This window comes from Lingula anatina, chromosome 7 (genome assembly GCF_051362555.1).
Source record: "Lingula anatina isolate TDL-2025a chromosome 7, LinAna3.0, whole genome shotgun sequence".
Lineage (NCBI taxonomy): Eukaryota > Metazoa > Brachiopoda > Lingulata > Lingulida > Lingulidae > Lingula > Lingula anatina.
The window spans coordinates 21,029,111-21,293,140 of NC_141773.1; the positions used below are offsets into that span (position 1 = coordinate 21,029,111).

The 264,030-nt window shown below is 37.2% G+C and overlaps 11 protein-coding genes, 1 long non-coding RNA gene and 1 other non-coding gene across 44 annotated transcripts; 8 read left to right on the forward strand and 5 right to left on the reverse strand.

The window, feature by feature from the left end:
- Positions 1-3,140: 3,140 nt before the first annotated feature.
- On the forward strand, positions 3,141-15,240 carry LOC106155103 (uncharacterized). The gene is made up of 3 exons (XM_013529765.3): positions 3,141-3,296; positions 12,132-12,361; positions 12,975-15,240. Exons 1-3 carry the CDS (start codon positions 3,239-3,241, stop codon positions 13,365-13,367), a joined length of 681 nt encoding a protein of 226 aa, XP_013385219.2. The 5' UTR covers positions 3,141-3,238; the 3' UTR covers positions 13,368-15,240.
- Positions 15,241-17,628: 2,388 nt separating this feature from the next.
- On the forward strand, positions 17,629-23,490 carry LOC106155101 (uncharacterized). 2 transcript variants are annotated; one of them, XM_013529763.3, is made up of 3 exons: positions 17,629-17,787; positions 21,402-21,631; positions 21,906-23,490. In XM_013529763.3, exons 1-3 carry the CDS (start codon positions 17,730-17,732, stop codon positions 22,308-22,310), a joined length of 693 nt encoding a protein of 230 aa, XP_013385217.1. In that variant the 5' UTR covers positions 17,629-17,729; the 3' UTR covers positions 22,311-23,490. The 2 variants fall into 2 exon arrangements, with proteins under 2 accessions (XP_013385217.1, XP_013385218.1); XM_013529764.3 differs by lacking the exon at positions 17,629-17,787 and adding an exon at positions 18,179-18,362.
- A 2,521-nt stretch (positions 23,491-26,011) lies between these two features.
- LOC106168801 (uncharacterized) lies at positions 26,012-33,293 on the reverse strand. Its single transcript, XM_013547993.2, has 3 exons — positions 33,149-33,293; positions 29,772-30,001; positions 26,012-27,611 (listed from the first exon to the last, which is right to left on the reverse strand). The coding sequence occupies exons 1-3, from the start codon at positions 33,207-33,209 to the stop codon at positions 27,231-27,233; spliced, it is 672 nt and encodes a 223-aa protein (XP_013403447.2). The 5' UTR covers positions 33,210-33,293; the 3' UTR covers positions 26,012-27,230.
- A 43,662-nt stretch (positions 33,294-76,955) lies between these two features.
- On the forward strand, positions 76,956-114,565 carry LOC106168812 (uncharacterized). Of its 18 annotated transcripts, none has more exons than XM_087016987.1 (37): positions 76,958-77,247; positions 86,148-86,339; positions 87,631-87,656; positions 87,890-87,931; positions 88,149-88,202; positions 88,410-88,478; positions 89,894-89,992; positions 92,333-92,431; positions 92,844-92,897; positions 94,005-94,058; positions 94,218-94,424; positions 94,752-94,949; positions 95,177-95,428; positions 95,765-95,971; positions 96,433-96,585; positions 96,767-96,874; positions 97,177-97,329; positions 97,656-97,808; positions 98,136-98,243; positions 98,875-99,036; positions 100,013-100,120; positions 100,577-101,062; positions 101,256-101,363; positions 101,968-102,021; positions 103,163-103,216; positions 103,503-103,556; positions 103,754-103,861; positions 104,587-104,658; positions 107,007-107,042; positions 107,384-107,410; positions 108,897-108,980; positions 111,267-111,296; positions 111,570-111,699; positions 111,951-112,054; positions 112,276-112,353; positions 112,624-112,842; positions 113,301-114,565. In XM_087016987.1, exons 1-37 carry the CDS (start codon positions 77,184-77,186, stop codon positions 113,442-113,444), a joined length of 4,350 nt encoding a protein of 1,449 aa, XP_086873113.1. In that variant the 5' UTR covers positions 76,958-77,183; the 3' UTR covers positions 113,445-114,565. The 18 variants fall into 18 exon arrangements, with proteins under 18 accessions (XP_086873127.1, XP_086873128.1, XP_086873126.1 ...); XM_087016985.1 differs by lacking the exons at positions 92,844-92,897; positions 98,875-99,036 and adding exons at positions 93,312-93,365; positions 98,629-98,790; XM_087016989.1 differs by lacking the exons at positions 92,844-92,897; positions 101,968-102,021 and adding exons at positions 93,312-93,365; positions 101,687-101,740.
- Positions 114,566-115,252: 687 nt separating this feature from the next.
- On the reverse strand, positions 115,253-117,176 carry LOC147760870 (uncharacterized). The gene is made up of 2 exons (XR_015335408.1): positions 116,502-117,176; positions 115,253-116,344 (listed from the first exon to the last, which is right to left on the reverse strand). It is a non-coding gene; the product is annotated as an uncharacterized LOC147760870 (long non-coding RNA).
- Positions 117,177-117,750: 574 nt separating this feature from the next.
- Positions 117,751-117,824, forward strand: Trnat-agu (transfer RNA threonine (anticodon AGU)). The gene has a single exon. It is a non-coding gene; the product is annotated as a tRNA-Thr (tRNA).
- Positions 117,825-118,037: 213 nt separating this feature from the next.
- On the reverse strand, positions 118,038-119,975 carry LOC106181140 (hemerythrin-like). Its single transcript, XM_013565437.2, has 4 exons — positions 119,763-119,975; positions 119,026-119,151; positions 118,632-118,759; positions 118,038-118,445 (listed from the first exon to the last, which is right to left on the reverse strand). The coding sequence occupies exons 1-4, from the start codon at positions 119,814-119,816 to the stop codon at positions 118,394-118,396; spliced, it is 360 nt and encodes a 119-aa protein (XP_013420891.2). The 5' UTR covers positions 119,817-119,975; the 3' UTR covers positions 118,038-118,393.
- A 3,915-nt stretch (positions 119,976-123,890) lies between these two features.
- Positions 123,891-145,582, forward strand: LOC106181152 (uncharacterized). Of its 2 annotated transcripts, XM_087017758.1 has the most exons (7): positions 123,891-124,046; positions 131,134-131,653; positions 139,865-141,873; positions 142,139-142,285; positions 142,656-142,788; positions 143,062-143,229; positions 143,720-145,582. In XM_087017758.1, the coding sequence occupies exons 2-7, from the start codon at positions 131,614-131,616 to the stop codon at positions 143,938-143,940; spliced, it is 2,718 nt and encodes a 905-aa protein (XP_086873884.1). In that variant the 5' UTR covers positions 123,891-124,046; positions 131,134-131,613; the 3' UTR covers positions 143,941-145,582. The 2 variants fall into 2 exon arrangements, with proteins under 2 accessions (XP_086873884.1, XP_086873883.1); XM_087017757.1 differs by lacking the exons at positions 123,891-124,046; positions 131,134-131,653 and adding an exon at positions 137,720-139,217.
- A 3,391-nt stretch (positions 145,583-148,973) lies between these two features.
- On the reverse strand, positions 148,974-183,053 carry LOC106181139 (VWFA and cache domain-containing protein 1). Its single transcript, XM_087017742.1, has 24 exons — positions 182,887-183,053; positions 181,788-182,005; positions 180,891-180,953; positions 180,413-180,574; positions 179,876-180,093; positions 179,579-179,738; positions 178,961-179,171; positions 178,494-178,619; positions 177,885-177,964; positions 177,288-177,426; positions 176,370-176,643; positions 175,961-176,072; positions 175,300-175,462; positions 174,921-175,057; positions 174,229-174,395; positions 173,392-173,502; positions 172,915-173,037; positions 159,580-159,679; positions 159,299-159,394; positions 158,567-158,698; positions 158,039-158,157; positions 152,400-152,525; positions 151,840-151,967; positions 148,974-151,492 (listed from the first exon to the last, which is right to left on the reverse strand). The coding sequence occupies exons 2-24, from the start codon at positions 181,968-181,970 to the stop codon at positions 150,948-150,950; spliced, it is 3,675 nt and encodes a 1,224-aa protein (XP_086873868.1). The 5' UTR covers positions 181,971-182,005; positions 182,887-183,053; the 3' UTR covers positions 148,974-150,947.
- Positions 183,054-183,184: 131 nt separating this feature from the next.
- Positions 183,185-198,883, forward strand: LOC147760871 (VWFA and cache domain-containing protein 1-like). 6 transcript variants are annotated; one of them, XM_087017747.1, is made up of 24 exons: positions 183,185-183,349; positions 184,159-184,372; positions 185,122-185,184; positions 185,774-185,935; positions 186,482-186,699; positions 187,277-187,436; positions 187,928-188,150; positions 188,752-188,877; positions 189,269-189,348; positions 189,663-189,801; positions 190,188-190,461; positions 190,744-190,855; positions 191,271-191,433; positions 191,695-191,831; positions 192,633-192,799; positions 193,017-193,127; positions 193,449-193,571; positions 193,783-193,882; positions 194,103-194,198; positions 194,450-194,584; positions 195,213-195,331; positions 195,836-195,961; positions 196,780-196,913; positions 197,146-198,883. In XM_087017747.1, the coding sequence occupies exons 2-24, from the start codon at positions 184,199-184,201 to the stop codon at positions 197,463-197,465; spliced, it is 3,462 nt and encodes a 1,153-aa protein (XP_086873873.1). In that variant the 5' UTR covers positions 183,185-183,349; positions 184,159-184,198; the 3' UTR covers positions 197,466-198,883. The 6 variants fall into 6 exon arrangements, with proteins under 6 accessions (XP_086873873.1, XP_086873879.1, XP_086873875.1 ...); XM_087017753.1 differs by having other exon boundaries at positions 187,928-188,138; XM_087017749.1 differs by lacking the exon at positions 183,185-183,349 and adding an exon at positions 183,571-183,756.
- A 2,025-nt stretch (positions 198,884-200,908) lies between these two features.
- Positions 200,909-216,686, forward strand: LOC106181146 (VWFA and cache domain-containing protein 1). 4 transcript variants are annotated; one of them, XM_087017746.1, is made up of 24 exons: positions 200,909-201,173; positions 201,983-202,185; positions 203,194-203,256; positions 203,543-203,704; positions 204,251-204,468; positions 205,046-205,205; positions 205,697-205,919; positions 206,521-206,646; positions 207,038-207,117; positions 207,432-207,570; positions 207,957-208,230; positions 208,513-208,624; positions 209,040-209,202; positions 209,467-209,603; positions 210,430-210,596; positions 210,814-210,924; positions 211,246-211,368; positions 211,580-211,679; positions 211,900-211,995; positions 212,254-212,388; positions 213,017-213,135; positions 213,644-213,769; positions 214,580-214,713; positions 214,946-216,686. In XM_087017746.1, exons 2-24 carry the CDS (start codon positions 202,039-202,041, stop codon positions 215,263-215,265), a joined length of 3,435 nt encoding a protein of 1,144 aa, XP_086873872.1. In that variant the 5' UTR covers positions 200,909-201,173; positions 201,983-202,038; the 3' UTR covers positions 215,266-216,686. The 4 variants fall into 4 exon arrangements, with proteins under 4 accessions (XP_086873872.1, XP_086873871.1, XP_086873869.1 ...); XM_087017745.1 differs by having other exon boundaries at positions 200,909-201,131; XM_087017743.1 differs by lacking the exon at positions 200,909-201,173 and adding an exon at positions 201,816-201,870.
- Positions 216,687-218,382: 1,696 nt separating this feature from the next.
- LOC106163183 (VWFA and cache domain-containing protein 1-like) lies at positions 218,383-239,723 on the forward strand. Of its 3 annotated transcripts, none has more exons than XM_087017756.1 (24): positions 218,383-218,968; positions 219,871-220,072; positions 221,059-221,121; positions 221,408-221,569; positions 221,736-221,953; positions 222,519-222,678; positions 222,999-223,209; positions 227,503-227,628; positions 228,223-228,302; positions 228,616-228,754; positions 229,205-229,478; positions 229,826-229,937; positions 230,338-230,500; positions 230,738-230,874; positions 231,694-231,860; positions 232,079-232,189; positions 232,504-232,626; positions 232,815-232,914; positions 234,668-234,763; positions 234,954-235,088; positions 235,553-235,671; positions 236,727-236,852; positions 237,742-237,869; positions 238,055-239,723. In XM_087017756.1, exons 2-24 carry the CDS (start codon positions 219,926-219,928, stop codon positions 238,372-238,374), a joined length of 3,417 nt encoding a protein of 1,138 aa, XP_086873882.1. In that variant the 5' UTR covers positions 218,383-218,968; positions 219,871-219,925; the 3' UTR covers positions 238,375-239,723. The 3 variants fall into 3 exon arrangements, with proteins under 3 accessions (XP_086873882.1, XP_086873881.1, XP_086873880.1); XM_087017755.1 differs by having other exon boundaries at positions 218,670-219,010; positions 222,999-223,221; XM_087017754.1 differs by having other exon boundaries at positions 218,670-218,968; positions 222,999-223,221.
- Positions 239,724-239,997: 274 nt separating this feature from the next.
- Positions 239,998-257,332, reverse strand: LOC147760872 (uncharacterized). 3 transcript variants are annotated; one of them, XM_087017739.1, is made up of 23 exons: positions 257,119-257,332; positions 256,289-256,408; positions 255,821-255,933; positions 254,803-254,909; positions 254,231-254,374; positions 253,803-253,881; positions 253,353-253,439; positions 251,582-251,799; positions 250,442-251,315; positions 249,573-250,178; positions 247,497-249,335; positions 247,059-247,199; positions 246,663-246,734; positions 246,434-246,481; positions 246,025-246,143; positions 245,279-245,491; positions 244,744-244,895; positions 244,317-244,457; positions 243,641-243,770; positions 243,165-243,317; positions 242,501-242,660; positions 241,850-242,010; positions 239,998-241,572 (listed from the first exon to the last, which is right to left on the reverse strand). In XM_087017739.1, the coding sequence occupies exons 1-23, from the start codon at positions 257,195-257,197 to the stop codon at positions 241,521-241,523; spliced, it is 5,808 nt and encodes a 1,935-aa protein (XP_086873865.1). In that variant the 5' UTR covers positions 257,198-257,332; the 3' UTR covers positions 239,998-241,520. The 3 variants fall into 3 exon arrangements, with proteins under 3 accessions (XP_086873865.1, XP_086873864.1, XP_086873867.1); XM_087017738.1 differs by having other exon boundaries at positions 243,641-243,773; positions 257,119-257,331; XM_087017741.1 differs by lacking the exon at positions 253,353-253,439 and having other exon boundaries at positions 243,641-243,773; positions 257,119-257,331.
- Between the last annotated feature and the right edge of the window lie 6,698 nt (positions 257,333-264,030).

The following is a 264,030-nucleotide window of genomic DNA, read 5'->3' on the forward strand; positions in this document are numbered from 1 at the left end:
TGTAATGGTCTCTCTGCCTATCACACGGCTCCCCACGCGTCGTCCCTTGACCTGTTGAATTGAGCCGAGATTTAATTACTGTGCCCCTGCAGGAACGGCGCGTGGGGAAGCGTGTGAGAGGCGGAGAGACCATTACATAAGCTTAAGCGGTCTTCCTTTCATGTAGGTCCGCCATATTTAGGTTGTGGCCTAGCTAGCACTCAGCTCTTCTCATTCTGAATGGCCTCTTATTAGAGAGGCCCCAAATCTGATACAGTGTACACTGTTATATATGTATGTCACCGTTAGTTGGGCACAGGTCACAGTGACCTAGGTACAAAGGAACACGTACCAACCGACGTATACATGTGCACCTATTGCGTTCCTATAAAATGGAGTTTGCATAGGGCCTGACTGGCACTTTCACCTTCAACCCCCCTCCCCCCCCCCCCCCCCCGCCCCACCCTCTCCAAATAAAACAGCATATGTGTGGTTCCGCTATGATACTGGTGATGATGCCGTGCATGTAATGCATAACACAGGTGGCATGTTGTCAAAAGAAAATGCATCATATGGAATCTAATATATAATATTAAACTAGAATCCAATGTATTGGATAGTAAGGTATACATGTAATTCACGTGCCAGGTGCCCCGTGTTTTTGCAAATTTCCATATCAGCTATATGAATAGATGTACATGTATTCTTCATTTTTTCAGACTACAGAAGATTTATTTTTTCGTATATATATATATATATATATATATATATATATATATATATATATATATATATATATATATATATATATATATAAGAAATTACAAAGTATGCACCATTAAACTGTCGGTCCGGTAACGTGCTTTTTTAATAGGGTATGAGTTAAGGCAATATTTCGAGAACAGAGTGAACGCAAAATTCATCGATTATACAGTAGCTGTAAACACGCAGCCACAGGGTTTAGCCAAGGCAGGGTCGACAGATGTACTGGACATCGATTTGCTCTGGAGATATTTATCAAATTAAAAGAGACTATATTGAAATGTTCTGTTCTGTATCCAGATATAAAGTATCAGTATTACAAAGGCAGACAGATGGAGCGGGGGGAGAGGGGGAGATTGGTATTCTGGAACCGCCAGTACATTCAGACCATTTTGAATTTTCCTTTGATCCACTGACCTAGATAGAGCTATCTGGGTCAAAAATCAGTAAGGGTTAGTTAATGATCTGTATTTTCTGGCAATGATCTATTATTTCAAACCTAAAGAAGGAGTAGTTTGCCAATACGTTGCCGGACGGTGGTATGTTGCCTTGTGCAACAAAGTATACATGCAAGGGGCAAATTGATTTTCCAGTCAAAACAATCTACCTCTCTGTCTGCATTTAAGTAAAAACTGTGCACTGTTTGCATCAGCGTACCAAGACCAAAATTCCCAAGCTTCATTACTTGTAGCAAGCTTGTAAGGAACAGGAAGACCTCCAGGCTGTAATGCATTCAGTTCATTCAGATAGCATTATTTTATCAACATGCACTTGATACAATCCGCAACTTGATTTACAACATGTTTTTAATTTTTACAAGGTCATCCTGACCCAGTACTTCCCTACAATTAATGAGCAACGTACACGATCACTCATATTGAGTTATGAAATATAAAATGACCCGCTGTCAGGGAGAGGGCATGGGTATCCTATACCCTTTTTACTTGCATTCAACAAATTCTTTGCTATGACGTTCAAAAACAAGCCGGTATATTCTTAACCTTTGGCTCAGCCATTCTAAAAGCAGAATGTTTTATAGAAAAGTAGTCTTTGGAAAGGCTTTCCTATCCCCTCCGCTCTATATGAATCCGTCTGTGGCGCTGGAATTAGCTATTGACCTAGTCGATAACAAAGTTAGAATGAGACAAAATTCCCCTGACGGGGCCCTTATCACTGCCCTCTGGTTTTCTGTGAAGATTCATAATGAGTAATCAGACTAGCTGACCACAGGCTATTTCGACGGCACTGGTATGTGAAAGGAACGCCTGGGGCAAAAACAGGTCTTATTAAAGTAATAAATTAAAATCTTAGAGAGCGTTTCAGTTTTTAAAACGTTATTATGCAACTAGCTAAAAAAACAACTTTACGCTAGAGACACGCGGTTTCTTGTATGTTTCTTTCTCCGGTTGTATGTGACTTTCGAAAATCACTTGTTGTACAGATAAGGTTACCTTTATAATAAAAATGAGCGATTTTTGTCAGAGTATATAGGCTATATAATAAGATACACCTCTCCTCCATTTTATATTCGGCTGTGTTTCAGACTCCTAAACTGTGAGATTGAGCAAACTAATGATTTAGACTGGGTTCTCATCCCTAGATCGATCTCTTAGAGACCATTCCCCGACCATATATTACTAACTTTGGAGCGAACTATCTCCGAAGTGATTCTCGCTTAATTGCAATTAACTTGGGCGGCTTAGATGTCTCTCACGCCTGCTGAGGCTGATAGGGGTAATCCCAGACGTTTAAGCCGCTTGGGCTGAAAGCAATTTAGCAAGGGATCCCGTGGAGGTGGACCGATCCTGTTAGATCGGTCTAGGGATGGGAACCTAACGTTGTTTTAAACCTGGAAAAGTATTATAACGAAAAACAGTTAAGCTTTGTCGAGTCCGAAAAGCACTTGGGTAAATCATCAATGCATTAATGACGCAAACGGAAGTTTTAAAATATTGCAAATACTCTCGAACAACCTCTTTGTCACTGACTAACCCAAGACACAATTAATTAAGTCATTAAGAGCACTGGAAAGAGCAAAAGTGTTTTCGACAAAAAACATGCTGTTGCCAAAATCAAAGAGGGTGACAATGAGGACACTGGTACATGTTTGTCAATAGTAATATTGGCCCATCTTCCTAAACACTGTCACCGAAGCCCTTTTCCCTCACATCTCCCTCCTCCTCCTTCCCGTTATTTGCCATTTATCGCACCACAAAATTTATTTATTAAATCAGTATGGTAATTCGATGTTTTTCAATCACAGTGACATGTTTCAATTTTTTTTTCTTGGAAATGATCTCGAAATTGCAGTGCATTCTTTATTCATGTCACCATCAATATGTATGGGGTTGCATGCACTGGACGACAAGAAAATATATATATTCATTAGTTGACGGAGACCTGTTTTGAAGCACTGACCTTGTTTTATATGCATGGCCAGTTGAGTCGATAACTGCTCAAGAAAGTACAGAAGCCGAGAGTGAAGAACCGGGAAAAGATGGAGGCCAAAGTTATCCTTAGTTTTGCAGTTTTGTCGGTCTTTGCAACACAATATGGTGAGTAAAAAAATAAATGCTATTCCTTTGACAGCACCCTATTTCTTAGTGCAGGGGCACAAAAATGTTTTTTCAAGTAAAAAAAAAACGAAGTTGATCAGGATAGCCTCAGATAGGTTGATTGGAATGTTTAACTCGCAGGATCGTGAAGCACGGAGGGAAAGGATAAATAGCATATATTTTTGTCCTGAATTTCCTGTTTTCCCACCAATACCTTAACAATATACCTTAACAATATACTTGCCCATGTCCGATCTATGAATAACATAGAATAATACGCACGTACATGTAGGCTACCTGTGCCCAGATCGCTGTTACATCTGCTTATCAGCGGCATGGATTACAACGTGACAGGGAATTAAAAACGAATTAAAAGATAAAAAGAAAAAAAACCTAAATGATCGACATATATATATATATATATATATATATATATATATATATATATATATATTAGACGTGAAATTTTCTTCTGCGTGTTACGCCAAGCAGTTGGGTCGCTGCTCTCGCATCTCATGACAAACAGCTGTGATATAAATGCCTAGCATTCATTGAATGTTGCTTTGAGAGAAGAAATGTTTATTCTGCAGTGAAGATACTGGTACTCTTTTTGCTATTGCAGGTATATTCGTAATGTACCTACAAAATTTGTGATTTGTATGTATAGACATCGGTTGAGTACTAACAGAACTGAGAAGTATTTATAAAATATAGGCCGAGATTGAAAATCGGCTAGATCGGACTTTTTCCAAAAGCTATATGCAATTTTTTCGCCATTTTCAGCATATATCCAGTTCAGATAGCACATTAAGTGGAAAACCAATTAACTTATGGTCTTCAAATTACAGGAGTGATCAATATTACTAAATAAAGTAGAGGTAGAGTTCGAAAACCAGCCTGTTGATATTCCAGAGCTACTACGATTTTCGTTGTCGTAATATCGCTCTTTCTCCACGAACGATGATAAAACCTGCAAGTAACAAACTTACAATTCTTTTAAATATAACTATAGGACTAATGCGCAAGCCACACTTTAGACTCTTCTTGAAACTTGAAAATACACTGTATTTAACCTTTCGACGTTTTATAACTTCTTTCACAACTTTTACCGGTCCCAGGCTTCTCACTTAGAGTTAAGAGAACGCAAGGCGAATCTATTGTTTTGATGTTCCAGCAGCTACCAAAACTTGGCAAAAGACGAAAAATATCGAAATTATTAATCGATAAACAGACATGTAGCAAGGAGAAGGTCCGCTTTCTCAGTGGTGTTCTTGTAATAGTTAACTGAGGAAGTCTACTTGTAAAAGCAATTATTACTGTATGAAATTTTAATAAGCCAAACTGAGTATGCGGCCTCTGTGTCAGGGAGAGGAAATCGAGATGCCGGAATGAAATCTGACGCTCGCTAAATACTCACGAAGAACCTAGGACCCAAAATATATTTATTATTGATACAAAATACATTTATTATAGATGCAAAATACATTTCCTATAGATACGCACTGATATGACAGATATGCGGACAGACTGATGGATGTATTTATAATAAACAATCAAGTTCACTCTCTTGGGCTGCGGAAGCGAGACAGTTGCCCTTTTGCCAGAGACAGTTGCCAGAAAGTTTCATAAAATAATTTGGGGAGAATCTTAATTATGTGGTAGTCTTTTCCGTTTTCTCAGTCCTTCAGAAGACTTACTTTTCCCTCCATCTCTATGATACCACAGGCGGTACAACTCCAACAAACCAATTTTGCCTACGGGTCTCTCAGTACAGTCATCTTACACAACGCAGTCCTGTGATACATAATGCGTATAATTCTAAGCTCACTAATTTAAAGGTGCACAGGGTTGACTACAGAGAGAGTGAATACCTTTAGCTAAGATCACAGGAGAGGGCGAGTGCATACCTGTAGCTAAGATCACTGGGTAAAGGGGCAAAGTGGAATCAACAGTCTGCATACATGTACCACCGGTGTAAAATATGGAGGAGTTGGCAAAGATGTAGGCCTACCATTTTTTTTAAACTGACGAGAAAGAGGTTGAAAGTAATGGGGTTGTGATGATATGACGCCGAACCATCGGGGCTATATAATGTCCGCTGTGTCTTACTGTGAAATGACGTTTTCTAGATGACCGATGAGTTCAGACCAAGGGGGCTGAAGGGGCGGGGGGGGGGGGGGGGGGGTCACATGCCACATCTGAGATAAATCTAGCGTCGTGTCGCGGGATTTGATGGAGTGTGGTCGGCAATAATAACAGATTAGCGACTTTTGTTTCTCCTACGTTCTGTAAAATTTCAGCCTACATTGGACAACAGTAAAAATTCACCATGCTGAGAGCGTCATTTTTGTGCTGTTTTCAAAGACGTGGCATTTTTTATGACAAACTATTGGCGTCACCCTCAATCGCAAAGGGTGATATCCATTAGTTGTTATTCATGGACATCATGCCTGAAAATAAGCGACCCCTGCTTGAATTTTCTGTCCGTCTCATTGTCTCCTCTACCATTCTCTGGTCACAGTGTTCACAGTCAGGCGCCGGACATTATGCTCCTGAATAATGAACTGCTATCTTCAAGTAGGTTAAGTCGATGGTACTGAAAGAGAGAGAGACAGAGGCCTCTTAAAGTCTCATAGCCAGATAAGAGAGAGTGGTTTCTTTCTAAGTGTCATCGTTTTATGATACCTTATCCATGTAACAGAGCTTGGTTTAGGAATGAAGTCAATTTCCTTACATAAATTCTCTCTGGACAGTAGAGAAAAGGGTACAGAAAATTTGCCCGAGCAGGCCCGTAGCCAGCAATTTCAAAAGGGGGGGTGTCTTTTTTCTGAAAAAGGGGTCCTTTTACCATGCAACCTTCGTGTACCTAGATAAAATTTTACCCAGAGGTGACCTTTTCCCAGCAAAAAGGAGGGGGGGGGGGGGTCTTTTGAACTCCCCTGGCTGCGGGCCTGCAGCGAGACTGTCTTTGAATATCTATTGAAAATCGATCTGTGGTCCTGATACGTAACATGAACATGTGGGTTTAAGACACGAAGTTGTTTTCGCTGGTTGAGGGTTGTAGTCTGTTCAGTGTTACTCTTGAAGTATCACTGAACAGACTACAACCCTCAACCAGCGAAAACAACTTAGAGTACCTTTTTCTTAGTATTATTGGTCTGTTTTTAGGTAAGACGCTTCTAACTACCAAGCGAATGAACATTTTGCTCAGGACGTTAACGCTTTAAAATTAGGTTTTTAAATATTGAATAGTCAGAGAGTTGGAAAAAAAAACAATTGAAACCAAATAAACAATCATTCAGATGTTGCCAATTGAAGTTGTGTGACTTCTTTCGTTTTCTGAAGTCACGAGCAGAAAAATCCGGTTCAATATTATATATAATCATTTATTTATTTATAGTTTCGTGCTCGTGACAAGCTTCGTTGTACATTGAACCCATTGTACTACTTATTAATTTTTTTTGCTCAAGTAGCCATAATATGTGCATAATTTTACACGTTATCAAAGAACAGGGTTACAATGCAGTGAGTCATGATAGATATCAGGGAATGATTTTATGGGTCCTTTGCAAATGCGTTTATATTTTAGTATGTATTAAATAACACAAAGAATGCGTAAATATTGCTCCGCGTCGTGGCTCCAGCTGCTCACAGTGAAAGAATTCTTTGTGCATTAATATGTTTAAAAACAATGCCTAGCTGTAAAATGCCCAGCAGATTGAATGTAACCCACTGACCTCGTGCCGGCCGAAATGTAGCCCGCATAAGAAATGACCTGCCTGCAGTTACGTGATGGACCATGTTCCAGCTGAAAAATTTATGTGATGAAATTTAAGGCAGTTCTATATATCCACCTACTGTTCAGATGTCAATGAAATCTTACTGTCGTGCAGATATTAATTTTCTCAGTCATTCAATGCCGTAATGCGTCGCTCTCTCTCTCTCTCTCTCTCTCTCTCTCTCTCTCTCTCTGTTTATCATATTCAACCAAGGTCAGGAGTTGAGATTAAAAAAAAAGGGGCGGTGATGGATTCTTTGTGCCTGCGATTGTTTAACATAACATTTTACGTCCCAAGTCATGCATTAAAAATTTCATCTGGGTCATTGCTGCCATTATTCTCCCTCATTAAACCTTCTTCATTCACAGTAAACTTTTAAATTATGATTCTCCACAACGGCGGAATAATAATGAAATTATAAGCAATTCATGCGAACATTGATTAAACTAACACAGAAAAAGATGCCCGGATTCACCATTGGTAAAATGTACTGGGGAGTGTTTACAAACTTTGAAAAATAAGATAAAATATAAGATAAGATTAATAGAATCCCGCGTTCGCAAGGACAGTTGGAACAAAAAGACTGTATCTGTAACAATTCATCTTTGAAAATGCCCGTTCCTGTATCTAAGGCATGCATTATTAAAAGCCTGCGATGACTTTTTTCCACGTGCAATGAAATGAATGTGGCAAGTTGCTTGCATACCAGGGCTCTGATTCACTCATTTTATATTCAATTTAAAAAAAAAATGTGGGCTTTCCGCCGACCTTCAAGAAATTGGTTGCCTGTCCTGTTTCCATCAGTCATAGTTTCGGACTTCATTCCTGGTTAACTCTACCCAATGGGATATTCAGACGATCCGTACTTGCTTGGGTAAAAAATTAATCTTCCAAAATGACCGAAATTCAATTTGAATTTAGAAACAGACAACATTAGTACCGCACGAAAAACATTTTGTATTCTAACACAAGGGCTTCAAACCCCTTGTCTCAATTTGTTTTCCAAAGCCTAAGTCAAAAAGTCACAAGCACATGCTGTGATAACGATGCAAATTGTATGGTCTGAGAGTTCACAATCCCCTCGTGACTTCTCTTCACGAGGAAGGGCGCCGGTGAATACAGATTATTATGATGAAGTTAGGGGCGGATACAGAGTTATTTTCTGACTGCCTTCCAAATGATATATTTGTTGATCCATCCTCCATTTGTGACCGTCTTCCGGTAGAAAAAATTAGATGCCCATCAATGTTAAATTGAAATTTTTTGACCGTCTTTCAGAAGACCAGAATTACTGAATACAGTTGGCACATCTTAATTACCTGACATAACTGATGTTTAACACACTCTGCTGCAACGCAATCCTTCTTTATTTCGGAAGTTACAAAGTTTGTGATAGTTTGAAATAAATTTGGAAGTAAGGTCCGTGCTATAGATTCTGATTATTTATTAATCCAAAATTACCGCAGTAACTTATAGCGGAAGTTACAATGTAACATTAACCACATATGACAATTATCAGGGAGGAGTACACTTAACTTCACAGAGTTGGGAAAGAACGCTGCGATTTTGAAGTGGCGGTTAAACAGCCTTGGCATGAAATCGTCTCTCGTGCGCACGCTTTCCGCTAAAAATAGGCATCGTGTTTTGCTATATATTCATAAAGTTTGGAAATTGTAACATTAAACGCATATAAAAATTATCAGGGAAGAGTAAACTTTCTGAGAGAATCGAAACGGGTCAAAGCATCTGTGATTACACGCTCAGATGATAAGATTTAATTACACCTTGTTGTTTTATGAAAAGCAGTGTGCAGTCGCCACCCCACTGACAAATATAAAGGGTGTCTGGCGAGGAACGCATTCCCGTTGTCTGCTCGAAATCGCATAGGGTGCGTTACAATAATTTTGTGACAGACTACTCAGCGCACTCGGTGATAGAGAGTATCACAGTATTGGGGCCCGGGTTTGTACCTATCCTAAAATTTTTACTTTCACTCAAGATTAATCCGTAATCGAATTATCAGATGCCAGGCTTGGCCCAAGCGTTTTGGTGACGATGGAACGCCAAGCCCTTCGGTCACATGATGTTTCTGCAGAGTTGTCGGCCATTGCTTCTGGCCACTCTTATGTTATCATGATTAAAATAACATAACTACATGTATTGTTAAAAATCATTAGTTCTTTTCTTTCTCTTTATAAAACCGGTATGATTTTTCACATAGACGCACGGAATTATCTCGGAACAAAATTTTAACTAAAAAGCCAACGTGGCACGTTATGTGGTGAAACCATCCTAAAAACTCGCGCTCCGGTCATCTGAATAGCACCTGCGGAGTCGACGCACAACTTTGGACAGTGATGAATGATGTCACGAAAGAAACGCTTGGACATTATTAGTATAAAAAAACACTTGGACCCAACCTAAATTCCTTTCGTGTAGGCTTGTAATGATTTATTTGATTATAAACGCCCTGTGGTAAACGGGTACGTCATAGTACGCTTATCATTCCACGAAGATAGCTGTTAATCCGTCAGTAGAGAATTCGAAAGAACGGGCTTGGCCTGGCATTTTTGCTATTTGAATACTAGAGTACACGGCAAATAAAAAGAGACGTTTAAAACGCTATCGTTATCTTTGTCAGATAGTTCAAATTGCATTGATAGCACGATTTCTATGTACAGACACAGTCTTTTTAATCGCCATTACCTGCCAGGGTTCGGCATACCAAATGGCGTAACTTACCCTGCCGAAGTGACTTCTGTTGTCGGGGAACTAGGATTTTAGTCTTACTCGCCCGAAAACGCAAGTGACTTGCTAATAAATTGATCACATGCGTAGCGCCAGAAATCTGATTCAAAACTCACGGATGTTTTCTTGCGGATTATATGTCTATTGATATTATATATTTTAGTGCTCTCGATTCACGGCGTACGCTGTCTCTCCACGCTCTGTATTCCGTCGTTTCGCTGTATTATATGTACAACCTTCTACGCTATAATTTCATTGTACTGATACAAATGTTGTTCCCAAGAAAGCCAGGGAACAGTTTGTCGACTGGACGGCTTTCTTTTTCACATCCTGTTTTAATTTGTCTAAGAAACAAACAAAAATATTTTTCTTTTGATTTTTAAAAGCATTCTTCACGCCGAACGCAGTGACAGGCCTGACCTACTTCCGGTACGAAACGCCTGTATATGTCGATGTCAGAGCCAAACTTACTGCTGCGGACACCTTCAAACGGCACAGGAGCAAAATTAATTCACATAACAGGCAGTTACACCATATGATCTAAAAAATGCACAGGCAATCCATCATTTGCAATCATGGGGAAATTAAATCGGCAGTAAAATCGACTTCATGTGCGATGTGATAAATATACGCCTTATGGACTCGTTGTTTGCATTCGGCAATTTGAACAGGTTTGGCATATCGCTGTCATATACATAGTCCATAAGGTCTGGCCGGAAAATTCGCCTTGAAATGAACATGCTGTTCCATGTAAAATAATTGGAGTGTTATTAATTTCAAATATACGGTACCAAAGTAATTACTTTTGGGTCCTCTAAATTCACACTCCTTGCCAATATGCCATGATTTATACATTTAGACTGGAACTTTTTTTTCTTATTAATGTGGTGAGTTGGTCAGACACTAGGAGCAGCCAAATTGACACCTACTCTCTTGTGACCATGCGTTAGTATCATAGGAATGGTAGAAGAGCGCGATTGAGTACTGGTAAACAACCAAGTCAGTTCCTACAAAAATGGCATGGTCAAATTAGCCGTATTCCCGTCAATATAGGACTTCTTTTTTGGTTAGATGCATTAAGCTAACACAGTGCAGCAGCAGCAAATATTTTCCTCATCAAGGCTACGTTGCGTGCTGCCGCCTGTTACCGTTTAAAAACAGACTTCACTCATCGCTTGATCAGGAATATCTGACCCAATCAACGAAAATAAGAGCTTCGCTATCGCCCTGACATCTGGATGAAAAAATAAACACTACGATTATAGGTCTGAAGGTCAATCACCTTTGCACCGACAGTCACCATGACGAGTCTTGGCGGAATAAGATTTCCATTGTATATCATAATTTGCATATGCAGACAGTGTCTGTGTCTATATTTATAATGATCACGCTGTCTATGCCGTCGCTGTCCGAAATATTGCTTAAACCTTTCTTATTTGTTTTCTATTAAGACAGTTTCTCTTTGGAAATGAGCATGAACGAATTATTTTTACGATAGTTCTGGAAATTTTTGCATGTAATTTGGCGACGGTCAAAAATGCCTAACTGTAATTATTTCAATTTTAAATTTGATTTTTTTAGGAAAAAAGCGGGACTCTTTCTTAGTTTGATAGTGGATACGATTGGATTATTTTTGCATTTTTTGTTATGAACAAATTGTTTTGTACACCGATTTTGAAACCATCCCTTTCATTGAGAACTTTTTATATCAAGTTCAAGCTGTAAATAGCGGAGTGGTGTAAAAATTATATGAAGCATTTTCCACCAAGACCAGAAAATCATGTTCAGATTGCCCCAGTCACTCACGGGTAGGTCTCACAAAATAGAATAACCCGTATGGTGGTCTAAAATTTCAGGCCAAACATACGGACCATGTTAGTTTTGAGTAAATTCATAGTTGCACTCAATGATAAAGTTACTATAGTGCATTTATAGGTGAAACAAATTGTAACCATTTATCAATATTAATAAGGAGATTGCAGCCGACACTTCGTCATACTTGTATGCCTATCAAATTGCGTTAACTTTCGTCGCCGCACTTTCACCCAATCGACTGAAATTGAACTAGAGCCCTGAAAGTAGTCCCGTTGTGACTGCTGTGACGAAACAGAGACATCAGGTAACAAAGATTCGCACAGGTTCGGGTTAGCATGACGTAAGTGGGTCGGAATCTAGGAAAGGTCTAGCCCGTATTTCAGCCGATGCATTACACCGTGCTTAAAGCGCTCATATCATGAAAAATGATCAGGGATTTTTGTCTCTATCACGTCACGTCACGTGTAGTTCAAATCTATCCCTCTCTTTCCAGGAAGCGCCAGAGACTGCCGATTTTGCATGTTCCTCCACATGCGGTACAGCGGTATGCCTCAAATTGAGGGCATGAACTGGGACAGCATCCTTCCTTCATCTGTGCCAGGTATGAACGATACTGCTTGCTATGATGGCACCAGTACTGAAACGATGCCTTGCGGGGATAACCCTTGCACACTGACAGACATGCAAGTGGATATTTCTGCGTCCATGCCGATTAGCCAGGATGTAAGTATAGGGCCTATTTGTTGTGCCTTGTTTAATTATTCCTGTCATAAATTTATTTGTTTTTCTGGTTAATACTTTATTTGAAGACTGCTTTGTGAGAATCAACTCGTTAATGACAGAGAAAGGGAGGGAGATAGAGAGAGGGTGAGGGGTGGAAAGACAGAGGATGGAGCGAGGGGAGGAGGGATATTTGTGGTCACCTTCACGTCTAGACGTTCTGTAAGCTTTATTGGCTGTAACATTTTCGACCGTGGCTGTCACAGTACTTGATGAGTTTGATTTAGTTTAGACATGTTCTTGCACTTGGCAATGTAAGCTTAGTTTCAAATTATTGGTTGAATAAATTTCTATGTCCAATATCCAAATACATAATGTGAAATTTGAATGACGTCTATAGTTTACGGATCATGAACACATATACATATAAATGTTCAGTACCACTCACATCCTCATTGCCATATCCACATGCTTTTCCGACGATGTTCTGGTACAATGGCATGGGTATACCCCTGCCATTCATATATAATATCTACAAAATACTAAATGCAAATAGGCCTACACACCCTATTCACATTAGTTTTCAATTTGTCTACTTTCCCTTCGACCTTTTCAGCAAACAATCAGTTATTCGATGACCATGACAATGGTGATGCGCATGTGCGGACAGGCTGGAAGTACAGGGTGCACCCCTATCACCATGGACACCCCAGTTGGACCGCCTCAGCCACCAAACAACGAACGGCAGACGCTCAGAGAGCAGATATCCCAGCTGGTGCAAAATGCGAACATGTCCATCACCCCCACGATCTCGGGACAGCAATGCGCTTGCGCTAGCGGTGACAGTTGCAATTCGGCAGCATCCGCTATGTCTCTGGTCGCCGCTGCTTCCACCAGCGCAGCACCAGAGCCCACCAAGGACGGACCTAGTAATGACGGACAAGTCCTTCACTTCAGCGCCATCTACAGTTTCTTTTGCATCGCCATCTTTGCTGTTCTTTTAAATTAAAGACAAGTTAGCCGTAGGCCTATTGATAAATTCGTAGGGATACATGTTGCTATCTTTTTATTTAACCCCCCCCCAACAGTAACAAACATTTCAATGTGAATGTTAACGTAAGTAGATTAATACATTTGTTAAGTGAGAAATTCAACTATACATAATTTAGAGTAATTTCATATTGCGTTACCCGCTTTTCAGAGATCTAATCCATATAGATTCACACTGACAGGTTCACTGATCTTCATTTTTAACAACCATTATTAGTGATCATGCTTTGTAATCGGAGTTTAATTACAGCTGTGAACATAAATTGGATTTATCAGTAGGGGCTTACATAGTGCAGGTACATGATTAGTTGCTTACATTAGGCCTACATACCAGTGTGTAGGCCTTACTACATGAAGTACCTTTGTAACAAATAATTGAAAGAAACGTTCTGATTTTTTTGGTTGGGTGAGATTTCATTAAATAGGAAGCTTCTTCCTCTCTTTCGAGTCCTTCCAATTAATGGAATTATTAATGGTGATTTTACCTCGGTCGATCCTTAGCGTTCCCTTTACACCTGTATTCTTGGAGTTTGATTTTGCATCTTTAGTAGTGCTGATCTCTTTGCAATTAAAAATATTTGATGGAATGTAGTCTTAGACGAAGCTATTATTTTAGTGATAAGTGATACGCAGTCATTTTGGACTGAATCTTCATGTACGTGCATTTTTGTCCTATTAGTTAGAGCAGTATTCAGATGAAAAGGTTCTTTGCAGTTTATATAAAAGTTACAAGCAGGGAGTTTGCTCATTACAAACCTTGAATATCGTACGCGTAGAAAGAAAACCCGTGGCCATGAAGTTCGATAGCCTTTCAGAGATTGAGATAGTCGAGGCTGATAGCCAGGGTTTTAAACTGGTCAACCCTGTATTGTTATACTTTTAAGCAAAATTATTTTTTACACTGAGATCTTCCAACGAAGTGGTTTGTCGAAAAGTCCTTATTAGTTGTCAAGAAGTGCTGACCGATGGGTTGTTATGGTAACTGTTTTTATGGTTACTCGCTTGCCGCTTTACGGCATTCAATCCTATGATCGTCAGCCATATTGAAAGAAGGAATCCTTATAAGATTTTGTTGTAAACAAAACTTAAAACAAGATTTTGTTGTAAACAAAACTTAAAACATTGAAAATATCGCGTACAAAGTATGGGGCACTGTTTCGGTTGTTTGTAACTGTATTTTGGGCATGACCCCGAACTCTAACATAGCAAAATGTGTGGAATTGCAAATGATGGAATGTAACAGATGTGTTGCCGTTGACGTGCCGGCGATGGTTGGGCTTATGATCAGGTATTGTCTTTACTGAGAGGCTCTCGTTATACAGGCATGTTCTTCATCGGCGGCACACCGATGATTTTGCACACCAATCGCAATCAAAGGCCAATTGCTAAAACGATATGGGTCAAACTTGAAACTAAGATCCCATTCCCACAGATTTTAGATCGATTTATCCCTGTGGGGAGTCTCACTAGATTACTGTCAGCATAGCCGGCTTAAGCGTCTGTCCCGCCTACTAAAAGCTGTAAGGGGGTAATTAACTAAAAGTTTACCCCCTAATTAACTAAAAGTCAGAGGCCAAAAACCTGGATCAAATGTCAGAGCCATTGCTATGGTGTAGTTTACATGTAGAAAGCCACATTGAGCTATAGCTCTGTTCTTCTCAAATGTTTACATCAGTATTAGCATTTTGGAGGAATTTAGTCTTCTTTGTCTTTTGTGTTAGCATTATTTTTATTCAGTTAATACGGCCTTAAGACTGGTATTCAAACTATGGTATTTGTTTTGTTTTTTTAACATGTATCTTGATTATTAAATAAATGTTTTTTTTTCGTGTCGTTGTCTTTCACCTATTTTATGATTGAGTCGACAGAAATTGCCACTAAAAAGTTACATTAGTTACTAGACATTTTCATCAGTAATCTTAAAGTTTTGTTGACAGATACATCGAAGTTAAGTATTTTTTTGCGACTCTCTCACTCTTAGGGCCCAGGTAGTGAAGACTACGCTCAACAGGATAAATGCTATACTCTCGGCGGGATGATTCAGTAAACGTTTTTCTAAAAAGTCATGTCGACGTATTTGCTTTAATTGAAAGAACCCCAGATTTAGTCTCAGAATGCGTTTTTTTTCACGGTTGCGTGAAGAGCAAAGCAGACAGTTTTGTATCCTCAGGTACGCTGCGTGTTGATTACCACCCACATGCCATTTGCAAATCCCACAAAACAATTAAGGGCAGATCGGCGGTGATTTTAAACATTTGTTAGAGTCATCTTTTAAGAGATCGACAGCCAAACGTGTAATTCCCAGTCTCCGTAAGTTAAGATGATGGTCTAGATATATTTAAAGCGTTTCCTCCATAATACAGTGCAGTCATTTTGTCAAAAGTCAAAACTGTTTATAAATTTTAGCATCCCAGTGTGACACAAATGGTAGTCCTAGGAATGGAAGACCGGACTGAGATCGTTTCAAGACTGGACAGGTTCATGGTGACCAGTGAAATTTAAAGCGGGCTGATTTCGACTTTGTCAGCTGCGTCCCTAACCAGCATCTACCTGTACCTATACTCTCTACCTAAGCTGGACCTACTCTCTACCTATTCTGTACCTACTCTCTGCCTAAGCTGGACCTACTCTCTACCTATTCTGTGCCTACTCTCTACCTATTCTGTACCTACTCTCTGCCTATTCTGTACCTACTCTCTACCTATTCTGTACCTACTCTCTGCCTAAGCTGGACCTACTCTCTACCTATTCTGTGCCTACTCTCTACCTATTCTGTACCTACTCTCTACCTAAGCTGGACCTACTCTCTGCCTATTCTGTGCCTACTCTCTACCTATTCTGTACCTACTCTCTGCCTAAGCTGGACCTATTCTCTACCTATTCTGTACCTACTCTCTGCCTAAGCCCCCAGAACAAAACCAACAGTCACACTTCGAACACATTTATTAGACCAGAATAACTCACGCTGTCTAATATTAAAACAATAAAACTCTAATCGTTGAGTAAAAAAGAAAAGGTGGCGATTGTGCGAGTATTTGGGAAACAAGAGGAGGCGTGTTAATCTGTCAATCTGATTGCATTCAGCGAGAGTCCCCTCAGAGTTGGAACGATATTTTCATTGGGAATGAGCCCTTATATACGTATACTTTCGCATGGTGCGGCATGCCAACTCACAAACAGTACTAGTATCTGCTATCACTATGACTGTCTATTTACTTGTACATTATAAAAAAAATCATACACTGGTACAGAGAGAGTCCTCACGTTACTATGGCCTCCACGCAAGACGTTTCGTGTTCACGGCGTAACTCCCAAGAATTATAATGGAATCCTTGTTCTCCTCTACCAGGGTCACAGATTGATTTTTATCTAGATATTCATCGATATATACCTGGCTAATTCGTGACACATTTCGATTCTGTACTGTCTGGGTACAGAAAAGGACACATAATTAGCCAGAGACATATTTGGGGCCTTGGTAAGGGGTAGTTATGACTTCGGTGGTGTCAGTCATAGGTGCTAATTACGACTTCGAGTAAGTTGCTAATCGCGGCGGATCTAACTATGCCAGGTCCTCAGGCAGGGAGGGTTCGTGAGGTTCGAAAGAATGGGGCTTTTTGGTCGAAAAAGGTTTACTCAATATCTAAAATCTAATCTAGGTTCTCGTTTCTCTAGTTGAGTCAACTAAGCGGGGACACTTTTTCAGAAAATAAACTCCCACCCTTCGGAATTGCTGGCCACAAGCCTGTGTATCCTAGCAAATTGTTTTTTTTTTATATATTACACTAAAAGAGGGTGACGTAGATTTATGTAACTAACGCCAAAATTGGCTTTATGAAGTGTCTTGGAGAAGAACTAAGGCGTAAGTCAAAGTACTCCGGCTAGGGATGACGGGTTTTGTGAACTTTGTGCTAAAACCAATGAGGCTTTTTAAAAGTAAAAAGGCTATTAAGTTTAGGAAGTACAAAGATATTGTCTAAAAAGAAAGGATATCAAAATTAATTAAATGAAAAATTACAATGCCTTTAATTTTACGCCATAGTGTTCCACGATATGCCTCTTTTGATAATCGTTAATTTTTCTTTCGTATTTGACTGACACATTTCACATCTTATAAATCTTGGATGATTTCTCTTCTTATATTCGTGCCTTCTCCGTCCTTCCGCTTATCACTACATGGTGTTGGGGTCCGGCCACCGCAAATGTACCACACAACATACATATTTATTAGTTAAATAACACCCTATGTGGCTCCGTGACCTTTCTTAATATAGTTTCAGACAGCGAATGGGCCAGTCCCTCCAGTACATTTCAGAAGAAGATGACCGCTAAAGCTTTGGTCAGTTTTGCAGCACTTGTGGCCTTCGCTACACAATATGGTAAGTTTGATTGAAAAAAAGTGAGTAACGCATTTGCGTTGCTTTATTTATTGTTTGTGTTTGTGTTACCTGTCAAAAAGTAATGAAACTTAATTTTTGATCTAAATTAGGAAAATAGGACCAGTTCTCCCAACCACTTAAAATTTGGCGCCGAATGCTGGTCATCCTTCCAACCTCAATAACTATAGTTGACATTTTCATACAACAATAACGGGCATTGTATAAAATTAAAAACATTTAAATTGTGAAGCCGTAGTACTCTCCGTGCTGGTCAGAACACTCCTTCTGTTCCGCTCTGCTGATATGGAAGACTTAATGATTTAGTTCTGCACCTATAGATAAGACCTACGTACGTACAAGTGCGGGGATGCCTCCCCTCCGTATCACACTGAAGATCACCGGACAAAGACTATCATTAACTTTAGCACACAGGGACCAAGGGGCAGTTGTATCGTGCAAAGGAGGGCGGTGTATTTAACGTTTTTTCTTCTGTTTTTGGAGACGGAAGACGCCGCACGTTACCATAGTAACGCGTATTCGTGCCCATCTTCTTCGGGCGATGAAGCGTTAAACAGGTACAGCGATATCTATTTGGCCACAATCAAATAACGGGCTTTTATAATTTTAAAAACACAACCAAGTAAGTTAAAAAAGCGAAATGGTAGAAAGACTGAAAATATGCAGAGAGGACTTTAGCCCAGAGACTTTTTTAAGTGTTTCTTTCTCTGACACCCCATCTAGCGCGTTTAAAACTTGTAAGACCACCTCAAGAACTAATGTTAGGCATTTTTTTACATGTATTAACTTATTTCACATACCCTTTGGACATTAAAATGACCAAGATACAAAGAAATTAGATTGTGAAACACAATGCAATGAATGGCAAGGGAAGAAAAAGGAATTAACGTTAAACTGACTTTATCGTTGTATGTCGCCATGTAATTAAAACAGTTCAATGAACAGGGGTCACTGCTTTTACCTTTTTAGATGGCTAATGTGTTAGAGACAAAGTTTTGAATATCGTCTACAAAAGTGACAAAAAGGCATTACTGAAAAAAATCTTCCCTCTTTTCTTCCGAACTAAGGTGAAAATAAAAAATTTATTTGAGAAACAAATAATTAAAAATGCACAGCCTAGCATTTCGTGCGTTGCTAAGGCAGTCCTCTCGTGAGACATGGAATCTTAAATAACCTGTCACTGAAATTGATGCTTTACGTGTCCTGTCCAGCACTTGCTGGTTACACCTCTGAGAAATGACCTAAGAGATGTAAAAACACATGCCGCCGTTTGTGAAATGTATTACCCCATCAAGGTGTTTTAGAGCATTCCTTTCATATCCCACTTTCCTTTGATATCAAATCTGAGTCAACTTCTTCTAGTGCATCACTGAGTGACAGTCAAAGCTTCTAAAATGACCAGCATCACGTGACGCGGATGAGTTGCGTTTGAAATATGGACGTTGGGTTAGTAGTAATAGTTATAGAGCCCACGCACATGGACGCAAGGCAGCAAACATACTTAATAGTTCAAGAATGGCTTCGAGAAAATGTGTTTTGATATATATAAAACTCTTCCTGCGTCAGGATAGACCTTCCTTATCTCTATGTTATCTTTGGGAAAGCGGCTGTATCACAGTAACTACGTTTCCTGAGTCGGACAGACTGATGGATGTCCTTCCGCTAAGATATTTTATTGCGTTATCGTCACTTTCCAAAATACCCTAAAATATCACTGTAGAGTTCTTAAGTTATATTGATTTTCATTTAATTTACATGCCAACCACTATTTCTCTGTGTGACGTAAGGCTAGTAAGTGGCTATATTTCCTTGGTATTTCCACATCGCATTAAAATGCAATTATTTCGGTCTTGGAATTATGTAAACGTCTCCAAGAGACCATTCCCAGAGACTATCGTACTAACTTTGGATGGAACTATCTCCAAGGGGATTCTCGCTTTATTGCAATTAACTTAAGCGGCTTAGATGTCTGTCAAGCCTACTGTAGCTGATAAGGGGTAATTAACAATCGTTTAGCAGCTTTAGCAGGAGTGCCAGACATCTGAGCCACATAAGCTGAAAGCAATTTAGCGAGAAACCCCGTGGAGATGGGCTGATCCTGTATGATCGATCTAAGGATGGGAACCAAGTCTAAGGGACTATTCCCATAGATATTTGGATCGATCTATCTCCCTGGGGAGTCTCACTAAATTGCTGTCAACTTGGCCGGCTTAAATGTCTATCAGGCCTAGTAAAGCGGATTTGGTAGGCGTGACAGACATTTAAGCCAGTTAGTTGATAACAATTTAGCGAGACTCCCCGGAGTTAGATCGATCTAGATGGATCGATCTGTGTATGGGAACCCAGTCCAAAATGAGGTTTATTTCCTACGTAGTGGGTGCACTTATGTTATTTATAAAAGGAACAGGAATTTGTAAGTGCACGGAAAATTCGCAAACTTATACGCTCTGATACGACAAATATGATTTCAAGCAGGAATTTATTTTCCTGTCGTAATCACTAATTAAATCTTGACGACTTATCATATTGCAACCATTATGGATTGGTGAGCAAACGACAGCGGGAAATTCTAGTTCAGAAACACAAATAAAAAGGTTCTGTCTCTGCGTGTTTAACCTTTGGATGTCATGTGAAATCAAGGCTAGTTAAGAATCCCTCATTAAATGTGGTGCACAATCTCCCATGGCACATAGGGCCTGTGCGCCAATTTGCCCCTAGGCTTAAAGAAGAAGAGATATACGCCATGTTGATTTCGGCCTTTTCTGATGAGCCTAGTAATAAAAGAACTCATAGGCTCCCACAGACCATGATAACAATCAACGGAATACCGTGTATTACTATTTTATAACCTTCAATATCATTATTATACATCATGCATATACTTGTAAATATCTTAATCTTAATCGCAAACCACAAGATGTGAGTTACTCATCTGATAACAGTAAATATAGGTTACTGGCATTCTATAGTAAATCTTAATTGAAACAATTGATCATACCGTAAATGTTGCCTTGACAAGCTAAGGGCGTGACGGTGAATAAGCCCAAGCCAACAGGATCTTTGCTTGTCATATCTAAGCACCCTGACTACAAAAACGGCAAGCAAGCACAATACGTTCTATAACATTACCATAGCGTTTTATATAAACCTTATGCTAACGTTGTAGTAACGTTCTGTGTTTTTTTGAGTATGACACCCTGCCCAAAATTCACAAAGATTAGCATTTTCGTGTCTGCAGACAGTACTGGAATTGCTACTCTGCAACCCGAGGCTCTACCTAGAAAGCATTTCATTTGAAAGAAAGAGCCTTGATTTCGCATGACATTCAAAGGTTAAACAAGCAGGGACAGAAGCTTTGTATTTGTGTTTCAAAACCAGAATTGTCCGGTGTAGTTCATTCGAATTCACCAATCCGTAATGGTTGCAAAATCTAAGAATATGATAAGTCGTCGACATTCAATAAGTGTTTAGTATAGGCAAATAGATTCCTGCTTGAAATTATATTTGTGGTGGTAAAATGAAGTCAATTGCAAGAAAAGAGTTGTCTGCGATGGCATAAGACGTAACCAATGTTACACAGTGATTCCTTCTTCCAGGAAGTGCCAGAGAATGCAGGTTTTGTCAGTTCATCAACATGCGGTACAGCGGTCTTCCAAAAATAGAGGGCATGGACTTCGATAAGCTGCTTCCTTCGTCTGTGCCAGGAATGAACGACACGGCTTGTCATGACGGTACCAGTACTGAAACAATGCCCTGCGGGGATAATCCCTGCTTGACGGCAGACTTGCAAGTAGATATATCGGCGTCTGTCCCCATTGGAGAAGGGGTAAGTTTGACTAATAAAGTGTGTCATTTCTAAAGGGTAAAAGGTTTTTTTCTTTTTTGAATTATGAGAAATACTGTTTCGATTCTCACTCAAATGGACTATGATCGCTTTTATCACCATTGCGCTATCTAGAGACAATGAAAAGCCCGTTCAAACTAAGGTGTTATATAAGTGGATTGTCCTCTATATTCGCATTTTCAATTTCTCTTTTTAAAAAGTTTGGCATCAATATTTATATGATCAGGCATTTTTCTTTTGATATCTAATGTAACAGAACTCGATCAGCTACGGAATGGTTCTGACAATGGTGATGCGCATGTGCGGTACAGCCGGGGCCACGGGTTGCTCCCCTCTCACCATGGACACAAGGATGGGACCCCCTCAGGGCCCCAACAACGAACAGCAGACTATCCGCGACTTGCTGGCCCAGATGGCGCAAAATATGAATCAGTCTGTGACCCCAGCTTTGTCCGGCCAGCAGTGCATGTGCGACAGTGATGGCTGTAACTCGGCGAAGTCCACCATGTCGCTGGTGGATGTGGCCCCCACTACTACCGCCGCCGCCACCACGGGGTCACCAGACACGGCCACCAAGGGGGACAAAAACGGCGGAGCTTCTCCGCACAGCGCCATCTATTGTTTCGTATTGATGGTCTTAATTGCTGCCTTCAGCATGTGAGGTTGGATTATGTGGATGTAGAAACTGTCTAAATATAGACTAAATATTGTTAGTCAGAAAAATTATATGAATTGGAATAATCCAAGGTAGCCCAAGTTTCGCAAATTAGCGTAAAATCAAGCGAGGTTTTGAGGAGAGTTGGATAAGAAACAATTAAGGCGACGAGTGGGGCAACGAATAAAAACTAACAGAATCTATCGACATACAGGTATATACTGAGTAGTTCTGGTTGTTTTCTTACCTCATTTTCTAGTCTCAGTGCCAACAGTCTTAAACTAGGATGGTTTCAATTGATAGATATACCGTAGAAAATCATTAAGGTTATTTTGTGCTCGTTAACTTGGCAATTGGATACATATTGTTGAATAGCACGTAGGTAAAATGTGGCTAAAGTAAATGTGGGGAGTTTTGTGTAGTACTCATACAATGCAACTTGGTAAGTTGAATATCTGCGCAGTTGAAAATAATATCAAGAATACAAAGTAAATGAAGGCATTCCGAGACTGTGTTTTTTTAATTCTGGCTATTTTCAACTGTGATTAATAGGGAAATTAATTTGGAACTACTTGTGTCACTGTTATAGCTTGTGTCACTGCTCACTAAGTTTAAGGCTAGAAGTTTAGTAGATTATTTCAAGTAAAAACTGTATTTTAAAAAGAATTCATTTACATTTTTGATGTTACATAAGGAAAAACTTAAATTTAGAGCCTGGTATTCTCGATACACGAGGCCAGCGGACTGACAGTTTTACCCCTATTCTTTATGAATTTGTTTACTCTTTAAGTGATCTCGATCTCCCTGCATGAGCATTTGCCAACCTTTGATTCACCATATCATGACAGCATTTTACGCCTACTGTTCTTAGTCAAAACAATAAAGATTACCACGTCAAAGTTCCAAATAGATGAGCTGCGCCCGTCTACCGATTTTCATTAAAAGTTTATGCGAAATTGTGAAATGAGACGGAGTCGGGATAACGTCAGACCAATGTCATCTTGCCATCAGAAACTGAAGGGCAGCCATTGTGAAACGATTGTATAGGCCTATGTAAAAGATTTAATTGAATATGGAATTATTACCGGCTTTCTTTGGTCATCTATCCCCTCTTATAGTGTTCTTTGTAGTGTCAGCGTAATATAATGATATTCATACCGAAATAAACTGTTATTTCAAGGTAAAATGCTATTTTGTTGGATGTTCCATTTATCGCACGGATAGGACAACCGCACTGTGCTGTCTCAACTATCGCATTTTAAAAAAATAGCCTTGACTCTAATGCTCACTCTCTTTTAAGCACACGACTGGATATTTGTTGATTTTTACGAACACCCCCACCCCCACCCCCACCAATTACGCTCTTTGGGCCATTTACTTTTCACACCATGTAAGGTGACAATTCTTTTAAAATCGCTGTACGGAGGGGAATGGTATTTATTGACTCTCTTACTGCGTAGGATAGATTCTCCAGCTACTGTCAGAAGGGAACCCAAGGGAACGTCTCTAATAAAAACTATGAAGAGGGCTTTCGTTAATGACTTTTTAAGTGAGTGCTCAAGTAACATTTTAATTTTTACATTGTTTGTTTTAATCAATTTTTTTAAATGAGGATGATTATTATTATTATTATCATTATTTGTCATTTTCTTTCCTACTTCAGTTAGATAAACAGCAGCAATATGTAAGTCAATGATAATAAACTCTTGGTTGCAGAAACACCGGCAAACTATACAATGTACACCAATGAAAATACAAAAGAAATGCACGTCTAAGTACTTGATGCACATTATTACACTTAGACCCCATTTCCAGAGATTAGATCGATCTACTTTAGATCGACCTAACTCCCTGGGTGTTCACGCTAAATAGCTGTCAGCCGGGCGGACACGAAAGTTAATTACCACCTTACAGCTTGTAAAAGTCGGAACGGACATTTAAGCCGGATTATCTGACAGTAATCTAGTGAGACTCCCCGCGGGGATAGATCGATCTAAAAGCTCAGGGAATACAGCCTTACATTTACTTTAAATACGTTTAAGCTCAAATTGTTGACACAAAAATAAGCGGTGCCCCCATTGACCTACCTGTAAAAGGGGCGTGGCTTCTTGGGGCCTATTAGACTTACTAGTCTTATGAGTGGGGCGTTTTTTTTTTTCAATTACATTTTTGTAGCTATCCTATCTGTGGATAATTCTGTTGATGAACATCACATAAAAAGTAGGACAGACAAAAGCAGGTTGCTTCTTTTGTTCCTGAAAAAATATGTACCAGTCATTACTTTAAAATTGTATTTTCTTTGGTCATTTCACCAGTAAATTATTCTTTCCTCGCTTTCGCCGTATTGAAAAAAACATGAACATGTCTTGCTGAATATGCTTATATGTCTGAATGTTCTTACTTAAAAATCGAAAACATATTAATGCCATAGGCACTGAACATGCTTATGTAAAGTATAAGGGCATTTTAACCGCAGATACACTACCTCTATTTTGTAACTAAGCATTAGTCATTTTAAAAGCATAGCCAACTGAGAGTAAAAGAGACCTGGGGATTTTTTTCTCGGTGTATGATTACCCAAGAGTAATGACTAAAGCCCGATGACCTAGAGGATTGTAGTGAAAATAAGACTACAAATACATAACAGAACAGTAGCTTTAATCTCATATTAATATTTTGCTAAAAGCGTTAAATGGTGGCTCCACAGGGACGATTAAAAGCCCCTCACGTAATGGGTTCGTGGGATGACTAAGTGTATGCTATCTCCACCTTTGTAAAATTGAACTAAATGGAAACTCAGCCGCCTCTGCCCATCCAGGGTATAAAAGAACTGCAGCCACATCTCGCCGGGACCATTGCAATTTCATAGGGAATAGATTTTGTTAGGGTACAGATGTTCATGATCACGTTATGTATTTTATTTTTACTGCCTTATTTATCCCATTGTGAATAACCAGTGAGATGTAAAGAATTGGCAGACAGGCGAGAGCGCGGCGAAGAGATGAAAAAAGCTGACATAATTCTATATGTAATTTTTGTTTTATGGAATCACTCTCTTGCACACAAGTGCTAATTCTCAATATTTTGTGCTTCGCCTCTGCATTTCTTTCTATGACGCCACTCCCGGCTATTACTGATCACTCTGAGAAATTCTCCCCACCTCTTGCGGATTTTTAGCACATTTTCTAGTCTGAAGAGTAGTAACGGTTTTATCACTTTGCCAAATTTGCGCGAACATTCATTGCACTTTCACTTCTTTTTAAATTGCAAATTGTGCATAGAAATACCACTTGAGTCATCTAAAAGAGTGTTACCCTCAATAAAGAAACAAACACAGAAAAAAATCGAGAATAAAAAGCTCACACGAGGTCCCTTTAACTGTGCGACTACGTGTCAAGGAAGGCGTTTGAAATTTATCCCAAGATAGGACTATATGTCCAATGGGTTCTTTCGGGTGTATTAGGAAGGGAATCAAGCCAGAATTTATGTCCTGTCTCGCAACACTTAATGTTCCGTGGTGTAACACCAGGTTGATCTCAGAACTGCGTACTAGTGTAGATATCCCTCTAGAAACAAAATCGGATACCAAGATACCAAGCCAGAAAACAGTGTATGTGTTACAAGCCGGTTGATGGTTTTGCGACCGTTTCACACTTGTCTATGCTTTGCGATGAATGCTGATATAAAATCAAGTAAATATGTTGCGAACAGATTTAAAGCTGTTTTATTAGATAATCCAAAACACCGAAAGAGACGCCAGTGGAAAAAATACAAAACTGTGTAATTGTCACCATACATGTACGCTAAGGCTTCAAATGTTGTTCGTTTTATCGCTTTGTGTGCATGCAGGTGAACATGAACATTTTCCGGGTATTGTCGCAAATTGCCTAGATATGCTACTCGTGGAGCCACGGATACAGTATTGTTATATGGCGGTACATCCAAAACATTAAGCACATCAATAAAAACGTGGTTCTGATCAGCCAAGTACCAGGTCACCGCAAATGCAAACTGCAAATTCGGGTCATGCCTTCCACATATATTGTATTTCAATCATGTATAACCTTTTTTTAAATCCAGTATCTTTTGTCAACAGCGCACGTCTTTGCCTCCGCCTTTATAACATCAGCAAAATGTCTAATTTTCCTGTAGAGAAGAACTTATCACTTGATCTTATCAACACGGAAAGGCATATGTGCATAATTTTGCAGATGTGCACCCACAGTAAATATACCTTAGTGAAAAAAAATTGTACAAAGATCAACCCGAGTCAGGTATATATTATGGTGAGATGAAATAAATTCATACCTGGCCATACAATATGTGATATGGATTCGGTACTGGCGTCATGTTGAACCACGACTTTGTACGCTAAAAACAGTTTTGCACATGCAATAATATATATTTACTGCCGTATTGTTCACAAAACGTTCTGTATAGTGAGTACTGATACCAGCGACAACACATAGTCAGTTTCCACTGTTGTTGGGTTCAGTGCCATTTCTCAGGTACGGTTTGCCTGAAACCTTTGGCGACATCTTCACTGCAGACATTGCGCGCTTGCAATAACGGAAATTTCCTAAAGGGTCCTATAGGACCCTGTCAGAAATTGGCCCATAATTCTAAAGGGTCCTATAAGACATCTGTCCTAAAATTCTTATTCATGTTGTCACCATTGGGCAGTTTCGATCGACATCAATGCCCAAATTAAGTGATCTTATTTTTGCTTCTTTGTTCTCAACAGTGTCAGTCATATACAGTGTACGTGTAATCCACAGATGAACTCTCTCCTACTCTTATTCAATTTGTTTGGGATAGAAAAAAAAGAAGCAAACTACTGCTACACGGCATTCTACTCGTGAAAGAGCCCTAGTACATATACATATACATAGACATGGAGGTCAGATGGAAATATGTAACGTTAGTTTAAGAGAACATAGCCACAAAAGGAATGATCAGCACGGTGTAGATGGCGGCTCGGAGCGACCCTGCCCCCGTTGTGGGTCCAGTTGTAGTGACCGGGGCTTTAGTAGTGGTCATTTCCACCAAGGACATCGCGGACGGTTCCTTGTTACAGCCGTCACCGTTAGCGCATGCGCACTGCTGTCCAGAGATCGTGGGGGTGATGGACATGTTCGCATTTTGCACCATCTGGGATATCTGGTCTCTGAGCGTTGACTGTTCGTTGTTTGGTGGTTGGGGCGGTCCCACTTTGGTGTCCATGGTGATAGGGGTACACCCTGTACTTCCGGCCTGTCCGCACATGCGCATCACCATTGTCATGGTCGTCGTGTAACTGACCGTTTGCTGGAATGAAAGGAAAATAGGCATATTTCAAACGTAGCCACCAATCGAGTTTGCAGGTACATGGATAGGATGGTACCATACCTTCGTGTCATGGGAAGAGCAAACGTCAAAATGACAATGAAGACACATTGCAATTAAAATAAAATCAAACTATAAAGTATTTTTAATAGTTGAAAGAGTAAACACCGATTATGAAATTATGACACCTGACGGTCTTTGTGTGTGATTAGAAGCTTTCGAACTTCTGATAGAGGTACTCGTTGCTGCCCTGTCATGGAGGAGTATAGTGAAATACCCCAATGAAGCTTCTGTTTCTTCAGATATTTTTTGATGAGAATTGTGCAACTCATAGAACGTTGCAGTCAATTCGTCATGTGTTCCCAGACTTTCCATGCAGTTTTCTTTTCCACTTGGGCAAATTGGGATACAGTGTCGCAGTCTATGCAAGTATAAACACTGGACATTCATGTACCAAGATTTCTGTGAACTAAGTGATGCACATATCTCACTAGCAGGAATGAAGCGGAACTTCTTGCTTATACTAAATGCAACCAAAAGGTCGGCCCTTCCTTGTTGTGGCAGAACAACTACTGCAAGTACAACTACTGTTCGAACAAAGATCTATTTAAAGCCAAGCATGATGGCATCAGCAGTATGTACCATGATTCTGGAATCTGCTTCCCAATGGTTTTTGGGAGATAGGTTGGCCATGTGTTGAGCAGGGGCACAGTGTGGGCACAGTGCACATGCTACATTTGTGTTAAGGGTTTCAACAACTCTGTCTTGTTGTCGTTCATGCGAAGAAACTGTTTCCAGTTCCTTGGTATGGCGCAAGACAACTCCACCCGTCTTCGTTGTGTTGGGCCTCTCCTTCACGAAGGTAGCATACCGCCCTTTCTCTGGTTCTTGCTTTTAGGCTGTTGTTGAAATACCGGTCTCATGCAACGTCTCCATTTTGAGCCTGATTTTGTTGGCTTTTGATTTGAGGGAACAAACACCTTTGCAGTGTCGTCACCAAATCTTGCCTCCGCCAGGTGTGGAAATGCTGTGCTGGCGAGTAACGCACCATCCATAATGCTTACATCTGTTCTTGGCCTTACATGGAGATGAAAATTTCACGTGTTGCTCAAGGCAATCTATAAGGTGAGAATTCTGCCGTGGCAAACGAAGCTGCCCAAAGAAAGATAGAAATAGTGGAATTGGGTGGTTTTCATTGCTTAAAAAGCTGCCCAAGTCACCATTTCTTGTCTGGCATGCAACAGATACATGTAACCTTGAACAGAGAGAAGATTCACTTTGGAAAAAACTGGCCTTTGAGTCGCCTTACAGGAGAGTTGTGCTTGTTTGTTGAACGGTACTGTGTTGTTTATGGTAATGGTAGCTGTTATTGGCTTTGTATTTGTCAGAAGACGCTCCTTCACGAAGGTTGCATACCGCCCTTTGCCATTTGTTTGTATGGACGTGTGGTACTCAGTTCATTCCTTTTCCATTATGTCCAGTAATTGTGGTCTGGAAATGTCTAAACTCTCCTCCTGAAATGGGTTTCCCTTGTCGTCGATTATATTCACCAGTGAATTAAATTGTTTGGCAAATATCCTCTGGGTGGCATCAGTTTGCTCATGGCAGTTTGTTTGGCTGCCACTCTCTCTTTTTCCTACAATGGATGCTTCAAACTCCTCAAATGGGTTCTGGCCCAGGTACAGCCCATCGCAGAAGAGCTTCGTCATCAGGTGTCAGTCCAAACATTCCACCTTCATTTTTCATCACCCCGTTGTTTTGCTCATGACCATGGTCAATGGCTATCAAGAAAGGCAAATGTTCTTTGAAACTTGTCCAAAACGAGCTTCCCCTTCAGGAATTTTTGAGCAACATCAGCATGGGTTGCACCAAGGCTACACACGTAAGTTATTACAGGAACAGACATTCATCGGGCGTAATGAGTATAGTTTAGACAAGATATGTGCATCAAGAGCCTTGTGTACTTACACAGCTTCTTCAGAGTGATGCTAATATGACAACATAAATTAACATAGATATTAACATACCTGTACATAAAAAAAACAATTTGAGACCATCCTTTTGCATTGGTTGATAGGAAAATATGTTTATTTGTACTGGTTGCTAGGAAAATGGTGTCTATAGTAACTGCCCTATACTTACATCTTGGCCAATCGGCGTGGAGGCAGAAATATCCACTTGCAGATCTGTCAGTGTGCAAGGGTTATCCCCGCAAGGCATCGTTTCAGTACTTGTGCCATCATAGCAAGCTGTATCGTTCATCCCTGGCACAGATGAAGGAAGGATGCTATCCCAGTCCATGCCCTCGATTTGAGGCATACCGCTGTACCGCATGTGGAGGAACATGCAAAATCGGCAGTCTCTGGCGCTTCCTGGAATGAAAATCATAATGAAGCGTGATAAAACTCAATCACAGGATAATCGTTAGTTTCCTATGTAAACAACTGTTTCATCTCTGCTTCATGCCACCAAGAATATCCGACGTATGTTGTATTGCTGTGTATAACATTTAAAAAAAGTTTTATTAAAAAAAAAAAAAGCAAGCAAGCAGAGAAGAGCATCATGCGATTTATGCAGTTAAAGGTGGATGGATATTGTTTTCCCAGTCTTAGTTGTATCATGCAGAAATGTTCTTGGAAAATTTTGACCAATTTCCAATAACCTTGGACATCCCCCCACCCCCACCCCCACCCCCAGATCCACTCCTGGTAACACTATGACTCAAAGTGTTACACACGCACATCGTAATGATAAGGTTATCCGAACGCAAATTCTACCTCCATTGTGACCTTTAACTGCCTTAAAGCTAATTCCATTTATTTCTGGTAGCACTGGGAATTTAAAAAAGCCTTTAAATACTGTTCGTACACCCAAAATTTGACACCCTTCATAGTGCCAGATTCAAGTCACATGTTGCTGAGATACGCTGCATTGTCGGATAGAGTTGAGTCCAATATGGCGCCTAACATGTCATGGGTGGTTCAAGTGCATTTTCTAAATGCATATTTGAATAAAAACAAACAAGGAGAGTCGCGTTATTGTTATTCAATTCACAGCTGTAAAATGCATATACGCATAACTCAAAATGTTTAACTGAACCTGCTTTTTTAATTGCCAGTCCCTAAAAACGGTGCAATTCATTTAAGTTTAACAATAACTGCCTTGTACGGGTTGTCTATTCAGTGTCTATTAGCGGATTTGACGGCTAGCTTTGTAGTGGGTCGCCATATTTGATCCTCGGACTAGTTAGTCTCTATTCTGAATGGGGCCTTAGACTATTGCACACTATTGTACTCCAGTCAGCTGTTCATGCGCATAAGGTTGCGTGTATATCCCACCACCCTGAGCTTCAGAGATAACTTGACACTAACCTCTTCACAATAGCCTATCTTCATCGTGTCAAGTTACCTCTGACCACATTCGATTGCCCCCGCCGCCCGCCAATCAAATTTAAAGCCCGCACTCAATGACTCATTGAACGATCTAGCCAATGAACGCGAACGAGTCAAAGCGCGCTTTGTTCAAATCCGGACCAATCAGAGATAAGGCTCAATATCAGGGACTTACCGTAACCTGTGAGCAGCACGCAAAATACATCATCCCTCAGTAGATAATGATGCAGGGCCTCAAACTGCTCTGGTTTCAATTCCGATATACTTTTATTTTGCAAAGAATCAAGAGATAACTTAACACATTATTTTACGTAGTCACTCGTAGAAGACGCCATGCTTTCTTTGTGTACGGTTATGCACTCGGCACTACTCGGATGTCTCCGCACTCGACAATAACTTTGTTGTTAGTATGGAGCTTGCGGAATCAGCCGAGGATTACCGATTGACGGTCAACCAATCAGCGTTTTCACCAAACTTTGGTGAAAATTTTTGAAACTTGGATTCGATTGGCTTATATAAACTAGGTCAAACTATTTTCGTCAGAGGTAACTTGACACGATGAAGATAGGCTATTGTGAGGAGGTTAGTGTCAAGTTATCTCTGAAGCTCAGGGTGATATCCCACTGGCCTGCATAAAAAAGCACTGCTGTTACGACCTTCTGTTTGCGAAAATGCGGTTTATCACTTTTCACAAATATTTTTCAGATTTGACATTTTTCTGGCTGCCAGGGGCAACAGCCACCAGGTGAAAATATTTACACGTAACAGTGTAAAAATAACAGCTCTCTGCCAAGCAGTTGTGTAATATACTACACATACAACGTTTTACACATCAACTGAATAACAGTACAATAAAACATACTGTACCAGTGCGGCAAAAATTCGTAGACCTTGATGCAAGTCTGATGATTGTTTAAATTTCAAAATTTCTACTCTGATTTATTAATTTGTATTCAGAGGGTTGTGTGATTACATGAACAAAATATCTCCATTCTGTCCCGACCAAAAACTATGATGGGCATTTTGATGCCGATTACCGTTTAAGGATAGTTAGGAAAATGTAGTAATGATGGTGTCAAATTTACGCGTTCGACGAAATTAAATACAGGTTCAATATATGTTATTTTCATTTTCCACCACGGTTCACAGAGCGTTATTGATAAATCTACATGCAGCTTTGCTCGATGCTCAATCCGAACTAATAGCAGATAACCAGCTTCTTCAGAATGCTTATTGATCGCGGCATCCACAGCAGACAATATTGTATTTCTACAACCGGTTCCATGTGTAGTCTTCAGCGCTGATGGTTAATCCTTAGGCACGAGATCGTAAAAATAAGCTACAACTGACGCTCAATCTAGTTTTGTTTACCGTTATACGCATTAGCTTTATACAGTGTATACACGACATAATTTACATCTTGCACCGAGTTAGTTGGTTTTCATTCAAAAGGGTTTGTAGAGTGATTGTGACTTTTATCAATATTTTCTGTAAAATAATAATAATAATAAAAATATAGAAAAAAATTAGCGTAACTGTTGCCCTTCTCTCACAAGCCACTTTGCTAAAAAAATCCGAAATTAGTGTAACTTATATCTGGGTATTAACAGAAACCATGGATATCTCTCCATATTACTCTACCATCCTTTCTTTCTCTCTCGTTCGGTGCTTTTCTCTTACACTGTACAATATTAACCTGCAAACCACAGTGAAACCTAAGACATTGCCAGTCAAATTTCAGTGTACCAAAATTCAGAAACGAACGTTTTAAAACACCTGTGTCCCTTTTTTATTAAACTTTTAGTGGTCTGTGTTTATTATTATTATTATTATTATTATTATTATTATTATTTCATCTCTCAATATGCTCTTCATACCTTTATCCCTTTTCCGTATTAAATTTTAGTGGTCTGTATTATTATTATTATTATTATTATTATTATTATTATTATTATTATTATTATTCAATATGTTCATCATCTTGGCCTTGCCCATGGCGTTTTCAACACCGCCTGAGCAAACTACCCCGATATGTCATTCTTCACTCCTTCAGACACCACACTGCAGAAAAATAAAAGATCATGACCATTCGGTGATCGTAAAACGCACAGGAGCTATACTACCTACCATATTCCACTACCAGGGCTACCAAGACTGCAAACTTTAACACAATATTGCTGGCTGCCATCTTTCCTTCCTGTCGGTGCTGCAATGGTATATGCGCCTTAGTTAGAGATCAATGGTGACGAACTGTCAACAGGTTTTATACAGCTAATAGTTAATACCATTTCCAGTCAGTTTAAAGCTTGATATATATACAGAATCTTGATGATGCATCCCGGTGTAAGAGCAGTTCTCTGGATTTGATGAAACCAACACTGTTATTTGTGGAATCAGTTGGGTTGGCATTTTTGCCATAAATTAAAAAAAAACAAGGTACTGCTTTGAAACATAATCGTACAATAAACAGTCCTTTGATTTCATTTTATAAAATAGGGAAATACTGCCTACAGAAAGTGCACAAGTGAGCAAAGCTGAGGAGTTTGATAGTTGGAAGAGATTCGATAGTCTGGAGAGGGTTTCAATAACCACTGTATCAGTGCATTGGAACCTGCTAACATGCGCTGTACATATTTGGAGCAAGTATATATACCAGGGTCTTGGGGAATTTAATTACATAACATCATTTGCTCCTTTCTATTTTTCAACGGGACATTTATAAAGGGCCCCTTATATAGAAAATATCTATTTGCTGAATCTTTCCATGCTCCTTTTTATGTACAGACACAGATAGCCATCACATATAGCCATCATCTGCGTCTGTCGTCGTCGCCGTTGTCGCCGTCGTGCACTTTTACCGATAACACGATAAGTGGAAAACCGTTTTTGCTTTTGGCTTGAAACTTACAGAACTGATGAATATTCATAATACGCAGGTCAAGTTCGAAAATCAGCATGATCGGGCCATTTTTAGGGAAGTTATGCTATCTTTTTCACTTTTTAAAGCATATATGCAGCACCGATAACACGATAAGTGGAAAACCGTTTTACTTTTTGGCTTGAAACTTACAACACTGATGAATATTCATAATCCGAAGGTCAAGTTCGAAATAGCATGATCGGGTCATTTTTAGGGAAGTTACGCTGTTTTTTCACTTTTTTCAACATATATGCAACACTGATAACACAATATAAGAAAAACAGATAGGCCAATTGTCATTTTACTCCCAGGAGTAGTCAAACTTACTAAAACGCAGGTTGAGTTCGAAAATCAGCATAATCGGGCCTTTATTTTAGAAGTTATGCTGTTTTTTCACATTTCCTCAGATTCAATTCTTAGGCATGTTAACAGTCTCATTATTTAACTAATAAGATACATAAATGTGTTTGTTTGATATTTCCTGCATCTTTACAACATTGTTAGTTGATTATGTAAAAATGATGGTAAACTTGTTATCGTGTATTGTGTAATAAAGTGTCAAAAATGGAAAAAAACTCATATCATTGCAGTTTGTCAGATTCAATCATCCACTATGTTCAGAATCTCAGAATGGAGGAAATTGGACATTTAACACTGTTGTATTGATATTTTTCCTATCTCATCAATTTTCTTAGTTGGTCATATAAAAATGGCAGTAAAATGTTTATTTTGTTTTATGTTTAAAAAGTGTTAAAATGGAAATAAGCCCATTTCAGAACAGTGCTGTCTTGTTTACATTTTGGCATTTTTAAGACGTGACTTTGAAGTTCCATGGGCCTGCAGACCTTTGCTAGTCACGTTTTCTGAATGTTCATGTTACTAATATTCTATTATTAAAAATTGATGGTCATTATGCTGTTAAACATTATGTAATATTGCATCAAAATTTGAAGAAACCCCTATTTTGGGCACTGCTCCCATGATGACCATTTAAGAAAAATCATGTCAATTACTGTTTTCAAACTTACAGGAAAGAAACATGGGTCTAAAATACAGCTTCAGTAGGCAATGCAGTCTCTTTGGTAATTTGTTCTGGCAATAAAACATTTTTTTGTGAAAATTTAATTTTTTACTTATTGGCATTTTCAAGGTGTGACTTTGAAGTTCCATGATCCTGAAGACCTTTGCTTGTCACGTTTTCTGAATGTCCGTGTTACTAATATTCTATTATTAAAAATTGATGGTCATTATGCTGTTAAGCATTATGTAATGTTGAATCAAAATAGAAGAAAACACAATTTTTGGTGCTGCTGCCATGATGACCATTATGGGAAAACTGTGTCACTTATGACTGTCAAACCTTTAAAAAAGAAACACTGGACTAAAATGCAGAATGAGTTGGAAAAGCAGTCTAATTGGCTTCTTTTTCTGGAAGTTATACATTTGAGTGAAATATTCATTATCTTTTTGGCATATTCATTGTGGGACTCGGAGCTCCCACGGACATGAAGCCGAATGGTAATCAAATTTTCTACATGTACATGCTATTTATAGTCAATAATCAAAAATTGGTGATAATTATTCGATAATTTATTATGTAATGTTACATCAAAATTGACAACATTCTTTTTGCACTGCTACTGCAAACATTCTGAAAAGAAAACTGTTACTTATTATTATTTTTAACTTACAAGTATGATTTTTAGGATTGGCATGCAGTTCAAATTAGAAAGCCAGGTCAATTGGGTTATCATTTATTATTGAATTTATGCACTTTTGTGTGAAATTTTCATTTTTCTCATTCTGGCACTTTCTAAGTAAAAACTTGAACTCTGATGGGCCTGAAGCCTTATGCTTTTACTTTCGTGGTGTTACCTGTTGTGCATAATTAAAATTTGATGTTGACTGTGCAGTAAAACATAATGTATTATTGCATCAGTATTGGTAGTCTCCTATTTTGTGCATTATTGTTTTGTGCTTTTCTTAAGATGTGACTTATGGGCCTGAAAGACCTTTGAGAGGTTCAGTCTGTTAATATCCCTTGGGTATCATTTAGCTAAAGTCTGAGTTATAAAATCATTTGCCTAATTGATAGGCCATTAAATTTGCCTAATTGATAGGCCATTAAACTCCCAAAAGTTAAGCTCTCTGCTAGATTAATAATAAGGAAGCAGTGATAATTACGCAGGTTATTATAGGTCTTTCAGGCCCATATATAATAGAAGATTAAAAGTTTGAATAGCAGCTTCATTGGAATTATATTTACCTCAGGCTCTGCCAAGGAGGTTATATTTTCACCCCTGTTTGTCTGTCATCAACATAACTCAAAAAGTTATGGACCGATTTTGCTGAAATTTTCAGGAACTGTCAGAATTGGGCCAAAGAGGACAATGATTTGTTTTTATTGGTGGTCTTTCTCAATAATTAATCAATAATCAATAATAATCAACCATTGCTGCCTTGGCAGAGGTCTGCACTCTCGGTGGTTTTCTAGTTTTGTTATGTTTTCCTTTACAATTTTTTCTCAAACACTTGCATTTGTGACTTTTAACTCTCATCCGCTCTCAAGGCTCAGCACATTTTCTGTATTTCCACATAAGCAATTGTATTGTTTTTTATGTCTTTAAACATTATGTAATATTATTTTATGCACTGTCATCATTTTTCAGATATTGAGACTTTCATTATGTGACTTTGGTCTCTCATGGTCCTGAAACTGTAATCTTATTGAAGGGGTGGATTGAGACCATCTTCTGGGTCTTCCGGAAGACAGTCAGGTTATTAAGTTTATATTGACTGGTATCTATTTTTTTCTGTTGGAAGACCATCAAAATGGAGGATGGATCAACATCTATATATATATATATAGATACTTCGGAATACTGTCAGAAAATATCTCAGGGTCCGCTCCTGTTATTGACCATGTTACCTGTTGTGCATGATTAAAATTCAGCGTTGACTGACAGTACTATTATGTATATATAAGCATTATTTATTATTGCATCAAAATTGACAAAATGACCTTTTTTTGCATCTTTATTTTCTGTTTTTTGTCTGTACATTTGACAGCTTTGCTGCCTTGTTTAGATCTTGAGGGAGACGAACTGCATTTCCCGGGATTGTTTGAAGATAGCAGTCTAGTGCCCAGAACATTAACTTGCAGCATATCTATCTTGTTATCGTTTTTTAATGGCATTGTTTTTTTTTTTTACATAAGCCATAACTTAATGCTTTTGTGTCGCTGATCCCAGATTCATACTTTACTAAGAATTGGTATATATATTTTATATTTCATTTTTATCTTCCATTTCGTCTACTTTTCTATTTGTTTCATTTTTATTTTTATCCTTGGGTAGGAGTGAGGGGTCATGGATGATAAGAGGTATACTTTTTTGAGAAGCTTTTTACACACACAACCCTCGTTTTGCAAAGTGGGAGTTGTCTCATGCAATCTCACTCCTTCTCCTCCTCCTCATTTCCTCCTCATCATCATTCCACCATCCTCATCCTCATTTCTTCCTCATCCTCCTCCTCCTCACCATCACCCAGTACAGACTACATATATAATTTGCGTTTTGCCACTGACGCAAAGGAAACTTTCATCACCGGGGAGAGAGAGAGAGAGAGAGAGAGAGTGAGTCATCTGAAAGATAAGCTCTGGTGGTGAAGCTTAAATTTGCCCAGGGACGCGAGATGCAATGTGTGCCTGCCGCTGATCGATATTCAACCGTCAAGATCAAACACTGCAAGACCGCCTGGGTTCTAGTGGATAGTTTTCTCTTTCACGCTATATTTTCTTGTCAGAGACAGAAAACAACAACGCAACCAGAGATTTGATAAATAAGAAAGAAATAACGTAAGAAAAAACATATCTTATAAAAATATGATTGAATTGCTTTCGTTTATACATGTTTGAAATGATATACATTTATAGAAGATGGGAGCCATCACTCTAGTGTGTTTTGACTTTCTCTGATGGGCTTCGTGACGCAACAATATGCGACAAGTACCGGTGGCAACCGTTAATTGCAAACAAGTATCTGTATTGATCTGGGAAAAAATAAACCAGTATTCTTTATGCGAATTTTAAGAGATTAGCAGACGAAAATTTAAGATTCGCACGTTGGACTTTGACGTGGTAAGATACGGTTAATGAATTTTATTTGAGCAGTGACCAACCACTAAACTATCGCTTTGAAACTCATATTGTTCAGCATGCACAAACAGTAACTTTTTGCACGCATTTTTTAAAATCTTTGCTTGAGACATGCCCCGTGAACGGGCACCTCAATTCCTTTTAGTTTCTTAAGTGACGGGAGTTTTTTTTTCTGAGAATTTTCTGAGTCACTTTTTTTATCCCGTGATAGCAATGTGCCTCTTTTTATGTGGCACTCCACTTCCCAGGCACTACTACGAGTCAATGAAGATTAAATAAAGTCCTTGCATTTGATGATGTTAGCCTTTGGCCGCCATATTAGACCAAAGGAAATACCAAAAACATGCTACTAACAGTTTCAGTATTTTGATCCAAAGTGATAAAAATTTCATGTTTTTATCACAGGTCTCTTCCCAGCAAGCTCAAAACGCTATTATAACGTTACATTAATACAACCCAAAAACGTTATGGTAACGTTATGATAACGTTCTGGGTTTGTTGGGTAACAACATTTCTGTATGCAAAGTGTGAACTGGAACTGATGCAGTGCCAACTTAGGATCTATAATCTTGTGTTAAGACATCATTACTGCTCGTCAGAGTCTACAGCTCCCTCACACATTTTAACCCTCCCTCTCCTGGTCTGTCGCTCTCTTGCAAGTACTTGAATTCATTACAGACATATTTATTCAAAAAAAGAAAAAAAAACGCTCGGGGCGCGAACACTGCATATTACTCACTCGTTACTCACTCCAAGACGTGGTAAATCGCTTTTAGAGTCCGATCTTACTTCTAATCAATAATTGTATTGGAGATAAATAGACAGACGCACAGACGGCTAGGAATGTCTGGTCTCAGTAGAATAACACATCTTTAAGAAAGCTACATTAACCCCCCAACTCCCCATCATATCTGGAAATAGAAGCAATGATTTTTGTGAAATTTCTAGAACATAGTATACCATGTTTATCACGTAGAGTTATATGAATACATGGTTTCCTACTAACGATTCTCCTTTTATGATGTCTTTATATGTTTTTTCTTGTTGTTGTAGATGTTGACGGTTTGTAGTACGAAAGACACTCACAAGAAAATAATTGCATCCTAATCGTAAATCTGTGAATCTGACACCGTTCCAGAAATTATTGACTCTGTGACCTCAGTTCAGATAGGATGGCAAAGAAAAATAGCCAATGTCAGTTAATTCCGGGAACTTTCTCGTCAAGAAGCCAAAATGCAACGTAAAATGCAACGTCAACAGGAAAGAGAAGCCCCGCGTGCAGTACAGAGCAACGCATTGCAAGCCGCTGCACCGCCGTATTGATTGATTTGTATGTGTGTTTGAGTTCGACTGGCAGACAACTCCATTATAGGTCAAGTGACCCGCAAAATTGAATTGTAATTTGCCAGATACTTATTGCGTTTGCTGGAAGTAGATTTTTATGAAGTATTGATGCAGATTGAGTAACTTATTCATTGGCAGTCTGTTTCTGTTCGTCTGAGATGTGTGAGGCAATGGTGTCTGGTTGTTATCCCTGGTTTCCGCTGAAAAAAATGCACGATAAAACAACTCAGTATGAATGTTGCATTTGTCATTTATTTTAGCTATTAACCAAAATCCAGATCGACTTGCTTCCAACAGGGCGGTGTCATCATTCCTAAACATAAAACACAGTAATCTTATTGATTCATATTCTGCTTCTCTCCTCTCTGCCCGGTAGATTTAACGTAATTCCATTAAAAGGGTACTTATGAATCATTTCGTTCAAAAAAAAAAAGCTTAATTCCTTGTTGCCGCATTTTCATAATTGTCCATTCCTTTCCCCTCGTGATTTAGTCAGTGGTCAAGTGGTATAAACAAATAGGTGCTTCCTGAAATAGGGCTCTATGAGAAGAATACCGACGCTACAGTGGCCCTTTTTGACCAATGTTGTATTTTATTATTTATTTTATTATCAAATACATATTATACAAATTTTAATAAGTTTTGGCTGGGGTCCAGTTGACTTTAAATTTTATCGGCGCATTTTGACATATATATTTTTAGCTATTCAGTACAATTCAATTTTAATTTAAAAGTATAAAACTCTTTGATACATATATCTGACTTATTTATCCTGTTATTCATAAATTCAAACCCATGACATTTTAGTACTGAGTATTGTAAACTCAGCCGGTGGTAAAAGCAGTGAGAAACAGCGAACCATCCTCCATCCCTTCCTTTTTTGTAACTTTAACTCTGTTTAATTTTTGACCATTACCTCCCTCTGAATTTATCCAAACCCATTTGCTTTTTGATTATGAGATTGGTAAAGAGACAACTGGACGCACGTGGCTCACACACATGTATGTTATCCAACGTTCCTGGTCAAATTGCCTTGAATACAAATTGCTATGCTGAATACCCGGAATGTGACCTATTATATGTAAGCCAATCTCTTGGCTATTCTAATAATGAAGACTTCAGTGTATTGTCGAGATTGCTACCGGTACAGTTATTGCAAACTATCGATTGGAACTCTGAAGTAAATGACAGAATTCAACAAGAACAGTTGTATGCCTGTAAATTCACAGAATGCGGGAAGGGCATGTATCTAAGTTACTGAGAATTTCCAAATTTCAAACCTTCGTCTTAACAGTGGGCTGTTATTCACTGTTCATTATTTATAATTGTAATTGGCCATATCTATTCACATATGCTTCTTCACAGCTGGCATTTTCTTTTATTTCTGTTATAGCAAAATCAATATATCTCTGTAATTTCTTTTTATATTCTTCCTCTTCTTCTTATGATTATTATCATCATTATTTGACCAATTTAAAGATTTATTGCTGTACTCTTCGTATATACAATTTTCTATTCTCTTCTGAATAAATATTTCCTTTGTCTTTAAGGTAATGTTTTTATATATTTTTTTAAATGAAGGCGAAAACATTGGCGAAATGAAGGTGTGGAATTTAGCTATGTTATGAAAAGCAATTAACACAGTGTTGTATGTATGACACATGTATTAGATCTTAACCGACTCTTGGAAAGATCAACAATGCAGGGTTCTGTGTACATTATAGTGGTCAGTTTCACTGGGATGATTATACTCAGATATTAGCCTACAAACACCCAGATTTGAACCAAAAATCAATACTTCACTGTTCCTTTAAATTTTCAACACGCGCTACTCTGGGTCAAACAGCAGAAAAACGTGATTTTATTTTGTTAAAATGCTCCACACGGCTTTAAAGAAGCGTCTGTCAGTTGTTATCTCGGGGGTTGGGGGGGGGGGGTAGGGGGTAGACAGAGAGACCTGTTAACTGGGGAGAAAATTATTGCATATTTCCTATGTTTAAATGATAGAATTCTTAATCTGTTCAGATAACTGCTACATAACGTGCCATAAGCACAAAAACAGCTCGCAAATTGCTTTTTGTAATGTGTCGAAGCCGAACGAAAAATTTCCCCGAATCAATGCAGGGTTTATTTAACACGCATCTTATTGGTTTTAATGTGCGAAGTAAAGAGAAATCAGTTGCCTCTTTATCAGTTGAATATACACATCCATTAATGCAGGCTGTAGAGCCGCATTTGGCAACCAAATAAAAACGTGAATTTGCAACCATTTTTTCATTTGTCACTGAAACAGTATTATTTTAGAGATAGATGTGGGATCGGGATGTGGAACCGGTTTCAAAATGCGGTTCTACAGGGCGCTTGTGTTTTCTCCTTCTTGACGAAGACGCTGACCGTGTTCAGCAAGGTTTGATATTTATTGCGGTAGAGAAGATTACTGTCGATAAACACCGTCTGTGAAATGAAAATGACCTGAAGTCCTTCAGCTTGGTTTTAAGTTTAGGGCTTAGTTACACCCTCTTTTCTCAATAAGCGTCCGCGCTCAATCAAACACAAACTCACACACACACACACGCACGCACGCACGCACGCACGCACGCACACACACACACACACACACACAGCCCCTAAAAGCAATGGAACTTGCAGTTAAACGAGGTGTGTACGGACTACGCATTGCGGCAGACGTGTTGTTGCGATTGCGGTAGTTGAGATGGCCCGCGAGTTTAATCGCATCTGTAGAAACGCAATGTCCAGCACACTTATCGAGATCGCAATTAGCAACATATTAGTACAGCTGCTTTCGTCGCAAAAAATAATATCCACCTGTTTTTCTCTCTAAAATTTGACGTTTTAACTAAAATCACCTTTAACCCGGTCACATTAAATTATCTTTTGTTTATGTAAGTTTTTTTTGCATGACCTAGGCTCCGTGGCAAGTCAACGTCCGCCCTTACCCTGGGTGAGGTTACCATGCTCACAATGAACGCAGTGTCTTGCCACGTCTGTCACGCCCCAACGTATTATAAGAAGGCCAACAAAACGCTCTGTTTAGTTTTTTACTACTTAAGCGTCTGGTCTTACCATTACAATATTACGCACGACAGAAGAGGAAATAGAGAGACGGGAACAAGTCTCTGTGGAATTTGTGTATGCACGTGCGCACGTGAATGCGTGTGTGCAGGTGTTGAGAACTGGATTCCTACAGGTCTGAAAAAAATAGTAGAAAAATAGAGGAGGGTTATGTCCTCTGTCACCCAGTCACCGCCACTATATTCCTATACTTTTCAAATTCTATTTTCCTTATTAGATCCAGATGTAACTTTTGTTAAAATAGTATCATTTGAACAGGTAAAATTGTCTCGTCCTAGATTTTGACGCAGTTACGTCACGCTAATCCTAACCTGTATGTATCCCCTGTTACACGAGATTGCAGGTTCTTTGCAATGGTATCTGCGAACACAGACTGTAAGGCTTCTATTTCTTAGATAAGGAGGACTCACCAGTTTTACATTAGCACTGGACGTAATAGTTCAAAATAAATTCGAATAATAGTTCATGCGTTTTAAATTATCGCAGGCAGGAGACTCGACATGTAAGGAGCATAAGTTTGTCAGTGCAAAACTGTCCTTGCTGACAACTAATATTGTTTTCTTCCAATTTCGTTGTTTATGTCCCAGTATTACTGTAAGGACCTTCTGGAAATGTATTTGGCAGCGCGCAGACGATCAGTTTCGGCACCGGAGGCTATCGTCTGCAGGTGCAATCCCTGTGACATGTGATTTACTTATCGGTCTCAACGCTTAAACGACTCTGTCTGCTCCACAGTGAACCCTCTCACGGATTTCCGTATTTATTTTAAGATATTTTTTGTAGAAAAGAAAGGTTTTTCATGTTTGTAGTCTGCGACTGGGCGACGCGAGAAGAGGATGGCCCATAATAGCGTTTCCTGCACCCACCCTCCCTCTCTCCCTCTCTCTCTCTTTCTCTCCCTCCCCCCCCCCCCTCTCTCTCTCTCTCTCTCTCTCTCTCTCTCTGACTACAAGGTCAATTCAAGACAGTGGCAGTTTTGTTCCGCACTGTATCGGCTGTTATGTATCTTGAATTTGTTTTATTGAGGAAAACATATCTTACATCTTTTTAGGACCGGACCCTCTCACTTTCATCTTAGCACGTGATCAGATGATTTGAGGTTAAAGTTTTTGCGCTTAACTTCTTAAGGACACAGTTAAGGTTCGCTGGGTTTATTAGGGGAAGGAGACGGATCCTTAAGTATCAGAGAAAAGGCGGGAAATGGTCTGGTAGTTCGGATATCTTTGTGGATATACACCTTAAGCTACAGGGGCATATTGTCAGGGGGTTGGTCGGGTTACTACGGTCGGGTAACTCATTCCTCGACTATTCCGCATCTGTATGCCTTTTTTCTTTCTTTTTTTCACTTCTTGTTAGCCTGGGTTTAACGTATAGCTTAAATAACAATAATTTGGGTGTTTCTCTGGTTTATGATCATGGTGGTTAAAAGTGTGACCTGTAGGCATGCCGGATTTCTTGCATACAAAATCTCCCCCTGGCCTTCTGTCTATCTACCCTTTGAAAAAGCTAACCCAGGGGCGTCCGTCTTGTTCCCTTTTCAAAAACGAAAAGATCGATTTGTACTTTCAACACTTCAAACTGGCGAAACTTTTTTCTTTTGTCCACACACCCTTTCGTGTGAACCAGGAGCAGCCGGTGAAATCACTATGGGCTTCTCCCTTTACAGGTGCACCGGTATTGTAAATCATGCAATTAGCTATTAATTTGCAACACATTGCATTTGCTTCGGTGTTGACAGCAAAGCTCTTACACTCCCTATCCTTTCCAGGCATAAATGTGTTCCTAGATATAATGGCGATGATTGCCTTTGGTCTTTCGTGCTTTTTTCTTTCTGTTAAACCGCCTGTAAAGTCGGCAGTGCGCTGGCCTTCGGCCTTGATCAAAGCGCCCCTGATGAAATTGGACAGCGTTCTTGAAGTTCGCACCACGCGCAAGGCAGACGATCGGGACTACTTTAATGGTTTTCTTTGAAAAGCTCTTAACAGCCAATGACTTTTACACATTGCATTCTCTTACGTGTCGTCCGTCTTTTTTTTTATTATCAAATAATGCCAGCTTTCACATCAATGAAGGTTTGGTAAAGTTTCGTCAAAGACTGTGCGTGGGAATGTGTCCGAAGATGTCAAAAACAATCTGTATTTGTATATATTTCCTGACAGCAAATGACCATTAAGGACACGTTAGATAGCATGGTATATCAGCCACCAAAATATCTGACAAAAAAAAATAGATAAATTATACAAAAATGCATCATGACGTTATCTACAGACCATAACGTGTTGAATTAAACTGAAATAAATAAAGCAAAGAACCAAATGGATATTCCATGTTTTCTACTCAACACTTTGACCTTGACCCCACCTCCCCGCGTGCTGTTCACCGTGACATGGTTCCCGGGTCCCGTATGTTTAGGCCATTCACCTATCCTTATTCACCTCAAACTGTTCCATGCCAGCCTTTTCGTCAGCTAGGTTTACGGCGGCAACTTTGATCTTTTTTCAGACAAAAACAAATGACGTATCAGATTTCTGTCTCAACGCTGGGATACTAGGAATTAAGTCTATCTAAGGCCGCTTTGGGCAATTGATATCATATCTACATGTACATGTATGTAATTTGGTCATCGTGTTTTGGGAAGAAAACTCTTTTTAAAATGCCCTTTTAAGTTAATTTATCGGCGACTTAGACCTTATCTTCATTGCGGTCATTGCCTTTTTAATTGTGACATACACTATAGGCGGATCCTGGATTTCGGCCACGGATTTTGATCTCCGTCTTTTAAAGAACAAGGAAACGAATGTCGCCGTTTCGCGCGTTCACTGTTTTTTCTTAAAACACTCGGAGACATATCCACGACAAACACCGCCAAGGGCAAGCACTGAATGTGCGTCCTTCTCTGAACAATAGGGACATAAGTTACTCATTTTATTCATGTCACTTTACAAAATAGTGCTGCACCACCCCCTTTGAAGGAGCAACCAAGTCACGTGACCTACCTGCCATACCCCATAGGTACGTCACCTATAATCCGCTGCGTTCTCAACCCAACAGTGCCGCATGTTAATATTATGTACACTTTTCTCATCAGAGATTTTTGTCATGAATTAGCCAGAGACATATCTGTGAATGTCTAGTAAAGAATCCATATGTGACCCTGGAAGAAGGTACCCACCGATTAAGGCTTTCCAACCCCTTTCACCCCCACCCCTACTCCAGTGGCGGATTTAGCGGGGTGTAAGGATGGGGGGGGGGGGGGGGTCCTGACCCCCCTTCTATTTCTGAAAAAAATCACACCAATGGTCTCCTCTTGAAATTAGAATTTTGACTAGTTGAATCATAATTCTACCGTACCACATGGCACTTTCGCGCTCTTAAAAAAATGTTTTTCGGGGCCCTTCAGCTGACTCCAAACCCCACGCCAAATGGGGGGGGGGGGTCGGTTTCGCATCCCCGGATCCCCCTTCCAATAATCCTGGATCCGTCCCTGTACTCTCAACCGTCTCCTCTCCCACTCATTTCACCTGGTTTTCACCCAAAACCAATATAGAACTGCCAACGAGGTCATAGGCATGCTCTTAAAATATTTACCAGTAGTGCACAGATTACAAGCTATGTTTGATTATTTTAGGGTCCCACATGAAGAAGTTTGTATCAAAGTTTCACTCTTCTGGAACCATGAATAATAAAAAATAATTCATCGTCCAACCCCAAAAAGGAACATACAGGGTACGTTACTGTTACAAATGCAAAACGTCCAGCTGTGAAAATGTTTTATTCACTTTGAAAATTCAATCATCATTGGTTTTGGTTCTCTCATTTATCTCCTACAAGTATAACGATGTAAAAAAATCATGATGATCTTCTGTAAAAAGCAGTTAATTTTTTGAGCGACTTTAGTTTGCTTGTCACTGAATATTATAAAAGGGGGAAAATACACCCTACTGATAGTAGAATAAGCATTAAATAAACTATTTTCCATTCGTGCTCCAAATATAATATCAGAAATATCGAACTATTATGGAATCACAATATATTTTTCAGTCAGCAACTGAAAACCCTGTTTCCTATTGCACCAAGTATTTTGGCAAGATGAAACTTTTTGACAATTTGTCTGGGAGACATACGTTACGTGTATTAGCCATGACGCAAACCCCTTTGCGTTACAGTTTAAATATTTATAAAAACATCCTTACGTCACATATAATTTACCATGACTAAATAAATACAAAATATATCGGAAAGCAATATAAAAATATATGGCCTTGAACATAAATTACCGGAACATACGTTACCATTTAGGCCACTTACATAATGTATAGACCTGGTAAAATGTAGATGTAAAATTGAAACAGCCGTGAATTTTTTGTTCTAGACACATATTTTCTTAAAAAGTTGAATACAACTTCAATCTCATTCAATTTTATTTTTTGATTTACTAGCATGTGATGTGCACCTCTGTATTGAGTTTGGGTGTTTTACGGGCGTCAAGTTTCAGTGTCGTTTTCCATTAGCCGTCCGTTACGTAATAAACAGATATAAATCTTATCAGAACGAACATCGGTCTAACCTCAACCCAATAAACCCCAGACACAACATTTTGCGCCGTTCACTGTTTTTTCTTCGTTACCGCCGCCTGTGCCATCTGTCATTCTTTAACTGCTATCTCGGTGCGTGCAATTTTTCAATCATGAACGCGGGGTTATTGTAATTCGATTTAAGCATCATTGTCTCCGTATTAAATACATTTTGCATTTAATTGGGAGCTAAGCCACACACTGTATCAGTAAAATGCTAGCAATGTCTTAGGAATTCACTTTTATTAATGAATTCTGTCCTCTTCACGAACTGACTCAGCTTACATGGGCAATTTCCTGTAGAATAACAATTTATAATTTCTTAGCGAGAAACACGATTTCGATTTGACATTGGAAATAAGGGTTTGAAAAAAAAAAAAAAAAAGAAAAAGAAAATGGTCACTATTAACGAGCAGATTTAATTCTATTTTTTAACTTTTTTGAATGACGACAAAAACTCCTATTTCTCTAAATATAGCAGTAAAAATCTCATTCTTTAACTGTCCATTTAGTATGATACATACACGTTTCCTAAAAAAAAAAAAAAAAAAAAAAAAAAAAAAAAAAAAAAAAAAAATGGCGCGTTCTGCCCTAAATTTCATGGTAATCAACGTAACAACCGTATTACTGGTTGATATCTGGCTTTAAACAGTGTTTATCTACAGCGTTGAATCACTTGTCCTTTATTTTGAGACAAACCCCACTGCGAATTGATCTGTCTACGTTACTTGTTACCGTGCTAAGAATAACGTTTCCTTCATTTGCGTCCAATTTTAAGTTTCTGGAAGGTAGTTTCCGATAGAAGAGGCGATAGGCGATATGTTGTTAAAATAGCATTTTTGCCGTCGCCACGGTGATAGAATTACTCCTAAGCAACTACTGGTATTGCTTTGACCAAGTGGCGGAGGTAATAGGGTCAGAGACGTTAATTCGTCTGTCTGTTTGTCCACCCGGCTGGCTTTCTGTTACTACCGGAAGCGGGATAACTGTATACATTTTGGATCTTTGAACTAATCTGAGACAAAAACCGCTTATTTTTTATTTTGGAATCTGGATGCTCATGGGGGATAGAGTGCCCAGTTGGTCCTGTTGGTCAATGGCCTGGGTGACCTGTCCATTAGCTAAGTTATCCGGGGGTCATCTGTTCATATCTTAATACATGTAATTGCCACTTGGTATTATGCACTTTTTTCTTTGTACTTATGCTGCGTTTTTGTTTTTTTTTTTCAGAGTACCATTTTCATTCTTAAATGCAAGGACGCTGCCACCAGTGGCTGCACTGGTACATGTATGTCGCCAAAGATTCATTTCACTTTAGGGGGGAAATATTCTAGACGCTAAACACTTTAGCACGAGGATGCTGACACTTAGTGTAAAACGAAGGTTACCTCTGTAGTTCATTTTTTTCTCCTTTAACTTCAAATTGGGTCTTTCCTTGCTGTCACCGTGATAGCAGCGTCGAAATAAGTTGACCCCTCTGTTTTTTTTTACCCAAGAATGTCAACCTACCTTTCTTAGATGGATATTACTTTAAGCGAATAAACAACCCAAACGTTTTCAATTTGAAAATGGATAATTTAGCGTCTGTTAAGAAAACTCCTGCTGACTTAATAGATTAGTTCAACGCCGTTTACTCTAAAGTCAAGGCTATTTATTAAGGGCTTTCAGAAATGGTGCCCTCCTTCAGTGCTTTGTTGCCCCTTGTAAATGTTATCAAGGGCTTTGCCAAAATTGCCTGTCAGCAACTATAGTAGCACGAGTATAAAAACCACTAGGGTCAAGTTGACCTGCGATACTTTGTCCTTAAGTCGACACATCCAGACTTCAGACGTGTTAGGTACTCTGTGGCGGGGCAAAGCATCGTCGACAGAGACTCAACGCTGCGGTCGATTAACGTCTTCAGCCTTGTCGTTTTCGGGAAAAGTATGACCTGTCAGGCAAAAACTTGTGTTTCCATCTCTTGCAAATGCTATTTCCGCATTTTTCCTAGATGAAATTAAAGACAAGTCCCCATGAGACGCAAGCACACATGTATTTCGAACCGAGTGGAATAGTTGAGGGTGTCTCATTGTAAAAAAACAGGGAAAAGGTACGACCAACAAATCATGATTTGGAAGTAAGCGTCCACATTTTGTGTCCTCGAAATAAGATGAATACATTTTTGTATTCTGATATTTCTGGTTCAATAAATCTTAGTCGGATAATCGCAGATAAAAATGAGATTTGAAACCAATCAGCATGAAGTTTTTCAAAAACAAATGTTGCTTTTAATATTTTGCTAGACTGTTACGAAAGTTCCCCTTACATAACTGTCAAAGTAGACTTAAAGCAATTATTACTCTGCACTTAATGTCGCTTTCCTATAATCTGGCAATTACTTAATGTGGAGGGAACCCAAAGCGGAAGGGCGTAGTAAATCTACCAAGTATGTACATAAGTTAACCTTACATCATAAATCAACCAAGTTTAGAATGATTTGTTAGGTAATAAACCATTTGTTACTTCGTATAATGCCTGAACGTAAATATCTATATGCAGGGAATAATTTTACAGATAACACTTTCCTCAAAATACACTGCAGCTTATTCAGGTGGTTTTTATAAATGAAGGTTTTTTATTTTGTCAATTGTTTCCTTCGTTTCTACAGTAGCCATATTGCAGTGTCATCAAACTTCCTTCCTATGTAAGCGAGGTGAAACTTTTTTGCCTAAAGATCACTTTATTTTTTAATTTTTTTCGATATTGTTCATGATATAATTTATCACACTGATCATGTGCGTTTTGTGAACTGTAAAACGGGTAACCACTTTTTAGCTTCTTGCCATCAGGCAGCAGTTGCAACTAGTTAACGTAGAAGTAATGGGTTGGATACAAGATCAGGACGTCAGCATCTAACCTCTAACCCCTCGAATATAATGGAATGGAAAACACAAGATGGTTTTCAAAATAGCACCGTTTGTGTCTTGGTATGGTATGTAAACGAAGACAGAAACAGTCAATTCCCTGGGCATATTGTCCGAATGACTTGAGAAAAATCTTACTTTTCACTCAGATCGTACTTATCTAAAGCGGCATTTTGGCACAACAATAAATGTCAGTCTGCAAAACTGTTTTGTTCAAAGCTTAGGCAATGCTTTTTCTTTTCTGCCTGCGACCATGATATTGTCAGACGCATTGCGTCTCCATTACCTCAGCCAAACTCGAACAAGCCAATTATCTGATGGAACATTTGCAGCTGTCATTCAAAAGTCTGCTTGCTACATACATGTAGCATTCGAGTTACTTATAGATCAGTCCATATCTCAATAAGAATTGATGAGTAAATTTTAATTCGAGTTATTTTTTTTTATTAAAGGAAAATGCCTATGTGTGACAGCGAACAGACCATTTCCTTCCAACTAAAGTCATGTGGTCGATTCAAGCGAGGTAGGCATGTTCACGTGAGCTTTAAAAAAGAGCTGATGGAAAATGAAATAGAAAACTTATTCTCCCACACATAACCCTACATGTGCAGTGAGCGTGAATCTCACATAAAACGAAGCCCGATCAAAGAAAATACTTTTTATCAACAGGTGTATATACATGGGCGGTACATGTGTAATGGTGCTCTGTTGGTTTAATGTTATGTGCCATTATGGCGTTTTCGTATAATTAAACATTTCTCATTAGCGCGATCCTTTATTCGTTATTCACAAAGAGGAAATTAGATTAAAGTAAAGGAAGAAAAATAAGTGTATAATTTACTAACGACAGATGGAGCAAGTGCTCTGTGCATTTGCCGTAAATAAGTATGAGCGTTTTCCACTTTTCCCTTTTTTTCTTTTCTTTTATAAAAAGTACGCAATTGTTTTATGTTGCTTTTTTTGTCTTTTTGAATCTTTGTTTTACAAATATATTGTCAGCTTTTACGGCATATGGTACTCAAGTGGTCTGAACTGTACCAATTAAATAAATCCACAATCATTGTTTGCGAGAAAGGGGCCGCCGGGGTTCCTAGGTTAAACTGGAATGTTCGGGAGTTAAAAACGGGCGGAGAAGACTCCAAAATGAAACGTCATATATATCTCAAAATACACACATTGGGTTCTTTGAAGAAACAAGACGAACATCTGGACTTTTCGAACAGGAATAGTTGTAACTGAAGCCACGTGACGCGACACTGCGACAGACGGTTTCTCGAAATTCGGTGGCTCACAATTCCTAATTGCCGCCTATTACCTGTTTCGGCTGTTAGTATAAAATCAAATTTCCGGAAGCAAGTGAATTAACCCCCTTCTAAAGGTCGCTTGGCGGTCTCTCTGAAGTTTACTACGTCTTCCGTTGCTGATTATTTGTTTCGAATAAAACACACTCTTTGTAAAAACCGTGCTCGGGGGCCAGAAGGCTGAGTTTAAATAGACCTTTGACTTGTTACGTTAGAACACGAGGCATAGAATGTTCCGCGGGCTTGTGTAACTGAACAAAAAAAAAAAAAAAATACTTGCAAGGGGTGGAGAAAATACCAACGATTTTTTTCACTTCCTGATGCCGAGGTTGTTCTTAACGAAGATGACTTTATTGTATATCTTGACAGCTGGTGCGAATTGAGAGGTGATTTAGTGATTTAAGAAGACGTAAAAATGAGTTTTTATCTTGAATATAATGCCCATGTAGGCCTATGCATGTGCAAGTTGGTAAACTCTTCAGACAATGAGCATGCTGAACGTGTTCAATTAATGCTTAAATAGCCTGATACATACGCGACATTTCGAAATAACACTCGTCTTGACAAATCGACAGTCATTAGTAATACTTATCTTCCTAATTTTTTCTCCTTATATAACAAATTTGGTTGAATTGACCCTCAAGACAGAAACGCATTAACTTTTACTGTATGGAGATATATCATGGACTTTACAATCATAATACTAAAAAGAAATAAAATGAAATAGAATAAAATAAAATAAAATAAAATGAAAATCTCAAAGAATTTACTGTGGCGCATTTTATGAAAAGAGAGAATTTACAGTGACCGATATCTTAACCCCCCACCCCCACCCCAATATGTTTCTAAAGAGGGGAAAGCAGTACAACTGGCCACCGTTTCTGCAGTATTGAAATAAAGACCCCAGAGGCTCGGGACTCGAACCAATGGCCTTTCCTACTCTTCTTGTATCTTTTTCTGAACTGTATATCCGCCACAGTCTTCTTCGCTGGCCACAAAAGTAAATATAAGCTATCATTCAATATTGCCGTACAAATAGGGCCTACTTTTGTGAAATGTTTGTTGAGAAATATTAAAATTGATCTAAGAAAGCGCGGAGTCGCCCCATTGTGCACAATACTCTCAGTCTAGGTCCCAACTACGTTCTGGACGCACGGTTTTTAGGTTCCTTGCCTCCGGCTAGGACGTAGCTAGATCGCACGTAGCGGCTGTTGATCATGTCGAAAAGTTTCTACTTGCTGTATGCGTCCTCCCAAAAGTCGCACGATGGACGTGCTCCTCACGCACGAACTCCCACGTTTGCCCCATTTTTTTGGCCGTAGACCACACGTAGCAGCCCGTACGTTCGGTTGGGACCTAGGCTTTAGCGTTGAGATCTTTTGAAACCGAGAAAGACAGGGGAGAACTTTGAGGTCATCTCTGTGGTCAAACAATTAGCTATCCTCTGTATTCTTATCACATTATTACGGACATATTTGACATTTTTCTTCTAGAAAAATAACCGCGTGAGTGGATGAAGAAATGGCGGCGCCTTTTCACGCCACAAGAAACATTTGTTTTAAAATAGTAATTCTTTAACTTGTAATTTAGATATGGGTAATATGATTTTTCAAGGGCAGACGACAATTATCACGGAGTGAGAGTCACGTTTTATAGGCACACGTGACTCTGTAGAGTATAATTTTTTGTCGCGTGATGTCGCTGCTAGCGCTTCGCTGTATGACACGCTGAATACTGATTCAAGGGTTTCAATCATACCTAAGACATTTGTTTTCAGAAAATCAGGCCAAGCACACACTACCAATTATTGCTTCCTTGCTAAATTTTACAGTTATTTGATTTATTAACATCAATCACAAAACATCAAATCGTTTAGTGCTGCAAATTGAGGAGAAACGTGTTTTTAAAAAAAACAGGGCAAACACGCACAAGTAATTAATTGGTTTCTTGCTAAGTTGCAAAACCATTTATGTCAAGTCTCAACCTCCCGAGACTGCAACATGCTGTTTAGGTTCGAATGTCTAAATCTGATAATTCAATACGGTTGGCAATGCGAAACTGATACCCGTTCTTCTTCGTTTTAACGCGCGAGAAGTAAGTTGAAATAATCGATGAATAATCCCCCGTAATGCTTAGTACAATACACAGGGCGTGGTCAATAATGCAGCACATGCAACTCGAATTTTGGATACCTGGTTCGGTAATTTGTCCGCGTTTGGCTCGTTGCATGCATGTTTAAATTGTTAAAGCAAATTTGATGTGTCATTGTCTGTCATCGTATGCACTGGAAAAGCAATAAACAACAATGATGTGCTTTTCATACGTTACAGGTAGCATAGAAGGAACGAACTAAATGGAAGGGTTTGTTTGGAATCTCAAGTTTAAAAAGTTATAAGTCGAAAATCACCAATTGGTTGACGTACCCCCTCCCTCTCTCTCTCTCTCTCGAACGCAAGTTTGTTATTGTTGTTATTCAGTTTGGATGGAAATCTGCGTTGTGTTTTAGAAGGACGTGATCTAGCTTTTCTGTAATTCGATATTTAATTTGTACAAACGCAGGTATGTACCGAAAAGGCGGAATTTTTTTTGTATTCTTTATTTTTCTTATTTTCCTTTCCTTTTTTTCATCCGTCTCATTTAGAATTTTTGGGTGCATGTCTACAGCACAGCCACCGAAACTCTACGCGCGGTTGTATTGAACAATATGCCCGAAATTTTACATAATGCAGGCTGTTCTCAGTTTGTTGCTAGACTTTGATATACTTATTTTTTCGTTTTCTTAAGATTGAAACAAAAAATCAAATCCTTAATTGTCAGTTTTAATCCATCTCGTAAGTTTACAATGTTTTTGAATCTCTACTCATTTTTTATTAATTCACCATTATAAATACAACGGATACGTTACTCAAAACCCGTCAAACGGTAGCTTTGATTTGGTTTTCAAATGAAAATTAAATACTGGATTACTATCTTCTTGCGCGAGGTTTCCGATAAACCCATTGACATTAGTGGACATGGCTTCCTTTTCCAATATCTGATAAAATAGACGGAGTCCAGAGTAGGGATAAAATACAAACAGTTCTTTCATTCTTTCTTTCATTTTTTTTCGTTCGTTCAGGTGCCTTAGACCACCATGAAGGAAGGCTGAACATGTCGTCTGCTTTCAATAAGGCAGTGACGCGAGGTATAATTGACCACCCACGCGTATAAAAAATGGCAAACGGGCCATTAATGAGCGTGTTACACCCTTGCTACCCCTAGTACGCCTAACGCCAAAGTTTGTTCATGGGCCTTTGATTTTATTTAATGCGATGCAAAGGAAAATAACGTTGTTTTCGTTCGTAAGGAGGAAGTAGGCTTGACTCAAGGGAGACGCGTGATATGTACAACGTGTGTGTCTATGCATATGTGCGTGCGCCCGCACACGTGTGATCGCACGAGTGTCTGCATGTATGTGCATGAGCACAAGGCAAGGGATATTCCAAAATTAAATTCTCCTTTTCTCCTGGCAGTGCTAAGTGATGCTAAGTAATGTATAGCCATTTTCCTGAAAATGAAAAACAGGAAAACAAATAAACAGGTCAAAGCAAAATAAACAACAAAAAAGACATAAACAGTGAATAAAAACATCATTAGTGTAATTGGTTCTATTTAATTCATTATCGCTTCTTTCCACAACATATGATATGGACCAGGGTAGTAGGTAATAAATGTAATCGCCACTGAAATGACCCAAGGTTCGCATTTTGAGCCTGTTGACTTATTTATCATTCTTGTATCACTATTACACGCATGTTTTGTATTATTATTTTGTCTACAACCATCATCAGTTTCAGCACTATTTTAATCTGTCTCCATATCTCGTTAGCTTTGTGGTAAAATGTACAAATAGTATATCATTGATTTGGTCTGATGACACTGAGCCGTGTTTTATATAATTATAAGTACCTCTTAATGTTATATTGTACAGAACCTTAGCTAATGGGGTAAACACGTGTGTCTATATTACAGAAATAAAGCCAATACCAACATAAAAGAAGGCCACGCCAAAATACATTTCCCGGTAGAGTCGGGTAAATGGCGAGTCCTCCGTACACGTTTCGCTAATGTTAAAGTAAAATCAGCCGATGGCGTAAGAAGTGGCTATTTTCCCACCATATTGTCCAGTGCTGCTGCTGCGTCTCTCACGCCAGCAAGACCCTCTCGGCTGGGCAGAGAGCGCTCGCCCGGTCAGTTGTGTTGACTTAAATTAACTGATGGCCTTTGGTCTTGGATGTTACTGTTAGAGATATACTTACAGAAGAATGCTCATCTGTTCAAAAAGTGGATCCACACATTGTTTACAGGGGCACCTTCCAAAAATATCTTCGATACAAAGTTTTTTTAGGATCTATTTTTTTTTGTGTTTACATAACTTAACCCGTGTCATCAGATATTGATGTCTGAAAGTGGCCAGTTGTTCAAAGCCCGATAACGAACTGTTTATTTAGGTCAGACTCAATGGTGAATAATTTGCCGTTTATTGTTTTTGTGGACGCCGTTGCGTCAGCAATGTTGACTTAGAGTAACCGACAACCCCGATCCAAAATGGCGACGGTTAAGAGGGTTGAATTAGAGAAAACTAACTACGTCCAAACTTTAACCCGGTCAAAAGTTTTGTTAACTTAGGTCAAGCAACAGGAGTGTACAGTGTATATAGTGATGTATGTTCCCAGAATTGGCATGACTAAGTGGTGAAAGTTACTACGTCCAGGAGAAACGCAAAGGAGCGCAAAGCGTGTTCACAACCATTATTTCGGTTGGGATTATTATGCATAGTTTTAAAGTAATGACTTAGCAGACAATCTTTGTTAAATCAAAACAATTGGTACAATTTTACCACGTGTAGCGACCTGTTTTCGAGTAACAACAATTCCTAAGGTCAGACATGAAACACCGCTGAAATAAGCCCATGCTGTGTTCAATGTGAAAATATATCCCGAAAACGATAACAGGGACAAACACATATTTTATGGACAAACAATGCACAATAAACTCGTCTTTGAAAAAGAATGTTTCGTTTACGCCTCTAACTAGCCATCTCCACGCGGGTGGTTATCAACACCATAACAAGCAAAATTCAAAGACATTTGCTCCTGTAACTTCATAACACCACTTGCAGAGAGAACAAACACACTCGAGCCACTGAGTAGCATTTCTTCTCCACACGACGTCCCTAGCGTACTATTAGTCGCTGCAAACGTTCCCCGTACCCGGTAGTTTCAGGCCACTGGTATGGAAATCGCCATAGGTTCCTACTAGTCCTTCCTTTCGTTCTGTTTTTAAAATTTATTATTGCAAATTGAAACATAGAGTGTTGGGTAGGATATATGCTAGAGCCTGTAGTTGCCTGGTAGTGCAGCGGGGAAGTAGGAACGTCGAAGGTGTTCAGCTGCCGCCAAAATATTCGTTATTTTTGTAGGAAAGCAACTTTTTGCTTTCTGAATTAATGACTTGGAACTAAGGGCTAACTTTTAAAAAGATCCTAGGCTCAAACTTTGGTTTGAACTTTTTGAACAAAACGCTGGTCTTCACCAGTTCAAGGCAGTCCATTATAGTACACTTAGGCCCCATTCAGAATAGGGGACTAACTAGTCCGAGGGTCAAATATGGAGACCCACTACAAAGCTTGCCGTCTAATACGCTCATAGACACTGAATAGATATTCCGTGGGGAAGTATTTTCAAGTGGGTCGGCCATATTTGACACTCGGACTAGTTAGTCCCCTATTTTAAATGGGGCCTTAAATAAAGTACGTGTTGGATGGAACATCAGCCGTGTTTTCCTTGTTATACATAACACGAACAATATCTCATTTCATTCGCCTACCACTGATTTATTTTGCTTCACAGTAGACTAAAATAAGAATAAAAATTCAAACCAATTTTGGGGTAAAGTTAGTTTATGAAAGACACCCCAGATAACGGCAAGACGGAAGGACAGACGCCCTGGGGCTGTGTGCAAAAACTTAACAAGTTGAATTTAATTTGCATTAGGACAGCATAATACAGTCTGTCTATTCGCTTTACTTACACAGCATTTAACTATAGCATTATACTGTGCTTGGCAAAACATACTATATAAAACGAGAAAATGCTATTGATAGAAATTTAAGGACACTGGAGCATAATTGGAGCAGACACTAGATCAGGCAGATTAAAACAGTGAATTGGCTATCCTCCGAACTGGAAATAATTCTCCTAATAAACTGTTTTTTTAAGTCAACTTAAACATTGTTGTTTCTCTTTTTTTTCCATCGGTAAGCCTATTTCCTTTGCTTAACCACAATGTAATGAGACACGGTCGGTTTTATGCTCTCTCCACCAGAGGCCTTTTTAGATGTTACAAAGTTGCATGAAGGGCTTCGTTCCGTTTGGCAACGACTAGAAGTGTCTCTATATTGTCTGTGGTAGAGGGTATATGCGTTATTTTACTTCAGACTGCTGTTGGGTTGCGGTACATGTGCCATAATTTTAAGACGTATGGTGACAGCGTGACGGACGCAGATGAACGTCCCTCTTGATTGCATCTATTCTGTCTAAAATTAAAAAACTAAAATTACTCCAATAAATTGAGTCTGTCTCAAGGTACCAGTAGAAGTTAGCTAATTCAGTTTTCGAGCACAGTGTGAGCTATGAGCACACGAGGTCTGGAAACCCCCCACCCCCACCCCCCACCCCAACCACACCCATATCGTGCGTGGGTCAGTAAAACAAAACGGGGACAGTCTAATTATCAAGTCGGGGCCACAGCACTGCACTACACAAAATATGGAGACAGACAAAGGAAACAAAACCGTTTTTAAAGTTCACCCCCGGCCCCTCTTAAATTGGATCTGAACATGTACATGTACGGGCGCACACGTTCACAGACGCACAAATAGGTGTACTAACAAGCAGTTTAAACACACACAGACAGACAACTTTTTTGGCACCATAAAATAATTCATTTCGATGTTAAGGCAAGTCTTGACTTTGCTTGTGTAACAAACACAACGTGAGATTAAAAGGCCGATAATTTTCCAGACAGCCATATTCCGCCACCTGGGGTTTAGCCAGGGTGACCGAAACTGTAACAGCACCCATCCATTTTTATTTCATCTACGGGACGTTCTTATGTCATCCGTACTTCAAAGAAAGCATTTGCAGTGGAGCAGGTGCCCATGCAGGTAGGCAGCCGTTCAGCTTTGTTGATATGCCGAAATGGACATGGGGTCTGGTGAAAATGCACCGAGTTGGTGAAGATATTTTTGCCAACAGAACAGAGAGGACACCACGAAGAGCTTTTGTCATAATATATTGGTCTATGTCAGTGACATCTCCACCATAAATGCCCCTTATGACCGCGGGAATGTCATCTTCAGCGACCCATGCCATTACACGCCTCCTTTACAAAAGGACCCAACACTGCCTTAAAGCAAATTTACGCATACATTGAGTAATACAGAGCCGGGGTACGTCCTCATTTATTTTCGTATGTCTTGTTTTTTATTGGATGTTAGAGCTATTATTGGCACACGCTAGTTGGCAAAACCAAGTAAATTACACGAAATCTCATAGATGTTCTTTGGCAATTTTAGCAAAAGCAATATCTGTTGTCGATATCACTTCCGGTGAATAAATCTAAAAAGACACGTAAGTTGTTCAATTGCAACAGCATGTTTTTTATCTACTTTTACAATCAAAGCAATTTAAAGCTAGACGTAACTGTGTCAGTTAAACAATAGAAACGCTTGTTCATATTATATCATCTCTACATGGGTCTCCATTATGAGCTTTTTTTTATATTCTAGATTTAAATGTTCTGTCTGCACGGAATGATGCAAATAAAAATCCACTTTTCACAGAGACTGTACGCGCGACAACCAAATAAGCGCTGCCATTAAACAGTCTGCTTTACTCTGCCACTGTTGCGTAATTTTGTGAATTGGAATAAACACAAGATCGGGAGTCGTTGACTACAAAAAATATATCGAGGCGTGCAAATCGTGGTTCGAACCCATTCCGTGACCCGCATCTTAAAAAGTCAACCCATTTGTGAACGAATACATTTGTCATAAAAACTAGAGTACTCGCTAAAAATTCCAACTTGAATCAATCTGTTGGGTGCATGACCCCGTGCAGTGACTTGCATTATCTGGCGGCACCTCTGTGGTTTTCGGGCTGGATGGAGTGCTCTATCGCGTCCGCGCCGTTCATTTGGCCCCTGGTAAGGCGGGAGGGATGCACATAAAAAGAAAGCAACCTCAGAGTCGATTACATAATGCATAAATAAGTTTAGTAGGACGCTACATGATGGGTCTGTGGTCGGGGGGTGAAATGTATTTTTATTAGAGGTTACGTAAACGCACTTCGAGTAACTTCCGTCAGACTGAGTTAATCTCATTTCCATCGGTCAGTAGGGCGGGGAGGATAGCGCGTTATTTTTTTAAACTCAATCATGCCTACTGTACCCGCGAACAAGTTCTCATTTAAAAGAACCAATACGCCGCTACATGTGTATCTTATTCCTTCCTTTTGGTCAAAAAGTTGGATAAAATATGTCAAACTTAAATACCAATCAGAATTTAAATGCCATAAAAAAACAAATCTTGCAGAATGTATTTTATGAAAGATTGCGACCCGGGAAGTTTAGAACGATGTACGCGTTTAGTTTCCTAAATCAACAAACAAAATGTGTAATCGTTTTGGGATACAATCAAGTGAATAATGAAAGCAAAAGGCCAGGAAACAACAAAAACAACTACCTTACCAGTTGGATAACTTAACCGCTTTTTTGTTTAAAATTTTGAATATTATCAAGAACGACGAAATAAGGGGCACTGGTACTGTACTACTCGCCGGCAACTGATGTCTATTCCACATAAGAAAAGGCCCAGGAAAACTCAACGTCAAAGGGAAGGCAGAAGATAAAAGAATGAAATGACACAAAGCCACACTCTTAATACAATTCGCTTGCTGAGGCACAACGTCATCCATGTTGTTCACAAAGAACGCAGAGGACAGACGCACGTGGACAATTGAATGACCACCAAAGTGTTAAGATACGGGCACTCTGGAGGAAGAAGCAATATAGCTACACGTACAATAAGATCAAATATTTTTCACATCGTAATAACACGATAAATACATGCTAAATGCGCAATTTCTGTCACTCATCAAACCATGTTATAGATTACAAGAAATATAATTTATTTCAACGTAAGCTGATAGTACATCACAATGGTACCTTACACTAAATAAACAATCAAAAAAAAAAAAAAAAAAAAAAAAAAAAAAAAAAAAAAAAAAAAAAACTCGCCACCTTGTCTATAATATACCTGACCAAGATACACATACACAGCATAATCGTAACACTTACGACGATACAGTCGCAGATGCTATGCATTTTGTTCTCTAATGCAATCCTCTCCAGAAGCGTTGACTCACCCTAACCACGCCCCTCCAGAGTATCACGCCCGAAGAAAATAGCTACCACCCTAGTTGTGGTAATCAGTATGTGGGGCAGCCCCGAGGGTAAGAGGTAGGCTATATACTCTATTACCCACCTTAAAAATGTTTATGGGATAATTCCTATAACATTGTGATTCGTATAATGCAATTTTCCTGCACTTGCTGTTTCGGTGTAAAACTCGTTGAATCATCTTCGTTGGAGTTTCCGTGATCCAAGTTTGCATTTGAGTTCTACACGAAGTGGTGGTTTCTACCACGGCGACGTTGGAAAAAAACTTTTTTAAAGCTTTAAAACCGGTTAACCGTGCAACGAAATACGAGTTTTTCTACATTGTCGCATGTCAAAAACGTTCGAGATAACAGTAGCAGTGTATATCCTTTGGAAATTCTGTAAAACTGTAAAACAATACTATAATTCCATCACATGCAATTTTAAATATTAAATTTCAACTTTAACAAATGTCTTTTTAAAAGTTTCACAATAAGCGTTAACCTTTCATAAAGCTTCAAAATATATCTCTTATTTAGGAAAATTTTCCCTTTATCTCTAAGGCATGCATAATACATAAAATCATTAATAAAATTACAATCCATAAAGTCATTTCCAAGATATTGTTCCCTAATTCTTAAAATCACGAATGACCTTCACTAATCCCAGTTTCAATTTAAAAATTGGATCAAAAATTTGAAACTCATTAAAATCGTAATTATGTCAAAGGTTTTGTAACGGGTATACTTTGGTGACGAAAGAGAAAGTGTTGAAAATGTTATTTTTTGTATCACTTTAACGTCCTTTACTTTTTTAAAGAATTAAAAGTTCTTTCTATTATGATTTTAACATCCAGTTTGTCCTAGCAATTATATATCATTGTATGCATTACAATGAAAGGGTGGGATACTTAGTGTCTGAACGCAATTAAATTAGTCATTATGAATGGCCGATGATATTACATGATCTACGTCACAAAAATTGTCGAGTTAGTGTCCTTTGTTTGTATTCAGTGTAACACTCATCTGTCCCAATTTATTTAATGAACGCCGATTGTTTATCTAAAGGGACGATTAAAATGTCACTTGATAGAAATCGTTCAAGCAAAAAAAAAAAAAAAAAAAAAAAAAAAAAAAAGAAAAAAAAGGGAGTTTATCGCACCAGCGCGTTTATGATGGCGTAATATTCTGCCATGTCTCGTTGCTTATTTCCCTTTTGTATTTAGGCGTTGTCTCTATTTCTAGTTTGGTTACGGTTATTATTCTCAACAAAGAATTGCTCCTTTTTTCCTTTTCTTAAATTACTTTCCATTTCCTTTTTCTGATTTAACCACGAAACTATTTCTATTTGATATATCTACATAAACGGGTAATTAAAGTTTAACAGTTTGCTTTCCAACTGTTATTTTTTCCAATGTCACGGTGCGGGTTCCATTTGGTTTCACACAGATTGCAGATTACAAATTTAAAAACAGCGACTTTTGGTTACGTTACAATTAAGAGCCAAACCCTCAATGCGACCTCTGTCGTCTGTGTTTTGCATCGACCTCTTGACAAGTAAACTTCAACTGCCACATTTTCGGTGTTATTTTCGTCATTTCTAAGAACTATAGATGTTATCGTGACCTGGAACATTAGTTCTTAGTACACGCACCTATTATATATATATTTATACATGCGGGCATTTACAAAGTCGGTGGACAAATCGTAAAATTCTTCAAAGTAAGTAACAATTGAACCGTGAACTGAAAACGTCAACGTAAAACAGAACATTACATTATGCAAAGTTGGCCCTGGTGTTAGGGAATGTTTTACCTTACTACGGATAAATGAAATCATGCCTTCGAAATCCATATGCGGAAATGCGTTTTATGCAACGTGGCCCCGGCGCATGGATGACGCAGCTCATGCCGCAGTAGGTAAAACCATTGACATATATTGGCAGGGTCTGTGTTTTTCACAACGCAAGCTGGAGTTAATTTGGCAGCAATTCTGCGCTTTAAGTGGACACATTGCTACCTCTTTTTTACCGTATGTCCCGACGTGAACTAGCCTGGGTTAGGCTGTCGCTTGTCTTTAATTGGGCAATCTGAAACGAAACGTCAAAGCTAAAAGTTTTAGGGTTCACGCGAGACACACCTTTTAGATTCGCTGAGGTTAACGTAGATAAGAATGGTGAATAAATGGTAAAATGTTAAAAATTTCAGTCATAGAACACGATGCCTAAAACAATTTTGAAATACCGAATAACAACGCAGTGTATAACGGAATGGTACATGTTGTTACCTCTAAGACTTCCCAGAATAACCACCAAGCAGCTCTATCAGCACGACTTACAGAGCAGAGAATGATGGCTTTTTTTTAGAAAGGGATTCAAGGTGCTTACTTTCACTTAATAATACATTATACGGGATACGTTGATAGATGTTATCAGAATGTATTTGGGAGATGGTTTGACAGAGATGTTGCGAACACGATACTACACGCTTTACGATTTGACAAGGAGGTATAGCAGACATTTAAATCAGTGTGTGTGTGTGTGTGTGTGAGAGAGAGAGAGAGAGAGAGAGTTAGCATCACGTGTATTTTCAGCAGCGTTACCCTTAAGGGTATAGCAGAGGTTATTCTAAACAATTAGTTACTTAATAAGTCGAATAAAAGATTACCGACGCAAAAGACCCACAGTGGCACTCTTACAAATTCTACGATACAGACCCGGGGAATTGTTCCACGTTGTAATCTAATTTGATAATGAAGCTAGACATGTTTTGTAACGTACTCTGAGTTTAATTGGTTGATGGTTTCATCGTGCTAAAAACCGCGGCCGTCTGAACCGTGGACGGCGTAACATCGCTGTACTATTTATGTAACAAATTAGAATAAGCAAGAAGTGCAGGTTGTCAAAATAACCAGGTGGGGCTGAAGCTTGTGTGGAGTACGCTCACTAATCACCAGATGAAGAATGACTTTACAGCTAACAATCTCTCTCTCTCTCTCTTTCTCTCTCTCTCTCTCTCTCTCTCTCTCTCACACACACACACACACACACACACACACAAACAAACAAACAAAACACACACACACACACACACACACACACAACACACTAAAGGCGCCATATTTACGAAAGTATTTCATTTTATAACCAAAGTTAAAGTCTTCGAAATTACTAACCAATAAAGCACTTTGGAAAAAAGACATACCGTAAGTCTCGTCAATCGAACTAATGGAATTAGTCTAGTCCTTTCAAAGGCATGTGACTGTCAAAATATAACGCGAATGCCTCTTAATATGTCATTCATTCATTCACAGTGTAAGTTGAACAGTACGTACATAGTGGTTTAAGTAGGTGTATTGGAGTTAACGCCAGTATAAAACAACAACAGTTTATAATACGAAAGCGCAGTATGCAACCCCATCTGGACAAATTGGTTTCAGCTGTGCATTCACAGCCATACATGCTTTTTCTTCGCGACGACTGGGAATTGGGAATAATGTAGCAAACCTGGACAGGGTTGCGACCCGATTTTTTTTATATTAGCACATTTATTCTGCTGTGGTTTTTTGAAGATATTTCCGATGTGAAGACGGGAATTTCTGGTGGAACTACAGTGGACGACGGCGTGGGTTTACAAAAATGTCACATAAGTTACGTCCGTCTGGGATTTTTTTCTTCTTTTTTACTTTCTTCTATCTTTTCTTTACTTGATACTTGTGCTTAATAGCTATGCATGAATTTGTAATTTGCTTTAAGTAGGAACAGACTTAACATAGGTCAAGTGCTCATTGCTTTGACACGAGACACTTTACAAAAAAGTTTCTCCACTTTCACTGCGTTGTTCCGTTTACTATCAAGAGGCGATGTTATTATCAGTGATAATCAACAATCAGTAATCATAGTATTGAATTTAATAAAAAAAAGCAGTGTGCCATTTAATTTTTTCTTGTGCTCTTCTATACAAAGACCGAATTGTCTGCCGAGGAAATGCATAGGAAGATACACAGTGGGTGGGGGTAGAGGGTTCAGCGGTCGAAGACCTACAATGTACATTGCATGCCAGCATGTTATGCTGTGGTACATGTACTTATCTATATGCTGATTCAAAAAGTATTGTCAATTACTTCCGATGGACTGGGAGAAAATAAATACTAAACTCTTATATAAAAAACTCAAAAATATTTCTTCAGAAATCCGTGCGGGTCATGGTCTGTTTGGTACATGTACCAATAATGCAGTTTCTTTTTATATGCAAAATGACTTGGTTTATTAGCTGTCATCGTGTACGGACAATGTGAGACAATCCTTCAACAAAATAAAACGAAGGCCAAGCTTTCTAATCTTTAAAACCGATGTTGATGACTTATGTTACGTTATTACGTAATCACGCGAGAACTTACGTGACTCAGTTTGTCCCACTACCGGCTGTATTGTACAACGCCTGTTGATTTAAAAGCAATATGTTTTGAGAAGGAATGTGCTACATGTAATACTGACCGGAGTCTTAGAGCTCGAACACATCTCTAAGTGTTGGCAAGTGTGTGAACTAAATGCCTCTCTCATCAACTGGCAACAATAACTAAATGCTTTTATCTTCAATCTGAGGCCAAGAGGCACTTAGTCCGTTCACTCTCATGTTATACTCCACATTATACACGGATTGGTGTCTACCAAATTAAAGCTTGCGTCATGTACTTTCGTGGCAACTAGACTTTTGTCCTATTTCATTATTATTTTACTTTATTCAATTATTTTCTAAATGTTTTAAATTGCGTACTTTTCGGTTTAATTGTGATTAATTTCATTTTTCACTCTACGCGGTCCGCTTAGTACGTTTATGATTCTCTCTGCTATATAAGTTCTTAAAATATGATACTAAAATAATGACAACAGTTAAATTAAAAAAAATATTCTTCGCTCACTGCTGTCTGAAAGAACCCCAAATAAAAGTATATGCCCATATTTCAGCATCACGGCTTGGGGTACAATGTGCGAGCCCGCCATCTGTCTGATCTTGTTTTCTACGTAATACAATTGTAATTTACGGCCACTAAATTTAATGCTCATTTTCAAGTTAATAAATTTTGGATTTGAAATTGTAGTCTATTTTACAACTGATGCAAACGTTTTAAACATTTTAATATTAAGTGAGAACCTACACAGAGCACGTTATTTTATTCCAAATGGATTTAATGACATTGTTTACAACAGCAGAGTTTGTGCAGAGATAAACCCCATGTTAGATGCTCTTTCTGAAAAACGTGTTTGGTTGGGATTTAAAGTATTGTTAAAGAATTAACCTTACGTCATAACAAGAACTAATACCTGTTCACATTTATGTTTTAGGAAATAGTCGACAATATGTCGGTTTTTACTCCAAATCAAGCAGCATGATTTTCATCCATCTATTCTGTATGGTAGTTTTCGCCATACTACGGCATTCATGACACTTAGATACCGAGTTGGCAGTCTTTCTAGTCTTAAATGATTTCTAAATTTATATTGCCAGAAGTCTGTGTAACATATCTGGGTAACAGATTCACTTTATTGCTATTCTGTAGGCGTTTCACAAACTGTTGTCTCACCCTAAATCTCGGTCATGTTATTTAATAGGCTGCAGACAACGCTGTGACTGAAAATTGTGTCAAAACAGATAAAATTTAAAACTAGGGCTTTTTTATTTATTCATTTATTAATAATTATTATTATTATTATTATTATTATTTTTTTTTTTTTTTGACGTAAGTGGGCTTTAAGATTAAGGAATCTTAGCACATCGATTATCGTCTCAAGCCTAGATCTTTTTTGCCTAGAATTCCTCCAGGTATTCGGTAACTGTAACGCCGGAGATGCACATGTGTTCATAAGCTGAAGCATCGACGGTGTGACTCCGATTAATTGTGAATTGGAAATTTGCAGCGGAACCCTTTACGTGCCGTATGTATCAACCAAAATTACCTCATGCTTGTTTCGTTGCCTGAAACCATTTCGGTTTTTAAGGCGCATTACTCTTCAGCTCGAGAATGGAAAACGCCACAAGCTGCACGCTGGTTGATTTTAGAAGAAAAATGAGCAATTAAAAGGTGTGCAACGACACCTTTCCCCCACGTTAATGTGCTGTTGTCAAGGCTGAATGCATAAAATGCGCCAAACGTAACACCTCGTAAATCTTATTAGCCGAAAACTACATAACTAAGTACAAGTTCAAACCTGGAGAACAACAATCTATTGTTTTAACAATAAGGTTAACTCAATACACACAAGAGAATGTCTTAAAAGACCAAAAACTGTAAAGAACAACGCCATAAAGTTAACCAAAAATGCTCCAAAAGCAATAACGTTCGAACCCTGGGCCATGCAAACGGGGTGTTAAGTTGAAAAACAGAAAATGTGCCAAATCACCACGCTATAAAGTTTATAACCCGAAAACAATACTCAACCGCCAATAAACCGGTCTGTCGGACCACCATTTTGACAATGTCAGTGCTCCCGCCGAGAGTTAACTCAATACACACAGTAAAATGTCTGGGGCTGAGATTTAATTTTTCGAATACCATTTTATATCAAAGGCAGATTCCAGTTTTCCTTCTAAGTGCGACGTTTTTTCACGGTGTACATTGTTATACACTATAGAAAAAGGCCGAATTAAAGTAGTTACTCTCTTTCTTTCCCTCTCTTCTTCCTCTCTCTCTCTCTCTCTCTCTCTCTCTCAAATGGGAGAAGCAATTTTGTGGCATAAGATACACCATCAAAACACTTCTCTCTGGTGCGTTTCACTCAATTACTCAGCAACTTTTCAGCAACCTAACCTGGGATCATGACATTTCTTGAACTTCATCTACTGAAAGAAACTCAAAACGTTTTAAAAACATTCTTCTTTACGGTCCTCTAGAAAAGTATGTCTTCTGCAACTGGTTTTAAGGCCATGTCTAAAATATCTATTCCGTTCTAAAATCTCAAGATTCTCTTGTTCTTAAACCAGGAACCTGCACTTTTTAGCTCCAACGAGCTACATCATATTTCACGCGAGTTTAACAAGCATCTCAGGCATCTTTGACCAAAGTGCTGGAATGTTTTTGTTTTTATAATATGCTTGCCGATACTATTAAAGCCAGGTTTGGAAACAGACAGCAATAATACGCCTACAAAAGCTACATCCTTTACCTCGTAAGGCAAAACTATGATTGCAATTTGTGCAAATTAATACTTTGTTCAAAGCAAAACTGAACTAAACTAAAACTTCGTGTAATTCTCTCTTGAAAAGCACCATATTTCTGCTAAAATTGAAGTTATGTAGCTAATCACGAACATGTGTGTTCATTTTCCCAATACAAAAGGAATGTGTAAATTTGGTACCGATAAAGAATTGAAGGAAATAGCACATAAGGAGTGATAACCTTGCAACAAATCCGTACGCTGTGCCTCAATGAAAAAGCACAAGATTGCAAAAACCAAACGCGACCCCCATTATTTAGTTTTTTTAGATTGCATACCCCATTATGCCACACAAAACGAAATTACAGCAATACTACTAGAAACCCCGAGCGCTGATGTGGCGTGTTTGTTTAAAAGTAATTGTATTTCGGAATGTTTAGTTAAAGAATTCTCTCCAATTTATTGCATTTGAGAAATATGTACACATAGACGTAGCGCTAATTATTCACGATGGGAAAATGAAGGGAAACCAAGAGCAATGAATTCTTGTACATAAAAAAGAGAAAAAAGAGATAAAAGAGTAATATCGTCGAGCAGAATTCGAACATATTCGAGGAAAAACGTACTTATTTACATGGTTCCCACAGGGAGAAAGTCAGTTTAGGGGTCAGAATTTAGACCTGTGTTATGTATAGGGGAGTTTTATTTGATCACTTGACAGCCAGCACTTAACTTAGTCGAGTTACTCACAGGTTATAAGAGGAGGGATGAGACCAAGAGAACTCTGCCCCTTCAGTGCCAAAATTAGCCTAATTACTAGAGCCATTCTAAAATGTTTGACTCTGCTATACATTGAATTGCACTTTGTGTATATTCAGTATGGTGTACATAACTTATTTTGCCAAGTTATTTATGTTTCTGTATCCTGCTTTTAATGGAAAGACAATAAATCAAGCCTTCTGATTACCTCACTGAGCTGGGACATGCATTCACGTAATACACATTAACCCGTACTGAAATATGGTACCATAATGAAAAAACATTATCACAAATATCTCGGTTGTCAAGTTGAAGAAACCCTTCGCTTTGCTTTAGGTCTCAATTAAAATATTTGGGGCGGGAGTTTAAAATACAAATGTGAACTTAGACTACTCGTATATTCTGACGTCACAGATCGCTGCTGCTTTCGCGGTCCAAACTGAATACACTTTTAAGCATATGACAATTAATACCGTTCATAGTACCATGCTAGTTTATAAAATAGGTCACTGTACAAGATATTTCTGGCCCTGTTGCTATCTTAACACGACAGCTTCACAACATGTATAAACCGCAATAAATATGGCGGTGACTCATCTACATGTTATTACACAATAATTGCATACCCCGTTGAGAAGTTAAACCCCACGATCTGGGATAGCCTATAATACCGTCTGGCCCGCTACCGAAATTGTTTCTTTCTAATATAGGCATAATAATGTCAATATAACTACATAATGGCAAAAACACTGGGCCACTGTTTACCCATGCAGATTGCCTGTCGTTAAGGCTTGTTGTTCCAATGACAAATAAAAATGGAAACAAATGTAAACTATAAAAAAACACTCATATAGCAGAGCTCTATTTTCATTGTTTTCATTCCAGTAATGAACAATTAATCAGTGGTTTACAACCAACATCTAATCGTTTGTGACGAGGTTTAATCCTCACAGTATCTGAAAATTTCATCGACCCCCCTCCCCCCCCACAACTCTTCTATGACGTTTTTGAAAACAAAAATAAAAACTCCTTGGTGGAGGTAGGCTACACGTATTTATATACCGTGACAACAAACGATATGGGACTGTTGATGCACTGAGATATCACAGTATAATGATATGGTCATGGTGAATTGTGATATCACAGTATAATGATATGTTCATGGTGTATTGTGATATCACAGTATAATGATATGTTCATGGTGTATTGTGATATCACAGTATAATGATATGTTCATGGTGTAAAGTGATATCTCGGTATAAAGTTATGGTCATTGTGGACTGTTTCACTGTGTAATGAAATGGTCACTGTGAACTGTGGTATTATGGTATGAGAATGATGATGTGATACGTCACGATGTCATGTTTTGGCCACTTTTTGCGTTTTTACTGACTTCACCAATTAATGCTTGGAAGTGATCGACAGCTATATCAACCGAATCATATCATTCTTCAAGCGAACCAAAGTATTACAGGAATGCACCATGTTACCGTGTGATGTGCTTGTTAATTCACATCTACCCGAAACACTTTGCAGTGCCGTTTGAAGTCGTGACAACGGCATATGGTCCATGGTGGACCGAACATCCTGTACCCAGCGGGCCACAAAGGTTTCTACAAGTAAAGAAACACAAACTCACGGCAGGTCATCGGGGTCGTCAAGTCGTAAACAGAGACAGCGGCATCTGTGCAAATAAGTGCCCATTGACATAGATTGCAGAAATACTAACATACTGGATCCATGATGTGATATTAAGATGCACCAAACGATGTAAAACTTTGCGGAAATAAAACGTTGTGAAGTTATCAAGAACTATTGAACTGGCAGAAAATACACAAATGGAGTGCTCGAACATCGGAAATACGAACAGATATTTCAATTATTTTGTGACTTACTTTTCAACTGTTGAGACAGGTGAAGGCCAATCCTCTGATTTTTTCCCCATATATTTACGATTTTCAAGTCGTTTTTAAGTGAAATAATTTTGTCGAAGTGTAAATGGTGGTTAGAGAGCATTTTAAATGCATGTGCAGCATGCACAAGGTCTGTAGATGAACTGGAAACAAGAGACTGATGTATGACTCTCTTTTCCCTTAGATGTATTGATAACATTGTTACACCTATTATTAGTAAAATTGTTTTTTTAAAGCAGTTTTTAAACGTCATATTGCAACCATTATGGTTAATTTTGATTGATATGATATGATATGATATGATATGATATGACAACTATTCACTTCTTAGTTGGAATGCTAGTAGTAGTAAGACTAAAGATGTGGAAGTTCACGTCGCCAACCCTCAATAACCATCACAATTCTGATAATCGAAATCTAGAATCATCAAATTGAAATAAGACAATTTTGAACATTGCTTTGCTAAGTATATTCTTAAGATATATTTTTACAAATACACGTTCTCAAGCAGTTCCTTCGCCAACTTTGGCGTTTTTTAACTTCGTGCTAAATAAGGAGAAAAATCAGTTTTCTTTTGTATTTTTCCATCTCAGGCGAAAGCGCGGTCTAACGCTTTCAATTTCTCTTTATCCCCAGGGCATCGAAATAACCCACATATAAATTTCTTTGATACTTCTTTGGTAAACATGTTTTCAAATCTTAAAAAAGGGGTGCACTTAATCGAAATCAATTTTTTTTTGCTTTGAGCTGAAAAATATGTTGTGATTAAAACGGAACTGTTTTTAATGTCGACCACTGAGTTTACACATAAGAATGTTGAATATGTTATTTAGCGTTATTGTTTTATGCATAATGTTATTTATGCATAAGAGAATAGCGCTAAATAACACTGTGTATAAGACAATAACGATAAATAACAATATGTTATTACATTGGTCTTTGATAAACAACAAACGTCCCATTTGGTTTGCAGCACAATGTTTATACACAAGTAATCTCGCATTAGTCCAGGCTATATAGACCATTTTGGGGTTGAACTTGGAAAAATTGCAACGTAATTCTTTTTTTTTTTTTTTTTTTTTTTTTTTTTTTTTTTTTTTTTTTTTGCATTGCACTTCCTTTCCAAATCAACATACTAAGTCCCGAAGAATTCCTACATGGGAAACACGGACAGTCCAAAAAGGCTTTCGACTTCCGGCAGCCATTTTGGATGCAACAAATGACATCAATATTGATTTTAAAAAGTGAAGAATTGCATATGTTTCTATGGTATTTGGGATTTTTCTTTTTGCCATGCCGGAATTCTTCGGGGCTGTCAGGGTATTGATAGGAAGACCAAGGTGAAAAATGGATTTTGTTGCAATTTTGTCCAAGTGATTTTATTTTGCATGGCCTTTTGTTTCTGTGTTAATTTTTTCTTATGTTTCTAGTACTGAAATGTTGCAACATAGATGTAGGGCTTATGCCGTCGAATACGCGTGTAAAGTGCAGTACTCTGTCTTCTTCAATAGCTGGGGCTGTGGATGAGTATTGTATGGAGAGAGAGCACGCAAATGGACATCTAAACACATCCATACACGTGTACAGACATTAATTCTAAAATAGTAAGTATTCTTGGATATAGCCTGCATGCATGCGCACGCACACAAACACACACACGCACACACGCACACACACACACACACACACACGACAGTCAAACTCCTTTTCATTGGCGCAGACAAACGTAGGTGTCCCTGTTTCAGACAATAAACAGGCGTTCGGGTAAAAAACCGCATATGCAATTAAACAGACAGAGAAACGTTCGCTCATACTGACAGACAGAAAATAAGATATTAAAGAAATGAAGAGGACAGATATGTGAATGAACAAAAATATGTGTCAACTAATCTCACTGTTTTTATTCTCATCGTAATACCCGTTCCCTGATTCCGTGCTCAGTACAGGAACATACGCGTAGTGTGTAGTCTCGTTCTGATAAACAAAACCACCATTAAACCGGCAGTTGAATATTTGCACGTTCATAGCGTCTGTCTCCAGTTGAACTTGGTCGTGTTTAGCGTGCTGGAAACATTGCTGGGATGACAACAGTAAGAGGCGACCAACGGCAGTTAACGCGACGAAGGTTTCACTGGGCTAAGAAGCACGCGTATGCTCCCGTCAATTTACGTGCTCCCCCTTCCTGTGACCCCTGATCGATATGCTTCTAATTTTCACTTTTCGCTCTAGCTTTCACTTAAATTTAATGAAGAAATTAAATTCATGCCTACTGTATATAGATACCTAAGAAATAAAGGGATTTGTAATTGGTGTCAAGTGTATGAAAAATCCCCACAGAGAACCGCATTCCCATTATAGCAGTAGGTCTTACCAACATCATGCGCTCTACGGCATTTTAATGTAAGCATTGGAAATGAAATAATTGCTGAAAGACCAATTACCCATTTTTGATACTCGTTTTTTAAATGCACAATCATCTAGCATGGGTGAAGAATTCATGCTTTACTGGTCGAATGAGAAAAAAAGAAAAACAGGGCGTGAATTAACAAAGTCTTGGCATACCGAGATAGAAGTTTAACAACTTGCGTTTCATTTAAAGAAAACAAATCTGTTAAACGATCCAACCTATTCTCTTTTAATTATGCCTTATTTTTAAATTCCGAATATCACCATGTTAAAACTATGTGCGAATGATGGTACATACTGTTTCAATCATACTGAACTTTGTGGTACCATGTGTATACCTGTATATACATTATAAAGGGGTTACTTTTTGAATAAGATATGTAAAACATTAATATGATTGAAGTGAACGAATCCAGCGTTATTAACAAAGTACAAGCAACAAGTTGTGTTTCTTTTCCTGGAGATGTACACAATTATGCCGTGATGCGAATCCGTCCGCCAAAAAGTTGACTATCCAACGCTCGGGAGAACCGATATTTTATACTTGCTTTCAATAGCTTTACATAATTCATAATATTTCAGCCGTGTCACTTTGATATTTATTTACTTAATAAAAGCACTCACACATTGATGAAATACCTTAAAATCTTTAGATAACGTCTTGATTTAAGACCATTGTTACATAAATGCTCCATTCATTGGCCAAAAATGGAATGGTAACGCACTCAACTGACCCTGTGGAAATCAGTTTGCTTCTGTTTTTTTTTTTTTTTTTTTTTTTTTTTACGTTTTTAATTCAATTAAATTTTTGTATTTTATGTGTTTCTGAACGTACGCCGACATTATAAATAAGTTATTTTTGAAGCTTTTGAAGTTGAATAACCTTCACACTTGCATAACCCAGTCAATCATGGAATAAGTAAAATTGCCAAATGTCTGGCTCAGCCCACCTTTAAAATAATAACGTTAATAAGTCAGTCAAAGACTTACTATCTAAATCTGAATTTATATGATTTGAATAGGTACCACATGAAAAGTTTTTGACAAGCGACACCTCTTATTTGCCCTTTACGTGGCAGTTTTTACATATAATAAGGACTTCAAACAAATGTTTCAAACGTTTCTGTTCGTTATTATTTTGACTCGCCGTTGCAGTAGCTTGTTTATTATTAGCGATTAATACCCCCGATCGTTTGCACTCGAGGACACTATGAACGGGAACATTTTAGGAGTAGCCTAAAATTAGACAGCAAAATGACTGAATAGGACATTAGAAATCCAGATTATCTATCAGAACTTGGACTTAAAAAGCTATGATTTACATTTGGACACGAAAATTGTTTTTGTTTGAACACGTGTCAAGTCTTAATATTGAATCCCACTCCTAGGCAATTACTTCCATCTTGGTCCCGAGTGAAAAGCTAAGCCCAGAGCGTGCTCGTTTTCCTTCTGAAGTAGCTGGCACTAAATGTCAAAATCAATGATTGATCTGCACTATCAATGCGAAACTTTTTTAAAAGGTAACGCACCGGTAGAGAAAACAGATATTTGCAACCATTCAGCTACACACTGTAACAATAGTCCCCGAGAGCGCAATCGCCAAAATTGCCAGTTTTATGCAGAAGCGTTCCAGACGGCCGGCGCGTCAGTTTGTGACGAAACTAGTGTCGACAAGCCGTTATAACGAATAAACTGTACAAAGAAAGGTAAACGATTTTACAGTGTATACAGCTGTTCCGAAGTCTCTATTTGTGGGTCTCTGAAACCCCCAGACGGCATTTCTACTTTATCATATGTCGTTTTCATACTAGACGGAAGGGAGAGGGGGGTCTATATTCAGCGGAAACTTGAAACAGAGGGGGCGAAGAAATCTGTCAGTCAAATGATTATTTTTAGGGGGACATGTTTCACTCCTAATAAATAAATATTCCCAAACGCCTTAATTTCCGAGTCTCTGTCTCCATATAAGCAATATTCCAAGATGGAGCCGCGGCGTTTTTCCCTAACGACAGGGTGTCCTAAGCCGTATCTCAAAGGGTATAGAGAAACAGGTAGTCGATTAAATTCACACAGGTTTGGGTTATCTTGACGGTCCTAATCAAAGAGGGGGCTTACTGTACAAACCAATGGAACCCGATCGTGTATCACAGGTGACTCTCGTCATGACGTAGGAAACAGCATTACAAAATCATAATTAACATCAAGGTAGAAAAAATAACCAAAAAAGGAAGTGCAGAGATTACTTGATTTTCAAGATTTGAAGTACCACAGTAATTTGGTGGTTTTTCTCAAAGAATTTAAGTTTCGCTGAGCCGGAAACCGTAATGTGCAAGCATTAAAGCCATCAATGTTTTAGAAAAAATAAAAACAAAAAAGGAATTCGAAGCAGTCCAGATATTATGAGCTTTTGTTTATCAAGATTGTGAAGAACTAAAACAAAAGTGTAAATATTTGACATTACAAAACGAAAGCATTTCAAGCATCGTGAATCACTAATAGAGATAAATTACGTGATTTAAACTGATGGCCTGCAAAAGACAAATTATTCATTTTTCGCAAAGGACCGTTTTCCCTTATACCGGATAATTTTAAATTTGCAAACTGATTTAAAGAAAGTGTGTGTGTGTGTGTGTGTGTGTGTGTGTGTGTGTGTGTGAGAGAGAGAGAGAGAGAGAGAGAGAGGGAGAGACCTAAATCGACCTTTAAGTCACAAATCACTACGAACGAAATGTCTGTACATCTTAGTGGGGCTGATAAGTCAACATTATATCAAAGAGGGTCAGCTTAAAGCTGGCTGACCACTACCTGATGACGTCAGCGTGGGTCAGGCATGCGCGTTATTCCTTTAATACGTCCTCGTGACGGAAGCAGGGGGATTAATACATATAGGTCCGGGTCATCGCCCAATATGGCGTCTATAGTGGTCAAAGGGTGACGATAGTTGATAGCGATAGTTGAATACCACTGGACATTGGCATCTCTATGGGGGGTATTGACCATATTGTCGTTGGAGCCATTGTCAAAATGTCACATTCCTCTTTGTCTCTCCATCAATTTCCCCCTTTCTTCTTAAAAGTTTATGTAATATTCTAGTGATATAATTGGCGTTCCACAATACCTAACTCGTAAATGTGAAGTGTCACAATGATTGGTTTTCCAACGCTGTTTCCTTCGTAACATTTGTGCAGGTAAATGTCTACATCACTTCCTCAGAAATTTTAATGATTTGGTTAAAAGTGAAAATAAAACAATTTAAGAAGGTTTAGCAATAAACGATACAGCAGAACATGGTTTGTTACCCGATTCTAGTCGTGGGAATTTTGCCATTCCGTGTTAAAGTAGCTGGGATTAAATCGCCACAAGCGACTCTCTATTTCTTTCTAATCATAGGACGTGCGCATATAAAATACCAAATTGGGTGAGGTAAAATGGGCGACTGCGGTCTTGAAAAAAACATTATGTCCCCGACTTTGAACCCAGACTAATAATCAGTCCTGAATGGTTCCAGATCTGCGGAAAGAATGTTCGGTCGCTGTAAAATGTGTGAACGTTTTCGCGAATTAACCGCGATGCGATTTAAGTGCTTAATAACTCGCTACCTAATCGTCGTTCTTGGATCGCGTTTGCAACAGTCTGGAACAGTCAAAGCTTATAACCGTCAAGAAAAACCCCACAGTTTATTCTCCGCAGATGGAAAAAATAGGAATTATTACTTTTGAGGTAACGCCGTGTGTCGCGAGCGTACCTCTGCCCTGTTCTTAACTAGAAGCAAGCATTGCAAGCACCGAGACGGTAAATTAGAGCAGGCGTGGAACCGCTATTTCCTCAGGAAACACTGACTCGGCTCTGATTGGGTAAATGGTAATCGAGTTTACTTTAGGCCATGGTACCATTGGTGTATGCCTAATGACTGGCCGGGGATATAAACCTTGGGCTCTGAAGTCTCGGTGCTTTACAGCCAGGGAAAGAGTTGTGTGTAGAGATTCTGAAAGAGGACGGCGTCCAGGCAACCACATTTGTTGCCTGAGATTTTCCACTGATTGCTGTCTGAGTCTGAGAGTAACTGCCACCACAGCAGTAGCTCGGATCTCGTCAGCCCGTATACTGTACACTGATATAGGGATAGAGTAGAGACTGACTTATTCCAAGCACGGCAAGACGATGAGGTTATTAGACGTACTAGCCTGCACCTTGTTGGTGTCAGCTGTTCTAGCAGAACCTTTAGGTAAGTGGACTTTTTTGTTAAGCACATTTTTGTTTCAACTTATAAATTGCTGAAAAGCTTGTTCATGTTCACCGGTTGTTGCGGCGTGCGCCATATGGCTTGTGCTCTTTGTCTACCTCCAGCTTTCGTTACTCTTAAAGAAGGCATTCAGTTGGTGTGGTCTCATTCACTGTATCAGGCATATTTGCGATGAACCGCTACTGCACTTAGTAAGCGATCTACTCTCAGAAGCGTAATGCGGTGAAACTACCAGCTGTTTGCGCAAGCTTGCGTAAGCAGTCAGCTTCACGTTCTTAGACCAGGCTTTCTACCGCAGAGCTCACTTGAAGACTGTTCCAGCCTTTATTCTGCTGGCATGAGATAGAGGGAGTGAGGGCACATCAACAACATGTCCCCATCGGATACAGTTCCTAACAAAATTCACGCATCCCTTGCAATGTTTTCACACATGGTTCTCAATAGCTTCACGGCGGTACCTGATTGCACCGTATTATATAACGGCCCTGTATCTAACTAGCCCTGATCAAAGAGCTTGTCTTCTGGAATTAAATCAGATATGTTTTTCAAATGAGAAACGAAAACAGAGCCAGAGTTTTCACGCAGAGAATCTCCGAGTCTTTCAAGTGCCTTGGCGACAAGGAGAGGCGGGAATAAATGGTAGACGGTAGTTTATGTGACGTCACAGCCACAAAACAAACTTGGGAAGAATTTCCTTCCACGACCTCCTGGACCGTTACAATTATTATACCTCAATCTAAATGTTGAAGTAAGTGCCCTAACCAAATAGTTAGATGCGGTTTTTGTCAACGGTTTCTTAGGTTTTCGCGCGCAGCTACACTGATATATCAGTCTGCAGGAATAAAGTAAATAAATATTGAAGAGAGGGGGAATCTGGAGTTACGGCTTTGCCGCCAAATATCAAATTCAAACAACAACATGTAGCACTCAATACAATGTACGAAGCTAATTATTGCAATAACTTTGTTCAGACATCAAATGGTATGTCAAACGCGCCGGCAGAGCAGACGCTCGTTATCCAGCGGAAGACGAAAAAATTGAACAAATTAAGCCCAAATGCCTGCGGTAAGTTTTTACTAACTTACTTATCGTCCTTTAACCTTCTTGCCCACTAAAACGTGATAGAAATTAGTCAATGGCCCAACGAAAACCTTGTAGACAAAACACGGGATTTTTGACTCCATTTCTAGTTCACAAGTGGTAACTTGTATAGGAAGAATAATGGTTTCTATTTTTATTAATTTGTATCTTTTTTTCTCTCAAATATAGCTGTCATATTTTCTGCAGCTCTCGCTAATTAAATACCTCTTGAATTTTTATTATTTTTTAAAATTAAAAACATTCTCGGTTAGACCACATCTACCACCGCGCCCTCTACAGTCCTAATTCCGCGTGTAACTACGGGCAAAAACTTCTAAAATTCGCAAGTAATGACTGATATCAGTTTCCCTGCCAACACGGACTGGGCAGAAGTTTATGAATGAAAAAGGTTATTCAGTTTAGTTAAAAGTCAACCCGCCGCCCACTCGTCCGTTTTCATTTGGAAGTGTTACCCGTTAAGTAGTAAAGCAGATCCTTGAACAGGAAATGCCAAAATACGTTGGCCTCTTTGCTTTCAGAAATTGACACTGGGGTTGCGCTCCCAGCGCGTGCTTGAATGTCTTCATTGGCCATGGTGAGAGAGCCAGGTTAACGTGTTGTCTGGCTGGCATTGTGGTTGACTGCAAGCTTCAAGCTCCCCTTTCAATGGAGACGTGTGCCTGCACGCCAATTCACGACAACGCCCTGTTGATATATTTTCTTTGCGTGACCTCAGTCATTTGACCTCAGGTCTTTTGGTCGCAGTTTCCAATACCATATACGAAGTAGCATTCCACCAAACACTTGCTTTTAAATTAAACCAATCTGCAGGAACAAAGCGACGGCTTTGGTATCACTTACGTATAACTATAAACAGTCTGCAACGGTGGTTTTGGACAAAATGGATTTGTTATGTGAGTGAAACAATTATAATGTGGTCGCCTTATCAAGTCGACTTTGCATTACAATTTATTTAAATTAATGTTTGAAAGTGACTATACACATAAAATAAATCAAAATAACTGCTTTCCAAACAGATGCAATTACTCTCACTAGGGTGACGGATTATTGTGTCACAATGGGTCAATCTTAGTTAACTGCTCGATGAAAATTCCTTTAACTTGCTACACCACGGCACCAAATTCCAGAACAGCCACAAACCAACGATCTGCTGTCTGTCGGAGACAGAACCAGCCGTTGTTCCAAATTATTCGCGCAGTGGCAAAAAACACAGACGCGTTATTGCCAAAGAATGCCTTGGTGTCAACACAATCAGCAGCGCTTTCCTTCAGAACACTTGCCTATTGTGTTTGAGCTCTGCCGCTCATGGCCAAAAGTCTAAGTCGTGCCGAACGGCAAGATGGCGGCCAGTGGAGCGTGCATAATAGCTACTTCGGTCAAAATAATTGTATTCCTGCAACACATTTGGAAAGTCGCTGAAGTTCTGTCTGTTTACTCTTCTGTTTGTGCTTATAACTTTCACATTCTGGGAGCTCAGTAATTACAAAAGAATAGCAGGGCAAATGCTAGACCTTGAAAGGCTTTGGCAAACAAAAAGTATTTTTAAAAGACGTATAAAGGGCAACAGACAAAAATATGACAGACCACCCCACCCCTTTGTTTATTTTATCTATTTCTATCAGTGTATTATATTTTGTAGTACCAAAAACTCCCATTAAGGGTATCAGTAGGTAAGTTGTAGATACCTGTGACGAAGGTAATTAAATTAGTTCACCGATGTTATTACCGAACCAAGGTGTAACAGACACTGACAAACACAACCTTCCACATCCAGGTGCCCTTCGTGGTATAATTAAGATATAAAAGGTCATCTGAGGTGATAGCAGGGCATATTTCGTTGTATTTCCTCTAAAGTTCCATCCTCCCCTACGGTGACCTTTCCATAGAAGTTGTTGTAAATGTAGATTTGGAGATATCCGAAATGATGTTCTTGTTACACTTGAAGAAAAACATGTGGAAGCTGTGCAGGGAATTCTATTGTCAAGAGGTTTTCTTTCTCCGTGATATCCGTATGTCTGCCAAAGTTATAAAGTGAAATATGGTTGGTCAAAAGAATTTAAATCACTAGCTACAGTGCCATTGAACTCCGAGTACACAGTTTAAGCAATGCAGTGGTTGGTAGAGAAAAAGGGGTACAGGCGGTCATTCATAAGATCTGCTTCACTTTTTACATTCGGTTGCTTTAGTGATAGGTTTAGGGCCTGTATACCTCTTAAATTTTGTTTTGATTTAATTCCTGATTTATTTATCCTGCACTGGTATGAGTCATCGTCTGCAAGAACATGTGCTTTAGGATTTTTGTAGCCACCGACAGTGAAGTATTTTGAAAACGTGTTTGCCCTTAATGTGACGTACTTGCCAACTCGTTTTCTTTCGTGTTTCTATTTTTTTTCTATAAAAAATGTGCATTTTTCAAGGATACTACGCTGCAAACTTCGCAAAGCCAGGTCCAAATTCATTTCAACGACAAACACTTGTCGTGCTTTCACGTGCGTGAAGCTAGTATTTTCATTTAGATTACCACGTTAACCTTAAAGAAACTACGCCCTAATCTGAAATATCTGGTCCAATCACATTTTAATCAAACAGTCAGTGCGGGGTACACGTTGATTTAATCCGCGGTTGACAAGCAGTGGTCTCGCGCCAAAATGTGAACGCGCAGACTCTATCTTGTTTACAAAAGACACGACTTAAAGTTGATTAGTTTTTAAATCATTTCAAAGTAGCCCTTACAGCAATTTTTCTTAAAGTTAGACAGTCATTTTCAACGAAACCGAAACACTCTGTCCACGAGTCGGTCACGTGTGCCCCAACATTTTACGTAATTCACTTTAACGTTTTAATTTCAAGAGCCTTTCATCGAAGCTAGGTAATCTAATTTAATGGCTTTAAACAAGCTGTCGAGAAGCAGTCACTAACCAATTTCAACGACGACTTCCAAAGAAAGGCAGTCGATAGGGTGAAAAAGGGCAGACGACAGAAGAAAAAAACTTGTGTTTCTTAATTGTGCGAGATTTTGCAAGAAATCAAATTTCGCACAGGCCGCGACTGGAATGTGAACCGGCCCGCCGCTTAGGTTCTCAAAAAATCTAACGTTACAACCATCGTTTCATTGATAACGTACTCAAATCTGCAATAGGCTTAAATAATATAAAGCTTAAACTTCAGAAGTCAATTGACAGGATAAATACGAAATGTATGTTCATTTATATCTGACCTTGGGCACTGCAATTTGATTTTTAAAACTAGAGAAACACAATTATTACATCGATGAACGTCCTGCTGTATCTTTTTTGTTTTCTCCTTCAACTGAAACCGAGGTGAAATCTTGATTGAAAGTTAAAGGCAATTTAAGTGACTCCACCGTATGTACAGACAAGTGCTATTTGAGTGGAATTTGAACCTTATTTCCTAAATTATACCAATGCAAACTGACCCGAATTCAGGAGGTTAAACGTTTCCCTTTAATTATTAACGCTGGTTAAGGTCCCATTTCTTTACGCGTATATATACATTGCAACAGACAGAGAAAGAATGGGCGGGGAAGGGGGGGGGGGCGACGGGCAAACGCTGTGGGGAACTTCATTCGCTTCCGCTAACTGATTACTTTTCCACCCCAGGTCCAAATCATTTTCAGGATCAAGTTGTCGAGACGACTTATCAAATTTATGCTCCTTAGTAAAGATAAACATGGCTCGGGTGTTGCCATGGAAACGTTAATTTTTTCAAAACACCAGTAATCCCCTGCATAACGTGCCCGGGGCGCGGAGACAAGATTGGGTTTCAGAATGGTCTGAGATTTTCTTAATTTAACGAGGTTCAGCTGACGCTGAGAATGTAACGTTTTTTCAAGACCCCTTTCGCACGCGTTGTCGTGTTTTCACAGTCTCGGCAGCCTTGTAGGCTGTAATATAGTGCAGACTACCACAACAGCTACCTACCAAGTCTGTTAAATAATCAGGCGCTGCCTGTTATTTCAATATATTGAAAGAAGAGAAGCACGTGTCGTTTAATGTCATAGACAAACGCGGACCGATTAAGTGAATTTTACCCATTGACAATATTACAGGGGATGTAAGTGGTCTCCAAAACAAATTATCCCATCAAATTACAAGACCGTCGGTGGTACTACATGTTCCTTGCTGCATTGGTCGTCGTTAAAATGTTAACACAAGGAAATTGAGTAATGCATTGTAAACAAGTTATGATAAGTGACTCAGTCGACTGATAAATTACGATATATCACCACACAATTGACCAACTCCCAAACCACTGTACTACTGCTGATGATACACAAATGAGGCCATGTAAACAATGTGCGTGTTATTGAAGTAGAAACATATGGACCTCCTAGCGTTCGTGGTATTTCTCTCTTTCTCTCTCTCTCACACACACACATTTGGCGCATGATAATCATTTAGTTTTTGTCATGAAAGACCAATTTTGGTGCATTAATTTTTTTTTTATTATAACTAAACGTGTAGTCCCATCGACCAGGGGACTGAAAAGAAAAGAACAAGAACCAGAAAGCCAGAAAACTTTTAGTCAAAAACACACCTCGTGTACGGTTTGAATTTCAACCACTGACCACAATCAAGCGAATCAAGGGAACGGGTTTCAAAGTTAATCTCATGGGCCGCTGCTTGAACTGCATTGAACGACGCTATAAAAACACATTGAAAGAGCGGAGCAAAGTCACAACGCCGCCTCCAAATTCTTTCATGCCCATTTATCAAATTATTTCCGCTGTGTTTCAGACATGTTTGCAGTTAAGTAACTTTGCCAGTCGTTTGAGCCCCGAACAAGTTTTCGTCTCGAAAACAGATTTTTCTTCATCCTTTTTTCACGCTTCATAACTCTTAAACATGTCCATAGAGACCGGTATAACAAACGTCTTGCTTGCATACTGGGAACTGCTATTCTGTTGTCAAAGCGAGAGAGAGAGAGAGAGAGAGAGAGAGACGCAAAATTAAAAGAATAAGCTGTTGAGAGTACTCTGTTAACGATGTAATAACAGTGGTCGGTTTATGTGTTATAATTAATTGGGAGATAAAGGTGGACTCGACTACTTGGTGCAATTCCACTTAATCACTTTGGTATGTAACCATTCTAAATTAACACCTAAATCCATGGGGTTCATCTTCCTGAAAATGTTTACAGAATCACGTACATGTGCACTGTATGTTGCATAGCAAAATCAATGCTGATTCAATATGTTGATACAAATATAAACAATAAAATTACTCTCTCTATATATATTATTTATAATTTAATCATAATATTCCTAGGATATTTTCCACAAATCAGTGAGGAATTTTTGAGAATTATCTTATCAAGGTCAATGTTTTGGGCCCACATGATCAATCGCAGATGTGCCAATCCATCAACAACAATGCGTCAACCGGTGTCTGAGTATCTCATTTTGGCAAAGACCTTATTTCGTTTACTGACGTTGTCGTGCACGTGATACCCAACACCAGTTGAAAATATCCCCCTGAATAAATTCTTACGTTCGTACTGGTTCAAATCTGGCCTTTCTACCTCACGGATCAAATTATAATCTACATGATTTTAATCTTTATACTACCATGCACAGTACAAATACATGTACGTTGATACATTTCAACACAAAAACATCCCGTTTTAAAGAACTCCATTTCGTAGTAGCGAACCCCGCCCGACCTTCACGTGATGGTTGTTTGGAAAGACAACAGCAGTCTTGAGCCCTGCTTACCATACATCACCGGAGAAAACCTTTAAACAATCATGACTGCACCGTACTAATGGTCTGTAATGGCGAATTCGATGTTTGGACCCGCTGAAGTGTCTGGAACGTAAAAGGACCAATCAAATAGAAATGAGCGACCACGTGATTTGAGAGGAATCTGTAGAAAAGACCCCACCTAACGCGCGGCACTCGGGGACAGATACTGAGGAGAATTCTCGAAGAACGCACGAAGATGGTGATCCCTGCGATGAAAGAGCTAATTTCCAGAGAAAATGTCAGGGTAGAAGCGAGTCCAGACTCTCGGCAATCTGAACGTCACGTGACACGAAAGTGGGTGGCAACTGTGATACAGCCAACATGAAAATGGTAGGTTTTGCATCGCAAATATAAGATAAAAACAACGTTTGTAGCTTTTGCACTATGGAGAAGGCAGACCGATTTCAAAGTGATCAGACATTTAACAACTACTTTGTTTTGTTACACTTAAAGTGGAATTTCAAACGCAGCAACACTTAAACGTGACAAAACGCTGACTACAAAGCACTACTTTATTAACTGTAAGGTTAAGAAGTGACAATTTTTCATTATTTTCACAACATTGTTCCTTGTTGTCTCAGGGTAATGGTGACTAAATTTTGGGAGAAAGTTGAAGACACTTTCTTTAAGAGGGGCGTTAACGCGTCGTTCGATGACTAGAGAAACGAAATCACGTTACGAAGCTGAGGAAATTCCTCAAATAATTCTCTTTTAAGATATTTAAAATATAAAGCGGAAAATTCCACTTAAGACGAGAACAGTGTAGGTATAGTCCAACGTATTGTATACCGTATAAAATGAGCCTGCAACCCCTTAAGTTATCAATGTGGTTTTCCGAGCCGCGTATCCGGTAGCTCGTAAGCTGCCACGTAGCACTAAAACTTTACTGCTCGGTTGGGCACGGTTTATTTCAGCGAGAAATTGTTAAATGGGAATTGTGAACTTTAGAAGCTCTACTCGCTTCGTTCGCAGCGGGTGAGAACCCGTTGCTGAGGTTAAAATAGAAAGCAGTTGTGGAAACCCCATAAAAAACTCGTGAACAATCCAAAACTCTGTCACTTGTTGCACCAGCCTGTCAAATAATATCCCAGGTGGAGGAAAGTGATGACGTAGAATACGATCTGAACTCGCGTGTAGTGTGCAGTCTCTCTTCTGGGGTTGTTGAATATTACACATTCTGCAGAGCGGCTTCGGAGTGTCACACAAAGTGTAGGGAACTCACTGATATTGAAAACAGGTGGCCCAGAAAACTTGTTGCACACATTTACCACATTGGACATTAAACTACGGTTTCCCAGGCGTATCTGATTTCATCAAGCGCCCAAAAAACGCCGCGGCTCTCCCCAAGCTCAGCTGTCTCCTTACTAAAGCAATATTTTCAAGAATTAAAATGTATCGCACGGCAAATGCATTTCATTCTCTCATCATTATATGAAATGAATGATAATTCGGTATGAACAAATTCCACAGACATCACTGAGGACAGGGCAGTATGAAACGCGAAATAATGCATTGGCATCCATGTTTAACCTCACGCTGACCTTTTAGAAGGCTGTCTGACAGCTCGCGTAAACTTCCCCTCGTATGTTGTGGTCTGTACAGACGGCATATTTATAGACTTTCGTGTCGGCGTTTCCCGCCACCAAATGCTCTTGAGCTCTGTTTTCTGTTTCCATGGGGATTATGATCTGAAAAGAAACATGTTTTGAAAACATGCTTTCGATGGAGTAGGCATAGGATACAGGGCACGCTAAGCGTAATTCTACCATAATTCGAAACTAAAAGGCATATATTACACCTGAAATTACACGCTTGCTGAATGATAACGATGACCGCACGTACAATGAGTTAATCCACTATGACTAATTGTTATGACTAATTGTTTTCATTTTGAAATACCTATTATTGCTTTAATTTCAACTGGTCAAAACCCTAAAAGATGGTGATAGGAAAAAAAGGAGAGAAACTTCGAGCTTCACAAGTTGACAGGGACTAAATATACAATCGTTCTTTCCAGAAAAGCGAAGCTGTGTCTTCGATGGGAGGCTTTACACTCATGGCGAGGTCGTGAAGCCGTATTCTGACAAATGTATTGAATGTAGCTGCAAGGACGGACAGTTCGCCTGTATTACTCTCTCTTGTGATATGCCCAACTGCCCCATTGATGATGCCTATGTCCCCCTTGGTGAATGTTGTTTGGTTTGCCCAGGTACATTTCACCTAACTTTTGCACAATCTTTGTTTTACTGGCAACCGGATGCAAAGGCTCTCTAAATTTTTTTTAAATCAAAGGTCCGAACTGAATGTAGCTGCTTTGCATTTTCTTGTGGATTACAATTACAGATGATTGCACACGCAATCATTCTGAACACAGGAAATAACTCCCTTCTTATGTCAAATTTACAGTTGCCATCATTCTAATTCAAAATGTTTTTAAAACGGTAATCGCACATAGAGAGGCTTTTGCAACTGGTAGTTTTACTAACAAATTATATTTACTTTATACTTTGGCTTAATATATTTATTTTATCATAATTTGCACATTGATTGCTTTAAGTAAATTGGCAAGAAAACTTTGATCTTGGAGTACAATATTGTTTTATTTATACAGTTTGATACTAACAAGCTTTACAATTTTATTCAACATTTTATTCACAAAGCTGTTAAATGTACTAAATTACATTGCCCGTTTTACATATCAAAGTTTATCACAACATCAGTTCATTCACACCTCAGACAAGTCAATGAGTGAATGATGGATGAAAATGAATATTCAAAATTGATTTAAAACTACCAGCTGTGCATCTGTCAAAGGAATGGCATGCTTTTTATTTTGTAATTTTTATTTTGTCAAAATATTGTTTTTTTTTTTTTTTTGGATTTAGAACACCAACGCACACGTTTTTCAACTTGCACATACGTACCTTTCTTTCACTATTTTCCAATCAAGTCGCATTTCGATGACCGAAACGTGACGTCACTATCACGAAACCCGTATGTGCCGTAGAAGTCACATGCATTGCAAGTCTTATGTAACCTTGCCTTTTTTGTGGTAATGCACTCAACCATTGAACAGGAAACGAGGCACCATCCATCAACTGAATTCACTCCTTCACCTAGTTGGATATGACGTCACGGACTACTCTTTTATAACGCTTGTTAAACAACCCATCGTTTATGGTTTTATCATTTGCTTCCGGAAGATAACTACAATAAAACTCGCTTGCTTGAGCGGAATTTCTTTTTTAAATCAAATTAATAATTGTATAAAAAACATCATCACAGCATGAAAAAAAAAAACTAACGCGCACATATAATATATATGACCTGAATGGATCGCGGCTTTTACATGCCCCTCCCACTAATGGATTATTTTTCGGTTTAAGTTTCAGACAACAAGACTGCTGTGATAAACCAAAAATATTGGTTTATATAGGACAAATGATATTAAATATGAATATTAGGTTTTCCTAACTGGGATTTCTTTTATTTTGTTTCAGGCGAGAAAAAGGCTCAAGATGACGCCGTACGTACTCTCTCCCCCCTTCTGTCTCTCTCTCTCTCTCTCTCTCTCTCTCTCTTCCTTCTTAATTTAACTTTGTAATTGCCTTTTAACTTAATGTTGATCATCGTTGTAAAATTGAAGAACGAGACTTGTTCACTGAGGCAGCATTTTACTCGAAAAAAACTAATTCAATTTTAATTTAATTGTTTCAATTTTAAATGTTTGAGATGCGCCATGTATTTATATATTTGCAGAAGGAAGCGATGAGCGCATTCTTTGGTGACCTCGGACAAGAGGTAGGCATTTTTTTGGTGGAAGTTTCCAAATTTCGTGCCACAAAAGTTTCCCCAATACATAAACTATTTCTTATTTCACCTTAAAAGACTGTAAGACGCATGCAAGTAAAAAAAATTACTCAAACATTTTTGCAATGTAAAGTAAACCATCATTGGTGCTTACCAGTGTGAAAATATCTTCATTGTGCAGTAATTAATTTTTTCGTGTATATTTCAGTTCGCACCAGGCAAGCGTGGTCCACGTGGACCAGAAGGAAAGCAAGGAGAGCAGGTATGTAGAATTTTCAAAAAAGAAATTTGATTCAGTTACTTTAACTTATCAAAACGCATTTTCGATGTCGCACCAAGAACCCTCGAGACCATATCGAGCGTGCGATTACAATCCCATTTTCTTGGAAACGTCCTTCCCAACCAATGACCGCTTGTGACCCTCCGCTAAAATATTAGCCAATTGATTATGATTTTGCTTTATTTGTAGGGTGACCCCGGATCTAATGGACTTCCAGGAGTTCCAGGCCCACCAGGTCCTCCAGGCTCTACTAGCGAGGTAGGTCACTTTCAAATACTCCATTAACAAACGTAATACAGCACAGTATCATAGTTGATATATATATACAAAGAATTATCATAAAAAGGCACCATATTTCTTAATATAGCAAACATAAGATATTTTCCAAAGGCTACATAAGATAAGTTGCAAGATGCAACGGTTGGAAATTACAGAAAAAGTAAAACGAGTTGCATTTATTTGTATCATATTGGAAAGAAAAACGAGGGAAGTGTTAGAACATCTCACGATTTTTGTTCAAAACGTTTTAAGTCCCTTGATAAGCAAAGTTAAAGATCTCAAACCAACGAAAAATTTTGTTGGCCCAACTGTGTTGTACATGGAATTAATTGATGTCAGCTACATGTAAGACTGATGTGAAGACGCTATTGTCTTCGTTTTCATGCAGTACGCCTTGTACGTTTGATAAAAATAAGCACGATATCTGACTATATGCTAGTTCTCCATTGGTTTGTTGTATTCATAAAGCGTAGACCGCAACAAAACAAACAGAATGAATTATTATAGACGTTGCCAGTCACTAACAGCCATGCCCCGCTGTGTCTTCTACTTGTGATAATATCATGCAAGCCTGCTCGTTTTGTCTAGTGGTGGTCTCGTCGTCAAATTGGATTTAAACTTTTAGATCCTCGCGATGAGTGACTTTCCATTCCCAGTTTTGTATCTGTCTGCACCAAGAACTTTCTCTTGGTTTTTTTTCATATTAGCGTGATTGGGAAACATAAACACCGACTCTTGCCTGCACACATGCTGTGCGATTTTCCAAATAAAAAACGTTTTTGTCGACTTATGGCAAGGCCCGACAACATGTTGTTTTTATTCCCGTATTCATGAGGGGTTGTTTTTCCAGCTACTTCTAGCCGCAGAACAAGTCAAAGTGTGCCTATTTTCTCTAGTAAATTGCGTCTGGAAGTGAAACTGATTAAGGTTACATCTGTTGAAATGACTTTTCAAATATTTGATAACGCTCATACGCTGCTTCGGATCGTAACTGATTCAGCGTTCCCCGTCTGGGCCTTGTGAGAAAGCACATGCCTCTTTTAAAGAATGTTCCCGGGGTTAGGTCTGATCGTCCATCACCTTACCTCCTACACTTCTAAAAGTCAGTGGAGGTGACTTTCTTGATCGGTTCTGAAATACGCGTAGTTAAGATGGAACTGTTAAGCGCTTAATGTCACCAAAACACTGAGACTATTCAAATACCAACATCAGAACCAAGTGCAACTTAATGTTGTGGGTCAGAGAAGGTTTTCTAAGCAAGCTTGGGACCTGGTACGAAAGTTGGAACTTGGTTGAAACAAACTGGGTACCACAGCAGGGAGTTGCTCGGCTTTTATTTTGTCTGAATCACAATGGCAACGGGACTAATTCTTCTGATTTTGCTGACTTTTCAGACTGCTGATTCCTTTTACAAGAAGTTCATGGAGAGACAACAGGGTGACTTCAAGGGGCAGACCATGCCTGCTGGCACCGGGTACCTCCAAGCCCAACAGGTAACATACCCGTTATGAATCAATTACTACTAACGCTCTAAATATGCTTAGAAGGGTCAGACAGACACCACCCGCCTCGGTTGTTTCAACGTGCATTACACGAAGATTACATCTCCCGTCCCTGCTTAAAGATTATCCGATTGATGCAGTAACGTTGGCAACTTTTGTATATCTCACCATTTTGGGTTCTACCGTCACGATCTAAAAGTTCCGATTACAGAAATATTTTGATATGCAGTCAATGCCAGTGTGTTTTGAATCCTCTGGGTTTACTGAACTTTGTCTCTCCTGTTCCTGGAAATGTATTTTCACTTATATTGCAATCCGTCTACTTCCTGCCTAAATAAACCTTTGTGAGATTACTTAATGACCCCTAAGCGTATACGTAAATGACTCTTTGGCTTATGAAAACAATTTTGTTTATGAAACTGTCAACTATTGCTTATACCAAACAGGGCAATACGTCATAATTAATAATGGTGAATAAATAATTCTTAACTCTTCGCATATGGACAAGCAAATCTGCACATGAGCAACGCGTCGTCAGACGGCATACACAAACCATCGTAATAGACGTATAAGCAATTCAACGAAGCTTAATGATATGGCCCGTTACACTGGACGCAAATATGGAAAAATAAGTGATCGCTTTTAACGGTGCAGGGTATTTTTTTATACTCGCGTAAACTACATCGACATGTGTTATTTTCATAGACTTCTGCAATAGGGGTCGACAAGCCGTGAAACAAACATACTGTTCAAACGCTGGATAAAAGGAATGGCAAGTTGAAAGTGCGTGAGAAAGTTGCTGAAATGCCATGATCACGGAGTTGATCCCCCAGGTGTAGTCCATTTATGATTTTTTTACTCGGTTTAGTTACTTACAATACCTTAATCTGATTGATTGACGAGTAGCGCTGTGTAAGCCGTGGCATTGATACATGCAGCGTCAGTGTATATCGCTCGGTGTAGGAAGTTCCTGTTTTCCAAATTGTAAATCGGATTGTCGAAGAATGCAGTGGGACAGTTTACGGTAGCTAATATGGAGTGAAGTTCGCTTACGGGATTCCCATGTTAGACCGACATATTTTGAGAATGCTTGTCTCGTCACTTTTTCCTTTATTAGATACTATCATAATGTAGGGATTTTCGGTTACGCCCCTTCGATCCAAGCAGTCTGACAGCATACCAGCACTATGGAAAGTTTGTCCGAGTAAAAATTAACAACCGTTTATAAACAATCGATTCATATAAAGTTTCACCAAGATTTTTGACATTTCTCGAGGTGCATGCACCATGGAGAAGAGATGACCAATGAGCCACCTTAACTTCACGTGCTCTTCTGTTGGTTTATGCTTCACCACAATACCTCCCTTACTGGCAGAAATTGGTAAAAGATGAACTTATCTTTTCACAAACACAAATCTTTTCGACCCAGTTATCTAGCTACCCGTTTCACCAGTTTTGGAACATGTTCTTCAAACTTGAATGTACGTAATGAAGTGAAACAGCCACTTGCTTTTTAAATTCCAAAACGTTTAAGCTCTTATGATAGCGACCAATCGCCTCTCACAGTCACATCATCCAGACCACGTGACGAAACCACGCCTTGTCCGAGAACCATATTATCTCTAGAAGGTCTAAAGGATTGTCTCTAGACGAATTTTCGAAGCTCTAGAGATAGTCTTTTAGTCATTCGAGGGGTATTCTGTCCACGTTAGATGGCAAGGAGACCACAGATTTTGTCGTCATAGTAACTAATTCAACAAAAGTCGTTTCGACAAAGGGAAGTGCATTGAACATGAAGCAATACAAAATGATAGACACAAACAAACTGAAGAAATATGTGCAATGTTAAGACAAAATAGTGTTTTTAACAAAGCCTGTAATATATTCAGTCAGTTAATCGGACATTGCGTTCCTGTCAGCCATTCTTGTGGTGTGCCAAGTTAAAGTCATCATGTAGTTTGGCCTCTCGGGAACAAAGCACTTTAAGCCAATAATCTACTTGTTGAGGTGTATTTTGGGTTACCCAACCTAACAAACACACAGTAATTCACAGTTTAAACTACAATGAAAAACCTTTATAGAGTAGTCAAACAGAAGTATAAAAGATGATAAAGCCAGAAGTCTTCTGTTTCACAGAGAGATATTTGGACAATATAGGACGACATCAATGTTGTTATGCTTCGTTTCATAATAGCACTTTCCGTAATAAAAATTAAAGCGTACTCTAAACCATACTCACTGAAACATAAACATTTCTTTTACGTCTTCCTGCAAGAGAAATTACTGCATATGTCGTCCACCTGAATCGCAGTTTGCTTTCCATTTTCTCAGGGTCCCATGGGTCCACGTGGTCCCTCCGGCCCCCCAGGGCCCCCAGGTCCCCCAGGTTTCCAAGGCCTCAGAGGTGAACAAGGAGAACAGGGACCATCGGTACGTACAGTAAACTGTATAGAAATTAAAAAAAAACATTTTCTTCATATAAAAAGTAAATACAGATGATTGAAATAATATAGATAAAGATATATTTTGTGTTTCTTCATTTGTGTGTAGTTTTGTAAATGATGATACTCCGTTACGTAAATTTGCCATATTGTCGTTAATTGTGCTGTAGTGTTTTCAATGGAAAAAATTGATTTCAGTTTTCTTTACAATAGAACGGATGATGTGTTTTAGTCCTGCGACTGCTCCTGCCTCTACCATTTCTACTATTTCTTCTACTAGTACTATTTCTACTTGCTCTGTGTTTAACTTCAAGAATACAGATATGACAATCTTATGGTAGAAGATGTACGTTACCATGTCATTTCTTCATTGAGTTGATGTTATTTGCTGTTCTATAAAGGGACCACCAGGACCTCGTGGTGTAACTGGTCTCCCAGGCCCCGCTGGCAAGGATGTAAGTGAACATCTCGAGCACCTGCACTGTCCCTTACGACCCTCACGGTCCCTTACGACCCCAATGGCCCAATTCTACTCCTCATTTCCCTCTTCAGCATTGGAGAGAATTTATTTTGCATGACAGGACTTTGTATTTGCTTTGTCGAGATTGCCTATATGGTTGTGGGTTTTCACCCTTTGAATTAATCGATGATCTGCTTGGCGGCAACAAAATTAAATTCGAGCTTAATACTTGAAAACCAAAAGTAATCTCGACAAAAAAGATACCCAATCCAGAAGCGGACGGAGAGAGCTTTTTCCCGATCCTAAGCCAGGAAAACCACGGCTGAACAGAACACAGCCCAGAGCACAATAGCACTTCAATGTAGCTAAATAATTGCACACTTTTGTTTCACCCTGCACTGCTGTTTAGGGCAACCCCGGATCACGCGGAGCTCCTGGAAACCCAGGGTTACCCGGACGAGACGTAAGTTAGCCTTGCACTTAGTCTTAAATTTCACATTTGAAGTGCACAAGCTACGCATACAAGCGCACATTGCATCATTACAGTGTATAATAAGCCTTAGATTAAAAAAGTATTTGCGAAACGTGAATCGGCGAAAACAGTTTTAAATATTAGATTCGCATATAAACGTTATTGTTGTATCTTGACAGACACATTTTTGCTTAACAGATAACTTTACAATTGAAACCTGACACATGCCGCACTTTATTTATTGCACTTTCGGCAGTCGGCCACTGTCAAATGCTACTTGTTCTACAGTAATCTTTTATTTTTCTTTTTTTCGTTTCGTTTATTGACCAACTTTTATACCTATTTAAACTATTCAACTATTTAAATGATTTTCTATCTGTATGAGGAATATATATACTTAATAATGGTGGAACAGTGGCTAACAACCACTTTTTTGGCATAAGCGACATTTAGGTTCTGTCTTAAAATGACAAAAGGACACAGGTTTTAAATTGTGTACAATAAAATCATATTTATCAGTTAAATTCAATTTTTGTCCTAATACTTGGATCTGACGTTCACTTTCACGAAATATCGATCAACTCAAAGAAGGCGTTGTTTAACATGTTTTTGAATTTTTGTCATATTTAGGGTGAACCAGGCAAAGACGGCGAGTCAGGACCAAGAGGACTGCCCGGACCACCAGTAAGTGTTCGATAACTCCGCAGGTACCACAAATTAAAAAATCATAATTGTTTGAAATAAGTACTTTCGTCCATCACCCATGGCTTTGATCACTCTGACATGTTATACATGTACTGATAGCGTGTTTTTTGACTGACAAATAACATGTTTTATCACTAGGGAGCCAGAGGAGCCGCTGGCATTCCAGGACTTCCAGGCGCCAAAGGACATCGTGGTTTCCCCGGTGCCGCCGGAGCTAAGGGATCCCAGGGAGCAAGTGGCCCAAGCGGTCCTACAGGATCCCCAGGACAACAAGGAGAACAAGGCCCAGCTGGACCCCGCGGTGCCCCAGGAGAGAGAGGACGCAATGGACCCCAAGGACCTCAGGTAAGAAGCTGACGCCTTTGAGCACTTGTCGAACTTGGACCCATGCGATATGATTTCTCTGCACAAATTCTCCCATTATTCTGATTGTTTTGCTCGTAGCATTGTCGTGTTCAATCCAAAGCCACATAGCGTTTTTATATCCACTTCAAAAAAATTATTTGTTTTTCTTTTATATTGAACGGGAAAACAAAGTATTTTACTGCGACTGCAGTTTGTTCTACACATTTGCTGTAAAGTATATTACACGATTCCAAATTTAAATAAGTCTTTTTGGGGTGCGTCGGGCAGTTCAGTTATTTTAAAATCCTTTAACATCTCTTTGTCTAGGGTCTGAGAGGTATTGACGGACAGCCCGGTGCAGCTGGCCCACCAGGACCTGCCGGACCAACAGGATCACCAGGATTCCCCGGATCTCCAGGTGCTAAGGGCGACCGCGGTGCTGGCGGACCTAAGGGTAACCAAGGTCTTCAGGGACCACGTGGCATCCGTGGTGCCACCGGACCCCCAGGTGCAAATGGCAACCCCGTAAGTATTCTTCAACCTCATTCCAAAATGTACATCTATCATATCATATGACTGTGATATATTTTTATTCTAAAAACAAAGGCTCTTGACATATATTTTAGAAGGCATGTATAGGAGAATATACATAGATAACAAAGCCACGTACATTCAAATCTCGTTCAAACAAATGATGCCGCGACCAGCAAATTTTAAGTTACACATCCCAATGCCATTATCTCCATCTACAGGGCAAGGACGGTGCCCCAGGCAAGGATGGCGAGAAGGGCCCCCAGGGTGAGACCGGAGCCACAGGTTCCCCAGGCTTCCCAGGACCCCAGGGTCCCCCAGGACCAGTAGGCGGCCCCGGACCTGCTGGGGCCAAGGGAGAGACAGGTGCTCCCGGAACCCCAGGTTACAAGGGAGAGCCAGGACCCCAGGGAGCTGCCGGACCAGCAGGAGAACGTGGAGCCCAGGGAATGCCCGGCGAGCCAGGAAAGAGAGTAAGTCTAAGCTACGTTCAGAAGCGCGGCTTGTGCTGTCTCTATCAAAACCCTTACGATTTCGAGTCACACGTAGGCTATAATTGAGGGTGCGGTTTATGCAGAGTTATGTTGACGTCACCTCTTTTAATTTTTAAAGTTAACATCATTGTCTTCATGCACTAGTTTATATGTTTACATATTTGTCAGACGCCCTGTCTATTGTAAGAGTCAAAGTATAATATAATAAGTTCACTTAAAACAGAATTCCCCAACCATGAATGATACATTGAAAGATAATCTTCTGAAAATGCTAAAAACCATAATACATAATAACAAGGAATCCTCTACCTCCAGGGTGCACGCGGTACCCCAGGAAACAACGGACCCCCAGGACCCCAGGGAGATAGAGGTGGCCCAGGAGACCGCGGCCTCCCCGGACAAAGCGGACCAATGGGCCCCAAGGGTGCTGACGGAGACAAGGGTGCCACTGGTGAGCCAGGTGCCAAGGGACCCCAGGGAGACACCGGCCGCCCAGGACAACAGGGAGCCATGGGACCAAGAGTGAGTGAAATGTTGGATGAAATCCAGTGAATATTGTTCGATTTTATGACAGGCGTGCTTTGTACGCAGAAATTTTAATGCCGACACTCTTTGAATATTTGAAGCTATTTCCTGAATCTTTTGCTCAGTTGGGGTCAAGCTTTAGTAGAAATTTGTTTTGTGCATTCTTCATGGTTGTAATGGGTTAAGCTACATGTATGAAATCCATGGTCATTTGTTGACCTATACAACCGACTTTCTTCACTTTACTTCAGTTTGTGTGTCAGCCTTCCTGTGTAATTATTTCACGTCCGTACGTTCGACAGCCATGGCTTCCAGATATTTATGGTCTATTACCACCTCATTTCTTTATTTCAATATGAAATTGCCTTCGCGCATTGAAACAATATTAACATTGAACATGTTTAACTAAACGATAACAATATTGATGTTTACCAATATCATCGCTCATATCATCCTAGGGTATGCCAGGCGCACAGGGTAATGACGGACGCCCAGGACCAATCGGCCCCGCTGGCCCCCCAGGTCAGGATGGCAAACCCGGTGAGATTGGACCAGCTGGCCAACAGGGCCTGCCCGGACTTCAGGGACCCCCAGGAGAGAAAGGATTCCCCGTAAGTGGCACCAATATATGACTAAAACGTGTACAAATTCCTCACGCCGTAAGTTACACTAAATTATTACTTAATGGTCTTACTGTAGCCGTTATATCATGAATATGTGAAAAACGTATTTGACCCATTTCCTTTACCACGGTCAGATGGCAATGCTGCATTGTTTTGTCTCTTCCACTAGGGTGAGAATGGAAAGAACGGTGAGGTTGGACCAGCTGGCCCCACTGGCCCACAAGGTGACCCCGGCAAGGACGGCCAGACCGGACCTATCGGACCTCCAGGTCTACCAGTAAGTACATGCAGAACAGGTGCTTGTCGTGTGTAGAAAATAGTGTAATGGGGCTGAAAATGTAATTGCGACTGGAAAGTTACGTTTAATTAACGTATAATTATTTCTATCATTATAATAAGTAGTAGTATATACAAAGATGGCTTCTACTCATGAGGTCTGTGTGCATGTACCCGGTACATGCATTTGGGGGGTGGGGGGGGGGGGGGGGGAGTTGCTTCAAAAGGACACGTTATACCCTTCATCAACTGAACGCTAGCATTCCGAACCTTAACGATCTCCCTGCTTGTCTCCCTCCTTAGGGTGAGGCTGGAGATAGAGGAGAGCCCGGCAAGACTGGCGCCCCAGGATTCCAGGGACTCCCAGGTGCCCCAGGTAACCCAGGTGAGACAGGTAAACCAGGTGAACAAGGCGCCCCAGGAAACACCGGCAACCCAGGAGCTCCAGGTCCAAGAGTAAGTGATAGCATTATTTTGAAATTAGAGTTAAGATTTATAACTTACTATGTTAAATATACTGTGCAGAAGAAATAAACCTGTACATAAGTACATTTTCAAAATCCATGATACCTACATAACCCTGAAATAAAACGGAAAGGCGCAAAGTAGTACTTTATGTTAGCGTTTAATTGCATATACAAAAATTATTAGGTGCGTTTCAATCAGAAAACTGCAGGATATTAAGATGAGGTTGTATCCAGTTACAATCTGAAATGTCAGCACAGTGATATCCGTATGCAAGGCACACTGAGCCAAACTCTGAACTTGTTTTTCGTGAATAGGGTGAGCGCGGTATGCCAGGAGAGCGTGGCAATGCCGGCCCCGCTGGTCCTCCAGGCGCTCGTGGATCTCCAGGTGACCCAGGCTCTGATGGCAAACCAGGTGTGGACGGTAACCCCGGAGCCAAGGGAGAGAAGGGCGAACCAGGACTGGCGGTAAGTAGGGAGCTTAACCCTGCTGGTTGGACGAAATGATCGGTCCAGAATGCCAAATATCCGATGTGTTAAAAATGCAATACAAGAAATTTGGAAGGTGTTACTATGATAACAACAGAAGAACCACTATTGGTAAACCTTTTATTTATGTGTGTTCCTGTGTGTCTGTACATGTTTATGAGTACCACACATATGAGCTGCAATGATACATCAAAGGTGTGATCTGTGATAATTAAGCGACAAAAATGTAGACTTTTCAAAAAATAAATAAATAAATAAATAAATAAAAACCCGAAATTTTATCGAAATGTACACCCTATCTTGCAGGGACTTCCAGGAGAAACCGGACCAACAGGACCCGCCGGCCCCAAGGGAGCTGACGGCGCCCAGGGACAGCCCGGACTCCCAGGAGAGGCCGGCAAGGATGGAGAGAGGGTAAGACGCAGAGGTGCCACTGGCAACCAACACACGCACGGGTAGCTTTATCATTTTAAAGCTGTGGAAAAGCACCTGTGTTTGGCGGCGGTCAAAGATATGCACTGTGTGCGAATGGATTCTCCAGGAGAGCAATGAAGTGGGGACGACAGGCCTGGAAGACGAATAATTAATGTCAATATAAAATTATATCTGAAGTTAAATTAACTTTGTCTCAATCTGAGCGTAATATTGATATATACAGCAAAAAATATCAGGGGAAAATAGAAAAACAGAGAAAGTCGAAAATATTCATTATTTAACTGAAAGCAAAAGGTTAACACATTGTTTCCGTGTGTTCTATATGTATCTCTACGTCATCTGTCATGTTATGTGTCATGTGTAGGGTTTGCCAGGTGCCCAGGGTCTCATGGGTAACCAGGGACCAGCTGGACAAAAGGGAGACGCAGGTGATCCAGGCCCAGCAGGTGAAGTTGGTGCCCCAGGACTGCAGGGAGAGCGAGGTCTGGCCGGCCAACCAGGCCAGCAGGGTTTCCCAGGGCCACCGGTGAGTGCCTGCGCACTTCAGTAACCCACAATTTGCACAAATATTTCACCTGCACTTTTCTTTTTTTATTGGCCCCGTCTTTAGGGAGAACCGGGCCCACAGGGTCTCGCCGGCCCAGCTGGTGCTCCAGGCCCAAGAGGCGAGAACGGTAGTCCTGGACCAGCCGGTCAAGATGGTCGCCCCGGTAAAAATGGCGATCGAGGTCAGCAAGGATTCCCAGGGCAGCAAGGTCTTCCCGGACCGCCGGTAACCAAAAAGCCATGTGTCTTGTCTGTTTGCAGCTTGCCTTAGCTTGCGCCAGGGCGTCTATGTGACGTCATCCTGTAGATGTTACGTCATGTTGTATTTTGACGTCACATCAAGCGATGTGAGAGCCAGTTCCCGAATCTGTCAACATCGCTTCTGTGTCTTTGTTTAGTCTGTTCTTTGCTAAATCATGGCAATCTCTTTCAGATCCCAACAGCTAATCCAATGACAAACTTCTGGCGGCATGCTTTCAATCAATCAAATGCATTTAACTTTTTTCTTGTGTCTGTCTTTGGAACGACCAGCATCACTGTTAAGTGGTAGCTGCAGTAGATTATGAAAAATTGACTGATGGAATAATAATTAGTAGTAGTTGCAGTGTTTTGTGCACTTTGGTATCGGTAATAGCCTTTCTAGTGAGTGTGATTAATATGAAATAGAAATCGCTACTAAACTTCTCCTGTCATTATGTTATGCAAGCAGCCATCTTTTGCTATACATAATTGAAAAATATAATTCGCAGATTAGACCAAATAATTGGTGTATTTTGCCTTCAAGGCTGATTTATGCTAGACAGCCTCTACTGTCTGTAGTGTGTACGCGGCTTAGAGTAAGTCCTTGCTTAGAGTTAGTCTCGGCTTACGAGTTAGTCCTTGCTTAGAGTTAGTCTCTTGCTTGTATACACAGCAGTAGACATTTGTTCATCCTTCGCCTTTTACACAATCGTACATACCTCATTGGCAACTCATTGGATCAATGCAGAATAATATCAGAGAAAAAAAACATTGTACAATCTGCTGAGTCAGAGGTATTTGTTTCACAAGTATTAGCGAGTACCACTGTACCTGAAACACCACACCAAGACAAAACAGCACAAACGCTTCGTTTTTTTATGAAGGATGAACAACTTTATCCGCACCATGCACCACCCATCAGAAATGATATACTTGTTAACGCCGTGGTTTTAACATCGTAGGGTCCAGCTGGTCCACAGGGTCAGCGTGGTGAACAAGGTTCTCAGGGACTGAAGGGTGAACAGGGACAACAGGGTGACCGCGGAGAGCAAGGCCCAGCAGGTGCCCCAGTAAGTTGCAGTGTTTTCACTTTCATTCTCTATTGATACTTTCACTTTCAATCTCTATTGATACTTTCACTTTCAATCTCTATTGATCATAGCCACAGTACGTGACAATACTGTATGAAGTATCCGAAATGGATAATCGAAATATCGAACCTTTAGGGGCGGATATGTAACTGATGATTGAAGATTGGAAATAAATGCAATAATTCGTTTTAAAAATCTTATTTAGCGTGATGATATATCGACCCGTTTGGCTGTTTGCGAACACTCCAGTGTTCGCAGTTTTCCTCAGAATTCTCATGATTTTGATGTTTGGGTTACCAATCAAGCTGCTCATATTTTTACAATATTTACTAGGAACTTAACAAAATTAACTTACACGTCCTAAATTCAGATCTGTTTCAAGCCAAGCAGTAATATATAAACGGCTGGTGAACCAAACTATTCTCTAATTCACAGGGAAAGGACGGATTGCCCGGCCGCCCAGGAAGCCGTGGTGACACTGGTGCTCAAGGTGCCGTTGGTTTGCCAGGTGCCCCAGGCCGCCCAGGTGGCCCCGGTGTCCAGGGTGCTAGCGGACCCCCAGGACCACAGGGCGAGGTCGGCCTGCCAGGAGAGAAGGGAGAGCGCGGTGAAACTGGCCCACAAGGACGTGCTGGAGACCAAGGACCAATGGGACCACCAGGCCAGGAAGGTGACAAGGGACCAAAGGGTGACGACGGTGCCCCAGGTGTTGCTGGGCCCCCAGGAGCACAGGGATCTCAGGGAGACAGAGGCAGCCCAGGTATACCAGGAGGTAGAGGAGAGAGAGGACCACAAGGTGCCCCCGGCCCAGCTGGTGAACGCGGTGCTCAGGGCCAGGCAGGCAAAGATGGCTCTCCGGGTAACCAGGGTCTCCCAGGATCTCAGGGACCAGCCGGACCACCAGGAGCAACCGGAAATGAGGTTTGTTTTTCATGTATTATGTGTGTGTGTGTGTGTGTGTGCGCGTGCATTGTGTTGTTGCACCATAAAATTGGCTTCATGCCGTATTACGTCGAAGACCGATTCATACATGTATTTATCAGACATTAAATGTCGTTTGGCCTGCACTTTGTTGATTCTTCAGTCATTTGATTCTATGCGATTCTTTTCATAGGGTATGCCAGGAAAGGATGGTCTCCCAGGACCTGCAGGTCGTCAAGGCGAGAAGGGTCCACCAGGCCCCAGCGGCCCACCAGGCCCAAGCGGTCTCCCAGGACAACAGGTAACGTTGCATTGGAAACAAGATTAAACAAAATATTATATCTGATCCAGTGCTGTCCGTTTATTGAATGTAATATTAGGTTAACAGAGTGTATTCATCCATGGTTATTACGGTTTGCATTATTTTACGAAATACTTTGCGCTGGCAAACTGTATAAGACTTAGAAACAACTTTATGTTACATGTATGTAACTGCTATGTAATACAGTATATTACAATTTCAACCACCTGATGAAATACCACCAATTAAAAAACACGCGTTTAAACCAAAACTGTCAAACTTATTGTTACTGATACTGATTGTTGAGATGGTTTGGTATTTAGGGTAATGCAGGTCCTCCAGGTGCCGAAGGCAAGACAGGCGACCGTGGTGCACCGGTAAGACCAACAGGAACGCTACCAGTGTTCCTCTAGCACTGACGCACTGTGCACCTTTGCTGTTATTATTCCTCACTCAAGCACTTTTTGTTTTTCATGCCCAAGGGGCCGTCTGGCCCATGGGATCCCCAGGGACGACCATGTGGACGAGGGTGTAGGGTATAAGAGATGCACACGCACTGCACTATTTTCACGATCTTTTTGCACTTTTTTCTGTGTGATATTAGGGTCCACCTGGCCAACAAGGATCTCAAGGTCCATCAGGAGAAAGGGGTGAACGGGTATGATTGATTGTTTTGTTTGAATGTATGTGTTGCGTCCTACTTGGATAATAGATAACAAGGTGAAACTCTGTAAGCTCTGGATGAAAGTCACCTAAGTATTGCAAGCTTTCCTCGGCAACCACGGAATATTAAGTTGCGGTAGAAAGCCTATGGTGCTTTTGCAACTTATATCTAGAATTTACTAAGTTAAATCTTGTAAAGTACACTGCTTGGATAACGGAACTAACAACAGCCTTCTTGGAAAATGTTTGACTTAAAAACGGGACATCTTTCTACACAAAACCATGCCTTTGGTTTTGTAGTGCAGTTATATCTCATTCATATCTGCATTATTTTCATTTTGAAGAGTGTAGTTGACGGAGAAAATCTCATTTCTCGATTCTTTGCTGTCAAAAGTTTCGATGTTTCATATAAGGCACACAGTTAATATTTCTTGTAAAAAATAGGAAGTAGAGAATTTGAAATCGCATTCATGTCCATATCGGTACAAACTTGGACAAGCTTGTAATTCCTTCGATACAGGACAATATTCAGTTTTAAAGATCATAACGTTTTGAAGATTTAATGTACCATGTTGAATGGAGGGTAACACTGTAGGCCCCCCTATTGTCAGTTTAATAACTCATATGGAATACTACACTAAGTATAACGAATCCATCAAATCTTTACAAATATGAAGAACTCAAACCGCCAAATGTATCTTTCTAGAGGAATTTTCTTTACTTCCCCATAGTTCTGTTACATTGAATGTGTGCCTTATGTGTATTTAAATGACTTGTGTTACTTTCAATACTAATTAGTTAAACTAAAATACTCATACCTTGTATTTTTGTGATACTTAGATTAGCTATTTACTAACATATTAACGTAAAACATTCCACCAAAAAAATAAATATTAATTTGAGTATACACATAAAACGTCAACTGTTATCATTATTTAAGACATATTATTTCGCTTGTTTTGACCAGAATTAAGTAAAAGAACACATGCACAGTCCGAGATTAGTCTAGAGATACATATTAATTTGAAGATTACACGCACACACACACACATACACACACACACACACATGGATAATTTTCATCATAGCAAGTGACACGTCTTGCCGTCAATAACATCCTACACCTGTACTTGTAGGGTGAGCGTGGTCCAGTCGGTCCATCCGGGCCTTCAGGTCCTCCAGGAGCAACTGTAAGTATAAACTAGTTCTTTACTATTATATTCTTGACTCTTGTAAATAATTAACTTCGGAAAGTGTGCTGTTTCGTGTTTGGAAATTTCGTGTTTGTACCAGCTATTTCAAATAAAAGTTTGCCCAGGAATCGTGTTAGTTTCTTACATTACAAAATCCTGTATATGTAAAAAGTTGGAATGATCTACGAGTCGTGTATGAATACGAATATGGAATAATATTTGTTGGTACGGATAGATAAAATAGATTAATCTAAATACCTCAACATCACCTTTATGCTTCCAGGGCGCCCAAGGCCTTCAAGGTGTTAAGGGAGATCGTGGAGCCGATGGAAAGAAGGTATAATGATTCTCCCTTGTCCTTAAATTAAATAAACGGTTAACATAGTATATATCTGCTTTAAAAAAAGTACACCGACGATCACACCAAATCCTATACCGCCAAATTATAATATAGCCCAGATGGCCTGACAAAATATACGCCAATAAAATGTCAAAATCATAGCTCCAAACCTAACTGTTACTCTCGTTCCCCAGGGTGACAAGGGTTTCACCGGTCTCCCAGGTCTTCAGGGAAGTCCAGGCCCACAGGGTCCATCAGGAGAGATGGGTCCAGCTGGATCTAACGGAGCACCAGGACCAAGGGTAAGTGCCGGAAGTGCTTGAAGCACTCTGGGTAAAATTATTTGGTGGGTTTCAGACGGATCTGTTGTTTCGTAAACTCGTTGAACATTCTGATAGAAACTCGTAACTTATCGTGTGTCAAATGTTTGGTTTTTGAAGCAGGTAAAGCAAGATTTGAAGAAGACTCTGTTTAGGTTAAATAAAAACATAAAAATGATGTCAGATTTTGGTTTACTTTTTCTTTTTAAAGTGCCTTAGTTTAATAGAGAATGAAGTATTATTCATTTGCATGCAGTACGTTTGGTATCTTAACATAAAAAACGTACCCCAATCAACAGTAATTCAGACCTGTTTTTCGATTCATTCTTAAATTTGCTTTGTTTACGAGATAATGATAGAGACATATTTATAAACGCAATATTTGTATGATATAATTTTATTTTCTCTTATGACAAAGCAATAATAAAACCTTACTTTACAGCAAGACCAACATCAGGAAAAGGATGAATCTCCACAAAGGACCCACGAAGAACAATGCTTGTTTGTTTTATATTGATGAAAGATCAAAGGGACGAATTTCCGAAGTTTATTAAAAGCTTCAAGTAAATCAAGTTTAATGTAGAAAATTGTTAAATACTACACATGCAAAATGACTTGTTCAAATTGGTTTCAGGACGTTACACGTAGTTCCTTGAGGTGAAATGAAATGATCGATATCTCATCCATAATTTGTGTTTTTCTCAAAGGGTGAACGCGGTTATCCCGGTAAGATGGGTGCAACGGGACAAATGGGACAACCTGGTCCCCGTGGGCCTACCGTAAGTGACCTCAAGATGGCCTTAATGGCCAAGGGGTAGCCAGAAGGGCAATGGTTACCACCCATAACAATGACAACTTCAACATTACACACTAAGTTAAGGTACAAAGAAAGGTTGACGGAGACTGCCATTTCGTTCCAAGACCCACATTTTCTAAATAAATTTAGCCATTGGAATCTGTTTCGTGTACAAAATGGTTCCTAGGTTAGGAAAACTGAGACTCCTCCCTCAACCATTCTTTGTGCCATAACGGACACATTATATAAATGTTAAATGTCAGACTTTTCTGTACGTGTACAATTTTTATTGGTAAAAGGGCGAACGAGGAAGTCCAGGTAGACCAGGCAAAGATGGCTCCCAAGGGCCAATGGGTCCGCCGGGCCCGTCGGTAAGGAAATGGCTTGTAGCGTGAACCCAGGGTAGCTCTAAGTTGCCGGGAATGGGTGCGCATGCCCGCTGCACGTGATGGTGACTTTACTGTCACGTGTAGCTTTTTTATCTTGCTTTTCCCAAAGCTTGCTATACTTCTTCTTCTTTCAAATAAAAGGGTGAGCGCGGTCCAGCTGGTCCTCCCGGAAAGGACGGTGCGCAGGGCCCAATGGGTGCCCCAGGAATGAGGGTGAGCGACATCACTGCACTCTCGTCTCTACGGGATTTAACTCACCTTTTGTCAAATGAGATTTCATAAACCTCTAGTCACAATGAGAGTTATTGAACTTTTAGTCACAATGAGATTGAAATAAACTCTAGTCACATTGAGATCTAACGAGTTTCTTGGCACAATGGAATTTAATGAACCTCTCAGCACAATCAGTTTTACCTCACCACTTGTCTAATAAAATTCAATGAACCTTCTGGCACAATGCGACACTTCTCTTTCGGCACAATGTACTTTTTCCTAATTCAATTCACTTTGCAACTTAAAATGAAGTATTTAATTTATCCACTACACCTTAAATGTGTAAAAGATCATATTCACATTAACCTCGAAAATAAAGGCCATAGTTTCTCAAAACGGATAGACAGTATGGACATTTGGAATCAAAGTGGCCAAACTCGACAGCGGCACAGCACCCTTTATTTAACATTCTTATCTTACCTAACACTCGCATTTCTCTCTATCTCTCAGCGGATGTGTGAAACCAGGGAAGATGCATTTGCAATTCCCGAAAATGAAGAAAACCGCTTTTTTCTTTAAACAAAGCACTGCACCCTCCTAAGCACCAGCACGTCGACTGCAGGGGAATAATGACAGCTATGAGAAAATCACACGTGCTTGAAACAATTTGTTGTCTTGTTGTACGTCAGCACTGTGTACTTTTACATGCTGTCTATTATTACCCTAACGGTTGACACGGTAAGTATTGCAATGGTTCTAAAACTAGCTGCTGGACGTTTTGATAGCAGTACTTTTAGCACCATTCCGGGCACATTTGTCACCACTTATCAAAACACGGTTTCGGAAGGGTATGAACTTGTATGTCCTCCACTGACAGGGAAGCTTGAAAGGTGATAGTTTTGGAGAACCATCGATTTCCGAGTCTCATTTTGATCCAATCACATCGTCGCATGTTATTCATCACGTGATTCCTTGAGAAAATCATATTGACCAAGCACATCCCTATCAGTGGACCGCCTTACAGAGGCAGACCCTATCCAATACGAATTCATGTGTTACACATTACTTAAGTTGCACTTAACACGGTAAATCATCGCCTTGCCCATCTTATCTTTAACATTTGAAAAGATGCCACTGACAGTCACCGAGAACGGTTCAGACAGACGAGGATATCTCTTAGCTCAAAAGTTTGGCTCCATGGATAGAGATCCCGCCTCTCTCTTTCCGGGGGTTGTCTGTCACGTCACTTTCCAGTCTCTAAGTTTGGGTCTGATTGAAAAATTACTAAAATCGTGAGCTTGGCGACGATCCGCACACATATTCATCACCATGCAGCCATTTTGCTGCGGGGTTACAATGATGACGGTAGCGCACCACACACCTCTTTTAACTTTCAACCACATATTATTTTATTGTGCACTATTTGAATTCTTCGTTTATAAAATAGACTTTGTTATTAAAACAGAGTTAAAGATATCACTTTTTTTTGTGAAGTAAGAAGTTGTGTGCCTTGTATTTTGAAAAAACGTAATTTGCGCTTGGTTTCATCACTATTTCTGTAATCTAATTTAATTTAGGTTATATATTCATTCTTTTACTCCTTAACTTGACAGTTAAACTGCATCGCCTTGAAAATAAGTTCTCTTAGTAAATATACTTGGAATTGTTTTTCCTTATTTTTCTTTTCGAATATTTCAAAAATAACTCACATTATTGATTCCTTGTTCAGGGTCCAAGAGGTATGTCTGGAGATGACGGCAGACCAGTAAGTAGACATTTTGTTGTTCCTGTCATATTTAAATATATTACACATACGAAAGAAGTAGTAGCAATTCTCAAAAAAAAAATTACATTGCTTTCGATGTTTGTGCATTTCAACACATTGGATAAAGCTAGAGATAATCTTATCCTCGTACATGTGGTACGCGCCAATACTGCAGTTCTGAAGAGAAGTATTTCAATATATTTCCATCAACAGGTAAAACCATGGTACAAAATGTGAACGTGGCGCGATGCAGGCGTAAAGTGGATTTTTAAATAAAATTCCTTTTTAGATTCCAATCGTTTACATGCTTAATACATCTCTTTTGTTAATATCTTGTTTAGGGTCCACCCGGTCCACCAGGTCCTCCCGTAAGTAATTTTTTTATTAAATAAGTTTTGCTTTGAAAACTGAATGCATAAGTAAGTCACATATGAGTAATCACAGATTTATTATTGATTTATAAGCAAATAATGCTACTTAATATTATATATTTTTGACTTTTTCATTTGTTGTTTTCTCTTATTTTTTCAACGTTTAATGTACTTGCAGATTTGGAATTGTAATTCAAAGTTTTGGTGTTTATATTTTTTTGAAGGAAATTTTTAACAATGCATTTTATTTCAGACAGAAACGCATCCGTTCTTGTAACTTTTCATCTTATTTCATCTTTATTTATCTATTTAAATATTTTGATGGGCGTTTTGCCATAATGTTCCTGATTATAATAGTTATCTTGGTGTGAGTCAATCCATCATTTAAATGATATTTGATACAGCATTGCTTTATTCATTGATTAAGTCTTTATTTTGGGTAAATATGTTAAAAACTGTACATACTGTTAGCCAAAATTTAATTGGTAGAATCCTCCTTTCATAAAAAAATGCGATAAAAACTTGACCTCTGTTAACTGTAAACCATATATGAACACATAGGGACCCCCAGGCTCGGCTGCCGCCGAAAGACCAATATACCCACCATTTTTCAACAGGCCTAAAGGTCCAGATCCGTACCTTGTAAGTAACTGATTGGTCGGAACTCGGGCAGATTTTTAGCCAGACATACATGTGGCCAGCGCTGTGTATTGTCTGCGACAAGCTCGCCTGCTACCAGAGCTATATATATGTGACTGACAACGTGTTTGTGGTCTCCTGCAAACCGGCTATCAAAGATCACCAAGAAAGCTGAAATATGAAGACCGCTTTTAAAAATTGCTGATGGCTGTGGTTTCTGAAATCTGAAGTATTAATTTCATGTGTTTCTTCACTTTCTCACTTTTTCTGCTAATATTTTGCAAAAAAAAAAAATACTACCTAGATTTTTCGAGGAGCCCCTTGGTGATCTCATCATTGGTATCCGGATTGATGGGAGTTCCCAGTGTTTGTTTGTTTGTACAGTAAATAAGTTGTTTTGTGTTTCCTCACCACCTCCAGGGATCTCCCGGTCCAGCGGCCGCCTACACGGCGCCGTTCTTTGCCAGGCCCAAGGGCCCCGACCCTTACCTCGTAAGTACCCCGGCTGAAGGTGAACCAGGCATCCCCGCCTCATGGCGGCAAAATACGCTTCCATCTTATGCACTTGCAATGACCTATATTTATCTTTATGCGCGCGTTTGGTTTTTCTTTTTTTATTATTTATTTAAAGCCATATTTGGCTGCTGCTGCTGCGGTTCAGTTTCAGGGACGAAAACGTGAAGAAATATGGCGTTGTGCGCGTGAAACAAGCCCCCCCCCCCCCCCCCCACCACCACCAAACACACACACCGTTATATCTTGTTGTCCATATGAGTGACAATAGGGTAAATCCGACTAAATCTAGTGTATTATAAATAACAACTTTATCGACAACTATATGCAGGGTCAGTCGGGATCACCGGCCGCTGTAGACTCAGTGCTATTTTCCGCTCTGGCTCGAAGAGGATCTTCTAGTAAAGGACCTCTAGTGAGTAGTGACCGTATGATCACCGTGATTGCGATAAAACAGCATTGAAGATGACGGGCTGTTCACTTCCAATCTAAGTTTGCTTCATACCACAGTCACAGATGTTGATGTGATTGCAATTTCACTTGGTCTGTTTATGGGCGAGTCACACAATTTTGGTTTCTTTTATGTGTAAAACTGCGCATCATACCAGCGCATTACGGCTCTGCCTGGCAGCTATGAGCGCTGTTCACTCACTACTGCTTACACTAAGAACCACCGTTTGAATCCGTCACCAAGTACAGTATCGTCAAAAGTTATCGTTGCATCAAACTCAAACGCGGATTCACCGCGGTTGCAGTGCAATGATAAACCATGGCGATCTTGCAGAATGCACTATTCAGTCCATCAGGAGGAGAGGACACGACGACATTAAGAAGAGCCCCAGGCTTCACAGCCCACATTCACTTGAACCACAAAATGATTTGGCTGCATTCATGATTAATGATTGGCTTATATTTATTTTATTTCCTCACTCACGTGCTCAGGGTGCACCAGGCGCTGCCTCTAGTAATGATGGATTACTCATGTCTCTTATGGCGCGTCCCGCGTCTGGCGGAAAGGGTCAAGTCTACCTCGTGAGTAGAGAGGCGGTTTAAACCGCAGTAGGAATCCCCCTTCTGTCTCTCAACATCCCCTCCATATCGATATCAGCACCATTCTCCCCTCCTTCACTTACTATTGGAAGAAGAGAAAGAGAGCGATAGAACTCTCTGGATTAGACACCGCACCCTACCTACTGACGACCTTTTCCATCATTCCACACAAAGATCTAGTAAATCTTGAACTTGCAGCACATAACTGACACGTTGTTGTCCTTTGCACCCGATTCCTTCTGTGCACCAAGCAGTCGTTTTAAACCCCTTATCGTTATTTCGAGTCATGCACTTTCTGTCAAAACTTACCCCTCAATCGACCAAGGTTCACTGCACCACCTCATATGTCGGTTTGCACCTTACAGCAAAGAGTAACCAGTCCAATAGAAAGAGTATTGTTCTCGCACGCCCTCTGACTGGAAAAATTAACACTAGGAATCGCACTTTACTTGCCAAGACCAGAACACCTCACTCTCACAGTCGGGCAACTGGGAACCACCAATCTCAGAGTTCGGTACATGGTACTTGAAAGCACCAACGGCATACTCTCTGACACTGTAGTAGACGTACCAAACCAACACCCACTGAACTAGAAGAGCACTCGTGATTGATGATTTCTTACAAACTTTTACTTAGCAGCACAATATTGCAGCGTTCTCTGTGAACACGGCGCGTTCGCACAGTCAATTTTGGCATGGCGCACTTCAGTACTTTGATTGACTTACTTGAAATAACCTTACGTTGGGTGAATTTGATTGACCAAAGCTCAGTGTCAAATAATTCACATTATCAAAATGGCGTTTTAAAGGTTATTTCGAAGTTTTGCACTATTTTCTTTAGCGCGGCGTTGCACACCTTCACCGTTTTACCGTTTATATTGCACCTTCATTTACCAGGCCCACCTCACCAGCACCCTAGACCACACACCCCATCTGCACCTCCACTCCTTCACGCCCTGCATGTTTCAGTGTCTTGTTTTTTTTTTGTTTCTTTGATTATTTATTTGTTTGTGAGTGTAATTTGTTGTTTCTTTCCTTGGGTCTTCAGTCCTCTATTCTGTTGTTGTTTAATCCTACCCTGCATGTGTGTATATTGATTAAGTTTTGTTAGTACATCTAGATTTGCATTACCTCTGTTCTACTTTTATAACTTTATTTATTTATTTGCTGTTGTTTGTTCTGTTTTGTTTTGTTTAGTTTTCGTAGTTGCATGGTTTGTTATACACGTCAGTAGATAGAATTCCCTTCAGTTTTGTTTAAATTCAATTTTTCGCAGCACTCTTTTAAACGCAAATTCACCGTTTTAACAGAATATTTAACTTGCACTGGCAAATGTTCCTAGTTAACAAATGTTCTATTTGCATTTCATTTGAAATATTGCCTACATGTTATTATTCAAGATTAACACTACTGTCAGTAATTGTAGAATGAAACTGGGATAAGAAATTAAATGCTAAAATGTTCATATCAGGAACACTATTTACAATATTTCTGAAACGGAGAACCATTAAAATGTTACAATTTTTACAGATCATTATAATGTTGTAATTAATGGTAGTCCGTGAAACACCTTGCTTAATTATAATAATTTATGATAGTCCATGAAACACCTTGCTTAATTATAATAATTTATGAATTTTTCCCATCCGTAGAATGATGCTCCAGGAAAATTCTCAGGAGAGGTAAGTCGGAGTTCTGAAATCTGACCGCCTTTTAAATTGTAATCCTACAACATAATGTCCAACTAGCATCTGAAAGCGGCGTTAAAATGTTTTGGTTAATATTTAAGAAAGGAAAAAGAAGTAAATTAGGAAACAATATTTGGTCGAAGCGGCCATGGTCTAAAACAGTGCCTTAAAAGAAGTGACAACGCAATATTGGAATTGTCAAAAAGGTCCTAGATAATATCATGATATAGTTAACACACTGGTACGATCCTGGTTTGCTTCTTGCAGGAGAACGCTTTTGAGAGCCTCCAGTACCTCCAACAGGCCATCAACAAGATGAGGAAGCCAGACGGCACCAAGGAGAACCCCGCCAGAACCTGCAGAGATCTCGCTGCTGCCAACGACAAACTGGAGAGCGGTAAGTGGAGCCAAGATCTCTATCAAAAGTTCTGATTTAAGTTGTACAGATATTTTTTTTACTTTAATTCGACGTCAAATTAAAGATGAAAGTTTGAAACCATCGTGATAGGATGGGTCCTTGAGTTGGGAAGTGGAAGGTTTTGGAAACGTAAGCAAAGAATAGAAAATAGTCGTCAACGGCAATGCACGATGTCCTTATAAATGTATTGAATTGAACATACCCATTTATGTGTTGTAATTCCATTGCAGGCAAATACTGGGTGAACCCAGAAGGCGGCATCAGCTCTAGCCCCATTGAAGTATATTGTGACATGAAGACACGCGAGACCTGCATTTTCCCCAAGAGAGATGCAGTAAGCAGTTCAAAACTTTCCAGATTATTTTCCCTGGATTTTAGTATTTAATCTGTTCTATTAGTATTCGTAAACAACGTAATACGCCAAGAGCAAACGTAAATTGTTCAGCAGGATACTTTCGATTTTCAAGAGTATTGCACTTAAAAGATTAAATGTTTTCTCTTGCAATGAAACTGACATGAGTTGAGATATATTGATTATTATAATTATTATTACAGTTTGAGAAGAAGGAATGGATGACCGAAGAAGTCGACGAACACATTTGGTTTGGAGAGAACGTTGATGGTGGAGATAAAGTAAGCTTTTTGGTTTCACAGAGAAACTTCTGTTTAATGAACCTCGTTTTCCTTACAATTTATCGTCACCCAGTCAGTATGCCAAAATCTAGAAAAGCGTCAGATACCAAGTTGATGCTTTAGGTCTATTAAACACAAATCACACCATGTTCTTTTTTATCCCGTTAAACAGCCACAGCACTACAAATGTCTGTAACCCCCACCCCCAACCCGAAAACAAAAATCCACAACATCAGTGTCATCTAATCCGCCACCTGTTTTTCTTTCCAGTTCTACTACCAAACCGACAAGATCCAGATCAACTTCCTGCAGATTCTCAGCCACGCGGCCAGACAGACCATTACCTACCATTGCCGTAACTCTGTTGGTTATGCTGATGGAGAGGCCGCTCTCGATAAGGCCGTGAAGCTGTTCACTTACAACGAGCTTGAGCTGGAGGCAGACTCCGGCCCCAAGACAAGATACAACGTCAACGAGGACAGTTGCGGCGTAAGTACCAGTTTCTGTGATCCGAGTTCCTGGTCATTGCTCTGATGTATTTTGGTGTAAAAATGGAAGGGTTGTGATTTTAATGGCTGAGGTCTGCCTCTCTTCCTCTTCACACCTGTGCGATTGTAGATCTGTTCTTTTAATTTTAAGGTAAAAAAAATTTTTTTCTTGGGACGAGACACTACCTGGGGTTCAAATTATGCATTCACACGAAGTTATCAACCGTTTGTATAAAAGACAAGACCATGTAACCACTAGATTTCCTGTCCAACAAAGTTTTTTAATATCGGATGTTTCCTCCCAGAAAACTTAAAAATTTTATACTTATCAAACATGGGATAAGTTATAGTGTAACCTGCATTCAAGAAAATTAAATGAACAAAATTATACGCTCCGTTTTTTTCAATGGGATCACTGGTATTTATATGTATCATAATCTTTTTAATTCCTCTTTCCAGGAGAACACTGGCAAATGGGGCAAGACTGTCATCGCCATCGACACAGAGAAACCCCAGCGGCTGCCCATCATGGATATAGCTGTGAGGGACGTCGGCAGAGGAAAGGCTTTCGGGCTGGAAATCGGACAAGTCTGCTTCTCATAACCTATCTCTACAATCATGCATTTATAAGTTTTAGATGATGACGCCAACGATCGGAAAGACTTGAATCAATTGAAAAAATTTAAAAAAATAAAAGGAAAGAAAAGATGTAAACGAAAAACCTCCCATTTCGTGAGGGTCGGATATGTAATACTATGAAAAGTATGAGATATTGTAGAATTGTTCTTATTATTATTTTATGCTCGTTGTGTATGCCTAGCTCTATGCCAAGATGTAATTAAGTAATTTTGTTTCTGCCTGTTGATTCAAGGGACGCTGTTGTCATGGAAACAAGGCCCCTTGGGATCAGAACCCCAGCCACCTTACGGCCCCCTAAGGGTCTGCTGAGGTGGTGGGGAAAACCCAATTCCAAATCTCACACACGCTGTCTTTCCAAACTTGTACATTTCGTAACATTAGACTTACCATCTTAAGTAGACAGCGGCATTATTTAAAGGTATAGTGCTGTATAGATTTTGGTCTTAGGGGGCCTTTCAACTAGCATATGCGATTCCCTGAAACTTACTAGTATGCACTTCACAAAGAAAAAAAGACTAGAGACTTAAACTCATGTGTCAAGTGTAATGTGATATGGAGCTCCCTACTGCCACGACAGCTACATACTGCCATGACGTAGGCTGCGGGGGAGGCTAATCAGGTCACGTGTCCAGGGCCAGAGGTCGAGGTCAAATGGTGTCAAGGTCAATGAGTTAATATCCCACTGTGTAATTTTGTATAACGTAGCTGTAGATTGTTCCGTCTGTACGAAACCAGTTCTGTTTAAGATCAATTGAGGACATGAACACTATCAGTAAAGACTGCGAAATTAGCTGTGAACTGGCTCTAGAATGGCAAACGGGAGACAACTGGCTCGAGATATGTGATCTTGTGAGGCCTTGGCCTGCAGTTCTATGATGTAGATATGATAATAATGCATTTACAATATTATTTTTATTAACACTGCCCTGATTTCATAATGGTGCTGAATTTGTAAAGAGAATTGCTATGGGAACAGGCTACTTCCGGTGCCTGGTCTGCCTGCTGTATAATACAGTGGGGGTTTATGGAAGCATGATTGTAGTCGCATGTCATGCCACTGCAATAAAGATGAACTGGATCTGAAACTGGTGTTGTTTTTTATTCATTTCTTGTTGAGATTTTTCAACCCATTTATTGATAGCCGTTCACGAATCCACAAATTTCCGCAGTCCATCAAGCATAATATGAATTTGATTGAAAACTGGAAACGAGTTTAAATAACAGTTGAGTGAACACTTTATTCATAAATATCGGTTGATTACAAGTGGACAGAGCACCATTTTATGCATAGGCCACGGCCAACAATCTTTTTTTTTTTTTTTTTTTTTTTTTTTTTGACGCAGTTATTGCCCGACTTTTTGGAATATGTCACGTGTACATGTATATATCTGAATAAGCATACAGTCTCCACTAGGCCTGGCGGTGTGTTCCCTAAAGCTATTATAGATTTTTATCGGGAAACCACTGTAGCAGTATATAAAGCGTACATAAAAATCACAGTAAGGTACAACAGTAATAATCCATGTATAAACGAGTCCCAGCGATAAACAAAACATAGCCCCGGGCCCCATGTATCCTGCCCTCCAGTGTTGATAAATTCATGGTGAAATTTTTAATCTGAATAACACTAACGCGATTAATAAAGATAGAAAGAATCTGTTGTTTCATGAATATATTAAAACTAGATTTAAAACTAGACGACACCATGCCATTTGGCTCACCTTTCGAAATTGCGAACTTTAATGCAGTCGTTATATTGTAAACGTGGGTCATATCGTTACCATAAATAAGCTCTTTATTTGTGTCAAGTATGAATTTATAAATTTGTACGGCAATCTTCATCGTCTAACTTCATTCACTCGTAATCTCTGGACAAAATACATGTATATTGGAAGTGTCTTTTTTACACAGTTTGTGAAATGTTTATACAGTGTAGGCCTCCATGGATATATTGCGACATGTTCCATTCAGCTGAGGCAGATCGTGGCCTCTCCATAGGCGTGGGAGTCCTTAGTGAGACTAGGGGGTACGCTTCCAACCTCCCAACCCCAGACCCCTTTATCAATCACGCCAGCCATTAGCGCAAAACTCAGGAGGATAAAGACCCTTGTCCACTGATTTGAGCCAAATGTATACTTAATAAGTCATTAAAATGTTACATTAAACCCAAATAGTAATTGTATTTCGCTGGATGGTTCCCCCACCGTCTTGATAAATCTGCCTTCGGCATGTGCAACTCTTTCCTATAAAAAAGGAAACAATTCTCAGCGCTTTCCCATGCTTGGGGAGTCTCTAGTTGTGCAATCTCATCTGCAAGTAATTCTAGCACCTCCATTGCCGTTATTGTTCATAAATTCGCCGTTCATTTTTATCACTATACATAATATATGACTATATAAATCCCTGGCGTCTCTGTCACCTGTAGTGAAATGGGTTTCTAGCTCATTACCCTGTTATTTAGATGCAAAGTCGCACCGGTACTGTTGGCGGATGATACCAACGCTCGAACATTTCTTACCGCTGTTTTGTTGCCGGGAGAGACTGTCTCAACTATGGGCGAATTCACAACGGCGATCTTGACCAATGACACGTTAGTCGACTCCTCGAAAGTGACTTTCCGAATTTTTAGCCGTTTACTGAAGGGGTTAGCGCTGGTGTGTGAAAATAAATACAGGAGACCCACGATGACAACTATCAAGAGGAAGACGTGTATTTTGGCGCCCCTATAGGGTAGGCTCGGGACCCTGGTGCTGGTATATCGATAGTCTTCATTATAGTCCATTGCGCCTCGGTGACGGGAACAGTTCAATGCACCTGTGTCCCACGGGAACTGACACCACGCCCAAGTTACCCCTGTGGAAATGCTGAATAATAAATCCGATATTTATGACGCTATAGCTCCTGGAAAATGTTTGTTCATATAAAAGGCAAATGCAAGACCTGTGTTAGAATAATCCAGACCAATTTAGTGGATTTTTATGGAAATTCCTCGCTAATACAACTAACTATTATTCATTGTACCTGCTGCGCTATGTCCCTGTGTTGCTACCAGTACGTTACCACGTCTAAAAACGGACACCCTTGTGCAAAACCACGGTCCTCAAAAAGGAGCCGTTGCCTCTGTCACTTTAAACTGAAAACGTTTCTTTCAGGCAGAAGCATCAGCATCACTCTGCCGACATTGGCTTTTTGCTGTATATGATATGTATGTACTTATACCTTGTGAGTTCTATGCAGGTTTCATAAAATATTTATGTTCATATTGCACATCTTGTCACAGGTTGACAGTTACAGTTTGATGTCCTCCATGTATTTACTGCTCTACACTGTAGAATTACATGAAAATAGGACACAGTGGAAACTCGAGGACTGCGTATGCATACGTGACCCCTAACTGTGTAGGCCTATTACCCGAAGATTTTCAACATTATCTTATTACTGCCTCACTTCTCACTACTCCCACGCATATTCTTTTTTCAATTTTTCGATTTTGCTTTAATCTTTTTCTCTCTAACTTTTACCCTTCTTCCATCCCCCTTCTCTTTGCCCTCCATCTTATCCCTTTACTATTCTAGGCTACAGCCTCCTCTCTGCCTAACCTGCACTTTAACCTCCTTTTTGTTATCAGATGACTCTAAAATACACTGTAGTACACAAATTTTAAGCACTAGCCCCTGAATCAGATCGTCTCCAATGCCCGCCGGATACAATGATTTTGTATAACAAATTCTACTACCAGCGGTCACCAGAAAGCATCTTTAACCAAGGAAATGGATGAAATTCTTTGCTTTAACCTTATCTACACGTAATTAAGATGATACGATAAGTTCTTCGTTCCTCTATCTGCATCAATTAGTAAATTGGACTGCACTAATTATCTTCAAACTTGAGATAATTGGTCACAAAACACGTGCATGTGCGTATCAAAAAGAGAATCTTAGAGAATGAAAATATAAAAATATTACTGACCAGTGCTATATGAATCGTTGCCTTTTGAGTAATAACGTTTTGCGTTGCGTGCGTACGTTTAATTATATACAGTATAAGATAAAAGAGGCCTTCGCGTTTTGTTTCCGATATCCACGGCATTTTAATTTCCAAACCACCTCTTTAAAAGCAGGAGGAGTAATGCAAGAAAAATCTTTCTTCTTCGCACAAAAGTGTACATATTAGGAAAGGTCGTAAGCCTTGTAGTAACACATTTGTCTTGATAAAGGAGGCTGGCCAAGCTTTTGGCCTATCTCCTCTCCCCCATCCCCCGCAACACAGCGGCTCTATGGCTTAGTTGGTTAAAGCGCCTGTCTAGTAAACAGGAGATCCTGGGTTCGAATCCCAGTAGGGCCTTCATTTTCTTCCTCTGTAATCAACAATGTCGTGATATGAAGATATATCTTCAAACTTGTAGTATTACTGGGAAACGTGATAAATCGATGAACACCTCGTCCCCAATAGATATTCTCAGTTTTTCTATTTTAACTTTAAAATGTATTTCAAACTAAAAATTAACACACATACATGCACACATATACACTGTAAAAACAAATAACAATAACGGTATTCAACAATACGCCTTTTATTTGAAAATACATTTGTGTGATTTGAACAACCATCATCTATCTTAAACCTGTGCGAGTTTCACGTCTAGAATGCCCCGGTTCGTTTCGCTTTTGCAAAATATGATCTTAGGTGTGCGCAAACATTCTTTTTACTTCTAGATTTGTGAAGAGAACAGTCTTGTTTTTGTTACTTTTTCTCCTGGCATCGTTAAAATCTTTCATGTATTTTCAGACAACTCCACAGCTGTTAGCGAAAACCTACGTCTTTGAAAGGCAAGTGATGCTGTTAAGGTCTTAAATTGTGCTCTTCACGAGTAAATCTTTCACAGGCTTTGGCGCGAGAGATTGTTTTTCTTCTTACAATTTCCCCTTGTACTTGTGATCCTCAACCTTAATGTGCTGTACCAACCTGAAAGAAGAAATCGGATATACATTATCATTAACTGATGATCCACATAGAGTAAGCACCTTTTTACTCGATGTTAAAAGGGGCCAAGAACGTATGATGGTTTCGATTGAGCTATCGCCAGCAAAGCGCGAGGAGAAAACACATTGAATTTTGATTGCTTCTACGTATCTCAACTAACGCACTCACCAGTCCTTGCAGAATAGAAGGTCAGCGTCTGAGATGGGGCATTTTATGGCAGCGAGGACGGCCAAGAACTTGTCATGCATGATCTTATGTCTGGCGAAACCAGGGAGTTTTACTTTGACCATCATACCCTATCAAAGCAAAGTAAATAAATAAAAATACAACAAATATGGTATTACAATTAAATGTTCTAATTTCAATCGCATAGGAGACTCCGCCTTCAGTTTCAGATTCAAAAGATAAGAAAATGAATACATTACAAGGGGGGGTCTCCCTATATTCCAACACAACTTTACGCATGAAAATTAAGTTTCAAATTTTATAAAAGTCAGTCACAATAGACGGAATATTGAGTTTTATAAGAGTATATCTGGCTAAAGACGTCAAAACTCCTCACCTCCTCGTCAGAGAAGTGGTTTGCGGACACGGACTGCAGGTTGCCGAGGGCGCCTTGGTCTCTCTTAGAGGCACAGTTGAAGACGGCATCGAAAAGCGCTTTGTGCTCATCGTCCAAGTTCTTGTACTAAAAAAGAAACAACAATTAAGGACATCCTAGATAATGTTCTCGATGAGAAATACCACAGATATCCATGCGTGTGGTGGCCTAGTATTGAAAAATTAAATATGTATTTATCTTGATTTTTGGACGGACCTGATAGTATTAAAGAAAGAAGAATGAATTTTAATTCATACAATATTGTATAATGCGTATAACTGTATAGTCTAAACAAGCCATTCTGCTTTTTGACATGCTGATGTGCCACCCCTTTCAACACCGACGCAATGGTTGAAGCCACGTGAGCACATACAAATAAATATCTACTTGAGGTCTTCACGGGTAAAAAATAGCTGCCATCATTAAAAATTTCATAAAATTTCATCATTAAAAATGTCATAAAAACAATGGACTATTGCAAAGTTGTCATTTTCTAACAGATCAGTTGAACTCGTCCTTGTTCCTGCAATCTGGGAACGTTACTACCAAAGCGGCTCATACTTACGAAAATTACGAAGGGTTCGTAATCTGGAAATGCTATTACTGGTACCACAAATTTCCAAAATTGTACTTACGAAAACGGCGAAGGATTTGTTATCTGGAAACGCTACTTCCAAAAATATCTAACTAATACTTACAAAAACAGCGAAGGAATCGTCCCATTTGAATGGTTCTGGAAGTGCGAAAGCCATGGCGATGTTGGATATCTTTTGACAGAAACGTGAAAAAACTTTCTAAGAACTTTAGACAGGAGTACTGAGCTTCCCTGAACCCGAATTACTCTAAAAGTTACTGTCCACTGAAAAATCCGAGTTTATATAGCCGGGAATACGTGGGCATGCAAAAAAGATTTATACATTGTAAATGGGAAACGATTAACCGAATTAATGGTATGCGGTAAAGAGAATTACCGGTCCTTGAAGGTCATATAAATTGTCCAGAAAAATCAAGCCTAAACACTATAATGAAGTACCAGAATTTAACCGTGTGATAACATCATAGAAAACAAATAAGGAGACCCATGTCGACATATTTACTTATTTCATTTGAATTTATTAATCAAGTTAGATAGCTGTTGAGGTAGCGTTGAGTTTCCAACAAAGGGCTGCAGCGGTCAATGTTAACAGGACCATCAATCTGCGTTATTTATTTGGTCTACGTGAAAGATCGCAGTCAATAGACCGTCCAGCTGTGGCGAAGTCCATCTTTTTTACGGTTACTGGTCGAGGATCGATTTATTGATAATGGCAACAATATGCTAGCACAGGTGCTCTTCGCGCAATATTGGTCATTCGAGGAGGGAAACGGTCAATAGATCTTGGACCTAACGCAGCAGATAGACAAATATACAGTGTTCATGTGTCTACCCTTTTGAACTGGTGTGAGTAAGGGCACGTGTAAGGTCATTAAACTTTTCTTACTTTTTGACCTTCGGTCACTTCTAAGCATTAAGTATTGAGTGGGAAAAAATAAGATAGCTTTTATTCTGTTATGTTTGTATTATGTTTCAGATGAAGTTATTTACATTTTATTTGATTTCCGTAACGAATATTGGATTTTAAAAGGAGTCAAAATCAATCCACCGTTTATTCACAGAAAAGAAAAGTAAACTTGATTGAAAGAAAAAAAAATCCGCCACCTTTTGGTGCATGTTTTTATCACCGGTCACTCATTAGTATTTCACACTATGAAGTTAACTTACAGTTATATATCTTACCACCCTCTCTCTCTCTCTTCATTTATCTTGTACACAGATAACATTATTATTTATTTCTTTTGGCACAAAAATGCAATTTTTTAGCAGAAATAGCAAATTAAATACAAACCGCCTTTACGTATACATTAAATGGGTACCGGGTATTCAAAAAGAAAATAAACTAAATATAAAACGGTAGAAATCCAACAAATAAACAAACAATGTATTTTTTATTAGGTTGGCATTGTGATGATAGCGAATTTCAAGCTGGAGATAACCAAATATGGAAGTGCCGAGGTTAAAGTCCCAGAATGTAAAAGGTTATGTATTAACCTATTAAAGTACTCCCAGTAATCCCCAGACTCCGGCCATAGATTTCCTACAGAGGTACCTTCACCAGATTTATGTATAGGCTGGTCCACTTGGGTTGAAATATTACGATGTGGCCATGGAAATTTCCAGACAGAAGAGTGAGTAGGGTATTTCAGCACACACGGCAATTGACGTACGGCAAAAGTGTCCAGAAGGAAGGGGCATTAGCCTATTTCTTTTTCTAAAACAGAAATTGCGAATGTGAGACTTTAGGTGCTTTCCCAGAGATTTAGATCGATCTAAAGATTAAGTTTTAGATCGACCTAACTCCCTGGGGGTTCACGCTAAATTGCAGTCAGCCGAGCTGGCACCATAGTTAATTACCCCCTTACAGCTTTTAGTAGGCGGAACAGACGCTTTACCCGGCCAAGCTGACAGTAATCTAGTGAGACTCCCCACAGGGATAGATCGATCTAAAAATCTATGGAAATGGGTGTTTGAAAGTGTGGGTGTTTGCGTTTAACCGGCATGAAACATTTTCCCCGAATTACGGACCAGTTTTGGTCATCTTCAACTCTTTCATGCATTCAAGGCATTGAACCCAAAAGCGCTCTCCAGAACATATGTTAATTTCTTTGTACAAGCACATAAAAATAACAATAATCTCGGATTTCGTAGTGTTCTTTTTTTTTAATATTTGAGTAAAGCCTGCTACATGTATTTAACAAAGCACGTACTTTGTATTATGGCTATGCAATTGAAATCAATTACACAAACGCCATATGCCTTTAAATACAACCCCCCAATGCCACTAAGGGGACATCCATTAAAAAAAATGTTAAAAATTAATTTCACGAGTCTTCAGAGAGTAGGGCCTATTCTTTATCCAGACCCCCACTCCCCCCCCCCCCCCCCAAAAAAAAAAAAATTAATAATAATAAATAAGAGCATACATGTACAAGGCGAAAAGCTAAAAATGCCGATCTTTGTGTGCAATTTGGATTATCATTTTTTATTTTTCGCCAGCAAACAGACAACACTACCCCCCCCCCCCCCCCCACATCAAATTGTTTGTAGACGTGAAAATGTTGATAAAGTGGGTGACTCTTATAGAGAATAAAAGGTTATCCTCCCCAGTCTCAGATTCTGATAACTGACCTATACCGCCAGCATGTCTCTACAGTTTCCAGTACGCATTCATACGTACGTACCTCTGAAACACTGAGAGACTCATGTTCTAGTACTTCAGCAACCTAAAACGCAGCTGTGTTGGATACAATTACGACGGAGAGGAGAAACACAAAAATCAGTCTGTTTTGTCTACCAGTTGATAGGCCCTGCTACCCTCTACCAGGGTCACAGAGAAGATTTTTCTTAGATATTCACTGATATTTCTTTGACCATTCACCGGCTGTACATTTTTAACACAACAACTGTGGTCTCTCGCAGAGAGTAACATGTGCGGAACGTGCATTGTGATGGCGGAGACAATCTTCGTCTTCTCTAACACATTCAAGGAATCCTCGAGTCTGTTGCGCTGCTAGAGTGGATTGACAATATATGTTACTAATGACCAGTGATAAACGATTTGACCAGAAGTGTACTTTTCATTATTTCCTGAATAACTTTGGCACAATCAAATTCATCCTTTATGCTCAAAAATATATGAAAAGATGCATTCTTCGTGAAAACCGGGTACCCAGAGAATAAAAATCGCCATTACTGTCTAGTGAAACCGGGCCCACATCACATCTGTCAGGATGTTGAAATTGCCTTGAAGATTTTACCATATGCTGCGTTTGATTTACGCCTATATTTCTTTTATTTTTACTTGATGGGCTAAAGTGTTAAATCTGAGTTAGAGGTTAAAATGTTGAAATTGTTCAGATTTTGTAGAAGTTTTTAAAAAGTTTTAGAAAAAAATAATGTCACATGATATGTTTCAATGCTCTCATTGGCGTGCTACTAGTAGTAATAAAGGTGGATATACATAGGCCTTCGCTTTAATATGGTTATTTTTAAAATTGTAATTTAATTTGATGAAAATGAAAACGCCCTTTTAAGTGAACTTTACATTGGATGACATTTCCGGTTGAATCTCAGTGAGTTAGGCCTAATAATCGCTATATGAAAATAGCTTTTAATGTCCGAAATCTCAGGATTCTTATATTTTTTAGAATTCTGCTAGTCATATTGACAGAATTTTTTTTACTAGAATATTACCCTTCTAATTTAGACAATTACAATAAGTGCTAAATTAGGACCGGAAGCACTATTTAAAATAAAGTATAATTGCTGTTCAATATGTGAAATCCAACAGTGCGGCGTACTCGTGAGTCACTTGGAAAGTTTGAAGCTTATACAATGTGATTAGTAACTTACATGTACAATACTTTTCCTCTTCGCCAGGAACAGGTTTTTTTTTTTTTTTTTTTTTTTTTTTTTTTTTTTTTTTTTTTTTTTGTCTCTGTCTCTAAATCCGCTGCTTTCCCTTTGTTAAATTCTTGTGAACTTAAACCGACTCCGAACTGATCTGACTATTTAGACAAATTTAACTCGTTCAGGTTATACGTCCATTTTCCGCAATGCATTGTACGAGAATAAAGGGCCCATTCAGCTTTAGGCTGGAGTATTTGATCAGTTGAGCCGGAGATTGACGCGCGTGTAGTCAAGCGCAATAATAAGCACACAGAATCAATGGATACCATCGCCGTTGCTAGGAACAATGGCAGCTCATGAATATGTATCTGGACGTGACACAAAAGGTGCGCAAATAAATGTGCCCAACAGCGCGCCAGAACGAGGCCGGCACCGACTCCATATTGCTCTTCTGTTTATGCGTTGCTCAGGAAAGGAGCTCACGACAAGGAAAGATTTGTCACCGTTTCTGGAGTATTTTCCACAGTTTGGCGCGGTGAGTAGCGAATTTACTCTTTTGAGTATCATATCTCCGTGTATGATTAATATCAGGGCTAGATATGGCAGAGTTTGGCCGTGTTTTATCAGGGAAAGTGTAAACGATTACTCACATGCTAAAACAGGTGCCCCTCTTCCGCCCTCCAACCACATGCACTTTGACAGGCTTTCGTTCTTTGCTAAAACAGTGAAAAGTGCCGGCAGATTATTGTATTTAATGCTGTGCAGTGAACTTCTTGTGTTCCCTAAGAAATTGTACTGTTCAAATGCAGTGTCATATGACCGAAGTTACAAGCATTGAATTAGATAATATTTAACAAAGACGGCCAATGCATTAGGAATTCCAGGTTTTTCTTAATAAATTATTGCAGTATTTCCTGCTGACTCTCCACAATGTTGGAATCGTGCTCTTGCCATAAAACAATATTCTGATTCTTAAAGAGGTAAATTATTGCACAGGATTTTTTTGCACAAGAAATTTTATTTTAGCTGTGTATGGTAGTAAATGTTGGAAAATTACTGCCCAGAAGTCTGATTATTCCCACCAGTCCAGTCCATATAGCCATTGCCCAGTATCGACTGGTTATATCATAATTACATTATGGGCTGGGTTTGGCCTCTGTTATTCTGCTTTGGTCTGGAGAGTGTTTCCTTAAAACCATAACATATATGTCTATTAATAGAGGGCACCTGCTGGGTCTGTGGTCATAGTATTTCTCCACTTCAGGGTTTGCTGTAAGTACTCAATTAACCTTTTGCTTTAAGTGCTCAATTTACGTAGAGTCTAAACATTCTGGTGCTTTGAAGAAAGGTGAAGACTTGTGGCTTTTTTTTTTAGGGAGGTGGTGTGGTGTGGAAAAAGAGTTTTTATTAGTTCAGAGTGTAAAGGACAAACTCAACTTTTACTGACCATTGTGAAGTACAGTTTTCATACCTAGTATCACTGTGGCTCAACATTTTTTGATTAGGGTCAAGTCATTAATTGTTAGCCAAATTAGTGAAAAAGTGTATCCCTCCATTTCTTCAACAGATTCCAATCATTTTAGCATTTGGTGAAATGTCATGCGAGGCACAGTTTGAGTACTAGTACATGTAAACACAACACTGCACTGGCAGAGCCCCTGACGTCTTGTGTAGATTTTGTTGCCAATTATAGCAGGCAGGAATTTTCAGGAGAAAAAAATGTTTATGATTGGCAAAATCTCTCAACATCTGTCAGTATGGAGGTGTGTGTGTGTGGGGGGGGGGGGGGGGGGGGAGGGGGGAATGCAGTGTTGTATACATATACATGTCTAGATGCAGTCTTTGCACTACCTAGCATACTGTGTTAAAATAATACAAAACAGAGTGCAATTACCCATCAGAATTATTCATGACTCATGTCCTTTATTCTGTACAACCACTACCATTACACCTAAGTCATAAGAATATATATTTTTCATGACTGGACCAGTGAATATGAAAATATGAGAAAGTTTTGAGGACTTGTGACAACATCAGGACTTGTCAAGCAAAGGCATCAGTAGAACATCAGTCAGTCAAATATAGTGTCAGCTTGAAAGGCCTCTTTTTTTCCCTTCTTCACAATGATTCCTGTTGGCTTAAGTGCAAATTTAATTAAGGCTTCTGTCCGGATTAAGGACATAGTAAAGTAAAGTCAACATTTGGGCTCAAAAATAATCAGGCCTGTAGATATTGAGCCAGTTCAAATACTCTTGACATTGTCCATGTGGATGATACATGGCCAGTGAAAAATAAAATAATATTTCTGAGGCTGTTTATGTTCAGGTAGCATCTATTTCCTAGCCTGGCTTCTATGTTCTTCTGTGCTAAATCAGCTTTGCCACATGGAAATGAAGAAAGTAGTTGGTTCATTAATTATTAATATTACTTGAAATAATTTGCAAAATGATATTTTGACATAACAAAAGTGGTTCCCTGATAATGCATTATTTTGCATTTTTTTCTTATTTTTGTTGTTGTTGATGATATTTTGAAATTCAAAGAAATTTTCTTTAAATATGATAAACATCGTAAAAATAGAAAACAGGTGCTTACAGAAATTCAATCTAGTTTGTTTGGAGTTACAATCTTCTTTTTCATTTGATTTTTGGGGAAAAAAGCTTTTAAAAGTACATTTAAAGCACAAATTAGACTTTGGTCTCCATTTGCACAGGCTGATTACATGTGATTTGTTTTCTGCAAAGTAATTTTCAATAGTCTATTCTTAGAAAAACATCATTAGTCTTGAGGGCTGATGTTTCAACTGTTTTATAATGTGCTTCTCTTGCAATGCAAACAAAAAGAGAAGTTTGTATGGATTTTAAAATGCATCTGTTTCCTTTTCTAATTAATGAACTGTTACTGAAAAGTTAGGCAAATGCAGAAGCAAATATATTTTAATTTCAGTTCCAAGAAAAGCGTCTTGTATTTATGGAAAGCAAAAACGAATCTTTGACCACCTGCTGTGATAGGAAGGCTGATGAAGTAAATGTTACTAAGTACTAATATATAGCAAATAAATAAATATATAATAAATAAATAAATAAAACATATATTAATTTAATTTGTGTTAAAGATGGAGAGCATTTCTTTGTTGTTTTGCAATCTCTGTCAGAAGGAGACTTGTAATACTTGTAATACTGATAAATCTACTGGTAGATTAGGCAGTGGTGTAAACAGTTCAAACAATTTACGCATTTGTCATTTGTAGCAGACCAAGAGGTCATCTTCTCACGCTTAAAGCATTCAAACTAATTTTTTTTTTAAATCAAGCTTGTATTTGCTTTTAAAATGAAAATTATCATGTAACTGTTGGCTGAAATGACTAAGAAAATTTCCCATTAAGTTTTGAAACTATGTTTATTTCAATTCACAATATATCAGAATGGGATGAATTTAATTTGCCTAATCCCACACCCTCTAATCTTCCACAAAAAAGGTATGCATGTAAGAGTTCAGATCAGTATGATCTGTTATTGCCTACAATCAGTCTCATAGAAAACCAGTGCACCATGTACTATTGTGTTTTTCTATAAATTTAATTAACTTCTATACAGAGCATTGGTAAGAAACTGCAATAAATCACGTAACTGTCAGTTATTATTAGTATCAACAGAAGTGTATAAAAAACTTGTGGCGTTACTTCAGATCCTGCCACAGGTAGCAGTTGACATTTGAGGACAAATTAAACTTGAGATTATCTTTCACGTATCAGGGATTACCTTACACGTATTTGACGAATCCTTTTATCCTGCATTACGTGATGCGACTAAAACGACAAGAGCTCTTTATGTCTTCACAATGTTTCTTAAAAAAAGAAAAAGAAAAAAAATACAAACACTGCGTGATGAAAGGTTTGCGTATGAACAAGGAGATTAACTTTTAAGTTTTTTGCTGTTGTTTGTGTTACCTGGCTGTCCGCGATAGTTTGATGTTGATATGTCTTGAATTATGTTGAAAGGTGAGCTTTGGTTATATTTTACAATGAGCTTGTTTGAAGTTTCAAATGACTTTATCCCTGCTTTTATCAGTATGGGAATTTTTAATGCCAAGAGTGCCTGTAAAACTACCTGTCTTGCACACTAAGATGCTGGTAGGTATTTTTTTACCTGTAGAATGGCAATCATGTTGTTAAAGAAATCCAATTTGATGTCAAGTAAACCTCCCTTCTCCATTGAACAAAAAGGAACATAATTGATAAAAACTGCTACAGTGTAGCTTAATATTGGCAGTACATAAAAATGCTATATATCACATTTAAGTCAATTTTTTTTCTTTTTCTGAAAACACCCTGAACCCATCAAGGGGAAATAGCTTTTGATCTTTACTTATGTTTTTACAAACACACACACACACACACACACGCATGCACACGCACACACACACACACACACACACACAGACACAGTGTTGGATATATTCAGCAAATTCTACACTACAAGTTGCCATATGTAGAGACTGTCAAATAAACACATTTATTGTTTACGTTGTATCTTAGCAACTTTATCAAAACACATGGCAGCCATAACTGTGAAATCAATAGCGTAATCATATCTCGAGGAGGAATGATTGACAGACCAAGACATAAGATACAGCCAGCATGACCATAAAAATGGATGTTATTCCGTCAGAATCAATTTACAGAATCATGCAATGTAAAATTTGCTGTGACAGTCAGAGCTTTTGTTGTATACCCTTTGGATAATGGAGTGCTTCACGGAATGGACCATTTGTCTTCCTTGTACTTTCGTGTAGCAGATATAAATAATAGATATGAAACAGTATTCTCTTCCTGTTGTCAGTTGCCTCCCTTAGTTGCAGAAACAAAATACTTGTAAAAACTCATCTGCCATTTCTGCTATCAGGCGAGATACCAGCAGTAATACGAAGCTTACAGTGTGGCAGTGAATATGTTTTGATATATTTATTTCAAATATATGGCAGTGTAAACTCAGCCCTATAAAAATATTTCGCTGTTCATAGAATTGAGCAAATATTGTGTTATTCTTGGACTCAAAGTGCATTAGAAAATTAAAGCAGCTGAAAGGGGTTTCTTACTTTCAGAAGACATTTAGCAATACATTTTTCATACTTTCTAAAAGGATATTTTGATACCCTGAACTGAACTATCAATTGGCTGATATTTATTTAAAAGCTGCTACATACTTGGCTAGTATAACATTGCATTGATTATGAGGAATGAATATAGTAAGAAAGGGACTTATTTTTGTAGTAACCTTTGTAGTTCAAGTACTTAGTGTTATCTCTGCTAAGAAAAATGCAAACAATTGCAGAATGAAGTGAAATAGAAAGGAAAAAAAGAGAGAGAAAATTAAAATCCACAAGTAGATTAAAGTTTAGAAAAGCATTCCTTTTAACAGGGTCATCTTTTCCTTAATAAGACCCAGCACCAAAAAATGCTTTATTGTTCGCAAAAGAATCTACATAAATTCCTGAAATGTTTTAACCCCAGCATGGAAAAATAGTAATACAATTGGTTTTATGTCTGTTTACATGAACTGATTGGTTTTTTATTGGTGCTCTGACATGGTTTCACTTGTTAACCGCATGTTTATGTGAAAAAATGGTCGGTATTAATCTTGTTGAAGCGGTGGTGTAATGTTTTAGTTTCAGCCATTGTTTTATAAATTGGTTCCTGATTTCAGCGGTTTTTGGGCCTAGGACTCAACAGCAAGACAACATATGGAGAAATGTTCTCTTAATTTGAGTTATTGTGGTTTAGCATTAGTATAAATTCCAATGAGTGTTATCTGTGAGTGATCAAACTTAAAGCCTTGTAACATGTGTGCATCTGCTTTTTTTCCTGCGGTTGACATTACGTTTAGAGGCTTCGTGAAAGTCTTTTGATGCTTTCAAAAGAAGAAAAAAGAACGATTTTCAGTTTGCACCAAGAAAAATGCAGTTCCATAAGGTTTAGATTTATCGTTGAAAAAGCACATGTTTATTACCCGGGGCAGTGATCTAAGGGCATAAAAACCCTTGTAACAGTATCATTTACTGGCCATTTGTAAACAGCATTTTCATTGAGCCTGTAAAATCTTCTTAGCTTAGCACCAGAAGCCCAGGAAAAAAAATCTGAAAAATGGTCTGTAGGTCTACACATTTTGACCAAATTCAGATGTGTCTTGACCCTCTAAATTTAATTCAGGGTTAAGTTTTAAAATGAAATATTATGGACCTGTCAACAACAAGGAAGAAAAGACTCCTATTGAAAAGCAATATGTACCATATTCTTTTAAAAGGATAACTGGACTTTTAGCCTGAAGGCCACACTTTTTAATTTTATGGATGACATCCTGCGCGCGCACCGATTTTCGTCCGTTCTCCCCCCCCCCCAAACCCCCCCCCCCCCCCACCGCCCCCAAACCGCCCCCCCCCCCCCCCCCCCAAAGGAAGTCGGTTGTCGCAAACATCGTTATTGAATTTGCCGGAAAATGCAATCGGCAATTCTCTGCTAATTCCGCAAGCTCCATACTGTCATTGTCGACTGCGGAGACATCCGAGTAGTTCCGAGTGTGAAATGAGCTTTCTGCACATGCGTATTATCACCACATGGAAATATGGCCGTTTTGCCGTCAACTTCATCTCTAGCATTAATTTCAAAATACACGACAATTAAAGTCATAAAGAGAACGGGGGCCGTCGTTTTGGATTGGTTTGCCATTGATATTGGACATGGAGATATCACCCTTTTACAATTTACGAAAGGCTGGCCGCGGCCAGCAATCATCGCCCGGAAATTTCAGTGACATTCTGTCCAAAGCAGCACATACCAGTTTCTTTTTGGAGCGAAAAAAGGGTCGACAAGAGCGTCGCGGTATTTGGTGGACTGAAGGTCGGACAGGCCACCCGATAGTTGGCTGCTAGCGTGTGAGTCAAAGTAGACAAAATGGCATCGACCGAAATTACCTTAGTAGTAGGAAGCATAGGCCTATCTTTGCTTAATTTTTTTAACAATTCTGTGAAGTGTTTACAATGCTTTAATTTCTGAGAGTACAAATAAAGACACGCTATTTATTTGATATTTGTCTATTGGTTTTCTATACCAAACAGAATGCATGAAATAACCTTAAATAGATTTGGTATATGCAGCATATATATTCATGACTTTTTACCTTTCTACGAAGTAGGCCCTATTCACAATGCTTTAATATTTTGAGAGCATGGATAAAGGCATGTTGTTAGTTTGATACGTGTTTCTGTGGTAAATTAGTGTTTCCAGCTGTGTACTGAAAACATAACTTTCTTAAGCAGTTTTTTTTTTTTTTGGGACTGTTTTTTTTTTTTCGCCCGCTCGCACCGACTTTGGGGTCCCCAGAGGATGTCATCCATAAAAATAAAAAAAGTGTGGCCTTATTGAAGTAGACCAGAAATTTGGCTGAAAAAATCTTAAGTTTTGGAAGAAATTAATGCTTTCATTGTAAGGAACCTTTTCTAATTCAAATGGCATTAAGAGTAGCTTACTAGTTGTAGATACTTAGTATATGAGTGGTTACAAAATGGATAATTTATCCATAATATATATCATAAATGTAATGTTCTATTTTTGAACTATTTTTCAGATGCCCCTAAGCAGAAGAGAGCATGTTGTAATCCAAACTTGCAGTGACTTAAGGGTCTAACAGTCAAGATGTAGACCCAAAGCATTGAACTCAGCATTCTACGCTACAGGACATTCTCATGCCGTGGCAAATGGCGGAAACAATGGCGAGACGGCCTCTGAAAGATGCCAGCCTGTCCCACACGCAGCGCGACATCGGGGAGGACCGTTACACAGCCCCTACGGCAGGCCACGCAAGATTCGCTTCTTCTCTAATGGCGATCGTTTCTTCAAGGGGAAGAAGGTGTACATTACACCAAATCGTTATGTTACATTTCAAGATTTACTCGATGATTTGACGAAGAAATTGCCAACACTCACATCGCTGCCTTATGGAGTGCGTCAGATCTTCACACCAGGGGGCGGTAAAAAGATTCGAGACATCGAGGACTTAAAGGATGGGGAGTCCTATGTCTGTGGAGGATTTGAGACTTTTAAACCAATGAAATATGGGAAAGAAGACCTGAAGACATGGCATTCAGGTGAGTATGTAGAAATGGATAGAACAGGAAATCTTTTTTTTTTTTTTTCAGTCAAAGAACCAGAGGTCAGGTTTACAGGAAGATTTTAGACCAAAGATGGAGTCAAACTATTCAGTCAACTTTGATCCAAGATAATCAGTGTTAATTCCTTTAAATGTGAAAGATTTTAATTTATATCAGGGAAAATTTGCTGTTGTTTCAGATCAAAAGTCACCCTATTTTATTGGTGTGCTCCAAATTTACTTTGACATGACCAAGATTTTGGTGTTAAAGTTAAGACCAACGTTCGATCCAAAATATCTTGTTTGACAGCGTCCTTTAGTTTTGCGACCAGAGGTGTAAGGGGTCAAGTTGTTAATTCCCTCATTGTTTGTACATGTTATGAAGTATGTATGCTTACACTAGACAGACCTGATAACTGGAAATACCATCTCTACTGGGAATACAGGATGATCTGCCACAGTTACAAGCTCAGTGTCGATATTAAGGCGTGTTTCCACTCACATTGGATTGGCCACACTTGGTTCAGCTCTTCTCAGATGAAAGGCTTTTTAAAAGTGATGAACTAATCATAACTATACCCTCCTCTCCTGAAATCTGTGGTACTCAGTTAGGCAGACCCAACTTAGATGGTGACTTGCCTTAAAATTGGGATGCCAAACATTTACTGAAGCTGGTGGATTATTTATATCTGCTATCCTAAAGAATGCCAATGGATACCAATGACCGTTTACTGACGTCAGAATTATTGGAAAGAAAATTAAAGATTAGGCGTCAATTAGTCGCATAAAAAGACCATGTTTTTCACTCGATAAGCGCAACTGAAAGAGGGCCAATTATTGATCAACCCCATTGGTAAAGCTAATTGTGTGGTGAGGAGATGAGTGTGAAATCTATATAAATTTTGGGCCACTGATCTAGAGGTAGACAAAATTTAATGACCAGATGGAAGAAATGAGTGAGGAGGAGAGAATAAACTTCTATGCCTTTTTGTGCCTTATTTTGAATTTATGAGCAAAGAAAGTCAGTTTGTGAACATTTTTTCATTTGAGGAACCATAAAATGCACCACCCCCCCCCCCCCCACCCTTCAATTTCATATTCCTTACCCTATATGGGATTGGTTTCATCATCATCAGCAATTCTGATTTTGATTTCCGTCTTAACATAACAAAAGTCAAACATATTTTAGATTGCGCAGCTAGTTAGGACAACAAACAAATAGATCCACTTTACAATGGCCAAGGCTGTTTCATTTGACCTCAAAAGTTTAACCGAACAAAGAGGCGTTATTCCCATCTTGAACTGCGGCACATTATTGCTGTTATGATTACAGACCAGAGCACACTGCTGGTACTTTCTTTCATAAGTACTGCTCCAGAAAAATAGGATGTTAATGAGTCAGTTTTGATAGTAGTTGCTTTGTTTCTGAATTTCCCCAATGCTGGAAGCTAAACTGAGGTCAGCGTGACAACTGGGGGAACTGACTGAGGATGTGGTTTCTTTGACCCAAAATAAATCAGTAGCTAGTCCACTAATATGAAATATTACTCTTAAGACTTGTTTTATGAGAAGGAAGAAAAGGATTATGTTGTAGACTAATTGCTACTTTATGTAAGCAGAATCATTTATTTTATCCCAAATTGATGTTGACCAAAATTTTCAGTGTAAAAATATTTTAAAAATAATTAAGTTTTTCAATGATTTCTTAAAAATGAAAGAAGGACTCTTTTATTTAAAATGATAAAAATAAGTTGCATAGTAATGGTGAGTTTTTTTGAGGTAAGTGACGCAGAGATCTAGTACGTGAGTAGCAGCATGCTGCGTCAACAGTTCTTACCATCTTTTTTTTCAAACATTTGTCTAGAATTTCACTTTCTGTTGTTTCCTGATGCTAAGTGATGCCAATGTCTAGCTGACTGCATGCCTCACTGGCAGCTGCTGTCCAGTATTGATTCTGGTACTGTAGACTTGTTGGTAGATATATATATATATATATATTAAAACAGTACACGAAGTACCCCCCTCCCCCCCCCCCCACACGCACCCACACACACACACACACACACACACCATTAAAAAAAACAGGAAATAGAAATGAACAATTGAAAAAAAAAATTTTGAAGTGCCTTAAACATTTGACATTTGGTTTTTAAAAGTTTTGGTAATTTTTTATCACCCTTTTTTTAACTCATGCATGGCCAACTCCTACATATGGTGTATTTGCAAGAAGAAATGATGTGTTTGAATGTTTTTTTTTTTTTAGTAGTCAGGCAGGCAGACATGGTAAAACAGTTAGTCTAAGAAAAAAATTTAAAAAGAAAAAAAGTATTTTTAGGCGGCATTTGTAAAACATTGATCAGGCGCAGTACCACACAATTTTCGTACATTGTTTAAATGTCCAGAATCACTACATATTTCAGTCTTTACCAGCTGCAACGTACCCAAAAGAAGGTCACTTTTCAACGTAATTCACCAAAAAAAAAAAAATATTTGTTTGTCAATTAAATTTTATTTAATTTGGGTGCAGCATACCCCCTTCCCTGTACCTCCATCAACTATTCTCTTTCAACAAAGTGTTTGCTTAGAATGACTAACTTGCTTGTGTAGCAAGCAAAATCAGTCGAAAACAATCAGACAAAACTTTGGCCCAGTCCTCCGATTCATGGTGGTCAATAAAAGTGTCCAGTAACCAATAGTGACCAGCGTCAGTGACGGTGAGGTTGTTATGTTACATTGTTGATTCCGCACATTAATTGGTGTTGATTCTTTGTCAGTGGGTATGAATGTTATCGTTAGCGGGTGAAATGACATAGATAGGGTGTGGGGATTTGTTTGTTGACCTTGTTTTCAGAACCAATTGAAGACTTTGTCACTTATCATCTGAGCATGCCTCCATAGAAGTGAGATGTTATGTTTGAATTCCACAGCATGGAAATGAACTCATTCTATTTTCTTTTTAGTTGCATGAAATTGAGAGTAGTAGGTCTTCATATTAGCTACCAGTTTTTTTAATGTAGATCTTAAACATGAACTCATTTACAGATGTGATGGAAAAAGGTGAATTTTCTGTCAAGAATCAACATCCTTTCTAATTTAATAATATCCCATGAAAAGTGTGTGTGTTTGTGTGTTTGTATACTAACACATTCACACATAACACAGTTAAAGCTCTGTTCAATGTTACAACACTGTTCAGCTTTATAGATCTCAGCAAAGCCATCAATACGCCTGGATTAAGCCAGCTATCCCTGAACATACATACACACACATGTTGTACCTGGGTAAATATTGGACTCCTAATCCCTCGCCCCATCACCGAGTAGCATTAATGAGATTGTTTGGCAGCAAGTTGGTGTAACGGGGTGTAAGTGTTTGATCGTGTTTGGTCACACCGGGCGTAATTAGCGAGGCTCTGTTTGCCATGAGGCCCCGGAGGTGTTGACGGAGAGCTCAGTAACACTGCTGCCGATGCTTTCCCAATAATCCCAGTGTTATGAAGAGTTTGGATTTGTTTTAAATGTACACACGTTGATTAAAGATATTGAGTTTGCCTGTCAAAAATAGAATGCTGAGCTTGATTCTGTTCGTTATTTCTCTTGATTGGAAAGTGGGTGTGGGAGTTAAGGGGGGGGGGGGGGGAGAAGAAAGATCCTTCACAAATACAGCATTTTAAGATTTGTTACCAATGGTATTAAAGGAAATGAAAGGAAATTTGGATGTGTTTTTAACTTTTTAAAAAAAATTTTAGTAATGGCAGATTCTGATGATAGTTTACATTAAATTTTGCTAAACATTATTTAAACTAGATATTTAGGGCTGACCCAACTTCTCATTCCCCAAGGTCAATCCCCATTTTTTAATTACTTTAAATAGTTTGTTATTAGTGATAAAATTATGGTACTTATAAAAAAGACTGTAAAGAAAAAGTCCCTGTCAAAGTGCACATGTTCTTAACTACCACTTATAGAAGTTTTTCAAAAATAATCACAATAAACAAATTTGATATCTCTAAGCAATATTCAGCCTCCGTTTACTTAGGACAACTTAAAGAAGTCATTGTGAAATATACAATAAATATTGATCGAAAGTAATATCTACAGCCAGCAAGTGCGGTTATTATAACTCAACCCCAACTTTATTTTTGGTGTATCAACTATTATGTGATATTGTCAGTAAAATGCTTGGCAAATATTGTCCATGGGCTAAGAAAAACACATTCCCCTAGGAGGGGACGTGATGAAGTTGTTGTTTTTAAGCCATGGTGTTTTCTGATGGAAGTGAATTTTGCAAGATTCAGTGTTGACTTTTGGACCATGTGGTATGAAATTAGCACACAGAATTACATGTGCTTTATGACCAGTTATTATGAAGTAGATCAAACAGTACTTTTACTTGGGGTGGACTGTTGAAAGGAAAATTTAGTTGCCATGTGTAAATAAAGAGCTAAGTAAGGTAAATTGTAATCTTTTTAGATTGAACTATTGTTGGGTAATTTTTATCCATACTAGTAGGTTAATTGATGCAAAAAGTTCAGCACAACATACAATAGATAATGATAGCTTGTGGCTTTTTAGTAAGCCCTCCCCCCTCCCTTAAAAATGAGTTTGCTTGGTTTTTATGTGACCTGCTTTGAATTCTGATAATAATGGACAAAAAGCCCTTTTGAAAAAAGACTTCCATGTGAGAGTCGAGGAGAATAAAACAGACACTCATTGAAGAACTCATTGATCGATCTTTCCATCTGTTAGAAAATTAATGAAGAGATCTGAGGAGATCAGTGTGGCCTGGGGCAGTGGACGACCACTAGATGGCGCTTCTGTTACAATTATGAAGTCATTGATTCCGTAACCAAGGGCCAGGGGGGTGATTGAGGCGGGGGGGGGGGGGGGGGGGGGGGTGAAGGGGGTAGGGTTTACTTGCACTAGTTTACTAGTAAGTTGAGCAGGGTTCATAGTTTGGGTCAGAATTTGAGAGCAAAGGTTGGCATGACCTGTGACATTAAACTTCTGGTATGAGTGCCATTCACTTCACGGGTGTCATGGATACACAGAGTTTACTGGTAATTAACTCCTCTGGTTACCACAGAACATTCCAATCCCAATTAGATTAAATAATTTTAAAATAAATAATTCAACCAAATTTATTGTGATAACTAATCAATAAGGCACGTGGTTATTTCAACAGCTTGTGTTTACTTTTATATTAATTAGACCAAGCGTTTAACTTGATCATAAATATTGAATATATATATTTACCTTAAATATTGTCTTAGCTTCTTGAAATAACAAGAACCGATTATTGATTAATTGTTCTTAGTAACCACTGCGGGTCTTTGTATTTTCATAAATGGTGCTGCACGTTTCATATATTCTCCGTAAAGGTGGTTGTCACACTTTTAATTATAAACTCAATATTATCAGCATCACAATTATTATTACTATTATTGGTTTTCAACTGAAAAGAAGAATTTTGTTTAAAAAAATATTTAAAAATATATTGATGTTTACACTCAGCACGAAATACTGTATGAGTACCCCATTCCCCCGCAAATAAAAAAGGTAAATGGTATGTATGACTTAAAGTGTAATGTGGGATGTAATCACTTATAAATTGAGGAAACAACAGGGAATGATAGGTTGTTGATTAGGGGGAAAAAAAGAGAACCACAAGTGATGCAATATGAAAGTGAAAAAATTACATCAATCATAGGAAGTCAATTAAGCGCCACATAAAGCAGATTCCAAAACCCAAAATAAAAGGAATAAAGAGATCATAGGATGATAAAATGTATATGGGTGAACAAATTTGACAGCTTAAATTATATAACTTATGTAAGTGTGGAATCAATTCCCTGGCCTTTCAGTCCTTGGTGACCACCACACAGGTGTTATTTTGGATCAATACAGCACTTGACCACTGACATTTGGTCAGAGGCAGTGGTCAAACACCACATCTTGGTCAAGCACCGACTCGTCTTCCAGTCTCAGGGAAAAAATGTCTGAGACTTTTTGCCGGGGTGAAAGTTGCTGCTGAGTGCCACAGCATTAAAAAGTTTGTCTCAGCTTTTTCTGAACAGACACCTCATGGTGAAAGTTGGGTGAAGACCTAAAATTTCAGCTCTCATTTGGACAGATGGGAAAAAAAGCCTAAAAGGAAATCAACGGTCTCAGGACTTTTTGACAAAATTATTTTAAAAAATAACAAGAAAAAATACTTCTACCTGGATTCTTCATGATGGAAGAAGTTTTATGATATTGTCAACCTGGGGGAGCCAAGTTGAACACCTTTTAATATGTCCTTTATCTTGTGAACATATACCAGTAGATAGCACAGTATGCAGACAGGCAGCGGCTCTGTCAACAGTGGACTGATATTTTAGAGAGATAATTTTAACATCATGTTCAACAAGGGACAGGAGAGGATTACGGATATCCTGAAGTCAACTTTTTTTCACAGTAGGTACCATGACGTTGACAAAATGAAGGGAATCGTTACGATGAAAAGCAAAGGCCAGTTGTGCTGCAAGTATAGGATACTCCACTGCCTGTTAATACCTTGACATTTGGTGTCTACATGTATTTACTGTATATATTTAGACTAGGGTAGTCTCTTTCTGTATGGTAAAGCGGAGTTTTTTAGGAGACTTAAACCTCCAGATTACTTGCCTTTCGAAGATTAGTATGAAGACAGTGGATCTTTGGATCGTAATGTTGCCTTTACTTGCCAGTTTGTTCAGAGTCCGTGAATTTGTCATAAGCAACTTGACACCAGTTAACTAGTTTATAAAAGGAAGCTAATGAAGAGAAACCAGTTAACTAGTTTATAAAAGGAAGCTAATGTAGAAAAGTGGAATGAACTGAAAGTGAAAGCTAAACTTATTGGATATAGCTAAATTGGAGGTTGTGTGGTTGGATTCTTTGTGTTACTGGACATATTTCACAATCTTTTGGAAGGAATTTGAAGGTATAATGTATTGGAATTAGAAAACCATATGGATTAGGGTGATAACCAAGAGAAAGGTCCACATATTATTTCTTTCAAAAACATCAGATAGAAAGGAAAGACACTGATATATGATTAAACTCATCTTGAGGATTACTTGCTGCCATATTAATGAAGCTGAAACGGAAGTTTTCCAAACAGAAGTTTGTGTGAGCCAGCGGCAGTTCATCTGAAGTGTGAAGCATTTCCTGGCAGAGAAAAATGGAGATAATTACACCACCTTGTGTGACTTTATGTGTCAGATCAATTAAGTCAAAATAGCAGTTTTCATCCAGTTGTGATGGCAACAATGACAACCGGAAGAGGCTAGCTCTGTCTTTGTATACAAAATTACAACAGAATGGGGAAGTTCAAAACCACAGATGTACCATATCAATATTTCAGTATCACTTTATGGGATACTATTATTTTAGATTTTAAAAAGGCTACTCAGAAATTTTAGTAGTTTTACCTGTCTGAAGAGACTTGAGCTTACATGGAAGTCAAGCAGCATGATTTGTTTGTGGTAGGGAATAGAAAAACTGTTCGAGGGGCCAGCGGTAGGCCCAAAAAGGTCAAAGGTAAGATTTGGTTGTCATAGAAACAACAGCATGAACACATACAATGGTGTTTTTATGGAGTCTGACTCATGAATGAACAAATGTGTGTAAGAGTGCTTTCTAAAAATGGCTGTTCTAGAGGATGAAATGTGGAAAAAATGCACTTTTACAAAAACGTTATCTGCTATGTTATAAGAATTGCCTACAGGTGTGACTTGAATTCATTGGGAATAATGCATTTTTTTTTTTTTTTTTTTTTTTTTTTTTTTTGAAAAGGCTTTAGAATACACAAATAGTTTTGGTGCAACAAGTGCATAAGGAGTTTACAAATAATTTTTTAAGATTCAGGTTGAAGTAAACTTATTCTGATTTTTAGCTGATGCCTTTAGATTTAGGAAATTGAGATTTGTTTTATTGAATGTTTTACATACAATAAGTTAATTTGTTTTTTGTTAATCAATAATTATTTAAGCAGGATAACAGTCACTGTTGCTAAAATGACCTATTCGTCAGTGCAAAAGTCACCTTTTTGAAAGTATGGATTACAAACTATATGACAACCACCTTAAACTAATTGAATATTTTTTATATATATGGCATAGTTTTCATATATCATTTCTACTAGTAATTACATTATCAGAAACTTCATGTAACTTTGAATATTTCAGGTCGTACTCAAGCCAAAGAACAGAACATATACTCCCACTTTGGCTATGACAACCCTGGGGTATATTCACACGGCGCCTTCCAGCCTAACCGCTTGCGGCAGACATACCCCAGGGGACGGGTGGGCCCCCCTCCCGTCGGGTATGGTGCTCAGGGAGGGTATGCCCGGCCCAGTTATTTGCTTCAGTCCCATGACAATGTGCCCATGAAACCCAAAGTCATCACTGTGGTAAGATATGGACCACCGGGACCCAGAACTACTGTCAGGATTCTCCTCAACCGTCGCAGTGTCCAGTCTTATGAACAGTTAATGGGGGATATTGCCGAATCTTTCGGATCAAGATGGCGGGGACAGCGCATAGTCAAGTTGTATTCTTTGCGGGGAAAGGAGGTGAATGGTGTTTCGGATTTTTTTCGGGACGATGATGTGTTCATAGCGACGAGTCAAGAGATGATACCGCTCTCAGACGCCCAGGATATAATTGAGGAGTATTATAATGACAGACAATCTGTACAGGATCTTCTGGCAGGATGGCAGAGGCATCATAAGAAAAAGAAACATCGAAATGTGATTACAAAGTATACATATAATAATAATGAGGAGGACTTGAAACGAGACAGTGGAATAGGAGATAGTGACGAAAGTTATAGGGATGACGTTGACAATCAAAAAGTGGATGCTTCTTACACTGATAAAGTGAAGAAGAAGTCACACAATCGCCATGAAAAAGATAATCAAAATAGACAGAAAGAACTTCAATTTAAAGTACAGGAGGAAAAGGCTAAGGCAGCTCAAGACGAACAAGAACGTGCCAGAAAAAGACTTCAAAAACGCATTCAGGATGAGCGTAAAATTGCTGAGGAGGAAAGAAGAAAACAAAATCAGGTATTGTCTAAAAAGAAAGAGGATCCATTCAAAAAGATGGATGCTGAGCGAAGAGAAGCTCAGCGGTTAGAGCGCGAGCGAAAGAAAGCTCAGTTGAAAGAACCAGAGATTCAGGATGATGAAGAGGATGATCCAAAATGGCGGAGGTTAGAGTGGAGCCAGGAAGAAGAAATGGAACGTCATCAGCGGTCGCGTAAAGACAAGAAGACAGAAAGAGCTAGCAGGCAGAGTAAAATTTCACCCCCTGCTGGCGACAAACCTGTTAGTGTTAGCCCCGGGAGAGAAAAACTAACTCCAAAAGTTGACGACAGTTCTAAGAAAACTTACGTCAGCCCTAGTCGAGCCACCCTGACTCCTCGAGTTGACAATGACACTAAGCAGGATGTCAGCCCCTCTCGCAGTAATGTTGAATCAAAAGTAGACCAAAATGAGAGTACTAGACAAAGTAGGCAAAGTGTTCCACTCTCAACCTCAAATAAAACAAAGGAGGACGAGAGAAATGTCAGGGAACCAATTAGTGATGATAGAACTAATAGAGAGATAAATGAGAGTAGAGAACAAGCGAATGCCAGTCCACATAAAGGTGCTTCCTCTCCACAGGTGAAAAAACAGGACAATAAGGAACAAGGTAAAATGGACAGTAAGGAACAAGGTAAAACCAACAATGTTGCAGGAGATGTGGTGAATAATAACCAATCCCCTGTTGTTGCCCCTAGCAGCGAGGCCAAACTCTCCCCCATAGACAATGCTAAAGTAGATGGTGCTGAAATCCAACAAAAACAACAACAGCAACAGCAGCAACAAACAAAAAAGAAATCAAAAAGTAATTTGAAAAAAGGAAGACTTGGTATTCAGCTTCAAAATGCTGATCCTATATTTGAAAAATACGAAGCAGGAAGGACTTTGGGTGATGGCAACTTTGCGATTGTAAAACAGTCAAAACTGATCAAATCAGGTCAGGAACACGCCATGAAGATCATCGACAAGTCAAAGTTGAAGGGGAAGGAACACATGGTGATGAGTGAGATCGAGGTGATGAAGTTATGCAGTCATACCAATATTGTGAAGTTATATGAAGAGTACGAGACTCCAAAGGAAATCTACCTCATCATGGAACTAGTGAAGGTGAGTGGAGAGGGTTAAAGATTTTCAACCGTGAGGAGGGTTTCCTCATTTTGGTATATAATAGAGTGTTACAAATCTTGCTGAAAAATTAAATAAGATGTTGAAATGTTTCCCTGAATGAAGCAGACGAAATATCAACTTATAAACTTTATATCTGAAGCTACTGACAGAAGAAATTTTTTAAGAGGTAGGGAAATGGAAAGAAGGGAAGAATTAATAGCATTAATTTGTGAAATTATAAATATGTCATTGTTTCTGTTTCTAGGGTGGGGATTTATTTGATGCCATCACTCAGAGTGTCAAATTCCCGGAACCTGAGGCAGCCAAGATGGCGACAGACGTAGCCCAAGCATTGTTCTATCTCCATAGCAGACGTATTGTCCACAGAGATTTGAAGCCAGAAAATTTACTGGTGAGTGGATATTAATGTGATTTTTATTTCTGTCCCTTAAATGGTTTTTATTTTATGTTGTCATGTATCCATTTTGAGGTGACTTATTCCTGCAGTTATTTTAAGTTTAAACATTAAGAGTAATGGATGGTGATCATTTGTTACATCTATTGTTGTGGTATTAAGTGGAAAAAGTAAATTTACACCTTTTGAAAAAGTGTTAGCACTTATAATTACAATTGCCAGTTGAGTTTAGTCTGGGTAAATCGAGAAAACTTATTTTCTCAGTTCAGTGGAAGACAGTGAATCCAGAAGTCGCCTCCATGGATATATAATTTAGAAATGACATTTTGAATATGCACTGAGCACATGTTTTTCACCATTTCTGCAGGTGATGAGGAATAAAGACAACAGTATCATGCTGAAGTTAGCTGATTTTGGTCTAGCTATGGAGGTGAAAGAACCCATTTATACCGTGTGTGGCACCCCAACTTATGTAGCCCCAGAGATACTAACAGAGATAGGTAAGAACAGTGGGAAATGATTTATTTATTTATCTATTTATTTCATAATTACAGTGAAATATGGTAAGAAAACCATTTCACTGCACTACAGTGACATTTGGTGGACATTCTGTTTAGAATTTCAAAGGCGCATCCTTGAATGAAGTGAATAATATTACGTCCTTTCAGAGATGTTATGCTGTACATTCAAACTGACATTAGATCACCCTGCATGGTAAACATTTTTTATTTAAACTCAGACTAATATTCTTACTTTATATTTTGATAACATAGGCTATGGGTTGGAGGTGGATATGTGGGCCCTGGGAGTTATAACCTACATCCTGTTGTGTGGATTTCCGCCTTTTCGCAGTCCAGATCGTAACCAATCAGAACTGTTTGAGTACATCAAGTCTGGCGAGTACGAGTTTCTCAGTCCCTACTGGGATGGAATATCATATGGTATGTGTGCATATATTCAATCTGCAATTTTTTTCTTTGCGATTTCATAGATTACTACAAAGTTCATACCACAACCTTCACATCCTATAGTGTCTATTAATCATTGAATTTTTTTATGTCACAGAAAACATTTGCAAGGTGCAGGCTATGTATGTTTTTCTAATTTTTGGTGATGATTTATCAGAGAACTAAACTTTATTTATTTTTTTATTTATTATTATTATTATTTTATTTTTTTATTTATTTATTTTTTTTTTTGGAGGTGGGCAAAGGCAATGTTTGAATCCCTCTGAATATGTTTGCTTTAATATTACCATTTCGAAAAATTGAGCACCTTCCAATTTTTTCCAGACAGTGAAAATGTTTCTAGCCTAATTGAAGTATAATTAAAAAGAGAAAAGAAGGATTTTCCTGTTTTCCTTATTCAATTTGTAAATCCAAATATGTGTTGGGAGTTCATTTGTGACTGACGCTGTTTTTTCATTTCCAGCTGCTAAAGACATGATAGAACACTTGCTGGTGGTCAGTCGCAAGAGTCGCTACACCGCCATTGATGTCCTTACGCACCCTTGGATTGTCACTGTGGGGGGATCTGCGCCAAAGCCAGATAACTGGGATGCATATCGCAGGAATCTACGCAAACAGTACGAAGATGAGGCCAAGAGAAATCTGGAGAGTTTTCGTGAAAAGAAGTTGCAGCATCAGTCTTGAGGACTGAAAAATATCCCTGAGGATTTAAAAAAAATTTTTTTAAAGTTCTTTTTAAATACTGAAGATAATACACAAGACTCTTATCTGCCATTATGAAAGTTTATGTAGCTTTTTTTTTTGTAAGTGGACAAAAGCACATTGAACTAACCCACCTAGGCTGTTTGCCATTCAGTGTTATGAACTGTGTTCTATACTGTTTGATCTGCTGTAATATTAAACTATGCAATACATGATGACAGTAAGGTGCTTGCATGACCTTTGACATTGTGACCTTTGTCCTTGTGACCCCTGACCTTGTGGCCATGTGACCTTTGAACTTACTGCTTGTTGCTAATGGTTACTGCACACAATGTGGGTTAGCCCCTCAACATAAAAAATAAGTTGCTAAATGACCATACAGAAAAAAACAGTTTGCTAATTACTTATGTTTTAGTTTGTTTATGGATTGATTGTCATATGGCTCAGTGTAAATTGACGCAATCAATGTGTTCATATAGACCATTTTTACCCCTACGATGCCAAGTGTTAATCTGCTTGTCAATTTTTGTGTGTAATTTGATGGCAGAAGTGAATTTTCCTAAGGTTGAGATTGGAGTGTATATTTATTTGCATTGTCATCATTAAGAATTTGTATTAATTATTGATGTAAGATAATATTCTTATACAAATTCTGATTCAAATATTTATGGCAGCAGAGGCTGTGCTTATTTTTCTAGTCCAATATTTGTACATATGAGATAAGTCAAATTGTATATATTCAGTAATGAGATCATTAATTACCCTTTTATGAATGGGTTTTATTTGCCAAATACTGTGAAAAAACATTTTTGTTTTCTTATTTTGCCTTTAGTGGCAGTTGCCTTGCAAATTTGAGAAAAAAATGAGAAGTAATGAAGATTCCTTTGTAGTGTATTGAAAACGATATGATTGGTTCGGTTCAAGGTTTTTGCCCATACTAGTTTTACTAAGTATGTTTAACTTTTTATAGTGCCTTCTTATTAATTAACTTCCCTATTACAAGATGCCTGCTGGTGAACTAATTTTATTGGCTTTTGTACATGCTATGAGGTTTTATGCATTTCATATAATTGACAAGCTGTATCCAGACCAGCACTTTCTTATGAAAGTGCATAATAGCTCTTTTCTCAAGGCAGGGCCTTTTTTACTCCTACGTACATCTTTTTCACTTAATTTGTCTCCTTATCCTATACCTTCATGATTTATATCATTTTTTTCTGCAGTTTTATGCCTAACAAATCTAGAAATTTTACTTGAAATGGATGTAATATAAAGTAAAAATTCTTTTTTTTTTTTTTTTTTTGCCAATTTAAAAAATTTACCATGTTACCAGTTTTTAATTATTGATTAGTTTGTGAATAAGGCTTAATTATTTTTACTCTAAGAGTAAGACAAAATGACATATACTTTATTACATTCAACATGCAACTGTGTTGCAACAAACATTTTTTGATAAGTTAAAAATATTAAGTGATGTAATATTGTTGATTATTTTCTGTTCTGGAGCTTATATTATAGACAGTTTTGAAACTTATATGACGTTATTTATACATACTATTACATGTATATGATAAATAATCATGTCGCGAACTCTTTACATGAATAAATGAAAATATAAAACAACCTTTGCTCTTCTTTCTTAATAGATTCTTAAGCTACATCAATACTATTTCGAGCAGTGGAGTTTCTGTGGTGGTGTAATATTACTAGCATTATATTACTACTTGATTTTTCTCAATGGAAATCGTATGAGATCGTCCAGTCTTGCGGCTTCGCGGAAACCCATGCAAATGTAAAATTGCTGTAGTTGTGCCCAATACATTGCGTCCGCTGCCGTGTGGCTCTTTGTACCAGAGAGGGTGTCTTCAGAAGGAAATTAAGGTAATAAAAATAGGGTTTCTTCACTTTTTAGATAAACGAAGATACATGAAAAAGATTACACAATTCAAATGAAGGAAATTCACAACTCTGGCATGAAGAAAGTAATATTTCAAATGACTGCATCTTTTGTAATTATTTCGGTGATAATATTATCATTTACCTCCCAGTGTACAACTCGAAGATCATCACACCGAGAGCAAAGTAATCCGCCTGAACGGACGCAGAATTGCGCATGAGAATTTCTGGGGCGAGGTTCTTGGTGATGGTGTAAGCTACCATCCCCGGTCCCCAGCTACTCTCTCCGCTCTCGTTACAGCGGTGGGCGGACCCCAAATCACACTGGAACATAAAGTAAATAGGAATGTATTAACAACGAGTTATGTATGACTTATCATTCAATGCGGTGTTTCATTTTGCACCATATGAAAAAAAAAAAAAATTAGAACACCCATCAATAAAGAGAACTGGAAATCCTCTATTTGATGAATCGCTGAACATTATTTTATCAGACATGACGTATACGTAAACCGTGACCGTTTTCTTACAGATGATATTCTATTCTAGGCACCGCACCTTACAGTTATACACTAAAAAATCTCCTTTATTTTGATAGAAAACTTTGAAAATTCCCCGTTTTTACGGATATGATTGTAGCTCACCACTTTGGGGCTATACAGACGGACACCGTGATGAACTTGACAGCCCTTGACTCTAGTATGCCGCTAAAAATAGAAATCGTTACGTGAATGAAAACAAAACAGAACAACGGTTGTATTCTTTTGAATCTTATCTAGTTGTTTTATTTTAAAGAAAAAGAATAGAATTGTCTGGGTGACAAAAATAAATAAATAAATAAACAAATAAATAAAGAAAATAAAATAAAATTGAGAAAAATTTTAAAAAAGCAGAAAGATATGGGACCACACATTTTAAATGACAAAATAAAAAAGAGACGAGGGGAAAATAAAATTAGATTTATGAAATAAAAACGTACTGATAATCGGTCAGACGCTGCAAGTCAAGTGGGCAAAGTTCTGTCAAAACAACAGGTCAGTCAGGCTTTACGTCAAATGAGTGGTGCAAACTAAAAATATCAATGGAAAATAACTTAAACCAAAACATAAAATGATAACTGCTGAAAGGCAAGAACTTCCATAATCCATGGTCGCAGTCTTCATATGAATATTTATAAATTAAACAGGTAATAATAAATTTAAGGAATTGAATAAAATAAATGGACAAACTTAGCTGCACAAAAATGAAAAGAATAAGATGATTAATATATTTCTAAAAAAAGAAGAGTAAATGCTCACCGCAAAATAAAATCGCTCTTCAGTTCTTTCAAGAGTCTGATCTCTTTTTCAAATGCTTGAGCCCTATCAATGTCTACCGGCACTTTTAATGCCCAGTCGTTTGAAAACTAAAGGTGAAATAAAGAATAATCTTGCTGTACAGCACTCGGCTCTCTATTTAATTTAACAATACAAAAGCAAACCAATAATTTTAGTGTTTCAGCTTATATATTAATAAAAAGTGTTTCAGCTTATATATTGCCACAAAAGATATTTTCGTCTTACTCTTAGAGTAAAAATAATTGGTCATCACTCACCTTGTACACATGACCATAGCTACCGAAGCCCAATATCTTCTGTCCAGGAAATTCATTCAAGTAAAGATTTCGGATCTGTTGATAAGAAAAGCTCGTGGTAAATAATATTCAAGTTATTTTCGTCAAAAACTAGATAAATATAACAGCTAGACATTCTCAGTTTTTACCTAACCGCAAGCCTTTTTGTTCTATATTTCGAAAAGTCAGCGTCGTCGATTATAACATGCTGGCCAAATTTTCAGATCTAGATCTAAGCCGAAGAAGGGGATCAAGAGAAAATAAAGTTTTTTTCTGAAATTTCAATACAAATATATGCCTACTAAACAGAAATTTACCTTATTCTCCAGAGCTCTCCATTTGATGCATTCATAAATAAGTTGCACACCCAAAAACGCTAGATGCGAAAGGATTATCAATTCAAATGAAATAGAAACTATCACAAATTGCTTTCTTTTACGCTAAATCTTGAAACTTTGCCGTTACTACCTGACGTAATGATGGCGTTACGTCATGCCTGGCGAAGATCTATGACATCACAATACTGTAACGTAAGGTCATCAAGGGATTCCCGCCAAAATTGGCATGTGACCGCTATGATCATCAATTAAAAAATGAGCTCTCTTCCTTCCCTTTTTTATCATATTGTGTCTTTATTTTCATTGGTGTACATAACTGTAAATTTAGGAACGGAGGGAGATAAGAAGGGATAATACAGACATATAGGCTATTCACACTAGCACTTTTAACCGCGGTCAAGGCCTGCCCTCGGTCCTATCGCGGTTAACTTTTCTAATATGAACGGACGACTTAGCCCTGACCGCGGTCGAAATAAACCCAGATTGGGAGGTGGGTATAATCGGAGTACACTCCTGACCGCGGTCAAGACCGGATGTCTACATATGAAGCGCATGCGCACAAGTGTATCGTCATTTGAGCTCCCGACATGTTTCACAGGGGCCGTAGCGATAGTCCGAAGGTTCAATAGTCCGAAGGTTCATTGGTCCGAATGTTCACTATAGAACCTTCGGACCAATGAACCCTTGATTAAAAAATCGATAAAAATGCTACCACTTTTCGGACCAATGAACCTTCGAACCAATGAACCTTCGGACTATCGAGACGCCCCCGTTTCACAGATTCTAGTAAGAGCGCATGCTGAGATTCTACCACTACTGATCGCTGCCGGTGTCAGTGTAAACGCGGTTTGGTTGACCGCGGTCAAATCGGAGTAAACTCAACCGCGGTTAACGTTCTAATGTGAATGGCCTAATAAACAACCGTCTCTAGCTTTTACGGTGCCAAAATAAAAAAGTTATCAGTTTCAGCACGTTGCGCTATGTAAATGCCTCGATTAAGCCCAAAATCTAGCGTATTTAGGTGGATAACTTAAGCGGCATATTTCTATTACATGAGGATAGTCATGAAGAGATGCATATGCGGCAACTTGTATCCAGCGACGTGCGGCGGTCAGTTTGGAGGCAAACCGATCCCCCCTGCACTAGTGGTACAATAAAACAAACAAAAATTGATTATAAAAACTTTATTTAATCTGTTTTTCCTATGTGTTTTATGTACATTTCATCACACAATATCACAGATGAGAGTTAGGCGAAGATTATGAAACTTTCCCCGGGGAAAATTCATAACTTTTCAATTTTTTTGCGTAATACATTTACTACATTTTCTAAACATCATAAAACAACCTCTCTAGGAAAACACTTGCAATTTTATATTCTGTAAATAAGCAATGTTAAAAATTCACAGTAAACACACAAACAAAAAAATAATAATCACACAAAATAAAAATACAATCTCTGACAAAATATTTGTCAGAAGTTATAATTCATGAAAGATTACTGAATGCCTGAATGCAGTCAGTGTAGAAAAGAAGCATAGATCTACCCTGAATGACTTACTGAAATAACAAAATGCACTCTGTTAAAGTCCACAACGTCCTTAACTAGTATAATAAAAAAAGATAATATACTTCAAATGATCACCAGCAATAAAGAAATAGGCACACATGAAGTACAGATATCTCCATAGTAGCTGTGATTACTGGTAAATGATATAAAAAAACTCTGTCCTCCGTCTAAAAAGAGTATGTTCTCTTTGTCAGCAGCTACTTGGGTCAAAACATTAAAAAATTATTATTTTATTTCACTAGTATAAATTAAAAGTTTCCTTCATTATCAAATCCCACCAAGAAAAATATGGACTCATGACTTAAAAAAAATTCTTCATGCAAATCTTTGAGTCTTTGTATTACACACACTTGACAAAAATAGAATTAAAGTGATTCAAAGAGTACTGTAATATTGTTCTATCACAGACAGTAAAGCTTAGGGAAGTGACTGATAGGAAATATACGCTGTCATTTGGCTCCCTGAGTTTACTATGTACAGAAACCTGATAATAGTATATATATTTTATGCCACAATGATATATACAAATTAACATTAAAGATTAAGAAACAAGAAAAATGACATATGATATTAATTATGGTAAAAATGTGATGCTGCAATTTTAGCGCCCTTTATCATTTTTGCTCCTGAACATCATCTATAATATCTACTTATAAATGTATATGTCAAACATCATCTATAATATCCAGTTATAATATATATATATATATATATATATATATATATATATATATATATATATATATATATATATATATATAATTCCCATATAGCAAAAATTATTAAATAAAATAAAAATTAACTGTCTATCTATTATATCAAAATCACAAATTTATAAAAAAAAAATTCTTACATATAAAATCTTTTACGTAATATCCCGGAAATAAAAACTTTAGGGCACTCTTTAAATTTCCTCTTACAGCCTTTATCAATAAGTAAAAAATTAATGGTTTCAACTTGCACAACAGAGATAAATTTTATTGGTGTGATCACTGGTGTTAAACATTTCTACAAAAAATTCCAAAAATAAAGAAATTCTTTACCTGCACATACTGTTTTATAAAGTCACATAAATAAAAAAAAGGAAATACTGATCAATAATGTATATGAGGAATGCTTCTGGTATTCAGCTTAAAATTCACATCTTGTATATTTGTGTATATAAAGAAAATAAAACCTCAGGACTTATGCCTTCAGTGCCCTCATTACTGTATCCACACCCTGTATTTACCATTTTATTTTTACTGATTCAGTCCTGATCTCTTTATCCTATGATATATTGTTTCATCAAAAATAACTATTGTATTTATGGCACACAAGATCAACAATTCCATATTAGCAACTTAGCAGACCTGCCTGTTTTCACAATTTTAATGCCCCAAACCTATCATGCCAACACACAAGCCTTGGTTTCAAAAAAAAAAAAAAAAAAAAAAAAAAATCAGAATGTTTAACCCCAGCCTCCCCCGAGATTTTATTGCACACCTTGACAAAGCGCAGGGACCATCAGAATTGAATTAAAAAAATGCAGAATTCCACATTTCCGTGGAAAAAGCTGATGTCTGTGCCTACGTCTACGAATCAGTGTCATTGTTTCTCACCATATACATCATAATCCTATCGTAGCTTGGAGGTGGGGCAGGAGCAACATCCTCATACGCGACAGGGACAACATCTTCATACGCAGGGGGAGGGGCTGTGGGCGGAGGGGGCTCGGAATCGAACACGGAATTAGCAAACGTCACGGTAACAGGGGGTGGAGGGTCAGGGTCATTATTGACTACCTGAGACACTGCATCACTATCGCTGTCAGAGGAACCCGCCATGTTGTTTGAAATGGTGGAAACTTGTGTGCTTGAAGATGAGGGAGCTTCGTCAGCATTTGTGGACTTTTGACAACAATCTTGGAAAATAGACAGAATCTGCGGTTTCGGGCAGTTGCAGCGGGGGAGGCGACATCTATGTTCCAGCACATTATTTCTACATCTGTGCACCTTCTCTCGGAACTTTTTGGATATGATATACAGGAACACTACACCAAATACTGCAAAGCCGATCATTAATCCAACTTCGTTAAGATCATCACCACCATTATCCACATTTGAACTTCCACAGGTGTCTGAAAGTGGAAAAAAAACAGAAAAAACAGTGGCCAGATATTACAGGTATCTTTTTTTTTTAATTACACAGAGAATCAATGTTCACATTTTGATTTCCAGATAAGTGATGAATTCCAGTTTGTCTCTACTCATTACTGCAACCTTTTGAATGTAATTTTTCATAAAAGAAAATTAAGAAGTGAGATACTACAGCATAAAAAAAGCAATAAAAAACTTAAATAAGAAAAAATAACTTAGAAAGCTGGCAAAAAAAAAAAAATGTTTACTTTATCTTAATATTATCATTAACATCATAGAGGCTGCAAAATACTCTAAACATGTTCTTCACCATTTAATAAACACCCACCATAAGGACACTCCTGACCCACTCTCCCAAAGTAACAGTCAAGTTGCTTGGCACAATAATATGCATTCAACTCTTTGCCACTTTTACTCTGTCTACACCAGCTGCATCCCACCACAGAAAAACAGCCTCTGGAACAGTCACGGATGATATGCAGACTTTAATATAATTACTGCAATTGAATCTTTTTCTCTGAAGTTATACCTTTTTATATATATGTCTGTAACCAGCAACTTTAAAGGAGGTTCTTTTTTCGTGAAAATGTGGGCATTTTTGTCATAACAGATCAAAATTTGATTCCAAAGGTACAGTTTCTCAGTCAAAAGGGAAGGTTTGTTTGAAGGCCTCCATCAATGCTTGCACTGTGCCAACACTTATAGCTATTACTGATATATGAAAGAAAATAATAAAAATAAAATAAAGTGTTTGACATTATTTTCTAATTGACAGAAGTCCCTAAGCTTGTCTGCGAACCCAAACGCGGCTCATTTTATCCCCTATAGACCCATATGATGAAAAAACCTACTAGGTGTTTCAAGTTTTGGAACAATTACTGTACTCACCGCTGTGTGCTATTTAGGTGACAACTTAAAGCTTTGCAGTTCGAGAGGGACTTAATGCGTGACGACTCTCCGTGGACCAAATGGGGGATATTGGGGAGAGCCTGAGGGCAGGGCACAGTCATATTTCTGGAAATATAATAAGAAATAGTTTGTGTGCTTTTTAATAATAATAATAATAATAATAATAATAATAATAATAATAATAACAACAAATTATTCCATACATTTAAACTAGACCATTTTGCATACAAGATTTTTTCTTTTACTCCATTTCCTGGACAGAGTTTTTTTCATACTGTGTCTAAACATAAACAAGGCAGCAAAGCTGTCAAATATACAGACAAAAAACAGAAAATAAAGATGCAAAAAAGGTCATTTTGTTAATTTTGATGCAATAATAAATAATGCTTATAATAGCACTGTCAGTCAACACTGAATTTTATAATCATGCACAACAGGTAAAATGGTCAATAACATGAGCGGACCCAGAGATATTCTCTGACAGTATTCCAAAGTATCTATTTTGATCCATCCTCCATTTTGATGGTCTTCCAACAGAAGAAAAAATAGATACCAGGCAATATAAACTTAATAACCTGACTGTCTTCCGGAAGTCCCAGAAGATGGTCTCAATCTACCCTTTCAATAAGATTACAGTTTCAGGACCATGAGAGTTCAAATTCACATGATGTAAGTCTCAATATTTGAAAAATGATGACAGTGCATAAAATAATATTACATAAGTAACATAATGTTTAAAGACATAAAAAACAATACAACTGCTTATGTGGAAAAACAGAAATGTCAGAGTCTCAGGTGGATGAGAGTTTAAAGTCACAAATGCAAGTGTTTGAGAAAAAATTATAAAGGAAAACATAAGAAAACTAGAAAAGCACTCCGAGAGTGCAGACCTCTGCCAAGGTAGCAATTGTTGATTATTATTGATTTTTGTCCTCTTTGGCCCACTTCTGACAGTTCCTGAAAATTTCAGCAAAATCGGTCCATAACTTTTTGAGTTATGTTGATGACAAACAGGGGTGAAAATATAACCTCCTTGGCAGAGGTAAATATAATTCCAATGAAGCTGCTATTCAAACTTTTCATCTTTCAGTTTGATATATATATATATATATATATAACTTATTTGCAATATTAAACAAAATTTACCTGCATAATTATCACTGCTTCCTTATTATTAATCTAGCAGAGAGCTTAACCTATGGGAGTTTACAGGGAAATATCAACAAGTGTGCTTTATGTAATCTCAAATCACAAGTGTGCTTTATGTAGCCTATCAATTAGGCAAATTAGTTTATAACTGAAATTAGCGAAGTGATACCCAAGGGAAATTTATAGACTGACCCTCTCAAAGGTCTTTCAGGCCCATAAGTCACAACTTAAGAAGAGCACAAAACAATAATGCACAAAATAGGAGACTACCACTTCTGATGCAATAATACATTATGTTTAACTGCACAGTCAACATCAAATTTTAATTTTGCACAACAGGTAACACCGATGAAAGTAAAAGCATAAGGCTTCAGGCCCATCAGAGTTCAAGTTTATACTTAGAAAGTGCCAGAATGAGAAAAATGAAATTTCACACAAAATTGCATTAAATTCAATAATAAATGATAACCCATTTGACCTGGCTTTCTAATTTGAACTGCATGCCAATCCTAAAAATCATACTCTTAAGTTAAATATAATAATAAATAACACAGTTTTCTTTTCATAATGTTTGCAGTAGCAGTGCAAAAAGATTATTGTCAATTTTGATGTAACATTACATAATAAATTATAGAATAATTATCACCAATTTTTGATTATTGACTATAAATAGCATGAACATGTAGAAAATTTGATTACCATCCGGCTTCATGTCCATGGGAGCTCCGAGTCCCACAATGAATATGCCAAAAAGATAATGAATATTTCACTAAAATGTATAACTTCCAGAAAAAGAAGCCCATTAGACTGCTTTTCCAACTTGGGCTGCATTTTAGTCCTGTGTTTCTTTTTTGAAAGTTTGACAATCATAAGTAACACGGTTTTCCCATCATGGTCATCATGGCAGATGTGGATGATTGAATCTGACAAACTGCAATGATATGAGTTTATTTCCGTTTTGGACACTTGATTACACAATACATGATAACAAGTTTACCATCATTTTTACATAATCAACTAACAATGTTGTAAAGATGCAGGAAATATCAAACACACACTTTTACGTATCTTATTAGTTCAATAATGAGACTGTTAACATGCCTAAGAATTGAATCTGAGGAAATTTGAAAAAACAGTACAACTTCTAAAATAATGGCCCGATAACACTGATTTTCGAACTCAACCTGCACTTTTGTAAGATTGACCACTCCTGTGATTATAATGACAATTGGCTAAGCTGTTTTTCTTATATTGTGTTATTAATGTTGCATATATGTTGAAAAAAGTGAAAAAAACAGCATAAAAAATACCAATAAAGCTGCTATTCAAACTTTTAATCTAGCTGTACAATTACTAACATGATATGAATAACCCTATTGAGTTTGAGAATAATAAGGCACTGTTATTCATCTTTAGCATTAATGTAAGCGTTACACAAATTTTTTTTTGTAAACTTATTTTCCATATTAAATAACATTTACCTGCATAATAATCATCGATTCCTAATTATGTGACACAGTTAAGAAAGCTAAACCGATGGGACTTTACAAAGAAATCTCAATGTGTGTTTATGTAATCTCATTTAATACCCACTTGAAATTTAATTAAGCAAATTATTTTATAACCCTGAAATAACTTGAAAATCAATTAAGCAAATTATTTTATAACTGCCTACTATCCATATACATTTATTGCACCAAATAGCACTGTACTGCATTGCTTTCAAAACAGAAAACAATTACGATGGTTTTCCAACACAAGCTGCACTTCAGTCTTTTCAGTAAGGTTGATTATCATAAGTAACATGGTTTTCCCTTAATCGCTATCCTGGCAGCAGTGTCCAAAATAGGGTTTTCTTTAACTTTCATGCAATATAACATAATACTTAACAGCATAATGACCATCAAATTTTTTATAAAAAAATAAAAGTATCATGGATATTCAGAAAATGTGATATGGAAAGGTCTCCAAGGACATGGAAGTTAGGGTCACACTTTCAAAATGCCAAAATGTTAACAAGAGATAACTGTACTGAAATGATTTTCTTTCCATTTTCAACACCTTTTTTACATAAAACCATCATCAATTAACTGTCATTTTTAAATGATCAACTAGGAAAATTGTTGACATAGGAAAAATATCAATAGAACAATTTATAATGTCCAATTAGCTGCATTTGGAGATTCTGAACATAGTGAATGATTGAATCTGACGAACTGCAATGATGAGTTCCTTTCCATTTTTGATACTTTATTACACAATGCAGGATAATAGGTTTACCGTCATTTTTATATAATCAACTAACAATATTGTTAAGAAGCAGAAAATGTTAAAACAACACTTTAACATATCCAATTAGTACCGTTATGAGACTGTTAACATGCTTAAGAATTAAATCTGAAGAAAAACCACTTATATACAAAAAGGCTAATAACTTCATCAAAACTTAAAGCAATAATAACTCTTCCTTTGAGATTCAAAATTCCGCATGAAATACATTGTAAACAACGCATGGAAATATATTCTATTGTATTTTACCACTAAAACGGCCGTTATTGTAGTAAAACTAAAATCTGTGCTTGTCAATAGGGCTTTCGAAGCTTTCATCAAGGCATTCGTTGCTAATGACGTAATGGTGTCACGCGGACTCTCGCGTTCATTCGAGACCAAAATAACATATGGCGCCAAACGCATTAATGCGGACGCAGACGTAAGTTGCGAGTTTTTGTACAGTGCGTCGGATAACAAAAAGCCCAGAACGGCACACATTGTGGATATTAATGCATTTTTAACAAAAAGACGAATATATCTCATGAATCTTATATAGTGTTGTTGTTGTCTGCTTTTCCCGCGGTTTTAAGTAGGTCAACAGTGACTATGCGATGCCAGAGAGAGAGCTCCGTCAGTTAAAATCTCTTAAGAGATTTTAACAAAAACCGTACGTTTAGGAAAAAAACCCTGGATTAACTTTGAATGCAGGAATGGGGTCGCTGACCATTGGTAAGTACGGGAAAATTGCCGTTTACTCCAGGAAAATCCAATTTTTGGCCAAAATGAAGAGTTATTATGACTTTAACTGATCAAGCTTATTTTCAAACTTGATCTGTATACTGGTCAGATTGATCACTCCTGTGAGTTGCAAGACAAAAGGCTGATGGTTTTCCTTAAAATGCGTTATCAGTGTTGCATGTATGCTGAATAAAGGGAAAAAAACAGCATTACTTTTGTAAAAATAGTCCAATCATGCCAATTTTCAAACTTGACCTGCGTATTATAAATATTCACCAGTTCTGTAAATTTCAATCCAAGGAAAGGAAAAACATTTTTACACTTATCATGTTATCGGTGTTATAAAAGTGCTGAAAAAATTGAAAAAAAAAAAAAAAAAAAAAAACAGGATAACTTCCATAAAAATTGCCCGATCTTGCTGATTTTCAAACTTGACCTGCGTATTATGAATATTCATTAGTTCTGTAAGTTTCAAGCCAAATGAAAAAACAGTTTTCCACTTATTGTGTTATCAGTGCTGCATATATGCTGAAAAAAGTGAAAAAACAGCATAAATTCCCTAACAATAATCGAATCATGCTGATTTTCGAACTTGACTTGCGTATTATGAATATTTATCAGTTCTGCAAGTTTCAAGCCAAAAGGTAAATTGGTTTTCCACTTATGGTGTTATCGGTGCTGCATATATGCTGAAAAAAAGTGAAAAAACAGCATAAATTCCCTAAAAATGACCCAATCATGCTGATTTTCGAACTTGACCTGTGTATTATGAATATTAATCAGTTTTGTAAGTTTCAAGCCAAAAGGTAGAATGGTTTTCCACTTATCGTGTTATCAGGGTTGCATATATGCTGAAAAAAGTGAAAAAACAGCATAAATTCCCTAAAAATGACCCGATCATGCTGATTTTCGAACTTGACCTGCGTATTATGAATATTCATCAGTTCTGTAACTTTCAAGCCAAAAGGTAAAATGGTTTTTCACTTATCGTGTTATCGGTGCTGCATATATGCTGAAAAAAGTGAAAAAACAGCATAAATTCCCTAAAAATGACCCGATCATGCTGATTTTCGAACTTGACCTGCGTATTATGAATATTCATCAGTTCTGTAAGTTTCAAGCCAAAAGGTAACATGGTTTTCCACTTATCGTGTTATCGGTGCTGCATATATGTTGAAAAAGTGAAAAAACAGCATAAATTCCCTAAGAGTGACCCGATCATGCTGATTTTCGAACTTGACCTGCGTCTTATGAATATTCATCAGTTCTGCAAGTTTCAAATCAAAAGGCAAAATGGTTTTCAACTTATCGTGTTATCGGTAAAAGTGCACGGCGACGGCGACGACGGCGACGACAGCGACGACGGCGACAGACGCAGATGATGGCTATATGTACAGACACATCTGTGTCTGTACATAAAAAGGGAAGAATTTTTTACAACAGACAAACAGCAGACTTACTCTGGTGTAGAAAACTGTAGTCTGCAGCTGTTGTAGTCACTGGAGTTCTTATAGCACGGGCATTCACACTCCCTGGCTAATGCTCCACACTGGGAATCATAGGATGGTGAGTCACTAGTCTGAATACAACAGAAAATGAGGTACATGTATGTTATACATTTTATCTTATTTATTTACTTTATTTCAATTTACTTTGTTTTTTTTCCTACTTTGCAATTTTATTTTCTCTTATATTTCATGTTTAACTCAAAATTTTAGTGGAAATTTGTATATTATGTAAATTGGATGGACAGTCAATTCATATGCAATAAAATCTGTCAAAGTGCTAATTGTACACTTAATTGAAAATCAACACAGTCACACAAAGTTTTTAAAAAAGAAAAATTGTCAATAAATGTAACCAGAAAAGCTTTAAAAGCGCAAAGCAAAAATCTTGTAAAATAACACACACACAGAGAGAGAGAGAGAGAGAGAATGGCCAGTGTTACAGGACTGGCCAAAAGTTATGTACAGATCAGTTCTACTTACACATTTACAGGGTGTGGTGTTCAGCTTCCGTCTTGTGATCACCAGGTAAACGTTACTGTTGGACACTGAGTGGAGCTCATACTGCAGACCAATGGCCATGTTGTCAATTCCACTGCCAGGTACTGCTGTAACCTATGAGCATACACACAAAGGACATTTATACATTAAGTGGTATACTCAAGTGACACAGTAAGTGATATACCAGTTAACTATAAGAGATTCACATCTTAATAGCATGGGTATCCTGTAGAGAGAGCCACCTAAACAGCAGGTGCGGATCCAGAGATATTTTCTGACAGTCTTCCAAATTATCTTTGTTGATCCATCCTCCATTTTTGACCATCTTCAGACTTAAAAAAATTAGATACCAGTCTATGTAAACTTTAAAATCTGACCGTGTTCCAGAAGACCCAGAAGATGGCCTTAATCCGCTCCTGGATAGAGCCTATGTGGAGAACTTGTTAAAGGGAGTTTACACTTCTGTAGCATAAGACCTCTCAAAGTACTACTGTTCTCTTTATAAACAATTAACTTTTTTTATCAACATTAAACAAAAAACAATGAAAAATAATTTCATCATTAAGTAAAGATGGTGGACAAATTTAAAAATAAAAATTCAAATCATGCAGTGACACAACAAATTTACTAGATTTTAAAGACACTGACTAATTCAGTGTTTGAAGCAAAGTGAAAAGTGCATGTGTGAAATAATAATAAATTCTAGATAAATACCTTCCAATAGAAGTGTTCCCTCTCTTTCTTATACTCTATGCAGCTCTCTCTCACTAACACCCCCTTTGCTACCAGATCTCTGCCTATAGCTGGTTCCTGAACAATGCATAGTGAATATGTAAAAAGGCTTTATTATACACAATTGGGGGAAATTATTAGACATCTAGCTCACAGACATACATACTTACACCTCATTTATCTTAAACATGATTATGGCATTTGAATCATATGGAGCATTTGAATAACATTAAGAAAAAAAACAGCTATTTTTATGACCTCACCTTACTGAAAATGTGGACCTTCTCAATATTTGGACTGTCAGACACTTCTACAAAACTATCATGGACGACTAAGTATCCACTGCTGTCTATCATAAAGCACCTGTAATGACATAATCTAGATCTAAAAGGTTTGAAATTACAAATTTGATTTCATGTAGTATCTGCACCTATTGACCAGAGCTTGCATGCACTGAGGCAGGTCACAGGAGAATTTCACCTCCCAAAGTTTGCCAAAATGTGAGATTTTTACCCATTGGGACAGTGCAAAAAATTATTGGTGAGTGTATAAACTAACTATTGGGTGATAAACTTGAAAAAATACAAATGGACACATTCAAGTTCAGTAGTATCTACTGGCATATCTCTGCCAGTTTTGGAGATATTAGGGGTAGAAAATGTACAAAAAGCAATTCATCATGAAAAGTAGATCAGGGTCAATTTCAAGGTCATAGATTGCCAGTTCATGACTTCCTATTCAAGTTCAACAGTAACTATGGGCGTATCTCTTCCAGTTTTGCAGATATAAGGGACAAAAAAATTTACAAAAAAAACAGTTCATCATAAAAAGTAGGTCAAAGATCACTTTCAAAGTCACAGTCAGATTGACAGTACACGACTTCCTATTCAAGTTCAGTGGGAACTATGGTTGTATCTCTGCTAATTATTTCACACATTTTTTACCACTGGATATTGTAATGTTGAACTTTTATATATAGTGCAACCTGTAAACCATATGGAAAACAAAAAATGGACACCACCGATAGTGTTGCCCTTGACAAGCTCTATAAAGTGCAAAAAACAAGAAATCTCTAGCATTAACGGTTCCAGAATTGGAGAGTTTTCAGTTTGGCACCTAATGGCTGCTTCTCCCATGAAAATGCACTGATTGACCCCAAACTCATGAAGATGAATGATGACCATAAGTGTAACACTTGACCATAATATTGTAGGCTAGGTCTGCATGTGTAGTTTCTGAAATCAGTGCAAATATTTTTTTTGCAAAAATTTCCCATCTTTTAGAAAATTTTGGCCCGTTTGACCTTGAGTGCAGTGACAAAACCAGAAATTCACATGGATCGAGTTGAGATTTTTCCTACATACAAGAGATGGATACATGGGCTCTTGTAGTCTAGGAGGAGAAGCAGTAACGGTGACATGGCAGCTGATGATACCAGTCAGGACTAAAACCATGTATACCACCAGCATCGTGCTGAATTTTTGGGGAAAATGTAAGCCACCTTGTTGATTTTGACATTCAGATAAATGCACTAATACTGCGGCATATTCATAATAAAAATTCCAAGTAGTCTCAAATGCAAGTAGTGTGAGTGTGTATGTACATGTACATAAACACTTAATCATTGTGGAACAGAAACAGATTATAGCAAATCATCCTTGTCTGTCAGGAAAATGATCTTATTTCTGAACACTGATGCTCATTGAGGACATGTGGCAGTTTTCTGTCACAATGTGGGTGCCCTATGGTATATATTGCATGTATGTACTCATCCTTTATTTTCTCAATGCTCATGTATCATTGGATGTTACAAATGTCTTAACTTGGAAGCCAATTTATTACAACCAATTGTTCTGTTCAGTATGTGATTGTACGAGATTGACTGCTCTCTTGCGAAAAAGAAGTTCTTTGATTGGACAACTGAATATAGTGATGGCAGACATTCATGAGTTGTGCTGAGATCTTGCAGGGTATTTAGTAACAGCACCAGAAGGCAAAGCCTCATTTGATAGGGTGGTAATACCCATGCAATTTTTGTTTAATCAAAGAATTTACAAGCCTGAAGATAGCACAAGAGCAAACCATGCTAAATGATTATAACAAGACATATCTGGAATCCACTGAAGGCTTTTCTCTCATCAATGAGTCAGGCTTTCAAACAGAACTTCTACAGAATGGCACACAAACTTTTTCTATGGAAAGTGTCTCAGTTCCACTCCGTGTTTTTATTCTCACACTGAAGGGAATCTTTGTAATTTTGGGAGCCGTGGGCAACACATCCATTGTGGCGGCCATACTGCAAATGCCAAAGTTCCACAAGTCTGCTTACTACATCCTAATCTGCAGTCTCACCTTCAACAACGCCATGGTATCCTTCCTGGAGACATTTCCACAAGTTCTGGCATTTACCATTCCAGACTGGGACATAGGAGAGAGACTCTGTACCTTCTCCTTCTATGTAAAGCTGCCCCTGCTCACGACGTCTGCTTTACTATTGGCTCTAATTGGATTTCAGCGTTGTATCCTAATTTCCAGCAAACCAGGTGATGCATTGGCAAATAAATTAAAATCGCCAAAATACATAGGGGGACTTATTGCTTTGGCATGGTTGTTACCCATGCTTTTTATAATTCAAACAACTTTTGTGTGCAGGGGAAAGGTTATACTTTATAACCCAGAAAGCCTATTATGTATGTATGATATCAGGAAAAAGCCCTGTCATTCAATGGCCATCTTTATGGCCTTACATGTAGCAGCATCAGTCATCATGTTGGTTTGTGATTGTGCAATTGTCTATAAGATGAAAAGATTGAAGGCAATAGTTGCTTCAGCAACTTCCACAGAGAACTTGCCACCGCAGCAGCAGCAGCAGTCATTTCTTGCTAAAACTGAACTTCAGCTTACCAAAACCATGTTTCTCTTGATGCTGAACAGCTTTCTTTGCAACCTTGCTCCAAGTTTTGTGTCGAGCCTCATATCCATTGGTCCGGAAGCGTATATTGTTGCCTCATCACTTTTTCAGCTCGCGCGATCAGTGGACCCCATCATATTGTATGGCAAAAACACAGCACTCAGAGAAGCAATTCACGCAATGTTTAAATCTTGTTTCTGCAAAGCATGATTGTCTTAAAAATAAGCCCAATAGGCTATGTAAAGACCATTGGCAAATCTGAAACTTTGCCAGGGATGTAATCTTGAAGCTTTATCAAGAGGTACGTAACTAATGTGTTTCATGATCAAACATAAGAAGTGTTGGAAAGGTGAGAATCAATTGAGAGATCAAATTATGATTACCTAGTTTATTTTTATTATCATTAGTTATAATGTTCTTGTTAATCAGTTATTCCTTATTAATTCAGATCACAATTCATCCAGTACACAGTACAATATCCATCTATTGTAAAAGTGCACATGCACTGTTATTTTGTCATTTACTATGTTATTTCCATTAGGTAATTCTCCCAATCTGGGGTTTTCTCTCCTATTGTACTTATGTGTCACATTATAACCATTACCACTGTTATCAAATTCACTGAAGAAAGCCAACCAATGTTTAAACTGTACAATCTCTTTGTTAACTGTCAGATTGTTTTAATATTAAAATATTGTAAGGACTAGGTGATAAAATGCATGCAGTAATCATTGATAGATAAATGAAGAACATGTAATTATCAATATACATATTGTGGCGAGTTCAAAAATGCCATAATCTGCTCTTCTAAAGAACATATGGACTCTACAGAGCAGGGTCAGTGACCCTAAGTCAGGCAGCTATGCAGCAATTTAAAACAACATGTACTGGAAAAGCAGTGTGGTCAGTCTTCAATGTCCAGATCCAGCGTGTCATTCAATATTCCCGTCAAACTTAACATATGGATATTGTACTACTTCTCTAATGTTATGCTTTACTTGTTTACTATTCTTTTTATAACAAATTGTAAAATTAGTTTTTTTTAACAGAGCCTGTAAAACATGCTGGATTCGGACACAAAATGTAACTGTAGAACATCGTGTGTTCAAATTATATCATATACTTCTATGTTATACTGTATATTAAAGAGCCACTTGGATTGGATTTTTTATTCCATTTTTACTTCAATTTTTATGTACAGACACAGATGTGCTGTCACCTGTGTCTGCCATCACCGAGCCCTTTCAATGATAACATGATTAGTGAAAAACCGTTTTACCTTTTGCTTTTAAACTTAAGAACTGATTAACAATCATCAAATACAGATAGAGTTCAAAAATCAGCTTGATCAGACTATTTTTACAAATTAAAGTTACCTTTTTTCCCTTTTTTCAGCATATGTGCAACACTGATAACACATCAAGAAAAACCAATAGGCCTATTGTCTTGAAACTCATAGGAGTGATCAATCTCACTGTTATACAGATCAAGTTCAAAAATTAGCTTATCGGTTCAGTAAAGTTATGCCTTTTTTTGTATATAAGTGTTTTTTCCTCAATTTTCATTCTTAGGCATGGTAACAGTTTCATTATTGAACTAATTAGATAAACAAGGCAGCAAAGCTGTCAAATGTACAGACAAAAAACAGAAAATAAAGATGCAAAAAAGGTCATTTTGTCAATTTTGATGCAATAATAAATAATGCTTATAATAGCACTGTCAGTCAACACTGAATTTTAATCTTGCACAACAGGTAACATGGTCAATAACAGAAGCGGACCCAGAGATATTTTCTGACAGTATTACAAAGTATCTATGTTGATCCATCCTCCATTTTGATGGTCTTCCAACAGAAAAAAATAGATACCAGTCAATATAAACTTAATAACCTGACTGTCTTCCGGAAGACCCAGAAGATGGTCTCAATCCACCCCTTCAATAAGATTACAGTTTCAGGACCATCTCCATTCCAATCCGTGTTTTTATTCTCACACTGAAGGGAATCTTTGTAATTCTAGGAGCCGTGGGCAACACATCGATTGTGGCAGCCATATTGAAAATGCCAAAGTTTCGCCAAAATACATAGGGGGACTTATTGCTTTGGCATGGTCGTTACCCATGCTTATTACAATTCAAACAGCTTTTGTGTGCAGGGAAAAGGTTACATATTATAACCCCAAAAACTTATTATGTATGTATATCAAAAAAAGGTACTGTGATTCAATGGCAGTCTTCATGGCCTTATATGTGGCAGCATCAGTCATCATGTTGATTTGTGATGGTGTTATTGTCTATAAGATGAAAAAATTGAAGGCAAAAGTTGCTCCAGCAACTTCCACAGAGAACTTGCCACCGCAGCAGCAGCAGCAGTCACTTGCTAAAACTGAACTTCAGCTTACCAAAACCATGTATATCTTGATGCTGAACAGCTTTGTTTGCAACCTTACTCCAAGTCTTGTGTTGAACCTCATATCCATTGGCCCGGAGGCACATATTGTTGCCTCATCACTTTTTCAGCTCGCGCGATCAGTGGACCCCATCATATTGTATGGCAAAAACATGGCACTCAGAGAAGCAATTCACGCAATGTTTAAATCTTGTTACTGCAAAGCATGACTGTCTTAAAAAGAAAAGACCACTGGCAAATTTGAAACATTGCCAGGAATGTAATCTTGAAGCTGTATCAAGAGGTAACTAATGTGTTTCACAATCAAACATAAGAAGTGCTGCAAAGGTGAGAATCAAATGAGAGACCAAATTATGATTACTTAATAGTTTACTTTTATTATCATTAGTTATAATGTTCTTGTTAATCAGTTACTCTTTATTAATTCTTTATTAATTCAGATCACAATTCATCCAGTGCACATTACAATATCCATCTATTGTAAAAGTGCACATGCACTGTTATTTTGTCAATTATTATGTTATTTCCATTAGGTAATTCTCCCAATCTGGGTTTTTCTCTCCTATTGTATTTATGTGTCACATTATAACCATTACCACTGTTATCAAATTCACTGAAGAAAGCCAACCAATGTTTAAACTGTACAATCTCTTTGTTAACTGTCAGGTTATTTTGATATTAAAATATTGTAAGAGCCAGGTGATAAAATGCACGCAGTAATCATTGATAGAAAATGAAGAACGTGTAATTATCAACATATATGTTGTGGCAAATTCAAAAAAGCCATACAGTGCTCTTCTAAAGAACATATTGATTATACAGAGCAGGGGCTATGAACATAAGTTAGGTTGTTATGCAGCAATTTAAAACAACACGCAGTGAGGTTGGTCTTCGATGTCTAGATCCAGTGTGTCATTCAATATTCACGTCAAACTTAACATATGGATATTGTACTACTTCTCTAATGTAATGCTTTACTTGTTTACTATTCTTCTTATAACGAAAATGTAAAATCAGTTTATTTTACAGAGCCTGTAAAGCATGCTGGATTTGGACACAACATGTAACTGTAGAACATCGTGTGTTCAAATTATATCATATACTTATATGTTATACTGTATATTAAAAAGCCACTTGAATTGGATTTTTTATTCAATTTTTACTTCAATTTTTATGTACAGAAACAGATGTGCTGTCACCTGTGTCTGCCATCACCATGCCCTTTCAATGATAACATGATTAGTGAAAAACCATTTTACCTTTTGCTTTTAAACTTAAGAACTGATTAACATTCATAAAATACAGGTTGAGTTCAAAAATCAGCTTGATCAGACTATCTTTACAAATTAATGTTACCTTTTTTCCCTTTTTTCAGCATATGTGGAACACTGATAACACATCAAGAAAAACCAATAAGCCTATTGTCTTGAAACTCATAGGAGTGATCAATCTCATTGTTATACAGATCAAGTTAAAAAATTAGCTTATTGGTTCAGTTTTGGTAAATTTATGCCTTTTTTTTGTATATAAGTGTTTTTTCCTCAAATTTCATTCTTAGGCATGGTAACAGTCTCATTATTGAACTAATTGGATATATAAAAGTGTCCTTTCAACATTTTCTGCATCTTAACAACATTGTTAGTTAATTTTGTAAAAATGATTGCAAACTTGTTATTATGTATTGTGTAATAAACTATCAAAAATGAAAAACTCATATCATTGCAGTTTGTCAGATTCAATCATTCACTATATTCAGAATCTCAGAATGGAGCAAAATTGTTCTACTGATATGTTTCCACCTCAACAATTTTTTCAGTTGATCATATAAAGAAGACAGTAAATTGATTGTTTTGTTTTATGTAAAGTGTTGAAAATGTAAAGAAACACATTTCAGTACAGTTATCTCTTGAGTGCATATTGACATTTTCAAGGTGTTACTTAAAAATTTCATTGACCTGAAGATCTTTACTAGTCACATTTTCAAAATATCCATGTTACCTGCAGTGCATTAATAAAGATTGGTGGTGATGATGCTGGATAAGCATTATGTAATGTTGAATCAAAATTGAAGAAAACCCTACTTTGGGCAATTCAGCTGGAAAACAAGTCTGAAGCAGTGAAGGGTTGATTTTTCTGGAAATTATACCGTTTCTTTTCTTTTTTTTTTTTGTGAAAATTTCATTTTTCCCATATTGGCACTTTCAAGGTATGACTTTGGGCCTCCATGGGCTTGAAGACACATTTCCTGAATACCCATGACACATATTTTATTATCAAAAATTGATGGTCATTATGCAGAAATGTAACATTGCATAAAAGATAAAGAAAGCCCTTTTTTGGACATTGCTGCCAGGATGACCATAGAGGGGAAACTATGTTACTTATGATTCTCAAACTTACAGAAAAGAAACATAGGACTAAAATGCACCGTGAGCTATCTAATTGACTTCTTTTTCTGGAAGTAATACATTTTTGTGAAATTTTCATTTTTCACATATTGGCATTTTCAAAATGGGACTTAGAACTTCCATGGGCATGAAGCCCAATGATAATCAAATTTTCTAAATGTTCATCTTATTAATTGTAGATAATTAAAAATTGGTGGTAATTTTACCACTAATCATCATGTTACATTGCATCAAAATTGACAAAAACCTACAATATGCACTGCTACCACAAACGTTACGAAAAGAAAACTGGGTTACTTCTAATTTTTTTAACTTACAAGAATGATTCTTAGGATTGACATACAGCTCAAATTAGAAAACCAGCTTTATCTTTTTTCTTGAATTTATGCAATTTTTTGAGAAATTTTCATTTTTCTAATTCTGGCATTTTCAAAGTGTGGACTTGACCTCTCATGGGCCTGAAGCCTTATGCTTGCTACACATTTTACTTACACTGGTATTACCTGTTGTGCATAATCAATATTTGATGATAACTTTGCAGTTAAGTATGATGTATTATTGCATCAGAATTGACAGTAGCCTATTTTGTGCATTACTATTTTCTGCTTTTCATCTGTACATTTGTCAGCTTTGCTGCCTTGTTTAGTTTTAAATGGCCTGTCAAACTAACAGCATCTCCCATCACGCACATTTCGCATTTTCACAAAAGAAAATGGCAGGGTGTTTTGTATTGTAATTGTGTGCCGTGTATATTACAGATTTTGCAAGCTGGGTAATCAGTGTACACAAGGTATGTGTCCGATAAACTTTTATCTTATAGGGGTTTTATTGTCTTTTGAATCTAAATTTGGAAATATAAAAAGCTTTGCAGGAAATGAATATAACTGTTAGGGATTTTCAACCCCATGGAGAAATACATGGAAAAAATGTTGGGTGGTCTTTTAATAAACATTCCTTATTCAATCACTAGTGATTACTGCAAGATTCCCTGTAGTGCTTCATTAGTCTTCAACTTATTTGTCCAACTTCCATTTCAGATATGGATAATTTACAGACATCATGCAATTAGCACAGTATGTTTGTTTGGGTAGATTATCCATGGATCTGAAGAATTAAGCCATGTAATGGTGTAAACAATCCGACATTACTTTTTTTGACAGGTTTATATAAATGGGTTTGAAATGTGATTTAAATAACAGAAATTTTCTGTGAATCTCAACTAATATCCCCAAATATTCCCTATATTTGATGAAAATTAATTTTAAATTCATGTAGTTAAAATTCATTTGTATTTTAGTACTTGTTATTAGAAGAAATAGAAGTTTAATTCACTACACAGCCTCGAAAAAAAATGAAAATATTAGAACATGTATAAATGAAGGAAAAACTGATGATGTGGTATAGGGTGTTTGTCAGCTGATTGAAAGTGCACATTATTCTTTGAGTACATGTAACTATACCACCGTTCCAACTACCAAAAAAAGTGAAAATGCATGATTTGATAGGGATTTTTATGATGCAAAAAACAAAAAAACAAAGTCCCTAAATCATTGAAATTTTTCAAAAATTCAAAATCTCAAGAGCACATAGCACATTATAAACAAGAACCATTTATAGAAAATTTTGGCCCGTTTGACCTTGAAATAAAGGTCAAAGGTCAAATCCATATTTGGAATCTTCACATATGACTTTTGGTCAGACTTCTATAGTAATTTTTTTCCATAATTCCTTTGGTTTGGGAGATATTTGACACTGAATTTTCAAAAATTTTGACAAGGGTGTGTTTCAATGAGCATCACGCCCAGGCCAATGCACCGACTGAGACAAAAACCAGGGGGTTTGAGATTATATGTGACCTACATCCAAGAGATGGGGACACGGGTCCTTGCGGTCTAGGAGGAGAAGCGGTAAAGGTGACTTGTATCTGGCGCCAGAACGCAGAGCCGGCGGAGATGGCGGAGCTGTACGAGATGGGTCAGGACTAAAACCATGAGTTCCACCAGTGAACACGCTGATGGTACTAATTAATCATAAACTGTCAAATTAAAACTCCATTATTTCCATGTGCCAATTGATATCAGAACATTTTGGATGACTGGAGATAATAACTTGAACACTATGATTAATTTATAAATTTTTTTATGTGCATTGCACTTTGTAATTGCAATGAGAGTAATAATATTTATTAGTGTGGCATTCTAATAAAAGCAAATTTGATTGACCAAATTTCAAAAAGCATTGCTCTATGCTTGTTTTCTTGCTTTCTGTCTTTGACAGACTAGGAGACAATTATGATAATTTAGATTGACAAAAAACAAATTATTCTCAGAGATTTTGATATCACTATTCATAATAGCACTGATTTCACAGTCCATGACCTGTGTATATTATGCAATTTTTCTGTCAGTAAGTCTAGACTGCATGCTATGCCTGGAAAGGAGCTTACTGGTACTGACTGGGTTTATGACCATCAAAATACCAAAATTAGGTTTTAGTGCTGCATCTAATTATTCAAAGATGCTCTTTGCTGATTAAAAACAAGGAAATCTCCTTGCTCATCTTTCGCATTTCTAAGAATAAGCTTAAAGCACCTCTGAGCGCATATCATCATTTCAAAGTCTTTCTATTTTGAGGTGAGATACCAATTGGTATGGGGTATAGCTTCATCCCTGAACAGGATCTTATCACAAAAATTGGCAAAGGTGACAACAAGTGTAGGGGTTTCAATCCCATGCCATCATTTTGGTTTAAATGTTTTTGTCATGGAGTTAAGAGCCCTTTATTACAGTGACTCAGCACAAAAAGCCATTGCTTTGACATTTTTAAGAAAAATTGCTGGCAGGATTTTAAAGTACTCAATGGTGTCATCAAATTGGCATAGAAACAGTGGTTGTGGGTGCTCTTGTAAAGGAGAAATATGATAAACCAATTATGCATCATTTTTCCTGAAATTGCAATAATGATGTCATTGTAATGACAAAAAGACATCTGTGTAAATGCAAAGGAATTTAGTCAGTGAATACTGAAGATTCATTTATTATCCAAAACATGTACTTAAAGCCAGTAATTTAGGAGTTTTTTTAAAACTCTGACAGTACCCATTATATTAAGTGATGTGTTGTGGTCAGTCTTCTACTTTTCTGTATTTCCTTTCTCATGACACTTTTCAAATCAATTATATTTTTGAATTCAGCTATTTAATTTTGTCAATTATATAATAATGATGATGATGATGATGATGATAAAGGTATGGGAAGATAGTCTGAGAAAGTACCTGTTACAACCCCTGATAAAGGCTAATCATGAATTGTTTTAAAAGGGATGCAACTTCCCTAGGGAAGAGTTTTTTCTTTCTTTTTTTTCTTAACAACAGGCTCCTTAAGTTTAAAGAATATAAATTTCCTTCACCAACAATTTCACTGACAAAATAAACAAACCAAACATGTCTTCACAGCTGATTATAGACAATAATTAACTGTGAATTGACATACAGCACATGAAGCTTGCTGACATCCGTGAAATCTTTACAGTAATATGGCAATCCTCAATTGCTTGTTACTTACCAAACAAACCAAGGTGCTCTTCAGCAAATCTCACCTGGCTTAACCCCCAAAGCTATAAGGGATTTTCAGTGGGACATCTTGAAACTACATAAGTAGAGGATCAGAGAGGCAATATCGCCTCTGGGTATTGTACCACTAGCTGGAGTAATTGCATTTGAATAGACCCCCCCAAAAAAAAAAAAATAAATAAATAAATAATAATAATAATAATAATAATAATAATAAGGGGGGACATCACTTCCAGTGTTGTGCTTGGCAAGCTCTACAAAATGCAGTAAATAAAGGTTCTCAATTTTTTGTAGAAAATTACAATTTATGACAAAATCATGGGGAAAAGTAAAAGGTCATATCCAAGGTTGCAGTAAGATATGGAAAATAGGACTTCCTATCCAAGTTCAAAATGAAATATGTAAATATAAGAGCTTGGAAATTTGCTAAGTGTAGTTCATAGTAAAAATCTATCAAGCAACAGGTGATGTTAGAGGTAAAATGCACCAAAAAATAAATTTCTGATGAGAAATTTGAGCTATGATCATTCTTTAGGTTGGTAATTTCATTATTTTTGAAAACGCATACGAAGCATGTGTAATACATATAGTAACTATATGCATCTATTTACCTCTATTGAAAAGGGTTGATTGAAGCACAAATTTTTGATTAGTAAACGTTTTCTATGGCAGTAATGAGGCTAAACACACGTGACAACTAGGTTGGTAAAATGAAGATTTTCAAAATTGCTGACAAAACGCCATAACTAGAGTTTCATCATCAACAATTAAAAGGACCCAGAGTTTGTAATATACCTTTTCTTATGTTTTATGGGTTGTAAAATATATTTTTCTTTATGTTAGCACTGCCATTGTTACATATTAAGCGGAGTTTGGTTACTTTGCTTGTTGACAGTTTACTGTCAAGCTTGACAGAAAAGCCAGATCTCAGTCAGTCAAAACGCAGATTGATAAGATATCTCAAGTTCTGCTGTATGTGCATTATAAGGAATAATCAGAAGTATCCTAACCTCATATACATATCTACAAGTAATATTTAGTCAGATAGATGGTTGGGTGGAAGCATTTAAACAAATTATTTCAAAGCAATCTCAACTTTTAAAGTTTGCGTCTTTTATTTCTAAAAATGCTGACTTCCCATTTGCTATAAAGAAAAAAGTTATGGAAGCAACATTGATGTCTTCTGTTCAGTATAGGTGCCAGTCCTGGCTATGCAAGTTTTAAGGCAGCATAGTCATCTTACTTCGCAATTATCAAAACATTACTGAACATCATACACTCCTAATAACATAATTCTAGCTGAACTAGTCATATCTGAACTGAGAGCAAGGGTATGTGCTGCGCAGATTCATATATGACAAAGATCCTCATTCACAATCTGGTGTGGCAGATGACCCTTTTATGCACGTGTGACAGATGTATAGGGACAGCGGTACCAGGGAAGCCCAGTATCTGACTGAAGTGCTTAATTCTAACAACATTATACAGGCAAATATAACCATAATAAAAAATTGAATTAGAAATTCAACTAGAACTAAATCACTAACATATTCAAAGGTGAATCCTAATCTGACTACACATGATACGTACTCATTAAACAATCTTAGTGAACAAGACAGGATAGCCTGTTCTTGGTTGCGGCTGAGTGCCCATAGTTTAGCTATAGAAACGGGGAGACAGTCACGCAGTCCAAGAAATACAAAACTTTGTAAATGTGGAACTAATGAACATTATGTTCAGACGGAAGAACATGTGATCTGTAGTTGATTAAAAAAACGAAACTGTGAAGATGTGACTACAACAGATTGGACTTATCAAGCATTATGACTTTCTTTAACAATACGGATGACATTTGTGCAATGGCTAATTATGTTTACAGCTGTTTGATGTTGTCGAGTCATTAATTGCATATGTGACTTGCTTCTCATTTTGTTAGTGTATCTATAAATATATTTCAATATTGTTTTCAGCTGGTAGTTGGTAAAATTAAAATCTATCTATCTAGAAGTCTGGCTTGAAGCTGAATGCCCATGTTATACAACATCCATCAAATAAATGTGAAAAAGTAATAGTTATTAACCATTTTTTATCAGTTACCATCAGAATATATATTAGGTAATAAAGGAAAAATTGACAAAAAAAAAAAAAAAAAAAAAAAAAAAAAAAAAAAAAAAAAAACAAAGTTCTTAATCTTAAATTAATTTTACAAATGAAATGGCAGAGAGAGAGAGAGAGAGAAGGGGGGAGGGGGAGGGGGGATAGAAACGCTGTATGAGACGAGGGAAAGTTTTCAGGCAATACCTGTAGGAAGACAGGCTGCAATATGTGTAGTTGTCCTGTATGGCCTGGTAGAGGTAATATAGTGTGAAATCTGCCTTCATCACAGCCACTATATTGTCACTGGGAGTGTGTTGCCTGTCAGCTCTGGTATGAAAATCACAAAATAATAATAATAATAATAATAATAATAATAATAATAAGGCCAGACAAAATTGATAACTTAAGTTGGTTAACAAGTGTGACCAACCTTAATTTTTGGAAAAAAAAAAAAAAAAAAAACGTTTTTCATACATATGCATTTTTTTTCAAATGGAAAATATGTAGTGGGAGAAAATTTTACAACTGACCCTAGGAAAACCCTATTAGAAAAGCTGTTGTTTTTATGTTCAAAATGGCCAACACCATGGAACTGCTTTCTTCTCCATAAAACAACACCAACTGACTGCTATGCCCATTGCACATTTTAAAAATGCATGCCATAATACAGATATAACTTACCTTGCCTCATATAAAGTCCTGCTCAGTGTTATCACATAGCCAGAACCCCATGGATCCAGATACGGTGCAGACACCACATTTTTACCTTTGTCCATCAAGCTCCTCTGGAACCTAAAGTGAACCATGGACTCATTATTATGTACTAGCAAATGATAGATCACACAAATTACTGAACAACAAAATAGTTAGAATTTTTTTGTTCACCAAAATGTCACAGATCCTTATTTTGCCAAAATATATATAAAACTATGATTCCCATCCTTTGCCTCTTAATAATGTAAAACTATATATGTAAACTGAGACAATTATCACAAAATAAATTAATACACCAAAAGCCAGACCAAGTACCAACTTGGAGGGCAAAAAATTTCATCCAACTTAAATTAAGAAAAATCTGTAGTAAAAGTAACTATTAGCCTTAAACAGAAACCACCTTTTTATAAAACAGGGACTATATTTCATTTTACTGGACTATGGTTTTGTATTGTGGGTATCAAAATAGACTAGCACCTTTTGTCTTTAAGTTAAAGCCAACCCACAGTGTAGAGTTCTCCTGGACAGGTGGACCCAAGGGACCATTCCCAGACACTATCATACTAACTGAGGATCGATCTATATCTGAGGGGATTCTCTTTATATTGCTATCAACTTAAGCAGCTTAGATGTCTGTCAGCCTATATAACATGCTAGGGGGTAATTTATTATGGCTTAGCAGCTTTAGTAGGCGTCCCAGACATCATAGCCACTTAAGCTGAAAGCAATTTAGCGAGAAACCCTTTGGAGATGGGTCGATCCTGTTAGATTGATCTAGGCATGGAAACCCAGTCTAAGACTCACCAATCAGTTCTGGTGTGGTCATAACTCTTAGCCAGCTGTGTCCCAGGGAATACTCTGACCACACCGTCCATGGTGCCTATAGACCTCCAGGTTATGTAGTCTGCACGTTTCTTCCTCCAGATGACTTCTGCTCTGTAAGTGACCGCCACACTGCCCAGGACTGAGTTCTAGGAGGAGATAGTTCAAAGTGCTGAACTATGTGTATACCACATTTTATAAGTGTATAAAAGACCATTTCAGTTCTGGAAGACCATTTCTGCATCAGTTCTTCAAACAAATAGTGGAGAATAAAAAAATCATTCCTTTGTGAGACACAATTCCCTTAGCAAAATATTAGGCCTGCTGCAAGGTCACAGCAAATTTGCTACAATATTGCTGCAAACTGCAATTCCTTTTTGCAAATTAGCAGCAAGATTATTTTTCTTGCGAGCTCCTGCAAACTAGTTGCTGCAATATTGCTGCAAACTTTTCATTTTGCTAAGGGAAGTGATGAAAGATCTGCACATGTTAGTCTCCATCTGTGAATATTTCCCTGATCATTGTATACATATATATAATACTACCTACTTGATATTAACACTAGCTGACTCTCTGCACCAGTACAGTGACAGAACAGTTCTAGAGTCTAGGAAGCATTTGTGTGGACACGTACAGGGATCTCAAAACTGAAAAATAAAATAAGGAAAACTAACCTTCAAGCCAGGGTTTTGTGAGCTCTGTCCTGTGAGATATCTCTCATATTGTGTGACATTGGTGGCTGTTTCCTCAGTGTTCAGATAGTGATATGGCTGCCTGAAGGCCCCTGGGGTGAGCATCACTGCACTAGAGTCTGCAATATGGACAATATCACATATTGTAGAGAATTACAGAGATAATTATACATTATCACATATAGAACCAGCATCTACATTTTCTCTAATCGACATGCTGACAGTTTACTATCATACAAATATGTTTGGTACAAAAATTATCACAAACTTGTGATTGCATTCTTTAAAATGTTTTCATTGACTGAAAGCTGAGAAAAATTCATTTAAAATTAGAAAAAGATACAAAATGAAAATCTCTCACCTTTGGTTGCATACTTAAAGAAGTGCTTGCATGGGATGGAATCCGACTTCAGGTCAAGTCTGTGGTACCTAAATATAGATGGCAGCACAGTAGGAGGGGAGATTTCTGTATTCTTGCTACCATCTGATATCACCACACACACAGACCAGGTACTGCCTGCAACCTGGAGGGAAACAGAAAATCAAAGTCCTGGGCTCTCTCTCTCTAGAATAAAACTTATTTTAATCAACTTGTTATTTCATTGTTTTTTTTAATTTTATTTCTTCAATAAGTTTTCTGTATTCTGTATATGTCATGGAACAAAAAAATTAATAAATGATAAAATTTGTAGAAAAAAGTGAACTGAAATGTTTAGCATTTGTTTAGTCAAGATAACAAAACGAGGGAGAACCTAAACAGTTTGTTCCTTGGCTGGGAGAAAAAATAAAAGACAATCTGGATCGCTTATAAGTTCTAACAGTTTAATTTACTACAGACTGGCCGATATTTTACTTATATATTGAACTTATTTAAATAACTACTATCCACATCTCTTCAATATGTTGCTCAATGCCACAAGTTTTCAACTATATCTCTGCAGGTTACTTCTTGCTATATGCAGGTAAATACAAATGTTTAATTTATTAACAATCAGAGATTTTATTTGAAGCTGAAATCTTACTGGTGCCCAGTAGTAATGTGACATGACATTTGTTATGCTAACACCTTCTCTGAACACATCTCCTCTGGCCTGTGTTCTGGTGGAAACAAAGCTGCTGTTACCCTCCTCACCCCTGAGAAGAAAAATAATGTTTCAAGAAGGCTCTCTCACATATCAGTGCGTTTTTAATAACAGCGGCTAATGATAAAAATATTACAAGCAATAAAATATGTAATTCATCCTTGTATTGTTGTTATTTTGCTTGAAGCTTTACGAATATGTCAACGAAACTTTCATGTCTGTGAGACGTATGGGAAAAAATTTGTTAAATTTTCCTTTCAACAGAAAATGGTACTTTATCAAAATGGAAACATCTTTGTGGACCAGCCTGTGTTTTGTCTATGAAATAATAAAAATATCTACTACTAACCTGATCATGGAGCTAATCACTGATTTAGCAGCAGGTGCCCTCTCTAAGTGATGAATATCCACAAAGATGGGATCATCTGGGTCATCATAGGGTCTTGGCAGCAGAGGGTGGGAATATGTCCTGCCATAGCCATTGATAACAAAGGCATAGCTCAGTTCACCCTTGTCAAAGTAGGTGGCTTCAGAGAGGAGTTCACTCATGGCAACATCGGAGCAAGCTACACCAATCAGTCGGCCACTGTGGTATGCAGGCAAGCAGATGGAGGTGATGAGACCTGAAAATATTTACGAACAAGCTAACAACAGTGATTTTAAATAGGAAGCAATTTATAGCCAAACAAATATAAAGCTAAAGAACTTTTGTAAAGGACCTGTAAGGAAAGTGACATCATGAAAATACACATCCAACAAAGCACAACAAAACGCACACATAAAACACAGAAATAGTTGCCACATATACACTACACCAAAAAAGTTTAGAAACATGAAAGTGTTATTCAATAATAAAAAAAAAGTGTGAAATGTAGTGGAAAAATCTTCAGTGAAACAAAGAAATGAATGGTGGGATGCATTATTCATCAATATTTGTTTAATATATTTACCTTAACTCATAATATTATGGTTATTTTATTAATATCCAAAATAACAATTTAGTGTAGTTGACTCATAAAACAGTGGATCAAACTAAAAGTTGTTGTGAGTAGTTTCTATCAACTTCTTTGAGCAAATCGGTGACAAAGTGAGTAGAGAATCATCAATAATAGCATCAAAACCTTTAATTCTAATCAATTGTAATAATCAAACTGTAACATCTGACAAAAATTATATAAATTTTTTTAAGTGACCCTTGCCATATGGAAAAAAAGCCACACTAGTATATATGACAGTTATAGGACTAGGGGACAGAAAATGGTCTTACCTTTATCCAATATATCCCTGTGTGGGGCAGAGATCTCTGGATTACTGACACCCTGACTGGGAGAGAGGAAGAATTTATAGTATGTTGCCATAGCAACAGAGAGATCATCTGGGTTCTCTACTTTGTTGAACATCCCCATCTGAAATTATGACAACAAGCACTGTATTAATAATAATTGTATTATAATGGCATTGGGAGCTATACTGATAAAATGTGTGTTAAAATTTCAATTATCTATTTAACTTATTATTTGGTACATCTTAATGACTATGACCTAACAATATATTATAAGTACTTTATTAATTTAAAAGCTATAATAACAATTTTTAAAAAATGAGATTGATACTCAGACATTATTATTATTCTCCAGGTAGAGTCAATTACTATGTGCTTATAGGTTGAGGGTATCTTTTCTCTAATTGCTACATATAATCTTCTTTATAATAAAATTTTTTATTTTCCAAGTTGGACCCATAAAAATAATGCATAAATCAGTAATATTCAGCACACTGACTTCCAGGCTATAAACAAATAAAGTAATGGGAATCAAATCTTTCAATAAAGATTTCATTAAATACATTTTCAAATTTCTCTCACCTTGACTTCTCCAGCAGACATCCTGCTTTGCGTCTGGGCGGCCATATTTTGAAGTGTCGTCTGCACACTACCAGTGACAGCTACAGAACAAAATCTCCAGAACATTATGCAATTCACTTGTAGGAATAGGTCATTTCAATCTAAAATGATGTTTGTTGTGCTAAAATATCAAAATTAGTTTCTTAAAACCTGGAGCAGTACAAAATATTCCAATGTATCTTAAATATCATTATAAAATAGTAATTTAACTTTTATTGTTTGTCAAATAATGAAGAGATGCTTTGAGCATGTGCAAGCAAATCATTCATCTACTTTAATATTAATCCACAGTAGTCCACTGAAACAAAGTACAAGTAACTATTAGTCTATAATACTAGCCATGTCTGCCCATAAAACAAAACATATACTATACAGCACAATATACAATTTTTTAATATTTATTACTGGCTAATTTTTAGTCAAATTAAGTTAAGAATGAATTTTAAGATAAAAATACAAGTTTTCAGTCTTATATATTGTACTGACTTAAAGCACACCTTTGAGATAAGTCCAATTTTCCGTGACCATGATAAAACCAGACCCAAGAAATTACACTCCTATGCTACTTACATTTTCCCAGACCAAATGTGAGGACTAAAACTTTCTCCTCCAGAGCAGCATTTTCATCCCTTATAATGCTGACTGGATCACTGCCTTCACTGCTGCCACCTGCTGCCAGAAATAGTACCACCTGATCTGAAAATTAAATAAAAAATGTTCATTTTTTAATTTAAATGCACCAACAGACCTTAAAAATCAGTCAGGTTCAATAACAAATTTAACCTGTGTTAATACATTCAGGCTTTTCATAATCAAACAAAAAACAGGATAAATATAACCCAGGATAAATATAATTTGCTAAATATGTAAAATTGACTAAGGTGAAAGACTGAAAAAGAAAAAAGATAGGCAGTCTTTTTTGAATCACTGTAAAACAGAACTCATTAAAGATGGACATAAGTCCTTTCAAAGACTTATAATGAAATAAGACATTTCTTAAACCAGTCCCAGAATCCTCTAAGTATAAACATTTTAACCTCTAACAGTTCCATTTGAACTTCTGAAGAAAGAGAAAGCCTTTTTCAGCCCAGCTTCATAATTTCTTCCTCCCATGGCCCTGAGACTGTCCAAGTATTTCTTCAAGTTCTGAATGTTTGACGGCGTGGCTGCAGCTAAAGTGGTGGTATAACAGGTGCTCTCTGCCAGCACTGGGGTAGAGGCAGAGGAGGCCAATGACACCAGACCAATCTGTAGAACAAAGTGTCATTTTAGCTATTGTTTATTCATAATTGAGCCCCACAACCATTTGACAATGTACAAACCTTCAAAGTCCTTTGCTAATGAATATGATCATAACTTTTAAAAATGGGATCTGCATTAATGTGATGTTGAGACACCTTTCTTCTCAGGATTAAAAATCTAAAACTCTTTCCTATTTACTATTAGCTGTATAAATGAATGAAGTGTGGAAAAATATAAACTTATAGTTTTAACTTCAGATATTATCTAATTCAATAATAGTGGATGTTCTTCACAGCTGAAAAAAAAAAGGCATCACATTTTTATGGAAAAAACAGGTTTCTTTGGAAAGATAAAGTCTTGGAAATTTTAATCTTTTGAACAAACACAGCCCAAAGAGTCCTAAGACACCCCACCTGATCGTTGGGACCCAGGGAATCAAGAACAGTTCTTGCAGCCTGCTTAGCTAACTCCATCAAGGTCTTGCCATTGTGCAAAGTTCTCATTGAGTCTGATGTATCCAGGACCAACACAACATCTTTTGGCACGGGAGACACTGCAGATGCATAGAAAGACCTGAAAGGTACAAGTGAGCAAAATTAAAAGGAGACTCTATGTTAAGAATTAATCTCTAGCTGGTAATTGCTATTCTATTTAATCCTTACACTGTTAGATATATATGTACCTCTGAAGTCCTATATTAAGTTACTTACCTGAACCTAGGATCATAACTATCACAGTCAGGCACATCTGTAGTTTTCACTGCAGGATAATTAAGAAGTATACCATCTTCTCCTCCAAAGTACTGCCACTTCAGATTTGGATTGATGCGGACGTTTTCCTTCATCACTTCAACAATCCTTGCCGTGGGGAATTTTTTATTCACTGAACTCTGGCCTGCTATTGTAACACAGGCCTTGTCAAAGTTTACCTGTAAATTATTCATATTATAATTACTGGCAATATATATCACCTGTGAATAAATATGGGTGGGATGTAGAAGAAAAAAATATTAAAACAGTACTTCCATTAGATTTCTTTTATCATCTGTGAATTTAGCTTGTCATCTATACCGTTCCAGTGAAACTATGTAAAAAAAAAGTTAACACTCACTGGTTAAATAATTATGCAATTCTAAACGTATATGTCAATAAGCAACTTTCTTCTGTTAGTATCTACATTCTGGAATGGTCCTATCAAAAAAAGTAGAGACAGAGAGAGAACGAGAGGTAAAAGATATTTCCACATACCTCTGATTTATATCTAGGGTCATCATTGGTATCTGTAATCTCACAACACTGTGTATATTGGTTCTCCCCAGAGAAAGACGAGTACTGCTCTTCTATTACATTTACCAGGCCCTTCAATGCTGCTTCGGCTCCTTGGATCTGGGCACTAATCGAATTTGCAAGCTGAAACATGTAAGCAATAAATATATTGTAGTATATGCATGAATATAATTCTTTTCCACTTAGTCAAGGGGACAAAGTTTAAGATTTTAAAAGGAAAACTAAGTACTTAGCCCACTTCTTGTTGAACTTATCTGAGGACTTTCTGATTACATTTTAACAGATAAATGCCACAAAACAACGTGGCAAAAAAAAAATCAGTTTTGACCCCTCGTAACACACCTTGCCAAATGTCAACCACCTTGAATCAAGTGCAACCCAGAAGTCAGTGCTTTAAGTTTTGAAGTTGTCTTTTATTATTTATCTTTTAATAACTCACCTGTTTAGAGATGCCAGCTCCATCTAAAGGACTGTTTGTGTACTTTAGAGCATCATGCTCTGCCTGGAAAGACACAGCCAAGATATTACAAAAGCAAAGAACAGCAGAACATTTTTTAAACATACAGGTTGCTGTAAAATGGATAAAATTCAAGAGATGTAAAAATATTGGTGCATATTAGAATATTCAAATAATACCCCAATTCCTTCCTCACATCAGTAGTTTTATAAACTGATCCATATCAACTACAAGGGCTGAAATGTAATTTAGAAAATGTCCGAATTCTCATTTTACAATGATGTGCTGAGTGACTAGGCTTATACATCTGCTGATGTTGGGTTCAAAAGATAAAACTTTAAAAGAGACATTGTATATCTTGTATACACTCATATATCATGGACACATTCATTGTCATTGAAGTTTATAAGTCTTGGTGTAAGTCAGCTGAAGGTGAACAACTGATATCCACTTTTGTTTCCTGCTCATGAAGTAACATGCACCTTACTGACCGTATCCAGGGTATTATCAACAGCAGGGGCGGATTTAGGCCGTCTTCTGGGTCTGCCGGAAGACGGTCAGATTTTCAAGTTTACATTGACGGGTATCTAATTTTTTTGTCGGAAGACGGTCAAAAATGGAGGGTGGATTTATGAAGATAATTTGGAAGCCTGTGAGAAAATATCTCTGGATCCGCCCCTGAACAGAAATAACACGTATGGTAAGCACCATGAGGATGCTCCACTATAAGAATATTTTATGAACTAAAAGGTTTAACATTTTCAGAGGCGTCCTATACAAGTAGCTATTGGGGCATATCATATGCTGCGGCTGCCAAACCCTACATATAACACAGACCATAACTAGATTACATCGTTCTCTGACTACACAATACTGCACCTGCATATCTGACACTCCCAGTCCATTGTCAGCTATGTCGTCCAGTATGCCTCCCAGTAACCTGCCATTTATCAGGGTCCCACTGGACATTGGGAGTGGACACAATAAGATGACCAGGGTGAGACAAGTACACTGCCAGACACGTTCTCTCTGTGTTGTAGTGTTTACACTGAACATTTCCATTTAGTTCAGCAGGAAAACATACTGCACTGGTGCATCTGAAATGAGGAACATGTTAAGCACGGAGGGCTACATTCTGCAAACTAAGAATCAGCGCTCACTCACTCCATATTGAGAAGGGGAGGTACAGTAAACCCCCAACCCCGCCCCATCTAAGATTATGTCAAGTCTGTAATTCCGGAGAGGTTGAAGATGAAGTACATTTTATTCTGAAATGCGAGGCCTATAAGGAACTACGGGCGGCTTTCTACGAAAATATAAGTTTCCTATGTAATACTAATGCCCTCTCTCCCCCGGATATGTTTATACACATCATGAATACAAAAGAAATGGATGTGATTACGCCCCTCCTCATATTCGTACAGAAATGCATGGAGAAGAGAGTAAGTCTTTCTGCGCATGTCCAAACCAGATCATAGTACCAGTGTGAGACCCGTTATGCGCTGTCAGCAGAGACTGGGCGTGTAGATCAAACCTGGTAAATTGATTATGGAATGCGACATTCGTATACATGTGTACAGTCACTGATTTCAACAATTGCTAATCTATATGTGTATATATATATATTTATTTATCTATTTATTTGTCTGTTCTATGTTCTAGCCACTAGTATCGTATTGTAATTGATTGTACCTTTATGTGAAGGTGTTTGTCAATAAAGAATCTGAATCTGTTAAGTTCAATAAATGGAAACTCTGAGTTTTGGGGACCTTTTGAGTTTCCTCTATTTACCATAAGATAAGCATTTCAATTTTCTGGCAAATTTGCTACAAATTCACAGCAACTGTAATTCTTTTCTCACACCATATTTAGTGGCAGAAAAATTACTCAACGCTGGGTTGTCAATGCCGAAGTCACCAGTACACATAAACAAAAATCGACATGCAATCTCACTTTTCCCAATCTGTCAAAATCTTACCAAACTATCTGGTTTAAAAAATAACCACCAGTAGCAAGCCTCTGACCATTCATACTACTCAATTTAAACCAAGGCATAAAAGAGCGCATTGATAAATTGATCCAGACACAACTCGTGTAGCAACTTCGATTCCTCAACTAGCATGCCCATTTTCCCGTCTCTAACTTGAAAAGAGTAGGGCAAAGAGTGAAAGAGGAGGTTTTTTCTCGCTGTAGTTTTGCATATTCAATTAATATATCGCAAAGAATAGAAAATTACGATAATTCAAAAACAAATACAAAAAAGTAGCATTTCTGTGGATGTTGTTATTATTATTTTTTCCGAGACATGGGTACATTCTTTTTTATTTGGAGGGTAGAAAATGACAGGTGTAATGATTACTACTTGTAGCTAACACACACAGAATTGTTTTGAAATCATGATTCAGACAATTTGAAGATGAGTATAGGAAATGAAAATTAAGGTACGTGTTTTTAATATGTGATTACAGAAGGGCGTTATATATCTAAATGTTTGATTGCTGAGGATCGTTGCACAATTTATAAGTCAAAATTGTAATCGATTTGCATTTGTTTGCCTGTTGTCGCCCATAATGAGCTCCAGTGGTGCGGGTGAAAATGTCAGTTCTTTTATACGTTTGACACTCGAGTATCAGCGCATTGAGAATAACGGACACAGGTGTTTTTAAGGTGGAAAATTTTGTGGGAATTTAACGCTTTTTCCACACGGATGTACAGGTATTAGGTCATGCGAGGCATTGTCACCGATCCTAGGTGTGGCTATAATGACTTGTTGCATACATACTAGTAATGTCCGGGATGCCCTTGAACAAAGCCATACTACAAAAGGGGTCTGATTAAGGGCGCTCAGGTATATATCCTAACTTCTTGGTGACTGTCAGATATTCGTACCGGGTACTGGCACTACTGTCTGGTATATGTATTGAGTTTGCCTAAAATTGAGACTAAAAAGTTGGAATTAAGACAAACCTAACATTAAGTAATTGTTTATGAAAGCTGGCACTATAGCTGTCTTTGTTAACACACAGTGAAAAATTAAAAATTGTGGCTTTATTAAACCTGCACTTTGTATTAATTGGTTGTTTCTAAAATTTGATTGTTCGTTTTTAAATGGACCACAATGGCAATAAGTATTATACTTTATTGTGTAATTCATGTATTTGTCATGTTTTTTTTATGTATAAAATTTTATGTATTAGGTTCATTTCAAATATATGAAATAAATCAAAATCCAATAATTCTTTTGTTTCAGTTAACATCAAACAAGTTTTAGAAGACAACACAAGACAACGATGTACATATACAATACAAAAAAGAGTATGTCTGGAGGAATATTCCATATACTGACAATAACCATATTGGCCACATTAACTGTGTCCAGTGGAGCCACATTAATTGATGGTGGGATATTAGGACAGGTGTTAAAGGAAATAGCTAATGATGCACTGGGGGTAGAAGAGATGCAGGTGAGACATTCTGTGGTCACTTTAATGGTTTTATTTATTTTCAACAGAAATGATGGTACCATCCTCTCTGATCTATACTTTCAATTTTCAATAACAGTAACAGGAGCTACATGTATTCCATCAGTACCCTGAGAGTTTGATTATTCATGCTTCTTTTCCAAAAATTGATAAAATTAAAAGATAAGAAGTTGATGTATGTAATTTAGGTTAATGTAGGTGTGAGTCATCTGATGTGGTTACTGAATGATAATATGGAGCATATATTTACATGTATTATGTTTAAAAAGACAAACAGTTGGGCTAAGTGGCTGTACAAAACTGCCTAAAAAAGCAAATGGAAATGATTAAATCTGACAATTAAAAGTGAGGTGTAAAAGACTTATAAAGTTTAATTTTTGCCCTGAAAAACAAAGTAACATTATTTTATGTTATTACAAAGAAGGCCAAATTGATGCTAGAAGAGTGTATATAATGTAAAATTTAAAATTTAATTAAATAAATTTTCACTTTAAAACTTAGAATATTATTCAATAGCTTAAATAAGAAAGTGGGCACAATCAATTTAATGTAAACATTTTTCAGATGCAATATGCAGAATAATTTTTCTGCTTATTATATGTATGGACAAAAATTGAGGCAACAGTAAATAATCAGGGATATAATTCTAAAAAAATGTACAAATTAGATTTTAAATGATCACATCAAATGTTTTTATGTTATTATTTTGATTAAAATCTTTTACTTTTCAGGCAGAATATGACAAAGTGTCATATAGAGAAGATTCTATTGATGGACCAGGGAATATTAGAGAAGTAAATATTTGGGAGTTGTTTGGTACACAGTACCACTTGGTCAGAACTCTCAGTTGTGGACATTAACATAAGATAACTATTAAGAGTTTGGTGGGACATCGTAATTATGTATTTACATTATCATTTATTATTATAGGCTGTCTTCATAAATCATATAGTTCCATGTATCAGGCTTTTGAGAAATATAAGAGAGAAAATAGATTTTAACCTTTAGATATTTGTTCAGAAAGAAGATTTAATTGCTTTTATTTCAGTAATCACAACCTGAATATAAGTGAAATGCTTATATTTATTTTAGAAATGAAAAGAACATTTTTTTAGTATTTTATGTCATTGAGATATGTTTCAGTTCTTTAAATTTTTTTTAAAATAAAGAGTTGCCATTTGAAGACCTGTTGACCAAAAAAAGCCCACAAAGTTTTCATATAAATTGTATAGTTACACAAATCACCAATCCTGATAATTCAGTCTCTGTCAGTAAATTGTAACCACCATCATGCCCATGGCAACGTTACTTCAAATGATGCCTTGTAATCTCATTACACCAATCCTCATATAAATGTTTTCCATGTATTGAAATTTTATTCAGCTTGCCAATTCGCTGAGAACCAAGTTCCAAGGTCCGATCTCTGCACTGACCAAGATCAAAGATGCCATTGAAGATGACTATGCCAGCTTCTCCAGTGTCAGATCTATGACACAATGCTGCCAAGTGGTGGAAGCTACTTATGACAAAAGGTTTAGTCAGGAGGTTTGTGATGTACACATACATATGCAAACATGGGCATATACACATACATATGCAAACATTGGCATATACACATATGCAAGGTCAGATATTCACATGCACAAGTACATACACATACCAAGTGCATACTATTCACTGATGCACAAAACATGGGTACGCACGTATGCTGTGCATGCATGCTCATTTATTTTCATTCAATATAAAGGGTGTATGAAGACAACTCGTGCTATACATATGTATATGTAGATGTGCACATGTGCATGCACACTTGCAGTAGTTAAGTAGCTGTGAGGGACAGACTATGCAGGTGTTTACACAGATAGTTCTGTTGTCACAATTCGATAATAGTAAATAGTAAAAACTTCACAGGTTTTATTTTCTGTTGCAAATTTAGATGTAATTTTTCATGGGCATTTGAATAAAATACTGTGTTATTACCAACAATGAGAGGAATATTTTCTTAAATACCAATTTTTAATGTGATATTGCCACTGAGTGAATCTAAGTCATTTTTCCAGTATTTGAAATATTTTTTTCAAAAATTGACAGGTCAACTTTGACAAGGCCTGTGTTACAATAGCAGGCCAGAGTTCAGTGAATAAAAAATTCCCCACGGCAAGGGTTGTTGAAGTGATGAAGGAAAACGTCCGCATCAATCCAAATCTGAAGTGGCAGTACTTTGGAGGAGAAGATGGTATACTTCTCAATTATCCTGCAGTGAAACCCACAGGTGTGCCTGACTGTGATAGTTATGATCCAAGGTTCAGGTAAGTAACTTAATGTCTGACCTAAAATTTCAGGTTGTTGAGGACAATTTGCATGTGAAATAAGTTAGTTTTCTGATTTACAGCATTTAATTAATATCACTTAAACATGTTATGTTTATAACTTTTACAATGGAAAATGTAAAACATCAGAATCTTCCACTTGCATTTGCAAAGGCAAAAGATATAGAGATGAATTTTTGATGGGCCATCATGATCATGGACAGGTTCAAAAATCATTTTTAAAATTTAATAATGTCTTTGTATGCTGTGTTTTAATGCCTGAGTAAAGTGAAATTGGCATTAAGGAAAATAAAAGAGAATATTATCTAGGGGTATTCTGAATGCATCTCATAGAGCTTTATTGCTCCCATTGTCTCAAGTTGATGATTTGAAAAAAAACAGTGCTTTTACAAAATATATAATAATGTCAAATTATGCAAAATTTTGCGACCTTTTGTATAATTTTGTATTTTTTTATTATTTGTTTGGAAAGGTATATACAAACTAGGTATTTAGACAAAAATACAAAGAGACTCTATATTTTACAGTGTTAGAAATTAAAAGTTTATGATTTCAGGCCATTCTATGTGTCTGCAGCCACTCCAGTTCCCAAAGACATTGTGGTTGTCATAGATACATCAGGATCCATGACAACATATCACAACAGCAAGACACTGCTCCAGATTGCCAAAGATGCAGCAAGAACAGTTGTGGAAACCTTGAGTGCAAATGACAGGGTGTGTTAGACAAGTTTTCATTTAATCTTTTTAATTGATAATTGTACCACCAGCGTTAGCGCTGGCGGTACACATGGTTTTAGTCCCGTCCGGATCGTTCCGCCGGCTCCTAGACGGTAAGGGCCTCCGTACCCATCTCTTGGATTTAGGTCACCTATAATCTCTACTCGTTCCACGTAAAATTTGGGCTTTGTCGGTATTGGGGTCTAGGTGTGGCACTCATTGCAATGCACCCTTGTCCAAAAATGGCAAAATTAAATGCTAATTATCTACCCTACGGAAGGAATTATGGGAAAAATTTCTACAGACGGCTTTCCAAAAGTCACATGTGTAGATTTCAAATATGCCCTTGGATTTGACCTTTGACTTTTATTTCAAGGTTAAACAGGCCAACATTTTCAAAAAAAACGAATTTTTTTACGAAAAAAAAAATTATTTGCCCTGTTATTCAGACACCACATTATGCTATGACTCATATCATCTTTTTGCAGGTTGGACTTGTGTCGTTTTCCTCCGCTGCGTCCACGCCAGTGCTGTCAGAGAGCACCTGTTATACCACGTCTCTAGCTGCTGCCACGCCACAAAATGCCAAGAACTTGAAAAAATACATCGATAGTCTGAGGGCAGGTGGAGCAACTAACTACCAAGCCGCTATGGAAAAAGCGTTCTCGTTATTCAATAGTTCTGAGAATTCCTTTAAAGGTGAAAAAAGAAGTAGGTTCAATCATTCAATCTTCCATTCATCTCTGCCTGTCCTGCCCACGCTAGCGAGTGGCATTCACAGACTACTCCACGCTTGATGATTTTGTGCCACTTGTCTCAGCCTTCTGCTTGGTGCCATCTTTTGAGCTTTGCTTCGGTATTTCATTACTCTTTGCCTTCTGGCAATGCATGATTTTTGTTAGGCTACATTAATGTTTTTTTTTAGTTTCTGACTGCATATTATGATGTGTTGTTACACAGAATTACTTTTTTTTTTTACAAAATTTACAATGTTTTGTTAAATATTAAAATTTTAAGCTAGATGAAAGAATTTTTTTATTTAAATTCTGTGTTGCAAAGTATAGTTTAACTGATGCTGTCACATGTTTTCTGTGTAAATAGAGTGCAGTATATTTGAAAATCCACAGTGATAAATTTCAAGAGTAGTGCTTTCATCTCATATTCATATTTGTGTTTCATTATTATGTATTTTTTTTATCAATTTATTCAAATTTTAACATAGTTTTTACATGGCGTAATGTTTATTCAAATTCAAATCTCAAATATTTCCTACCAAGTATCCAGCCTTTTACCTCTGAGTCATTAATTTCAGATAAAGTGATATTATTCCTAACTGATGGTAAAAGAACACAGGGCGGAAATCCTCTGGAGACCATACGGGATCAAAATGCCATCCTTGGCAACCAAGTCCTCATCTTAACATTTGGTCTCGGCCAGTGTAAGTCTGCATTTTAAATTATATTGATAATAATAATAATTGTTTAATAATTATATCACTCTGTAAATTATCATCCACAAATACCAGACTGAGCACTACCATGATATGGTGAAAGGTTGGGATTAATCAGGGGACAACAGACACCATTAATTTGTTTAAATTTATGTTTTTTTGATAAGATGGTGGAGACACTAAGACCCCATTTCCATAGATTTTAGATCGATCTTTCCCTGTGGGGAGTCTCACTAGAAGTGAAAAATATTTTGAAATCACCTTTTTTTAGTGGATTTAATAAAAGTGAAAGTTACAATAATGCAACTGAGTTATATTTCAGCCAATTTTAAGTCAATCATTGGCTAGCCATGCACTCAACATTCTATTTCAATTTTAGCCCTGGAGGAAAGTTCTCTCGCTGAATTGAGGAACATGGCTGCCCAGACTTTAAGCAATCAATTTTATGGGGAAATTACAGTGAGGCTTTCAAAACTTTCATAATTGCTTTTTTTCATTGATTTAAAATTATGCTACTTTAAAGGAGAGATGATGATTTTCTATTAATGCTATAAATGGTAATTGGTTGAATTACTTAAAAATTACATAAAGGATTTCTTTTTATCACTTTTCTCACGTTTGAAAAAATAATTGTTTTGTATATAAGGTGTGGGCCTTTTGCATATCTTGATAATTGCTTTTGAGGGGGCTAGAAAAATTATAGAGTTAAACAATAAAAGGGAATGAAATATTTACTTAGAAATTTACCAAAAATTTTTACAAACTCCTTGCAGGCTGGCACCTTCACTCATGTTACGGACCCAAATCGTCTTCGTTCTGCCATGGCGTCTTACTACGACATCTTCAGCTCTACTGGCAGTCCCATTATAGACCCCCAGTTCTCTGTACCATATATAGACTTATTTGGGACAGGTAAGGCTGAACTTAATCATACCACCACCCAAGTGAATTGCTAAACTAAACTTCTTAATATCCATGCTTATGAAACTGCACTGATTGACCCTAAAATCAGATCAGCTCAGTTAGAGAAATATGATTCATGCAACCTAAAACTATAATGTGATGCTTAATGATGTGAGGCCTTTAGCTACAGAACATAATAAGATACAAATATTTTAATGAAAAGTGGAATTACAAAATAATAAATATTTTGAAATGCTAATAGAACTTAGAATTACTTAAACATATTTATAAGGTCAGAAGCAGGTAATTTGATGAATATAATTTATATATTAATGTTTTTCTATAAATTGCTTCCTATTTAAAATCATTGTTGTTCTTATATATATAAATTTCAGGTCTCATCACATCAGTCTGCTTGCCTGCATACCACAGTGGCCGACTAATTGGTGTAGCTTGCTCTGATGTTGCCATGAGTGAACTCCTCTCTGAAGCCACCTACTTTGACAAGGGTGAACTGAGCTATGCCTTTGTTATCAATGGCTATGGCAGGACATATTCCCACCCTCTGCTGCCAAGACCCTATGATGTCACAGATGATCCCATCTTTGTGGATATTCATCACTTAGAGAGGGCACCTGCTGCGAAAGCAGTGATTAGCTCCATGATCAGGTTAGTAGTAGACATTTTTATTATTTCATGGACAAAACACAAAGATGTTTCCATTTTGATAAAGTACCATTTTCTATTGAAAGGAAAATTTAACAAATTTTTTCACATACGTCTCACAGACATAAGTTTTGTTGACATATTCGTAAAGCTTCGATCAAAATAACAACAATTCAAGGATGAATTACATATTTTATTCCTTGTGATATTTTTATCATCAGCTGCTGTTATTAAAAAAGTACTGATGTGAGAGAGCCTTCTTGAAACAATTATTTTTCTTCTCAGAGGCGAGGAGGGTAACAGCAGCTTTGTTTCCACCAGAACACAGGCCAGAGGAGATGTGTTCAGAGAAGGTGTCAGCTTAACAAATGTCATGTCACATTACTACTGGGCACCAGTAAGACTTCTGCTTCAAATAAAGACTAATTTCTGATTATAAATAATTTGAAGTGACTTGGAAAGATACATTTGAGCACTTGTGATATGGAGATATGAATTCAAGAGATGTGGATAATTATAGTATCAGTTGTGCTTCATTTTATTTATTTTTGCTTTCTAAGAAAGAAGTAAAAGTTAAAATGTGCATCTTCCGTAAAATCTGACTAAATGGTTACATGATTTTTTTTTATTTTAGACTGGCCCCATCATTATATCATTTGTTATTTTTTAAATTTTTTATTTTTGTCACGAATTCACTCCTGATCACAAAAACTACAGCTGTAACAATGACAATATATCACAACACCATGGAAATAACTCTTTTATCCCAAATAAGTAGCACTACAAGATAGGACCAACTCACGTTTTTTCAGATTCCTGGGAGTAATATCTCGGTATGTCTAGTCATAGGAGAGGGTGACAAAATCAGCGTGCCGTCACCTCAGACTGCAACGTCGGCCATGTTTAACTACCACAGATATGACCTCAAACCTCCATCAAGTCCATGCAAGCACTTTTCTCGATATGCATCGAAAGGTTCGTACTCTTTATAGTAACATATGCTAGAGCTTTAACATGTGTGGTATGCTGTGATAAGCCACATGGTTTTTTGAATGAAAATGATTCAGGAAATTCATATCATAGTCATGAAATTTACATTTTTCAGTGGAAAATCTCTCTTTAATTCCATCAAAATATAACACAAAATGATATTCTACAAAATGGTAGTAATAACAATGCAGAGTAGAAATACGTAGATGATATTTGTTTGATTTTCAATTATTGTCCATATTACAGGCTCTAGTGCAGTGATGCTCACCCCAGGGGCCTTCAGACAGCCATATCACTATCTTAACACTGAGGAAACAGCCACCAATGTCACACAATATGAGAGATATCTCACAGGACAGAGCTCACAAAACCCTGGCTTAAAGGTCAGTTGTGTATTTTATATAAGGGCTCCTGATATAATTCCTGCCTTAAAAAGGTGATATTTATGACAGATCTAATTGTCAATTCTAATGCAGGACAGGTGTCTGAGGCACAGTGGGATGACTGCAGTTACGTCATAAGCCATAGGGATCATTTCCAGACCCTATCATACTAACTGTTGATCGATCTCCAAGGGGATTCTTGCTGAATTGCAATTAACTTAAGCAGCTTATATGTCTTTCACGGAAGCTGTTAAGGGGTAATTAACTATTGTGTAGCAGCTTTAGTGGGTGTGCCAGACATCTAAGCCGCTTAAGCTGAAAGCAATTTAGCGAGAAACGCCTTAGAAATGGATCGATCCTGTTAAATCAATCTAGGTATGGGAACCCAGTCATAGATACTCCTCCCTCCCTGTGATAGTTAAATCTCTGGTGTGACAGGATTCTAAATGTTCACAGGAACACATCTGTGAGGATGACTTGCCCTGAATTGCCCAGTAATTTAGAAGCATGGGTGATAATTAAGTCACCAGTATAAAATGAAGTTACTTTTTAGTATTATTATTATAGATTATTACTTTCATTAACTCGTTAAAATATTTAGACATTTTGGTTCTGTTTGACATTTAGTATTTTGCTGTCTGTTTTTCTTCCAGTTACTTAAAAATGATTTATTATTATTATTATTATTATTATTATTATTATTATTATTATAGAATATTACTTTCTTTAACCCATTAAAATATGGTGAGAATTTGATTCTGTTTATCATTTGTAGTATTTTGGTGTCTGTTTCTCTCCCAGACCTCCATTCTGGACAGTGTAGTGATCACATACAAAGCTGAAGAAATCTGGAAGAGGAAACCAGCAGACTTTGTTGTGTATAGATCTATTGGGACGATGGACGGTTTAATGAGACTTCTCCCAGGGTTGCAGCTGACGAAAAATTACGACCACACCAGGAGAGCTTGGTACCTGTTTATCTTTGTCAGATTTTGTTTTGTGATTCAACTTTTACCCGAGTCTGAAGAAAAACCCAGTCTAATTATTTTTAGGCTAAGGCCACATTCAGAACAGTGGACTAACTAGTCTGCAGGTCAAGTATGGCTTCCCTCTAAAAAACATGCCATCTAATCCACTAATAGACACTGAATAGATTCTCTTTGAAATGTTACCTCCATTTTTTAGGTTCAAGAGGACCTTAACATACAAGGGCACAAATGTGGTTTCACCGCCATATTTGGATGTTTGGGGTTCTGGCTATGTCATAACACTCAGTCATACTTTATATGAGGGAAAGTGAGTAATATCTGTAATAATGATAATAATGAAGTGAAATTATTACATATTTATTTAGTAGTAATATTCTAATGAAATAGAAATGCACAATGCCTTATTTTTCAAAGTAAAGAATGTAATTGTTCCCAAAGAGCCGTAACATGTTATATTACTACCAGCAAGCACATGCATATAGGACATCATTTCACCTCTCTTGCATCAAAGTTGATAATGTGTCTAGTCCCATCAGAAACTATGTTACTTTTTTGCTTACTTTACACAAGATAGAAATATAGACCTACATGTATTTCACCATTGTGTTTTCGTGTATTATTTTGTCAGATCTGGAGGAGTGCATACACCCAATGACAAAGTGACGGCAGTTATTTTGACGGACTTCACCATTACTTATTTCTACCAGGTGATTCAGGACAGATACGTAAACTGTAGAGATGCTGGATACAGGTAACAACCAATTACTTAAATTGTTTCATTATATGTACATTATAAAAATATTTTAATGAAATCTTTTACTTTTGAAAAACTTTGGGAATTTTTGAATTTTAACCTAGTGTTTGATGATAGAAATATTATATTGAGAAAAAGAAAGTAATATGTTTACATACAATATTCTTTTTTGTTAATTGGTATGAATGAATATTTTTTCATGTTTTAGCTGCTTAGTGATGGATTCCAGTGGTTTCATAGTAATGCATGATGATTTTGTAAAAGCTACTGACACGCCTGATATTGAAAATGTACACATTTTAAAAAAGGTTAGTGATGCATACCTTGAACAGGGTGAATTACTTATTGTAAATTAGAATTCAGAATTGCGTATGCCAGTTTTCTTAGATCGGAAAAATAAGGCAGTGATTGTCTGAATTTTTTTTAATAATCAAAAGAATGAATTGCTTTTCAAATATTCAAATTGCAGTATTTAAAACCAAAAAATGTTATGCTTCTCATATTGCAAAGGATGGATTTCATTTTCAGGAACCTGTAATAGGTTCAAACCTGGTCACAAGGGGGCTGCTGTCCAAGAGAAGCTGCCTGGATTTTGAGTCAATAAAGGAACAATACTTTTGGCAGGTAAATGGTAGCAGTTTATGACAAATTTTTTCTTTGCATTTGTTTATTTTCAAAAGAGATCAGAATCAGTCATCCACTATGATTTGGCTTGATTAATATTTTATTCATTATGAAGGAATCTAATCTGATAGAAATTTCAGTACTGTCTCTTTAAACTGTTCTCAAAAATAAAGTTAAGAACTTTGCATATTTCTCAAGTAAAATTTTGATGTATTGTTCTGTTAAACCAACTTCTTTGAGTAATTTTCCAGGTAAATTTACCAAATCCTAATGGACTGGATCTTATGCAGAGCAGTCCATCATATGAAATACGACCAATTCCTAACAGCAACATTTACCTGATAATCTACAGCAAGAAAATGTCAGAAAGTATTTCTTGTTCTTGTGTAAGTCAATTATATATGACTTTGAATATTATTTTAAATATTAATAATATTGATATAATGAATTAATTGATTTATCACGTAAAGATTTTTATAAAAATGACAAACTTTTTACAAATTGTTTGATTCTTCATAAACGATTACCAGGTCTAATTATTTTGATCAAGATAAAAGAAATATTTTGCCCCTCCATCATTTTTTGAATGTTTTTACTATCTCAACTTTCTAAGAGGTAATGAATTAATGAATTAATACAAATATGTCACCTGCTTACTTTATTACCCAGTCACTGGTGGCTTTCTGTAAGCTGGGTTAGTGCTAACACTTGCCAATTTAGCCAAATGCTAAAACTGACTTCAATTGGCTAAACAAAAAGGGCTTGATTTGACTAATTTTATTCAAATTAAAGCCATTTGGATAACAAATTGACAAAAAAGTGGTAATTTGGCTAAGCGAAAAAAAATTGCTAGTGCTACCCCAGTGTAAGGAATGGGCCACCCAATGATGAAAGTTGTTAGCATTATTTTTTTTTTGTCAAAATCAAAACACTGTAACTCAGGCTTACATATCTGTAATGTAATAGATATAATTATAGAATATCTTATACTATATAGAGATGATTATTTTCCAGCCTTTTGGTTCTGTGTCTCCATCCAAGTTTGAATGTTCTCCAAGACAAACATGCGAGTGTCCCTGTCACAGCAAGGCTGACAACTTTAACTACTGTACAAACTTTTACACCTTATTATAGTAAGTGTCCCTGTCACAGCAAGGCTGACAGCTTTAATTACTGTACAAATTTTTACAACTTATTATAGGAAGTGGTTGTGAAACGTGGTTATCTTTATTCTTCTTAAACAAACCTTAAGGCAAAACCACAGAATACAATTTAACAATACAATACAATAATTTTTTTTTCATGTCGGGTATAAATTGAAAGGAAACATTAGCTTTGCTGCTATTCATCTACTTTACTTATGAGACAGATAGACCAGTTCATATTTCAGCATTCTGTTTTAGGTCTTCAATTATAATATTTACATTTATCAATTTCTTGTACTATTGATTCTATTAGACCAAAAATAATGAACCTGTATTTGAAGTAAATGTAGTCAATAGGCGGTTTCTGTGTAAAAAAAAAAAAAAAAAAGCAGCCCCGAACTCCCAGTTTCAGGGCCAAAGGGCCCCTTTTCTTCCAATATTTTTCTTAGCAACTTGTATTCATATCAAATATGAATGTCTTGTTCACTCTAGTGATTCGGCCCAAACCTGTGCCTCCCCAGCGCCTGACCTTACAGATATTGCCAAGGGGGAAGTCGAGAAGGTGAAAGACCTGGACCTCTGCATCCCTGTGAACTGCTCAGCTAAAAGTTCCCAAGAGTAAGTACAACTTGAGTTCATCCTGAGTTGAGAGGTCACTAAAACTGTTTTTTTTTTTTTTTTAATTTCTTTCATCAGCGTGCAATTTGAAATAAGATTTGTGGAAGACTGTCTGCAAAGTGCTCAAAAAACCTAGCTCCTAGGAGTTAGTAGAAGACTAAACAAACTGTATTCGCCTGGTGATTTCTGCAGTCAGGCAACTAGAATTTAAGACAAAGGCAAGCGTTTGCTAATGAACCACTTGCCCAATGTAAATTGGATGTTATAAAGCACCCCCCCCCCCCCCCCCCCCACCACCACCACCACTATTTGATTTTGTTTTTGCCCCTTACTTCCCCACAACCTCCCAAGTCTTTTAAAAATTGATTTTGGATTGGGGCAAGTAGAATTTTAGATGGCTTGTCAAGCTCTGAAGTGGATTGTCCTGAGTTCCCAAGTTTACTGAAGACTCCCCTCTGTTGTCAGGGTGCTTCTGTTGTTAGAGCTCTCCTGACGGTGGAGGAGAGATTTCAGTTAACTCTGACCCAAAGGGTGATGTACATGGAAGTAGAAGTTAGAACTATTGGATAAAGTTTTTACTGTAACATCTGTGGTTAACTTGATAATAGAAGAGTTTTAATGATTTGAAAGTGACTTTCTTGATTATTTCCATTGAATTTTTGTTAATGTTGTTGCTATAATCATTATTTTGCAAGCTTCACCACTACCGGTAAGTGTTATACCTGTTATTAAATTAATCTTTCATTTATTGTAGTGTGTTCATTCAATCTTTTTCACGTTTATTAAAAAATTTAAAACTGTATCTTAACGTATTCCAGCTCCTGTTTCTCAGTGGCAGGGTGCAGTTGGTGCTCTCTGGGTAAAAGAGGAGAAACCTTAGCATCCCCTTTCTGTGCTAGCCAGTCTGTATGTTACTTTGGAAAACTGGCCCAGGATCAGCCCTGCACCTCTGGTATGTATTGTGTGCACATGCACAAACTCTCACACATGCTCACGCTCAAACTTACACAACTTTTATTTACTTATAAAAAAGCAAAAATTCTGGGCATAGCTAGTCGAAATGGTTCACTCCTTTTGTTTATGTTGAAAAGAAAGTCAACTTAAAACAATTTTAATTTATTATAATTGTATTCATTAATGATAATATTATAGATTTATTTATCCTGATCCCATTACATTTCCAGGTACCTGCTCAGATCCTGATGGTGGAACACAAACATCAGGTGAAAACAATGCAGGGGCCGTAGCTGGGGGAGTCATAGGGGCAGTTATACTACTTATCTTAATTATCATCATATTCATGTTATACAAGAAAGGAAAGATCTGTGCATCCAAGCCCAGGACACCAAGTAATGTGAACAGCCCCGGCTCCAATAACTTGGCTTTCTCTGATATAACCTCCCCCCCTGTGAACCCCTCTGCTCCGCCCTCCTTTGGACATGTTGGCGTGGACCCCCCACCAAGTTACACTGAGGTCTATCAGCAAGGGTTCACTTATAAGTAACAGCGCTTTTTTTTTCATCTTCAAATTTCTTATAGACAGGTGGTATGATTAGGATGTGAGAGACAGAGCACTTGGCTTAAGCATCACTTGCACTTTACAAGTCTTGCCATTTCCTGATAATTTTATCTGAAATACTGGTATCAGGTGTGTATACGGGATCGCAGTGAAATTGCTTAACGTAGGTACATGTTCTTCATGTTGAATAACGTGATTTATTCATCACAATTCACATTTAAGATGGGACAACAAATTACTTATCCCATGTCACATTCCAGACATGTTAATGTGATATTCAATACAAATTCACATTCCAGATGTGATAACATGATTTTCATCCCAATTCACATTCCAGATGTGATAAACATGATTTTCATCCCAATTCACATTCCAGATGTGATAAACATGATTTTTATCCCAATTCACATTCCAGATGAGCAAAAACACTGCTTTTTATCTCTTTTTGTTCTTTGTATTACATATATTTAATTATTAACTATTTTTATAGGATATTATTATTATTATAAATACTCAAGAGAAGTGAAGACAACTGAATCTCTATGCATTATAATTTCCATTTAACGCAGTGTTGAGCATTATTTACATCTTTGTCGAATATACTTTTTCTTCTATACAAAAGAAATATCCATTGAAAATATTCATGTTTTCTCAAAGAATACCCCACTCTGCCTGAAATGAGATTTTAGACTATATATTAATACATATCATGTAACTGTCATTGAAATTGTTCAACTCATCTGGAACACTGTTCATCATTATCATTTTGAAACCAGATGGAGAAACTAAGCAGTTCAGAAATGATGCATATCTCTATGGAAAAATATTGCATAATATACAGACATCACAGGCATTGTGAATATCTGAATATATGTGTCTGAATATAATTTTTACTGGATTTATTTTACAAAAAAAAGTTAACTATGACAAATTTGTCCTAACAATGAGAACCCCTGCTGTAAACCAAGTAAAAGAAAAAAATGTTATTACTGGAAGAATTATTTATGCTGTATAAATTATTTATAGTATCACCTTGACCTTCGAAGAAATGATTTTTGCAGTGTTCTTATCAGTCAAGGTAAAAACGGTTTCAGTCTGTATCTGTGTGTATGTGTTTACAGTTTATATTTATAATGTTATACACTGGGACAGGTAAGAATGGTTTTATTGGCCAATGACAATTTTTTCCTCTGTCTTAGACCTCTTTTTCTTTTGCTCAAGTAACAGCCATTTCATTTTTTTTTTAATTTGATAATGTAAGCTTTAATTACTCCAGATGTTTTATGCTGGGAACTTTTATGGACACACTATGCAATGTACAATATCCTAGATGTATTTTGGAAATAATTTTCTGCATTAATATGGTATATACAATTTCTTTAATAAAGTAGTAATGATGGGCACCTTCTTTATCCTATACTATTGTTATTAAAATATTTGTTTTATTTACTTACACATTTCCTTGCTGACTCAAATCCAACTTGTATTCAGGATTTTAATAATAATAATATGTATTTATTTGCAACTTAAAAAGTTGGATTTTACAATAAAAACAAATAGTCGTGAGATGCACAATCTTAAAATATACTTGCAAGTTTTAAAATGATTCGATACACATTAAAAATTCATAAAAAAGCCCATGGGATAAAAGTTTTTTGGCACAGTGTACTTATAAACCCGGCGCAAAGTGTAGGAACTTTCATTTATCTCTGGTAGCAAATGATTGATTTTGTGTCCTTCAGAGTACATGTTATGCAATAATGTTTTAGATAGTTCATCTCTTCTACAAGCAAGAGTGATAAGTTTACATGTTTCAAGTGCCCCATCGTAGGACAGCTCTGGGAATATAATCTTACATGCTCTAATCTGAATGGATTCAATTTTATCAATTTGTTGTTGTGTAAGACCTGGGTGCCACACCTGACATGCATATTCTAATGTAGGTCTGATTACTGATGTATAAAAGCTTACAAGTTCATTGGTTGGAATACCCGCTCTTTTCAGAAGCTCAAGATTGTGTAGCCTTGTACTTGCTTTTTTACAAATATCACAGATGTGACCTTCCCAGCTCAAATCACTACTGATCCTAACCCCTAAGAAGACAGCAGACCCCACTCTCTCAATCCTTTGATTATCTACTAGCAAGGGTGTAGTTTAGTGTCCTTTTTTGGAGAAATCAAATATGATCTCTTTGGTCTTGGTAGTATTTATTCTTAGTTTATTAGCATGGGACCAGAGAGTAAGTTCTGTTGTTGCATCAGGGAGATTGTCCTGCAGTTTGGTATTCCTGTAGCTTAGAATTGTGGTGTCATCTACATATTTGAATGTCACATTTGGTGCTCAGATCATTAGTCATAATGACAAATAAAACTGGATTTTCATGTCATGTTTTTTACAGATGAGAAACAATTTTTTTTTGTTCGTTGGCATAATAATCAATTATTTGGATTTCCTGGAGAAAGTGCCTTACTTTTACATTTGCTTTTGTTGGTGCAAATAAATCTGTAAAATCTTGAAATGTTTCCTTTTAATCTGCATTACCAATAGATAAATGAAAGACACCGTAAAATTAAAAATAACAAGTTTATTAATTTAACATGAAGCAATAACATTTGTACAACACAATTATGTAACTTTGTGACAGAGATAGAAGTGAACTTATTATAATGAAGGCAGCATGATTTTTTTTCACAACTTATTTTTAATTAGAAACAGTATAGTGCGAGTTAAAATTTGATACTACAAATGTCATATTTCTCCTTCCAAATAGGCTTTATTCTGAAGATGTTCTTTTTATATCACAAAGTTGATAAATTAAATGCTAAAATTAAACCATACAAAATGTATTTAATAATATACTTATTAAGTCAATTTAAATGATTTTTACTAAGTCTTCTTAAATGAATCTTAATATTTGTATAAATTAATAAATAGAGTTGATATAAAAGCATAGTGAGTCAGTGGCATCACTGCCCCTAGTGTTCTGTATGCTTAAGCTTTGACTGGCACATAAACATACAGTATTTTAAAACAAGCTAGTAATTTCAAGTTTCTAGGTGACTTCTTTAAGTTTTTAATCGTATTCTTCCAATCTAAACAAAGAAGTGACATTTCTCATTTAACAATTTTTATATATGTCAATGAACATCTGGGTACATATCAAAAAACCGGTTCTTTGTGGACACGCCCCCTTCTGTTCTTTATACAACTTACGCAACTTATCCATGCGAAAAACAAATAAAAATAAAGATACCACGTACATATCTTCTCCAAATGACTTGCTCTTTTGGAGAATCACAAATTTGGAAGAGGTTTCCCTTTCAAATGTCGAAATTGATGCAGTTACGGACTGCTATGCTTTTCATCTCCATTGATCACAATTTCGCGGGGATTATAGCGTCATTAGCGATGACCTATTTATATACGACCTTCACATTAACGGCCATCTTGTGACGTCATGCCGACTGTAAGAATACGCATTTGTTTGCTTGTTGTCGTCCATAATTTAAAAGTAAAATATGCGGGGGAAAATGCCAGTTCTTTTATACGTTTGACACTCAGTTATCAGCGCATTGAGAATAACGGATGCAAGGATTTTTAAAGGTGGAATTTTTTATGGGAATTTAACGCTTTCCCCACCCGGATGTACAGGTAAAGGGTCATGCGAATGCGAGGCATTGTCACCGATTCAAGGTGTGTTTATAAATAATGACATGTTGCATACTGTACATAATATCCGGGATGCCTTTGAGCAAACCATACTACAAAAGGGGGCTGATTAGGGACACGTACATCTATCCTAACTGCTTGGTGACTGTCAGATACTCGTACCGTGTACTCTGGTATACGGGTGTGACTGAAATGCGCAATACACTGCAATACAGCGCAACACAGTGCAATACACTTGATAACACAAGTCCAGTTGCAAGTAAACACAGGAAAGGGTAATCTCAAATAAAATAGGGCGATATAAAAGCAAAATATAGTACAAAGTAATTAATATTGCTGATACAACTTTGCAATTTTTTCATTGTTTGGTCAGGCGCCAAGAAAAGCCACTCACCAACATGGCTGCCAACCGTACAATATAAAAGTCTTGCTGATTTGTTAAGTTATATCAACGATATTACCTACCTAGTAATAAAGGTTGTTTTTATACCATCCTGCTTTGCTGGGAATGGTCATTTCTTTTGTGTAATTGCAACTGGATTTGATTTTGAAGTGTATTGCACTGTGTTGCGCTGTATTGCGTATTTCAGTCACACCGTGCATGGGTATATGCATGGAGTTTGCCTAAAATTGAGACTTAAAAGCTGGAATTAAGACAAATCTAACATTAAGTTATCATTTATGAGAGCTGGCACTGTAGCTGGCTTTGTTTACTCATTGGGTAATTCATGAACTTATAATGTCTCTTTATGCATAAAATTTTATGAATAGGATTAATTTTAAATATGAAATAAATCAAATCAAAATCAAATCCAATAATTTTGTTGTTTCAGTTAACATCAAACAAGTTTCAGAAGACAACACAAGACATCACATAAAAAAAAAGAGTATGTCTGGAGGAATGTTCCATATACTGACAATAACCATATGGGCCATATTAACTGTGTCAAGTGGAGCCACATTAATTGATGGTGGGATATTAGGACAGGTGTTAAGGGAAATAGCTAATGATGCACTGGGGGTAGAAGAAATGCAGGTGAGACATTCTGTGGTTACTTTGGTTTTATATATTTTTAACAGAAATGATGGTACCATCCTAAGGCAATGGAAGTGGGTGTGTGTGTGTGTGTGGGGGGGGGGGGGGGGGGGCAAGTATATCTCCTGAATAGAGGCTATTCACCTGGATAGCCTCATTCCTTGATGAAGCTGCTGAGACTGTTAGACATCAAAATATTGGAAGTAAATTATGTCAATATTAAACTGTTGATTAAAGAAAAATACATTACGGACTGTATTTTGCAATATTTAGGCCACCAGCCTATACATAGCAATTTTCAATAACAGTAACAGGAGCTACATGTATTCCATCAGTACCCTGAGAGTTTGATTATTCATGCTTCTTTTCCAAGAATTGATAAATTAAAAGATAAGAAGTGGACGTATGTAATTTAGGTTAATGTAGGTGTGAGTCATCTGATGTGGTTACTGAATGATAATATGAAGCATATATTTACATGTATTATGTTTAAAAAGACAAACAGTTGGGCTTAGTGGCTGTACAAAACTGCCTAAAAAAGCAAATGGAAATAATTAAATCTGACAATTAAAATGATGTGTAAAAGACATATAAACTTTAAATTTTGCCCTGAAAAACAGATTTTATAACATATATAATTTTATAACATTATTTTATATTATTACAAAGAAGCCAAAAATTGATTATTGTTGCCTAAAATTTGATAATTGATGCTAGAAGAGTGTAGATAATGTGTGTTTTAAAATTTAATTAAATAAATTTTCACTTTAAAACTTAAAATATTGTTCAATAGCTTAAATAAGAAAGTGGGCACAATCAATTAAATGTAAACATTTTTCAGAATAAATATGCGAAATAATTTTCTGCTTGTTATATATATATGGACAAAAATTTAGGCAACAGTAAATAATCAGGGAGATAATTCTAAAAAATGTACAAATTAGATTTTAAATGATCACATAGAATGTTTTTATGTTATTATTTTGATTAAAATCTTTTACTTTTCAGGCAGAATATGACAAAGTGTCATATAGAGAAGATGCTATTGATGGCCCAGGGAATATTAGAGAAGTAAATATTTGGGAGTTGTTTGGTACACAGTACCACTTGGTCAGAACTCTTTTAATTTTTTTAAAATAAAAATTTGCCATTTGAAGACCTGTTGACCAAAAAAAAGCCGACAAAGTTTTCATATAAATTGTATAGTTACACAAATCACCAATCCTGATAATTCAGTCTCTGTCAGTAAATTGTAACCACCATCATGCCCATGGCAACGTTACTTCAAATTATGCCTTGGAATCTCATTACACCAATCCTCATATAAATGTTTTCCATGTATTGAAATTTTATTCAGCTTGCCAATTCACTGAGAACCAAGTTCCAAGGTCCGATCTCTGCACTGACCAAGATCAAAGATGCCATTGAAGATGACTACGCCAGCTTCTCCAGTGTCAGATCTATGACACAGTGCTGCCAAGTGGTGGAAGCTACTTATGACAAGAGGTTTAGTCAGGAGGTTTGTGATGTACACATACATATGCAAACATGGGCATATACACATACATATGCAAACATTGGCATATACACATATGCAAGGTCAGATATTCACATGCACAAGTACATACACATACCAAGTGCATACTATTCACTGATGCACAAAACATGGGTACGCATGTATGCTGTGCATGCATGCTCATTTATTTTCATTCAATATAAAGGGTGTATGAAGACAACTCGTGCTATACATATGTATATGTAGATGTGCACATGTGCATGCACACTTGCAGTAGTTAAGTAGCTGTGAGGGACAGACTATGCAGGTGTTTACACAGATAGTTCTGTTGTCACAATTCGATAATAGTAAATAGTAAAAACTTAACAGGTTTTATTTTCTGTTGCAAATTTAGATGTAATTTTTCATGGGCATTTGAATAAAATACTGTGTTATTACCAACAATGAGAGGAATATTTTCTTAAATACCAATTTTTAATGTGATATTGCCACTGAGTGAATCTAAGTCATTTTTCCAGTATTTGAAATATTTTTTTCAAAAATTGACAGGTCAACTTTGACAAGGCCTGTGTTACAATAGCAGGCCAGAGTTCAGTGAATAAAAAATTCCCCACGGCAAGGGTTGTTGAAGTGATGAAGGAAAACGTCCGCATCAATCCAAATCTGAAGTGGCAGTACTTTGGAGGAGAAGATGGTATACTTCTCAATTATCCTGCAGTGAAACCCACAGGTGTGCCTGACTGTGATAGTTATGATCCAAGGTTCAGGTAAGTAACTTAATGTCTGACCTAAAATTTCAGGTTGTTGAGGACAATTTGCATGTGAAATAAGTTAGTTTTCTGATTTACAGCATTTAATTAATATCACTTAAACATGTTATGTTTATAACTTTTACAATGGAAAATGTAAAACATCAGAATCTTCCACTTGCATTTGCAAAGGCAAAAGATATAGAGATGAATTTTTGATGGGCCATCATGATCATGGACAGGTTCAAAAATCATTTTTAAAATTTAATAATGTCTTTGTATGCTGTGTTTTAATGCCTGAGTAAAGTGAAATTGGCATTAAGGAAAATAAAAGAGAATATTATCTAGGGGTATTCTGAATGCATCTCATAGAGCTTTATTGCTCCCATTGTCTCAAGTTGATGATTTGAAAAAAAACAGTGCTTTTACAAAATATATAATAATGTCAAATTATGCAAAATTTTGCGACCTTTTGTATAATTTTGTATTTTTTTATTATTTGTTTGGAAAGGTATATACAAACTAGGTATTTAGACAAAAATACAAAGAGACTCTATATTTTACAGTGTTAGAAATTAAAAGTTTATGATTTCAGGCCATTCTATGTGTCTGCAGCCACTCCAGTTCCCAAAGACATTGTGGTTGTCATAGATACATCAGGATCCATGACAACATATCACAACAGCAAGACACTGCTCCAGATTGCCAAAGATGCAGCAAGAACAGTTGTGGAAACCTTGAGTGCAAATGACAGGGTGTGTTAGACAAGTTTTCATTTAATCTTTTTAATTGATAATTGTACCACCAGCGTTAGCGCTGGCGGTACACATGGTTTTAGTCCCGTCCGGATCGTTCCGCCGGCTCCTAGACGGTAAGGGCCTCCGTACCCATCTCTTGGATTTAGGTCACCTATAATCTCTACTCGTTCCACGTAAAATTTGGGCTTTGTCGGTATTGGGGTCTAGGTGTGGCACTCATTGCAATGCACCCTTGTCCAAAAATGGCAAAATTAAATGCTAATTATCTACCCTACGGAAGGAATTATGGGAAAAATTTCTACAGACGGCTTTCCAAAAGTCACATGTGTAGATTTCAAATATGCCCTTGGATTTGACCTTTGACTTTTATTTCAAGGTTAAACGGGCCAACATTTTCAAAAAAAACGAATTTTTTTACGAAAAAAAAAATTATTTGCCCTGTTATTCAGACACCACATTATGCTATGACTCATATCATCTTTTTGCAGGTTGGACTTGTGTCGTTTTCCTCCGCTGCGTCCACGCCAGTGCTGTCAGAGAGCACCTGTTATACCACGTCTCTAGCTGCTGCCACGCCACAAAATGCCAAGAACTTGAAAAAATACATCGATAGTCTGAGGGCAGGTGGAGCAACTAACTACCAAGCCGCTATGGAAAAAGCGTTCTCGTTATTCAATAGTTCTGAGAATTCCTTTAAAGGTGAAAAAAGAAGTAGGTTCAATCATTCAATCTTCCATTCATCTCTGCCTGTCCTGCCCACGCTAGCGAGTGGCATTCACAGACTACTCCACGCTTGATGATTTTGTGCCACTTGTCTCAGCCTTCTGCTTGGTGCCATCTTTTGAGCTTTGCTTCGGTATTTCATTACTCTTTGCCTTCTGGCAATGCATGATTTTTGTTAGGCTACATTAATGTTTTTTTTTAGTTTCTGACTGCATATTATGATGTGTTGTTACACAGAATTACTTTTTTTTTTTACAAAATTTACAATGTTTTGTTAAATATTAAAATTTTAAGCTAGATGAAAGAATTTTTTTATTTAAATTCTGTGTTGCAAAGTATAGTTTAACTGATGCTGTCACATGTTTTCTGTGTAAATAGAGTGCAGTATATTTGAAAATCCACAGTGATAAATTTCAAGAGTAGTGCTTTCATCTCATATTCATATTTGTGTTTCATTATTATGTATTTTTTTTATCAATTTATTCAAATTTTAACATAGTTTTTACATGGCGTGATGTTTATTCAAATTCAAATCTCAAATATTTCCTACCAAGTATCCAGCCTTTTACCTCTGAGTCATTAATTTCAGATAAAGTGATATTATTCCTAACTGATGGTAAAAGAACACAGGGCGGAAATCCTCTGGAGACCATACGGGATCAAAATGCCATCCTTGGCAACCAAGTCCTCATCTTAACATTTGGTCTCGGCCAGTGTAAGTCTGCATTTTAAATTATATTGATAATAATAATAATTGTTTAATAATTATATCACTCTGTAAATTATCATCCACAAATACCAGACTGAGCACTACCATGATATGGTGAAAGGTTGGGATTAATCAGGGGACAACAGAAACCATTAATTTGTTTAAATTTATGTTTTTTTGATAAGATGGTGGAGACACTAAGACCCCATTTCCATAGATTTTAGATCGATCTTTCCCTGTGGGGAGTCTCACTAGAAGTGAAAAATATTTTGAAATCACCTTTTTTTAGTGGATTTAATAAAAGTGAAAGTTACAATAATGCAACTGAGTTATATTTCAGCCAATTTTAAGTCAATCATTGGCTAGCCATGCACTCAACATTCTATTTCAATTTTAGCCCTGGAGGAAAGTTCTCTCGCTGAATTGAGGAACATGGCTGCCCAGACTTTAAGCAATCAATTTTATGGGGAAATTACAGTGAGGCTTTCAAAACTTTCATAATTGCTTTTTTTCATTGATTTAAAATTATGCTACTTTAAAGGAGAGATGATGATTTTCTATTAATGCTATAAATGGTAATTGGTTGAATTACTTAAAAATTACATAAAGGATTTCTTTTTATCACTTTTCTCACGTTTGAAAAAATAATTGTTTTGTATATCAGGTGTGTGACTTTTGCATATCTTGATAATTGCTTTTGAGGGGGCTAGAAAAATTATAGAGTTAAACAATAAAAGGGAATGAAATATTTACTTAGAAATTTACCAGAAATTTTTACAAACTCCTTGCAGGCTGGCACCTTCACTCATGTTACGGACCCAAATCGTCTTCGTTCTGCCATGGCGTCTTACTACGACATCTTCAGCTCTACTGGCAGTCCCATTATAGACCCCCAGTTCTCTGTACCATATATAGACTTATTTGGGACAGGTAAGGCTGAACTTAATCATACCACCACCCAAGTGAATTGCTAAACTAAACTTCTTAATATCCATGCTTATGAAACTGCACTGATTGACCCTAAAATCAGATCAGCTCAGTTAGAGAAATATGATTCATGCAACCTAAAACTATAATGTGATGCTTAATGATGTGAGGCCTTTAGCTACAGAACATAATAAGATACAAATATTTTAATGAAAAGTGGAATTACAAAATAATAAATATTTTGAAATGCTAATAGAACTTAGAATTACTTAAACATATTTATAAGGTCAGAAGCAGGTAATTTGATGAATATAATTTATATATTAATGTTTTTCTATAAATTGCTTCCTATTTAAAATCATTGTTGTTCTTATATATATAAATTTCAGGTCTCATCACATCAGTCTGCTTGCCTGCATACCACAGTGGCCGACTAATTGGTGTAGCTTGCTCTGATGTTGCCATGAGTGAACTCCTCTCTGAAGCCACCTACTTTGACAAGGGTGAACTGAGCTATGCCTTTGTTATCAATGGCTATGGCAGGACATATTCCCACCCTCTGCTGCCAAGACCCTATGATGTCACAGATGATCCCATCTTTGTGGATATTCATCACTTAGAGAGGGCACCTGCTGCGAAAGCAGTGATTAGCTCCATGATCAGGTTAGTAGTAGACATTTTTATTATTTCATGGACAAAACACAAAGATGTTTCCATTTTGATAAAGTACCATTTTCTATTGAAAGGAAAATTTAACAAATTTTTTCACATACGTCTCACAGACATAAGTTTTGTTGACATATTCGTAAAGCTTCGATCAAAATAACAACAATTCAAGGATGAATTACATATTTTATTCCTTGTGATATTTTTATCATCAGCTGCTGTTATTAAAAAAGTACTGATGTGAGAGAGCCTTCTTGAAACAATTATTTTTCTTCTCAGAGGCGAGGAGGGTAACAGCAGCTTTGTTTCCACCAGAACACAGGCCAGAGGAGATGTGTTCAGAGAAGGTGTCAGCTTAACAAATGTCATGTCACATTACTACTGGGCACCAGTAAGACTTCTGCTTCAAATAAAGACTAATTTCTGATTATAAATAATTTGAAGTGACTTGGAAAGATACATTTGAGCACTTGTGATATGGAGATATGAATTCAAGAGATGTGGATAATTATAGTATCAGTTGTGCTTCATTTTATTTATTTTTGCTTTCTAAGAAAGAAGTAAAAGTTAAAATGTGCATCTTCCGTAAAATCTGACTAAATGGTTACATGATTTTTTTTTATTTTAGACTGGCCCCATCATTATATCATTTGTTATTTTTTAAATTTTTTATTTTTGTCACGAATTCACTCCTGATCACAAAAACTACAGCTGTAACAATGACAATATATCACAACACCATGGAAATAACTCTTTTATCCCAAATAAGTAGCACTACAAGATAGGACCAACTCACGTTTTTTCAGATTCCTGGGAGTAATATCTCGGTATGTCTAGTCATAGGAGAGGGTGACAAATTCAGCATGCCGTCACCTCAGACTGCAACGTCGGCCATGTTTAACTACCACAGATATGACCTCAAACCTCCATCAAGTCCATGCAAGCACTTTTCTCGATATGCATCGAAAGGTTCGTACTCTTTATAGTAACATATGCTAGAGCTTTAACATGTGTGGTATGCTGTGATAAGCCACATGGTTTTTTGAATGAAAATGATTCAGGAAATTCATATCATAGTCATGAAATTTACATTTTTCAGTGGAAAATCTCTCTTTAATTCCATCAAAATATAACACAAAATGATGTTCTACAAAATGGTAGTAATAACAATGCAGAGTAGAAATACGTACTAGATGATATTTGTTTGATTTTCAATTATTGTCCATATTACAGACTCTAGTGCAGTGATGCTCACCCCAGGGGCCTTCAGGCAGCCATATCACTATCTTAACACTGAGGAAACAGCCACCAATGTCACACAATATGAGAGATATCTCACAGGACAGAGCTCACAAAACCCTGGCTTAAAGGTCAGTTGTGTATTTTATATAAGGGCTCCTGATATAATTCCTGCCTTAAAAAGGTGATATTTATGACAGATCTAATTGTCAATTCTAATGCAGGACAGGTGTCTGAGGCACAGTGGGATGACTGCAGTTACGTCATAAGCCATAGGGATCATTTCCAGACCCTATCATACTAACTGTTGATCGATCTCCAAGGGGATTCTTGCTGAATTGCAATTAACTTAAGCAGCTTATATGTCTTTCACGGAAGCTGTTAAGGGGTAATTAACTATTGTGTAGCAGCTTTAGTGGGTGTGCCAGACATCTAAGCCGCTTAAGCTGAAAGCAATTTAGCGAGAAACGCCTTAGAAATGGATCGATCCTGTTAAATCAATCTAGGTATGGGAACCCAGTCATAGATACTCCTCCCTCCCTGTGATAGTTAAATCTCTGGTGTGACAGGATTCTAAATGTTCACAGGAACACATCACAGGAACACATCTGTGAGGATGACTTGCCCTGAATTGCCCAGTAATTTAGAAGCATGGGTGATAATTAAGTCACCAGTATAAAATGAAGTTACTTTTTAGTATTATTATTATAGATTATTACTTTCATTAACTCGTTAAAATATTTAGACATTTTGGTTCTGTTTGACATTTAGTATTTTGCTGTCTGTTTTTCTTCCAGTTACTTAAAAATGATTTATTATTATTATTATTATTATTATTATTATTATTATTATTATTATTATTATTATAGAATATTACTTTCTTTAACCCATTAAAATATGGTGAGAATTTGATTCTGTTTATCATTTGTAGTATTTTGGTGTCTGTTTCTCTCCCAGACCTCCATTCTGGACAGTGTAGTGATCACATACAAAGCTGAAGAAATCTGGAAGAGGAAACCAGCAGACTTTGTTGTGTATAGATCTATTGGGACGATGGACGGTTTAATGAGACTTCTCCCAGGGTTGCAGCTGACGAAAAATTACGACCACACCAGGAGAGCTTGGTACCTGTTTATCTTTGTCAGATTTTGTTTTGTGATTCAACTTTTACCCGAGTCTGAAGAAAAACCCAGTCTAATTATTTTTAGGCTAAGGCCACATTCAGAACAGTGGACTAACTAGTCTGCAGGTCAAGTATGGCTTCCCTCTAAAAAACATGCCATCTAATCCACTAATAGACACTGAATAGATTCTCTTTGAAATGTTACCTCCATTTTTTAGGTTCAAGAGGACCTTAACATACAAGGGCACAAATGTGGTTTCGCCGCCATATTTGGATGTTTGGGGTTCTGGCTATGTCATAACACTCAGTCATACTTTATATGAGGGAAAGTGAGTAATATCTGTAATAATGATAATAATGAAGTGAAATTATTACATATTTATTTAGTAGTAATATTCTAATGAAATAGAAATGCACAATGCCTTATTTTTCAAAGTAAAGAATGTAATTGTTCCCAAAGAGCCGTAACATGTTATATTACTACCAGCAAGCACATGCATATAGGACATCATTTCACCTCTCTTGCATCAAAGTTGATAATGTGTCTAGTCCCATCAGAAACTATGTTACTTTTTTGCTTACTTTACACAAGATAGAAATATAGACCTACATGTATTTCACCATTGTGTTTTCGTGTATTATTTTGTCAGATCTGGAGGAGTGCATACACCCAATGACAAAGTGACGGCAGTTATTTTGACGGACTTCACCATTACTTATTTCTACCAGGTGATTCAGGACAGATACGCAAACTGTAGAGATGCTGGATACAGGTAACAACCAATTACTTAAATTGTTTCATTATATGTACATTATAAAAATATTTTAATGAAATCTTTTACTTTTGAAAAACTTTGGGAATTTTTGAATTTTAACCTAGTGTTTGATGATAGAAATATTATATTGAGAAAAAGAAAGTAATATGTTTACATACAATATTCTTTTTTGTTAATTGGTATGAATGAATATTTTTTCATGTTTTAGCTGCTTAGTGATGGATTCCAGTGGTTTCATAGTAATGCATGATGATTTTGTAAAAGCTACAGACACGCCTGATATTGAAAATGTACACATTTTAAAAAAGGTTAGTGATGCATACCTTGAACAGGGTGAATTACTTATTGTAAATTAGAATTCAGAATTGCGTATGCCAGTTTTCTTAGATCGGAAAAATAAGGCAGTGATTGTCTGAATTTTTTTTAATAATCAAAAGAATGAATTGCTTTTCAAATATTCAAATTGCAGTATTTAAAACCAAAAAATTTTATGCTTCTCATATTGCAAAGGATGGATTTCATTTTCAGGAACCTGTAATAGGTTCAAACCTGGTCACAAGGGGGCTGCTGTCCAAGAGAAGCTGCCTGGATTTTGAGTCAATAAAGGAACAATACTTTTGGCAGGTACCGTGTAAATGGTAGCAGTTTATGACAAATTTTTTCTTTGCATTTGTTTATTTTCAAAAGAGATCAGAATCAGTCATCCACTATGATTTGGCTTGATTAATATTTTATTCATTATGAAGGAATCTAATCTGATAGAAATTTCAGTACTGTCTCTTTAAACTGTTCTCAAAAATAAAGTTAAGAACTTTGCATATTTCTCAAGTAAAATTTTGATGTATTGTTGTGTTAAACCAACTTCTTTGAGTAATTTTCCAGGTAAATTTACCAAATCCTAATGGACTGGATCTTATGCAGAGCAGTCCATCATATGAAATACGACCAATTCCTAACAGCAACATTTACCTGATAATCTACAGCAAGAAAATGTCAGAAAGTATTTCTTGTTCTTGTGTAAGTCAATTATATATGACTTTGAATATTATTTTAAATATTAATAATATTGATATAATGAATTAATTGATTTATCACGTAAAGATTTTTATAAAAATGACAAACTTTTTACAAATTGTTTGATTCTTCATAAACGATTACCAGGTCTAATTATTTTGATCAAGATAAAAGAAATATTTTGCCCCTCCATCATTTTTTGAATGTTTTTACTATCTCAACTTTCTAAGAGGTAATGAATTAATGAATTAATACAAATATGTCACCTGCTTACTTTAGTACCCAGTCACTGGTGGCTTTCTGTAAGCTGGGTTAGTGCTAACACTTGCCAATTTAGCCAAATGCTAAAACTGACTTCAATTGGCTAAACAAAAAGGGCTTGATTTGACTAATTTTATTCAAATTAAAGCCATTTGGATAACAAATTGACAAAAAAGTGGTAATTTGGCTAAGCGAAAAAAAATTGCTAGTGCTACCCCAGTGTAAGGAATGGGCCACCCAATGATGAAAGTTGTTAGCATTATTTTTTTTTTGTCAAAATCAAAACACTGTAACTCAGGCTTACATATCTGTAATGTAATAGATATAATTATAGAATATCTTATACTATATAGAGATGATTATTTTCCAGCCTTTTGGTTCTGTGTCTCCATCCAAGTTTGAATGTTCTCCAAGACAAACATGCGAGTGTCCCTGTCACAGCAAGGCTGACAACTTTAACTACTGTACAAACTTTTACACCTTATTATAGTAAGTGTCCCTGTCACAGCAAGGCTGACAGCTTTAATTACTGTACAAATTTTTACAACTTATTATAGGAAGTGGTTGTGAAACGTGGTTATCTTTATTCTTCTTAAACAAACCTTAAGGCAAAACCACAGAATACAATTTTACAATACAATACAATAATTTTTTTTTTTCATGTCGGGTATAAATTGAAAGGAAACATTAGCTTTGCTGCTATTCATCTACTTTACTTATGAGACAGATAGACCAGTTCATATTTCAGCATTCTGTTTTAGGTCTTCAATTATAATATTTACATTTATCAATTTCTTGTACTATTGATTCTATTAGACCAAAAATAATGAACCTGTATTTGAAGTAAATGTAGTCAATAGGCGGTTTCTGTGTAAAAAAAAAAAAAAAAAAAAGCAGCCCCGAACTCCCAGTTTCAGGGCCAAAGGGCCCCTTTTCTTCCAATATTTTTCTTAGCAACTTGTATTCATATCAAATATGAATGTCTTGTTCACTCTAGTGATTCGGCCCAAACCTGTGCCTCCCCAGCGCCTGACCTTACAGATATTGCCAAGGGGGAAGTCGAGAAGGTGAAAGACCTGGACCTCTGCATCCCTGTGAACTGCTCAGCAAAAAGTTCCCAAGAGTAAGTACAACTTGAGTTCATCCTGAGTTGAGAGGTCACTAAAACTGTTTTTTTTTTTTTTATTTCTTTCATCAGCGTGCAATTTGAAATAAGATTTGTGGAAGACTGTCTGCAAAGTGCTCAAAAAACCTAGCTCCTAGGAGTTAGTAGAAGACTAAACAAACTGTATTCGCCTGGTGATTTCTGCAGTCAGGCAACTAGAATTTAAGACAAAGGCAAGCGTTTGCTAATGAACCACTTGCCCAATGTAAATTGGATGTTATAAAGCACCCCCCCCCCCCCCCACCACCACCACCACTATTTGATTTTGTTTTTGCCCCTTACTTCCCCACAACCTCCCAAGTCTTTTAAAAATTGATTTTGGATTGGGGCAAGTAGAATTTTAGATGGCTTGTCAAGCTCTGAAGTGGATTGTCCTGAGTTCCCAAGTTTACTGAAGACTCCCCTCTGTTGTCAGGGTGCTTCTGTTGTTAGAGCTCTCCTGACGGTGGAGGAGAGATTTCAGTTAACTCTGTACCACAGGGCTAAGCACATGGAAGTAGAAGTTAGAACTATTGGATAAAGTTTTTACTGTAACATCTGTGGTTAACTTGATAATAGAAGAGTTTTAATGATTTGAAAGTGACTTTCTTGATTATTTCCATTGAATTTTTGTTAATGTTGTTGCTATAATCATTATTTTGCAAGCTTCACCACTACCGGTAAGTGTTATACCTGTTATTAAATTAATCTTTCATTTATTGTAGTGTGTTCATTCAATCTTTTTCACGTTTATTAAAAAATTTAAAACTGTATCTTAACGTATTCCAGCTCCTGTTTCTCAGTGGCAGGGTGCAGTTGGTGCTCTCTGGGTAAAAGAGGAGAAACCTTAGCATCCCCTTTCTGTGCTAGCCAGTCTGTATGTTACTTTGGAAAACTGGCCCAGGATCAGCCCTGCACCTCTGGTATGTATTGTGTGCACATGCACAAACTCTCACACATGCTCACGCTCAAACTTACACAACTTTTATTTACTTATAAAAAAGCAAAAATTCTGGGCATAGCTAGTCGAAATGGTTCACTCCTTTTGTTTATGTTGAAAAGAAAGTCAACCTAAAACAATTTTAATTTATTATAATTGTATTCATTAATGATAATATTATAGATTTATTTATCCTGATCCCATTACATTTCCAGGTACCTGCTCAGATCCTGATGGTGGAACACAAACATCAGGTGAAAACAATGCAGGGGCCGTAGCTGGGGGAGTCATAGGGGCAGTTATACTACTTATCTTAATTATCATCATATTCATGTTATACAAGAAAGGAAAGATCTGTGCATCCAAGCCCAGGACACCAAGTAATGTGAACAGCCCCGGCTCCAATAACTTGGCTTTCTCTGATATAACCTCCCCCCCTGTGAACCCCTCTGCTCCGCCCTCCTTTGGACATGTTGGCGTGGACCCCCCACCAAGTTACACAGAGGTCTATCAGCAAGGGTTCACTTATAAGTAACAGCGCTTTTTTTTTCATCTTCAAATTTCTTATAGACAGGTGGTATGATTAGGATGTGAGAGACAGAGCACTTGGCTTAAGCATCACTTGCACTTTACAAGTCTTGCCATTTCCTGATAATTTTATCTGAAATACTGGTATCAGGTGTGTATACGGGATTGCAATGAAATTGCTTAACGTAGGTACATGTTCCTCACGTTGTATAATGTGATTTATTCATCACAATTCAGATTTAAGATAGGACAACAAATGACTCGCCCAAGTCACATTCCAGACGTGTTAATGTGATATTCAATACAAATTCACATTCCAGATGTGATAACATGATTTTCATCCCAATTCACATTCCAGATGTGATAACTTGATTTTCATCCCAATTCACATTCCAGATGTTATAACATGATTTTTATCCCAATTCACATTCCAGATGAGCAAAAACACTGCTATTTATCTCTTTATGTTCTTTGTATTACATATATTTAATTATTAACTATTTTTATAGGATATTATTATTATTATTATTAATACTCAAGAGAAGTGAAGTGAGAACTGAATCTCTATGCATTATAATTTCCATTTAACACAGTGTTGAGCATTATTTACATCTTTGTCGAATATACTTTTTCTTCTATACAAAAGAAATATCCATTGAAAATATTCATGTTTTCTCAAAGAATACCCCACTCTGCCTGAAATGAGATTTTAGACTATATATTAAAACATATCATGTAACTGTCATTGAAATTGTTCAACTCATCTGGAACACTGTTCATCATTATCATTTTGAAACCAGATGGAGAAACTAAGCAGTTCAGAAATGATGCATATCTGTATGGAAAAATATTGCATAATATACAGACATCACAGGCATTGTGAATATCTGAATATATGTGTCTGAATATAATTTTTACTGGATTTATTTTACAAAAAAAAGTTAACTATGACAAATTTGTCCTAACAATGAGAACCCCTGCTGTAAACCAAGTAAAAGAAAAAAATGTTATTACTGGAAGAATTATTTATGCTGTATAAATTATTTATAGTATCACCTTGACCTTGGAAGAAATGATTTTTGCAGTGTTCTTATCAGTCAAGGTAAAAACAGTTTCAGTCTGTATCTGTGTGTATGTGTTTACAGTTTATATTTATAATGTTATACACTGGGACAGGTAAGAATGGTTTTATTGGCCAATGACAATTTTTTCCTCTGTCTTAGACCTCTTTTTCTTTTGCTCAAGTAACAGCCATTTCAATTTTTTTTTTAATTTGATAATGTAAGCTTTAATTACTCCAGATGTTTTATGCTGGGAACTTTTATGGACACACTATGCAATGTACAATATCCTAGATGTATTTTGGAAATAATTTTCTGCATTAATATGGTATATACAATTTCTTTAATAAAGTAGTAATGATGGGCACCTTCTTTATCCTATACTATTGTTATTAAAATATTTGTTTTATTTACTTACACATTTCCTTGCTGACTCAAATCCAACTTGTATTCAGGATTTTAATAATAATAATATGTATTTATTTGCAACTTAAAAAGTTGGATTTTACAATAAAAACAAATAGTCGTGAGATGCACAATCTTAAAATATACTTGCAAGTTTTAAAATGATTCGATACACATTAAAAATTCATAAAAAACTCAGTTCTTAAAATTAGATAAAGCCCATGGGATAAAAGTTTTTGACAATCGTGCAGTCCTCAATTTTGGCACAGAGTACTTATAAACCCGGCGCAAAGTGTAGGAACTTTCATTTATCTCTGGTAGCAAATGATTGATTTTGTGTCCTTCAGAGTACATGTTATGCAATAATGTTTTAGATAGTACATCTCTTCTACAAGCAAGAGTGATAAGTTTACATGTTTCAAGTGCCCCATCGTAGGACAGCTCTGGGAATATAATCTTACATGCTCTAATCTGAATGGATTCAATTTTATCAATTTGTTGTTGTGTAAGACCTGGGTGCCACACCTGACATGCATATTCTAATGTAGGTCTGATTACTGATGTATAAAAGCTTACAAGTTCATTGGTTGGAATACCCGCTCTTTTCAGAAGCTTAAGATTGTGTAGCCTTGTACTTGCCTTTTTACAAATATCACAGATGTGACCTTCCCAGCTCAAATCACTACTGATCCTAACCCCTAAGAAGACAGCAGACCCCACTCTCTCAATCCTTTGATTATCTACTAGCAAGGGTGTAGTTTAGTGTTCTTTTTTGGAGAAATCAAATATGATCTCTTTGGTCTTGGTAGTATTTATTGTTAGTTTATTAGCATGGGACCAGAGAGTAAGTTCTGTTGTTGCATCAGGGAGATTGTCCTGCAGTTTGGTATTCCCATAGCTTAGAATTGTGGTGTCATCTACATATTTGAATGTCACATTTGGTGCTCAGATCATTAGTCATAATGACAAATAAAACTGGATTTTCATGTCATATTTTTGACAGATGAGAAACAATTTTTTTTTGTTCGTTGGCATAATAATCAATTATTTGGATTTCCTGGAGAAAGTGCCTTACTTTTACATTTGCTTTTGTTGGTGCAAATAAATCTGTAAAATCTTGAAATGTTTCCTTTTAATCTGCATTACCAATAGATAAATGAAAGACACTGTAAAATTAAAAATAACAAGTTTATTAATTTAACATGAAGCAATAACATTTGTACAACACAATTATGTAACTTTGTGACAGAGATAGAAGTGAACTTATTATAATGATGGCAGCATGATTTTTTGCACAACTTATTTTAATTAGAAACAATATAGTGCGAGTTAAAATTTGATACTACAAATGTCATATTTCTCCTTCCAAAAAGGCTTTATTCTGAAGATGTTCTTTTTATATCACAAAGTTGATAAATTAAATGCTAAATTAAATGCTAAATACAAAATGTATTTAATAATATACTTATTAAGTCAATTTAAATGATTTTTACTAAGTCTTCTTAAATGAATCTTAATATTTGTATAAATTAGAGTTGATATAAAAGCATAGTGAGTCAGTGGCATCACTGCCCCTAGTGTTCTGCTGTATGCTTAAGCTTTGACTGGCACATAAACATACAGTATTTTAAAACAAGCTAGTAATTTCAAGTTTCTAGGTGACTTCTTTAAGTTTTTAATCGTATTCTTCCAATCTAAACAAAGAAGTGACATTTCTCATTTAACAATTTTTATATATGTCAATGAACATCTGGGTACATATTAAAAAACCGGTTCTTTGTGGACACGCCCCCTTCTGTTCTTTATACAACTTACGCAACTTATCCATGCGAAAAACAAATAAAAATAAAGATACCACGTACATATCTTCTCCAAATGACTTGCTCTTTTTGAGAATCAAAAATATGGAAGAGGTTTCCCTTTCAAATGTCGAAATTGATGCAGTTACGGACTGCTAGTCTATGCTGATCACAATTTCGCGGGGATTATAGCGTCATTAGCGATGACCTATTTATATACGACCTTCACATTAACGGCCATCTTGTGACGTCATGCCGACTGTAAGAATACGCATTTGTTTGCTTGTTGTCGTCCATAATTTAAAAGTAAAATATGCGGGGGAAAATGCCAGTTCTTTTATACGTTTGACACTCAGTTATCAGCGCATTGAGAATAACGGATGCAAGGATTTTTAAAGTTGGAATTTTTATGGGAATTTAACGCTTTCCCCACCCGGATGTACAGGTAAAGGGTCATGCGAATGCGAGGCATTGTCACCGATTCAAGGTGTGTTTATAAATAATGACATGTTGCATACTGTACATAATGTCCGGGATGCCTTTGAGCAAACCATACTACAAAAGGGGGCTGATTAGGGACACGTACATATATCCTAACTGCTTGGTGACTGTCAGATACTCGTACCGTGTACTCTGGTATATGACCCCATGCACGGTGTGACTGAAATACGCAATACAGCGCAACACAGTGCAATACACTTCAAAAATCAAATCCAGTTGCAATTACACAAAAGAAATGACCATTCCCAGCAAGGCAGGGTGGTATAAAAACAACCTTACCTTACTAGGTAGGTAATATCGTTGATATAACTCAACAAATCAGCAAGACTTTTATATTGTCCGGTTGGCAGCCATGTTGGTGAGTGGCTCTTCTTGGATATATTACTGGCCAAGAAGAGCTACTCGCCAACATGGCGACTGACCAAACAATGAAAAAATTGCCAAGTTGTATCAGCAATATTAATTACTTAGTACTATATTTTGCTTTTATATCGCCCTATTTTATTTGAGATTACCCAATCCTGTGTTTACTTGCAACTGGACTTGTGTTATCAAGTCTATTGCACTGTGTTGCGCTGTATTGCAGTGTATTGCGCATTTCAGTCACACCCGTCATGGGTATATGCATGGAGTTTGCCTAAAATTGAGACTTAAAAGCTGGAATTAAGACAAATCTAACATTAAGTTATCATTTATGAGAGCTGGCACTGTAGCTGCCTTTGTTTACTCATTGGGTAATTCATGAACTTATAATGTCTCTTTATGCATAAAATTTTATGTATAGGATTAATTTTAAATATGAAATAAATCAAATCAAAATCAAATCCAATAATTTTGTTGTTTCAGTTAACATCAAACAAGTTTCAGAAGACAACACAAGACATCACATACAAAAAAGAGTATGTCTGGAGGAATGTTCCATATACTGACAATAACCATATTGGCCATATTAACTGTGTCAAGTGGAGCCACATTAATTGATGGTGGGATATTAGGACAGGTGTTAAGGGAAATAGCTAATGATGCACTGGGGGTAGAAGAAATGCAGGTGAGACATTCTGTGGTTACTTTGGTTTTATATATTTTTAACAGAAATGATGGTACCATCCTAAGGCAATGGAAGTGGGTGTGGGGGGGGGGGGGGGCAAGTATATCTCCTGAATAGAGGCTATTCACCTGGATAGCCTCATTCCTTGATGAAGCTGCTGAGACTGTTAGACATCAAAATATTGGAAGTAAATTATGTCAATATTAAACTGTTGATTAAAGAAAAATACATTACGGACTGTATTTTGCAATATTTAGGCCACCAGCCTATACATAGCAATTTTCAATAACAGTAACAGGAGCTACATGTATTCCATCAGTACCCTGAGAGTTTGATTATTCATGCTACTTTTCCAAGAATTGATAAAATTAAAAGATAAGAGGTTGATGTATGTAATTTAGGTTAATGTAGGTGTGAGTCATCTGATGTGGTTACTGAATGATTATATGGAGCATAATGCCATATATTTACATGACATTGTATTTCATTTAAAAAGACACACAATTGGACTTAATGGCTTTACAAGACTGCTAAAAAAAGCAGATAGAAATAATTAAATCTGACAATTAAAATGATGTATAAAAGACATATAAACTTTAAATTTTGCCCTGAAAAACAAAGTAACATTATTTTATATTATTACAAAGAAGCCAAAAATTGATTATTGTTGCCTAAAATTTGATAATTGATGCTAGAAGAGTGTAGATAATGTGTGTTTTAAAATTTAATTAAATAAATTTTCACTTTAAAACTTAAAATATTGTTCAATAGCTTAAATAAGAAAGTGGGCACAATCAATTAAATGTAAACATTTTTCAGAATAAATATGCGAAATAATTTTCTGCTTGTTTTATATATATGGACAAAAATTTAGGCAACAGTAAATAATCAGGGAGATAATTCTAAAAAATGTACAAATTAGATTTTAAATGATCACATAGAATGTTTTTATGTTATTATTTTGATTAAAATCTTTTACTTTTCAGGCAGAATATGACAAAGTGTCATATAGAGAAGATGCTATTGATGGCCCAGGGAATATTAGAGAAGTAAATATTTGGGAGTTGTTTGGTACACAGTACCACTTGGTCAGAACTCTTTTAATTTTTTTAAAATAAAAATTTGCCATTTGAAGACCTGTTGACCAAAAAAAAGCCGACAAAGTTTTCATATAAATTGTATAGTTACACAAATCACCAATCCTGATAATTCAGGCTCTGTCAGTAAATTGTAACCACCATCATGCCCATGGCAACGTTACTTCAAATTATGCCTTGTAATCTCATTACACCAATCCTCATATATATGTTTTCCATGTATTGAAATTTTATTCAGCTTGCCAATTCACTGAGAACCAAGTTCCAAGGTCCGATTTCTGCACTGACCAAGATCAAAGATGCCATTGAAGATGACTACGCCAGCTTTTCCAGTGTCAGATCTATGACACAGTGCTGCCAAGTGGTGGAAGCTACTTATGACAAGAGGTTTAGTCAGGAGGTTTGTGATGTACACATACATGTGCAAACATGGGCATATATACATATGCAGGGGCAGATATTCACAAATCACACATATACAAAGTTTACACTAATGCACAAAACACATGAGTATGCATGTGTACATATGCACGTATTTGAAAAATTTTATTTTCAAAAATTGACAGGTCAACTTTGACAAGGCTTGTGTGACAGTAGCAGGCCAGAGTTCAGTGAATAAAAAATTCCCTACGGCAAGGGTTGTGGAAGTGATGAAGGAAAACATCCGCATCAATCCAAATCTGAAGTGGCAGTACTTTGGAGGAGAAGATGGTATACTTCTTAATTATCCTGCAGTGAAACCCACAGGTGTGCCTGACTGTGATAGTTATGATCCAAGGTTCAGGTAAGTAACTTAATGTCTGACTTAAAATTTCAGGTTGTTGAGGACAATTTGTATGTGAAATAAGTGAGTTTTCTGATTTTCAACATTTAATTAATATCACTGAAACATGTTATGTTTATAACTTTTACAATGGAAAATGTAAAACATCAGAATCTTCCACTTACATTTGCAAAGGCAAAAGATATAGAGATGGATTTTTGATGGGCCATCATGATCATGGACATGTTCAAAAATCATTTTTAAAATTTAATGTCTTTGTATGCTGTGTTTGAATGCCTGAGTAAAGTGAAATTGGCATTAAGGAAAATAAAAGAGAATATTAAGTAGGGGTATTCTGAATGCATCTCATGGAGCTTTATTATCTCAAGTTGATGATTTGAAGAAAAAATCACTGCTTTTACAAAATATATAATTATGTCAAATTATGCAAAATTTTGTGACCTTTTGTATAATTTTGTATTTTTTTATTATTTGTTTGGATTGGTATATACAAACTAGGTATTTAGACAAAAACACAAAGAGACTATATTTTACAGTGTTAGAAATTAAAAGTTTATAATTTCAGGCCATTCTATGTGTCTGCAGCCACTCCAGTTCCCAAAGACATTGTGGTTGTCATAGATACATCAGGATCCATGACAACATATCACAACAGCAAGACACTGCTCCAGATTGCCAAAGATGCTGCAAGAACTGTTGTGGAAACCTTGAGTGCAAATGACAGGGTGTGTCAGACAAGTTTTCATTTAATCTTTTTAATTGATAATTTACTTGTGTGGGGATGTCTGCATACTTTGTTGAGTCTGTTTTCAGAGCATTCCCAACAAAGAACTTACAGGGATGTGATTTTTCTGATTTTTCCAGATTTTCGTCATTTTTAGTGTGTGTGTGTGTGTGTGTGTGTGTGTGTGTGTGTGTGTGTGTGTGTGTGTGTGTGTGTTTTTTTTAACTTTTCTGGCATAATTACACAACAAAATCAATTTTCAGGTTCACTCTTATTTTAATCATAGTCTTCAGTGCTCTGACTTTTATTATCTTTCTACAGATTGGATTAGTGTCGTTTTCCTCGGCTGCGTACACGCCAGTGCTGTCAGAGAGCACCTGTTATACCACGTCTCTAGCTGCTGCCACGCCTCAAAATGCCAAGAACTTGAAAAAATACATTGATAGTCTGAGGGCAGTCGGAGCAACTAATTACCAAGCCGCTATGGAAAAAGCATTCTCTTTATTCAATAGTTCTGAGAATTCCTTTAAAGGTGAAAAAAGAAGTAGGTTCAATCATTCAATCTTCCATTCATCTCTGCCTGTCCTGCCCACGCTAGCGAGTGGCATTCACAGACTACTCCACGCTTGATGATTTTGTGCCACTTGTGACAGCCTTCTGCTTGGTGCCATCTTTTGAGCTTTGCTTCGGTATTTCATTACTCTTTGCCTTCTGCTGTCAGACAAGCTGCCCATAATTGTAGGTCCTGGGGGTTACTGAGATTCAGCGTGCCATGGATCTTGAAAAGGTGCTCGGGCAGTAAGGGCGCTTTTTGTTGGCCTGGTTCTCCCTTGTGGCGTTTCATGCCTCCTATAATGGACTTGAGCTCCCAAGAAGTAAGCGGGTTTCCCCAAGTCGAACACCATGTGTAAAATTCTGACTATGTTAAGATATTGGCGGACGGTTGATACTGCACAAGATCGTGCCAGATACGCTGCATATCGACAGACATTTTCTTGTGAAATGGGAATTGGCGCACAGTTGATAGCTCTGCAGAACTTAACGAAAGCTCTTAAGTGAGACCTGTATGCAGCTTTGGTGGAATGAGCAAAAAGTTGTGACTTCCAAAACGCCACCTCCCTGTCTAGTTCTCTTCTGAGCTGTATGGCAGTGATCCCTGTGAAGACAAAAATTTAAGAGAATCTTCAGACATGTGATGATGAAGGCAGTATGTAGGAGGTGGAGTTGAAAGCAGTGAGTCAGCAATGTAGTTATCAGTCCCTGCAATATGGGTGGCAATGACTGAAAAGTTGTAATGTATTGCTAAGTATGCGAGTTCTTTCAGTAAAGAGTTGCACATGATGTTGGGGGAGGCTCCTTTGTTCAGTATTTCCATTGCTACTGTACTGTCTGTATAAATAACAACACGCTTATTACGCCAGGCTTTGCCCCATCGATAGGCTGCTAGAACTGCTACGGCGAGTTCCTTAACATTGATATGCTGGACGCTTAATGCTGCACTGTCCGCTTGCCAATTGATATAAAACCAGTCACCGTAGTGGAACGCTCCTGCGGAATTACTGGCATCCGTGAATGCGTGGACCTGCTCGCGCGTGTCCCAGATTAAGCGGGTATTATTCCCTGCCCATAACCACTTAAGCCACCAGTCGATTTCCCCATATATAGTTTGTAGCCTACATTTGTGCGATGGTTGCTGTAACATTGATAAAGCGTTGAAAATTGGCCGCAGGTGTGTCCTGCCCCAGGGTATTACGTTAGCTGCCCACAATAACCTCCCAGCTAATGACTCCAATTGTCTTTTTGAGGCTCGTGTGCGAAGGCGAAAGTTTTTAAGTGTCCGGCAGAGATCATGCACTTTACTTTGCTCTAAAGCTAGTGTACGGACCGATTTTGATGAAATTTTCAGGAACTGTCAGAAGTGGGCAAGGAAGACAATGATTAGTTTTTGGTGGTGGTCCGGATCAATAATCAATCAATAATAATAATCAACAATTGCTGTCTTGGCAGAGGTCTGCGCTCTTGGAGTGCTTTTCTAGTTTTGTTATGTTTTCCTTTTTAATTTTTTCTCAAACACTGGCATTTGTGACTTTTAACTCTCATCTGCCTGAGGCTCTGCACATTTTCTATATTTCCACATAAGCAGTTGTATTGTTTTTTATGTCTTTAAACATTATGTAATATTATTTTATGCACTGTCATCATTTTTCAAATATTGAGACTTTCATTATGAGAATTTGAACTCTCATGGTCCTGAAACTGTAATCTTACTGAAGGGGTGGATTGAGACCATCTTCTGGGTCTTCCGGAAGACGGTCAGGTTATTAAGTTTATATTGACTGGTATCCATTATTTTTTCTTTTGGAAGACCATCAAAATAGAGGATGGATCAACAAAGATACTTTGGAATACTGTCAGAAAATATCTCAGGGTCCGCTCCTGTTATTGACCATGTTACCTGTTGTGCATGATTAAAATTCAGTGTTGACTGACAGTGCTATTATAAGCATCATTTATTATTGCATCAAAACTGACAAAATGACCTTTTTTGCATCTTTATTTTCTGTTTTTTGTCTGTACATTTGACAGCTTTGCTGCCTTGTTTAAATTTCTGACTGCATATTATGATGTGTTGTTACACAGAATTACTTTTTTTTTTTTACAAAATTTACAATGTTTTGTTAAATATTAAAATTGTAAGCTAGATGAAAGAATTTTTTAATTTAAATTCTGTGTTGCAAAGTATAGTTTAACTGATGCTGTCACGTGTTTTCTGTGTAAATAGAGTGCAGTATATTTGAAAATCCACAGTGATAAATTTCAAGAATAGTGCTTTCATCTCATATTCATATTTGTGTTTCATTATTATGTATATTTTTATGTACAGACACAGATGTGTCTGTACATATTGCCATCACCTGCGTCTGTTGTCGCCGTCGTCGCCGATGGCGATGCCGATGCCGATGCCGATGCCGTGCACTTTCCTTGTAAACACGATAAGTGGAACACAGTTTTATTTTTTGCTTTTATATTTACAGAGCTGGTGAATATTCATAAAACGCAGGTCAAGTTCGAAAATCAGCATGATCGGGCCATTATAGTAGAAGTTATGCTGTTTTTTCACTTTTCAGCATATATACAACCCTGTAAACACATTTAAAGGAAAACCGTTAAGCCTGTTGTCATGAAACTCACAGGAGTAATCAATCTTACTAAAACGCAGGTCAAGTTCGAAAATCGGCATGATCGGGCCACTATTTTAGTAGTTATGCTGATTTTTTCATTTTTCAGCATATATGCAGCACTGTAAACACAATATAAGAAAAACAGATAGGCCAATTGTCATTAAACTCACAGGAGTGGTCAATCTTACTAAAACGCAGGTTGAGTTCGAAAATCAGCATAATCAGGCCATTATTTTAGAAGTTATGCTGTTTTTTCACATTTCCTCAGATTCAGTTCTTAGGCATGTTAATAGCCTTATTATTTAACTAATTAGATACATAAAAGTGTTTGTTTGACATTTCCTGCATCTTTACAACATTGTTAGTTGATTATGAAAAAAATTATGGTAAACTTGTTATCGTGTTTTGTGTAATAAAGTGTCAAATATGGAAATAAACTCATATCATTGCAGTTTGTCAGATTCAATCATTCACTATGTTCAGAATCTCAGAATGGAAGAAATTGGACATTAAACACTGTTCTTTTGATATTTTTCCCATCTCATCAATTTTCTTAGTTGATCATATAAAAATGGCAGTAAAGTGTTAATTTTGTTTTATGTTAAAAAAATTGTTAAAAATGGAAATAAACCCATGTCAGAACAGTGCTGTCTTGTCTACATTTTGGCATTTTCAAGTTGTGACTTTGAAGTTCCATTGGCCTGAAGACCTTTGCTAATCACATTTTCTGAATATCCATAATACTAATATTTTATTAATAAAAGTTGATGGTCATTATGCTGTTAAACATTATGTAATATTGCATCAAAATTTGAAAAAACATATTTTGGGCACTGCTCCCATGATGACCATTTCAGAAAAACCATGTCACTTACTGTTCTCAAACTTACAGGAAAGAAACCTGGGACTAAAATACAGCTTCAGTAGGGAATGCAATCTGTTTGGTAATTCTTACTGCCAGTTAAACAGTTTTTTTTTTTGTGAAACTTTAATTTTTCACATATTGGCATTTTCAAGGTGTGACTTTGAAGTTCCACGGGCTTGAATACCCATGCTAGTCACATTTTCAGAAAATACATGATACGTATATTTTATTATTAAAAATTGACGGTCATTATGCTGTTAACCATTATGTAATATTGCTTCAGAATAGAAGAAAAAACAATTTTGGGTGCTGCTGCCATGATGACCATTATGGGAAAACCATGTTACTTATGATTGCCAAACTTTCAAAAAAGAAATACAGGACTAAAAATGCAGCCTGAGTTGGAAAAACAGTCTAATTGGCTTCTTTTTCTGGATGTTATACATTTTCAAAGTGCGAACTTGAACTCCCATGGGCCTGAAGCCTTATGCTTGTTACACATTTTACTTACATTGGTATTACCTATTGAGCATAATTAAAATTTGATGTTGAATTTGTAGTTTAACATAATGTCTTTTGCATCAGAATTGACAGTAGCCTATTTTGTGCATAGTTATTTCCTGCTTTTTGTCTGTACATTTGACAGCTTTGCTGCCTTGTTTATCAATTTATTCAAATTTTAACATAGTTTTTACATGGTGTGATGCTTATTCAAATTTAAATCTCAAAAATTTTCTACCAAGTATCCAGCCTTTTACCTCTGAGTCATTAATTTCAGATAAAGTGATATTATTCCTAACTGATGGTAAAAGAACACAGGGCGGAAATCCTCTGGAGACCATACGGGATCAAAATGCCATCCTTGGCAACCAAGTCCTCATCTTAACATTTGGTCTCGGCCAGTGTAAGTCTGCATTTTAAATAATATTAATAATAATAATAATTGTGTAATAATTATATCACTCTGTAAATTATCATCCACAAATACCAGACTGAGTATTACCATCAACTCTATATGGTGAAAGGTTGGGGTTAACCAGGGGACAACAGACACCATTAATTTGCCTAAATTTATGTTTTTTTGATAAGATGGTGGAGACACTAAGACCCCATTCCCATAGATTTTAGATCGATCTATCCCTGTGGGTAGTCTCACTAGATCACTGTCAGCTTAGCCGGCTTAACCATCTGTCCCGCCTACTAAAAGCTGTAAGGGGGTAATTAACTATGGTGCGCACTCAGCTGACTGCAATTTAGCGTGAATCCCCAGGGAGTTAGGTCGATCTAAATCTAAATCTCTGGATCGATCTAAATATCTGGGAATGCACCCTTAGACAAGATCCATTCAGCTGAATTGTTCTATATTTTATTATATATATTTTTTTAGAAATCCACTACAAAGAAGTGAAAAATATTTTGAAATCGCCTTTTTTTAGTAGATTTGATAAAAGTCAACCATTCGTTACCCATGCACTCAAACATTCTATTTCAATTTTAGCCCTGGAGGAAAGTTCTCTCACTGAATTGAGGAACATGGCTGCCCAGACTTTAAGCAGTCAATCTTATGGGGAAATTACAGTGAGGCTTTCAAAACTTTCATAATTGCTTTTTTTCATTGATTTAAAATTATGCTACTTTAAAGGAGAGATGATGATTTTCTATTAATGCTATAAATGCTAATTGGTTGAATTACTTAAAAATTACTTAAAGTATTTCTTTATATCACTTTTTCTCACGCTTGAAAAAATAATTGTTTTGTATATCAGGTGTGTGACTTGCATATCTTGATAATTGCTTTTGAGGGGGCTAGAAAAATTATAGAGTTAAACAATAAAAGGGAATGAAATATTTACTTAGAAATTTACCAGAAATTTTTACAAACTCCTTGCAGGCTGGCACCTTCACTCATGTTACGGACCCAAATCGTCTTCGTTCTGCCATGGCGTCTTACTACGACATCTTCAGCTCTACTGGCAGTCCCATTATAGACCCCCAGTTCTCTGTACCATATATAGACTTATTTGGGACAGGTAAGGCTGAACTTGATCATACCAACACCCAAGTGAATTGCTAAACTAAACTTCTTAATTTCTATGTGTCAGGTGCCATGATTATGAAACTGCACTGATTGACCCTAAAATCAGATCAGCTCAGTTAGAGAAATATGATTCATGCAACCTAAAACTATAATGTGAAGCTTAATGATGTGAGGCATTTGAGCTACAGAACAGAATAAGATATAAATATTTTAAAATGCTAATGGAACGTGGAATTACAAAATAATAAATATTTTGAAATGCTAATAGAACTTATAATTACTTAAACATATTTATAAGGTCAGAAGCAGGTAATTTGATGAATATAATTTATATATTAATGTTTTTCTATAGATTGCTTCCTATTTAAAATCATTGTTGTATGTGTGTATATATATAGAGTCAGATTGTACGCAGATGCACATATATATATATATATTTCAGGTCTCATCACGTCGATCTGCTTGCCTGCATACTACAGTGGCCGACTGATTGGTGTAGCTTGCTCTGATGTTGCCATGAGTGAACTCCTCTCTGAAGCCACCTATTTTGACAAGGGTGAACTGAGCTATGCCTTTGTTATCAATGGCTATGGCAGGACATATTCCCACCCTCTGCTGCCAAGACCCTATGATGTCACAGATGATCCCATCTTTGTGGATATTCATCACTTGGAGAGGGCACCTGCTGCGAAAGCAGTGATTAGCTCCATGATCAGGTTAGATCAGTTGCTTTTATTTATTAGCTTTATAGACAAATGTAATTTTCTGAGTCAGATCATACCCAGATTTTAGTGCTGTTCTTATAGAAGTATATCTCAAGCTTAAATATCCTTAGTTCTAGCATTTTATTATCTTTTTTAAGGAATTAGAGAGATGATATTTGAGATTTTGGGCATCAGATAAATCCAAAGAATCTGCAACTACATTTTTCTCATGACATACTGCTACTTGAAGATCTGTCTTCCAGCAGTATATGCTGTGTTAATCTCTGCCTACTTCAGGTCATTTTTTTAACTCTCTTCCTGCCACAATTAAAACATCTATTTTTTATTTTTCTTCTCAGGGGTGAGGAGGATAACAGCAGCTTTGTTTCCACCAGAACACAGGCCAGAGGAGATGTGTTCAGAGAAGGTGTCAGCATAACAAATGTCATGTCACATTACTTCTGGGCACCAGTAAGACTTCAGCTTCAAATAAAGACTAATTTCTGATTATAAGTAACTTTAAATGACTAGGAAAGATGCATTTGAAAACTTGTGACAGGGAGCTACTAAATTAAAGATTAATTTCAGTTTCAGTTGTGCTTCATTTAATTTTAATTTTTTGGTTTAAAGAAAAAGTTAAAATGTGCATCTGCGTACAATCTGACTAAATGGTTTACATGATTATGTGCATTTTAGACTGGCCCCATCATTATATCATTCTGTTATTTTTTACTTGTTTATTTCTGTCACAATCTCACTCTTGATTACATTAAGTACTGTAACAATGACAATATATCACAACACCGTGGAAATAACTCTTTTATCCCAAATAGGTGGCACTACAAGATAGGACCAACTCACGTTTTTTCAGATTCCTGGGAGTAATATCTCGGTATGTCTTGTCATTGGAGAGGGTGACAAAATCAGTGTGCCGTCACCTCAGACTGCAACGTTGGCCATGTTTAACTACCACAGGTATGACCTCGAACCTCCATCAAGTCCATGCAAGCACTTTTCTCGATATGCATCGAAAGGTTCGTACTCTTTATAGTAACATATGCAAGAGCTTTAACATGTGTGGTATGCTGTGATAAGCCACATGGTTTTTTGAATGAAAATGATTTAGGAAATTGATATTATAGTCGTAAAAGATCTCTCTTTAATTTTATCAAAATATACCTCAAATAGTATTCTGCAAAATGGTAGTAATAATGATGCAGAGTAGAAAAAGATGATATTTGTTTGATTTTAAATTATTGTCCATATTACAGACTCTAGTGCAGTGATGCTCACCCCAGGGGCCTTCAGACAGCCATATCACTATCTGAACACTGAGGAAACAGCCACCAATGTCACACAATATGAGAGATATCTCACAGGACAGAGCTCACAGAACCCTGGCTTGAAGGTTAGTTGTGTATTCTATATAAGGGCTCCTGAGGTAATCTGTGCCTTAAAAATGCAGTATTTGTGACAGATCTAATTGTCAATTCTAATGCAGGACAGGTGTCTGAGGCACAGTGTGGTGTCTGCAGTTATGTCATAAGCCCTAGGGATCATTCCCAGACCCTGTCATACTACCTGTGGATCCATCTATCTCCAAGGGGATTCTCACTAAATTGCAATTATCTTGTGGCTTAGAATTCTGTCACACCTACTGAAGCTGCTTGGGGGTAATTAACTATAATTGTTTAGCAGCTTCTTTGGGCATGCCAGACATCTATAAGCCCCTTAAGCTGAAAGCAAATTAGTGAGAACCCCGTGGAGATGGATCGATCCTGTTAGATTGATCTAGGTATGGAAATCCAGTCGTAAATACTCTTCCCTCCCCCCTCCACACATTTGACTTGTGATAGTTTCATGTAAATCTCTGGTGTGACATGATTCAAAATGTTCAAAGGAACACATCTGTGAGGATGTGTTCTCCTGAATTGCCTAGTAATTTAGAAACATAGGCAAAGACTAAGTCACCATTGTAAAGTGAAGTTACTTTAAAATAACTTGATATTATTATTATTATAGATTATTAAATTCATTAACCCATTAAAATATTTAGACATTTTGGTTGTTTGTCATTTAGTATTTTGCTGTCTGTTTTTCTTCCAGTTACTTAAAAATAATTTGATATTATTATTATAGAATACTACTTTACTTAATCCATTAAAATATGGATAGAATTTGATTCTGTTTATCATTTGTAGTATTTTGGTGTCTGTTTCTTTCCCAGACCTCCATTCTGGACAGTGTAGTGATCACATACAAAGCTGAAGAAATCTGGAAGAGGAAACCAGCAGACTTTGTTGTATATAGATCTATTGGAACAATGGACGGATTGATGAGACTTCTCCCAGGGTTGCAGCTGACAAAAAATTACGACCACACCAGGAGAGCTTGGTACCTGTTTATTTTTGTCAGATTATGTTTAGTGAATTAACTTTTACCCCGAGTCTGAAGAAAAATCCAGTCTTATTATTGTTAGGCTAAGGCCACATTCAGAACAGTGGACTAACTAGTCTGCAGGTCAAATATGGCTTCCCTCTAAAAAACATGCCATCTAATCCACTAATAGACACTGAATAGATTCTCCTTGAACTGTTACCTCCATTTTTTAGGTTCAAGAGGACCTTAACATACAAGGACACAAATGTGGTTTCGCCGCCATATTTGGATGTTTGGGGTTCTGGCTATGTCATAACACTCAGTCATACTTTATATGAGGGAAAGTGAGTAATATCTGTAATAATGATAATAATAAAATAGAATAATATCATATTTATTTGGTAGCAATATTCTAATGAAATAAAAGTGCACAATGCCATATTTTTAAAGGTAAAAAATTTCTTGGTTTTTAAAGACCCATACCATGTTTTACCCTACAGGCACATTCATAGAACATCATTTCACCTCCCAAGCAACAAATTTGATAATGTTTAACTTTTTTGGGCCAACTTTACACAAGACAGAAAAGTAACATCAAGATAGAAATATGGACATATTATATTTCACCATTATTTTTTATGTATTATTATTATGTCAGAGCTGGAGGAGTGCACACACTTGATGACAAGGTGACGGCAGTTATTTTGACCGACTTCACCATTACTTATTTCTACCAGGTGATTCAGGACAGATATGCAAACTGTAGGGATGCTGGATACAGGTAACAACCAATTATATGTACATTATAAAAATATTTTAAAGAAATCTTTTACTTTTGAAAAACTTTGGGAATTTTTGAATTTTAACCTAGTGCTTGATGATAGAAATATTATATTGAGAAAAAGAATATGTTTACATACAATATTCTTTTTTGTTAATTGGTACGTATGGATATTTATTATGTTTTAGCTGCTTAGTGATGGATTCCAGTGGTTTCATAGTAATGCATGATGATTTTGTAAAAGCTACAGACACACCTGATATTGAAAATGTACACATTTTAAAAAAGGTAAGCAATGCATACCTTGAACAGGGCGAATTACTTATTGTAAATTAGAATTCAGAATTGCTTATACAAGTTTTCTAAGATTGGAAAAATAAGGCAGTGATTGTCTGAATTATTTTTAATAATCAAAAGAATTAATTGCTTTTTAAACATGCAAATTGCAGTATTTAAAACAAAAACAAGGCAGCAAAGCTGTCAAATGTACAGACAAAAAACAGGAAAAAAAAGATGCAAAATAGGTCATTTTGTCAATTTTGATGCAATAATTAATAATGCTTATAATAGCACAGTCAGTCAACACTGATTTTTTAATCATGTGCAACAGGTAACTTGGTCAATAACAGGAGCAGATCCAGATATATTTTCTGACAATATTCCAAAGTATCTTTGTTGATCCATCTTCCATTTTGGTGGTCTTCCAACAGAAAAAATAGATACCCATTAATATAAACTTTAAAATCCGACTGTCTTCCAGGAGACCCAGAAGATGGTCTCAATCCACCCCTTCAATAAGATTACAGTTTCAGCACCATGAGAGTGAAAATTCACATGATGAAAGTCCCAATATATGAAAAATGATGACAGTGCATAAAATAATATTACATAGTGTTTAAAGACATAAATACCAATACAACTGCTTATGTGGAAATAAAGAAAATGTGCAGAGCCTCAGGTGGATGGGAGTTAAAAGTCACATCTTAAAAATGCCAGTGTTGGAGAAAAAATTAAAAAGAAAACAACAAAAATATAATTCCAATGAAGCTGCTATTCACTGCTTCCTTATTATGAACACTATATTAACAAGTGTGCTTTATGAAATCTCATTTAATGGCCACTTAATTAGGCAAATGAGTTTATAGCACTGAATTTAGCCTGAATACCCAAGGGGAATTTACAGACTGACCACACAAAGTTGTCTATCAAAGGTCTTCAGGCCCATAAGTCACACCTTATATTAAGAAAAGCAGAAAAACAATAATGCACAAAAACAGGAGACTGCCAATTCTGATGCAATAATATATAATGTTTAACTGCACAGTCAACATCAACTTTTAATTATGCACATCAGGTAACACTGATGAAAGTAAAAGCATAAGGCTTCAGGCTCATCAGAGTTCAAGTTTACAATTAGAAAGTGCCAGAATAAGAAAAATGAAAATTTCACAAAAAATGCATAAATTTAATAAAAATGATAGTCCAATAAAGCTGGCTTTCTAATATGAGCTGTATGTCAATCCTAAGAATCATTCTTGTATAAGACTAGTTAAAAAAATAGAAAGTAACACTTCACTTTACATAATATTAATGGTGGCAGAGCACAAAGTAGTTTTTCTATCAATTTTGATGCAACATTACATAATGATTAACTGTATAAATACCACCAATTTTAAAATATCTACTATTAAAAACATGGACATTAAGAAAATTTGATTACCACTGGGCTTCATGCCCAAGGAAGCTCTAAGTCCCATATTGAAAATTGCAACATGTGAAAGATAAAAATTTTCACAAAACACCTGTATTACTTCCAAATAATTAACTAATGAGACAATTTTTCAACTGAAGCTGTATTTCAATCCTATGTTTCTTTCCAGTAAGTGTGAGAAGAGCAAGTGACATGTTCTTTCTTTCACTGCCACTACGGAGGCAGTGCCCAGAATAGGGTTTTGTGATGGCTATATGTACAGACACATATGTGTCTGTACATGAAAAATGTTTCCCTTTTCATATTGCAAAGGATGGATTTCATTTTCAGGAACCTGTAATAGGTTCAAACCTGATCACTAGGGGGCTGCTGTCCAAGAGAAGCTGCCTGGATTTTGAGTCAATCAAGGAACAATACTTTTGGCAGGTAAATGGTAGCAGTTTTTATAAATGTTTGATTAATATTTTATTCATTATGAAGGCATCTAATCTGATAAATTTTTTTGTACTGTCTCTTTTAACTGTTCTCTACAATAAAGTTAGAAACTTTACATATTTCTTAAGTAAAATTTTGATATATTGTCCTATTAAACCAACTTGTTTGAATCATTTCTCAGGTCAGTTTGCCAAATCCTAATGGACTGGATCTCATGCAGAGCAGTCCATCATATGAAATACGACCAATTAATAACAGCAACATTTTCCTGATAATCTACAGGAAGAATATGTCAGAAAGTATTTCTTGTTCTTGTGTAAGTCAATTATATATGACTTTGAATATTATTTTAAATATTAATAATATTGATATAGCAAATAAATTGATTTATCATGTAAAGATTTTTATAAAAATGACAATCTTGAAGGCTTACTTTTCAATATTTATTTACAAATTGTTTGATTCTTCATAAATGAATCCCAGTTTTAATTGTTTTGCTCAAGTTGAAAGAAATATTTTGACCCTGTATCATTTTTTGAATGTTTTTTACTTTCACAGCCTTCTAAGAAGTCATGAATTACGTCGCCTGATTACTTAATTACCCACTCACTTCCACTGTGGTGGCTTTCTGTAAGGAATGGGTCACCCATTGTTGACAGTTGTTAGCATTATTTTTTGGTCAAAATCAAAACACTGTAACTTAGGCTTACATCTCTGTAATATAATGGATATAATAGAATACTCAGTATCTGATACTTTAAAGTGATGATTATTTTACAGCCTTTTAGTTGCGTGTCTCCGTCCAAGTTTGAATGTACTCCAAGACAAACTTGCGAGTGTCCCTGTCACAGCAAGGCCGACAGCTTTAACTACTGTACAAATTTTTACACCTTATTATAGTAAGTGTCGCTGTCACAGCAAGGCTAACAGCTTTAACTACTGTACAAATTTTTACACCTTATTATAGTAAGTGTCCCTGCCACAGCAAGGCTTACAGCTTTAACTACTGTACAAATTTTTACAACTTATTATAGTAAGTGTCCCTGTCACAGCAAGGCTAACAGCTTTAACTACTGTACAAATTTTTACACCTTATTATAGTAAGTGTCCCTGCCACAGCAAGGCTAACAGCTTTAACTACTGTACAAATTTTTACAACTTATTATAATAAGTGTCCCTGTCACAGCAAGGCTAACAGCTTTAACTACTGTACAAATTTTTACACCTTATTATAGTAAGTGTCTCTGTCACAGCAAGGCTAACAGCTTTAACTACTGTACAAATTTTTACACCTTATTATAGTTAGTGTCCCTGTCACAGCAAGGCTAACAGCTTTAACTACTGTACAAATTTTTACACCTTATTATAGTAAGTGTCCCTGTCACAGCAAGGCTGACAGCTTTAACTAAGGTACAAATTTTTACAACTTATTATAGTAAGTGTCCCTGTCACAGCTAGGCTAACAGCTTTAACTACTGTACAAATTTTTATTATAGGAAGTGGTTGTGAAACATGCGGTTATCTTTATTCTTCTTAAACAAACCTTAAGGCACAACCACAGAATACAATTTTACAATACAATACAATGAATTTTTTTTCATGTCGGGTATAAATTGAAAGGAAACATTAGCCTTGCTGCTATTCATCTACTTTACTTCTGAGACAGATAGACCAGTTCATACTTCACCATTCTGTTTTTTCACCATTCTGTTTTAGATCTTCAATTATGATATTTACATTTATCAATTTCTTGTACTATTGATTCTATTAGACCAAAAATAATGAACCTGTATTTGAAGTAAATGTAGTCAATAGGCGGTTTCTGTGTAAAAAAAAAAAAAAAAAAAAAGCAGCCCCCTAACTCCCAGTTTCAGGGCCAAAGGGCCCCTTTTCTTCTAATATTTTTCTTAGAAACTTGTATTCATATCAAATATGAATGTCTTGTTCACTCTAGTGATTCGGCCCAAACCTGTGCCTCCCCAGCGCCTGACCTTACAGATATTGCCAAGGGGGAAGTCGAGAAGGTGAAAGACCTGGACCTCTGCATCCCTGTGAACTGCTCAGCTAAAAGTTCCCAAGAGTAAGTACAACTTGAGTTCATCCTGAGTTGAGAGGTCACTGAAACCTTTTTTTTTTTTCCATCGGTGTGCAATTTGAAATAAGACTTGTGGAAGACTGTTTGCAAAGTGCTCAAAAAAAGCTCCTAGGAGTTAGTAGAAGACTTAACATATGATAACTGTTGGAGGTATTATGGAATTCGCCTGGGGAATTCTGCAGTCAGGCAACTAGAATTTAAGACAAAGACAAGTGTTTGCTAATGAACCACTTGCCCAATGTAAATTGGCTGTTATAAAGCACCCCCCCCCACCCACCCACCCACCCACCCATCCACCACCACCACTATTTGATTTTCTTTTTTTTTTTTTTTTTTTGCCCCTTACTTCCCCACAACCTCCCAAGTCTTTTAAAAATTGATTTTGGATTGGGGCAAGTAGAAATTTAGACGGCTTGTCAAGCTCTTAAGTGGATTGCCCTGAGTTCCCAAGTTTACTGAAGACTCCCCTCTGTTGTCAGGGTGCTTCTGTTGTTATAGCTCTCCTGACGGTGGAGGAGAGATTCCAGTTAACTCTGTACCACAGGGCTAAGCACATGGAAGTAGAAGTTAGAACTATTGGATAAAGTTTTTACTGTAACATATGTGGTTAACTTGATCATAGAAGATTTTTAATGATTTGAAAATGACTGATTTGAAAATGACTTTCTTGATTATTTCCATTGAATTTTTGTTAAATGTAATTGTTATTATTATTTTGCAAACTTCACCATTGTTGCTTGTTCACTAAGTGTTACCAGTTATTAAATTAACATTTTCATTTTATGTAGTGTGCTTGTTCAATCTTTTTCGTGTTTATTAAAAATTTTTCAACTTACTAATGTTTTTTAAAAAGCTGTATCTTAATGTATTCCAGCTCCTGTTTCTTAGTGGCGGGGTGCAGTTGGTGCTCTCTGGGCAAAGAAGGAGAAACTTTAGAGTCCCCTTTCTGTGCTAGCCAGTCTGTATGTTACTTTGGAAAACTGGGTCAGTCCTGTTCTAATGGTATGTATTGCGTACACATGCACAAACTCGCACAAGTGCTTACACTCAAACTCTGATAAAAAAGCAAAAATTCTGGGCATAGCTAGTCGAAATGGTTCACTTCAACTTTAAAATATATTAATTTATTATAATTATTGTATTAATTTATGATAATTATAGATTTATTTATACTTACCCCATTACAGATACCTGCTCAGATCCTGAATGTGAAACACAAACATCTGATGAAAACAATGCAGGGGCAGTGGCTGGGGGAGTCATAGGGGCAGTTATACTACTTATCTTAATCATCACCATATTCATGTTGTACAAGAAAGGGAAGATCTGTGCATCTAAGCCCATAACACCACATACTGTGAATAGCCCCAGCTCCAATATCTTGGCTGTCTCTGATACAACCTCCCCCCCTGTGAACCCGTCTGCTCCACCCTCCTTTGGACACGTTGATGTGGACCCCCCACCAAGTTACACAGAGGTCTATCAGCAAGGGTTCACTTATAAGTAACAGTGCTTTTTTATTTCATCTTCAAATTTCTTATAGACAGGTGATATGATTAGGATGTGAGAGACAGAGCACTTGGCTTAAGCATCACTTGCACTTTACAAGTCTTGCCATTTCCAGATAATTTTATCTGAAATACTGGTATCAGGTGTGTATACGGGATTGCAATGAAGTTGCTTAACATAGGTACATGTTCCTCACGTTGTATAATGTGATTTATTCATCACAATTCAGATTTAAGATAGGACAACAAATGACTTGCCCAAGTCCCATTCCAGACATGTTAATGTGATATTCAATACAAATTCACATTCCAGATGTGATAACATGATTTTCATCCCAATTCACATTCCAGATGAGCAAAAACACTGCTTTTATCTCTTTATGTTCTTTGTATTACATATATTTAATTATTAACTATTTTTATAGGATATTATTATTATTATTAATACTCAAGAGAAGTGAAGTGAGAACTGAATCTCTATGCATTCTAATTTCCATTTAATTAACACAGGGTTGAGCATTATTTACATTTTTGTTGAATATACTTTTTCTTTTATACAAAAGAAATATCCATTGAAAATGTTCATGTTTTCTCAAAGAATACCCCACTCTGCCAGAAATGAGATTTTAGACTATATATTAATACATATCATATAACTGTCATTGAAATTGCTCAACTCATCTGGAACACTGTTCACGCATTATCATTTTGAAACCAGATGGAGAAACTGAGCAGTTCAGAAATGATGCATATCTGTATGGAAAAATATTGCATAATATACAGACATCACAGGCATTGTGAATATCTGAATATATGTGTCTGAATATATTTTTTTACTGGATTTATTTTACAAAAAAAAATTAACAAAGACAAAATTGTCCTAACATTGAGGACCCCTGCTGTAAACCAAGTAAAAGAAAAAAAATGTTATTACTGGAAGAATTATTTATGCTGTATAAATTATTTATAGTATCACCTTGACCTTCGAAGAAATGATTTTTGCAGTGTTCTTATCAGTCAAGGTAAAAACGGTTTCAGTCTGTATCTGTATGTATGTGTTTACAGTTTATATTTATAATGTTATACACTGGGACAGGTAAGAATGGTTTTATTGGCCAATGACAACTTTTTCCTCTGTCTTAGACCTCTTTTTCTTTTGCTCAAGTAACAGCCATTTCAATTTTTTTTTTAATTTGATAATGTAAGCTTTAATTACTCCAGATGTTTTATGCTGGGAACTTTTATGGACACACTATGCAATGTACAATATCCTAGATGTATTTTGGAAATAATTTTCTGCATTAATATGGTATATACAATTTCTTTAATAAAGTAGTAATGATGGGCACCTTCTTTATCCTATACTATTGTTATTAAAATATTTGTTTTATTTACTTACACATTTCCTTGCTGACTCAAATCCAACTTGTATTCAGGATTTTCATGTCATTTTCTAAGTTGAGAAACAATTTTTTTTCATTGGCAAAATAATCAATTATTTGGATTTCCTGGAGAAAGTGCCTTGTTTTTACATTTGCTTTTGTTGGTGCAAATAAATCTGTAAAATCTTGAAATGTTTCCTTTTAATCTGCATACCAATAGATAAATGAAAGACACTGTAAAATTAAAAATAACAAGTTTATTAATTTAACATGAAGCAATAACATTTGTACAACACAATTATGTAACTTTGTGACAGAGATAGAAGTGAACTTATTATAATGATGGCAGCATGATTTTTTGTACAATTTATTTTTAATTAGAAACATAGATGCGAGTTAAAATTTGATACTACAAATGTCATATTTCTCCTTCCAAAAAGGCTTTATTCTGAAGATGTTCTTTTTATATCACAAAGTTGATAAATTAAATGCTAAAATTAAACTATACAAAACATATTTAATAATATAATTATTAAGTCAATTTAAATGATTTTTACTAAGTCTTCATAAATGAATCCTAAAACATTTATATAAATTAATAAATCAAGTTGACATAAAAGCATAGTGGCACCATTGCTCCAAGTGATCTGACTGGCACATAAACATACAGTATTTTAAAACAAGCTAGTAATTTCAAGTTTCTAGGATCCAAATTGTTTTAAATATTTTATTTGTACAGTAACTTACCAGACCAGATGAAAAAAAAAACTTGTCATTGGTTCACTTATTAAATTATGTATGGAAACTAAGGTGCACTGGATTTTCAAATACAAATACTGATATTAAAACAAGGGTAAAAGTTCTGTGTCCTGAATCAAATCTAAACGTTGTTTTATAATATTTTTTTTTTAGTTTTTATGGTGCTTATCTTTCTTCAGAATAAGCCCTTGTAAATAACTTATTTAGTGGTTTTTAATTTACCCCCAAAATATCTAAATTTTTTAATATTAAGTTATCCACAACCCAATATTTAACATTTCCATAAGATAAAGTTCAGACAACTGAGCATATTTCCTACCTACAAGAATAACAGTTTATAGAGAAGTATTTCCACCATAATCAGAATAGAGCAGCAAGCTGAGAAACATTGTACATGGACTGGAGGTAGTCACAATATTGGCCTGTAATAAATATCCATACATTTACCCTAAGCTTGCTTTTTACCACAGATAATAGGATTTCAGCCAAAATTCTGAGATAAAATTTGGACATAACATTTCAGAAAAAAAAAACAACATGGCACAGTTAGAGAAAAAAATTATAAATAAAGGCCTATTCACTGCTATATAAAAATATGAGATCGAAAGATGAGTAAGTACAACTATTTGCTTTTTAATATCTGTAAGCTATGGAATTCTTAATGGAGAGGGATGATGGGGGGGGGAGGGGAGGGGGGCATTCAAGGAACATTGTCTTTCCATATCGCCCCTTGAAACAGCTGAGATTTCCCATTATCTGATGCGAGGGGGGGGGGGTGCGCACAATAACTTTTTTTTGCCATACTTGGCTTAGCATCCTCGCATACATATGCCAGTTAAGGGAGACTATTACACATAGGCACAGGGAAGGCAAACATTGCACCATATGTTTTGATCTACTCTAATTTCTTTTTGGATGAGGGGATAAAATGGGAAAACTGCGCAAGCTTGGGGGGGGGGGCATGCCTCACAGGGCACCTGCTCCCAACATGGTCATCAGTAATCTCAACTATCCCTTCTAATCTCCAAGTGGTAGCTTAATTTCTTTGAGGTGAACCTGGAACAAAAAATATATAATTCTGTCACAGCATTTATCTATAGCTTTGACCCTATTAGAACCAATTAATATCAATCATTGTACAATTTAATATTACCCAATTACTGAAATCTTTGAAATATACATATTCTGCAAGGCATTCTGCAGGGGGGTCCAGGGGGTATAAAAACAACGCTCCAATGTCCAGACGACAGACGATTACTAGATAAATATGGAAAATTAACCTGGCCCTTTGTTGTTAAAAATCATTAGGGGTTATTATTATTATTATTATTACCTGGACCCAGTGTTGTCAAAGATCAGTGTATACAGCCCCGCCTGGCGTGCCTGTAGCTCCCCAGTGACTGGTTTCTTATGCGAGTTCACCTTCGTGGTCGGGATCAGAGTCTCCGGGGCTGTCTCCTCACTGGTCCTGTACGTCACGGCAAAATGAATGTTCTGAAATAGTGATGATAAACAGATATTGTACTTTTTCATTCCTTCTGAAAAGTATATTATTTAGATTCTTGATAAATTGAATGTTTTTAAATAGATACTATAGCATACAGTCTTTTTCCTTATTTTGGACATAAATATTTTAAAATTATTGAAAATTAATGTCATATAATTATTATAATGATCATAAAGATACAGATATCCATAGCAAAGAAAATTTCAATATCTTAAAGCACCCTTCCTCCAAAAACACACACAAACACACACACACACAAAACAAATACACATTTTCTTTTTTCTATCAAAATAACTATCTTCAAGGATCCTTAATGAATCTGAATCAGAAAAAGATACCATCCTCTACCCACCTCCATTCCCCTGCCTCTCTCTCTCTCTCTCTCACACACACACACACACACACACACACACACACACACACACACATTAAAAAATTTCAACACATAAATTATGATTCTGTTGTCACTCAAGATACCTTAGGATCCGTAGTAAACTCCCAGCAGAGGATAATTCCTGGCTCTTCAATCAAGACAGGCACAGCAAAGGACTGTCCAGCTTTCACCCAGAGGTCATCAGGTACCAGTCCCTGACCGTTCTCTATCTCCTCTGCGGACAACGTGAAACTGCTCGTCAGTCTGAACACAGAGCGAGAGAGAGATTTAAGTGTTTATAAATAATTACCACAAATACAAGCAATGCATCGTTGATAAAAAATAAGAAATAATTTCTAAAAAGACTAATCAATGTTTTCCTACCTATGAGGCATGATAATCCTACATGTAATCTACATACAGCAACAGTCAGTGGTGTAATTAAATCCCTATGAGAAGGGTCAAAACATAAATATATATTTTTTTTAATTTATCTTCATGCACAAGACAATGAAAAACTGATTCATCAAACCATACTGTTTTACTATGCTTCTATAGTTTGTTACAGTATTTAGATTTGTATTTATAGACATAGTAACAGACATGCTGAAACATCAGAATTTTTTTTACTCACCAAAGATATATGAGGACGATGGCTGAGGGGAAATCAAAATTTCTCAGGAGTAAAAATATGTCTTAGTTTGTGACAAGAAAGCTTTGGATCAGCTTGTAGCTTCAACAAAACAAGTCATCCTGGCAGTTACTCACCCCTCTTGGCTGTGCAGAAATTTTCCAGATTCTGACAAGGATTTGGCAATTTCTTCATCTGTAATCTCTTCAAAAGTTTCATCATGGTGAACAGCTGTGGCACATGGTATTTCAGTCGCCTTTGGAGGGGAGGGGTGGCCATTTTGTTTAGTTCTAGAAAAATTATGAAAACTGATCACATGAAGAGCAGCAAGAAAAATTAATTGATAACATTGTTGAAACATACATAACAGCAAAATATGTGCACCAGAGTTAGGAGAATTTGGCCTTGGTTTTTTTTTTTAATCAAAATATCCCAAACACAGTTTACTTGGTCATATTGTTACAGTTATCTGAATGGAAGGAGCAACAGTTATGAATCACGTACCAAAACCAGTGTAATAAAACAAAAATTAGTTCATTTCAAAGACAGGAAGTAAGAATGGTCAATTTCAAACTTGTGACAAAATTCACAAATCGTTCCCCGTCTTCCATACCCCGTCTCTTTGGTGTCATCTATTTCGTTGACAGTCTCGTGTTTCCTGTCCCCATTCCCCAGGGCAGAGGTCACCGTTTTTCGGAGGTTGTCTCCACTTGCTTCCGGTTCTGGTACTGAAGACATCATGGCTGCTGGAGACAGAGGAGAGAAGAATATATTCTCTTGTATCATTAATTTTTCTAAAATATATATTGGATTAAAATCCAATCCCATTCACTTTATAAAAAAAAATCATGTTGTTTTATTCTGACAAAAGAATGCTGATCTATCTTCACCTATCCAGATGGATTTTTTTTTATAAGGAACAAGGTTAAACTTGAAAATCTTTGAACAAAAGTGACAATAGTGTGTACTGTAAGATTTATGCTGTGACTGAATTCTAGTTCACACTTTTCCTATTCTATCACTTGAACATTTTGTTTCATTAATATTTTTTCCATGAAAATTGACTGATGTTGCTTTAGAGACGCTCCTGTTAGTGCAAATATAAAAATAATTAACAATTATGTTTATGTGTTGATGCATAATTAAGATAAATACAAGTTGTATAAAAAATTTGCTTTAATCTCAATAATAATGTTGCAATAACATTTTCAACTTCAAATAGTTACTGTTATATACTATTTTACTGACAATCGTATCATTATGATAATGATAAAATTTAGTAGATAAACCTTCTTCCTTCAGTGAAGGAGACGATCCTTTGCCTGGTCCCTCTTCTATTACATTGGATGCGTTTTCTATACAAGACTTTGTCTGAGGACTTTCTTGTACAGCTCCCCCTACAGGAGGGCTTTCTTGTGGAGTGGGGGATTCTGAAACATTTTACACACAGTTATCATGAAATCTTAAACATTATTATGATATATCAAATACATATAATGTTACTTGGTACAAACACATCTTGAACAGTTATGCAAAATTATCAATTACCTGCACTCTAATTTAAATTTTGTTATCTATTTGCAACACCTCAAGAAAAGTCAAACTAGAGAAAGACATACTGAAGCAAGTGATAAAATTTCAAAGTTCTGATGGAGGCTGGACTGAAACAGGGATAAAAATATCAAATCTGATTTCGAATGACTAACAAACCCTCACCATTATCTAGCTCTCTGCTGCGGCTTTTCCTGAAATCTTCCGTCTGGTCGACCTCTGAGTCACTCTCTTCCTCTATCAGTGAGGTGTTCTGATGTTTGTCCCTCACCTCCTGGTACTCTATATAGCAGCCATTGCACACCCTGGCCTTCTGCCTGAATAGATAAATAGTTTGAATATTTGGAGTAGCAATGTATACAGTAGATAGTCCGTATTTCTTAATTAATTTTTGGGATGAAAGAATTTGTTTAAGTTACACAGTAATTCCAGTTAGGCAATGTTTATCAAAGTTTCACCTTAGGCCAAAGAACAATCAATTTCACAAGATTTATCACAAAACACATGAGAATTGGAATCAAAGGTGAAGATTTACAAGTATTCTATTCCATATGACATCATACACACACACATACACACACACACACACACACACACACACACAAGCACACACACACAAGCACACACACACACACATGCATGTACACACACACGCACACACACACATGCACACACACACATACACACATCATATCCGTACTTGCTGTGAGGGGTATCCAGCCAATTATCACTACACTTCCAGCAGAAGATTCTCCCACACAGCCGACAGTGGTGTTTCCTCAGCATCAGCGAAAACTGAGACTTGCAGCCCAGGCAGTGCGCCACCGTGCTGTCATCCATCCACTTCTCCGAGGCTTTCATTCTGTGCTCGAACTCCAGCTTGTCTGTCCTCTTCCACAGGTTGTCTTTCTCCCTGGAGAACACAGAGAGAGGTTGTGACAGAGAATTGCGTGTTTTGTCTCACCTAACACATTTCTGAACACTGCATTGTCATTCTCCAGAGAGATGGTGACAGGGATGGTTACCGAGACACTTGACTTGAGAAGTGAAAATGAATTGTGATCTTTGTCTCACTAAGCACATTTGTCAACATTTCAGTATCATTTTTTCAAATTGGAGATAATGACAAGGAGTGTGATAAAATTGAAACTTTTTTTCTCTACTATGACATTCCTTAAATCTATTAGTGTTGAGTCAATCATATGTTGAAAATCAAAATATTTATAGTATAGCCATGATGCCCAGATTTTACCTCTAAAACATTCGGAACTTTTGTCAATATTAAAAATATCTTAAAATAGCTTTTAAAAATCATACAAACTAAAAAAAAAGCGACTTCAAACTGTGTATGAATTTGCCAAAAAACTGAAATATCACGATTTATTAATTTAATTCAGTGTTTGAGATCTTAAGAGCTGACAGTGTCAGACATTACTCCAGACTTACTTTATCAATTTAATCAGCTTCTTCTTCAGTTCCACCATATCTATGTTTAACTGTTGGATTTCTTTGTCTTTTTCTTTTATCACAGCATCTTTGCTCTTCTTCACATTCTGGGCTTCATTCTGAGAAAATTTTCAACAGAGACATGAAACTAATTGGACATTGTATCAGTTGTATTTTTCATTATTTTTAATCGTACATAAAAAATCATTCTGGTTTTTTAAAGTCCTATAAAGAAATCAAAAGTGCTTTCTGTTCAACTGATTCATTTGCAAAATAAAAAAAAAAAAAACAAGTGAAGTATTTCACATTGCAATCTGAGGGCAAATTGTGCAATGTGTGAATAGAAATTCAGCCATATGCCACATAAAAAGATGATTTATTTGCCAAAATTATCAAGCACATGGCATACCTTCAATTTCAGCACTAAGTTCCTTTCCTCATCCAGCAAAGAATTGGTCTGTGGAGAAAGAATAAGTTCCATCAATCTCAACTGATAACAGTACAATAAAAATACTTACACATCTACAATGTACACACATGCAATCATATGTGCACACACATATACATTTATATACTCACATATGTACATGTAGACTTTACACAATTTCTTTTTTTATTACAACAATTTCAGGACATACCCTCCTCAAAGAATCACTCATCAGTTTACACTCCTCTCCTTTTTCTGACAGTCCTTGTCTCAGCTCTTCTAACTGAAAGAAGACAGGTCACTATGAACAGAAAAATAGTTTAAATTTCAATGCTTGGCAGAAAACAGTGGTCTGTGTTTGTTTAAAAGTGTGTGTGTGTACGTGTGTGCATGTGTGTACTAAAACGTGTGCATATGACCAAAGAATTATAAGACACTCCTTTCTCCAGTTCTGTCTGTTTGTAATTTTGTGTGTATGAGCATGTTTATGAAAGCACTTGTTTTTGAAATAGTGTGCACGTGTGAGCACACACACACACACACACACACACACACACACACACACACACACACACACACACGACCCAGGGATCCCTGAGAGCCCCACCTCTCTCCAATTCTGTTCCTTCTCCAGGTCCCTCTCATTCTTAATGTCCTGCAGGTGCATCTCCAGCGTCTGTATCAGCGTCTCCTGCTCTGACATCTGATCTGTCATCTTGGCTATGTCCATCTGCTGGCTGGAGTAGCTCTGAAAGAAATAACATCAAGATGGTGGACATTTTGTTCAGAGAAGATTATCATCAATTTCATCGCTGAAATTCTTTCAGTAGAACTATTTAAAATTATCTCTGGTTCAAAATATTTATATGATAGTTGTTTGTTCTCAGAAAAATGCAATATCCGTAATCTTAATTATCATAATGAAACATTCTGTGTCATTTGCACCATAAGTGCATTTCAGTAAATGTTATATATCAACTTACATCTATGCAGATTATGCATTTTTGTGAAAGTGTGAAACACAAAAACAAAGGCTATTACTTACTTTCAAGGCAGTTTCAAACTGCAGTTGCTCTGCGCTCATTTGGAATTTCAAAGAAGACACTTCTTGCTCTAAAACATTCCTCTGGTTCTGCCACTCCTCTTCCATCTTGGTCATGTGGTCCTGAAAATCTTCCGACTGTTTCTGCATCTCAGCTTTAGCCTCCTCCATCTGGCTCAGAACAGACTCGGAATTTTCCTGGTGTTCTCTCTGTAAGTCTTCCACTTGTTTCGACATCTGTTCCCTTTCCGCCAACAAGCTCAAAACCCTCTCCTGACTCTCTGAATCCTTGGTCTGGAATTCCTCCAATTTTGACTCCACGGCCAACTTTTCTTCCTTCATTGCCTGAAGAGTCTGCTGCGTCCTGTCGTGTTCTTCCATCAATGTCCGTAACTTTCCGTCATTTTGATTTTTCAGGGCCATCAAATCACTGACCTGACTCTGTATGTCTCTCTCAGTCAAGGTAAGATTTTCTTGAATTTGTTGTTTTTCAGTCAAAACTATGTCATAACTTTTTTGTAATTCTTCAAGTTCTCCTTGAACCTGTTCAAGTTCTTCTTCCAGGCTGTTTTTGGTAGATTCCAATGCTTTGACATTGCCTAACCCTATTTTCAACTGGGCCTCTGTTTCTACTAATTGTTTTTTTAACTGAACAACATCTTCTGTTACGACTTGATGTTCGAACTTCACCTTGCTGAATGCAGCACTGAGTGTATCCAGTTCATCTTTCAGGGACTCCTTTTCTGACCGCAACACATCTCTTTCCTTGGTCACAGATTCTAACTGAGACTGAGACAGTTCTGACGAGGCTTTAAGATCATTGATTTCGGAGGCATGGGCATCGAGTTGAGTCATGTTTGCATCCAAACTGGCACTTTGAGCTGACATATTTTCTTTCAATTCTGCAATGATCAAGTCCTTTGCTCCCAACTTTCTCTGCTCCTCTTCCCTCATTTTCTTACTCAACTCAACTGATTCTTTTAACCTTTCCTTGTAATCTTCAATCTCCCGTGCCATAGTAGAACACTTATCCTCTATTTCTTCCCTCAGCGTTGACGCCTCTTTCAGCTCAGTTTGTAAACCAGCAACTGTGACCTCCAAAGCATTCTTTAGCTGCCCCCTCATCTCTTCCAGATCTTTTAACAATGAATCTTTCTCATTTTTCGAGGTTTCCAAATCTGTCTCCAGATCATGCTTCTCTTCCAATAATCTGCCTTTGTCCTGGGAAAGTTTGGCGACAGCTTCTTGCAGCTTGGAGTGTTTATCGGTGAGATCCTCCTTCAGGGTGGCCAGGGTGTTGATCTGGTCTGTAGCGTTGGACAACTCATCCTCTAAACTTGTGATTCTGACTCGTAATTCCGACATTCCTTCTTCAGAGTTCTGGAGATCCAAGGTGACTTTCTGAAAATTGTCTGACAGCATTTGTTTCTCTATTATAAGATCTGAGAGTGTTTTTTCTTTTCCTTCCAGAATGTTTTCCACATTGCCTAGCTGAGCCGTAAGGTGTTCGATGTTTTCTTTAGCGCTATCCAAGTCAGACTGGTGTTTTGCCATTTGTTCCTTCTTTAGCTGAAGAGCACTAGTGGCTTTTTCAAGTCGGGAAGCTGTGTCAGCTTCTGTCGTCTGTAGCTTACTGAACTGTGTCTGCAAATCTGCCAGTTGTAACTGAAGCATCTTGTTTTCTTGTTCAGTTTGGGAATTCTTTTCATTTAAAGTGCTCACCTTGATTTCTAGGTCAGATTTGTCAGTTTGCAGCGTTTCCATCTGAGTTTGTAATTCACACCTGTTTTTCTTTTGCACTTGAATTTTTTCTTTTATTTGTCTAAAAACAGCCGATGTCTCCTGCAAAGATGAATGGTGGAAAAGAATTTGAAGAGATGTACATGTCAACTTCATTAATAATACAGACTACCAAATGGGCTTTATGTAAAAACCACACATTAAAATCACATTTTCATTCTAAAATCTTAATTCTAACTTCAATTTAAAACAAAGTGAAGCAATATTTCTAAGCAAAAGTCTTGCAAATACCATCCATTTCTTAGAACAATCAGTTTTACTTTAATTTCTTTTACTAACCCTCCCATCCTCCTTTTCCTCATCAGTTAAGTTAGCAGCAGTGTCCTCCATTTTGCTGACCAGCTGACCAATAGTAGACAGGTCGGAGGTCAACATTCTCACTTCCTCTTCTCTCTCTGACAACAAATAACGGATCTGAGATGCATTCGAAGATTCTTCCTGACTAACGTCCAAGATCTCCTGAACTCTGCGTTCCAAGTTCACTTTGCTTTCTGTCTCAATCTGAAGTCTGCCTTCTGTGTCTACCAGGGTAGATTTTGCCATTTTCAACTCACTTTCCATTTGAGAAACTTGTGCTTCCAGGCTTAATTTATGACTTTCTGCATCATCAAGAAGTTTTTGATAGTCACTCTTAATCTGCTCTTTGTCTTTTTCTTTTGCTTCAGCCACCGTTCTTAGCTCTGTAACTTGTAGTTCCAAAGATGCCTTCTGATTGGATAAGTCAGCTTTCATATTAACTAATTCGCTTTCCTTTGCTGAGAGTGCTTCTTGGAATTCTTTCTGCTGCTTTTCTGTGCTCAATTTCATGGCTTCAAGCTCAGACAAAAGATTTTCTGCCTTTTCCTTTTCTTCATCTCTTTGCTCCAAGGAAAATGTAATCTCCTTCTAGATATTACAAAAGGTACATTATATGTTTAGTCTTCACAACAGTATATTGATTATTTTCCATACTGCAAATATATCAAATTAATGCAATTCATTTTTATCACTTAAGCTATATGAAATCATTATTTAACTGTTGTCTACTTTTCAATAAAAATTGTATTTAACTTATATCCTTCATATTAATGACAACTTTCAAATATTTAAAGACAGTGCGGCTACAATATTACTCCTGCTATACTCATGATACAAAGTTTGAATTATACCTGTAATTCCTTCAAATCTTGCAATCTTTTATCCTCAGCCTTCTTGAGTTCTTCTTTAAGGTGACCAACATCTGTATGAAGTCTTGTTGCCACAGAATCTTTTTTGCTGACAAGTTCCTTCAAGTCCTCTATCTGTTTGCCGAGATCACAGTTTTCTTTCTGAGCTGCCTGCAGCATTTCTTTCCCCATATCCTCCTTCTCCATTGCACTCTGAACTATTTCTTTCAGACTGGAATCTTTTGACTGTAATTTCTCAAACTGGGTTTCGCAGTCTCTCTGCAATTCCCTGTTCTCAGCTTCCAAACTTTGTAATTTTTCATTGAATTTTTGTGCCTCTCTCTCCTTTTCCTCTTCCAAGATTTTTGTCTTTTGCAACAGATCGCTGACTGTTGATTTCAGGTCAGATGTTGTCTGCTCAGACACCGTCAATTTTTCCAGCAACTCCTGAACATGCTTAGCAGACTCCAGCTGATTGGAAGCATTATTGTCCTTGAAATGGATCAACTCCTCTACTCTTTTCATTAAACTCATGTTATTTTCCCCTAAAGTTGTCACTTTCACTTCCAGACTTTTTACAGTTTCAGTTTGCTTTTGATTTTCACTTTCCTTGCTTTGAAGATCTTGGGCAAGGCCTTTTAATTTTAATTGAAGATCAGAATTTGTTTTTTCAAGTTCCTGGATTTTTGTAAATTGTTCGGTTTCCTGTTCCTTTAGTTTCTGAACTAGAGAATCTGCCTCTTTCTTGTGTTGTCTGCCACTTTCACTGTTTTCTGAGACAGACGTCTCCAGTTCAAGTATCCTTTGTTTCAAGTTCTCTTCTTTTTCATGCCATGTCTCCTGCTTCAGCTGAAGCTCATTGGACAGCTTCTCACACCTGATTTAAAAAAATTCTCTGTTTTACTGAAATTTGACATCAACAGGACAAAATATTCAAGTCTGCAATAATCCACTAGCTACTAACAATAAAAGACTGGCCATTACGTAGTCTAATACATTACATTTTTTGTATGTTTGTTTTATGAAAAAGACTTGATATACCGTTTAATTGAACAACTAATTGTTTCAAGTCAAAGCAGCCTAACATTATGGTCTAGAAATTTAGAGCAATTTCTGATCCCCACTTCTGCCATTGGTCTATACCTGACTTCCAGTGCCCCGCATGCCTCCCTCAGCTCCTCCATCTTCCCCTCCTTGTCTTCTACAGTTTTGGTTAATTTCTCCTTCACTCCTTCCATCTCTTCTATTTTTAGCAACAAATCAGTCCTCATTGTCGCTGCGCGATCCAGGTCAAGCTGCAGCTGCTCTACCTCCGATTCTGATGGTGTCAGTAAGGGAGGACCCTCACTTTTTGGGGTTTCCTAAAATAAACCAAGGGCCATATTGAGATACGCTGGGTAGGTCTTTCTGGTATGTATTAACAAGCCTACAGGAGAGAGGTGTGTGCAGGCCCATTGCCTGGGGGGGGGGGGGGGGGGGGGGTTGGAGGGGTTCCAAAGAACCCCAATTTTTGCTAAAGAAAAGGTCCTCTGTGGATAAAATTTTGTCTAGGTACATGTACATGAAGGTTTCATGATAAAAGGTCCACTTTTTCAGAAGTAGAACCTCCCTTTTGAAAATGCTGGCTACAGACCTGGTGTGGGGACCCTGAATCACAAGTAACTGACCAACATCACTGCACCTCAGTGACAATCTAGAAGTTTTTTTTTTTTTTTTTTTTAAATTTCCCATACCAAGGACGTTTCATACCATAGACACTTTCGTGCGTGTGTAATACCATGTTATTTCTGCTGTGCAAAGGACACTTAAAATGCAACTTTTAATTGGATTAATTCAATCTGAAACACATCCAAAAAGTGCCAGTAGGTTGTGGTTGTAGGAATAAAGACATTTTACACCAATATTTGTGCCATTTTAACAGGAGGGATACATGACAAAAAACATGTAAAAAAATTCTTTTCAATTCAAACAATACAAAATTGCTTTTAGTTTGCATGAGGAAGATATTCTAAAGGCTCGGGTTACTACTTAAAGCTGAAAATAGAAATGAAAGAAAAGAGACATTGACACACGAAGCATGCAAGTTAAACAGATAATACATAACACTTCACTGAATATCATACCTTTGAGAAAAACAGACTTCAGACATCCATAGTGAAACATAAAACCTCTTTATCAAAACCATACAAAGCGTAAAAGAGCATGATGATTACGAACATCGCAATTCGATCACTTTCTAACTTGGGTAACAGTGACAGACAGAAGCCCGTGTTATTGCACAATCAGAGTTGCTCCATTGTTAGGAAAACAAAATGAAAAGCAACCATGTGGGCAGCAGTCTAGGAGACATGAGAATAAATAAAATGGAAAACAGAAGAGGTGGACCTAGGTAAGTGTAGATAGAGCACCTTTCCCTGGGCGCCACTGGCAGGGAGCGCCACCTGAAAAGGGTGCCAGTGAGAGATCTTTACCTTAGTGAAAGCAAGGGAGAAGCCACTGGTATTTTAAGCAGTGCCAAAACATGTTGATTTTCACATCAACAAAGCTGACTTGTATTTTAAGCTGACTTTACAGGAAAAATTATCCAAATAAAATTGGTTTCAGATGTCTTGATGGGTGTTAATTCAGTGCTTGTCATACGGGTAGGTGTCACTGAGTAGGTATGCCTCCTATTTTAACATGCAGGAATGGGTCTGAGAGCATAAAACTCCACTGATGGATTCTTGCTAAAAAGTCTTAGTTTTGTGACCAATGGCAAATAATAATTTCCATAACTCTTTTTGCACTTGGTCATGTACTGGAACTTGAAATGTAGCCAAAGGTTTTAAAATCTCATCAGCAAGAACCCAAGGTGGTGGGAATGTTATCTGGTATGCAGGATGAGGTATATGGAATATTATGAAAGCAAGACAACCTGCTCTTGCCATCCACCCCAGTTAGTGGAATCTATCTCTAATTCTGGAATTTCTTCACTCAGTTTTACTACCACTCCGGGAGACTCCTAGAAAACAAGGCACAGCTACAGGTACACGTACTACATAGCATGAAACACACAAAAGTATGAGTAGAATGCTTCTAAATTAAGTACAGGGAGACAGACGTGGAAAATCATGCATCTCCTTCCTGTATAAGTGAAAATGGAATATCTTAATGTCATCATGGACATTACTACTTGAATTCATTAAATAAAACCTCACTACATTTCAAATTTCAATCTGTAACATTACTTTCATACTTTTTGAAGCAAATTTTTTTTCAAAGTCCCTTTTGCAACATCATCTCAATTGCGATTTCTGTAAGTCCGGTAAAAAAAATCAAAAATACTACAATATATGGAGAGTGCAGTTCATAAATGGCTACTCACATTGGGTATGCTGAGGAGGCTGTTCATACTAGAGGTTCTACTAGGGGGGTTCCACCCCTTGGGCGAGCCAAACGTCTTCCTAGAAGAGAACAGATGTATGTGGTAGTCAGAAGTCACTGTACTTTGTTATTAACAGTTAAGACTTGTACTTAAACCAATCTAAATTTTTTGTAAGTGCCAATATCGCATTTCACATTATTATTATTATTTTGGGGGGATAGGGTACTTTGGAACAAGTCTGAGACATCTTTTACAAACAATGACAATACAGATATTCTTATTCTTAAAATTCAATAATTCTTGAACTCTATTAATAAATGTTTAAGAAATAGTTCAAAATTATTTTATTGACAGAAACAATTGCTCCAGAAAATATTCTTTTGGATAAAAAATTACTAAAAGAAAGAACTAAAAGAAATTTCACAAACTTGGCAAATGTCGGCCACGTTGCATCAAGGTCGTATCCATGGGGAGCAAGGTCAAACTGCACTTCATTGAGGTCATACATGCTGGCTATCACCTCCATAGAGTATTCATGCATTAGCCAGACTGAGCCTGCGTAGTACCAGTCACTGGAAGAAGAAGAAAACTGCAAATGAGTTTCCATTCAATTTTTACGTCATCAATAATTTCATCAATCAAGTGTATAATAAATCTCTTCATGTACATCTTACAAAGAGGAGTGTGTAATGTTGACAAAGGAAAAATGTCAAAATTCTGAATTCTTTTTTTTTTTCTGTATAAAGTTCTCATTCATGAAAAATTCTCTCTAAGACTTCCACTGCGCTGTGGCCAATTTTATAAAAGAACTTTTGACTGAATGTTGGTCTTTACATTGTGATTTCTTGATCACACCCACTTTGTGATATAGTTATGCCCCCCTTGTAATATTTTAAAAAACCCACCTTGTGACCTTCTTATTTACCACACCTACCGTGTGACCTAATTACACCTTCCTGTGACCTAATTGCACCCACCCTGTGATTTTAAAAAAACCCACCTGGTGACCTTCCCATTCATAGCACACTGCTGTATGGAGTCTGCCAGTCTTTGATGTACCAAAGCAAACCTAATAAACCCACGCCCCTTGCCTAAATTGGTCTTCAACTGAAATGTTATAATGTCAGTGTATTATCATATCAAAATATAGTCAGTGGAGATAAAATATATCACTTACTTTATCAAACACATGTTAGTACAAATTTTGAAAAATAATTGAAAGTGATAATATAATCTCTAACTTAGACTATGGCTGAAAATGGTAAGGTTACTGACAAAGAGCGCATTCTCAACAAAGTAAGCCAGGCTTTACAAAGCCAGTGACCTAAAAATGGCAGACGTACATGAAAGAAAAACCGCCTAATCTTTTAATAGTCTCTCCGCCTCCCCACACGTCGTCCCTGCGGGGTACAGTAATTAAATCGCGTCTCCGTTCGCCATGCGGAAGCTACCTGAGAAATATTAAGTGCGCATGCTCATCAGTTAAACTCGTGGTGAAGAAAGCATTGCGGCTGAGGGCGATCGAAGGAAAAAAGCTCTTCTGTTTTATTATCTTTGAAAACAGAGACGAAAAAGGAATAATTTGGCCCGTAGAGCAGCAATGAATCGACTATCTACGGAGATAATATCACCAGAGATATTCACGGAAATATAAATGTTCGGAGCCGAGATTTAATTACTGTACCCCGCAGGGACGACGTGTGGGGAGGCGTGTGAGAGGCGGAGAGACTATTAAAAGATTAGGCGGTTTTTCTTTCATGTACGTCCGCCATTTTTAGGTCACCGGCTTTGTAAAGCCTGGCGTACTTCGTTGAGAATGCGCTCAAAGATTTTAAATTAAGAAATTATCCTTTACCAAGGAGGGAAGGTCTTGTACGTAATTGAAATCAAAGAAAATAACAAAATTACACTTAATAGCATAAGCCCTGTCAGTGTGGCCCCTTCATCTAGCGCTAAATATAAATTTTACCCCAAACAATGAATCTAATTTCCTCGTCAGTGTTAACTGCCAACTGTACCTCAGAGAGTGATTTCACAAACTTGATGCCATCATTGAGACCCTTGGTTGATCCCAGACAATCACAGAAGTAGTTCCAATAGTCCTTCTTTCCTCCTAGGAGAGTGGTCTTGGCTGGAGAATAATAATAATAATAATAATAATAATAATAATAATAATAATAATAATAATAACTTAATTAAAGAAACAATAAGAACAACAACCACAATGGCATCCAATAATTATCTTATCACAGATGACTACTACTACTGATCATGATTATTTTAACTTAAAGTATGTACTCTGTACACAAGCAATTTGGTCTGAAGTTAAGCCTAACTTGAAACATGAAGTTTTTTTTCTTTCTTTCTTTTTATTATTATAATTTTTTTTTTGGGGGGGGGGGATTGGACCCAGACCCCTGGGTGTAAGCAGTCCCTGACAATGACCCCTGGGTGTAAACAGTCCCCGGGGGGAGGGGGGTACTTACCTTTCTGCTCAGCCTGCAGCAGGTACTCCAGCTTGGCACAGAACCTGTGCAGTGTCTGACAGTCATCTGTGATGGGACAGCCCGTGTCCTGAAAGTCACTCTTCAGCTCCAGGATACATTCTGCAATGAGAAATTGTATAGATTCCACAACTGTCACTTGCTCATAGGGTTAAGGGATAAGGGGGAATTACAGCTTCAGAGCCGAAATCACTTCCACATAAACTTTACCTTTATCTTTTAGTTTTAGGCTCCAAAACAAAAAGGTGAATACACCAAAACAGCAAATAGGAGACAGGCCATCCTCAACGAAAAAGTCATATAAGATCCTATAGAAAATTGGTCTAATATTCTGTTAAATCCTATAGGATTTTATAGCATCCTATTAGGACTTTTTCTTAAGGGATAGACTACAGAGATGAATGATGGGCTGCCAGGGCAGGAGGCTACATCAGGGCAAGGCTAGGTATAGCCAAGGCATTATGCTGGGTGTATAAAGAATGTGGGTTTTTCTCATGCATGAGATTTGCTTTGCTCTTACTTTGTCTTACTTAGGTATATGTAAGACACATGCCGTCTAGTTCTATATCACACTGGGGTACTGTACATGTTTGTACAGGTAGTTGTACGATCATAAAGGCCACAGGTCAAAAGTAAGCACCACATACCTGCTATCAAAACATACACTTTGCCAGAGTTTTCAAGTGAGGAGCAAATTTTGGGAGATGAGTGGTGAAATAAGGTTTTGTTCTAACCGTTTCCAAACAGCTGTCAAACGGCCACGGGAAAGTGGGGGCAAAGTGAATCTTGTTAGTTGCGTTTTGCATGCTTACCTTTTAAATCTTGGATCGTTTTTTTAAGAATATTCTGTTGCCTCTTGGTGGGATTCACGGCAGGTAAAGGGCTCGACATGTTTCGCGTGCTGATCTCGCCCTCCTCGGGTCAATTTTCAGCCATCTTTTGGTCAAAGTCTCACAACACTTTTGTTATTTGGAACAGGGGAGTATTGTACCACCTGACTGACCTTGACCTAGATAGCAGCTGTGTTTACAAACTGTAACGTGGCCTGCGATTAGCTGCTGGAGCAGTTATCTAATACGCTAAATTTGATAGGGCGTTAAGAGAAGCACTTCCGCTGGCCTCTTACCTAAGCGGATACAACCAGTTAAAATGATCTTTTGATTAGAAAAAAACAAACTGAATGTTCATGTTGATGCCAATAATTTTGTAAACAGATTTGAAAAAAATATTTGCTATTTGTACGCCTAAGTTTTCTGATTTTAATCAGAAAATAGACAAATTTAAAAATAGACAAATGAGTAAAAAAAAAATTAATCAAATAAAAAATAATCAAAAATAAATATTGATTTATTTTTTTACAAACAAATACACATAAAGTGAAAAAAAAAAACGTTTTACGCCTGAGCGTTTAGTAAATTATCTTGGTATATCTCATTGCGTGCGTGAATCGAGAATCGAGAATCCGTAAGTGATCAAAATGGGTTTCCCATAAAAGGTGGAAAGGACGGGCTTTGGCAAAACAATTTACGATTTACGCTATATATATATTCCTTTTTAAGATTGAAGCATCAATGCAGAAATGCCTGTCCCACCGATATAGGCTCTATATAATCATCAGGGGCGGATTTATTTGGAAGACTGTCAGAAAATATATCTCTGGATCCGCCCCTGATCATTGTCATTTGAGAATTTATTAAAGGAAATTACTGAAAGTAACTCACCTCTTCAGGCCCATATGAACGAATGAAAATGACGCAATAGAGCCAATTTTGCGCATTTTGTGAATTCAGTAAGAAGTAGGCCTACGTACCGGACTTATATGCGTTCCGCGTGATTGGCCTTATGTTTCGAGCGTGATGCGTTATTAGAGCCCAATATTCTGCGTGGAACGTGATTCAGGAATTCTTGGTGATTGGCCTGAATATATAAAACTTGGTGATTGGATGATTGCATGAGCTGTTTTAATCTTGGTGATTTGTTATTAAGGGGGGGGGTGTATTCCCTACCCTCTATAGGCCTATAGGTCTAGTAAACGTCTCACTACTGCATGCTACCGTAGGGCCGATATAGACCTAATAGGCTATAATGGGGGGGGGGGGGGGGATTTAGGTGGTGTCAGGGGGATCCTGACCCCCTCCTTCGATTTCAAATTATTAGTAACAAGGTAAAGACAAAATTTGATATTGGTCAAAAAACAGAAAGCTGAATCTTTTACAATTATATTATTGCCATACCAGTCGTAGTGAATATTTTGTATAATGTATATGAGGTACAATTTGATTGTTTTTCAATCTTCGTAAAGCAGTGGCGGATTTAGGAGGGTGTCAGGGGGGTCCGGACCCCCCCTCTCTTCGATTTATAAAAAAAATCACACCAAGGGTCCCCTCTTGAAATTAGAATTTAGACTAGCTAAAGTATAATTCCAAACTGTAGGTCTACCAAATGGCACCGTTCACCCTCTAAATTACCAAAAAAATCTTCACGGGCCCCGAACCTCACGCCAATGGCCAATGGGGGGGGAGGGGGGGGGGGGAGGGGGGTCGGCTTCGCATCCGCAGATCCCCCCCCCCCTTTAAATAATCCTGGATCCGCCCCTGGGAAAGCAGCCCAGTCTTTTTCTGAAAAAGCGGGCCTTTTACCATAAAACCCTCACGTACATAGATCAAATTTTACCCAGAGCGGATCTTTTCCTAGCAAAAAGAGTGGTTCTTTCGACCCCCCCCCCACCCCACCCCAACCCACCGAACCCAGGGGCGGATTTAGGCCGTCTTCTGGGTCTTCTGGAAGACGGTCAGATTTTCAAGTTAACGTTGACGGGTATCTATTTTTTCTGTTGGAAGACGGTCAAAAATGGAGGATGGGTCAATAAAGATAACTTGGAAGACTGTCAGAAAATATCTCTGGATCCGCCCCTGGAACCCCCCTAGCTACGGGCCTGGAAAAAGTTCATTTCCCATCTAAACTGTGCATCAACCAAGCACCACTGAACCCTTAATGATCTAGGCCTACGGTGCTTCTCAAAGCACTTCCAATACGAAATTATGAAGCGTGCGATAAAGAGAAGAAAAGAAATCAAGATAAAGAGAGAATAGAGTACTCATTTCCGCCGTTTTGTTATCCTTAGTTAACAACTGGTAAGCTCAACAATAGATTTCAATTTATGACATGTAATATTCCAATAAGAAACGGAAAGGAAAAGCCACGTGAAGGTAGAGAAGATATTTACGGCGGTATCAGTTTCAATAAGAGGTATTAACTGGCGAATATTATACGGCCTTCCTTCAGGTGCCGAGTTATAAAATCAGACAGAAAAATGGAACAATAAAACCGGACCCACGGATTCTCTTCCCCTCCTCATTTTTTAAATGATAAATATAAATACATTAGCGTTTTCTTCAATCAGCTGTATATATAAAGAAAACTTTATATAATGCTTTTAGAAAGATTGATATTGATTCTTTCATTCTACATGTAGTACAATAATAAGATGCAAGTACATACAAGAAAACCAATAAATTTGTACCAGTAACAAAGTGAACGCATAGTGACTGTTTTTTTGTTTTGTTTTGTTTTGGTTTTTTTACAGTTAAAGGAAAAGCTACAAATTATAATTATACAAATAATAATAATAATAATAATAATAATAATAATAATAATAATAATAATAATAAAGCAACGTGAAAGCAATAGCAAAAGATTTCACATCAATCTACAGGACCTTTTCTTTTTCTTCAAGAAAGTTCGTCACATTAGTGTTTATAAAAACGGAAATGGATTCAGTAGCATATACTGAGGTGAGGTGTTAGGCCGACTCCTGCAACACCCCCAATGGAGCACACCCCCCCCCATCCCCCCCCCACCACCACCACACATAAACACAAACACACACACTCTGAAACACAACAACAAAAAAAAAAAAAAAAAAAAAACCCGACAGCTTCCATACACAGAATATATCTAAAAAATCGCAGAAATCAACGTTTTATGTATATCCCAAAATTGCAAAGTTGAAAATTAAAGATATCAGGGACATTTTTCTTTAGATGAACATGTATAATGGATCCTACGGCGAATTTGCATTTTGACCGGTGAAATATCGGGCTATATCCCTTAATCATGTATCAGTAACATGCGCCGAACTACAAAAATTAAAGCATGCATATTCTGAAACCGCGCATTCTGACTGATTAAGGAACCATTTATGGGGCTCTGGCGCCAGAATTAAAATCAACGAAATTGCCTAGCGCCCGTCATAATTTTGAACAGACTTCACGGCTCATGTATTCCTAGTATTTTTAATCAGCGATAAATACATAGATTTTTACTGAGACAGTGATATCATAATATGTTAAGGATGTAACACGCCTTCAGGATTTTTTCGCATAATCTATTTTTGAAGAACAAAGAAAGTTTCATTGCCAATCAATAAAAATCTCTTAACACAAATAAATAAATAAATAAATAAATAAATAAATAAATAAATAAATAAATAAATACAGCCCGTCTAAGCCTGTCGTTATATATACCGTGTGCAATTTAATAATTATTAAAGCCATAAGATAGCAAACCGCTACACCTGTGATTTCTTTGATCAAAATTTCAATTTCTTGAGTGCTTCCACCGCAGAAGAAATCAATTACACATGAGAAGCTTAACTCACTTAGACAAATGGACGGCTACCGGCTTGCTGTCTGTGCAATTGTGGCATGAACGCGATCCAAAGGAGTGCTTGCCGTTTTGTCACGAAATAGGATAAAGTAGCTCATTTTGAAGGCGTTTTCTTCGAGGAGACATTAAAGATGACGCGCTTTTCGCAATTAAGTTGAAAGGCTCACATGGTGAAATTTGCCCACGCGAGGATCACGTGATGAGATTACGTAAGAATCGAGTACAAACGGAGAAATGCCTCTAACGGGTAAAAATCACTTCTGACGATTTGGAATCTTTCCTGACTGGCGAGGACTTAATGACGTGACTTGCCATTGAATTAAGTGATTAGCCGTGTAAGCTGAGAAATGAATTGCAAAGGGAATTTAGAGATGCAGCGTAGCACGGGTAAAAACTGATAAACTGTGGGTTATGCATTTGCAATGACAAATTTGTGTTTTTTTCCTGTCCTAACTGCGAACTTCTTTTCTTGACATTTGATGCCGCGTGAGTGACACGACTTGGATTATTTAATAATCGCAGAATCATTTTAAGGGAAGCTATTTTACCAGTTCTTCTGAACGTTGTTCACGTGCGCTTTCAAATTATTCCTCTACACGTAAAATAGCGTTGTATAACGTTAAAATAATTTGAATTTAAAGAAATCAATTGGACCTGTAACATTCTATTAATTAACGTATACATGCACACGAGGGTGCTTGAAACGTTTGGAGCATGGCACAGAAAGTGAAGGGAGTGGTTTTCTAAATTCTGTATTCAAAAAAAGCTGCATTTCTTTTGATTGTATATGGCAGTTTGCCTCATGGTCGCAGACAAGGCGTATTACTTTCCTATCTCCTCTCGAAACCCACTTTTAATCAGACTTACTTGAAAGGATATATATACTAATGTTGGCTTTGTCAAATGATAATTTGCAACACAAAGGTACAAATTTTTATTCGCAACGGAAATTACGGCCACGTTTCAAATGGAGTGAAATTAGCAAGTTCAAAATTTAAAAGGGCGACAAAGTCACACACAATTTGCAACCGTTTCAATTTGGCTGAAATAGATAAGTTCCCCCTTGTTCCCAGGTTGTGTTACTGGTATCACGTGTTAAATGGTCACCAGACGGCGTCTTGAAATAAGGGTGCAAGTCGATATCTTCTGAAGGCAAATTTTCAACTGCGCCCTTTTTTTTTTTTTTTTTTTTTTTTTTTGCAAACTGATTTATGCTAAACCTTCATTGCCCACAAACGTTAGATAATTTTCTCGTGAAAATGTTGATAAACTACCGAATAAACTCGTTTTTGACGGATATCTAAATCGCTGTGCTGCGTTCTGCTATGACCGGAAACGCATTGCATGTTGAGTAAAAACTAAACGATTCGTAAGGCAGAACACTCTTCATGTGCGTAAAACTAGTAGGCCTATGTTGTTTACTTACAAGTTGATAGTTGTAACAGGCGACATCGTGTGTACGAGAATTGATTGAGGTGGAATAGTTCATATAAACGATTTGATTTGAAAGACAACACATCATGTAGGCCTACATGTATTTTGGAACAGTTGTTTTTTAACTTCATTATTCAGGTCATCAGAGGTGTTACATCTGACTGTTGTTCTGCTTTCTCATTTTCTTTTAAGCACATTTTTAAAATAAACATACTTATGTTATAGCGGTGCCAGCCACGATCCTTCTCTTCGAAATAAATTTCGAAAAAGCCCTATGCTGTTGTCAAAAGATTGATTTTGCTTTGGAGATAAAAAAAAAAAAAAACAACTAAACTTTAATTTTCAGAAGACGATTATTCTGTCATGGTTTTCCGCGCCAATGCCAAGGCTACCAATCTACACATTGGATAGGAATGCCTGCAAACATTATGCCTGGTCAAACAAATACGGGCAATGGCAGATAACAAGACAAGAGAGGTCAGAATTATCGGAAGGGTGCGGAGACTCTAGAACATGCACTTAAATATTTGTTTACTTACACTGTAATTTGTAAACTATTTTTTACATGATATCACTTTTAGTACTGCCTCTTTAACTTAATGTTTTAACAGCTCGCGTGAATTCCGTGTGTTTTTTGTATTGGGTGCTATAAGGTCGGTACGAAAGAAACTGATTGAAATCATTTATAAACCTTGCCCAATGTATTGTACATGTAGTGATACACGAAAGACTGAAAGTTTGTTAGATTTAATTTATTTATTCGTTTATTAACTCACTTATTTATTTATTTATTTATTTATTTATTTATTTATTTATTTATTTTTATCAATCCATCTGATGTTGGTTATGAAATAAGAACCGTAAGTAATATAGATCCGGTATGTCACTCGAACAGTTGAGGAAGATTAATATGAACAGTGGGAGTAAACGAACAAAAAAAAAAAAAAAAAAAAACGCAGACACTCAAAGCCTAATATGAAATAAGATCTACTTATACATGAGAGCAATCTTTTTAGAATATAACAATGGAAATATAAAGTTTCCGGACCGCAGGATCATTTGCGTGATGTTATTTTATTAATTTATCCCTCAGCATCAACAGATGAGATTGGTGAAGGTGTGTAAAACATTGCACTCGCAACACAACGATTCTGTATCAAAATTGCAGGTTCTCCTTTCAATACAGGTAGGCTACCCGTTACTTGCAACCCTTTTATAACCCGCATTTTAGTTTCTTATTTAAGCGCGGACTTAATTTCATCCTTATTTGTCAGCCAGATCGTTGTCGGAAGATAATCCTTTAGCAATCACCTATGGCGCGATATACCAGTTAAGTTCATTAAAATATCATATATCTAGCAACACTAAGATAATAGCAGATCAAAAGCACGTCTTTACATATACATTTACCTGCTAATTCCCACCTAAGATAGCTTGGTATGAATATAAAACCATTTCTATCTATGTCAAATATTTGAATTGGTACTACCTCTTTCTAATGATTTTTAAATATGTTTTTATCAAATGATTATTTATAGTATTTATGAGGATCATAAATACTATAAATATTTATGAGGATCATTTGCAGCTGTCATTTAATTGATTTTTCATGTCCGCTATTT

Excerpts from the sequence above, each read along its gene's own strand:
- LOC106155103 (XM_013529765.3), top strand. The coding sequence starts at position 3,239 with ATGGAGGCCAAAGTTATCCTTAGTTTTGCAGTTTTGTCGGTCTTTGCA. Across the intron at positions 3,297-12,131 it reads GGTCTTTGCAACACAATATG|GAAGCGCCAGAGACTGCCGA; the intron begins GTGAGTAAAAAA and ends CTCTCTTTCCAG. Across the intron at positions 12,362-12,974 it reads CCATGCCGATTAGCCAGGAT|CAAACAATCAGTTATTCGAT; the intron begins GTAAGTATAGGG and ends CGACCTTTTCAG.
- LOC106155101 (XM_013529763.3), top strand. The coding sequence starts at position 17,730 with ATGACCGCTAAAGCTTTGGTCAGTTTTGCAGCACTTGTGGCCTTCGCT. Across the intron at positions 17,788-21,401 it reads GGCCTTCGCTACACAATATG|GAAGTGCCAGAGAATGCAGG; the intron begins GTAAGTTTGATT and ends TCCTTCTTCCAG. Across the intron at positions 21,632-21,905 it reads CTGTCCCCATTGGAGAAGGG|AACTCGATCAGCTACGGAAT; the intron begins GTAAGTTTGACT and ends CTAATGTAACAG.
- LOC106168801 (XM_013547993.2), bottom strand. The coding sequence starts at position 33,209 with ATGGCAGCCAGCAATATTGTGTTAAAGTTTGCAGTCTTGGTAGCCCTG. Across the intron at positions 30,002-33,148 it reads AGCCCTGGTAGTGGAATATG|GAAGCGCCAGAGACTGCCGA; the intron begins GTAGGTAGTATA and ends TTTTCATTCCAG. Across the intron at positions 27,612-29,771 it reads CCACGCCGATTGGCCAAGAT|CAAACGGTCAGTTACACGAC; the intron begins GTAAGTATAGGG and ends CTTTCATTCCAG.
- LOC106168812 (XM_087016987.1), top strand. The coding sequence starts at position 77,184 with ATGAGGTTATTAGACGTACTAGCCTGCACCTTGTTGGTGTCAGCTGTT. Across the intron at positions 102,022-103,162 it reads CAGGAGAAAGGGGTGAACGG|GGTGAGCGTGGTCCAGTCGG; the intron begins GTATGATTGATT and ends CTGTACTTGTAG. Across the intron at positions 112,354-112,623 it reads ACGTTGATGGTGGAGATAAA|TTCTACTACCAAACCGACAA; the intron begins GTAAGCTTTTTG and ends TTTTCTTTCCAG.
- LOC106181140 (XM_013565437.2), bottom strand. The coding sequence starts at position 119,816 with ATGGCTTTCGCACTTCCAGAACCATTCAAATGGGACGATTCCTTCGCT. Across the intron at positions 119,152-119,762 it reads ACGATTCCTTCGCTGTTTTT|TACAAGAACTTGGACGATGA; the intron begins GTAAGTATTAGT and ends TTTCTTTTTTAG. Across the intron at positions 118,446-118,631 it reads CTTCTATTCTGCAAGGACTG|GTTGGTACAGCACATTAAGG; the intron begins GTGAGTGCGTTA and ends TTCTTCTTTCAG.
- LOC106181152 (XM_087017757.1), top strand. The coding sequence starts at position 139,133 with ATGGAAGTCAAGCAGCATGATTTGTTTGTGGTAGGGAATAGAAAAACT. Across the intron at positions 142,789-143,061 it reads AGAGATACTAACAGAGATAG|GCTATGGGTTGGAGGTGGAT; the intron begins GTAAGAACAGTG and ends TTGATAACATAG. Across the intron at positions 143,230-143,719 it reads CTGGGATGGAATATCATATG|CTGCTAAAGACATGATAGAA; the intron begins GTATGTGTGCAT and ends TTTCATTTCCAG.
- LOC106181139 (XM_087017742.1), bottom strand. The coding sequence starts at position 181,970 with ATGGAAATGTTCAGTGTAAACACTACAACACAGAGAGAACGTGTCTGG. Across the intron at positions 180,575-180,890 it reads GAGCTGGCATCTCTAAACAG|CTTGCAAATTCGATTAGTGC; the intron begins GTGAGTTATTAA and ends TACATGTTTCAG. Across the intron at positions 175,058-175,299 it reads CTTTAAGTATGCAACCAAAG|ACTCTAGTGCAGTGATGCTC; the intron begins GTGAGAGATTTT and ends TCCATATTGCAG.
- LOC147760871 (XM_087017747.1), top strand. The coding sequence starts at position 184,199 with ATGTACATATACAATACAAAAAAGAGTATGTCTGGAGGAATATTCCAT. Across the intron at positions 188,151-188,751 it reads CTTTAAAGGTGAAAAAAGAA|ATAAAGTGATATTATTCCTA; the intron begins GTAGGTTCAATC and ends CATTAATTTCAG. Across the intron at positions 193,572-193,782 it reads TGTAGAGATGCTGGATACAG|CTGCTTAGTGATGGATTCCA; the intron begins GTAACAACCAAT and ends TTCATGTTTTAG.
- LOC106181146 (XM_087017743.1), top strand. The coding sequence starts at position 201,831 with ATGAGAGCTGGCACTGTAGCTGGCTTTGTTTACTCATTGG. Across the intron at positions 205,920-206,520 it reads CTTTAAAGGTGAAAAAAGAA|ATAAAGTGATATTATTCCTA; the intron begins GTAGGTTCAATC and ends CATTAATTTCAG. Across the intron at positions 208,625-209,039 it reads CACATTACTACTGGGCACCA|ATTCCTGGGAGTAATATCTC; the intron begins GTAAGACTTCTG and ends ACGTTTTTTCAG.
- LOC106163183 (XM_087017755.1), top strand. The coding sequence starts at position 219,926 with ATGTCTGGAGGAATGTTCCATATACTGACAATAACCATATTGGCCATA. Across the intron at positions 223,222-227,502 it reads CTTTAAAGGTGAAAAAAGAA|ATAAAGTGATATTATTCCTA; the intron begins GTAGGTTCAATC and ends CATTAATTTCAG. Across the intron at positions 232,190-232,503 it reads CATACTTTATATGAGGGAAA|AGCTGGAGGAGTGCACACAC; the intron begins GTGAGTAATATC and ends TTATTATGTCAG.
- LOC147760872 (XM_087017738.1), bottom strand. The coding sequence starts at position 257,197 with ATGTCGAGCCCTTTACCTGCCGTGAATCCCACCAAGAGGCAACAGAAT. Across the intron at positions 250,179-250,441 it reads AAGATTTGAAGGAATTACAG|AAGGAGATTACATTTTCCTT; the intron begins GTATAATTCAAA and ends TGTAATATCTAG. Across the intron at positions 246,144-246,433 it reads ACTTAGTGCTGAAATTGAAG|AATGAAGCCCAGAATGTGAA; the intron begins GTATGCCATGTG and ends AAATTTTCTCAG.